The sequence below is a fragment of the Mobula birostris genome, chromosome 12 (assembly GCF_030028105.1).
Source record: "Mobula birostris isolate sMobBir1 chromosome 12, sMobBir1.hap1, whole genome shotgun sequence".
NCBI classification, from domain to species: Eukaryota; Metazoa; Chordata; class Chondrichthyes; order Myliobatiformes; family Myliobatidae; genus Mobula; species Mobula birostris.
The window spans coordinates 54,147,267-54,367,916 of record NC_092381.1 but is presented as its reverse complement, the minus strand read 5'-3'; the positions used below and the strand labels follow the sequence as shown (position 1 = coordinate 54,367,916).

General features: G+C 40.4%; 4 protein-coding genes and 1 long non-coding RNA gene across 7 annotated transcripts; 1 reads left to right on the top strand and 4 right to left on the bottom strand.

Moving 5' to 3' along the window:
• Positions 1-7,869: 7,869 nt before the first annotated feature.
• mysm1 (Myb-like, SWIRM and MPN domains 1) lies at positions 7,870-110,635 on the bottom strand. Its single transcript, XM_072273811.1, has 20 exons — positions 110,530-110,635; positions 103,720-103,798; positions 102,429-102,499; positions 100,469-100,546; positions 95,395-95,424; positions 83,235-83,310; positions 74,949-75,047; positions 63,837-64,672; positions 62,769-62,899; positions 53,569-53,675; positions 51,119-51,196; positions 48,949-49,037; positions 47,914-47,968; positions 47,768-47,818; positions 45,341-45,415; positions 42,830-43,018; positions 41,000-41,132; positions 38,927-39,032; positions 14,583-14,640; positions 7,870-12,712 (listed from the first exon to the last, which is right to left on the bottom strand). Exons 1-20 carry the CDS (start codon positions 110,604-110,606, stop codon positions 12,548-12,550), a joined length of 2,583 nt encoding a protein of 860 aa, XP_072129912.1. The 5' UTR covers positions 110,607-110,635; the 3' UTR covers positions 7,870-12,547.
• A 214-nt stretch (positions 110,636-110,849) lies between these two features.
• On the bottom strand, positions 110,850-122,559 carry LOC140205924 (uncharacterized). Of its 3 annotated transcripts, none has more exons than XM_072273812.1 (5): positions 122,326-122,540; positions 119,216-119,256; positions 118,166-118,240; positions 112,498-112,681; positions 110,850-111,728 (listed from the first exon to the last, which is right to left on the bottom strand). In XM_072273812.1, the coding sequence occupies exons 1-5, from the start codon at positions 122,390-122,392 to the stop codon at positions 111,268-111,270; spliced, it is 828 nt and encodes a 275-aa protein (XP_072129913.1). In that variant the 5' UTR covers positions 122,393-122,540; the 3' UTR covers positions 110,850-111,267. The 3 variants fall into 3 exon arrangements, 2 of the variants coding, with proteins under 2 accessions (XP_072129913.1, XP_072129914.1); XR_011888011.1 differs by lacking the exon at positions 110,850-111,728 and adding an exon at positions 114,458-114,638 and having other exon boundaries at positions 112,597-112,681; positions 119,216-120,441; positions 122,326-122,559; XM_072273813.1 differs by lacking the exon at positions 118,166-118,240.
• A 516-nt stretch (positions 122,560-123,075) lies between these two features.
• On the top strand, positions 123,076-152,156 carry LOC140206334 (uncharacterized). Its single transcript, XR_011888118.1, has 3 exons — positions 123,076-123,112; positions 123,632-123,720; positions 152,093-152,156. It is a non-coding gene; the product is annotated as an uncharacterized lncRNA (long non-coding RNA).
• Positions 126,990-129,239, bottom strand: caiap (CARD- and ANK-containing Inflammasome Adaptor Protein). The gene has a single exon (XM_072274679.1). The coding sequence runs from the start codon at positions 129,237-129,239 to the stop codon at positions 126,990-126,992; it is 2,250 nt and encodes a 749-aa protein (XP_072130780.1).
• Positions 152,157-161,391: 9,235 nt separating the features above from the next.
• jun (Jun proto-oncogene, AP-1 transcription factor subunit) lies at positions 161,392-163,239 on the bottom strand. The gene has a single exon (XM_072273810.1). The coding sequence runs from the start codon at positions 162,975-162,977 to the stop codon at positions 162,021-162,023; it is 957 nt and encodes a 318-aa protein (XP_072129911.1). The 5' UTR covers positions 162,978-163,239; the 3' UTR covers positions 161,392-162,020.
• Positions 163,240-220,650: the final 57,411 nt, after the last annotated feature.

Below are 220,650 nucleotides of genomic sequence, written 5' to 3'. Positions count from 1 at the left end.
GAGAGAGAGAGAGAGAGAACTTTATTGTCGTCGCTGACAAATTACTCCATTCAGTACAAAGCGTCATAGTTGCAATTCAATGACTAAAAACAAAATAACTACATTTAAAATAATGTTTTGGATTATTTAGAATGACAACTAAGTTACAAATGAATTAAAAACTATTAAAATTAAAAGAAACAGTGGCTGTCCCTTCAAGTATTGCATTTGCCTGTTATAAAATACAATGATTAAATATAAAATAGCATTGAGAATTAAAGCTGAGGTTTAAAAAAAAAAGCTCTGAAATCAAAGGAAGGCAGCTGCCTCATTTAAACCCAAATATTGCACATACCATGTATTGCACGTAGATTGCCCATAGTGCCTATGGACTATGGGTGGGCGTGGTGACATCACTCACAATACGCTGGAGGAACTCAGCAGGTTGAGCAGCATCTGTGGAAATGATCAGTCAACATTTTGGGCCAGAACCCTTCGTCAGGACTGTAGAGGGAAGGGGCAGGGGCCCTATAAAGAAGGTGGGGGGAGGGTGGGAAGGAGAAGGCTGGTAGGTTCCAGGTGAAAAACCAGTAAGGGAAAAGACAAAGGGGGGGGAGGGGAAGTAGGGAGGGGATAGGTAGGAAAGGTGAAGAAGGAATAGTGTAGTAGAAGGAGGCGGAACCATGAGGGAGGTAGTAGGCAGCTGGGGGAGGGGGCAGAGTGAAATAGGGATAGGGGAAGGGAGGGGGAGGTAATTACTGGAAGTTGGAGAAATCAATGTTCATACAAGGGGCGTGGTGACATTGTTCAGTTGCACAACAGCCCTCAGGGAAGAAGGCTGTTTTTCACTCTGGATGTCTGCACAGAGACGTTTGTGTAGATTGAACAGTTGATTACTGGACTGGGGTGAATCCATCACGATGTTGTGAGCCTGCCATAAATAGCGTGAGTTGTAGATGGTTTCCGTACCTGGTAGTTGTGTCTCAATGGTGTTCTGTGCAGTCCTGATCACTTGTTGACTACACAGAACATCACTGGGACACAACTACTAAATATGGAAAGCACCTACAAATCATGCTGTCTATGGTAGGGTTGTAACATTGTGATGGACTCATCCCACCCCAGCAAGCAGCTGTTCAATCTCCTACTACCCAGCAGGAGATACAGAAACATCTCTGTACAGACATCCAGACTGAAAAAAAAGAATTGAAGGCAAGCTGGTAGGTACGATATATATGGACTTTAGCAAAGCTTTTGACAAGGTACTGCATGATAGGCTGGTCCAGAGAGTTCAAGCATATGGAATCCAAAGTGTTTTGGCAAACTGGATCCAAACTTGGCTTGTTGATAGAAGAAAGAGAGTAGTGGTGGAGGAATTTTTTTTGACTACAGAGATCAGTCTTGGGACCTTTGCTGTTTCTCATTTGTTTTAATGATTCGAATAAGAATGTGATATGAAATGGAGTTGTAGATTGCAAGGGTGGTTGCTAAATGATGGGGGAGGGGGAGGAAATCATAGATCATCTGGAAAATTGAGCCAAACACAGTGGACAGAATTTAATCAACAGAAGAGTAATGCATTGAGTCATCTAATAATGGTTGGATGTACACAATAACTGTCAGGCCTCCATACGTGCTGCCTGGCCTGCTGAGTTCCTCCAGCATTTTGTGGGGGTTACAGTGAAGCAGGAGTTAAGTTTGCTTGCCTTTGTAGGTAGGGATTTTGAGAATAAAAGTTGACACAAATTGCACCTGCATAAGACAGTTTAGGCAACAACACACATAAAAGTTGCTGGTGAACACAGCAGGCCAGGCAGCATCTGTAGGAAGAGGTGCAGTCGACATTTCAGGCCGAGACCCTTCGTCAGGACTAACTGAAGGAAGAGTGAGTAAGGGATTTGAAAGTTGGAGGGGGAGGGGGAGATCCAAAATGATAGGAGAAGACAGGAGGGGGAGGGATGGAGCCAAGAGCTGGACAGGTGATAGGCAAAAGGGATACGAGAGGATCATGGGACAGGAGGTCCGGGAAGAAGGACAAGGGGCGGGGGACCCAGAGGATGGGCAAGGGGTATATTAGAGGGACAGAGGGAGAAAAAGGAGAGTGAGAGAAAGAATGTGTGTATAAAAATAAGTAACAGATGGGGTACGAGGGGGAGGTGGGGCACCAGCGGAAGTTAGAGAACTCCAGTTTTGGCAACACTTGGATTATAGTGTGCAGTTCTGATCACCACACTAAAGGTAGGATGAGGTGGTGCTAGAGAGAGTGCAGAGGAGATTCATTGGGATGTTGCTGGGAATGGAGGGTGTTAGTTATAATAAATATTTGGACAGGTAGCAATTGTTCTCGCTATAACTTGGGAGGCTGAGGGGTTATAAAGTTCTGAGGGACATGATGGAAGGTATGACTGAATCTGGGGTACAGGTCAGACAGAATGTTGTCTGTTCCCAGACATTTTGCTGAATCCAGTTCTGCCAGTGTTATCATATGGAGTGAATTGTTTCAGATAGTCATTCCTGGTAGTTTATGCCTAAATGATACTCACTTGTACAAGCTGAAGCCTGAATATTGCAGTTGTTTTGCTGTGTGCAGGCTTGCACTGTTACATTTGCTGAGGCTCGAAAGGCCCTGAATATAATGCAGTCATCAGTGAGCATCTCCCATCTTCACTTTGGGCATTGCCTTCAGGAACGCCTGCAGTAACATCCTGGGTCTGGGACGACTGACTTCCAACAACTAAATTCACTAATATGAGAAATTCCGCAGATGCTGGAAATCCAGAGCAACAAACACAAAATGCCGGAGGAATGCAGCAGGTCAGGCAGCATCCATGGAAATGAAATTGACATTTCAGGCCAAGATCCTTATTCAAAACTGGAAAGGAAGGCGAAAATACCAGAATAAGAAGGTGGGGAGGGGAAGGAGGATTAGCTAGAAGGTGACAGATGAAACCAGGTGGGTAAGAAAGGTAAAAAGCTGGGGAGGAAGAAATCCAATAGGAGATGAGAGTGGACCAGAGGAGAAAGGGAAGGAGGGGAGAAGAAGTAAGGGGCCAGAGTGTCGAACAGAAAAGAGGGGAGAGAAAATTTGTTTGCTAGGAGAAATAATAGTTATGCCAACAGGTTGGAGGCTACCCAGATGGAATATACTGTGTTGCTCCTCCACCCTGAGGGTTGCCTCTTCATGGCTCAAGAGGCGGCCATGGACCGATATGTAGGAATAGGAATGAGAAACAGAATTAACATGTTTGTCACCAGGAAGTTTTGCATTTGTCGGATGGAGCAGAGGTGCTCGATGAAACAATCCCCTAGTTTACCATAGATCTCACCCATGTAGAGGCTATATCAGGAGCACCAGACACAATAGATGACCCCAGCAGATTTGCTGGTGAAGTGCTGCCTCAACTGGAAGGAATGTTCAGGGCCCTGAATGGAGGTACCTGAGGAGGTGAATGGGCTGGGCTAATACTTTGGTCACTTGCAGGGATATGCCAGGAGGGAGATTAGTGGGGCGGGATGAATAGGCAAGGGAATCAGGGAGGGAGCGATCCCTGCGTAAAGTGGAGAGAGGGGGATGTAACAATATGTTTGGTGGTAGGATTCCTTTGAAGTTGGCATTTTATGGAGAATGATGTGTTGGTTGTGGCTGCAGGGATAAGTGCTGGGAGAGAGAATAGCAGAGATGGACAAATGGGCAAGGGAATCACTTGCAGGGTTAAGTACTGGGAGAGATTAGTAGGAACCCAATTCACTTAACTTTAGATGAGCTAATGATGCCAATGATTGGAGCATTTTCCCTTCATGCTAGTTGTCTTCAGTTGAACATGGACTTTTTGAAATAACAACTTCATACCACTTCTGGAATTCAGCTCTTTGGTCCACGTTTGCAATGCTTCACAATGGTTGAGCAGTCCAGCTTCCAAGAAGAGGGCACTGCCTTGAGGGACTGGGAATAGCTCCACAGATGTCTCAGGGTGACAGCATTTCTGTTGATGGAAAGGCACTCTGCCAGCCTGTCAGTCATTCTCAGGATCCTGTCCCAGGCCCTACATCTGACTGTAGCCCACACTGCCAGCAGGGATTGCTGCTCCTCAGAATAAAATGTCTCTAATAGAGCCTTCTTGAACAACCTATCGTCATCTCCAACACAACCTGCAGTCTCCTATACTGAAAGTCCATCGTGTTCCACCAGCCATGTTGCAGCTGCTGTGTAGCAAGGCATACTGTAGTCATCCTAAACCCCTGGATGCACACCCCCTTCTGGCCAGAAACGGAGGCAGAAAACATACAATACTGACAATGACCTATTTGCATACCCAGGTAAGTCTAATATCTGTTTAAGGTTGCCAGTGCAATATTGGCACAAGATATTCTGCAGACGCTCGAAGTTTGAGCAACATATACAAAATGCTGGAGGAATTCAGTGAGTCAGGCAACATCTATGGAGGAAAACAGTCCGGACTAGAAAGGAAGGGGGCAGAAGATAGAATAAGAAGGTGAGGGGAGGTGGAGGAGCACAAGCTGGTTGATGACAGGTGATATCAGGGATCAGGAAAATGGGTGGCTGGGAGAAAGGGGATGATGTAAGAAGCTGGGAAGTGATAGGTAGAGAGATACATAAACAGCTGAAGAAGGAGGCATCTAATAGGAGAGGACAGTGGAATAAAGGGGAGGTGAGGCACTGGAGGGAAATGGTAGCCCCCCCCACCTTTCAAATGGTATTCTTCCCCTCCCCAAACTTATTCTGCCTTCTGCCACTTCCTTTCTAGTCCAGATGAAGATTCTCATCCCAAAATGTCCACTGTTCATTTCCTTCTATTGATACTGAGCTTCTGATTACCTCCAGCATTTTGTGTACATTGTCCAATGCAAGATTGTTTGACCATAATGCAGTGAAATTGGACTACTGCACCAAATGATACCAAAAATATACCTTTTGAATTTAGTTAGCAAGTAGGCCTAAAAGAAGAGGAAAAGGCAAAATGTACTTCTATACAGTATACAGAATCAGTTTTCTGTCTAAGTGTAAAGCTGCAAAGGCAATTATACACAATTTTATAAAAGCAAGAGTGCCTCGCTCCAGAGGCATTCTGTAAAAAATACAAATCCTCTCTTCTACTAAATGCCAAGTTCAGGCTCATGACTTTTCAGGTGCTGTTTATTCCTCTTTCATTCCTCCAGTCTTTCTTTAGCTTTGATACTGTACAACATGTTTTCTTATTTAATTACAAGAAAGCAAAGGGATTGATTACAAAGAATACGAGAATACAAAGAATCCTTCGGCAATTTGTGATAAAGACGCTTCATGGTGTGCAAAGTTGCTGCATAACTTCCACTGGTCCGCCACTGGTTACTGAAAACATCATCTTGCACCAACTTAACTACTGGGTTTCATCTGATTTGGTACTTACATATTAACTGGTTATTAAGTTCACTATAGGAGGATGTTAGGCAATTAATAAACAAGTACTGTACACTTTCAATGTAGTGATATTTGTTAGTAATTACCAATTAACTTCTTCTAACTCAGAAATAAATAATTCAAATATGGAGTCTTGCTTTCCTTTACTGAAAAAAGTCAGCTTTTGCTCTCAAACAAGAATTCTGCAGATGCTGGAAATTCAAGCAACACACATCACAGTTGCTGGTGAACGCAGCAGGCCAAGCAGCATCTGTAGGAAGAGGTGCTGTCGACGTTTCAGGTCCTGACGAAGGGTCTCGGCCTGAAACGTCGACTGCACCTCTTCCTACAGATGCTGCTTGGCCTGCTGCATTCACCAGCAACTTTTATGTGTGTAGCTTTTGCTCTACCTGATTTAACATGGAGCTCATCCGTTGCCTTTCTCTTCCCATGTTTATTTTTCAATTCTTATCTTTAACGAGTTAAGAAATCTTCCATTATTCACGAAGGTCCCAGTTGTCATTGTGAGTTCATAATTCCACTATCTCAAAACATTTTTTTAGATAAAATTTCAACAACAATTCAAGATTTTGTGAAGTCCTGGTGCAGCAAATTTTCAGCACAGCATGTTTCACTAAAGATTAATTATATTAAGAAAACTTAATTTAAACAGTTTAACAATTATCAAACATTTTAAAAAATCCCACATTTTGTTTTTATTGATACAAATATTCATATCAGGGATAATACTGTATATACAGACAACAAACTTTGCTTATTGAACACTCACAATGCACTGGAGGAACTCAGCAGGTCAGTCAGCATCAGTTGAAAAGATTAGTCGACGTTTCGGGCCGAAACCCTTCGTCAGGACTGAAGGAGGAACTTTGGAGAGGGTTTGAAGAATGCTGGTAGTTGAAAAAAACAGTAATTTTAAAGACAAAGGGGTGGGGGAGGGGAAGCAGGGAGGTGATTGGCAGGAGAACAATGCGAAGCAGTTGAAGGAGGTGGAACTATGAGGGAGGTGATGTGAAAAAGGGATAGAGGAAGGGGGGGGAGGGAATTACTGGAAGTTGGAGAATTCTACGTTCATACCAAGGGGCTGAAGACTACCTAGACAGTATATCAGCTGTTGCTCCTCCAACCTGAGTTGAGCCTCATCATGGCAGTAGAGGAGGCCATGTATGGACATATCTGAATGGGAATGGGAAGCAGAGTTGAAGTGGGTGGCTACCGGGAGATCCTGTCTGTTTTGGCAGACGGAGCAGAAGTGCTCGACTAGGCGGTTCCCCAATCTGTGTCGGGTTTCACTGATGTAGACGAGGCCACACCGGGAGCACCGGATGCGATAGATGACCCCAACAGATTCGCAAGTGAATTGTTGCCTCACCTGGAAGGACTGTTTGGCGCCCTGAATGGTGACAAGAGAGGAGGTGTAGGGACAGGTGTAGCACTTACGCTTACAGGGATAAGTGCCGGCTGGGAGATCTGTGGGGATGGACATGTGGATAAGTGAGTCGCGGAGGGATCGATCCCTGCGGAAAGCGGAGAGGGGTGGAGAGGGAAAGATGTGCTTAGTGGTGGGGCCCTGTTGAAGGTGGTGAAAGTTGCGGAGGATAATGTGCTGGATGTGGAGGCTGGTGGGGTGGTAGGGGAACTCTGTCCCTGTTGTGGTGGCGGCAAGATGGGGTGAGGGCCGAAGTGCGGGAAATGGAGGAGATGCGGGTGAGGGCATCATTGATCACCGTAGAAGGGAAACCACAATCCTTAAAGAAAGAGGACACTTGAGATGTCCTGGAACGGAAAGCCTCATCCTGGGAGCAGATGCAGTGGAGATGGAGGAACTGGGAACAGGGAATGGCATTTTTGCATGTGGTGGGGTGGGAAGAGGTACAGTCGAGGTAGTTATGAGAGTCAGTGGGCTTGTAGAAGATGTCAGTCGACAGTCTGTCTCCAGAGATGGAGACTGAGACATCGAGAAAGGGGAGAGAAGTGTCAGAGATAGACCAATTGAATTTGAGGGCTGGGTGGAAGTTTGAAGTAAAGTCGATGAAATTGATGAGCTCAGCATGGGTGCAGGAAGCAGCACCAATGTATCGAAGGAAAGTTGGGGAGCAGTACCAGAATAGGTTTGGAGCACAGACTGTTCCACATAACCAACAAAGAGGCAGGCGTAGCTGGGTCCCATGTGAGTTCCCATAGCTACACCCTTAGTCTGAAGAAAGTGGGAAGAGCCACCCTGCTTCCCCTCCCCCACCCCTTTGTCTTTAAAATTACTGTTTTTTTCAACTACCAGCATTCTTCAAACCCTCCCCAAAGTTCTTCCTTCAGTCCTGACGAAGGGTTTCGGCCCGAAACGTCGACTAATCTTTTCAATTGATGCTGACTGACCTGCTGAGTTCCTCTAGCGCATTGTGAGTGTTCCTTTGACAACAGCATCTGCAGATTATTTTGTGTTAAACTTTGCTTATTGGCAGTAAGTGTAGCTTGATACAATACATAAACCAAACAGGTAGAAAACAGCATTCCTGTACAAAATTGATTTATTAATACTGTAGTTTAAACATTTTAACTCTTCAATTCTTTAATTACAACATGAAACTGCAACAAGCAAGATTACACAACCTTTCCTAAGTCAAAGAGCAGTGCACAAATATGATCACATATGCTGTATATACTTTTGATTTCAACCTCACAAATGGTCAAATATTTTAACTATGAAAAATACAGACATTGTTCTAGAAAAATATGTACAGTATGCTACCATGCAGTAATATTGTCAATACATTTATTGTACTTTGATTTTAACTAAATCTATACATTGCAACTTATGAGAAACTGAAAGGTAAGAGACATAGACGAATGCAGAGTATCCATGAACCATGTATCATATAATTTGAAGCACGGGAATAAACAATAAGTTGTAGCTGATGGTCCAACTTGATTTACCATCACCTATTTTCAGAGCAACTCTCTGAAATTATTGCCTTGAGTTACAAGAAAGTCAGTTCAAGATGTCTCAAAACTTTGGGATCTTTCAACCTGCATTGGCTCAAGCTATGACCAAATACCTTCCAAGTAGCTCACTTAATGTCATCTGCAAAGGTACTGAAATACTAATTTCTTGTTTTATTAATTGTTATATCTTTATACATCCCATTTCTTAGTTTACTCTTGGAGAATAAGAGTACATAATTCTCATGAAGGCACCAAGAACCTGGGACTGTGCCAGAGTGATTTGAGCATTGTTAAACATCAGTAAGCTATTTAAAATTGTTGAATTATCCTATAGTAGTATTTTGGGTTATCTCAGGTTTATAATTTAAATATGCCTCAATTTAAATATGCAGCATATACAAAACGGTTCAAAGAGATCAGAAGAACTGGGAATTTTAAGAATTTAACATAAGTTTCTGAAGTTAAACGACAAGAGCAAATCTTGCATTGCTCATGTGGTTTTTGATCTGTGAGATCATGCTGCATTGTGCAAAACAATCACAAAAATATTAAGGTATTTTTATTGTTTATTCAAAAGATGTAAAGATGTAAATAAGGTTGAAAGAGTACAGAGAAAATTTACAAGGATGTTGCTCGGACTGGAAGACACAAGTTACAAGGAAAGATTAAATAGGTTAGGGCTATATTCCTTGAAATGTAGAAGACTTGTTGGGGGGGGGGAAGATTTGTTAAAGGCATAAACAATTATGAAGGGTTAATATAGCATAAATGCAAGCAGGCTTTTTCACTGAGGTTGGGTGGGACTACAATCAGAAAACGGGTTAAGAATGAAAGATGAGAAATTTAAGAGGAACATGAGGGGAGACTTCTTCATTCAAAGGATTGTGAGAGTGTGGAACGTACTGCCAGTGCAAGGGGTGCATGCAAGCTTAATTTCAACGTTGAAGAGAAGTTGGAATAGGCACATGGATGGTAGGGGTATGGAAGGCTATGGTCCCAGTGCAGGTCTATAGGAAGAGGCAGTGCAGGTCTAGAGGAAGATGGGCTGAAGGGCCAGTTTCTGTGTTGCACCTTTCAATGACTCTAAATAGAATAAACAGAACCTGTTTTACTTCAATTCCTTGTGAATCAAATGGAAACAAAGCTGCTTCTTTCAACATCTGTGGAAGTTAATCTGAATTTTTTAATGTTGCAAAATGCACCTGTCACAAAATAATTCACTTTTATATTTCCCGTGCAGTTTTGATTTGAATTGTTTACATTACATAAGGAATATGACTATAAATCCTTCATTTTTAAATTGGCAACATTTATACATTTACACATCATGAAAATGTTTGATAAAGTACATTATCACTAACATAAAAAGACAATCTTTTATTTCTTTGAACAGTCCAAGTCCATCAAAGACAGATACAATGAACTTCCTTTCAGTTTCCAACACAAATACACTGCAAACCTGGGAAAAGAGCTGGATTTTTTTTAAAAAGCACCAAAAATGTTGGTTCCTGTATGTTACTGGGAGGAAAATGTGGACTCTTACAAAAACTACGACTTCCACGCTGTCTTAATGTAGCTACTGATATACAAATAGAACTGAAGACTTTTACTGTTGTAAATTTCTGTGTTCTTGGTTCCTCAGATTAGCATATTTTTGAAGGTCAGTAAACTCATTGTCAAGATAAAATAAAATATTTGGAGCAATGGATGACAGAATCATTTGTTGATTAGGATGACCTTTTATAAAGTTTTATTTTGAAAAATTATATTATTTTGATTATTAGCACTACATGTTGCTGGATGTTCCAATCAAAACACTGAAGACGTTCCATGCTCACCAATAAACTGCACCAAAAATAAAACAAAATGCAGTTTTCTTGTTGTCACTCTCATGCTTTCTTTAGATTTTAGAAGAAGCCCGGAGAAGATCTAATCTTTACATACATGAGATTTTGTTATGGAGAAACAATGGACTGCAGGTGTTGGAATCAGAAGCAACAACTAACTGCTGCAGGAACTCAGTAGCTCAAACAACATTAGAGGGGGTAGGAGGTGGGGAAGGAATTGCTGACGTTACAGGTATCACGACTGTACACAAATTGTTATAACTGCAACAAAGGGCATTTGCTCACTCCAGTCATCTTTGTTATATAAAATGTCATGATTTCTTAATTTAGAAGAATAGTCCAAGTTACATAGAAACATAGAAAACCTACAGCACAATACAGGCCTTTCGGCCCACAAAGTTATGCCAAACATGTACTTAGAAATTACATAGGGTTCCACATAGCTGTCTATTTTTCTAAGCTCCATGTACCTATCCAGGAGTCTCTTAAAAGAGCCTGGATAGTTTTCTGTACAAGATGACCAAATGAAGACCTATCACCATGGTTCTCACACCAAAAATATAATTAAACAGATAACGAATGTGAAGAATTTTCTCTCACAAGACCTAAATAAACATAGAATTTTCAACTTCCTGATTCTAAAACTTGCTTCCAAGTTATAATAATTCATGTAGATTCCAGTAATCTAAGGAATTTCCTAATGAGCAGTAATAAAATCACAGGATCCTAAAATGCAATCTCTAAGCCAATTGCTTAGAAGTTATATTATCTTTAATTTGCATTGTGGTTGTTTCTTTGAAGGCAGCAAATGTCTGTGTTAACAACTGTGACAGAATTGCTACAGCTATACCAAGAAAATACACTACTAGTTTATGTGATTTCCATTGATGATTAATTTATCTGCCTCATAAAGCAGTTACCTCCACCAGGATTATTAAAGATGCATCCAACACCATGGGACACCTAAAATATTCTTAAATTTCCAGGGAACGCTCTCTCAGCCATTGCAAACACTAATACAATGTTATATACAATATTTAATACTTTACATGGTGCAAGGGGTTTCGACTATTTTGCAATAAATGGTTTCAACTGAGTTTATCAATAAATTGTTAATCCAACCATAGATTCAACACCTGACTTTGGTATCAAACACTTTCTATGCAGTCTGCCATATTTATTATTTCAACTGTTACTTCCATCTTAACCCTGAAACTATGAATATCCTTTGACATTATTGCAAATAGTATTCTCCATTCTTCTTAAAACACAGAAGTAGGAGGAAAACTAAGTAGCATCATGACTATTTATGGTTTTAGGGAAACAGATAGGAAAGATGATCAGTTCTGAATAAGCACTTAACTGCCACTTCAGATCAGTATCTAAATAATGAAATAAAACATGCACTTCTGCTCACAGTCCAGATTTCAGGAACAGGAGTCCACATGTCACTGTATTAGCTAAAACCTGAGGCTTATAAGCCAGATGTCACATATTATATTTCAAAACAATACCTTTGGTCTGGCATTGCAAGAGAAAATGATGCTGTTTAGAGCATAGCAGAAAAACTGGATTGCTGCACAGAACCTTTCTGGAAATGCTCCTTAAACTCTTTATCAACACAAGTGAATCTGTAGATGCTGGACGTCCAGGGTGACACATACAGAAGGGCAGCATCTATGGAAAGAATAAACAGTCGATGTTTCAAGTCCTGATGAAGGGTCTAGGCCGGAAATGTTGAATATTTATTGTTTTCCATAGATTCTGCCTGGCCTGCTGTTCCTCCAGCATTTTGTTTGTGTTACTGTTAAACTCTTTGTTCCTTTTAAAATAAACGCAGCCTTACTTGTGCCACCAAGATCATTGTTGAAATCTCAGGTACAGTAACTGTGAAGTTCTACTTAACAAAAATGGAAACATCACGGAAGGCCACATTCAACTGCAAAATATGGAAGTTGGTGAAATCTGAGAAGACAAAAGACACCTTGGATGCAGATTTTCTTGCTTAGATCCCAGGCTCCAGTAACTATCCAGAAGCAGTCAAAATAGTTTTAAACTATAGCACCTGCTGTTTCTGTTTGAATTTCTTTTCAACGGCCCCATAAACAACTTAATTTTTGTAATAATACTCCAGAACAGCAGGAAAAACTGTTAAAGAAATTCTGAGTAGTTAATGTTTAAAAAAAATTGTTGTATCTCATGGACTTTCTTTGTTATTTATTTTCCTTTACAAACAAGCCAAATTGTACTAAAAATTCCACTGGCTCTTTCGCTACAACATTGGGCCATCTTTCTAAAAATGCCATTAGATTTTTGAAAGTGAAATATCAGACACTAATATCAGTACAAATACATGCAGTAGGAATTAATTACTGGATTCTACTGGAAGCTCAGCAATAGCTTCAAATTTATTGTTCCTGTCTTCAACAGTATAACCTGAAAGGAACAAATCTTCAATCTGGGCCAGAAACTCTTCAGTGACAGCAGTATTCCACTGATTTTCCAATGTTTTCCGCATGGATTCAAGCAGCTGTAGTACAAGAGAAGTTAAAAATATATTTATACATTTTGAGTTCTTTAGCTAATACAGTGATAACTACATTCTAAGTATTAAATTATTCCAATACATAAGAGCGTGTTTACTATTACAAGAAAAACTTTTAGCTTTATATTTTCTTTAAGAATTATGATCATCTCAAGACATCACCAAATAAAATTTGATATCTGGACTGAGAAGCAGACTTTATGGAGCATCTTAGATGAAAGAAGACAGGTAAAGAATCCAAGGGACTGAATTCTAAAGTTTAAGGCCAAAGCAATTGAAAGCATTACCATCACTACTGGAGTGACTGAATTCAAGAGGGAAATAGGTGAGCAGATATCTTACAGTCTTAGGGTTAGAGGAAATTATAGTCACAGAAGAATGATACCATGGAGGAATTTGAAAGTAATTTTAAAAGTTGATACATTGCTTAACTGTTGGTCAGTCTAAATTGACACATGAATAGCTGAATTTTGCTTGGCCTCGTCTTTTAAGAAGGAGGAATGAGAGAGAGTTTCAGAGAAACAGGAGCGTATTAAGGATCAGTCCTTGGAGAACACCAAGGCAAAATATAAGAATAGGAAGAGTAGACATTGGAAGTTATTCCTTGCTATGATTAAATTACTACGAAAGGAATAAAGTGACAGTGATCCTCTTCAACTGAATGATAGTCAAGCAGACTAACATTAGAAAAGGATGATTTGGTCAGCCCTCTGAAAAGATGCAGATAGGCAAAGAAGGACTAATCACATATCCAAAGTGAGACAAAATTTCATTACTGATTTCAATGCTATGGCATGACTGAAATATGATGGAAGGGTCTAAACATGTAGAGTCGAGGCAGGTGGATAGGTGTTTGAAGGGAAAAAGATAGTGAAGAAAGGGCACTTGTTTAAGAATGGAAGGGTCAATGAAGAGAGATAAAGCAATGTTAGAACCATGGGAAAAGTCAATGAAGAAAGTAACCATTGATATCAGCTAACATGGGGCTAGAAAGCAAACTGAGTGCTTAGCAGTTCTGCTAAATTGGTTTAAAGGAGAAGGAAGTGGGTTTCATTAATAAACTCAGCCAGGATACAACAGGAGAGAAAGATACAAATCTGGGAAAAGGACTTGGGTGAAGGGAACAACATAAGAATAAACCTCTTTGGTTCTGGAAGTTGCACAGGCACCATGATAGACAAGGCAGGAAAAGTGGTGGGAGGTGGAGCCAAATGGGTAGGTAATATTTAGGGGTGAGCTTATCAAGATTTGCATTTAAAAGTTGATGTAATTATCTACAATAAATATTGGACGGCAAAGTAACAAATGATGCATATGGATGGGAGGGTTGTAGGGATTTAAAGGATGTGAAGAGTTAGTCATAATTGATAGGCTAGTAAAAATTATAGTCTCTAGGGAGACCCATTTAACCAGATTTCCAACTTAATAAGTGATGAATGTCTTCAGATTTCCACAGCCACATACAATTGATGCTAATCCAAGGGCTCATAGGCATGAAATCAAGAGGCATAGAAGTTTAATGCCTCTATGTATCATGGGGGACACCACTGGCCTTCAGGGGGTTGTTAACACCACTTTTTTCATTCTGTCAGCAAATCTTTGGCAGATTTAAAAAGCAGTCTCTTTGGCCCTTATCATAAAAAAATTGTGTAAATGTTTCTGACTGTAACAATGGTTAGTAAAGTGCAAAACGGAAACATTAAAATATAATAGAATAAATAGGCGCTGTTCCCATTAAATACATATTTTCCAAGTATAAGATGTTATACTTTTAAATTTCAGTCACAGTTTTACCCCCATCTATTCAACAATATTATAGATAAAACAGCTTTAACACTCTTTTTTCTAAACATACCTTCTGCAGACATGTTAAGTTGGAGTGTCTATGAAACATTCGAAGCATTGGCACACTACTGTAAAAGGGATAAAAGTAAACCCTTCAGTAATTGTTTGTTCTTAAACATATCTAAAATGTTTTATTGCTTACATTAACAAGCTGGTGACTATCAAAAACTCATTGAAATCAGTAGCTAAACAGATGTTTATAAAATAGTAGCCAGAATATTATTGATACTTTCATTTTTCACCTGTATTTCTAACATTGGTACATTTCCACAACCACCCCGCCTCCCCATCCACCAAAGTAAAATTTCATTTGGAGGATCATCATGTTGTACACTCACAGGTTCTTCAGCCCTTCAAGTCTGACCACTTTTGTATCTCTCTATACTATTCCTATTTACCCACTTTAGGCCCATAACCTTCTATATCTTGATGAATTTAGTAATGTCCAGATACTTCTTAAATGTTTCAAGATCATCTGCTTCTACAACCTCCTCAGACAGCATGTTCCAGATTCCAGTCATGCTCTGTATGAAAAAATCTCCCTCAGATTCCCTGTAAACTTCCTATCTTTCACTTGAAGCCTATGCTCTCGTCTTAGATATCCCCAATATGGGAAAATATTATTATTGCCCTTATCCATCTGCCTCAATTATATAGACCTCTATTAGGTCATTACTCCAGAGAAATAAAAATCTAGCCTATCCTGACTCTCCAAATAATTGAAATGCTTGATGCCGAGTAACATTCTTGTGATTCTCCTTTGCACCTTCGCCATTGTAGCTAGGACTTCAACAATTTAGCTTTACAATGACTTCTACTTCATTGGTCTGCATCCATCTCCCTACTAGTATCATCACCGAGCCAGTACAGATCCATGATTACCCACATACAAAATTCTACTAGTCAAGAGTGACTATTGACCAAGAATGTTAGTGTCTCACTAGATACCAATCAGGAGAGGAACCCTGAATGATATGCCTTCTGTGAGTGAGGAGCATGAAGTCTAATTGTGCTGATTCTATTTTTAACTTGGTTGCGATCTATCAAGCATTTTTATTTCTATTTTAATTTATCCATCTTCTTGTCCGCCCATTTATTTATGGGTGTGACCATTGCTGGTAAACATTAACTCACTGGAGCACAAACATGAGGAAATCTGCAGATGCTGGAAATTCAAGCCACACACACAAAAAATGCTGGTGAACGCAGCAGACCAGGCAGCATCTATAGGAAGAGGTACAGACGACGTTTCGGGTCCTGATGAAGGGTCTCGGCCCGAAACGTTGACTGTACCTCTTCCTATAAATGCTGCCTGGTCTGCTGTGTTCACCAGCATTTTCTGTGTGATTAACTCTCTGGATATACTTATTCAGACAACAACCACATTATACATATATATTCACAAGAAAAAGTTTATGAACCTTTTGCAGTTAACTGGTTTACTGCATTAACGTGGTCTGATCTTTATTTAAGTCAGAATTATATACAAACATAATCTGCCTAAATTAATAACACACACACACACACACACACACACACACACACACACAATTGCATTTCTTCTCATCAATACTAAGTGCACCATTTAAATAATCACAATCTAGGTTCAAAAAAGGACGTGAATCTCTGGGGCAATGCCTTCTACAAAAGCTATTTGGAGTTAGATGTTTCAATCAATGAGATGAGATTGGAGGTGTGGATTGTAGAGGTGCCCCCGCCCTATAAAAAATACACAATGCCAAGTTACTGACAGAGCCTGCTCTTCTCAAGAAAGATCCATTTATGTACACCATGCCTCAATCAAAACAACTTTCAGAGGACCTTAGAAGGAGAATTACAGAGATGCATGAAACTGGAAAAGGCTGCAAAAGCATTTTTAAAGACTTGAGCAACACACACAAAATGCTGGAGGAAGTCAGCAAGCCAGGCAGCATCTATGGAAAAAAGTAGTTAATGTTTCCGCCTGAAACCCTTTGGCACTGTAAGAGAAATTGTCTACAAATGGAGGAAATTCAGTACTGTTGCTACTTTCCCTAGGAGTGGGTGTCCTGCAAAGATCACATCAAGAGCACACCATACAATGGTGAAGGAGGAGAAAAAGGACACAAGGGTGACAGTAAAAGACCAGCAGAAATCTCTAGAACTTGCTAAAGTCTCTGTTCATGTGTCCACTACCAAAAAAACACTGAACAAGAATGGTGTTCATGGAAGGGCAGCACGGAGGAAACCACTGCTCTCCAAAAAAAAAAATATTGTTCCATATCTCAAGTTTGCAAAAGACTGCAGTATTTGGGTGTTCCACAATGCTTCTGGGACAGTGTTTTGTGAACAGATGAGACAAAAGTTGAACTTTTTGGCAGAACTGCACACCACAATGCTTGAAAGAAAATGGGCACTGCACACCAACACTAAAATCTCATCCTTACTGTAAAGTACGTTGGAAGGAGAATCATCAGGTTGGGGCTGCTTTGTTGCCTCAGAGGCTGAACAGTTTGCAATCGTTGAGGGAACACAGAATTCCAAATTGAATCAAGACATTTTACAGGAGAAAATCAGGATAGCAGTCCGTCACCTGAAGCTTAATAGAAATTGCATAATGTAGCAAGACAATAATCCGAAAGACAAGAATAAACCAACAACAGAATGGTTTAAAAAGAAGAAAATTTGTATATTGGAATGGCCGAGTCAGAGTCCAGACCTTAATGCAATTGAGATGCTATGGCATGAACTGAAGATGGTTGTTCAAGCAAGATGTCCCAGAAATACAGATGAACTGAAACTTTTGTATGAAGGAATAGTCTAAAATTCTTCTTCTCCGTTGTGCAGGTCTGATCAGCAACTACAGGAAAGGTTTGGTGGAGGTTATTGCTGCTAAAGGAGGCTCTACCAATTATTAAATACAAGGGTTCACATACTTTTTCCAGCCTGGACTGTGAATGACTAAACAATATGTTCAATAAAGACATGAAAAGTACAATTGTTTGTGTCTTAGTAGTTTAGGCAGATTGTGTTTGTCTAGTATTGTGACTTCGATGAAAATCAGACCACATTTTATGAGTAATTAATGCAGAAAACCAGGTAATTGCAAAGGTTCACAAACTTGTTCTTGCAACTGGATATAAAGATGTATTTTCACATGTATAGTGGATTCCAGTTAATTGTGACACAGGGCAAGAATATTTTGGTCAATTATGTGGCTGCCCCAATTATCTAAAATTTCATGGAAATAGTTAAGAAGATATAAAAAAGAGAGACTACCATTTAACTGAGTAACAAATTGTACATTTAAATGAAATACCCAACAAATTAGAAGCCCACCAATACTACTACAGTACTATAAAACTGTCTATTAGCTCGTAATAGTTATCAATAGAGGAATTCATACAGAGTACACTGCCATGCTCTTTTGATTGACTGTAAATTGACAAAATCAGCAAATACTCTTAGGGTAATTTTTTTGGCTAGTGTCAAATCATTTGGTGGCATCGTGCCAAGGATAGGAAATTTTTTTAAGTCAAAATAAAAAACAAAGTTATCAAAAATCACTGCTTTCTGATTCGGCATCCGTTGGCCCAAATGGATAACATAATACAAGCACACACAACTGATGGTACTTAAAAAACTTTGCTTTAAGCATGGGGTAGTGTTTAACAGCCACACAACTGTTCGGCAACAGTCTCCTGTCCCAATTAAGCAGAACAGTGTCCCAATTAAGCAGAACAGTGTCCCAATTAATCAAAGGGAAACTCGGCTAATTTCTCAATTAGTTTTTGTCCTTTAAGGTTCACCCCAAATATGCAGCTATCCTGATTAATCAATGGTCCAATTAACAGGAATTCATTGTATATAGAGAGAGATCTCCATCAAAGTACCAAATTGAACATAGGATGTTCCAGTTCTATAAAGTCACAGTTCAGTGAAAACAGTATTACATATAAAAAAAGACAAATGACTGGAAGAACCTACTGGACCAATCAGCATTTGTGGAGGCAAGAAGATGGTCATAGTTTCAGGTTGAGACCCTGCACCAGTCCTGAGAAAAGGTTTTATCCCAAAGTGTTCATCATTGCTACCTCTACAGTTGCTGCTTGATCAGCTGAATTTTTCCAACCGTTTGTTTTTCATACGCAATACTTTTACTGCAATAGAAGGTTAATAAATCAGCAACAATGGAATGGCAGAGCTGACTCAATGGGCCAAGTGGCCTAACTTTCTTCGAAGTTTTATGGTCTTATAGTTTATTTTTTGCTTCAGATTTGACAATTCGCAGTCTCTTGCAATACACAAAGAGATGGAGGAACTCAGCAGGTCAGGCAGCATCTATGGACGAAACTGGAGTTGACATTTTGGGCTGAGACTCCTCATCCACACATCTGCAGTCTCTTGTCCCACATACAGCATATACGTATAGTTAAGACATTTTCAGTTCTATTACCATAATATCATATACTTTCTCATTTATTATTTACTGCACATATCAAGCAACATAAAAGCACTGTCAGAGAAGTAAACAGTGCTCTTTTTCTGATGGTGTAATATACTGTATGTAGAAATAATTCATATTCTGCTACATCACAGCTAGAAATTGAAAGGCTGCAGTTGCTTCAAATCTAGAATAATAAGAATATGGGGGGAAAATATCCTTAAGTAACACTAATAAAATGCTGGAGGAACCTCAGCAGGTCAGGCAGCATCTATGGAACTGAAAAAAACAGGTCAGAAAGGAAGAGGGAAAATGCCAGAATAATAAGGTGGGGGGAGGGGAAAGGGGTGATAGATGAAGACAGGTGGGCGGGGAGGGGGAACGAAGTAAGAAGCTGGGAGGTGATGGGGGAAAAGGGCAAAGGAAAGGAGGAGGTGCACTGGGGGAGATGTGAGGAGAAGAGATAAGAGACCACATTGGGGAAATGAGAAAGCGGGAAGGAGGAGGAGAAAAAAAAATAGCAGAAGTTGGAGAAATCGATGCTCATGTCATCAGGTTGGAGGCTACCTAGACGGAATATAAGGCCAACCCGAGAGTGGCCTCAGCATGGCAGAACAGGAGGCCATGGACCGACATGTCAGAATGGGAATAGGAATAGAAAGTGAAATGGTTGGCCACCAGGAAATTCCTCTTTTTGTGGATGGAGCTGAAGTGCTTGACAAAGCAGTCCCCCAATCTATGTCGTATCTCACCAAGTAGAGGAGGCTGCATCGGGAGCACCAGACGTAGTAAATGACCCCAACAGATTCGCAGGTGAATTGTTGCCTCACCAGAAGGATCGCTTGGAGCCCTGAACAGAGGTGAGGGAGGAGGTGAATGGACAGATGTAGCACTTCTGCTGCTTGCAGGGATCAGTGCCAGGAGAGAGATTGGTGGGGAGGGATGGATGGACAAGGGAATCATAGAAGGAGTAATCCCTGCAGAAAGCAGAAAGTTGGGGTATGGAAAGATGTGTTTGGTATTCAGGTCCCGTTAAAGATGGCGGAAGATGCAGAAGCTCATGGGGTAGTAGATGAGGACAAGAGGAACTGTTAAGGCAGTGGGAATGAGGTGAATGTGAATGAGGGCAGCATTGATAGTGGAGGAAGAGAAACCTTGTTCTTTGAAGGAGGAGGATATCTCTGATGCCCTGAAAAGGAAGCCTTCATCCTGGGAACAAATGTGGCAGAGACAAAGGAACTGATAAGAGGGATCAGCATTTTTACAGGAGACAAGGCGGGAAGAGGTATAGTCAATATACAGTAGCCGTAAGAATCAGTGGGTTTATAACAGATATCAGTAGACAGCTTGTCTCCAGTGATGGAAATGGAAAGTAAAATCCCGAAGTTACAAGTTTATTCACTATTTTTTCTGGAAATCCTAAAATTGTTATTAGCTTGTGAGAAAAATTGCTCTTTGGATCAAGTCAGATATGATAACAAACTCAAATGCCTCAGGAAGATTGCAAACAAAGATGATATTCAGTTGTTACTTTCTCTGATATTCATGCCATATTCATCTCCTGTCAGAATCACCTTATGTAGAGATATTCCTGTGCCTAATGTCTATTAATGGATATACAAGCAATTTACGTATATAAGCTATCTTACATATTTATATTTAATGTGTTGTTAATTATTATTGTGTCTTAATCTTATTGTGTTATTTTGAACTGCATTGGATCCAGAGTAACAATTATTTTGTTCTCTTTTACACTTGTGTACTGGAAATGATAATGAATAATCTTGAATCTTGAATGATACTGCCTTTGTCATTATTTACCAAATGTAGATCAATAAAGCTAAACCTACTGCAATTAATGTAGCCGGCTGCATTACAAGCAGTCTGTAGCTAGGCAAGCCTAATTAATAAATTTGGAAAAGACCTGTTATTTGCAAATTTTGCAATATCCACATCCCAATGATGTATATATTTAAATAAATAACTGCTTTCAAACAACATCAATAAAATACATCATAAGATTGTTTATCATCCATTTGTCAATCAACTATCATGTCTGCAAAGCAAACATGCATTTTTTTTCTACAACAGATAACATGTTAAGAATATTTAATTTGCTGTAAATCATCATGGACCATTTTATAACAGAAAGGTAAACTTTTTCTGTTTGGTTCAGAATCAACTTATTATACTTTACAGCTGTCTTCAATGTTGCTGAAAACATGCTGGACAGCTTGTAATATTTTAGTCACTTAGATTTTTAAAATAACCAATTTCAACGCTGTGTCTCAGCGTTTCCCAACTATTACTTACATCATGTCGTTATGTGAGGTGTATGGTATATAATCATGACTTATGAACATGACCACCACCCCATCAACAGACTGCAAATGACAAGGGGGTCAAATCTATCCGTGCAACAATTTTACTTTGCCAGATCTAGCTCAATTAGGTCGAATGTATGCATTGAAATTGAAGGAGGCCTTTGCCTCTTAAATTCTTGAGAAGATATGTCACTGTTAGAAATGGTACTAAATCTCCAAATAGCATTTATAGTTTGCAAATTAGCCCACATAATGATACAAATCACCAATTCAGAGAATTGTTATGATAGAAAGTGCTATGAAACTACTGTACCTACAGTACTGTGCTGGGACCTTAGTGCGGTGGTTCATGAAATTCAGAAGGTAAAGGTAGAATTATAGTAAGTACTTAAGAAAGTAATTAGTGGATTACTCTTACTTTCAAACATGTTGTTCAAAGTTCATTGCTGAAAATGTACAAGGTTATGGTGTGATCTTACCATTGAGTAGAGTCACTGGACTGATTTCTGGGATGTGGAGATCACACTGTGAGAAGAAATTGGCTGTGATATGCACACTAGAACTTAGAAGAGTAAGAGATGACACAAACAAGATTCTGAGAGTGTGTGACAGAGCTGCATGCTACTTCCTCAAGACCAAAAACGGGAACATTAAAGGTCAGTTATTGAGGATTGGAATAAAGAAAAAAAATATTTAAGCAGAGAATTGTAAATCTTTCAAATTCTATACCTCAAAGGCCAGAGGGTGTTTATCACTTTGGGAATGAAAGGCTGGGATTAATAAATTTTCAAACACTAAGAGGATCACAAAAAAGGGGAATCGACCAAAATGGCTTGAGGCATTGAGTTAGTCAAGGTCTAAATGACTAGAAAAGCAAGTTCAAAGAGGTGCATGGCTTACTCCTGCTTCTAATTATTATGCTCTTAGCATTTCATCAAAAGTCAAAGTGAAATTTATTATCAAAGAATGTATATGTTAACATATACCACAATGAGATTCATTTTCTTGCAGGCATTGACAGAAAAATAAAAAATACAATAGAATTTACAAAAAAATATACATAATCAAAGACTAACAAACAATTGATGTGCAAAAGAAGACAAGTTGTACAAACAAAAAATAATAGTAAGAACATGGATTGTAAAGAGTCCTTGGAAGTAAGTCTGTAGGTTGTAGTATCAGTTCAGAGATGTGCTAAGTGAAGTTATCCATGCAGAACCTACGTGAACCTATAAGAAAGTAGAGGTACTGTCGTGCCTTCTTTATGATGGCACTTACATACTGGTCCTAGGACAGATCCTATGATATGATATGATAATGCAAAGAATTTAAAGCTACTGACCCTCTCCATCATATTTACCATAAATATTGTCCAAGCTACAGTGTACTAGCATTGTGACCCAAAACAGATCCTACATCCATTCAATGGAATTGGTTCAGTAATGTAAAAACTCTCTCCAGAGAAATTTAATCAACTCTGATTGATGACAAGCTTTATGTTAAGGAAAGGTACTGTTTCATGTCATTGCTTGATTTGCAAACGAGCAAGCTGCAATCAACATTTAGTTTTAAAAGCAGATTTGAAGAACATAAGATATGGTTATCTTTTGATATGTACAGTATGACCACAATTAAATTTGAAAAATGAAATGACAATTAAATGCTTATGATTTTGCTGAAAATAAATTAATTATGATTAACTGAGAAATGTCTTCTGTCAAACTTGTGAAATACTTAAGTGACAATTTTTATAAATTGTTTTTTTTTTGCAAATGTATTTGAATTTAATTTACATATCCTACCTTTTGATATATGACACAATTTGACTATAAGAATATAAGACCATAAGATATAAGGAGCAGAATTACACCATTCAGAGCATCAGGTCTGCTTCAACATTCAAGCATGGCTGATTTCTTTTTCTTAACCCCATACTTCCGCCTTCTCCCCGTAATTCTTATCCCCCTTACCAAATGAGAACCTATCAACCTCTGTTTTAAATATACCCCAATTACTTGGCCTCATTCCATTGATTCACCATGCTTCGGCTGAAGAAATTTCTCCTCATCTCAGATCTAAAGGGTGAAGCTGTGAAACTTTATTTTGAAGCTGTGCCCTTGGATCCGAGACTCCTAACAATGAAAATACCTTCTCCACATCCACTCTATACAGGTCTTTCAATATTCAGCAGGTTTCAATAGGATCCCCCTCATCCTTCTGACTCATATGAATGCTAATGATGCTTAATACTCAGCCCAGCAGCATCCACAGAAGAGAAATGTAAGTTCAGTCTTTACTTCCATAATGTTTCAGAGTTTCATATGTATGTCAATATATCTGCCATTGACAAGCTACTGATAAAAGTCAGATTCTCATATCATGTGGAAAAACAAACTAAATATCCTAGGAATGTAATCTCTCAATTTCTGTACAATGAATAGACTTCATACCTACAGCTTTTATAACCTTGAAGGTGGCTATATTTCTGTGGCAGGCAGCATTATGCCAAAGACCAAGATTCTGACCATCTCATTAAAATGAGAGATGCATTCCAAAATTTTTCTTGAAATTGCTTTTATCTGAGAAGTTTACTGTTGTAAGAGAACAAAGAAAATGTCATGTGCTATGAGTTATTAAGTGTCTAGGAACAATGCTAAGACACGATTTTGTTTTATGTTTTGGAATCTCTTAATTCACGCCTAAATTCAAGATGTAATTAAAAAATCAAACACTTTCATTTGAACAAACTTTACTGTTGTGTTCCACCAGATGTCAATATGAAAAGCACTGTGCAGCCTTCAGCTTGGACCATTAAATGGCATACATAAAAATTAAGAAAAATGAAGCAGAGACTTCTTTGGGGAAATCAGAAATACAAGCTAAATATACTGTTAAAAAGGCATTACAAGTCAAAATAGCAATTAGAATCTAAAACGAATAAGAGAATTCAGTGGCACCTTAAATGTATATATGACACTGGTGAGTCTGCACTTATAGCACTTTGCAAAGTTCGTTCTCCACACTTCCAAAAGAACATTGAAGCAATTAAAAAGCTGCAAAAAAACCACTATGGAAATGAAAGATCATAGTTTTCAGGAAAGATTGAACAGGATGAAGTTATAAGATGGATATGAGAATTTGTGGTCTGTATATATTAAACTTTAAATAACTGTATGGGTTGATTGATCAATTTCTTCAATTGATTGTTGAGGAGCAAAATTAGGGCATTTGGCCCATCGAGTCTGCTCCACCATTCTATCATGGCTGATCCTTTTTCCCCCTCCTCAGCCCCACTCCCTGGCTTTCTCCCCATAACCTTTGATGCCATGGCCAATCAAAAACTATCAAGCTCTGCCTTAAATACACCCAACGACCTGGCCTCCACAGCTGCCGTGGTAAAAAATTCCAAAAATTCACTACCCTCTGGTGAAAGAAATTTCTTTGCAACTCTGTTTTAAATGGACGCCCCTCTATCCTAAGGCTATGCCCTCTTGTCCTAGACCGTCCACCATGAGAAATATCCTTTCCACATCTATTCTGTCTAGGCCTTTCAACATTCGAAAGGTTTCAATGAGATCCCCACTCATCCTTCTAAATCCAAAGAGTACAGACCCAGAGCTATCAAACGTTCCTCGTATGATAGCACTTTCATTCCTGGAATCATCCTTGTGAACCTCCTCTGAACCCCCTCCAATGCTGGAATATCTTTTCTTGGGTGAGGAGTCCAAAACTGTTGATAATACTCAAGGTGAGGCTTCACCAGTGCCTTATAAAGTTTCAGCATCACATCCCTACCCTTGTATTCTAGACCTCTTGAAATGAATGCTAACATTGCATTTACCTGTCTCACCACTGACTCTCCCTGTAAGTTAACCTTCAGGGTGTTCTGCACAAGGACTCTCAAGTCCCTTTGCATCTCCGACCTTTGGATTTTCTCCCTATTTAGAAAATAGTCTGCACATTTATTTCTCTACCAAAGTGTATGACCATGCATTTTCCAACATTGTATTTCATTTGCCTCTCTCTTGCCCATTCTCCTAATTTAGTCTTTCTGTAGCCTTCCTGTTTTCTCAATGCTACCTGACCCTCCACCAATCCTTGTATCATTTACAAACTTGGCAACAGAGCCATCTATTCCATCATCTAAATCACTGATATACAGCATAAAGAGAAGTGGGCCCAACACTGACCCCTGAAGAACACCAATAGTCACTGGCAGCCAACCGGAAAAGGACCCTTTTATTCCCACTCACTGCCTCCTATCTATTGGCCAATGCTCAAGCCATGCCAGTAACATTCCTGTAATACCATGGGCTCTTAACTTGGTAAGCAACCTCATGTGTAGCACTTGTCAAAGGCCTTCTGAAAGTCCAAGTATACAAAATCCACTGCATCCCCTTTATCTAATCTACATGTAATTTCATCAAAGAATTCCAGAAGGATTATCAGGCAAAATTTTCCCTTAAGGAAACCATGCTGACTTTGGCCTATCTTGTCCTGTGTCACCAAATACTCCGTAACCTCATCCTTACCAAATGACTCCAACATCTTCCCAACCAATGAGGTCAGGCTAACTGGTCTATAATTTACTTTTTGCTGCCTTCCTCCTTTCTTAAAGAGTGGAGTGACATTTGCAACTTTCCAGTCCTCTGGTACCATGCCAGAGTCCAACGATATATGAAAAATCATTACCAATGCCTCCACAATCTCTTTCATATTCCTAGGGTGCAGTTCATCTGGTCCGGGTGTCTTATGTACCTTTAGATCTTTCAACTTTTTGAGCACCTTATCCCTTGTAATAGTAACTGCACTCACTTCTCTTCCCTTGTACCCTTCATCATCTGGCACACTGCAAGTGTCTTCCACAGTGAAGGCTGATGCAAAATACACATTTAGTTCATCTGCCATTTTCTTGCCCCTCATTATTATTTCTCTGGCCTCATTTTCTAGCAGTCCTATATCTATTCTCATCTGTTTTGTTTTTACGTACTTGAAAAAAGCTTTTACTATCCACTTTGATGTTACTTGCTAGCTTGCTTTCTTTCATATTTCATCTTTTCCCTCCTAATGATTCTTTTAGTTGCTCTCGGTAGGGTTTTAAAAGCTTCCCAATCCTCTGTCTTCCCACTAATTTTTGCTTTGTTGTATGCCCTCTCTTTTGCTTTTACATTAGCTTTGACTTCCCTTGTCAGCCACAGTTGCACTATTTTGCTATTTGAGTACTTCTTCATTTGTGGAATACATCAATCCTGCATCTTCCGCCGTTTTCACAGAAACTCACACCATTGCTGCTCTGCTGTCATCCCTGCCAGCATCTCCTTCCAATTTTCTTTGGCCAACTCCTCTCTCATAACACTGAAATGCTGCTATGTCAAATTTTACTTTCTCCCTATCAAATTTCAAGTTGAACTCAATCATACTGTGATCACTGTCTTCTAAGGGTTCCTTTACCTTAAGTTCCCTAATCACCTCTGGTTCATTACGTAACACCCAATCCAGTATAGCTGATCCCCTAGTAGGCTCAACGACAAACTGCTCAAAAAAGCCACCTCATAGGTATTCAACAAACTCACTCTCTTGAGATCCATTTCCAACCTGATTTTCCCAATCAACCTGCATGTTGAAATCTCCCATGAGTATCATAACATTGCCCTTTTGACACGCCTTTCCTATTTCCCGTTGTAAACTGTGGTCCACATCCCAGCTACTGTTGGGAGGTTTGTATATAACTGCCATCAGGGTCTTTTACACTCACATTTCCTTAATTCAACCCACAAGGATTCAACATCTTCCAATCCTATGTCACATCTTTCTACTGATTTGATGCCATTCTTTACCAGCAGAGCCATGCCACCCCCTCTACCTACCTTCCTATCCCTCTGATACAAAGTGTAACATTGGACATTTAGCTTCCAACTACAACCATCATTCAGCTACGATTCAGTGATGACCACAACATCATACATGACAATCTATAATAGTGCAACAATATCATCCATCTTACTTCTTATACTCTGTGCATTGAGATATAATACATTGAGTACTGTATTTGCTACCTTTTTTGATTCTGCGTCCCTAATGCACTGATACTCACCCTGCTGGCTGCAATTATGTCCTTTCATCTGCTTGCCCTTCCTGACAGTGTGACTGCATGCTTTCTTTGCTTTTTTACCATCCATCCTATCCTGAGTCCCTCCACTCTGGTACCCATTCCCCTACCAAATTAGTTTAAACCCTCCCCAACAGCTCAAACAAACCTTCCCACAAGAATATTGGTCCCCCTCGGGTTCAGGTGCAACCCATCACTTTTGAACAGATCATATCTCCCCCGAAGACATCCCAATTATCCAAGAACCTGAAGCCTTGGACCCTGCAACAGCTTCTCAGCCATGTATTGATCTGCCAGATCACTCTGTTTCTACTCTCACTGGCGCATGGCACAGGCAGCAATCCAGAAATTACTACCCAAGAAGCCCTGCTTTTTTGGTGAAGAGTGAACTAACAATTCATGACTGGCGGAAGCTATAAATGAGTTACTGAGATTTTCTTCCCAAATCTAAGTGATATAATTCCCCACTGCACAACTTTTTTCAATCCTTGTTACAAGGGAGAGATCCTTGCTGCTGCAATAGAGCACTTATCTCTATATCTGAGTTTCATCACTAAGAATTTTAAAAACATATTCATTCATAGATTCCACAACTTCCTCGCGAACTGTGATTTACTACAGACTTGCATCTTAAGGAGATGATGGTAAACTACTCTTACGACAAGCTGTGCTTTGCCAGTTATTTCCAAGGACAGTTACTATTAATTGCAATTTGACAGAGCACTGAAGTGGCGGAGGATTTTAGTACATGGGAGATTTATGTACACTGAGGGAAAGAGGTGCTGTACTACTCAGTGAACTAATCTAATAAATGGTGACAAGGCAAGGTGCCTCAACCTAGTGAATGCATATCTTGTGCTTTGTGAAACACCAGACATTTCCTGTGTCCTGGATAATCACAGATGCAGGAAGTGCCATCAACCACAGCGGAATTTAGAGTTTGAGCAAGAGCTGACAGCACTGAGGTCCCTTTGTGAGGCTGAATTTTGATGATTAGCATTTTCCAGGTGATTGTCATCCTGTAGATCAACAGAGTGCAGGCAAAGAAGAAAGGTCCACCGCCATGCAGACAAAAAGGAGCAGGCAGGTTGATTAGTGTGACCTTGAGACCATCCAGGTCTCTAATCACCGCATTTTCTGGGGAGTGATGGCAAAGGAAAAGTTGTAGTACCTGCCCAGGGAAGGAGGAAAAAAGATCAAGAAGAAAAAAAAATCAGGGAATTTTATTATTAGAGGAGTAGAAGATGTATTGATTGCAGAAGGCATTCCAGGAAGGTGTGTTGCCTCCTTGGTTACAGAATCAAGGACATCACTGAGCAGCTACAAGAGAAAAATGAAGCGATCACGGCACAGATTAGTACCAAATATCCTAGACAAATAAAACAATGAAGAAGATTTTAAAGAGTTACAAAAGAGACTAAGAAGTGGGTCTTCAAAAGTAGAAATCTCCAGATTACTCTCCAAGGTAGATCACTGGCTAGAAGGAAAGGAGAATGGTCAATAGAAGGTTTGGTTATCAATGTTGTTTCAGATGACTCAGTAACTAGCCTGTTGCTTTTTGCAATTTATATTTATGATATAAGACTAAACGTAGGAGAAATGAGACAGAACTGTGCAATAGTACAAAACTTGGCTATGTGGTTGACTGAGGAGAAAAGCTCTAGACTGCAGGAAACTAGGCCTGTTGAAAAGGGTAGAATAAATGGCAAATGGAATTTAATGCAGAAAAGTTTGAAGTAATGCATTTACAGAAGTGCAGCTGTTAAGGGAATGGGCAAGAATCGGTAGAAAATAAATAAGTGATGCTACAGAGGGAACTTTTTATATGCTCAGTAGGACAAGTCAATAATGTGGTTAGAAACCATTCAAGAGGCCTCCTTTAAGAGCCAAGATAGATTATATCACAACTGAAAATAACCCTAGTTAGATCACAGTTTGTATTATCATGTACAGTTACAGTCACTGCATTCCATGAAAGATGTCATTGTTCTGGAGCTGATATAGAGGACATTATTAGGACTGGAAAATTAAAGCTAAGAAAAAATTGGATAAATTAGTGTTGATTTCTTTGCGAGGTACAAGAGGCACAGAGTTTAATGTGTAGAAAATTATGAGAGGTCCAGATAGAGTAAAATGAAAAAAATCTATTTCTCTTCAGAGAACTGCAAAAGCTGGGGACATAGATTTAAAATGAAGAGATGAAGAAAACATTTCTCAGCTAGAGATTTCTATGGTCCGAACACACTGTATGAAAAGATGCGGTAGCAAAATTCCACATCAGGTTTAAAAAGTGTTCCCCTTGTCTCATCACCTTCTCTGCAACTTCAAGGAATTGCTATTTTACTCTCATTTGCTATTCTGATGTTGGGCCTTTGACCTGAAACATTAACTCTGTTTTTATCTCCGTGGATGTTGCCTAACCTGCTAAGCATTTCTTCTATTTTCTAGCAGATTTCCACCATATGGCTGCTTTATCTTAACTGAAGAAACATTTAGATGTGTACCTGAAGAACCGTGATTTGCAGCATTCTGTGCCTACTTTTGGAAGACGGGATTAGGTTGTACAACTCAGTACAGACATAATGGGCTAAATGTCTCCTTCAGTGGTGCATTAGGACATAGAACACCATGGCAATGGAACAGACACTTTGGCCTATGTTGCCTGTGTCAGTAATGATGCCAATCCAAACTAATCCCATCTGCCTGCACATCGTCTATATCACTTCATTCCCCACCTATTCCCTAAATGTAACTATCATATTTACTTCCACTGCTTTTCCTGGGAGTGCATTCTAGGCATCTGCCACACTTGGTGTAAAAAAACAATTGTCACATAAATCTCCTTCATAAAATTTAAGTGGCAGGCGGTATTTAATTTTAGAAAAGTGTGAAGTGATACACTTTGGAAGGTCAGACTCGATGGCAGAACACCAAGTGATGGCATGATTCTTAGTAGTGTGGAATAGAGGGATCTTGGAGTCCGAGTCAATAGATCCCTTAAAATTGCTCAGAACATTTTTAGGGTGATTAAGAAAGCATATGCTGTGTTAGCCTTCGTTAGTCTGGGGACTGAGTTCAAGAGCCATGGGTAATGCTGCAGTTCAATAAAATTCTGGTTAGACCACACTTGGAATATTGTGTTAAGTTCTAGTCACCTCATTATAGGAAGGATGTGGACGCTTTAGAAAGAGACAAAGGAAATTTGCCAGGATGCTGCCTGGATTAGAAAACACCTTAGGCGGAAATGTTGAGCGAGCTAGTGTTTTTCTCTTTGGAGCAAACAGGATGAGAGAAGACTTGATAGAGATATATAAGATGGTAAGAGGCATAGAGAGAGTGAACAGCCAGTGCCTTCTTCCATAGTCATAGTCATTCTTTATTGATCCCGGGGGAAATTGGTTTTCGTTACAGTTGCACCATAAATAATTAAATAGTAATAAAACCATAAGTAGTTAAATAGTAATATGTAAATTATGCCAGGAAATAAGTCCAGGACCAGCCTATTGGCTCAGTGTATCTGACCCTCCAAGGGAGGAGTTGTAAAGTTTGATGGCCACAGGCAGGAATGACTTCCTATGATGCTCTGTGTTGCATCTCAGTGGAATGAGTCTCTGGCTGAATGTACTCCTGTGCCCAGCCAGTACATTATGTAATAGTTAATGTGAGAAAACATTTAATTTTACAATAATTGGAGGGGGGGGGGGTGTCAGAGTTAGGTGTTTTTTTACCCAGAGAGTGCCTGAAGTGTATTGCCAGGGCTGATGTTAGAGGCAGGTACAATGGGGAGATTTATGAGACTCTTAGATAGACACATGGATAAAAGAAAATGGAAGCCTACGTGGGAGGGAAGGGTTCGACTGATTTCAGCGCAGATTAAGAGGTTAGCACAACATCATAGGCTAAAGAGTCTGTTCCGTGATGCACTGTTGTATGTTCAAAATCTCCTTTAAACTTTGCCTATCTCAACAGGCACCTCTTCTGCTACCCTATCTACTTACATTGCCACTTTGAGGGAGATATGGACTTTCACTACAAGATCTCACTCTATTTCAATGTTCCTAAGAGTCCTGTCATTTACCCCTTACATTTGACCTCCCAAAGCGCAACACTTTATGCTTTTCCAAATTAAACTCCATTTTCCATTTTCCTGACCATATTTTCAACTGGTGTATCTCCTGCTGTATTTTTTGATAACCTTCCTCACTATCCACCACTTAGCCTGTTTTTGTGTTGTCAGTGAACTTATTGATCTGCTCACATACGTTTTTGTATAAATCATATATACAAAGTACAAACATCAGGGGTCCCAGCACTGATCCTTTTGGAACACACTGTGTCAGAGGAGTACCCTTCCACTACTACTCCATCTTCCACGGCTAAGCCAATTTTGAATCCTGTCTACCCAAGTCTCCTTGGATCCCATATACTTCAATCTTCTGGATCAGCCCACCATGACATATCTTGTTGAAAGCTTTACTAAAGTCCAGGTATAAAATATTTGCTATGCTACCCTCATCAATCACCTTTGTTACCTCCACTAAAAACGTAGTCAAGTTTGGAAGATGCAATCCACATAAAGCCGTGCTGTAACTACTCCTAATAAATCTATACTTTTCCAGATGACAGTAACTCCCATCTCTAAGAATCTTCTCCAGTAAGTTTCCTACCACTGATGTAAGGCATACCAGCCTTTAACTTCCTAGAATGTTTTTGTAAATGCAAGCAGACCTTTTCCACTGAGGTTGGGTGAGACTACAACTAGAGGTCATGGGTTAAATATGAAATGTAAAACATTTAAGGAGAACATGAGAGGGAACGTTTTTATTCAGAGGGTGGTAAGACTGTGGAATGAGCTGCCAGCACAAGTGGTGGATGCGGGTTCAATTTCAATATTTAAGAGAAACTTGGATAGGTACATGGATGGGAGGGGTATGGAGAGCTATGGTCTGAGTGCGGGTTGATGGGACTAGGCAGATTAATGGTCTGGCAGGGGCTAGATGGGCCTAATGGCCTGTTTCTGACGCTGTATTTCTATTGCTCTCCTACCGTGGGTTTGAATTCATGGTTCTGTACAGAGTAGTTATTTCCCCACACCCTCCCCAAAAAAATGGACTAAATGAGTATTTACAATATCCTGTTAGTTAACATTAACTATACCAAATCTGTAATTCAAATGTATTCAATCTGGGAACTAAAATTTATATTTCTCAAGTGGCATATGAATTCATGAATCTGAACCATTAGCCTAGGCCTCTGGATTGGTAGGCCAATAACATAACCAGCATGCGACTGTACTTCACATTAAGAGAAGGCAAAATACAACCAAAAGTACCAAGGAATTAGTTTTAAATGGTATAAATACAAATAAATAATAGTTTGAACAGGTTAATCATAAGACACTAGCACTAACAGAGAATACTTCTAAATAATGCTGTACAATCAAGTTAAATACAATGCTCAAACTATTGCTTCAGATTAAGTGCATTATCAAATTAAAAATTAAATGAAAATGCTCCACAGGTAATGGGGCACTGCAATGATTAAAAGAAAATATTGAAACTTATTAAAAGTCGAAGCAAGCAGCTGAGAAGGAGTGAAGAAATCAGGTAGAAAAAGTCGTTTTTTTTTCTCTAAACACTGCTCGGGGAGAAGGGTCTGCACTGCGCAGGCGCGTGACGTAGCACGCCAAGGTTTAAAAAAAGAGAAATTTTCAACGGTTCTTGTTTCAGTCAAAGCAAGCAGCTGAGAAGGAGTGAAGAAATCGGGTAGAAAAAGTCATTTTTTTTTCTAAACACTGCTCGGGGAGAAGGGTCTGCACTGCGCAGGCACGTGACGTAGTGCGCTAAGGTTTAAAAAGCAGACCACCATATACAGCAGCCATCGTTGTAGCGGCGATCGTCGGAGTGGACTGAGTCAGAGTGGGACAGCTTTGGCTCAAACAGGCTTCGGCGAGAACAGGCAAAGGCCAGGGTAGGTTCCGGTAAGTTTTTTTTGTTCAGATTGTTTAGTGCAGTGAGAATGCCAGGCAGGATGTTGGAATGCTCGTCTTGCAGGATGTGGGAAGTCAGGGAGCCCTCTGGTGTCCCTGACAATGACACCTGCAGGAGGTGCATCCAGCTGCAGCTTCTGACAAACCGCGTTAGGGAACTGGAGCAGGAGCTGGATGACCTGCGGATCATTCGGGAGAATGAGGAGATTATAGATCGTAGCTACAGGGAGGTAGTTACGCCAAAGGAGCAGAGGACAGGAAATTGGGTCACTGTCAGGCGAGGGAAGAGGAAAGGGCAGGCAGAGCAGGGTTCCCCTGTGGCCATTCCCCTCAACAACAAGTATACCGCATTGGATACTGTTGGGGGGGATGACTTACCTGGGACTAGCTGCAGTAGCCAGATCTCTGGCACTGAGTCTGGCTCTGCAGTGCAGAATGGAGGGGGGGAGAAAGAGGAGAGTGGTAGTGATAGGGGACTCGATAGTTAGAGGTGCAGATAGGAGGTTCTGTGATCGTGACAGAGAATCCAGGATGGTTTGTTGCCTCCCAGGTGCCAGGGTCAAGGATGTCTCTGATCGATTGCATGACATTCTGAAGTGGGAGGGTGACCAGCCAGATGTCGTGGTGCACATCGGTACCAATGACATAGCAAGGAACAGTGAAGAGGTCCTGGACAGTGAGTATAGAGAGCTTGGTAGGAGGTTGAAAAGCAGGTCCTCAAGGGTGTTAATCTCAGGATTGCTACCTGTGCTAGGTGCCAGTGAGGGTAGGAATAGGATGCTCTGGAGGAGGAACAAGTGGCTGAGGAACTGGTGTAGGGGGCAGGGTTTCAGATTTCAGGATCATTGGGACCTCTTCTGGGGCAGGTGGGACCTGTACAAGAGAGACGGGTTACACTTGAACCACAGGGGGGGCAATATCCTTTCAGGGAGGTTTGTTAGTGCTATTGGGGAGGCTTTAAACTAGATTTGCAGGGGGATGGGAACCAGAGTGCCAGAGCTGACAGTGTGGCTGGGGTGAAAATAAATGATGTTGAAAGTTTAAGCAAATCCGCTGATAGAAAGGTTGTGAGTGGTGGTAAAAATCTTCTGAGGTGTATATATTTCAATGCTAGGAGTATTGCGGGGAAGGCGGATGAGTTGAGGGCGTGGATTGACACGTGGAATTATGATGTTGTAGCAATTAGTGAAACTTGGCTACAGGAGGGGCAGGACTGGCAGCTTAATATTCCAGGGTTCCGATGTTTCAGATGTGATCGAGGCAGAGGAATGAAAGGTGGGGGAGTAGCATTGCTTGTTAGGGAAAATATTACAGCAGTGCTCAGGCAGGACAGATTAGAGGGCTTGTCTACTGAGTCCTTATGGGTAGAGCTGAGAAACAGGAAAGGTATGGCCACATTAGTGAGATTGTATTACAGACCACCCAATAGTCAACGAGACTTGGAAGAGCAAATCTGCAGAGAGATAGCAGGCAACTGCAGGAAACATAAAGTTGTGGTGGTAGGGGATTTTAATTTTCCATACATTGATTGGGACTCCCATACTGTTAGGGGTCTAGATGGTTTAGAGTTTGTAAAATGTGTTCAGGAAAGTTTTCTAAATCAATATATAGAGGGACCAACTAGAGGGGATGCAATATTGGATCTCCTGTTAGGAAACGAATTAGGGCAAGTGACAGAAGTCTGTGTAGGGGAGCACTTTGGTTCCAGTGATCATAACACCATTAGTTTCAATTTGATCATGGACAAGGATAGATCTGGTCCTAGGGAAGAAGGCCAAATTTGAAGAAATGAGAAAGGATCTAAAAAGCGTGGATTGGGACAGGTTGTTCTCTGGCAAAGATGTGATTGGTAGGTGGGAAGCCTTCAAAGGGGAAATTTTGAGAGTGCAGAGTATGTATGTTCCTGTCAGGATTAAAGACAAATTGAATAGGAATAAGGAACCTTGGTTCTCAAGGGATATTGCAACTCTGATAAAGAAGAAGAGGGAGTTGTATGAAATGTATAGGAAACAGGGGGTAAATCAGGTGCTTGAGGAGTATAAGAAGTGCAAGAAAATACTTAAGAAAGAAATCAGGAGGGCTAAAAGAAGACGTGAGGTTGCCTTGGCAGTCAAAGTGAAGGATAATCCAAAGAGCTTTTACAAGTATATTAAGAGCAAAAGGATTGTAAGGGATAAAATTGGTCCTCCTGAAGATCAGAGTGGTCGGCTTTGTGCGGAACCAAAGGAAATGGGGGAGATCTTAAATAGGTTTTTTGCGTCTGTATTTAATAAGGAAGCTGGCATGAAATCTATGGAATTGAGGGAATCAAGTAGTGAGACCATGGAAACTGTACAGATTGAAAAGGAGGAGGTGCTTGCTGTCTTGAGGAAAATTAAAGTGGATAAATCCCTGGGACCTGACAGAGTGTTCCCTCGGACCTTGAAGGAGACTAGTGTTGAAATTGCGGGGGTCCTGGCAGAAATATTTAAAATGTCACTGTCTACGGGTGAAGTGCCGGAGGATTGGAGAGTGGCTCACGTTGTTCCATTGTTTAAAAAAGGATCGAAAAGTAATCCGGGAAATTATAGGCCAGTGAGTTTAACGTCAGTAGTAGGTAAGTTATTGGAGGGAGTACTAAGAGACAGAATCTACAAGCATTTGGATAGACAGGGGCTTATTAGGGAGAGTCAACATGGCTTTGTGTGTGGTAGGTCATGTTCGACCAATCTGTTGGAGTCTTTCGAGGAGGTTACCAGGAAAGTGGATGAAGGGAAGGCAGTGGATATTGTCTACATGGACTTCAGTAAGGCCTTTGACAAGGTCCCGCATGGGAGGTTAGTTAGGAAAATTCAGTCGCTAGGTATACATGGAGAGGTGGTAAATTGGATTAGACATTGGCTCGATGGAAGGAGCCAGAGAGTGATGGTAGAGAATTGCTTCTCTGAGTGGAGGCCTGTGACTAGTGGTGTGCCACAGGGATCAGTGCTGGGTCCATTGTTATTTGTCATCTATATCAATGATCTGGATGATAATGTGGTAAATTGGATCAGCAAGTTTGTTGATGATACAAAGATTGGAGGTGTAGTAGACAGTGAGGAAGGTTTTCAGAGCCTGCAGAGGGACTTGGACCAGCTGGAAAAATGGGCTGAAAAATGGCAGACGGAGTTTAATACTGACAAGTGTGAGGTATTGCACATTGGAAGGACAAACCAACGTAGAACATACAGGGTTAATGGTAAGGCACTGAGGAGTGCAGTGGAACAGAGGGATCTGGGAATACAGATACAAAATTCCCTAAAAGTGTCGTCACAGGTAGATAGGGTCGTAAAGAGAGCTTTTGGTACATTGGCCTTTATTAATTAAAGTATTGAGTATAAGAGCTGGAATGTTATGATGAGGTTGTATAAGGCATTGGTGAGGCCGAATCTGGAGTATTGTGTTCAGTTTTGGTCACCAAATTACAGGAAGGATATAAATAAGGTTGAAAGAGTGCAGAGAAGGTTTACAAGGATGTTGCCGGGACTTGAGAAACTCAGTTACAGAGAAAGGTTGAATAGGTTAGGACTTTATTCCCTGGAGCGTAGAAGAATGAGGGGAGATTTGATAGAGGTATATAAAATTATGATGGGTATAGATAGAGTGAATGCAAGCAGGCTTTTTCCACTGAGGCAAGGGGAGAAAAAAACCAGAGGACATGGGCTAAGGGTGAGGGGGGAAAAGTTTAAAGGGAACATTAGGGGGGGCTTCTTCACACAGAGAGTGGTGGGAGTATGGAATGAGCTGCCAGATGAGGTGGTAAATGCAGGTTCTTTTTTAACATTTAAGAATAAATTGGACAGATACATGGATGGGAGGTGTATGGAGGGATATGGTCCGTGTGCAGGTCAGTGGGACTAGGCAGAAAATGGTTCAGCACAGCCAATAAGGGCCAAAGGGCCTGTTTCTGTGCTGTAGTTTCTATGGTTCTAATGGAAATGAGATGAATAAGGAGAAACTGAGGAACAAAATAAAGAAATGGAGGTTAATTATAATTATACAAAATTATTATAGTGCAGGAAGAGGGCAGTCAAAGACAACCTTAAAAAATGTAATTGTGATTTAAACCAAGGACAATTTCAAAATAGCATATGTTCTGAATAGGCATTAGTAACATCCTCACAACAATGAAGTTAACCCAAATAAAACGACAGACTTCAATACAGACAGGACCTGGAATAGTGTATTCACTTCTGGTCACCATACTACAAGTTGGAAGGCTTGAGTTATGAGGAGAGACTGGATTGGCTGCGGCTGTTTTTGCAGGAGTGAAGGAGGCTGAGGTTTATAAAATCATGAGGTAGGTGGTCACAATCTTTTTGCCAGGGTAGTAGGATCTAAAACTACAGATAACTGCTTTCGAAAGAGGAACGATTTACAACTGGCAAGTTTTTCCCTCACAGAGGGAGGTGGTATATGGAATGAGCTGCCAGTGTTATAGGCAGGTACAGTTAGAGCACTTAAAAGATATTTGGACAGGCTCATGGATAGAAAAGGTTTGGAGAGATATTAGCCAAACGTGGGCAAATAATGGTAGTGGAAGAAGGCTTCTTGGTTGAAATGGACAAAAATGGCTGTTAACTACTGAATTTCTTATAAATATAAATGAGATCTGAGGGGTCAGTTTTTCACATAAAGGATGCTGGTTATATCTAACAAAATGCCTGAGGAGATAGTGAAGGTAGAAACAATTACAATGTTTAAAAGGCAACTTATCAGGGACTTGGATAGGAAAGGCACAGAGGGACATGGTCCTAGTACAGGCAAGCAGGATTAGCACAGGTAGTATCTCAGCTAGCACAGTTGAAATGGGCTGAAATAGTCTGTTTTGGTGCTGTGTGATTCTATGATTCAACGATCACCAATGCTAGTAAAAGGAAATTCACGGGAATAAAAGGCTGAGCAATGAAAACTGTTAGGAGGATCTTACATTTTATAACTTAGAAAGGATTGGCCCAGCAGAAGATCCCTCAGAATTACATTACATAGGACGAAAAATTACATCTGATATGTTGCTATAAATTAAAATGCAACATGTTCGTCAGAGTCAATTACATTTATAAGCAATGACTTACACAAGTGACAGGAAATAGATTTAAATTTAAAAAAAATGTTTATCAACTTCAATATTGAAGAACTGAGCAAGTCAAGGATGAATGACACACAATACAATTACTAGCATGTGGATAGCTGTAAATGAATGAGCATGAACTGACAAGTTTAGAGTTAAAGAGATAACTTACATTAGGCAAAATGCTGTATTTGGGGGAGACACACAAAATGTTATGTGACTTTAGATGCAAAATCCCAGTATAATTCTGATGAACAATGTAAGTATGTTTAAGTGTGTATTTGTGTGCATGTTTGTTAATTAGAATATCAGCAATGAACACCCAATCTAGAAGTAAGACCAAAAGGAAAAAGTGCACAGCACTATAGGCAGGAGATTAGATTAATTCCTTAAATCAACAATCTGTATCATATTACTTGCCTAAGGGATAGCTTGTACTTCTCCATTATCCAGCGTGCTTTATCTATCAACCGTACCCACAGAGGTTCTTCATTTAACTGCTTCAACTCACATTTGTATGGAAGGCCTACATGAAAAGAAAACAGAGGTTCAAAAGCTCCTCTACATTTTGACACACATGCAAATTTTATTGGATATTTAGTAAAGAATTTTGCTTAAGTGAGCCATGTGAGATTGCACGCTTTGATAGTCACAGTGTATCACAATCTGAAATAATATATATAACAAGCATATATTATTTACTTGCTAAATGTCAGCTTAAGTAATTCAAAATGGACACTCATGAGAATATTTCAATTCCCATCTACACGCATGAAGATTGAATGTGAAATATTCCAATGTAATAGATGAGGAGGAAGAGGTAGACAAGTATGAGAAGTAAGTCATAAACACAAGAGGTTCTGCAGATGTTGGAAATCCAGAGCAACACGCACAGAATACTGGGAAAACTCAGCAGGCCAGCTAGTGTCTATGGAAATGAATAAATAGTCAACTTACAACAGATTGGAAAGAAAGGGGGGAAGAAGCCAGAATCAGAAGGGGTCCAGACTAGAATGTGATGTTTGGGGGGGTGGGGGAAGGGAAGGGAGGAGTACAGGCTAGAGGTGAAGCCACGTGGGTGAAAGTGGAAGAAAGAAGCAGGGAGGTGATAGGTGACGACGGACTGGAATCTGAAAGGAGAGGAGAATGGACCATGGGTGAAAGAGAAGGAAGAGGGGTGATAATCAGGCAAGGAAAAGGGGAAAGGTGAGAGGGGAGCCAGAGTGGGGGATGAAAGAAGAGGGAAGGGGGAAGGGGGAAAGGGGAACAATTACCTGTTGGAGAAATTTATGTTTATCACATCAAGTTGAAGGCTACCCAGACAGAACTTGAGGGGTTGCTCCTCTAACCTGAGATTGACCTCATTGTGGCAGCAGGCGAGGCCATGGTCTGACAAATTGGAATGTGAATGGGGTTTGGAATTAAAATTGCTGGCCAACGGAATATCCTGCTTTTTGCAGATGGAATGAAGATACTCAACAAAGAGTCCTCCAATCCCTGTCGGGTCTCACAAAAGTGGCAGAGACCAACCTGGGAACATCAGATACAATACGCAACTCCAAAAGATTCACGTGAAGTATTGATTCACCTGGAAGGACTATTTGGGGCCTGAATGGCAGTGAGGGAGGAGGAGGATAGGCAGGTGTAGCAGCAATAAGTTTGAGGAGGGAGATTAGTCAGGATGCACCAATGGAAAAGGGAATCATGGAGGGAGAGATCCCTGCAGAAAGCAGAAAGTGTGGGCTGTAAAGATATGTTTGGTGGTAGGATCCTGTTGAAAGTGGTGGAAGTTATGGAGAATAAAAGCTGTATGCAAAGGCTCATGGAGTGGTTGGTGAGAACAAAAGGAACTCTATCTCTGTTAAGACTGTGGGAAGATGGGGTGAGGGCAGAGGTCCAAAAATGAAGGAGATGCAGGTGAAGGTGGAAGAAAGGAAACCCTGTTCCTTGAAGAAGGAAGACATCTCGTATGTTCTGCAAAGGAAAGTCCCATCCTGGAAACAGATGCAGTAGAGATGAAGGGACTGAGAAAAAGAAACTGCATCTTTACAGGAGACAAGGTGGGAAGAGATATATTTAGGACAGCCGTGGGAGTTGGTACCTTTATAGAAAATATCAGTAGACAGTTCGTTGCCAGAATGGAGAGATGGAGATAGAGAGATCAAGAGAGGGGAGAGAGGTGTCAGAAATGGACCAAGTGAATTTAAAGACAGAGTGGAATTTGGAGGCAAAGTTGATGAAACTGATGAGCTCAATCAACATGGGTGCGTGCAGCAGCACTAATAAGGCTGTCAATGTAGCACAAAAGGAATTGGGAAGCATTATCAGGGAAGGCTTGGAACATGGGCTGTTCCATATAGTCAATGAAAAGCAGGCACAGCTGGGGCCCACGTGGGTGCCCAAGGCCACACCTTGAGTCTGGAGAAAGAATGACAAGTATTGTCTTGCCTGCCTGAAGAACGTTGTGAAATGTTCTCAACTGCCCGTACTTACGGAAACTGCCATCTGCACTGAGTTCTTCACTAACTATAAGACATGTGACCTGGGAGTAAGGCAAGGAGTTGCAAATATTGTACGGACTGATGATCATTCCAACAAATTGTGTTCCTCCACGTGAAAAGTAATTCTGAAATACATAGGAACCAGGAACCAGTAATTAGACTCTACACACAAAGGGATCAAGAAAAAGCAGTTTGCAGAACAATTTTTTTAATGAAACCTTTACAATAAAGTGTTTTTATATAGTGCAACCTTTGGTATTACAAAGCACAATCTGTGATGAAGCAGTCCCATAAGTTTGACTCTTAGCCTTGCTGTGTATTTATATCACAATCCATCTTAAGAATGCAACTAATATAGCACAGACAGAACAGGAACACCATGAGGAATTAGACACTTTGCTAAACTATTAGTTATGTTGACAGGGTGCAATTTGGACATGTTGTCTGAACCACCAGGATTCTCCCCTGATTATGTCAAGTTTCTGGAGCCAGAATTATTTTTGGCAGCCATTATGTCCTGTGCCAGGCAGAGGATGTGCTTGAAGAAAGTGCAGAAAATAGCCATGATGATTTTCAGGGAGATGCTGCCTCATTAAGAATTAAAACATTAAAAAAAGGTGACAATTCTTTTGACAGTACTATTTATCAGCCAATGACCATTACATACTTACAAAATTTAAATGGGCCCTTGGTGCCCAAAGCGGTACTGGACACCAAGGATGAATTGGCCTGTATAACTAGCAATGAAGTGCTATAATTGTAAAGACTGATGATCATCTCAACAACTGAGCTCTTTCAAGTGAAAAATAAATTGATGAGCTTTTTGTCTCCATTAACTGGAGCACAGTTCCTAAGCTATCCAAGTACATATTTAATGCTTCAGTTGTTGTCCTTAGCTGATAGTGCATATTCAAAATATTTATGCATTTCAGCTGAAAACCTATCTTAATTTGTCTACATGGTGAAACAGGAAAAGGAAAAGACAGCAATATTTTCAACTTCGGTCATATTGTAAAATATACTATTAGTTAATTGCTTTGTCGTCCAAGAGGACCACAACCTTGTTGTAGTTTGGATGCTCAAGTGTTTCAGTGATCCGAAGAGCTATGTTGGCTGGAGTTGGAGCTTTATGCTTTGGCTCTTGGTCGGGTCACCCAGGCCAAACAGGTCAAAGCGTAGAGGCCAGACTAAGAGAGGTCCACCAGTTCTCCAGGTTTGGAGTTCAGCTCAGGGCTAACAACCCTGACTGATAAAACAAAACTGTTACAGAAACAGCAATGAAGAATTCTTCTACATCCGATTGCAACAGCATTCCTGGGACTTGCATGACTGACAATAGTGAAAACCAAGAGGAAGCTACTGACACGATGAAGGAAGCTCTAAACACCACCAGAGATGGAGAGCCTTCATTACAGCCCTAAATGCCTGCGACATAACAGGCACTAAATAAGTAATTGTTTTGTAATGTTGTTAGATGCCCATTTTTTCTTGCAATAAATATAATCCCAAGAAAATTTAACTCTTAAAAATAGTTTCATTAGATGATGAAATGGAGAATATGTGCTCAGTGTTTTCTAAAAAATTATAAACATTAAAATAAATCCTAATTATGGCTTCTTTTAGTTTTGGTATGGATCAGTTAATGAATTGCTAAATGCAAGAAATATATAAGTTTCTATTTCTATGATGACATTAAAAAACATGTGAAAACTCAATTTATATTTTCAAAGCTATTAACTGGAAAATATAGTAATCTCTATTTCTTTAAATCCTGAGCAATGGGAAATGTGTTTTTAATTCTGAACCTTGATTGAATTTGTACCTGATACTTTGCTTGGGTATCGATGTCCCTTAAAGATGGATTAGGATCAAAAGCAGGGTGTGAATGGTACCATCCAACAATGCTGTATCCTCGTCCAGCTAGAGCCTCTGATGCTTGGGTTTGTGACACGGGATCCATTTCGCACTGAAGTCCTGTGCTTAGGCTGTTGCATGGCTCTGCAACAAAGATCTATAAACAAGAAAAAATCTGTCACTTTACATAGATCTTTGTCACAAAATGGTGAAAATAATTTTCCTTCTATCAAAATTATGTGTTTATCACTGCTTTAACAATTTTATTTCAATTAACAGTGTAATATTTAGTACCCCTATCCTTATGCCAATTATTAAAACTGAACTGCTGTTATAAAATACTCAGTCTTTCAGCATGTAAATAGGTCTTGCGGTTCATCTGCTCCATGCTGACCAAGACGCTCATTTACCTAGATTTAAATGTCTTTATTGTACCTGCCTCAACCACTTCCTTTGGTAGCTCATTCTGTATTATTTGACCAGCCTCTAGCTGAAAAAGTTGCCCCTCAGGTTCCTATTAAATTTCACTCCTCTCACCATAAACCTACGGCCTCTAGTTCTCAATTCCACAACTCTGGGAAAATGTCCGTGCACATTCACCCTATCTATGCCATTCATGATCTTGTACACTTCTATGAGAATACCCCTCATTATTGTTTGCTCCAATGAAAGAACTCCAAATCTGGCCAATCTGTCTCTGCAAGTCAATCACTCGAGTACCAGCAACATCTTTGTAAATCTTATCTGCACTTTTTCCAGCTTAATGGCATCTCGCCTATAGGAGAGTGACCAAAACTGAACACAATATTTGACCTCATTAACATCTTGTAAAATTGCCACATATTCCATCTTCTATATTCAGTGCCCTTACTGATGAAGGCCAATGTGCCCTATTGAGAGACACTTTCACAGAACTAACTTCTTGTACCTCTAGGTCCCCTGTTCTACAACACTCCCCAGGGTCCGACCATTCACTATGAAGATCCGACCCCAATTTGTCTTCCCATTATGCAACAGCTCACATTTACACAAATTAAACTCCATTTGCTATTCCTTGGCCCATTTACCAAGCTGATCAAGATCCCTCTGTAAGTCTTGATAGCCATCTTTACTGCCCACAATATCATCTATTTTAGTGTCATCTGCAAACTTACTAATCGTACCTAATACATTCTGAGAAAAGTCATTTATACAGATGAGAAATAGCAATGGGTTTAGAACTGACCCATGGGGAACACCCTTACTTATGGGCCTCCAGTCCATGAAACAACCTTCCACCATCACCCTCTGCTTCCTGAGAACACATTAAATTTATGCATGGAACTTTGCAACCACAAAATGTGAGAGAAAGCACATCTGAATCTATTTGATCTGAAGGTTGAGAGCATTTAGATGCTTATAGCAACAGAGAAGCAATACTTTGAGAACAGTGAACAAAAGACTGCAAACAAATAGACTTTTAGAAGATGCAGAGAAATGAATTTAGTGATATAAGGATTTGAAGTTGTGATCAGTTTTATCTAATGGAAGTTAAACCTTTTTCTATAAAATTACAAAAGGTTATCAATATAAATGCAATTTTTGCAGAACAGCACAACAAAAATCTGGGTTCTCAAGGTAGATCTAAACTGGTTCATGCATAAGTCCTTCAACCACAGACTAGAGAGCAATCAATACTCACTGAGCCTGAATTCTCCCCTTCTGACTTCATGGGCCAGAATGGAGTAATGCTCAGAATCCATCAGAATACATTTCCAGAATTACTCCAAATAGACACTGCTTCCATGCTCATGTTTTACCCAACAGTTAACCTAAATTACACTCAGTGGCCACTTTATTAAGTTCAGGAGTGGAACACATTGTGGCCTTCTGCTGCTGTAGCCAATCTCTTCTGACCTCTCTCATTAACAAGACATTTTTGCCCACAGAACAGCTGTTCACTGGATTTTTTTTTGCACCGTTCTCTATAAACTGTTGTGCGTGAAAATCACAGAAAATCAGCAGTTTCTGAGATACTCAAACCACCCCATCTGGCACTAACAATCATCCATGGTCAAGGTCACTTAGTTCTCATTTCTTGCCCGTTCTGATGTTTGGTCTAAACAACAACTGAACTTATTGAGCATGCCTGTATCTTTTTATGAGTTGACTTGCTGCCACATGATTGGCTGATTAGACATGGCATTAATGAACAGGTGTACAGGTGTACCTAATAGGGTGACCGCTGAGTGGATAGTATAATAATTGTTCAGAGATGTAAGCCACTGCTTTAATGCAAGTGTGTATTAACTTTATATAAGTTAATAAAACTTTCATCAATAAAGTACCTAGACCTATCACTGACAGTCCCATACACTTTCATGGAATATTTGATCCTGATATCACGCCTTGGCAATGGGTGGGCTGTGCAGTGGTGTTGGGAGGGGGGGAGGTAGAAGAAAAGCAGAAACAAATATAACTTAATGATGATCTCACTTACCTCTAATATTTTCTTTCCTGAAGAATACCTCCCGCCTAATAGGCCAATCACTTCTGCCATGGACACATGGGCATGCTAAATCAAGGTAAGTAACACTATTACTAACAGACAATAGCAGTCAAGCATTTCAAAATGCACAGAGACTATCTGCATTGTGGAACATTGCAGAAGTATTGTGCTATCAACTGAAACACTTACATACCACTGCAAGAGGATTTTAAAAATTATTATTTACTGTACAATCTCACTTTCAGAACATTAAAGGTAAAGTTTCTGGAGCATTAATGGTCTAATGTCAAATTAAAATTCAAGTTTAAATTTAATTATCATTGAACCATACATGAATACAGCCAAACAAAACAGTGTTACTCTAGGGCCAAGGTATAAAACACAATACCAACAATCATACACAGCACAAGGCACACATACTATATATAAGACAGCAGTAAAATATAGTCACATATAAAAATCCAAGTCCCTAAGTCCAAGAATGTTGTAGCAGTCTGTAGTCGAACACAATACATCTTGTCATCTGCCGAGCAAACACCAGAAGGCAGCACCAACTCCAAAATGTACACCGCGCCACACCACCTCCAGCACTCTGGTGGAGCTCACCGACTCCAAAGCCTCTCTTCTGGGTGAATGCAAACAGGTCACACTGCAGCTTGAAGTACAGTCCTCACTATGACCGAGGCCATGCAGCTTCCTTGCCGTCCGCCAATAAAACAATGAATCGAACTTGTGGCATTCAATATTAACAATGTCCAATAGGGTCTTGTGACACAAGAAAAGTAACTTAGACTGCACACCCCCTTTGCACACACACCCTATGCCTCTCTGACGCAAACAGCAGCACAACCTGCACCAAGTCTCTCAGTTTTTGCACCAATGAAAAATTTGCTGATGGAGTAGACCTGCAGTACTTAATGTCCAGCAGGAACTTATGATCGTAAAAAATAGGTCTAAAAAAGACAATAACGTCTATGGTTGGCCCTGTAGAAGCCGCTGCATCCAAGTGCACCACTATCTTACCGAAAGTCACTCATATGCCACTACATAATGAAAACACTATAAACTGCATTACAAATCTGTGCATAAACCACTGACCAGATTGCTACAGAAAAATTATGGAGACAAAAAGGAAAATAAATTACTTTTTATTAACCAAAGGAGTATCTTAAGTTCAATGTTTCTTTAAATGTGAAAAGCCAACCACAAGAGAAGAAAAAACATCTGACATTGCTACAAGGTTGAAACCAAATTATTTCTAAAAGACTGACAGAAGATTCAATACAAAAGACCAATGCACAACGTATATTTGAAGGCTGGCATAATACATTGCGCATAGACTAGTTAACCTGGATTTGATTTTGACTTATGCTTTCAGGGAGGCTCTGTCTGTTTGTATCATTATCTGCATGACTTTCTTAGTGCACACCTTGTGTCCTTTATCCAAGGCATCAACCTAAAAGAGACACTGACACAGTAAAAGGTGTGTCAGCCATTTCAACAAGAACAGCCTGGTATTCATATAGTAAGATAAATTTTCCCAAAATAGGTTACAGGAACGTTGTTAAATTATACCACACAGAATATAAGGACAGATTAACGACAATGTAATATAGCGTTGACAGGCAGAGAATCTTAGGGAAGGATTTTGTTATCATGGCACTGAAGGAGACAATTAGACCTAGAGCAATCCAGTAAGCTCCAGGTTTTTTGTGGATTTTAGTTTGCTTTGAACACACTGTTTCAATATATACATTTGAAGTGTGATTACACTAAGTCTTGCTGCTAGAATTAATGCAATATAAAATTTCTGTAAGGTCTTCTGGAATAAAGTCATACTACCAGGAAGGGAGCCTAGAAATAACCAGATTGAATAACTCAATCTACCCACAGCTGGATATTTCTTGAAGCCAGCTTCTCATTCTACAATGTACAAAGGATAATCTGTGTTTTTCATTCATGGACTTTATATATAAGATTTTTTTTAAAGAAGTACTTTGCGAAGTCAATCACAAAATGAGTTTTCCAGATGGAGCACTGCTCTTTGTATATTTACATGAAACATAATCTTCAATTATTACGACATTAGCTCAAGGCATTTCTTTTTCCATTGCTACACAATATAATCACATATTTTAATAATTACAATAGATAAGCTCAAATTCAGAGCATTCATTTCTTTTGAATAATGTCAGCTTAAAACATTTCAATGTTCCATCATATATAATTTCAGGATGTTGACATTGTATTATTTCTTTTTTATGGAGACCTGTTACATGTATTAGGCACAGATCATGTTATGAGTGTTGTTAATCTGTACAGTACAATTATACTATGTTGCTTAATTCATAAATTGACAATATAAACTTGTACATAAAGGATACAAAGGTTTAAAGTGTTTAAAATAGTTGTCCTTACCATATCCATCACGAGCAATGCCTCTGCAGATACCTTCACCTCAAATGGCTCCTGCAATGAAAAAAAAGATAATGACAAATACACCAGAATTTTACACAAAGAAATTATTGTCATCTTTAGCTGAAGAAAACAGTTCAAATTCATACCAGTTTGTCTTCATTGAAGCAGAGACATGGGATCAGCTGGAAAGGATCTAAAGTGCTAAGGAGAAAATTAGACATGTGTAACAGCAAAGGGGAAAATCATATTTAAATAAAACAGGATTTGACTAGTACTTTGCATCAGCAAATTTTTAAAGAATTTTGGCTCTCTGTAGATAATTCAATGAGAAAACTTATCGGATGATAGTGATTTTACTGAGTGAGAAATGAAATTGTGGAGTATTCATTAAGCTGCACTCAACTCAATGTGAAATCCAATTAAAATGTGGACAACAGTTCACACAACTGTTAATCCAATGTGGTAACTTTAGGCTGCAAATTAGAGTTGGGTTATCATCATGGTAAGAAGGGAAGCCCACACCATTTTCCTGAATTTAGAGAAGCAGTTCTACTTCTCTAGCACCACTAATAAAGTAATTCAAGTTTGGGAAAATTTTCCATGCACTACAGAGGTTAAGTGGGCTTTGTGGATGCTCTGTCCTTTATGTGAAATGACTTTTTTAAATAAGTCTTTTATATACCGTACTTCACTTTGTCCTGATTTGTTTGAATTTTTGAATCCTCTATTTTATCAGGCATTCTTTGAATCTCCCATGGAAACATCAGAGAAAGAGGTCATTCAAATCAGTGCTGTTTCATCCATCAGGCAGAGGAATTAAAAAAAATCAATTATTTGATGAATTGTACAAGAATTCTGATGGCAACAGAATTTGCTGATAGCAAATCTTCATGCACTTAAGGCAACTGTGTGAAAATATATTTTGATTTCAGTAAAATTGATTATACAGTGCAACTAGAAATAAAATGTTTCTAAATAGCCCCTGCTATATCAATGAGATGTTCCTAATGTTTCTGAAATATCTGAATTAAAACCTGGATGTACCCTAATCCTATGTATCTAAATAAGGAAAAAAGGCTGGGTTATTTCAAATATTACAATACGGCTGTCTTGTCAATTTTGTAGTAAAGCAATTTAAAAGAACAAAGTTTTGGATTGTGTAGCTCTTGAAGCTTCCATACCTCTTTGAATGACGCAATGCTCTTGCTGGTTTTGGAGGCCTGTTCAATACTTCCTTGTGCCTTTTGGCCAGTTCTTCTGCTGTGAGATGCTAAAAATTCATAACAGATCCACTTATTCAAAATATCTATTTATTTCTGCTGATATTCTAGATTAATAGTGAGAACTGCAAGTACTAATGGCTAACACAAGGGATGTTGGGTGGTAACCCTGGTTATGCTACCAATAAAAATTTCAAATGGTCTACTGGGCCTTTTTCTATGAGAAAGAAAATCAAAATGCTAGGGACATTCAGGCCCATGGTTATAACACACCAGCACAGATCAGCATGGCAACATCGAGGAGATCATGCTTTCTTGGCTGGAAGGACCAAGAGAAAGGCCAGAAGACAACCCAGAGGATCTCATACATGGAGACTGTGAAACTAGAATATGGACAGGTAATCCATTTCCAATAAACTCATGAAAATTTTTTTTTAAACTACAGATGATGGAAGCACTAAATGCTGGAAACCCTTAGCAGGCAGCTTTGGAACTGAACTGAACGAGTCTTCAGTCTGTAAGATCAGCTCCTGCCTTGTTGAGTGTTTTCAGCATTTTCTGTTTTAACTCACAACATTGTCAGGAACTCATCAGGAACTCATCACTTTTGTGCAAGTCCAACAAAGCTCCAGCAGCTCAGCATCATCCAGAACAAAACAATCTGCTTGATCAGAACCTCAATGAATACCTAAGAAGTTCACTCCCCGCTCCACAACATACCATTTCCCTATCACCTCAAGCTTGACCCCCTTCTCCTTCCCCACCTTTTTATTTGATATCTTCCATCTTCCTTTCCAGTCCTGATGAAAGGGCTCAGGCAGTAACATTGACTATTTATTCATTTCCATAGATGGTGCCTGACCTGCTGAGTTCCCCCAACATTTTGTGCGAGTTGCTCTGGATTTTCAGCATCTGCAAAACCTTTTGTGTGTACTAGTTACAAGACGCTTTATAAACCACCTCGCAGGCATTCTTTGACACACACCGCAATCTGTAATTTTCCCTTCAAGTGACAACAGAATACTTTTATACTGTATACTTTATTGTTGCCAAACAATTGGTACTAGAACGTACAATCATCACAGCGATATTCGATTCTGCGCTTCACACTCCCTGGATTATAAATATTAAAAATACAAACGGTTTGTAGTTAAAATTAGTAAATATTAAAAAATTAAATTATAAATCATAAATAGAAAATAGAAAAATGGGAAGTAAGGTAGTGCGAAAAAACTGAGAGGCAGGTCAGAATCAGAATCAAAAACAGGTTTACTATTACCACTTATGTTATGAAATTTGCTGTTTTGTGGCAACAGTACATTACTATACATTATACAAACGTTTGTAATGAAAATATATAAATTACAACAAGAAATATATATTAAAAATAAATTAAGTAAGTAATGCAAAAAAAGTGAAAAAAATAGTGAGGTGGTGTTCAAAGGATCATTGTCCATTCAGAAATCTGATCGTGGGTGAGGGGGGAGGGGAAGGGGAAGAAGCTGTTCCTGAAACATTGTATGTGTCTTCAAGCTCTTGTTCCTCCTCCCTGATGGCAGCAATGACAACAGGGCATGTGATAGGGGTCCTTAATGATGGATATTGCCCTTTAGAGACATTGTCTTTTGAAGGTGTCCCTGATGCTGGGGAGGCTAGGGCTCATGAAGGAGCTGGCTGAGCTTACAGCTTTCTGTAGCTTTTTCTGATCAGATGGTGATGCAACCAATTAGGATGAACACCCACAGAAATTTGCAAGCGTCTTTGGTGGCATACCAAATCCCCTCAAGCTCCCGTTGCACCTTCTTTGTAGTTGCATTAATATGTTAGAGACAGGATAAATCTTTGGAGATGATGACCCCCAGGAACTAGAAACTGCTCACTCTTTCCACTATTGATTCCTTGGTGAGCAGTGGTGTGTGTTCCCTTGACCTCCCCTTCCTGAAGTCCTGAAGTTCAACATTGTGGGCCGAAGGGCCTGTACTGTGCTGTACTGTTCTATGTTCTATGTATTTTGTAAGGTTAATGTAGTAGTCTGTAAATAGCAGGTGAATACAAAAATGTACAACTCCAGTTGCAAAATATATTAATAGTATAAGAGTATTAATCATTTAATGCAAGCCCTTCTAAATACCTCAAACGTTTGCCCCTCCAGATCCTTAGCATCACACCAGTTGCCCCAAGAATCACGCACACGTCGCTTTCTGGTACGCTGCCAAAAAAAAACAAGAAATGGCAACAGGTAAAATGATCTCCAATGCTTTTAATAGTAATTAGTAAAAATCTCTGAAATACTTGGCAATAGTCTCAGGTCGAAAGGCTTTTGACAAGGTCCCACACAGGAGATTAGTGTGCAAACTTAAAGCACACGGTATTGGGGGTATGGTATTGATGTGGGTAGAGAATTGGTTGGCAGACAGGAAGCAAAGAGTGGGAATAAGCGGGACCTTTTCAGAATGGCAGGCAGTGACTAGTGGGATACCGCAAGGCTCAGTGCTGGGACCCCAGTTGTTTACAATATATATTGATGACTTAGACGAGGAAATTAAATGCAGCATCTCCAAGTTTGCGGATGACACGAAACTGGGCGGCAGTGTTAGCTGTGAAGAGGATGCTAAAAGGATGCAGGGTGACTTGGATAGGTTAGGTGAGTGGGCAAATTCATGGCAGATGCAATTTAATATGGATAAATGTGAGGTTATCCACTTTGGTGGCAAGAACAGGAAAACAGATTATTATCTGAATTGTGGCCGATTAGGAAAAGGGGAGGTGCAACGAGACCTGGGTGTCATTGTACACCAGTTATTGAAAATGGGCATGCAGGTAAAGCAGGCGGTGAAAAAGGCGAATGGTATGCTGGCATTCATAGCAAGAAGATTCGAGTACAGGAGCAGGGAGGTACTACTGCAGTTGTACAAGGCCTTGGTGAGACCACACCTGGAGTATTGTGTGCAGTTTTGGTCCCCTAATCTGAGGAAAGACATTCTTGCCATAGAGGGAGTACAAAGAAGGTTCACCAGGTTGATTCCTGGGATGGCAGGACTTTCATATGATGAAAGACTGGATTGACTAGGCTTATACTCTCTGGAATTTAGAAGATTGAGGGGGGATCTTATTGAAACGTATAAAATTCTAAAGGGATTGGACAGGCTAGATGCAGGAAGACTGTTCCCGATGTTGGGGAAGTCCAGAACGAGGGGTCACAGTTTGAGGATAAAGGGGAAGCCTTTCAGGACCAAGATGAGGAAAAACTTCTTCACACAGAGAGTGGTGAATCTGTGGAATTCTCTGCCGCAGGAAACAGTTGAGGCCAGTTCATTGGCTACATTTAAGAGGGAGCTAGATATGGCCCTTGTGGCTAAAGGGATCAGGGGGTATGGAGAGAAGGCAGGTACAGGGTTTTGAGTTGGATGATCAGCCATGATCATACTGAATGGCGGTGCAGGCTCAAAGGGCCGAATGGCCTATTCCTGCACCAATTTTCTATGTTTCTATGCCAAGTGCATATTTTCCCAGAATCAATATTTTAATCTCCATAGAAGATTGTCCTTTTTAACAAAAATAATAGATCTGTCTGAAGGACAAACCCTCATAAATGTTACCAAAAATACAGCATATACAGCCACTCAGGTAGTTTTGCACAAGGTGGAATTTGAAAAAAAAACATAATCAGGCAGAAAAAGTATACACTAAAGGAGCTGGGCTAACTAACACTAAGTAAACAGATCATTACCTGTTAAAAAGTACCCTAAAACATGGGGGTTAGGTCTTTTTATCATTGTGACACTAGTTAAGAAACAACAGTTTCTTAAATCTAAAACAGTGTCTAATCTAAAACAGATATTTCTTTGATATCTGTTGGTTAACTGATGACAGTTTGGGGCTGCAATAGTAAAGACGAAAAAAACAGGTTGTGGTTATTTATAATGGATTTAATAGGTAACTTTTTATTGAAATGAAAGTTATGACTTCTCAAAATTATGAAAAGTTTTGCAACAGTAAATAATGAACCTTTTCTCCCCACCAATTGGAAAATCAGTTTCGCATGGAAAAATATAAAATGGAGTAATTTTCGAGGAGAAACACAAGATTTAGAGCTTAAATATATCAGATTTCTGAACTGAATACTTAAAAATATTTTGAAACAGAAGAATGTAAATGAGGTAGAAAGAATATAAATATAACTGGAAACAGGGAGAGTATTGGGTTCAGAGTAGAGAACTTGAATGGTATTTAGCATTCTTCTACATCAAATTTAAGATTAAATACAGGCTTGGTCAAAATAATTACAGATCGGTTGGAACGCAACTCAAGTTGAAACTTTTAAAGCACCAGTGCAGCAAGGACCCTACTTATACATGACAAATCTAACTAGCCGTGAATTATATTTAATAGTCCGTACTTTTCCTAGGTTACTAGATGATTCTAGTTTAACGCTGAATTAGGAAGTATTATGAGAGATGGCTTGTACAGCGCATAATTCTGTGATCTATAAAGATATGATAAGCTAATTTTACTTCATCAATATTGGTGTAAAAGGCTGCAATAATGTGGTAGTTCAATTGCTATCTATATCCTACTCACCATTGATTGTAATCTCTGAGCAAGCACATATGTCTGTACACTGTCCTTCCCCTCTTCTCTATTGCGGGTTCGATCTGCAGGTCGTGGTCGATTATACACTGCTTGTTCTATTAAAAGAAAAAGGACTAAGTAATTTTACTAAAACCTATCAACCATATATTGTAGTATTAAAATGCTTAGTTCAGATTTTGATTTATGTGGAATTTCAATGCCAATGTCATTGGAATGATTAAATAGCAGATCACCAGAGTTTTATTTAATGTAGGTGGAGCATTAGTCAGCTATGAAAAGTCCTATTTCTGGTGATACTTCTGTCACTGTTATTGTAATGACCATTTAAAAGTCAACATATGCTGATAATACGGTTCATCAACATGCTTCAGTATCAAAAAGCAGCTGTTAAAATGTCAAGATACCAGATGCAACTTTCAAACTTGACACTTTGATGTGGGATAAAACAAAGAATAAATAATAATATTTAACTGGCAGAATTAGAATGTAAAATTACCAAACCTCTAGTTTAAGATATATTTCCTATCCTATAGAATAACAGATATGTTAAAATAACATTCTACAAAACCTGTTAATGGCAATTATTATGTTTAGTCAGTTTAACTGATAGTAAAATAGTTACAGGATTGAGGATTAAGAGGACCATGGTGTTCAAACTGCATGTAGAACAGGGTAATTCCTGAGCTGCTGGAATAAGAAAGGAGACAGACAGATGGTAATAGCTGATAATACAGAAGGAAAAAGTGAAAGCCTGTCACAAAACTAGTTTAAATTATACTGAAGAGAAGTGTCTGATTTACACAACAAACAAAATTACATGGGCACTTTATTTTGTGCATGAATTAAGTGTTGAAAGAAACTCTGAAAGCATGAACCAGACTTGTTAGAAAGCAGGGCTTTGTAATCCTATTAACGAACAGTAACCATCGTTGGTGCTGCCAAACTTTGGGTTTGTATTTCCCAATTTGAGTAAAGTACACTGGGTTTACTGAGGGCATCAAAGACAAAGAGCTGACAAGCAAGCCTACTCATTATTTGATTGTGCAAAAACTGAGTAACCATTTTTGCATTGACAGTTAATATGTGTGAAAAAGCATCATTGTTCCTGGTATGGAGGTAGCATCTTGACAGATGCTCCTCAAATCTAATTCCAGTATTTTCTATTTTCTTCTGCTGTTTCTTATTTTTAATCAGCCTTTTGTTTTATCTCCAACGTAGCCCAACTCTTGGCATTTTATGTGCTGTGCACAACTACAGCACACCATTCCTGAACAGTTCAGCCCTTTGCAGGAATATGTCAAAAATGGAGTTATAGCACCACCCAAAGGAAAGTTTAGACGCAGTTGCAATAAAACCCAGACAAAAGAATTATCTTGGATGAATTTAACTTGCCAGTGTGGAGTGAGAGACTCCAGAGTTAAGGAAATCCACAAGTTAGTGTGAGGCTCAGTTAATGGCTTTGTAATAGTGTTATTTCTCTGTTTCCGGGCAACCTGCTTGACTGGGTGCAATAATAACTTGCACGCATCAATTTAACTCTAGCATTTAAATTGACAGCAGAACACAGCAGAGAGATTACAAAGGGCTGGTGAACAAACAATCCTACTCTATTTAATGATATGCTTTGTGGGATGCCATAACTGGGAAGCCTGAGGTTGCAAAGAGACAGTTTTATCTGCTGACTGGAAGGAGAGGGTCCAAGGTGGCGTGATACCTGAGTGAATGGCAAGGGTATAATCCCATTTGCCTGGATTCTAGACTGAACATAATCTCACTACCGCTTCTGTTTAAGAAAGGTAATCACATTAGAATATTCATCCCACATTCCATTTGTACATGCAGTAGCAATATGTGACCACAGGAGATCAAACCTAATAGCCATTCAATAAAAGAAATGAATGCCACCAATCCATACTGTATATAACACTGTCTTGAAGTCAGCACTGTGTAAAAATAATCATGCAAATAATAACCCAAAACATTCTTATCTTGAAAACTCTAATGTACCAGACATGCACATGATGACAAGAAATGAACCTCAGGGGAGATCATTTGTGCCAAGGATGTATCCCCAGACGACTCATACAGACAATCTACCATTTCAGAAAACCTTTCTTCACTGGGGCTGTTTACAAAGATTTTCACCTGATAACTTGCACATTGTAAGTGTAGGTAGGGCAATCTATCACAAGGCTCACTTGATTCTGGCATGGTCCCGGAGGACTGGAAGATTGCAAATGTCACTCCACTCTTTAAAAAGGGAGGAAGGCAAAAGGAAATCATAAGCCAGTTAGCTTAACCTCAGTGGCTGGGAAAGTGTTAGAGTCTATTATCAAGGATGAGGTTTTGGGTACTTGGAGACTAATGACAAAGTAAGTCAAAGTCAGCATGGTTTCTGTAAAGGGAAATATTGCCTGATAAATATGTAAGCAGTGGATGTCATTTACCTGGATTTTCAGAAGGCGCTTGATAAGGTGCCACACATGAGGCTGCTTAACAAGATAAAATCCTACGGTCTTACTGGAAAGATACTGGAATGGATAGCGGAATGGCTGACAGGCAGGAGGAAGTGAGTGGGAATAAAAGGGGCCTTTCTGGTTGGCTGCCGGTGACTAGTGGTGATCCTCAGGGGTCAGTATTGGGACCGCTGCTTTTCATATTGTTTGTCCATGATTTAGGAAATGGAATTGATGGCTTTGTGGCAAAGTTTGCGGATGATATGAAGATAGGTGGAGGAGTGGGTAGTGCTAAGGAAGCAGTGTGATTGCAGTAGGACTTAGAAAAATTAGAAGAATGGGCAAAAAAGTGGCAGATGGAATACAGTACTGGGAAATTTATGATAATACATTTTGGTAAAAGGAACAATAGTGTAGACTATTATCTAAATAGAGAGAATTTCAAACATCAGAAGTGCAGAGGGACTTAGGAGTCTTCATGCAAGATCCCCACAAGGTTAATTTACAGGTTGAATCTGTGGTAAGGAAGGCAAATGCAATGTTGGCATTTATTTCAAGGGAAATAGAATAAAAAAAGCAAGGAGATAACGCTGAGCCTTTATAAGACACTAAGTCAGGCCACACTTAAGAGTGTTGTCAACAGTCATGGGCCCCATATCTCAGAAAGTATGTGTTGTCATTGGAGAGTCCAGAAGAGGTTCACGAGGATGATTCCGGGAATGAAGGAGTTAACAGCATTTAGTAGCTTTGGGCCTGTACTCACCAGAATTTAGAAAAATGTGGGGGGGGGGGGTCTCATTGAAAACTACCAACTGTTGAAAGGACCAGATAGAGTGGATGTGGAAAGGATGTTTCCTATGGTGGGGCTATCCAGAACTAGAGGGCACAGCCTCAAAATTGAGGGGCAACCCTTTAGAACAGAGGTAAGGAGGAATTTTTTTAGCCAGAGAGCAGTAAGTCTATGGAATGCACTGCCACAGACTGTGGTGGAGGTCAAGTCCGTGGGTATACTTAAGGGGGAACTTGATCGTTTCCTGATCAATCAGGGCATATGGAAAGCAGGCAGGTGTATGGTGTTGTGGGATCCGGGATTAACCACAATGGAATGGCTGAGCAAAGTTGATGGGATAAATGGCCTAACTCTGCTCCTAAGTTTTATGGTCTTATGGCTCTAAATGGCTTTAGAACTAAATGGCATCTGGCCAAAAGTAGGCTCGCAGTCAGAGAAAAAACCGGAGTAGTCTACCATTACCTCTGCTGAAGCCAAGATGCTGCATCATGAAGCAGTAATCAGAAAAGTAAGAATATGCAGTTGTTCATATGGATATAAACCTACATGCTTTGCATGGTGGATTTGGTTTCCATTGTTTTGACTCATTTGAATATTATTTGTTCCCATTACTTTCTTCTTGCTGGGTTTTGGTTAGTCCACAGTAATTTGCTTCTCGCATGTGCTGAAAGTCAAGGCATGAATTGGCACCTAACATTAAGGAGCTGTGAAAGCAATGTTGCTTACTTGACTGGTTTGTATTGGGGAGCTAACTGGGGACAGTGAGGCTGTCAGGTAAAATGATGGATGGAGCCCAAAGAAACTCTGCAATAATTAGCACATCATACGCAGGAATGAGCATTATTCATGCTGCACCAGTCACATCACATTCCTCCTTGGAACCACAAGTGCCCTTTATCTTTTGCAACACTCACAACACGCTGGAGGAACTCTGCAGGTCAGGCAGCATCCGTGGAAACGATCGGTCGACATTTCGGGCCGGAACGCTTTGTCAGGACTGTAGGGGGAAGGGGCAGAGGCCCTATAAAGAAGGTGGGGGGAGGGTGGGAAGGAGAAGGCTCGTAGGTTCCAAGTGAAAAACCAGTAAGGGGAAAGATAAAGGGGTGGGGGAGGGGAGGCAGGGAGGTGATAGGCAGGAAAGGTGAAGACAGAATAGGGGAAAACACAATGGGTAGTAGAAGGAGGCGGAACCATGAGGGAGGTGATAGGCAGCTGGGGGAGGGGACAGAGTGACATAGGGATAGGGGAAGGGAGGGGGAGGGAATTACCGGAAGTTGGAGAATTCTATGTTCATACCAAGGGGCTGGAGACTACCTAGACAGTATATGAGGTGTTGCTCCTCCAACCTGAGTTTAGCCTCATCATGGCAGTAGAGGAGGCCATGTATGGACATATCTGAATGGGAGTGGGAAGCAGAGTTGAAGTGGGTGGCTACTGGGAGATCCTGTCTGTTTTGGCAGACGGAGCAGAGGTGCTCGACGAAGCGGTCCCCCAATCTGCGTTGGGTTTCACCGATGTAGAGGAGGCCACACCGGGAACACTGGATGCAATAGATGACCCCAACAGACTCACAAATGAAGTGTTGCCTCACTTGGAAGGACTGTTTGGGGCCCTGAATGGTGGCAAGAGAGGAGGTGTAGGGACAGGAGAAGCACTTGTGCTTACAGGGATAAGTACTCTTTATCTTTTTCTATGTAGAATGCACTGCCTAAGGTGGTAATGAAGGGCAGTACTCTTTCAACATTTAAAAAGCATCTGGACAAACACTTGAAGCACAAAGTCATTGTGGACTATTAAACAAGAGTTTGTAAATGGGATTAGTCTCGTCAACGTGGATATGCTGGGTCTGTTGCTACATTGTATGACATTTTAATGCAACAAGATCACTTCAGCTCTGAGCCCACTCATTTAGGCATCTCAATGTCAAAGGGTATTTGCTTATTTGTCCAAACCATTGGATCTCTTATGGATACAACAGCAATGTTTACAACGTGTTTTCTTGTTTCTGCATAGACAGTTTTGAGGTACAAAAAGATCTGCGAAGACAGACTGTTACAAGATAAAACATCTTGTTAGCTGCCTTAGAATCTTTCGCACACAACATGAATCTCTTTGTGTGGTTATACCTCAGCTGCATGTTGATGAAATGCAAACAATGCCATTTGAAGAATATTCCAGGCGATTTATGCCTCAACTGTCATTGGCATAAGACCTTAAGACCATAAGATATAGGAGCAGAATCAGGGCATTTGACCCATCGAGCCTGCTCTGCCACTTCATCATTTTTCCTCTCAGCCCCAATCTCCTGCCTCCTGCCCATATCCCTTCATGCCCTGACCAATAAAGAATCTATCAACCTCTGCCTTAAATATATATAAAGACTTGCCCTCCAAAGCTGCCCGTGGCAATGAATGCCACAGATTCACCACTCTCTGGCCAAAGAAATTCCTCCTCAACTCTGTTCTAAAAGAATGACCCTCTATTCTGAGGCTATGTCTTCTGGTCTTAGACACTCCCACCATCTGAAACAGCCTCCCCACATCCACCCTATCAAGGCCTTTCACCATTTGATAGGTTTCAATTAGGTCACAACTCATTCTTCTGAATTCCAGTGAATAGAGACCCAGAGCCATCAAATGCTCTTCTATGACAAGCCGTTTAATCCTGGAATTGTTTTTGTGAACCTCCTTTGAGCCCTCTCCAGTTTCGGCACATCCTTTTTAAGATAAGGAGCACAAAACTGCTCACAGTACTCCATGTGAGGCCTCACCAGTGCTTTATAAAGTCTCAACATTACATCTTTGTTTTTTATTCCAGTCCTCATGATATGAGTGTTTACATCACATTTGCCTTCCTCACCACAGACTCAACCTGCAAATTAACCCTTCAGGGTCAAGGACTTCCAAATCCTTTTGCGCCTCAGATTTTTGTATTTTCTCTCCACTTAGAAAACAGTCAGCCCTTTCACTTTTTCTAACAAAGTGCATGACCATACACTCCCTGACACTGTGTTCCATCTGCCATTTCTTTGCCCATTCTCCTAATCTGCTAAGTCCTTCTGTAGCCTCTCTATTTTCTAAAAACTACCGGCCCCTCCATCTAACCGCATCATCTGCAAAATTTACAATAAAGCCGTCAATTCCATTATCCAAATCATTGACATAAAACGTAAGAAGAATCGGTCCAGACACAGACCCCGTGGAGCGCCACTAGTCACCGGCAGCCAACCAGAAGAGGCTCGCTTTATTCCCACACTTTGCCTTCTGCCAATCAGCTACTGCTTTATCCATGCTAGAATCTTTCCGGTAACACCATGGGGTCTTAACTTGTTAAGCAGCCTCATGTGTGGCACATTGTCAAAGGCTTTCTGAAAATCCAAACACATAGCATCAACTGATTCTCCTTTGTCTATCCAGCTTGTTATTTCTTCAAAGAACTCCAAAAGATTTTTCAGACAAGATTTTCACTTGAGGAAGCCATGCTGACTACGGCCTATTTTATCATGTGCCTCCAAGTACTCTGAAACCACATACTTAACAATCGACTCCAACACCTTCACAGCAACCGAGATCAGACAAACTGGCTATAATTTCCTTTTTTCTGCCTCACTCACTTCTTGATGAGTGGAGTGACATTTGCAATTTTCCAGTTCTCTGGAACCATTCCAGAATCTAGTGATTCTTCGAAGATCAGTGCTAATGCCTCCATTATATCTTCAGCCACCTCTTTCAGAACCCTGAAGTATACACTATCTGGTCCAGGTAACTTATCAACCTTTAGACCTTCCAGTTTCCCAAGAACCTTCTCTCTAGTAATGGTAATTTCATGACCCATGACACCTGGAACTTCCACCATACTGCTATTGTCTTCCACAGTGAAGACTAATACAAAATACTTATTCAGTTTATCAGGCATTTCTTTGTCCCCCATTACTACCTCCCCAACATAGTTTTCCAGCAGTCTAATATCCACTCTTACCTCTCCTTTACACTTTATGTATCTGAAAAATTTCTGGTATCCTCTTTGATATTATTGCCCAGCTTACTTTCATATTCCATCTTTACCTTCTTAATGACTTTTAGTTGCCTTCTGTTGGTATTTAAAAGCTTCCCAATCTTCTAACTTCCCACTAATATTTGCTCTATTATATGCCCTCTCTTTGGCTTTGACGTCCCTTGGTAACCACAGTTATGTCATCTTTCCTTTAGAATACTTCTTCCTCTTTGGGATTTCTATATCACGTGTCTTCTGAATTGCTTCTAGAAATTCCAGTCATTGCTGCTCTACCGTCATCCCTGCCAGCATTCTTTTCCAATCAATTCTGGCCAACTCCCTTCTCATGCCTTCATAATTTCCTTTACTCCACTGTAATACAACATGATCAATTGCCCCAAGGGTTCTTTTACTTTAAGCTCGTTAATCAATTCCAGTCCATTGCACAACACCCAATCCAGAATAGTTGAACCCATAGTAGGCTCAACCACAAGCTGCTGTAAAAAGTCATCTCGTAGGCATTCCAGAAAATCCCCCTCTTGGAATCCAGCACCAACCTGATTTTCCCAATCTATCTGCGTATTGAAATCCCCCATGACTATTGTAACATTACCCAATTGGCATGCATTTTCTTTCTCCCACTGTAACTTGTAGACTACATGCTTACTACTGTTTAGCATTCTGTACATAACTCCCTTCAGAGTTTTTTTTACCCTTGCAGTTCCTTAGCTCTATTCACAATGATTCAACAGCTTCTGACCCTATGTCACCTCTTTTTAATGACTTAATTTCATTTTTACCAACAGAGCCACGCCACACTATCAGCCTTTCTGCCTATCTTTTTGATACAATGTGTATCCTTGGACATTAAGCTCCCATCTAGAATCTTCTTTCAGCCATGGTTCAGTGATGCCTACAACATCATACATGCCAGTCTGTAGCTAGTTATATCCTCATATCCTTACTTGGAAAGATCCTGAAGGATGCTAAAGCCAGTGGTAACTTTGACAGTAATGGTACAGAATGGCCTTAAAATCTAATTGGGAACAAGTCCTATTCCAATGGCTGGAAATTTTACCATGATCTTGAGAATCCTGAGACTATGAGTTGGGAAACATCAAGGACACCTCTTTGATGATTCCTTCCTCTTGTGGCATCAGAGGTCTGTAATTTCTGCTCCTGCTGCTGTTCACCATGATTCTCAACCAAAATATGCCAGTAAGACTCCAATTAAAGCTCCTAAGTACAAGACGTGTGGTAATTTCAAATTCCTGAACTCCAAAGGTGAACCAAAAGTTAGTCCTCCCTCCTGTTCTGAAATGATTTCTCACAGGGTTTTTTACCTCCTCAAATTAATGCCCACTGCATTAGGAAAATAGATCATTAATTCTTTATGTGAAACATAGGACAAACTCACCTCATTCACTTTTGAGTTGCATAAGGTCCAAAAAACTCTCAGACATATTAACTTAGATAAATACTGCTGAGTGATTAACCTATGGAAATTTCCAGAGGGAGGGATGATGTATTTGCTTGTACATTATCTGATACACTTGCGATTGGAGGAAGTTGGCAGGTTGGAGATGTTTCCCAGCATGCTGTCAATTTCAATACACATAATCCTCACTTGTTTCCAAGCACACTTATTCACATACATTTAAAAAAAATACTACATTTATGAAAGTAAACTGTGAATGGCTTAAAATCCAATAGAATTAAGAAAACAATACAAATTCATAAAAGGAATGGAGAACCAAGACAACTGGGAAAAATAACACTTCTGAAATTGTCTCAAATGTTGATATCATAAAAAAGAATAAGGGAACTATTTTTCTGAGGAAATTCTCTGCTCGTTAATTCCCCTTGAACAAGTAAAATATATCACTTATATCAAAATTAAGCATTTTCAAAAATCTTTATCTCTTATATTAAACAAAGGACAAGCTTACCACAGCCAAAATTTATCGCTCCAATGAGTTCCAAATATGTATGTATCCGTCCAATGCAATTGACATCTCCACAATTTTTCAGACCTGGACGCACTGATGTTTTATTCAAATATTTAGGTTTACATTTGTCCCTGAAAGAAGAAAACACATTATCCATCTAAACATTCTGACTGTAGCACAGTACTCCAAATTGCACTTGTCTCCTGCCAAGCTATTTCAATGTAGCTATAGCATGACCAAAGTACTTTTCAAAATGCTTCAGAAATACAGTATACGAGTAAATGTTTGCACCAGATTATCTGCAGGTGCATGACTCAAGAAATCCCAACTGAGACAAAAATAAGAGATGGTTTAAATGAAAATTCTCCCAAGTGCTTACCGCTTGACAGAGTAAAATTCACTAATCAATATTTCACTGGTATACTTATGAAATCTCAAGAAATACTGTTCTTTGTATTTTCTTACTTTCAGACTTCAAATTGATAGATGCATAAAAGTATTTTAACCAAAAATGTTCACTTTTCAATTCAAACAGTCAATTTATGCATACTTGTTTCAAATAAATTTTAAAAGTACTTCTGATCAAGCTACGAGGAGGCATAATTTTAAAGTTTTAAGAGGAAAGTATAGGGGGGACGTCAGAGATAGATTTTTGTTTATACACGGGAAGTGATAGGTGCATTCATTGGGCACACTGCCAGAGGCGGTGGTAGAGGCAGATACATTAGGGACATTTAAGAGATTCTTAGATAGGCACATGGATGAAAGAAAAATGGAGGGCTACGTGGGAGGGAAGGGTTAGACTGACCTTGGTTTAAACGCCAGCACAATATTATTAGCCAAAGGGCCTTTATTCTGCTGTACTCTTCTACAGTATGTTCTATGTTCCATAAAGTTATATTAAACCAAATTCAGAACGTTACAGCTTATTCAGAGTGAAATAGAAAACAGCTATATTTTTGTCTGTGCAGCCTTCAAATAAGTAACAAAGTAATAATCTTAAAATAGTACTACTCTACATATTATCAACATCTTTAAAAATAGGTTTAAAACACAATTTTCTCTTACCACTGATCCAAGATGTAGTTGCGTATTTTTAGAAAACGTTCTGGTGTTTTCGATGATCGTCCTTCAAAAAACTCAGGAATAGCTTGTTTCTCATCTTCTGTGATCATACTTCTGTCTAGTACAACTTCTTGTACAGGGAGCTTTAATATCTCTCCTTCACTATCACAATTCTCTTCATCTACTTCCATTTCACAAACTGAATCTACCACACTATATGCAGAGTTATCATTTTGAGATTCCTCCTTTTCTTCTAAATGATTAAATTCTAGACATTCTGGTACTTGCTTTGTTAATTTTTCACTCATTGTATCAGGAGCAGGTTCACAATTTGCGTAGCCCACAGAGTCTTCCTTTGCTCCTCTTAATGGTGTTTCATTTTCTTTACTCTCATCAATCATGGACTTTATGCTGTCAGTATTGCTACCATTTGTCTTACTATTGTTGGATATTTCCTGTGTGTCTGATATCTGATAACATTTTTGCAAGGTCATAGCAGGAGTGGAAGAAATAAGCAGGGATTCATCTAGTTCAAAAACACTGTCACCATGGCTATTCGCCTTGGGTTCATCTGTCTTTGAATCAAATTGAGCTTTTACTTCTTTCTGCTCATGAAGTCCATCACAGTCACTATCTGTTTCATCCAAGACATCCACATCTTCATCATCAGACAAATGCTCAATCTTAACAGTGTTGACAGTGAGAAAAGCTTGACCTTGTGATGCTGTACTGCTGTAAGGCTCTAGTCCTATCTTCAAATGCCCAGCTCCATTTTCAGAAGTAACTGTTGCTTTAGGAGTCCAGATACTTGGCTCTGTCACAGGGCTTTCATTTTTTGCCTACAAAATTTAAAACAAATTTCACATGAAAGATCAAGTTCCAATCATTTTTCCAGTGCTCCTCACTAACGTCTATCCTCAACAATTTGCACATAATGAAATTCAAGTGCAAATTCAAATTAACAATGTTTTGTAAAGTCAGTTAAAATTGATATAATGATTAGTTTATTTAGAATTAAATCAATTCTAATTTTGTACTGAATAGTTACATCACACCTTTTTGAAAATATATACGGAATTTTTCTAAGAACTATTGTAAGTTAAAGAATTTTGATCACCAGTGCTTCATCTGTAAAAATATTTAGAAAAATTCAGAGAAGCAAGTTTGAACACTGAGAATAAGAAAAAGTCTTGAAGCATATTGCCCATTGCTTACACCATGACAGCACTATCCTGAAAATACAGGTCCCAAAAATGCATTTGTTCTTTGTATGCTCAATGATATTCTTGAAATCTGGTGACTGCTTCCTTGTACATCTTTGGGTCACCTCTATTGTTGGCATATTATTTCATTTCAATATAGTAGCCTCCCACTATGACACATTTGCAATCAAGAGATCAAAATATTGTGGATTATAGCAATAATCAATGTCTCACAGAGCAATTACCAACAATTCTGGAAAGGAGATTGGCAGATCCCTAATTTAAGGGGTTGCACTGAATTGATGGGGATGACAGGCTATGAATGGGGCTGGTAGAAGGTGATATCCAATGGTAGGAAGCAGATAGTTTGTTGGGCTAGTAGGAAATGTTCTTATTACTTTGGGCACTGCTTTGAAGAGACATCCTTTTTCACTCAAACTTAAGTGATGTTGAGTTTAATGCATAAGTATTGCGAGGTACAGGTACAATCAAATACTTGCTTCCAACAGCATCACAATCATATAGTTCAGACAGCACAGAACTTAAATTGTACGTATATTCTGCTTTTCTGTTTCTTGAAAAGGAAACCCAGCTGACTAGGCTTAAACCTGAACAACACATGGCAGATTAGACATCCAGCCTGATAATAATATTTAAAAGTCACCAGCTAGGGCAGCTTGGTTGCCTTGCCTCTATTACACTTAAGGGTGCACTTCAACAATTAAGGTGGTCAAAGAGCTGCTCTGTGAATCACAGGTTGGATCCCAATGACATAGCAGCACAATTGATGCTATCCTGAATGTGCAACAACTTTTAAGGATATCTAGGAAGCTGTGCCAGCCACGATAAAAGGCCTTTTCTGATCTCTATCAATTGTGGAGGCTCCTTTGTAAACCTGGCTATTCTCATATATTTGCCTCCATTTTATATGTGTTACTAAGTATGCAGATCCATATCTGATCCAGAACCGGTGCAGACTCATCAATGCCCCAACACAGCTTCTCAACCCTTCTCACCATGATACTGCACCTCACCCTGAAAAAGCTTCCAGTGGCATTGCCCTCATCTTAAAGACCCATGGAAAACTGTCAGCGTGCCAAATGCCTTATTCACCACCTTGTCTATCTGAGATGCTACTTTATGGAATTAGACACTTACACTTCTGGGACTCTCTGTTGTATAACATGCCCCAGGGCACCATCATTCACTGTATATGCCCTACCCTGGTTTGATCTCCCAAAATGCAATACCTCACATTGATCTGTATGGAAATCCCTGGTAATTTTTCATTACCTTCTACCCTGTCTACAAAACTATTATCACCAACAAATGTACTAACTATATCTTGTACATTTACATTGAAATTGTTTATATAAATCAGTGGTCCCCAACCACCGGGCCGTGGACCAGTACCGGGCTGAAAGCATGTGCTACCGGGCCGCGAGGAAATGATTTGGTGACCCACCACGTTCAAGTGTAACTCATTGTTTTTGTACAGGGTATATCTTCCCCAGAAGAGATCCAAATGATCCAGAAATTTTAAACCTTGCCCCCTGCATTAATTCTTCAGCCATGCCTTCAAGTGTCAAATCATCCTATTCTTATCCTTTCTGTCACATGGCACAGGGGGCAATCCAGAGATTACTACCCTGGAGGTACTGCTTCTCAGATTTCTGATTAACTCCCTATATTCTTCTTCAGGGCCTCCTCCTTCTTTCTTCCTATGTCATTGATACCAATATATACTGCAACTTCTGGTTGTTTATCCTCCCCCTTTAGAATGCAGTGGACCTGATCCAAGACATCCCCTACCCGGGCACCTGGAAGACAACATACCATGCAGGAGTCTCTTTCATGTCCTCAGAATCTTCATTCTGCTCCTCTCCAATTATCCAAACCCCTATCACTACTGAACTCTTCTTCCCCCTTCCTTTTTGAGCCACAGAGCCACACTCAGTGCCAGACATGCTGTAGCTTTCCCCTGGTAGATCACCCTCCCCGAAAGTATCCAAAGTGGTATACTTATTATTGAGGAGTACTCTGCACTGGCAGTCTATTCACTTTCCCTCTCCTGACAGTCCCCCAGGTACCTGCCTAGTCATTTAGGGATGACTACCTCCCTGTATCTGTTATCTATCACCTCATCGTTTTCCCATATGAGCTGAAGGTCATCCAGCTGCAGCTTCTGTTTCTTAAGGAGCTGCAGCTCAGTGCACTTCATGCAGATGTAGTTAACAGAGAGACTGGAGATCTCCCAGAGTTCCCATATCTCACACAAAGAACATACCACTACCTTTGAACCCATTCTGAGTGTACTAGCTATGTACTAACAGAAATAAAAGACTTACTTAGAACCACCATCTGTGCTTCTCCAAGCCTGTTGAGCCAAAGCCTGACCACTCTAACACAGCACCACTCAGAGAATGGCCCCTCCGCATAGACCTCCCTTCCTTTTATTGGCCCATGCTGATTTCAGCCCGCCAAAAGCAGACAAAAGCACGCGAGCTCTTTTTAAACCTCATGTTGCGTCTCCAACAGTTGTGATCTCACACTGATTTCAGCCCACTGAAAGACAATCAACTGGGATGATTTATTTCCATGATCAACCCAGTTTTACCCTCTCAAAGGCAGCACCGCACCTTCACCTCGGCACCACCCCATGAGCCCCCCAGACCCTGAATCTTTCTTTTGAATCCTTGTTAGAACATCTGGACAGTACAGACACAAAGTTAGACTATTGTTTATTGATATCAGCTCTGCCCTCAATGCTATAATTCCAAGTAAACTCATTACCAAACTCTGGACCCTAGGAATCAACACGTTCTTCTGCAAATGAATCTTCGACTTCCTTACCAACAGACCACAATCTGTAAAGATAGGCTGTGCACACGTCACAATTATTCTCAACATTAGTGACCCACAAAATTCCATCCTTAGCTCCCTATTCTACTCCCTGTACCCACTCGATTGTGTTGTCAGATTCTGCTTTAACTCCATCTACAAATTTGCTGATGATACCACCGTAGTGGGCCATATCTCCTCAATGAGTCAGAGTACAGAAAGGAGAGGGAGTGCCTAGCACCATGACAAAACCTTTCTTTCAATGTTAGCAAAACAAAAGAGCTCGCCATTGGCTTCAGGAAGCGAGATGGTGCACACATTCCCAAATGCATCAATGCTGTTGAGGTTGAGAGCTTCGAGGTCTGAGGAGAGAACATTACCATTAGCTTGTTGTGGTCCAACCGCGTAGACACCACGGCCAAGAAAACTCACCACTGCCTGCCCCTACTTCCTCAGGCGGCTAAAGAAATGTGGCATGTCCACATCAACCCAAACCAATTTTTATCGATACACGTGGATGCATATCACTTGGTATGGCAATTGCTTATCACATGACCACAAGGAACTGCAAAGAGCTGTGAACACAGCTCAGCACCTCTCAGAAACCAGCCTCCCCTTGTCTATACCTCTCGGTGCCATAGTACAGCAACCAATATCGTCAAAGACCACACCTACCCCAGACATTCTCTCTTCCCTCCTCTTCCGTTGAGCAGCAGTTACAAAAGCCAGAAAGCATGTACCACCAGGCTCAAGGACAGCTTCTATCCTGCTGTGATAAGACTACTGAAAAGATCTCATTCACGTACAATAAGATGGAATTTCGACCTCACCTGCTTATCTCATTATGACCTTGTGGCTAATTGTTCACATACACTGCACTTTTTCTATAGCTGTTACACTTTATTCTGCATTATTTTATTGTTTTACCCTGTTCTGCCACAATGCCCTATGTAATAATTTGATCTTCAGGAACAGCATGCAAGAACAAGCTTTTAACTTACTTAGGATGATGTTGATAAGTGGCGATGCTTTGTGTTCAGCACCAATAGGAATCATCAAATATAACCATTTTGTACTACAGGAGCTGAAATCTACAGTCACAGCCATGGGTCCTTCAGTAAGCAACATCATTTAAGATGTTTAAAAAAATCTATCGATACCCAACATTGACGGACCGTAGATGGCACACTTGTCTCATGAGTGCAATTCCCCTTTAAGAAAATGGAAGTGGGGAAGGCACACAGGTGTAAGATATGATTGATATATAGTACCTGTATGTCAAATGACTTAAATGCAGAGGCTTTGGACCACTACTCCTGAATATCCTGCTGGTGAGTGTACAGTCTCTGGAAAATAAAACTGAAGACCTCAGAGCAAGATTGCAATACCACAGGGACATTAGGGACTGCTGTGTACTTTACTTCACAGAAACATAGCTAATCTCTGCCATTTCAGACGCAGAGTAGCTTCACCATTCTCCTCAAAGACAGGACAGCTCAGTCTTTTAAAGACAGAGGAGGTGGTGTATGCACTAGGATTAACTCATCAGAGTGCACAGACGTGGCGGTTCAGTCTCCATGCTGCTCACCTGACCTGAAATATTGAGTAGTCAAATGTCATCCATCTCGTCTGTCAAGAGAGATTTCCAACATCACCCTGGGTAGCATATACATTCCATCCAAGGCCAACGCGAGGCAGGCACTGGAAAAGCTGAGCTCTATTATAAGCAGTCACGGAACAGTGCTCCTGATGCCTCCCCTATCTTTATGGGAATTTCAATCAGGCCAACTTGAAGAAGTCTCTAAACAATTACCACCAACATATCATCTGTGGAACCAGAAGAACCAACATATTTGACCACTGTTACACCCGCCATTAAAAACGTTTACTGTGCCATCCCACACCCACACTTTGGAAAGTCTGATCACCTGACTGTACTTGTACTCCCGGCATATAGGAAGAGGCTAAAGACCACAGCACCAGTGGCAAGGACTAAGAAGGTATAGTTAAAGAAGGCAGAGGAGTGCTTACGGGACTGCTTTGAGTCAGTGGACTGGACAATGTTCAGGAATTCATCTTTGAATATGAAGGAATACATCACAGTTGTCACCAACTTCATCAAAATCTACGTGGATGAGTGTCTGCCTTTGAAAACATACTGGTCATACTCATAGTTTGCTGATGGCTTGATCTGTGGTATTCAAGACCAGTGATCCAGAACTATACCATAACTGCAGGTATGACCTACAGAAGGCTATTTTAAGAATGAGAAAACAATTCCTATTGAAGTTAGAGACGGAATTGGATGCACATCAGCTCTGGCAGGATGTGCAGGTCAGCACTTCCTACAAAACAAAACCTCACATCACAAATGGCTGTGATACTTCATTCCAAGATGAACTCAAGGCCTTTCAAGCACATTTTGAAAGGGAGAATAAAACTACAACTGTGCATATCCCTGCAGCATCTGATAACCCAGTGATCTCTATCTCGGAAGCTGACTTCAGAACATATTTCAACAATGAGAACCTGCACAAGGTTTCAGGCTCTGATGGTGTACCTGGTAGAACACTGAAAACCTGTGCCACCCAACCACTGGGAGTGTTCAAAGATATCTTCAAATTCTCACTGCTGCAGTCAGAGCTTCCCACCTGCCTAAAAAGGATGACAATCATACCAGCGTTAAGAAGAGCAGGGTGAGCTGCCTCAAAGACTACCATCCAGTTACACTCACATCTAATGTGACAATTGTGCTTAGAGAGATTGGTCATGGCCGGAATCAACATCCAAACCAGAATCATGGCTTAAACAAGGATCTGGACCCTCGGCAATTTCACTAAAAGTCTACAGTGGATGCAACCTCACTGGCTCTCCACTACAGCTCAGCATTCAACACAATCATACCCTCAGTTCTAAACAACAAGCTCCAAAACCTGGGCCTCTGCACCCCCCTCTGCAAATGGATCCTTGTCTTCCTTTCCGGGAGAATAAAATGATATCTCCTCCTTGCTTACAATCAACACTGGCACACCTCAAGGATGAATGCTTAGCCTAAGCTCTACTCTCTCTACGCCCATGACTAGGCACAACTCAAACACCATCTATAAATTTGCCAATGACACAGCTATTGTTGGCAGAATTTCAGATGGTGACAGGGAGGCAGACAGGAGCGAGAGAGATCAGTTGTTTGAGTGGTGTTGCAACAACAACCTTGCAATCAACAGAGGTAAGACCAAGGAACTGATTGTGAGCTTCAGGAAGGGGAAGTTGAAAGAATCTACAGCAGCGAAAAGGGTGAGCAGTTTCAAGTTTCTGGGTGTCAACATCTCTGAGGATCTATCCTGGGCCCAACATATTGATGCTATTACAAAAGAAAGCACAACAGTGACTATATTTCATTAGGAGGTTGAGGACACTGGGTATGTCATCAAAGACACTCGCAAATTTCTATAGGTGTACTGTGGAGAGCATTCTAATCAGTTGCATTACTGTCTGGTATAGAGGGCCACTGCACAGTACCCAGGACATCTTTAGGGAGCGGTGTCTCAGAAAGGCAGCGTCCATTATTAAGGACCTCCCGCACCCAGGGCATGCCTTTTTCTCACTATTACCATCAGGTAGGAGGTACAGAAGCCTGAAGGCACACACTCAGCATTTCAGGAACAGCTTCTTCCCCTCTGCCATCCGATTCCTAAATGGACATTGAAGCTTTGGACACTACCTCACTTTTTTAAAAAATATACAGTACTTCTGTTTTTGCACATTTTTAAAAAATCGATTCAATATCCATAATTGATTTACTTGTTTATTTATTGTTTTATTTTATTTATTATTATTATTTTCACTCTCTGCTAGATTATGTATTGCATTGAACTGCTGCTGCTATGTTAACAAATTTCACATCACATGCCAGTGATAATAAACCTGATTCTGATTGGAAAAAGCTGACGGAAGTTGTAAGCTCAATCAGCTTCATCAGGGGCTGTAGACTCTTCAGCATACAGTGCACCTTCAAAAGGAAATGCCTCAAAAAGGCAGCATCCATCATTAAGGACCTCCATCATCCAGGACATGCCCTATTCTCATTACTACCTTCACAGAGGAGCCTGAAGACACACACTCAACATTTCAGTAACAACTTCTTCCCTTCCACCATCAGATTTCTGAATGCACAATGAACCCATGAACACCACCTCAATATTTCTTTTGCTCTTTTTGCATTACTTATTTTATATATATTTATTGTCATTTATAGTTTTTTATTATGTATTGCAATATACTGCTACCACAAGACAACAAATTTCATAAGATATGCCAATGGTATTAGATTCAGATTCTTTTCCCTGTATCTCAATAACCAATTTCACTTCCAGTTCTGACAAAGGATCTTCATTCTGAAACGCAAGCTGTTTCTCTTTGCACTGATGCAGGTTGACTGCTAAGTATTTCTAGCGTTTTCTGATCTTATTTTTTTCCTTTATAAGTGCCTTGATACCACCTGCCTTATTATAGATTCCAGAGTTTCCGTACTCCCATTGTAAAGCTGACGAGTTGATGGTTTTGTTTTCTTACTCTGTTGTTTCTTAAACAGTGAGGTCACATTTGCTACTTCCTATCTGCATGTATTATTTTAGAATCTACAATTGTAAAAAGATGAAACCAGAACACTCAATGTCTTTATAGCTTCTCCTTCATAACTCTGCAATGCAGATCATCAGGTCTGTGGAACATATCAGTTTTCAATCTCGTTAACGTAATAATTTTATAATTATTAATAATGATGTCTTTTATTTCCTCATCTGCACTGAATCTTTAGTTCTCCAGTAGTTCTGGGACGTTTTCTATAGATTCTTCCATGAACAATAAACAGAACATTCGTTTAACTCTTCTTTTCTTTATTCTTTCTTCTGTAAGAGACTCAGGTTTGCCCCTAAATGATCTTTTTCATTTTAGTCAAGTCAAGTCACTTTTTATTGTCATTTCGATCATAACTGCTGGTACAGTACACAGTAAAAACAAGACAACGTTTTTTAGGACCACGCTACATGAGACAATACAAAAACTACACTGAACTGTGTAAAAACAACACAAAAACTACACTAGACTACAGACCTACCCAGGACTGCATAAAATGCACAAAACAGTGCAGGCGTTACAATAAATAATAAACAATAGGCACAGTAGAGAGCATTAGGTTGGTGTCAGTCCAGGCTCTGGGTATTGAGGAGTCTGATGGCTTGGGGGAAGAAATTGTTACATAGTCTGGTCGTGAGAGCCCGAATGCTTCGGTGCCTTTTGCCAGATGGCCGGAGGGAGAAGAGTTTGTATGAGGGGTGCGTGGGGTCCTTCATAATACTATTTGCTTTGCGGATGCAGCGTGTGCTGTAAATGTCTGTAATGGCGGGAAGAGAGACCCTGATGATCTTCTCAGCTGACCTCACTATCCGCTGCAGGGTCTTGAGATCTGAGATGGTGCAATTTCTGAAACAGGCAGTGATGCAGCTGCTCAGGATGCTCTCAGTACAATCTCTGTAGAATGTGGTGAGGATGGGGGGTGGGAGATGGACTTTTCTCAGCCTTCGCAGAAAGTAGAGACACTGCTGGGCTTTCTTTGCTATGGAGCTGGTGTTGAGGGACCAGGTGAGATTCTCCGCCAGGTGATCACCAAGAAATTTTAGATTATGAGAACACTCAGTCCTGTTTCATTGTCATTTAGAAATGCATACATGCATTAAGAAATGATACAATGTTTCTCCAGAGTGATATCACAGAAAACAGGACAAACCAAAGACTAACACTGACAGAACGACATAATTATAACATATAGTTACAGCAGTGCAAAGCAATACCATAATTTGATGAAGAACAAACCATGGGCACGGTAAAAAAAAGTCTCAAACTCCCGAGTCGATCGACTCATGAGTCCCTGATAGCAGGCGGCAAAAGGGAGAAACTCCCTGCCATAAACCTCCAGGCACCGTCAACTTGCTGATGCCTTGGAAGCAGCCGACCACAGCCGACACCAAGTCCTCTGGTGCTCTTAACGATCTCTATGGAGGAGCCGTCGATGTTCAGCGGAGAGTGGTCACTCCGTGCTCTCCTGAAGTCAACAACCATTCTTTTGTTTTGTTCACATTCAGAGACAGGTTGTTCGCTCTGCACCAGTCCGTTAGCCGCTGCAGCTCCTCGCTGTATGCTGACTCATCGTTCTTGCTGATGAGACCCACCACGGTAGTGTCATCAACAAACTTGATGATGTGGTTCGAGCTGTGTGTTGCAGCACAGTCATGGGTCAGCAGAGTGGACAGCAGTGGACTGAGCACACAGCCCTGGGGGGCCTCCATGATCAGCGTGATGGTGTTGGAGATACTGCTTCCGATCCGGACTTACTGAGGTCTCCCAGAGATTCTGAGTAACACGCAACACACACAAAATACTGGAGGAACTCAACAAGTCAGACAATATCTATGGAAACAGTCAACATTTCAGGCCTCCATCAAGACTGGAAAAAAAGGTGGTAGAAGCCAAAAGAAGAAGGTGAAGAGAGAGGGAGGAGTACAAACTAGCAGTTGATAGCTGGAAAAGGTAAAGTACTAAAGAAAGAATTTGATTGGAGAGAATAGTGAACCACGGAAGAAAGGAATGGAGAGGCACCAGAGGGAGGTGATGGTCAGGTGAGGAGAAGAAAAGGGGCGAGAGGGGAACCAGAATGGGAAATGGACAAAAAGAGAGAAAGGGAGGTATAGAAATTACTAGTTCCCAGTAGTTAGAGAAATTGGTGTTCATGCCATCAGGTTGGAGGCAACCCAGACAGAATATGGGGTTGCTCCTCCAACCTGAATACAACCTCCGTGGCAGTACCAGAGGCCATGCCAGAATGGGAATGGGAAGTCCTCATACTGTCAACTCTTCTGTAATTCTCTCCATCAGCAATGCCTCCTCTTATAAATGAACAATAGCCTTGTGGATAAAGTAACTGAAGGCTATTGCTCCACTAGGATAATATCCCAACACATTCTCTTCCTTTACAGAGAACTGTCAAAAATTAATTTTAATCTTTGTCCAAACTCACCTTGCTCTTAAAATACTGTCTGGCATAACTTTTCACCTGCAGAACTGTCCGCGATTCGATCAGCTTTGCAATTTTTGTCCATCGTCGACCAAATTGGGCCTGAAATTAAAACAAATTAAATCTATAGCTCAAACTTCATTTACCAGTAAAAACACATCCATTAAAGTAATGCAAGGCAAAGGTTAGGTGCTACAACATCATTTTCAATGAAAAATTGGAAGATATAACAGGAAAGCACATTATCCTTTTATTCTGCACTACCACCATATGTATGCAGAACTAATAGACAAAGCTTTTATACTATGTCATCTGAAAATTAATATGACAGTATACTGGCTGTGCTGAATGGAGAACCCATTGGAAGTCAATCCTCCTGTACAAAGATGCTGCTGATTTGACATGACTAGTGCAACTTGACAACCTAATTTAGTGCCAGTCATGTCAAATTATATGAAAGGCAGCCTCTTGGGAAATGGAGGAAAAAAATACACAAAACACAGCTGTCAAAGGACTTGAGTGATATGTCTTTACAATATTGTTCTAATAGGTTAGACCATGCTCTTGATGATGGATCTGTTCTGGACAGTCTTAAAAATTTCTGACTGCTGAAAGTCCATGCCCTGCCTGAACAGGTTGGGCCCCATTTAATGTGGGGTGATCTTCACCTTCAGCTTTAGCAAGCCACCAGTATGCAATGCATAGCTTTCCTGAAGCTTGTAATCCAGCTGGATAATGGCAGATGAAAACACTTCAAATTACATTAAGGAAGTCTGCTCTCATTGAGCAAAACATATGTCAATTAACAAAGTGGGTAATGTAGGAACAACAGTAGAGGTCTAGTGTAAATAGATTTTTGATGAGGAATTTGCTTTTTTCTTTCTTGAGTTATTAAAGAAGTTAATTGCCACTGTTACAATGCCACATTGCTAACTAGATATGGTTATTTTAAATATGAAATGGAGTCATCAAATAGAGAAAGACCAAAATTACACTCTACCTTTAATTCATTAATAATAAGACTCTTTTAATATTCTCATGCAAACACTATTAAGCAAGCACTTCAAATTATGTCAAACTAAACATCCTAACAACCAAAAGACTTACTCAAATTATTAATACAATATTCATTATCAACAAGATGATAGCTTCCTTTGCAGATTCCAAAATAACATCAGGAGATAACCTTTCCCAGAATTATCATTGCTTCTTGAGATTATTTCCATTAACTATGTTTTAGATTAATATTTTGGGCATAATCCCTTTGCTTTATTATTTGTATGATAAAAGCCACAATCAATCACAAATTTCATTAAAAGTTACTTGTTAATAGAATAATAAAATACAGATTGGAATCTCCAGTTGATTTAGGAACTTTAAATGAAAGTGACAAAGTGAACATCACAGTAATATAGAGTATGCTGGTGATCCAGTATAATGTGCAGTCATGCCATTATATTTATGAAATTATAATAGAGGACATTAGCTTGATATGTTGGATGGAAACACACAAGCTGACAATTAAAATGTGTTCTGACAGTTTTGAAATGGATGCGGTTGTGCCGAAATAGACTGAGGCAACAGTGTGAATGCCTCAGGCAGTTATGACGATATGCCCATAAGATTTATATCAAAATATCTATCTAGTCTAAATTACAAAATTGAAAAAATAATTAAAATTATATGCAAACTTATATGTCGCTGCTATGAGGTTATAAAGCAAGAAGCGATGCAAGAACAGAACACGAAAAGTAATAACTTGCCCTATTATAATGTCACTAAGAGATAAGTGAAAGAGGTAATAAAGGTATCTTTAATTTAAGAAATTAATATTCACCTTGCTCTTAATTAACCCTGCAGTATCCAGCCAAGGTCATGGCAGAGCAGGATAGAAATCCAAAGACGTTGTGGAGAACTGCAAATAGGGGCTTAGATCAATTAAAATATAGGGTTCAAAAGCTACGTGAGCAACAAAGCAACAGTGGTCGCTGCTGACTTCATTCATCTCTGCATAGATCTAGCAGATCTAATGGTGAAAATAATTTCCCCTTTTTCAATACATGAAGCTGTCAGCAATTGTTATTTTCAAAGCATTATGGGCATCCAACAGCTGTGATATCATCAAGCTAGCTGAGCAGCCAATTGTAATAACTTACTGGGGATGTCAGAGGTAGATTTATTGACACAGAGGGTGGTGGGTGTGTGGAACACTCTGTCAGGGATGGTGATAGAGGCAGGTGCATTAGGCACATTTAAGAAACTTTTAGTTAGGCACATAGATGATAGAAAATTGGAGGTTATGTAGTGAAAAAGGTCAAGTTTGATCTTAGAGTTGGTTAACAGCACAATATTGTGGGCCAAAGCACCTGTACTGTGCTGTAATGTTCCATTAACTTCTCATAACAGAGAGCAATTTCCAATTAATTTTAAGCATCAAAGTTCCCAATTAAATAACTTATTTAAAGCATCAATTTTAACAAATTTTACAATACTTTAAAATACTGTATTTTGAATTTTTCAAGATGTAGAAAACTTTCTAAGCAACAATTCAACTTGGAATACCATAATAAAATTACAAAACTTTCATATAACTCAGTTTAATATATTTAGGGATTTTGATTGCAGGGCCAGCTCTAAATACATGAAATTTGCTTGTTTAAACAATTGCCCTGAATTGGGCTGCAGAAAATTCCACGACGACATGTGAATTTCCAGGCAGGAAATTTAGGATCCACAGAAGTCCTGAAGTTACCATCAGTTTCACCAAGTAATAATGACGAAATTGAAACTTCTATGCCCTTCTAACTGGATTAAAATGTAAGTAGTGACACAAGAATAAACTATTAAAAGGCATAATTCATACTACTGCAAATTCATGTCTTGACACAGCAAGTGACCATTCAGCCCACTTAGTGCCTGCCTGCCACCATGGAAATCATCCCAATCCCCCTCTCCTTATTTTACTGTGCTCCTGCAAATTACTTGCTCTTACGTAAATCCAACAACTCCACTTTAATTTGTTATGCCATTAATCTATTCAAGAAGTGAATTACAGCAGCAAACTAATTTAGTGCATGTATTCTGGTTTCAAGAATCAAGATTGTTTAATGTCATTTCCAGTACACAAGTGTAAAGGAGAACAAAGTAATTGTTACTCTGGATCCAGTGAGCACTTTAAAACATCAGTAAGGTAAAGAACATAATAAGCACAAATACATAAGACATTTTATATATATAAAATGATTGTGTGTCCATAAAGTAACGTTAGGCACAGGAGTGTCTGTACATAAGGTGATTCAGAAAGGAAATGGCAAAGTAGTGACAACGGGGGTGTGGAGGGGTGGGTTAATGGGTGCTGCTTGGGGAAAGTAACTGCTTTTGAGTCTGGTGGTCCTGTTGTGGATGCTGCATAACCTCCTCCTTGATGGGAGCGAAACAAAAAAGTCCATGAGTAGGGTGTGTGGGATCCTTTATGATGTTACAAGCCCTTTTCTGGCACCTTTCTGTACGTATATCCCTGATGAGACCGTAAGATATAGGAGCAGAAATAGGCCAATCAGCCCATTGAGTCTGCTCCATTATGGCTGATCCCAGATCCCACTCAACCCCATACACCTGCCTTCTCGCCATATCCTTTGATGTCCTGACCGATCAGGAAACAATCAACTTCTGCCTTAAATACATGCACAGACTTGGACTCTACCACAGTCTGTAGCAGAGCATTCTACAGATTCACCACTCTCTGGCTAAAAAAATTCCTCCTTACCTCTGTTCTACAGGGTTGTCCCTCAATTTTGAGGCTGTGCCCTCTAGTTCTGGATACCCCCACCAACATCCTCTCCACATTCGCTCTATCTAGTCCTTTCAACATTCGATAGGTTTCAGTGAGAACCCTGCGCCCCCCCCACCACCGCATTCTTCTAAATTCCAGTGAGCACAGGCCCAAAGCTGCCAAATGCTCCTCATATGTTAACCCCTTCATCCCTGGAATCATCCCCATGAACTTCCTATGGTCTCTCTCCAATGCCAACACATTCTTTCTGCGATATGGTGCCTAAAACTGTTGACAATGCTCTAAGTGCAGCCTGACTAGTGTCTTATAAAATGTCTGAATAGTGTCTGATGGTAGGTAAGCTAGTGTCAATGATGCACTAGGCAGTTTTGTCTACTTCCTGTCCGAAGCAGTGCAGTTTCCACACCAAGCAGTGATGCAGCATGTTAGGGTGTGCTCTACTGCACATCTGTAGAAAGATGTGAGTATTGATGTGCATAATACAGCTACCTTCAGACTCTTCAGAAAGTAGAGGTGTTAGTGAGCTTTCCTAATTATGTAGGATGTGTTTTGGGACTATGAATGGTTGTGCGAGATGTGTACTCCCAGGAGTTTGAAGCCTGCTTTCAGTGTCCACTGCTGAGCCACAGATGTAAAGAGGGGTGTGAGTGGTGCAAATTCCCCTTAAGTTGATAACCATCACCAATGTTTTGTTTACATTGAGTAAGAGGTTACTTGCCTAACTCCAGGTCTTGAGCTCTTCCACCTCCTCACTGTAGGCCACCTCATCATTGGTGATGAGCCCCACCACTGTCATGCCATTGGCGAACTTGACAATGTGATTACTGAAGTGTATGGCATGTAGCCACGTATGAGCAGAGTGTACAGCAATGGGCTGAGCATATAGCCCTGGAGGGAACCCATGCGGATGGGCTCAGTGTGAGCAGAGTGTACAGCAATGGGCTCAGCACACAGCCCTGAGGGAGGGAAGACCAGCTGTGCATCTTGACTATCTGAAGGCCGTTGGTTAGGATGTCCAGTTGCACAATAGTGTGTTTAGACCGAGGGGGTCTATGGAACGATAGTGGTGAATATCAAACTGAAATCCAGGAACAGCATTCTGTCATTAGTGGCCTCGATTTCTAGGTGTGTCAGGGTTAGATGCATGACAGATGCTATGGCATCAGTGCCACCGGGCAGTAGTTATATAGTACTAAAGGTGTAGAGCTCTTTGGTACAGGGATGATGGTGAGGACAGAAGCCTGGATGAGTGGTGTTGAAGATGTTTGTGAAGATCTCAGTGAGCTGATGTGCACACTCCGAGTACTCAGCCTGGGATGATGTCTAGCCTAGCCACCTTACAATGGCTAAGTCTCTCCAGAGTCCTTTTTAAGTCTGCCGCTGTTACAGACAATGACTACTTACTTAGGAGAGGGATAACTTTCGTGGCTTGCGTTGTGCTGCATGCCTTGAAGCATGCATGACAGTTGTTTGGAGTGTCAGGGGAGGAGGCATCACTGCAACAGTCAAAGATGTTTCTCCTTGCATAGTCAGTAATGCCCTTGATACCCGGCCATATACACCAGGTTTTGTATCAGACAGGTGTTCCTGAATTTCTTGTGCATAAACGTTCTTTGCCCTCTTGATGCCGAAGAGGAAGTTTCTCCTGGCTGCTTTGAGAGCTGTTCTGTCTCCAGACTTGAAGGCAGAGGCTTTTAACAGAGAGTGCAGCTCTGCATTCAGCCAGGGCTTCTGGCTGGGCTGTGAGATGACCGTACTTGAGGTACCAACATCATCTACACACTTACAGATGTAGCCAGTGACGAATGAGGCATATTCCTTGATGTCTGTGTCTTCTCCTTTTGCGGCAGCCTCCTTGATCATTTGCCAATTAGTCTGTGCAAAACAGTTCTGAAGCACAGAGACTGCCTCATAAGGTCATTCTATAATGAATAATGAATAATCCATTTTGGATTGTGGGAAAAACCAGAGCACCTGATGCAAATCCAGTCACAAAGACAACTAGGAATGCACAGACTGCACAGAGGTTTAGAATAGAACCCAAGTCCCTGGAGCTGTGAGGCAGCATCATTATTTGCTGGAATACTACGTTGCCCTGCTATGTCACCATGTCCTCAAGCTCAGTGGCAGCAGCAATCAAAGCTACTTTTAATTCAGGTAAATAGCATTTGCCATTGCTTTCAATTAACCTTCTACACCTTTCAGCCAATGTGGTAGTCATAATTATTACCACAAAAAACAAGGCGAAATTAACATACTTTTGGGTAATGATAAACAAGATGTTGCTTAAGAATTACATTAATATTGCTCTCCAGAAAATTCCAGACTATATATACACACACAAATTACTACTTTAAACTCCTTCCACATCAGTACACTGATCTAAACTAACACAATATCTGATAATACAATTTTGAGAAGCATTGAAAATACTCAGTGCTTTCACTTTTGATTTATTTTAAATTTTCAAAGAAAGTTTCTCCTTCATCAAAAATGGTTAACTGGAAAATTTACTTACAGCTTCAAGAAAAGGTTTGTGAGCCCTTTGCAATCACCTGTTTTTCTGCAGTAATTATTCATAAAATGTAGTATGATCTTCATATAAGTCATAATAATATACAAATGCAATCTGCCTAAACGAACAACACACATGCCATTATACTTTTTATGTCTTTGTTGAACACGTTATTTAATCATTCACAGTCCAAGCTGGAAAAAATGTGAACCTTGTATTTTATAACTGGTAGAAACTCCTTTAGCAACAATAACTTCCACCAAATGTTTCCTGTAGCTGTTGATCAGACTTGCACAAAGGTGAGGAAGAATTTTAGACCATTCCTCCATACAAAACTGTTTCAGTTTATCAATATTTCTGGGATACCTTGCATGAACAGGCCACTTCAGGTCATGCCACAGCATCTCAATTGGGTTAAGGTCTGGATTCTGACTTAGCCATTCCAAAATACAAATTGTCTTCTTTTTAAAACATTCTGTTGTTGATTTATTCTTATGTTTCGAATCACCGTCTTGTTGCATCACCCAACTTCTATTAAGCTTCAGGTGATTGTCGGCTACCCTGACATTCTCTGATACAATTTTGAATTCATTTTTCCCTCAACCACTGCAAGCTGTCCAGGCCCTGAGGCAGCAAAGCAACCTTAAAGCACGATGCTCCTTCCACCATGTTTCACAGTTGGGATGAGGTTTTAGTGTATGTGTGCAGTGCCCTTTTTCCTCCATACATAGCGGTGTGTATTTTTGCCAATAAGTTCAACTTCTGTCTCATCTGTCCACAGAACACTGTGGACATCCAGATAGTCTTTCGCAAACTTGAGATTTTTTTTTTGGAGAGCAGCGGTTTCCCCCGTGGTGTCCTTCCATGAACACCATTCTTGTTCGGTGTTTTCCTTATAGTGGACACATGAACAGAGACTTTAGCAAGTTCTAGAGATTCCTGCAGGTCTTCTGCTGTTACCTTTGGGTTCTTTTTCACCTCCTTCATCATTGCACATTGTGCTCCTGATGTGATCTTTTCAGGATGCCCACTCCTAGAGAGAGTAGCAACAGTACTGAATTTCCTCCATTTGTTGACAATTTCTCTTACTGTGGACTGATGAACACTCAGCTCTTTAGAAATGCTTCTGTAACCTTTTCCAGCTTCATGTATCTCTACAATTCTTCTTCTAAGGTCCGCTGAAAGTTGTTTTGATTGAGGCATGGTGTACATAAACAGATCTTTCTTGAGAAGAGCAGGCTCTGTCTGTAACCCGACTTTGTGTGTCTTTTTTCTAGACTATGGTTGTTTAAATGGTGTATTCAGTATTGATGAGAGGAAATACAATTGTTTGTGTGTTATTGTTTGTCTATTATTATGACATAAGTGAAGATCAGACCACATTTTATGAGCAATTAATGCAGAAAACCAGGTAATTGCAAAGGGTTCACAAACTTTTTCTTACAACTGTATGACTGAACAAATATTGAAGAAAAACTTGAATCTATAATCTATTTTCCTTGCCTACTTCCTATTCTCATTAATTCCTCTATTTCTGCCTTTGACATAAAGATGCACTATTTTCCTCTTACCCATTCAGAAATTATGGAATCCAATGTTCTTACTTTGTTTCAAAGTTCAAGATCACTGTGTGATTAGATGAAAACCTCTCTGATCCTATCACTAAAAAAAATCATTCTTGTCTGCATCTCTTCACCTACAAACTATAAGTCTGATTCTGCTGTAGAAAACTGCAATTTGAGAACCATTTTGGGTAGTGGACTATGAACCTGTCAGAGTTAGACATCCACAGAACAACTTAGCATTTCATGAAGATAGAAGCTTTTATTCCATTAGCCTTGGTGGATTTAACTCTCGGGACACAATGCTTTTAATAGGAGGGTCTGTCTGCCGTCCTGCATGCTAACTAACCAAACACAGACCAGAGGCAAACCCGAATAAGAGTGACCAATCTTGGAATGGATCATTCAATGAGTCTTACCAGCCCTTGTTCAAAAAGGTCTTTTTCCCTTGGTGTCCATCGGGCTGGCCAAGAAGTGCTTGCTGTTGCAAGACTCCTAAGGCAGAAACAGAAATAAAGTATGGACCAAATTCACATTATGTATTCTTAAGAAATTTTTAAGACTTATATTAAGTATCATACATAGAAAAAAATGTTGTCTTTTTTAAAAATCTCAATCACATTTTTACAGCATTCTAAAACACATAAAAACTCTAAACAGCTCATTTCCTAAGAATCTTTCAAACAATACAGAAACAACTTGAGCTTTGCTTCATACATAAAATGGAGGAAATATATTTGAAACAACTTATTTCACAGATTCGAATTTTTCCTCAATTCTAATCAGTATTACGTTGGGAAATGTAAATTAGTGTGTGCAAGTTGCATCTGATGAACTAGATCAAGTACCTGTACAGCCAAGACTATAGCCTGTTATTGTTGAACGATTCCACCCATATCCACCTGAACACGACCTCTGTATCATTCAGATCTTCCTGTCCCTTCAACACCAACTTTGAAGTCTTCCAAGGAACTATCCTTGGTTAGCTCCTTCTTCTAATCGAAAATCTGGCTCTTAGAAGCAAATCTACAACATGCATGCTAATTATACTTTCTCCAACTATTGTGAACTTGTGACTCCTCCATCCTGCCTGTCTGTCCAAAGCCTAGCTTTGAAAGAGTTGCAAATATCTCATTCTCCATCTGATCATTTACTTACAAATTCCACTCCTTTGCAGTGATTTTAACTCCCATCCTACTTCCTGACACTTCAGAATTGTTCCACCATCTTCCAGATGCAGGCAAAAAGTACAGTGAAATGTTCACCACTCGCTGGGATAAGGGTAGTTCCAATAATACTCAAGTATCTCAGCACCATCCAGGACAAAGCAGCTAGCTTTTAGTACTCCATCCACCAACTTAAGTTTTCACTCCTATCATCACCAGTGCATTTTTGGTACCTTAAGTACTGTTTGTAAAATGTACTGCAGTTACTGACCTCTGACAGCACTCTTAAACACAACCCTAAAACCACAAAGATGGACAAGCTTGCGAGGACATTCTCATGTGAAAACTTCCTCAAAATCATGCATCCTCTGACCTGGAAATGTATCCTTATTCCTTCACTGGGCCAAACCCCCTGTAAATTCTCACCCAACAGCACACTGAAGGATGATATATTTCTAAATCAGATGGTGTATGATTTGGAGGTACCTTCACCTGAAGGATGGGAACAAGTGTTAGCCTTATCAAACTCACCTTTGAACATTGCACACGATCATCATTTCAGTTGGCTTCATTTGCAACTCTATTTCAATTGTTGCTATTGAAGACTTTGACTACTCCTTTATTATTTTCACATATTACACTTTCAGTGCTCTTGGTCTTCTTTCTGTATTACCTCCAATTTCTTCAAATCCTTTTTATGGGAACTGGTCACCCAAATCTCCATTTGTACATACCTCTACAGTTCCCCTTTGTTATAGCTTTAAATTTGCTCCAAATTCTTAGTTTTCACAGGACTAAATTCCTTCCTAAATACCATGTCCTCTGATTTTTACATCTTTATCTCTTTCCTAGTGGCACAGCATTTAATCATCCAAATTTCTTCTCAATGGAATGCTTTTTCAAAAAATACCTTTCTTTCTCTCTAACTTTGAAGGTGACCAAACGTTTGTTTTTAGACAGATTTCTCTTCCTTTCTTTTCTCAGCATCCATTGCATATTAAGAGGACCTAGGACAGTATTGTAAAGCACTTTGAAAATGAAGAGGCTATTATATACCAATATTGCCACTGAGAGGTCTTACTTATTAACTTTTCATACTTGAATAATGGTTAAACAATTAGCATGCAACTGACCTTGAAGCTATTTTCAGGACACAAATTCAGTACTACCTCATACAATTTTACTTCACCAGTAATTTTACATCATTACAATACGACAGGAAACAAAATGAGAACATGCTGTAAATCCTCAGCAAGTCAAGCATCATTTGTGAAGATCACTGTCAAGTAACAAAGTGATAAGTTGCTGGGTCCCCTGTTATTTGACATTTATATTAACAATTTGGATGAGGATGTAAGTGTCATGTTTGCAGAGGACACCAAAATCTGTGATGATGCATATGGGAAAGAAGGTATTCTAAAACTACAAATGTATCTAGATCAGTTGGGAAAGTGCACAAACGAACAGCAGAAAGAATAACGATCAAGAGAGTAGTATTGCTTTTGGGAAGCTGAACCGGGCAGAAGATGTACAATAGGACTCTGAACAGTGTCAGAGGGGCCACTGAATTCTGCAGCTTATTGAGTCATAGTACTCCCTCTTGCAAGGCCTAGTCTCCTCCGGTGACTAAGTTTAGAGGGGCAGTCTGGCTGTGGTTTCATATTTTTTCACTGCACTGAGCTCCGAGATTTATTCAGTGCCTTTGAGATGGTCTTGCACTCTTCCCCAGACTTGTGCTTCTCTATTATCATTTCTCTGACTTGTCTTAAATGCTTTTTTGTCTTCATTTTGGTTTGGTCTGTTGAAAGTCTACTTACTGTTGGACCTTACAAAGAGAGGGGGTATTTATTCTTAAGAATTCATTGAAAACAGGTGATCCTCCAGTATCCTACATCAACAAATTGGGTGAGTTGGTAAGGTAATATTGTACCCGAGGAAAGTTAGTGGCATAATTACAAAGGGGATTAATATTTTTTCAGCTCATAATTTTGTTTTTTAATTTTTAGTAAATTTTGGAAGGGTCTGGAATTTTTTTTTGATTTGGTATGATACAAAATGTTTTGTAGATAAACTCAAAAAACTCTAATATATTTTAAGTTTAGAAAATGAGACAGGAAAAAGTGAAAATAGTTGTAGGGGCTGAGTACTTTTCAAGGTACCGTAACAGCTGGGATGTTATGACTAGAGAGTTAAGGAAGAGACTAAAGAGTAGTCTCTGAATCACACGCAGTACCATATGCTAGTCAGCGCAGGACTAGGATGATAGTACAGATGAATGAATGGCTGAGGAAATGGTGCAGGGGGTGGGATTTCACATTTCTGAATTATTGGTATCACTTCTGGGGATGTTATGACTTGTATAAACAGAATGAGTTACACTTGAACGCAAGCAGGACCAATATCCTTGTAGGCAGGTTTGCAAGGGCTGTTACGGAGGTTTAAACTAAGTTGGCAGGGAAATGGGAACCAGTGATAGGGCTGAGATGAGGCAGTGGTTTACAAGTCGATGCAGTGAGTAATAAGACTCTGAGGAAGGACAGGCAGATGAAAGGGCAAAATTGCAGTAGGGTGAATTGGAGTATAACATAGAAGCAAAATTGAAAAGGGTGATTAACACAGAACTGACAAGTGTTATATTTGAATGCATACAGTATGCAGAATAAGGTAGATGATCTTGTAGTGCAGTTAGAGATTGGCAGGTATGACATTGTAGGCATCACAGAGTCGTAGCTGAAAGAAGATCATAGTTGGGAGCTTAACATCCAAGGATACACCTTGTATTGAAGGCAGAGGGGGGTGGGGTGCCTCTGTTGGTATAAAAAGAAATGTTTTTTTACAGAGCAGCTTGTTGTTGAGCCCACTGGGGAAAGGCAATTCTGGACTAAATGTTGTCTAATGAACCAGATTTGTTTATGGAGCTTAAGGTAAATGAATCCTTAGTATTCATAATATAACAGAATTCACCCTGCAGTTTGGAGAGGCAGAAGATTAGACGGATGTATCTGCATTGCAATGGAGTAAAGGAAATTACAGGGACGTGACAGAACAGCTGGCCAAAGAGGATTGAAAGGGGCCACCAGCAGAGATGATGGTAGAATAGCAATGGCTGGAATTTCTGGGGGCTATTTGGAAGGCACAGGATAGATACAAGTTCAAAGTTCAGAGTAAAATTTATTATCAGAGTACATACACGTCACCACATATAACCCTGAGATTCTTCTTCTGCGGGCATACTTAGCAAATTGATAGAACAGTAACCGTAAACAGGATCAATGGACAAGCTGTGCAAATGCAGACCTAAATAAATAGCAATAAATAACAAGATAAAAGACTACTTAAGGTGAGACTATCGGTTGTGGGAACACCAGAAGAATGAGTGTAGTTATCCCCTTTTATACAAGAACCTGATGGTTGAGGAGTAGTAACTATTCTTGAACCTAGTGGTGAAAGTCCTGAGGCACTTGTACCTTCTTTCTGATGGCAGCAGGAAGAAAAGAGCATGTCCTGGGTGGTAAAGATCTTTGATGATGAATGCTGCTTTTCTACAGCAATGTTGCATGTAGATGTGCTCAATGGTTAGATACATCCCAAAGATCAAATATTCTTCTAAAGGGAGGATGAGACAACCATGGCAGACAAGAGAGGTAAAAGACAGCATAAAAGCAAAAGAGAGGACATATAATATAGCAAATATTAGTGGGAGGTTAGAATATAGGGACTCTTTTAAAAACCAACAGAAGGAAACGAATAAAATCCATGAGAGAAAAGATGAAATATGAAGGTAAGCTAGCCAATTAATATCAAAGAGGATACCAAAAGTTTTCTTTCAGATATATAAGGAATAAAAGAGAGTCGAGCGTGTATAGTAGACTACTGGAAAATGAAGCTGGAGGGGTAGTAATGGGGGACAAAGAAATAGCGGATGAACGGAGTAAGAATTTTGCATGTCTTCACTGTGGAAGACACTAGCAATATGCAAGAAATTCAAGTGTCAGAAGGCAAAAGTGAAAGCAGTTGCTTTTATTAGGAAGAAGGTGCATAGGAAGCTGAGATATCTGAAGGTAGACAGGTAACCTGAACCAGAAGGACTACACGCCAGGGTTATGAAAGAGGAAGATGAAGAGATTGTGGAGACTTAAGTAATGATCTTTCAAGAATCACTAGATTCTAGAATGATTCCAGAGGGTTAAAAAACTACAAATATCACTCTACTCTTCAAGCAGGGAGGGAGGCAGAAGAAGGTAAATGATAGACCATTCGCTTGACTTCAGTAATTGGGAAGATGTTAGGAGTCCATTATTAAGGATGAGATTTCGGGGTTCTTGGACGCCCATGATAATGTAGGCCAGTCAGCATGGTTTCCTTTAAGGGGAATTCTCGCTTGACAAATCTGTTGGAATTCTTTGAGGAAATAACAGGCAGGGTAGACAAAGGAGAGTCAGTAGATGTTGTTTCCTTGGATTTCCTGAAAGCCTGTGACAAAGTGTCGTACATGAGGCCACTTAACAACAGCCCATGCTATTACAGGAAATATACTAGCATGGATAGAAAATTGGCTGACTGGCAGGTGGCAAAGGGTTGGAATAAAAGGATGGTTGGTTGCCGGTCACTGGTAGTGTTCCACAGGGGTCCATATTGGGACCGCTTCTTTTCACGTTATAAGCCTTGGTTTGAATGATGGAATTGATGGCTTTGTGGCCACGTTTGCAGACAATACAAAGATAGGTAGAGGGGTATGTAGTGTCAACTAAGTAAGGTGTCTGCAGAAGGACTTGGACAGATTGGGAGAATGGATAAAGAAGTGGCAGACTATTTTCTAAGGAAGCTGAGATCCTTCAATGTGTGCAGCAGGATGCTGGCGATCTTTTACCAGTCTGTTGTAGTGACTGCAGTCTTATTTGCAGCTTTATGTTGCGGGAGCAACATCGGTGCTCGTAGTGCAAAAAGAGTAAATAAACTTATCAAAAAGGCAGGGTCCGTCCTTGGCTACAACCTGGACTCGTTTGAGTTAGAGGTGGAGAGAAGATCACTTAATAAACTGTTATCTGTTTTGGACAATCTGTCACATCCTCTCCATGGCCTATAGCAGATTTTTGAGCAGACTCATCCAGCTCTGCTGTCATAAGGATCATTAAAGAAAATCTTTCCTATCAAATGCAATAAGCATATACAACAGTTCATCTCTCTGCGACAGGAGAACACATCATAGTACAATAATCTGTTTTATTATTTTGTACATTATTATTGAACATTATTGCAAATTATTGTGCATTGGTAAATAATTATTGTGTATATTATTATTCTGTACTTATTTATTTGTTAAGTCTGTACATTGCTGAGTGTGTTTTTAAATGCTGCTGCTGGAATGAAAGTATTTCCCACTCGGCATCAGTAGAGTATTTTATTATTATTATTATAAAATATAGTGTAGGGAAGTGCATGGTTATGCGCTTTAGTAGTTGGAATAAAGGTGTAGACTATTTTCTAAACAGGGAGAAATTTCAAAAATCAGAGTCCTTGTGCAGGATTTCCCTAAATGCTAATTTGCAGATTGAATCTGTGGTAAGGAAGACAAATGCCATGTTTGCATTCATTTCAAGAGGACTAGAATATAAAAGCAAGGATGTGATGTTGAGGCTTTATAAAGCATTGGTCAGACCATACTTGGAGTTGTTGTCAATGATTTCCTGCTACACCACAACACTTCCATCATCTCTCTTTGGGCCAATTTATTTAATATATGTGGATTCAAAATTCTTTAGTTCAGTATTGCAAAATTCCATAGTTTAGAATAATTGAAAATAAAACTTACGATGTTTCATTTTCTGTTTGAATTCTGTGACTGCATTTGTTTCTTAATTGAGCACATTATAAGTGTTTTAGTTTCCTTCATGGTTTGTATTCCATGAGAAAAGTACACATGACCTCAGGACATTGAAAAATGCTGTATAGCCAATGAAATAGATCTGAAAGGTTATCACTAATCAAAGGGGGAAAAATCAGGCTCCAATCTGAACATAGCAAGCTCCACAACCAGCACATAATACTGAACAGATGATCACACCTAGTGATGTTAATTGGATGTTTAACGTTGACAGGATATTGGATTTTTAAAATCTGCTGTTCTTTGAAATTATACCACAGGATCCTTTACATTCACTTGGTTTATTAGCACATCCAAATGATTTTTTCAATGATTATTTTGATAACATTTGAGGATGCCAAAGATCCCCTCAGCTGATGCCTGATAGCAACCGATGCTGAGGAAGGTAATCCTCATGCCATTGCATACTCTATAGTTGTGGTCAGCTTCCCTCCATATGTCATTTTTTTGAGGTCTATCGCTCAGTTTGCAGCACATTCACTTCATGAATAGCAGGTCTTTAGCAAAAAATTTTTCTCTGATATGCAATTACAGTAAGGAAGAAACACATTCTCAACTATCAGAGGACACTGAGTGTACTCCTGTACTATTACAAAGAGGCCCAAGGCAAGCTTAAAGAAAAGCAACCTCTCTTCCATCTGGGCACATTCAAACCTGCAGAACTAAATACTGAATTTTTAACTTTCTATAATTCATTTTTTCTTCCTGTTTGTACAGGTTGAGTACCCATTATCTGAAATGCTTGGGGGTGGAAGTGTTTCGGATTGCAGATCTTTTCATATTTTGGAATCACTATTATTTCGGACTCTGAATTTATGTACAACTGGTAACCAGTCTTAGTTTTATTCTTGTTCATCACACATATGTACTCAGCAGTAAAAATCATTACATACTGTTAATAAAATGAAAACATAATGTGTGCCGGGTAACAGCACAGCAGCATCAGAAGAGAAGCTGAATCAGCTGGTGAACGACAAACAACGGCAGGATTGTTTCCACCTACGATGCCGTATTTTGATTAAAAGGAAACGGTACACTGTATTTGTATTTTACTATTTTTTAGGTCTTATATGAGAACAATCAGCATTGTTGTGATGTTAGATTCTCATCAGTGAGGATCTTGGTGAACTCATCAATTTATTTTTCTGCTGATTCATGATCAGCAGATGCTTTAAAAATGTAATGCGTGCCTTTTCTAAAATTTCTGCAACCAACCCACTGAATATTCACATTACTTTCAATTTTCAGTTTGTCATGATAGATCTTTGCTTGTTTCATGGTCAGTATACTGTTAAGTGGCATATGTTCACTCTGACACTGACAAATCCACTCTTTCAACACACAATCGAGATCTTCATTTTTTGATTTATGCGTTTTTTCTATTTTCCTTAACTTCTCTTCATTACAGATGTGAAGTCATTTCTCAGAACTGTCTGTGGTGCACAGAGACCTGCGTATTGCCTGGGAACTTTCCCAGCGCCTTGCGGGATTTTCCATTTGTGACGATTTGTCAATGCTCAAAAAAATTTTGAATTTCAAAGGTTTTGGATTTTGGATTTTTGGATAAGGGATACTCAACCTGTGTAAGAACTGGGCACTTTTAAGTTTCATCTCTTTGACTCAGATTTTCCCTTTTTGTATGTGCTGCCCTGCTCCACATGGCCATATCCTTGTCATTAACATTAAACAAAGAAGCTTAACTTGATTGACTGCTTCATTAGGAAATCCTGTCACAACCTATCAAAGAAATTCCCTTTATTCCACCTATTCCCTTCTCCCCACTTCCTCTGCTTTGTCAAATTGTTTCTCTTTCTCAGTTCTGATGAAAGATTCTGAGCCTAAAGCTCCAGCTGTTCACCTTTCCATAGATGCTGCCTGGCCTGATATTTCCAGCAATTTCTGTTTTTCTCAATATCAGATTTCCAGCATCTACAGGTTTTTGATAGTTATTTTATTTGTTATGAAGAGCAATCCAATTACTCACACTACCCCTATGCATTCTCCATATCCATTCAAAGATTTTATCCTCTTTACATCAGTATTGAATCTGTGCCCAGCAACCCCAGTGCATACTTTCACTGCTGTGCACCTAGCAGTTTCCACTGTAGGCATGTCATACACATGGAAAAGCACAAATATATTTCTCAACATGCACACAATGTGCATGAAAGTGTCATTTGCAAACTATAAAAAATTTTATGCTATTAATTAATCATGTAATGCATAACAAAGTTCCATTATGCAACTGAATTTCTCATGCAGTTTTTCCATATTCTCTCAATATTCATGGCTTCATGCACACCTAATCTCTTTTGGCCTAACAAAAATAATCTTCTCCAGTCCACCTGCATAAATATAACCCTCAGTCTCAATTTTGCACTTCAAAGTTTCAAAAACTTTCTTGAATTTTCAAAGGGCAGCCAAGTAAGATACAGCATAAAAGGTTACCATATAACTTAAATATATATACAGTGTATTAGAAAGAGAAGTAGCTGCCTAACAAAAAAACAAGACATCAGGATAAATACAACATTTTCAGCATAGCAATCCATCAGATACAAATTATTTACAATCTACATTAATGACTTAGATAAAAGGATCAAATCTAGTGTTGGCAAATTTGTTGACAATAAAATGATAGGTGGGAAAACAAATGAGATAGCAGCTAATTAGGATGGGAAATAGAGACTGTTGTAAAAGAGTAGTGTATTTCAGTAGGTGATTGTTGCTATGACTCTGTAGCACAATATTGATACTACACCTGAAATGCTGCATACAGCTTTGGCCCAGTGAAGGTCTTATAAAAGTTCATCAACACAAAATAACGATGTTTCTCTTGTTACACATGCTGTCAAACCTGTTGAGTACAGCCAGCATTCCCTATTTTTAAACCATAAGACCATAAGATACAGGAGCAGAATTAGCCATTTGGCCCATGGAGTCTGCTCCGCCATTTCATCATGGCTGATCGATTTTTCCTCTCAGCCCCAATCTCCTGCCTTCTCCCAGTATCCCCTTGTGCCCTGACCAGTCAAGAATCTATTAACCTCTGCCTTAAATATATACAAAGACTTGGCCTCCACAGTTGTCTGTGTCAAAGAATTCCGGTTTCACCACTCTCTGGCTAAAGAAATTCCTCATCTCCATTCTAAGATGACAATTCTCTATTCTAAGGCTGTTTCCTCTGGTCTTAAGCTCTCCCACCATAGGAAACGTCCTCTCCACATCCAATCTATCAAGGCATTTCACCATTTTATAGGTTTCAATGAGGACATCCCTCATTCTTCTGAATTCGAATGAATACAGACCAAGAGCCATCAAACACTCTTCACATGAGAATCTGTTTAATCCTGGAATCATTTTGGTGAACCTCCTTTGAACCCTTTCCAGTTTCCGCACATCCTTTCTAAAATATGGGGCCCAAAACTGCTGACAATACTCCGAGTGATGCCTCCCCAGTGCTTTATAAAGTCTCAACATTACACCCTCACTTTTATATTCGGGTCCACTTGAAATGAATACTAACATTGCATTTGTCTTTCTCACCACAGACTCAACCTGCAAATTAACCTTTAGGGAATCCCACACAATGTATTTTCTCTCCATTTAAAGAATAGTCAACACTTTCATTTCTTCGACCAAAGTGCATGACCATACACTTCCCAACACTGTATTCCATCTGCCATTTCTTTGCCCATTCTCCTAATCTAAGTCCTTCTGTAGCCTCTCTACTTCCTCAAAACTATCTGCCCCTCCATCTATCTTTATATCGTCTGCAACCTTTGCAATAAAACCATCAATTCCATCATCCAAATCATTGAAATTTACCGTAAAAATTATCAGTTCCAACACAGACTTCTGCGGAGCACCACTAGTCACCAGCAGCCAACCAGAAAAGATTCTCTTTATTCCCACTCTTTGCCTCCTGTCAATCATCCACTGTTTTAACCATGCTAGAATATTTCCCACAATACCATGGGCTTGTAGCTTGTGAAGCAGCCTCATGTGTGGCACCTTGTCATAGACCTTCTAAAAATCCAAGTACACAATATCAACCAGTTCTCCTTTGTCTATCCCGTTTGTTATTTTGACAAAGAATTCCAACAGATTAGTCAGGCAATCATGCTGACTACGGCCTATTTTATCATAGGCCTCCAAGTACCCTGAGACGACATGCTTAGTAATTGACTCCAAGATCTTCCCAACCACTGAAGTCAAACTAACTGGTCTATAGTTTCCTCTCTTCTGCCTCTCTCCCTTCTTGAAGAGTGGAGTGGCATTTGCAATTTTCCAGTCTTCCACAACCATTCCAGAATCTAGTGATTCTTGAAAGAGCATTACTGCCGCTTCCACAATGTCTTCAGCCAGCTCTTTCAGAACCCTGGGATGTACACTATCTGGTCCAGGTGACTTATCTACTTTCAGTTTCTGAAGAACCATCTCTCTAGTTATGGTAACATCACACACTTCATGATCCCTGACACCTGGAACTTCCACCACACAGCTATGTCTTCCACAGTGAAGACTGATGCAAAATATTTATTCAGTTCATCTGCCATTTTGTTGTCCCCCATTACTACCTCTCCAACATATTTTCCAGTGGTCTGATATCCACTCTCACCTCTCTTTTACACTTTATGTATCTTAAAAAACTTCTGGTATTCCCCTTTATTATTATTGGCTAGCTTACTTTCATATTCCATCTTTACCTTCTTAATGACCTTCTTAAAACCATTGGTTTTTAAAAGCTTCCCAATCCTCTAACTTTGTATTAATTTTTGCTCTATTATACGCCATCTCTTTGGCTTTTATGTTGGCTTTGACTTTTTGTTAGCTATGGTTGTGTATTCTTCCTCTTTGGGATGTATATATCCTGTGCCTTCCAAATTGCTTACAGAAATTCAGCCATTGCTGCTTTGTCGTCATCCTTGCCAGTGTTCTTTTCCAATCAATTCTGGCCAACTCCTCTCTCATGCCTCTGTAATTCTCTTTACTCCACTGTAATACTGATACATCTGACTTTAGCTTCTCCAATATTTTATAAAACTTCAGCTTCTCCAATACTTTATTAAAGCTATGATTTCTTCTTTAAGGAGGGATATATGTTCTTTGTGTTTTCATATGTTTTTATATATATATTCTTCGAAGAAAATTCAGCAAAAAGCTCACCAGGTTGATTCCTAGTAAGAAGGCTATTTCTCTGAAGAATATTTGAATAAGCTGGGGCTAATACTCAGTGGACATCTGAAAAATGGCAGGTGATCATATTGAATCACATCTGAGGGGCTTTGACAGGTAACTGCAGAGAGGGAGGTGGAACCACGGCCTCTGTTGTATGATTGTAAGGTTGTATGATTGGCAGAGGGAGCTTGAGGAACTGATGTTGAACTCAGAATTAGACATCGTAAAAGAACATATCCAATAAAAAAAAATAACTAACTTACTTGATAGGAAGCAGAAGCATATAAAAAAATTGTTAATACATTGCTACTAACTAAACAAAATACTTAATAGATAAGCCGTACATACCGACTTTTCACAGTTTTCTTTTGACGAATACTATGGTAAAAACAAGAATAAAGGTTAAGTGTGCAGCAAGAAAACAATAAGCTTCATAATCAATGACTACTAACATATTAACTCCATTTAGTTTTATTTTCACAATTAAAAAGTAAATGTTAAAAATCAAAAGTTCATAATTTAACTGCTTATAATTTAACAGGTCTTTTCCCCTTTCCTGTAAACCCAGCTATCATCAGCTTGGGAAAATTTGCTTTAAATGTCTTACTCCTGCTCGATAGAATTGTTTGACCTCCATTCAGCAACTTTAATACATTGCATAACTAAGAACAGGAACACAGTATATCAATATCAGATCTTCTCAAACTAAAATGCTGATTGATGATCTGCCTTAGTACCGCATAGCTAAATGCTTCTCTTGATCTGCAACGTCACCCAACAAAAATAACTAGTAAAATGTCAATAGATTCTTTTCTTTATGAGAGTTTAGCTCTTCCAGAAGTTTATCGATACAGTAATAATCTCCATCAAATAAAATCTAGTTTCCAGTAAAGCAATGGTGTATCTTTCGAGTCTATTAAACGTGGTTTAAATTAGCAAACTATTTTTGCATGAATAAATGAATACTTCCATTTAAAGTTGGAGGAGGTGAAAGAGAAATATTTATCTTTTGTAATGAATTATTCATCTTCCTTCTCCTGGCACCCCCTATGCAGGTTCAAATCAAAGTCAAAAAGAGGGCTTTCAGCATGAATGCAAAAAAGCTACTTCAGTTGTGGAGACATGCCATCCACTGCTGAACTTTCAAACCAGTAACAAGAATGAAACTTGCCAGAAAGTACTCAGTTTTAGCCAGTCGGGGATACACACATGAAAAGCCTTATGGTAATTTCTCCCTTCAATTAAATGCTACACTTTGTAAAGCATGCTGTACACTTAGAAGGTTGCTATGTTTGTCACAAGACTGATTTATTATTAAATATTCAGATGCAGGATGAACTTCATATTCACATACGTAACAGTTCTAACTTGAAAATATGTAATTACAGTTCAACGGCCAGTACAAATGAAATGATTTATCATCACAGAAGTAAACATAATCTTTCCTATGTCTGTACTAGAGATGTATTCTTCCTAACAATTAATTGCAAATTAGGAATTCTGTTTCTTCTCCTCAACAAAAACATTTCAGCGAATGAAATTAGTTCAATCAAATACTTAAAACAATAAATTACCAGCCATGTAATAAAGAGTGAAAACAACATATGAGCAACAAAATGCAAGAGGAACTCAGCAGGTCAAGCAGTACCTGGGGAAATAAACAGTCAACCTTTCAGGCAAAGACCCTTCAACTCTTGTGTTTACAGTACATAGTCACAACCATCGAGGAAAGCAAACTCAGCAAATGCGGAAAATGACTGGACAAATAACAAATTCATCCTACAAAATACTAAATACATTGCTCCAGGCTTAATGATGGACAGATTTTTTCTATCCATGTACTCACATTAAGTTGTGCAAGCAATAGTCAAATTTGGGGGGGGGGGGGGCTAAGGGTTGTAATAGGGAGCTCTACAAAGCTAAAGCCAACTGATTCAAAGAATCCGAACAATAAAAATAACCAGTCTACCTTGGAATGGAGATATTCATAAATACTATATGCAAATTTCTTTTCAATGTGTGTTGTCATGATGTCAGAGAGAATAAATGCACAGAGCAAGATTCTGTGTGCTCACAGTCATAACTTCTGTCCAAGTAAGTTTCTAATCATTGTTATTTCTCTATAGAAAAATATTGATGTGGCCAATTGAAGCCAGGTTTGTTTGCTCTAGGACAGCTAACTGTAGACATAATACAGCAATAAAGTAAAGATTATTTTTAAATGATATTCATGGTCATATAATGTTAGGGTGGCACAATGATGTGGCTACTAGAGTCGCTGACCCAGAGCTTCAATAACACAGGTTCAAAACCGACCTCTGGTATTGATTGTGGAGGTCCACGTGTTCTCCCTGTGACGGTGCGGGTTTCCCAGTTTCCTCCCAAGAAAGAGAACCTTAGAAAGTTAACTGATGAATGGTAGAATCTAAGGGGAAGCTGATGGGAATGTGGGGAGAAAATGGGTTACGGTAGGATTATCTTAAAAATGGATATGTAATGGTTGGTGTGGAGGATGAAGGACTTGCTACTTTACTGTTTCCCTCTCTCTATGACATGGTGACTTAGTGAATTGCCCTAAAGCATGGATTCCCAACCTTTTTTATGCCGTGGTCCAATATCACTGAGCAAGGGGTCTATGGACCCCAGGTTGGCAACCCCTGCCCGAAAGTTACTTTGACGTTGCTTGCAACTCGCCTCCAATGGTACTTACTGCGGCCAAGAAATAATACGTGCAGAAACAGCAAAACAGGAGAGTCAAATACAAAACATATCTTGTACAAATATCGGCAGCCAGATGCAAAATGACATTGGTGAAAGCCCAGTGTTACAAGAGGAAACATGAACACAAGATAGGTTTTTTAATGCACAATGCATGCAAACAAATGAGCCTCATAGCTGCTACCATGTGAGCTTGTACAAACTGTTCCCTGTATAGCATAAATTGTTTGAGAAATTATGCAATAAACTTTGTAGTTCTTTTTTTCCAAATTCCAATTAATTTTCCTCCCTTCCAATATTACAGGCAGGTATAGACTGGTGCTGGAAATCCTGAATATCTCACAACAAATATAATCACTTTCAATTGAGAAGAATATTAATATTTGACTGTAAAAGGTTTCATAAGCAATCTCTACCCAGGTCCTATTCAATGCCACCATGTACTCATGCCTATCTAGGATGGTTATCATATACTAAATTATTTTAAATTGTCCCTGTCCGTTACATGGAGCACTCTGCAAATATTACTGCAGTCTTCTGAGAACAGGTTATTAGAAAGAAAAACTGGCACTTCAATCTGTCTCACAATTTTCATTTACTAAAAGCACTAATTTCACAAAGGTTCTTTAAGCCAACTGGTCTTAAGCACAGATATTATCATTTCTTTCATGTTGTTAACTCAAATATTGCTTTTTTGTCATTGTTAAATTTTATCAGGCAACTTTAAAAACTCAGATTTCATTAACCCTCAAGTATTCATTTTTGAGCAACACTAGCAAGGCCTGCATTTACTAACCATCTGTAACTCCCCTTGAGAAGACAGTTGCAATCTACCTTCTTGAAGCACTGCATTCATATTGATGAAGGTATTCTATACCGCTGTTGGGAAGGAAGTTTCAGGATTGATAAAGGAGCAGTGGTATATTTCAAAGTCAGGAGGATAGGCAAGTTGAAGGGAAAGCTGCAGGTTATTTTCTCTTGCTCTTGAAGCCCTTGTCTTGGTGATTGAGTTTGCACACTTGGAAAGCCCCATCAGATTAGCACAACTGCAGCCTATTTACTACATGGCATATACTATAACTACTGTATGCAGATAATGGAGGAAGTGAATATTTAAAGTGGTGGATGAAATACAAATCAAATGAGCTGCTTTGATTTGCATGGTATTGAGTTTCTTGAGTATTTTTGGCGCTACATTCATCCAGACAAGTGAAGAGTACTCCATCATGAAGGTGGTGGAACAAAACTTTACACAACCTCTGACAACACACATAAAAATTGCTGGTGAACGCAGCAGGCCAGGCAGCATCTCTAGGAAGAGGTACAGTCGACGTTTCAGGCCGAAACCCTTCATCATAGTTAACTGAAAGAAGACATAGTAAGAGATTTGAAAGTGGGAGGGGGAGGGGGAGATCCAAAATGATAGGAGAAGACAGGAGAGGAAGGGATGGAGTCAAGAGCTGGACAGTTGATTGGCAAAAGGGATATGAGAGGATCATGGGACAGGAGGTCCGAGGGAGAAAGAAAGGGGGAGGGGGAAGCCAGAGAATGGGCAAGGGGTATAGTCAGAGGGAGAAAAAGGAGGGAGAAAAAGGAGAGGGAGAAAAAAAAAATATTAATATTAAATAAATAAATAACAGATGGGGTACGAAGGGGAGGTGGGGTATTAGCGGAAGTTAGAGAAGTCAATTGTTCATGCCATCAGGTTGGAGGCTACCCAGACGGAATATAAGGTGTTGTTCCTCCAGCCTGAGTGTGGCTTCATCTTGACAGTAGAGGAGGCCATGGATAGACATATCAGAATGGGAATGGGACGTGGAATTAAAATGTGTGGCCACTGGGAGATCCTGCTTTCTCTGGCGGACAGAGCGTAGGTGTTCAGCGAAACGGTCTCCCAGCCTGCGTCGGGTCTCGCCAATATATAGAAGGCCGCACTGGGAGCACCGGACGCAGTATATCACCCCAGCCGACTCACAGGTGAAGTGTTGCCTCACCTGGAAGGACTGTCTGGGGCTTTGAATGGTGGTGAGGGAGGAAGTGTAAGGGCACAACCTGTGATCTATTTTTGTATCCACAGTATTTACTTGGATGGTCCAAATTAGTTTCAAATCAACAGTAATACTAGGATGATGGTATTGGACTGAGTAACAGCAATGCCACTGCACGGCAAATAGAATAGGTTAGAGCCTCTCTTGATGGAAATGGTCACTGTCTATCACTTCCCTGCATTTATAAGCCCATGTATGAACATTCCCCAGGTCTTGCTAAATGCCTTTTACTGAGGAGTTGGAAATGGAATTCAACATCATGCAATTATCAGCAAACATTCGTACTTCTGGGCTTGATGATGGAAACATGGTCACTGTTGAAGCAGTATCCTGAGGAACTCCTGTAATGATGATCAGGGGGTAGGACAATCAACCTACTTTCATCTTCATTTGTATGAAGTATGACTCCAACCATCCGAGTATTTTACCAGGGCTTCTTATTGCTGCACTCAATCAAATGCTGCCTTACTGTCAAGAATAAGCGCTCGTTCCTCATTTCTGGGATTCAGCTCTTTGGAGCGACCGTAGAAAGGTTTGGATATTAATGGTCCTCACAAAACCCAAAAAGGGCATCAACATGCAGGGTATTGGTAAAATGTTAACTTCCAACACATCGGTCTGCCTTAAATATTTAAAAAAAAAATTAGACAACTCACCTTTTCACAGATACTTTTCCTTTTTCTGGATGATCAGACCAGCTGCTTTGTGGGTATTTTTTCCCAGTTAGGTAGTATCTATCCATTAGTTAAGGAATAAACATAGGCAAAAAGTAACAATTTACATAATGAAGAATTCTAGCTTTGTGATTTTATTTTATGATATGAACTGTAATGGAAAGGAAGTAATATATTCAGATACTCTCGTTTCATTATGAGGCAAGAAGTTTTAAGACTTAAGTCTGAGAAGAGTTGAAAGCCCAACAATATATCTTCTAATCAGGGTGATGTACAGCTTGGAGGGAAACCTTTCAGTGGTGGTGTTTCCATGTTCTTGCTGCATTTGTGGTAGAGGGTATGCAGAAATATGGAATAAGCATAGATAGCATCTTGGTGGCATAGATGTAGTGGGTCAAAAGGGCCCATTTCTTTGCAGTACTATCTCAGTGTTAACAATCAGTTATTACATTATTAGCCTGCATCTGTACATGGTCTTTTTTTCTTATTCACCAGTGCATCAAAGGCCAATGTTAATGCTGGCTCACCAGAAATACACTGTGGCAATGCAGACCAGGAACACCACAGATTTATTTTCTAATGTGTTGAGATAAATGATTCTAGCTAGAACTGATATATTAGTTGCGGATAGTCAGAATAACATAGCATAGAAGGTGGTCATGCTGTCAATCCAAGTCTACAACAACTTTGAAACAATCTAGCCAGTTTCTTACCCTGCAACGAAATTCCTTCTTTTCAGCTCTTTAAGGAACAGTGTAATTTAACCTACTTCCACTGCTATTCCAGTCAGTAGAATTGAAATCCTAACCACACACAGCAAAAGTAAGTGTTTTCACACATCACTTTTGGTTCTCTTGCTAATCACTTTTATTCGTTGTTGCCTGTTTCTCCACCATTCTGTCAATAGGCCTATTTCCCTGTGCCTACATCCTTCATTATTCTAAATGACTTGGTCAGAGTTCCTCACAAATTACACCATTTCAAGAATAACCCAGTTTCTCTGGCCTTTAAATATTTTGGGAATCCCAGTGCCTCATCCTGGGAATTGATTTCATAAATCTCTTTCGCACAAAGCCCGTCGGTGGTGTACTGGCATCCGCACTGGACACTGAGGTGAGTGGTCCCGGGTTTGAATCTGGCCGGCTCCTTGCACGCATTCCATCCGTGCTGGGTTGAGCGCTGAGCTAGCAACTCGGCCTCATAAAACAAAACAGACAAATGCTAAACAGGCAGCAAGGTTGCCGCCTGATGTACCACAAGGTGTGGAGAAGAACAACCTCAACTACTTTTGCACAGTCACCAGTCTTCATATTGTTATTACTAAGCGCCACCTAAAGCTGAGCACAGTACTCCAACATCCTTATTTCTGTATTTCATACTCATGAATCTGGAAGAATCACAAGGATGATTTACCTTGACTGCTATCAAGCTATTCCTATTGTAAATTAGGAAACAGATTGGTATTTTAAATAGAGTTTGAGTACACTCTCCTTATCTGTATTTTTCTTCTTTCAAGTTACAACAAAGAGTTCTGGACCTGAAATGTTGATCATTTCACCCGCCGCAGATGTTCTCTGACCTATTTTATTTTTCCAGCATTTTCTGTTTTCTGATTGATACCTACAGCAAATTCCAGTCATAGCGTTGAAAAATAGTACAGGAAACTCCTGCATTATGGCCATTCAGGTAACAGAAATTCACCCTTACAGAATTCACAAATCACTACCCAAAAACTTAAAAAATAGAATAAAATTCATTCTCAAGGAATTTGTGTTAGAAAGGTAAATAAATGAACCCAAATCTTATTTCATTTGAACATTTTTTTTTATATACATGCACAGCTTTGGATAATGGAAATTTTCAATACAGTCCATTTTCTAGGAGGTCAAACACCTCCCCAAGGTAATGCAGGGATTGCCTGTATCATCAATAACAAGGATACTCTTCCTCTTGTAACATCTTCTCAATAACTGCTCTATTCTCCTCACTGAGAGAACTATCCAAAGTCCAGGACTGTAAGTAGAAAATAAAAGGATCAAAGTCACAATAAAATCAAAGTTTTTAATCTTCTACCAATGCCAAGAGACTTAGTCACTTTCTTTTATTACTATATGTCAAAGTTTGGTGTGCACATATACAATAATATCAACTATACTTTGAAACCTCCTAATTAAGTATAAATTTTTTAGATATTGTGATGTACTAATATAAACGTGTTATTTTTTATTATTCTAATTTTCCACTTTCTCAGGTTCAAAAGGGTAAACCACAAGATGCATTGCATAAACTTGGTTAAAATTAACTGACATATTAGGTTAAAAGATAACTCAGTTGAAGTATTTAAAACTGAGTGGATACAAAGAAGTATTAAAGGAATATGGAACAAGGTGGAAGAGTATCTAAATTAGTCTGCCTTCGGGAAACACGATTTTCCACAAAGGAATCAATAATTCCTTTACCCAAAAGATGGATAACATAAGGTTCAATGAAAATTTCAGACAAGGATTGAAGGATTTTTACAAAATAGGACTATCAGAAATTATGGATCAAAATACAGATAAATGGATTTAGGGCGCAGATAAATTTTACTTAATTAGAGCAAGCTAAGGCAGATGAAGTTCTTGGTTTCATCGTATATTCCTCAGAAGGAAAATTTAAAGAGCTTCCTTTAAAGGATATTTTCCACGAAATATGTCGGGTGTTTTAGGCAGTTAAAATAAGCATCTGAAAGTTAATTATCAAGAATTGAGCTTATATAATTTGTTCTTAATCAGCAAGTAATAAGCAATCTTAAATTTCACGACATATGTCAGTGATATTGTACCTGAATTTGATATAGGCTGTTTCAATGTGAGCGAACATATCATGTCCACTGTGGAAACTATGTGATGTACAAGAGGTTTTTAAAACGGTAGAGCCTTTTAAAACTGAAAATAAATCTGAAAAAAAGATATACAAATACTTGCAGTTTCGAGGAGTTTACAAGTCAAATGGTGCTGAAGAGAAAGGTTTAAATCTCTGGCCAAATTAAGAATGACAAAATTGCCATATTAAATTAAATGAATCCAATAATAAAAGCTGTCATTTCCTCACTAAACATTTATTTGTCTATTTTTCATGTGATAATCATAGCATGTGAGCTTGGCTGGTAATGATCGGTTCATTGAACAGTTAACCAATTAAAACGGTAAAAATAAACTGATGCTTCTCAGGAATTTGTATTTTAGTCTTACCAAAATGCCACTGTTACTTCTCCAGGAAGAATCCAAATAATGGTCCTGCAGGAATCCGGGAACTGTACCACCATCCTCACTTAAAACACAAATAATATTTTTAATGCAAACACAAGGAAATCTGCAGATGCTGGAAATTCAAGCAACACACATCAAAGTTGCTGGTGAATGCATGCTCCTCTCATATCCCTTTTGCCAATCACCTGTCCAGCTCTTGGCTCCATCCCTCCCCCTCCTGTCTTCTCCTATCATTTTGGATCTCCCCCTCCCCCTTTCAAATCTCTTACCAGCTCTTCTTTCAGTTAGTCCTGACGAAGGGTCTCGGCCCAAAATGTCGACTGTACCTCTTCCTAGAGATGCTGCCTGGCCTGCTGCGTTCACCAGCAACTTTGATGTGTGTTGCAATAATTTTTTTAAGATTTATTTCACTGCCACTACATGAAAATTTATCCTGAAATATACATATGATTTGATGAATTTTCCAACAGAATTTAGCCTGGAAGTCAGTCTGATTCGAATTCTGTTGCAATAGATGAGGAGGAAGTGTTTTCTTCTTAAAGTTAAATTACACAGAATTCAAGTGATGACTGCAAATCTGTGACTGTGGCAACATTTTTGGTGATCATGGGGGACAACAAAATTAGGAAGATTTCTTTGAACATTTGGGGCCAACATCTTGTGGACAGCAATCAAGAGGAACGGATTTCCATTATCACAGGTGAGCGGTAATTTCTTGTGAATGCTGCTTATCGATGCTATATGCCTGTGATGCTGCTGCAAGTAGGTTTTACATTGCACCTCAGCATACATGTACATAGAATATATAACAGCATAGCACAGAAAAGTGCATGCCCTTTGGCCCACGATGTTGTACCAACTTTTTAAGGTACTCCAAGATCAATCTAACCCTTTCCACCCCAAAACCCTCCATTTTTCTTTCATTCATGTGCCTAAGAATCTCTTAAATGTCCCTATTATATTTGCCTCTACCACTATTCCTGGCATGTATTTGTGCATAAGACAGTAAGCTAGACTTTGACTTTGGTCAGTAATTACAGCATTGATCAGCCAACAGGGGTCATAGTCACTGACTGCATCCTGGAGTCACTCACCACTGAAAAAAAACGGGCATACAGCCCACCATGTCCAAGCCAACTCTCAAATATCTGTACAAATCTATTTACCAGAACTTGGTCCACAGCCTCCTGTGCAGTCAGGATTTAAGTGCTAATTTACATATTTCTCACTCATCAGTATCAGCTTGTTGTCTACAACTATCAATTCTGCAACATTCAAGATCCAATCACTCTCTTCTTCCTCTGATCACCTCTAAGTCTCTCAGTCTAAACCCATGACATCTAATTTTAGATACTTGTTCAAATGGGGGATAGTGTCCTACTATCTATCCTATTAATGCCTCTAATTTTGTGTACCACCCGCAGATTTCCCTTCCCGTCCACACCAAGGACAAGCCCAGTCTTTCTAATGCCTCCTCAAAATGAATTGCTCAATCCAGGCAATTGCATCCTTCCCAAAGTGTGTTGATCTAGTAGGACTTCCTCAAAGCCAATGCTTAACAACTTCCATAACCTCAAGCAGTCAATGTATGCCTCAGTAAACGAAGGCAAGTATATCAGACATGGTCACCATGTATCTGTGCTGCCATCTTCAGGGGTCCAAATAATCAACATCCTCTGTTCTTCAATATTACCCCCACTATCCTGCCCCCCCCCAATCCTTACTATCCAATGTATATGGCCTACTATTATTAGTCTTCCCAAAGCAGATACCTCACACTGAGGATTAAATTCAATCTGCCATTCGTCCATCAACCCATCAGTATCAATTTGTTGTCTACAACTATCAATTTTGCATGCCAAAGTCTCAAACACCAAAATGAATGACTATTAAGTGTTGAATGAGGGATTCAGTCACTGCAGGGTACTATCAAAGACCAAGGTGGGATTAGACTCAGTCACTGCAGCGTTTCTGATCATAGGAGAAACTCGGTAATCAGAGATTAGGTCACCAATTGAAGGAAGAGGTATGTTGATCACAAAAAAAGTAGTTATTAATAATCAGAAGGGAACAGAGATTCACCTCAAATTGGGAGCTACATTGAGGGAGATGAGAAAGTGCTCTTGCTCTGCCTAGATCAGCAGACTACTAGAAAAGCATTATTTTTTTCTGCATAGCTCCATTTGGGATTTCTTGGTATCTGGAGATCCCAACCAGTTAATACTACAGCTGGAAAATGGACAAAACCTGAAAAAACCCCAGTTTTAATTGCAAGTACCCTCCATTACAATCTAATGACGCAAGTACCAGATCCATTGGGTTTCAGGGTTTTATTTCTAAAGTACTCTAACTTCATACTTCCAAGGTTGAATTTGTTTTTACTGCCATTGTAGTGACAACAGCCACAGCTGGTGGATGCTATGATACACAACTTCCAAATTTTTCAATTTATATTTGAAGTACAATTCACAGATAGTACAGCACAGTGCAGACCCTTTGGCTCACAATGTTGCGCCGAACTTTTAACCTATTCTAAGATCAATCTAAGCATTCCATCCCCTATAGCTCTCCATTTTTTCATCCTTATGCCAATCTCAAAAATGTCCCTAATATATCAGCCTGTACCACTCTGTGTAAAAAAAACCTACCTCTGACATTCCAGCTATACTTTCCTCCAATCGATTTCAAATTATGCCCCCTTGTTTCAGCCATTTCCATTGTCCACTCGATCTACGCCACTTATCAACTTATACTCCTTTATCGAGTCAATTTTCATCCTCCTTCACTCCAAAGCAAAAAGCCCTAGCTCGCTCAACCTATCCTCATAACACTGCTTTCTTATCCAGGCAGCTTTCTGGTAGATCTCCTCTACATCCTCTCTAAGGCTACCACATTTTTCCTATAATATGGCAACCAGAACAGCAAACAATCCGCTAAGTGTGTCCAACCAGTTTTATAGAGTTGCAACATTACCTCGCGGCTCTTGAACTCAGTCCTCTGACTAATGAAGACCAACACACCACACACCTTCTAAACAACCCTATCAACCTGTGCAGAATCTCTGACGGACCTTTGGATGTGGACCCCAAGATCCCTCAGTTCCTCCACACTGCTAAGAATCCTGCCCTTTATCCTGTTCTCTGCCCTCAGGTTCGAACTTCCAAAGTGTATCACTTCCCACTTAACTGGATTGAACTCCATCTGCCACTTCTCAGTCCAGCTCTGCATCCTTCACAAGTCCTGGTATAACCTATGACACATTCTACACAATCCACACCACCAACAACCTTCTTGACATCTGACTACCCACCCTTTCACCTCCTCATCCAAGTCATTTATGAAAATCACAAAGAGCAGGGGTCCCAGAACAGATCCCAACAGAATATCACTCACCATCAACGTCCAAGCAGAATACATTCCATCTACTACCACCCTGTTTTCTGTTGACAAGCAAATTCTAAATCCATGCAGCCAAATTCCCCTAGATCCCATGCCTTTTAGCTTTCTGAACTAGCCTACCGTGAGAAACCTTGTCAAACACCTTACTAAAATCTATATACACCACACCCACTGCTCTACCTTCAAAAATTTGGTTTATCACTTGGTGAATTCTCTCAGGCTCACGACACATGACCTGCCCTAACAAAACCATGCAGCCTATCCCTAGTTAGATTATGCTTCTCCAAATGCTCGCAAATCTGGTTTCTGAGAATCCGCTACAATATGTTGCACACTACTGACAAGGCTCACTGGTCTATTATTCCCAAGATCATCCTTATTACCTTTCTTGAATAAAGGAATAACATTTGCCACCCTCCAGCAATCTGGTACTACTACTGTGGTCAGTGAGGCCGCACAGATCATTGCCAAAGGTGCAGCATCTTTTCCCTGCCTCCCGTAATAACCTGGGATTTAACTTATCTGGCCCAGGGCACCTGTCCTGATACTTATCACAAGCTACAGCAAATCTTCTTTCTTAACATCAATATATTTCAGCACATCAGTTTGTTTTCCGCTTGATGTTTTGTTTTTTTTTGTGATGTTTTCACAAACATCAAGGTCTCTCTCACTAGTGAAGACCGAAGCAAAGTGGTCATTAAGGACCTGAGTTATAGGGAAAGGTTGAGTTGATTAGGACTTTATCCCCTGGAGCATAGGAAAATGAGAGGAGATTTGACTGAGGTGTTCAAAATTATGAAGGGTTTAGATAGGGTAAATGTTGGCAGCCTTTTTAACCACTGGGGTTGAGTGCCACTAGAACTAGTGGCCATATGTTAAGTGTGAAAGCTGAAATATTTAAGAAGAACCTCAGGGGGAACTTCTTCATGTTGAGGCTGGTGCGAGTGTGGAATGAGCTGCCAGTGGATGTGGTTCATTTGCAACATTTAACAGAAGAATGGATAAAGAGCATGGATTGGAGGGTTATGGAGAGCTATGGTCCAGGTGCAGGTCAGTAGGCAAAGCAGAATAACATATGCCCCAGGTGCAGGTCAACAGGCAAAGCAGAATAACAATACTGCATGTACTAGATGGGCTAAAGGGCCTGTTTCTGCACTGCAGCACTGTATGACTCAAATCCCATTCAAGTGCTCCCCAAACAACCTCCACACTTTTTGTAACACATATCCTGTTCCCAATTTACACTCCCAAGTTCCTAATTTGCCCAAAATTTGAGGGCAAAATTTGCCCTCCCCAAATTAAACTTCCCCATACTGTTTTCTATCCCTGTCCAAGGCTATGGTGAAGGTTAGGGACATGATCATGGTTTCAGAAATGCTGACCCGCCAAGAAATCAATCCTTTGGCCAGGTTCATTGCCTAGTGTCTGACTCAGTATGGCTTCTCTTCTAGTCAACTCATCTACATAAAAGTAGCAGGCACCCACCCTGGACACCCTTAACAAATCCTGCCCCATCTACACCTTTTGCAGTAAGGTGGTGTCAATCAATATTAGGGAAATTAAAGTCACCACTGACAACAACCCTATTATTTTTGCAGCTTTCCAAAATCTGCCCCCTGATCTGTTCCTCAGTGTGTCTGTTGCCACTGAGGGAATCACTCCCAATACACTGATTGCTCCCTTCCTCTTTGACTTCCATCCACACTGACTCAGTTTCAATCCCTCCATGATGTTCTCCTTTGCTGCAAAAGTGACATTGTCCCTAATTAGGAATGGGCTCCCCCACTTCTTAATCCTGATAACCATTTTCATGCCACCAATTTTAGTGTGATCTGCAAAATTTACAACCAGTCCTTGTCTATTTGCGTTGGGCATGTGGCCAACTGGTTAAGGCGTTCGTCTAGTGAACTGAAGGTCACTAGTTCGAGCCTCAGCTATGGCAACATGTTTGTGTCCTTGAGCAAGGCACTTAACCACACACTGCTCTAGTGTCTCTGCGAGGAGTGGCGCCCCACACAGACTTCCAATCTGTGCCTTGTAAGGCATGAAAATGCCCGACGCAGGCCTCTCATGGTCTGAGTCAACGTTCCCTCCCCCTCCCTTGTCACTTCTCATCTAAATTGTTGCTATAGATGATAAATAACAATAACCTTAGCACTGACCTGGGCAAACCCCAATCCAAGAACAACCTTCCACCATCACCTTCTGCTTCCAACCATTAAGCCATTTGTGTATCCAATTATCTCACTCTCTCTGGATTCCATATGATTTAACTGTCCATAGCAGACTACTGTGGTAAACCATGTATATATGTTGTAACTCGGTTACCTGTCTGGACACACCCCTCTGCTGACTGCCCCTGTGGCTCCTCCCACAAAGTCCTGTATAAAGGTGTTCATCTTGCCCCTCCCCCTCAGTCCGGGGGCAGACACTCACTGTGGAGGTCGTATTGTACAGTGAATAAAAGCCTTTCAGTATTTTTAACAAACCTCAGTCTTTTGGAGTAATTGAAGGTGCTTCAACTACAATGCTTGATCTTATCAAAAGCCTTACTGTCCATACAGACTACATCTACTGCCCTGCCTCAATGACCTTCAGTTAGTTCTTCAAATTAACTCAAAGTCGGGCAAGATAATCTCCCACAAACAAAACCACATGACTATCCCTAAACAACTCAGCTTTCCAAATGCATGTGAATTTTATTACTCAGAATCCTCTTTGGTACCTAACCTACCACAGATGTTATGTCATCTGACGCACAGCTTCGCAGGGTTTTTTTTTTTGCAGCCCTTCTTAAATAAAGGGAAATTCCAACCCCTTTATTTTCTTTTTCTGACTTTTATCCATAGCTCAGCAATTGCAAGAGTTCAACCCAAAACCAGGAATTTAATAAACATAAGCTATTACATCAGACTCCGTGCAGCGCATTATCCTTCTCGGGTACCCACAGGTTAAATAACGCATAATGTTTGAAGAAAAGCGGGACAATTCAAGTATGTAGTGTACCTATCGCCCATCAACCACCAGAAACAGACAATCCCGCTATTTAAATCAATTCTGCATAAACTCAGTCTGCGTAGAACCGACCTCCGCCTTTCCGCTAAATTAAATAATCCTAGAAATAAGGCAATTTGGAAAAATCCAGATCTTTGCCTCTAGGCTAGACCGCTGAATTAAGTCCACATTAATGCACCGTCATTTCGCATGTGAGGACAGCAGATTCCCTGCTCTCTGAATTAGGTAGCAGCCGCAGTGACAGCAAAACAAGGAGCGGACGGCACCGCTGCTCAATTCTGCACCGCTTCCAGTAACCACCAGCAGCCGCTACGCCTCACTCCTCCCCTACCTCGCACTATCAGACCTGGCAGAACCACCTAACCCTTTTCCTCTTACCTCAGGTTAGGCTCAGCTTCATCTCCTTCAATATCTACATCCACCTCCTCCGCCATGTCACCCAGCGGAATCGTCATTTCCGGCAATATTCGTCACTTCCACGAAATTACCCGGATACCATTTGCAGGGTTCTGCAGTCGGCGGAAGTTCGTGCTCGCTGATGGCATTCAGTGTTGTTTCACATCAATTGTAAGGTTTTACTTTAAAATCCGCCCAAACAGTCCTCAAAGCTACACCCTTGAACTGCTTAATTGATACTAGACAGGAATGCCTTTTGCGAGTAAATTACAAAAACCAGCAGATTTAGACACTCAGCAGTGTCAGGGGGTAGCGACATTTCTTTAATTCTCAGTTGTGTAAACAACAAATCTTCACTTCAAACACGATCCAAATATAACGGTGTCAATTTTATAGGCTAAATGATGAAATTTCAACATTACTTGCCACCAGTTCAGTTGATGAGAAACCGAAAATATATCCAGAACTACTTTTGCCTAACATTAACTACCAATGTCTTTAAATTAATACATCATTTAGAAATAATTATTTGTTACAAAGTCAATATATACTGATGGAATCAATATTAACTTCCAGAATGAAAGTAATTCAGTTATTTACAAGGGCTCTGTATTCACAAAGCAGACATTACAAATAAACTATTTAATACATTTAGCAACAAAAGTACTTATTATAAAATACTAACATTTAAAGCTACCAACATCAATTAGCATTTTTCACTTATAAATCTTCATCTGAAGAATAGCAAGATAATCCCAGAATCCTAGAGGTTTTTGTCTGTGAGATAGACACCAAGGAATTATCCCTGATCTCTATAGTTTGTATTTGTTCTTCCTCTTTGTCCAACTCTTTTATGGTACCATGGGAAGAGGAGGCTTGTAAATTTGGTAGCTGAGACAAAAGAATTTCAGTCAAATGGTGTGATGGCTCTCCCAATGAGTTTTTGGAAGTTAAGTGCATAGAAAATCTTGGTGGAAGCCGATCAGAGTTAAAAGTTAGAGGTTGGTCCTGAAAATCAGGGTTAACTACAGAACAGTCATAGATAATGCCATCTGAAATATGTGGGCTGAGGTGGCTCCTTTTACTGCCTTCATCAGAATCTTCAATGTCATATTTGTGAGACGCATCTTCTGCTTCAATTAATTGAGGCATGCATGGTCGTTTCAAACTGTGCAAAGAAGCTGCATATGAAAAAAAAACAATTTAGAAATGAGAACACTGGTGCTAATAATCAGAAATACCAGAAACAGTAAACACCACCTTAAAGCTTAAAATTTTCAGAGCATGATAAAAAAAATTGCGTGTTAAAATAAGCCATCTAGATTTTCCGCCGAAGTAAATATTAATTTAATTCAATCATTCCAAATAACATTATGTAATGTGGAATTTTCTGATCAAGTTGCTAGAAAAATATACAATATGAAATTTTTGAATAAATCTAAGTGAAAGGCTAAAGCTTAATGAAGGATACCATTATTTGTCAGATGAAGAATTGTATAAATAAATATTTACAAAATGAAGTTTTTAAAGGTTCGGCATGAAAATGCGTTTGTCAGAGACTATGCACAGAAAAGTGCTTTGAAGACAAAGTAACATGGCACAGATGAAATTAGCCAGGTCCATCCTGCACAAAATGATCATTAGCAATTAGAGGCTGCCAGTTAATTATGTGAAAGGCAGGAAATAGATTTCCAAAAATTAAATGGCACTTTCATAGTAGGATTCAGTGATTTATTAAGCTTAGTCAAGGAAAGATAATTTATCCTTTGCTGAATGTAGTTCCTGTTTTGCTTCTTTTGTTAACATTATCTCTCACAAATACCTCATGACATTTAACATATTAAAATGCTCCTCCTGTATTATACAGAGGACACGGAAGTTAAACAATGAATGTAGTAAAATTCTGATAACCCATTATCTAACTTTTTCTCAAGTATTTAGTTTTGATACCTTGTTGGTTGATATCGGGTACTCTTTTGCGTGTGTAAGCACGGGGTTTCCAAGGATGCTCTTTGTGGGAAGGATCTAAGCTACGGAGTTTCCACAAGAAACACCGATACTCTTTCTGAAGCTCTTCAATGTGATCCTGGAATTCCTTGATTTTCCGTTCTGAGTAATGGGATAGCTGTGATTGCTGAAAAGGAGTGAGAGCATGTCTTCTTATCGCAAATTTTGTTGACACTTCAGTTTCTGATCAAAAACAAGCTTAGACATGAAGAATGTGGGTAAATGGAATAATTATATAAAAACAAAAACACTACAGATGCTGTAAATCTAAACCAATAAAGGAAAATGCTGAAAATAGATCAGACATTCTCTAGACAGATGTGTGATTAAAACATAACATTAAAAAACCTTTACAAAAGAAACTCTTTATATACTTCAAATTGCTTTCACACATTTTCTTTCTCTCTTTAAATTTTATTAACTTGGACTAATAAATGTTGTGCTTCACCATAAGAAATAGGAGCAGAATGAGGCCATTTGGCCCATCAAGTCTGCTCCACCGTTTCATCATGGCTGATCCATTTTTCCTCCCAGCTAATCTTCTGCCTTCTCCCCATATCCCTTCATGCCCTGAACAGTCAAGAATCTATCAGCCACCGCCTTAAATATACTCAATGACTTGACCTCCACAGCCGCCTTCTGGCAAAGAATTTCCACAGATTTATGAATCTCTGGCTAAAGATATGCATTCTGATCTCCGTTATAAAAGGATGCTCCACTATTTTAAGCTTGTGTCCTCTGGTCTTTGACTCTCCCACAATAGGAAACATCCTTTCCATATCCACTTTATCAAGGCCTTTCAACATACGATGGGTTCCAATTAGGTCACCCCTCATTCTTCTAAATTCTAGTGAATACAGGCCCAGAGCAATCAAGCACTCTTCATATAGCAAGCCATTCAATCCTGTAATCATTTTCACGAACAGGAATCCTTTCCAGTGCCTGCAAATCCATTATAAGATAAAGGCAGAAATCTGCTGACAATACTCCAAGTGAGGCATCACCAGTGCTTTATAAAGTCTCAAAATTACATCCTTGCTTTGATATTCTAGTCCTCTTCAAATGAATGCTAACATCGTATTTGCCTTCCTTATCACAGATCCAAGCTGCAAATTAACCTTTAGGGAATCCTGCTCAAGGGCTCCCAAGTCCCTTTGCACCTCAGTTTTTTGTATTTTCTCTCTCCATTTAGAAAATAGTCAACCCTCTCATTTCTTCCACCAAAGTGCATTACCATACACCTCCCAACACTACATTCCATCTGCCATTTCTTTACCCATTCCCCTAATCTGTCTTTCTGCAGGCTCTACCTCCTCAAAACTACCTGCCCCTCCACCTATCTTCATATCATCTGCAAACTTTGCAACAAAGCCATCAATTCCATGTTCCAAATCATTGACATATAACATAAATAGAAACGGTCCCAACACTGACCCCTGTGGAACACCACTAGTCACCAGCAATCAATCAGAAAAGGCTCCCTTTATTCCCACTCTTTGCCTCCTGCCAATCAGCCACTGCCTTATCCATGCTGGAATCTTTTCTGTAATTCCATGGGCTCACAGCTTATTAAAGCAGCCTCACATGTGGCATCTGGTCAAAAGCCTTCTGAAAATCCAAGTACACAACACCAACCAATTCTCCTTTGTCTATCCCACTTGTCATTTCTTCAAAGAATTCCAACAGATTTGTCAGGTAAAATTTTCCCTTGAGGAATTAATGATCTAAATTAATTACAAATATAATTTTTTGAAATAATTGATTGCATAAGTAATCACCCCTTCAAGTCAGTATTTAGTAGATGCACCTTTGGCAGCAATTACAGCCTTGAGTCTGTGTGGAAAGGTTTCTATCAGTTTTGCACATCTGGACACTGCAATTTTTCACATTCTTCTTTACAAACCTGCTCAAACTCTGTCAGATTGCGTGGGAATCATGAGTGAACAGCATTTTTCAAGTCCAGCCACGAACTCTCATTTGGATTGAGGTCTGGACTCTGACTTGGCCATTCCAAGACATCAATGTTGCTGTTTTTAAAGCCATTCCTGTGTAGCTTTGGCTTTATGCTTGTGGTCATTGTCTTGCTGGAAAACAAAACAAACTCCCAAGTTGCAGTTCACTTGCAGAATACATCAGGTTTTTCAAGGATTTCCCTGAATTTTCCTGCATTCATTTTACCCACTACCTTCACAAGCCTTCGAGGGCCTGCTACAGTGAAGCATCCCCACAGCATGATGCCGCCACCACCACGATTCAAGGTAGAGATGGTGTATTTTTGATGACGTGCAGTGTTTGGCTTTCACCAAACACAGTGTTTAGTCAGATGGCCAAAAAGCTCAATTTTGGTTTCATCAGACCATAGAACCTACTTCTAGCTGACTTCAGAGTCTCCCACATGCCTTCTAGCAAACTCTACCCAAGATTTCATGGGAGTGTTTATTCAACAATGGCTTTCTCTTTGCCACTCTCCTATAAAGCTGTGACTGGCGAAGCATCCAAGCAACAGTTGTTCTATGTGCAGTCTCTGTATCTCAGCATCTCAGCGACTGAAGCTTGTAACTCCTCCATAGGTCTCTTGGTGGCCTCCCTCACTCGTCCCTTTCTTGCATGGTCACTCAGTTTGAGATCAGCCCGCTCTAGGCTTATTTACAGCTTTCCATTTCCTGATGATTGACTTAACTAGACTGCAAGAGAAATTCAGTGACTTGGAAATTTTCTTGTATCTAGCTCCTGACTTGTGCTTTTAGTTTTTGCTAGGATACAGACTCACCAGCAGTTAGACTTTCTACCTACAGGTATATTTTTATGACTATCAATTGAAACACGTTGACTGCACACAGGTCTCCAAAAACTGATCTCCATTTAACTAATTGTGTGACTTCTAAAATCAATTGGCTGCACCAGTGAAGATTTGATGTGTCATATTAAAGGGGGCAAATACTTAAGTAATCAATTATTTTGTGTTTTATATTTGTAATTAATTCACATCACCGTGTAGAGATTTGTTTTAATTTTGTCATGGAAGAGTCTTTTTCTGTTGATCAGCATCAAAAAAAAAGCCAAATTAAATCTACTGTGATTCAATTTTGTAAAACAGTAAGACATGAAAACTTCCAAGGGGGTCTGGTGAATACTTTTTACAGGCACTGTATAAATACTTGTATGACAGGGACTGATTAGGGATAGTCAGCATGGATTTGTGCGTGGTAGGTCGTGTCTAAACAATTTTACAGAGTTTTTTTAAGGAAGTTTATGAAGTCAAGGCAGTGGATGTTGTTTACAAGGGCTTTGACAAGGCTTATTTTTAAATCTGGCAGGAGCAAAGGAATTTGGGAATGGTGAGGGTGGTGCACCTCAAGAAGGGTGTGGGACAGGTGGCTGAGTGTCAACGGTAGGAGGAGGTGTGGGTGCAGACACACCCAGCACTCAGCCACCAGGCAAGGTCACTTGATCCCAATCAATAGGCTTACTGATAAGTAGAGAATGTCTCTGTGGTGCTTCCCACTTTCTCCCCTCACGAGTAGGATTATACATGGGTCTTTTCACAACCATTGATTCCCCTCTCCCTGCCCCATTCCCCTTTTCCCATGATTTCCCTCTTCCTGCCCCCTTCCACTGTGCTCAATTATGATTTCATTCTCTTCGTCCCCTTCGCATGTTGCCCACAAGAGACAGATATCAGAATCAGGTTTATCATCACTCACACGTCATGAAATTTGTTTTTTTTGTGACAGCAGTACAGTGCAATACAAAACTACAGTACCAAGCTAAAGCCTTAGGCACCCTATCTGTATGTACCCAAGACTTTTGCAAAGTACTGTAGGTCTTACATGATGAGCAGTAGGGCATTGAGGAGTGCAGTCGAACAGAGGGATCTGGGGATACAGTCATGATTCCTTGAAAGTGGCACAGGGTCATGATGAAAGCTTTTGAAATGAATCAGTGTATGGAGTTCAGGAGTTGGGATGTTATGTTGAAATTGTATAAGATGCTGGTGAGGCCTAAAATGGAGTACTGTGTCCAGTTTTGTTCACCTACCTACAGAAAAGATAAATAACATTGAAAGAGTGAAGAGAAAATTTGTGCTGGGACTTGAAGACCAGAGTTATAGGGAAAGATTGAATAAGTTAGGTCTTTATTCCTTAAAATGTAAAAGAATGAGGGGAGATTTGAAAGAGGTATACAAAATTATAAGATGTATAAATAAGGTTTTTCCACTTAGGATGGGTGAGACAAACTAAGGTTGAAAGGTGAAATATTTAAGTGGAACATGAGAGGGAATTTCTCTACTCAGAGGGTGGTGGGAACGTGGAATGAGTTGCCAGCACAAGTGGTGCATGCGGGGTCAATTTCAACATTTAAGAGAAATTTGAATAGATCCATGGATGGTAGGGATAAGGAAGGCTGGTCCAGGTACAGATCCTGCTGTTTCTGGAGGACAGAGTGTAGATGCTCAGAGAAGCGATCTCCCAATCTACATTGGGTCTCACTGTCATACAGGAGGCTACACCGAAAGCACCAGATACAGGAGATGGCCCCACAGGTCAAGTGTCACCTCACCTGGAAGGACTGGTGGGGCCCTGAATGGTGAGGGAGGAGGTGTAGGAGCATGTGTGGCACTTGTTTCTGTTTGCAAGGATAAGTACCAGGAGGGAGATCAGTGGGGAGAATGAGAGGACAGGGGATGAACATCACATGAACATCAATTTTCCTGAAAAACCTGATCGCATGAACATCGATTTCTCGAAAACCTGATGGCACAAACATCAATTTCTCAAAGTTCTGGTAATTAACACCCCCCCCTCACCATTTCCCATTCCCTCTCTCACCTTATCTCCTCACCTGTCCATCATCTCATTCTGGTGCTCCTCCTGCTTCCCTTTCTTCTGTGGTCTTTTACCCTCTCCCCCTCCTCCAGCCCTGTACCTCTTTCACCAATCAACTTCCCAGCTCTTTACTTCACCCATCCCCCTCCTGGTTTCACCCATCACCTACCACCTTGTATTTCTTTCTCCCCTCCCCCCAACTTAACTTCTTACTCTGACCTCTCCCCTTCCTTTCCAGTCCTGAAGGGGAGAATACTGAATACTGAAACGTCGACTGTTTGCTTATTTCCATAGATGCTGCCTGGCCCGCTGAGTTCCTCCAGCATTTTTGTGTGTTGCTTTGGATTTTTAGCATCTGCAGATTTTGTTGTGAGCTTACCCTCCACTTCTTACTGCCTTAGGTTGCACATCAACTAATCGTACACAGCCGGGATACAACATCCATGGTCGATCCTGAGCAATGGAGACCCCAGGAAGATCTGCCTACTAACTTTGTAAATTTTCAATTCATTCTTATCCAGAACTCTACAACACGAGTAAATATACATGGGTAAATAGGTTCAACAAAGTATGACCCACTTCCTCGGCAAGTAAATGCAATGGCATCTTTAATTTAATTACTCCATAGCAAGACAGAGATATTCAAGAATTGTGCAAATACAACTTTATATACTTCACACTGAAAAAATGAAAGGTGATTTTGCTCAGACTGTTTTTTTTTCCGCCTGTAGTGAAATATATTAACTTGTCTGTGCAGCTTTTATTTTGGAAACTGAATTATTTACCTGCAGGTAATACTCAATTTCAGACTTGATACTTGGAATCCATTTTTTCACATCAATGGCCGAATTCAATGAAGACTACAAATAAAAACAAAAATAATTCAAATTATAAAACATAAATACTTGAATTGAAGCTGCCATGTAATAATCATTTCAAGGTGTATGAAGGTACTTGGTTTTAGGGTAAAGATAAAATCATCGATTAGATTGCATTGACAATGTTTTTCTCAGTGAAATGAAAATTACAAAGTCAAAACAGTCAATTCAGACTAGATCAACAACACATCATGCCATTAGGATGGAGTCTACCCAGACAAAATACAAGGTATTGCTCCTCCAACCCGAGTGTGGCTTCATCATAACAGTAGAGGAGGCCATGGACTGGCATGTCGGAATTTGAAGAAGGATTAAAATGGGTGGCCACCAGGAAATCCCGCTTTTCTGGCAGACTCTAGGTGCTCAGCGAAGCGGTCTCTCCATTTACTTTGTGTCTTAGCAATATACAGGAGACTATAATGGGAGGACCAGATACAGTAGATGACCCCAACAGACTCGCAGGCGAGGTCTCGCATCACCTGGAAGGAATGTCTGGGGCCCTGAAAAGTAGTGAGGGAGGAGGCTACTGTAGTAATTTTGTACTGCACTGTACTGTTGTCACAAAAAAAAAACAAATTTCATGACATCTATCACCTACCACCTTGTAAATCTTCCTTCCCTCCCTCCTTCTTGCTCAAACTTCCCATCTTTTTTCCAGTCCTGATGAAGGGTCTCAACCTAAAATGTTGACTGTTTACTCTTTTCTCACAGATGCTGTTTGGCCCGCTGACTTCCTCCAGCATTGTGCATGTTGGTTAGATCTCCAGCATCTGCAGACTTTCTCGTTAATGTAAAATGCCATTTGGATGTAAGCTATACTCAAATGTAACACGTTCTTCCAGTTTGTATTTGGCCTCTTCATAGCAATGGAGAAGGCAGACACACAAATTGATGTAGGAGGGGGTAGGAGAGTTAAAATGACATGCTGCAGACTGAAAAATAGCTGTGCATACCCACCAGTTTGGGTCGATTTTGATGGATCTCTCTTAGACGGCCCTCTATTGAACAAAAAAAAAATACAGAGATGAAGGATGGTCAGATATGAATAAATTTTGGATGACAACATTTTGTAGTTAGAGAGTTAGGAAATGTAAAATTTTCAAAGTTTCTTCACAGAGCAATAGCAACAAAATATGACAAGGGGTCAAACTATGATACTAGGAATGACTAAAAGGTTATTCAAAGTGTTACATTTTAGAGGGGGATGAAGCAGAGGTTTGGGAATGGAATTCCAGACACTGGACCTCAAACAGCTAAAAGCACTGTTGCCGATAGTAAAAGTTATGGTTTCAGAATGCTAGAACCCAAAATAGAAAGACCAGATATCTCAAACAATTTTAAGGCCTGTGGCAGTTGAAAGGTTAAAAATAACGACCCCAGAACAGATAACTGTGTGCTAGACTGTTCAAAAACACCGGAGGAACTGAGGTCAGGCAGCATTTGTGAAAATGAATAAACGGTTGACATCTTAGACTGAGACCCTTCATCAGGAAGGATGAAGAGGCCAGAGTAAGAAGGGGTAGGGAGAAGAGGAAAGAGAACAAGTTAGGCGATAGGTGTACAAAAGATATTCTGTAGATGTTGGAAATCCAAAGCAACACACACGAAACACTGGAGAAACTCAGCATGTCAGGCAGCTTCTCTGGAAATGAACCAATGCTTCAGGCTGAGACCCTTCTTCAGAACTGAGAAGGAAGAGGAAAACACCAGAATAAAATGAGAGGAAGAAGGGCTAGTTAGAAATTGATAGGTGGGTGAGAAAGGTAAAGGGCTGGGGAAAGATGAAAGAGGAGAGTGGACCATGAGAGAAAAGGAAAGAGGAGGGGCACCAGCAGGAGGCGATAGGCAGGGGAGGAGAAAAGATAAGAGGCCAGAGTAGGGAGTAGAAGGTTGTGTATGTGGGGAGGTGGGGGCGGGAGAATGACCAGAAATTGACATTCATTCCATCAGGTTGGACACTACTTATACGGAATATGAGGTGTTACTCCTACACCCTGAAAGCAGCCTCATTGTGACAAAAGAGGAGGCAACAGACTGACATGACAAAATGGGAATAGATTTAAAATGGCTGGCCACCGGGAAATTCCACTTCTGGTTGATGCAGCGGAGGTCCTCCACCTTTTGATTTTGAGAAACATTTGGAGGTTCCATATGCAAGGTTGGTCAACTGTTTAAGTAGGTCCCTAGGAATGCAACAAAAAGGAGCATTTTTGAGAAGCTGTCAGCCACAATTATACTGTGAAGTAAGCATAACTAGAAGTTAGACCATCATGAAATAAATGGAACAATGCTTCAAAATAACATTCTCTCATTCTCATTGAGGAGCTTCCTAGATTTACTGGGTTTCAGGGTTAGAGAGATGAAAAAAAATGAACGTAACAACAGTGTCATCTGATTGTGATAGGAAAAGAACCAATGAACACTAGAAACCTCAAGCAGACAGAGGAGTAAGTTGCTACTATAGTAACAGAAGATAACTAGAGGCCCATGTTAAGTCAGTGTGGAGAGATATGGTCATAAGACTCACTTGGGGCAGCTTTTCAGCAGTCTCTTCCTGACTGGCCTAATATCAATAACTAGAATGCAACGGAACTGGTGAATTGGAAAATGAATGTTGTTGTGGAACACCTATAACCTGGATACAACAGGCCAAATGCGTTGGCCCTGATCTGGATTATAAATGTTGTATTATTTAAGTGGAGGAGAGAATAAGGCACAGGAAGAAATTGGTTCTAAGAAAACAGGATTTATCTTCTCATCAAATTTGGAACAACACTGAAACTGTAGCAAAAATCCAGAACCCGTTGGGCTCAATTTTGACAGTTCGCTTACTTGACTTTCTATTCTCTGAATTGCAGACTCAGTGTGGGTCTGAAATTTACAGAATAATTGGAAGCCGAAAGCCTGACTGAGAATGGTCTCATTGTGACCTGATGGCCAGCATTAACTTGAAATCAAAGACAGAACTCTTCATCCATTTGTTGTGCAGTGTATGTAAGACAGCATCATGTGACGATGAAGAAATGTTATAGAAAAACCATGGCATAGTCCCTATCATGAAAAAGTTGTGGAAAGATTTTTTATACAAATACTCCCTGAGACTGATCTGCACTCAACAGGACCATTCCTGATCTTCTCACTCAACACCTTTTCATGCTATACCATCAAAGGGTGTTTGATATTTCCAATGCACTTAGCACAGAAGAACGTGTGAAATTAGCTGCAAAAGCTGGTCATTATGGCATTTTATATAGTGAGCTGTGATTGTGACAGCAATGCAGTGTGGATAACATATCACAAAACCCTGCCTTTCCCAGTTTTGTGCTGTCATGCCTGGAACCCAGTTGAGGGAACTCCCAGATCAATGAAATGAATGGTTTGGTGGACAGCGAGCAACAAAGGCAATGTACAGCTGTTGCCCATGAGAACTGGTGTTGGGTGGCAGGAGCAGGCACTCAATGCTGAGACACAGGGCTGCATCCTAGCCAATGTGGACCCCATTACTGGGAACCAGCAAAGGTGTTCTCACTGTTGACAGATCACCTACCCATTCTTCCCCCACCCCAGTCAAATCCCTTAGTCTCTCTCCTTACAACACGTTGGACATACACCATCCTGAGATTTCTGCAGCTAGACCTTTAAGAACTTGCTCCTTGTTCCAGTCCTAAATAGTAAACACCTATTTCTGAGATGAACGACTACTTAAATTCATCAGCTAGGGAAAACCCTGCATCTATCTTGCCAATATTTAAGAATCACTACTACTAAATATATATACACATACACACACGTCTTTATTATGTTTTGCATTGCTGCCGCAAAGACAACAAATTTCACGACATATACCGATGATATTAACCAGATTTTGATTGCATAAGCAGAACCATTTAAAATGAGTCCTGCAGTTATCCTACTGGGGAAATAAGCCACACTGCATTCAATTCATTCCGGGCGGCGGAGCACTGACGGTGGCTACAATCCGGGGGTTCTCCTCACACAGACAAACTCACTGGTGTTTCCAAGCACGCTTATAGACAATGAAACGTGTATTCACGTAGGTTTCCTACCCTCCTTCTCTCTCTGCAGCCACAGTCGATTCAGTTTCCCCAGCTGTTTCTCTTCATTGCGAGCCATCGTCGCGTTTACAAAGGCGTTCCTCCCCCACCAGGTCTTCCAGTTTCCCGAAAGCCTCTTGGGCAGAACGGAGAGGGGTAAAAACCACAACGGTAATATGACGCGCGATCAAAAATTTGGCTGTGACGTTGGGCCGAGTCTGCGGAGAAGGGGAGGGGGCGGGATCTGTGTTGGGCGGACAATGACGCACATCATGTCACGTGGGAGGAGGAGCGGTTACTGGGCGGACTATGACGCACGTCGTGTCACGTGGGAGGAGGCGCGGGCGCTGGGCGGACTGTGACGTGCGGTCATGTCTCGTAGGAGGGAGCTGGGGTGTTTGTTGGGTGGACGGTGGATTAAGATTGACGCAGGCTCGGTTGTTCCACAGGCTGCTGAAGAGCATCAAATCACAAAGTTGACTTCAATCCAGAAAAGGTTCTCATCCCAAAACGGTGACTGTCCCACTGAGTTCCTGTAGCAGTCCGTGTGCTGCTCTGGATTCCAGCATCTGTAGTCTCTTGTCTTAATTTTGACACTCTTGAAGCAGACTGATAATTGATGCATGGTGCTGTATATGGTGCAGCTGTAGAACTCAGTCCACTTGGACTGAAGCCATGAATTTCCCAGAATGTGCAAAGGATCTTGGCACTGGGTGAGGACTCCCAGAATGAGGCTGCATCTCCCAGAATAGTACATGGTTCTCCAAGAATGAAGCCAGGGATCGAAAATGAGAAACAGGTGCTTAAAATATCTGTAATGGCAGAACATTTATGACAAATGGACCATCCAGCGCCAGATCTGTAGACCTGCAGGTCATACATATGAAGTATACATCCAAGTAGAATTTTGGCCTTTGCCACCTTTAAATCTTTGTTCCTGCCTATTCACATAACCAATCTCTATCCCTCCCTGCCAAGCCTCTCAGCATTCTCCTCACAACCTATGCTGTTAACTTACTTTGTATTGCCAGCAAATTTGGATCTTTTACACTTGGCCCCATCTTCTAAATCACTGATATAGATTGTGAAAAGCAGGAGCCTCAGTAAATTTCCCTGCACTAGAGTTGCCCTTCAACCTGAAAATAACACATTTATCCTTACTCTCTGCTTTCTATCTGTCAATCAGCCATCAATCTACCAGTTCATTATCCCCAATCCCCAATCCCTACTACTTCTATCAAAATATCAAACTTCCTTTGACATTTGATATTTCAGTCTACATCTATTTGCACTGCCACGTTTGCTTTCATTTCTCTAGGTCTTCCACTCAGTCAAGACTAGGAGAAAAGCCACAGAAATTCATACACTACTGCCATGAACAAATACAAATACAAAGCATTGTATCAGGTAAAGAATAATGAATTTTTAATAGTTAAATTTGCCTTTTATGAATATTTCCACAGTTTTCTTGCATTGTTTCAAGTAATACATTATATTGAGTTTGCAGACTTTCATTATGATGTATGTAAACAACAGTAAAACCAACAGATTTGCAACATGCCCATTCTATCTGGGATTAGTGGACACAAGTTGTTTAATAATACTTTATTAACTATAATAACCAGTTTTTCTGACATGATTTCAATCAGATTGTCTGGTCACATTTGTAAAAGAAAGTCTGTACAGTTGCATCATAATTTATGTTGGAAGATCATTCAGACCCTCAATAAATGGCATTTTATGGTTTCACACTGCAAACTGCACATACTTAATTGTGATGTACCTGGAGTGGGCTATGTTAGGTGACCACCAGAAGATTAACCTGAGCAATCCTTACCATGAAGCATAGAGGCCTGACATCCATTAACCTGATTACATTTAATTTTAGTGACAGGTTCTATGCACTCCTGTGTATGTCTCTGTAAAACCTGCATTCTTAGTTAGCATTAATTTAACTCATTCACATATCTTATGTCCATTTTCCCTAAGACAATATATTTCTGTACAAGTCTCCTTAAACATTGCACTTAGTAGGGAATGGTATGATTACTTGTCAACTAAAACATGATATCCACCATCCATACCACACCAGTATATGCATTTACTAATGAAGTTTCCAATAGAAAGCAAAGAAAATACTCAAACTGAACTATTTGAAGTATAGCCTTGTAGCAAGATCAATCTATCTTCTCCCAAGCAATATATTATCGTTTATAACTTGGGGGTAATGGTGCAAGTTATAAACAGGGAACAAGAACTCAATTGAAACCATGAGAAAGGTATACGTTTTGCATGTATACATCAGTATCTGAAACATAAGCACCTTGTCATGAGAAAGAAAGGATCGGGATTATGGAAACCACTAATCTGTTCAAACCCTGCAAATATAATCTGATGAATAGAACTTCAGTCTTTACTGTAGTATCACAAGAAGACAAGAAAGTAACGGCGTGAGTAGGGCCACCAAGCCCCTTGGACCTGTCTTCCTTTCAATATATTTAACCATGGCTGTTTTATGCCGACCTCAGCTCTTCTACTTTGCTGTTTCCCAATATCACTCCATCTTTCAAATGTTTATCAACTTCTACGGTAAGTATGATCTGGCTTCACCAATCTGGAGCAGAGAATTCCAGAGACTTTCTATCCTCTGAGAAAAGAAATTTATAAGCACCTTGGTTTTAAATGATGCCTCTTATTTTCACAAACAAGAGAAAATCTGCAGATGCTGAAGATCCAACCAACACACACAAAATTCTGGAGGAACTCAGCAGGCCAGCCGGCATCTATGGAAAAAAGTACAGTCGATGTTTCGGGCCGAGACCCTTTGGAAGGACTGGAGAAAAAAAGCTGAGTAGATTTAAAAGGTGGTGGGGTGGAGAGAGAAACACAAGGTGAAAAATTAGGACAGAAAGGCATAGAAGAAAGAAAAGGGGGGAGGAGCACCAGAGGAAGGCAATGGGCGGAAAAGGAGATAAGGTGAGAGAGGGAAAAGGGAATGGGGAATGGTGAAGGAGAGGTGGGGTGGGGGGAGGGATGAACTACCAGAAATATGAGAAATTGATATTCATGCCATCAGGTTGGAGGCTACCCAGATTGAATATAAGTGTTGTTCCTCCAATCTGAGTATGGCCTCATCAAGGTAGTGGAAGGCATATTGAAATGGGAATGAGAAGTGGAATTAAATGGGAGATCTCACTTTTTCTGGCGGACAGAGCGTCGGTTCTTGGCAAAGCGGTCTCCCAATCTACATCGGGTCTCACTGATATACAGGAGGCCACATCGGGAGCACTGGACACAGCATATGACCCCAATAACTCACAGGTGAGGGTTCACCTCACTTGGAAGGACCATTTGCAGTTATCAATACTCAAAATTTCATTTGATATTCTTTAGGAGCTAGGAAATATTTGACAATGTTCTTAGAATTTAGACTTCATTTTCAGACTTAAATGTATTGTCTTCAGTGTATTGTGAGAAACAGATAGATTTGCTAGACAGATTTTCCTCATTCCATGTTTTATCCTTGCCAATGCTTCAAAAGATGTTTACTTGTTTCTGTAGCTCAAACCTGCTCTAAGCATGTTAAATATGAAGATTCTGGGGAGCGGGGGTTAGTGGATGAGATAGAATAAACTCAAACACTATTTGTCATCCTAGCAGTGTTGAACTGATTACTTTGATGACTTTTTGGTAAACCTGAAGTGAAATTGCTACATTTTATATGCTTTAGAACTACAGCATAAAATTAAAGTTTACTAAAGAAGTTGCAACATATATCTCCAGTCAGAAACACTATACAATAGTGTTCTAAACCTTACTATTATCTGTATACATTTAAACATTTGTAGAAGTTATTTGATTGATGTCATTTTCTTAAAAAGACAGAAAAGAACTATTACTGTTGCATAGACAGGAACCAGATTTATGTAAAACTCAAAAAGTAACAGGATGGTAATAATCTTCATAACAGAGTAAAAAATAAAAGCCTTGATACACAATTAATCCAACAGTAAGTGCAACCATCACAAAGGAAGTTATTTCTGAACAAAAATTATAGTTAGTTTGTAAGTAGCAGAATTAGTCAAGAGGTCTTCACAGTATAATAATATTAACCACATGTGCCACATTTTTTATGTATCAACCAGATCAGTGTAATTGTAGACAATTGTTCAAATGGAAGATATTTACTTAAAGAGATTAGTATGGAACATGTGTAATAACCTGCTGAGCCACAATGAATAGTAGAGCATAAGGACAAACTGTTTTTACCCATTTGCTCCTCTCTTCCTCTGAAAATGCTATTGCAATCAATGCAAAATAAGTTTGTAAATTGTGAATTTTGATGTTAAATGGTGGACAGCTGTTCAATCTTGTGTTGGAAAGGCAGAATATACCTAAATCTAATGTAGTCCTCATCAAATGCTGATAACATTTGAACAAGAGTCGCCAGATAACAATCAGAAAGAGAAACAATAGATAAATTCCTCTTTTGTATTCTTTCCCCCTTCCCCCATTAGCCTCAGAATACTAAAACTTTTCAAATAAATCTAGCTGAGGCTTGTTACTCAGCATAAAATGGAATGGAAAATAAAACCGTACTGGTCTACTAGATATGTTATAGGCCACACCAATCACTGCCTTAGCCAATTAAGCCATCAGTAAAATTGAATTTGTTCTTATCTAGTTAACATCATTTTTTTCCTCAGCAGTATTGCTATCTGTTGGTGGTTATCTGTGTCTCTGCTCTCTGCAACTTGAAGAGGGGTCTTCTTTAAGCTATTTGTAGAGTGAAACTTGGGTTTTTCACCATCAGACCAGTGGATTAATTTTCGGGCAGTACCAATGTTGCCTGATTTGCAAGCACAATGCAGTGGTGTGTCTTTGGCATTGTCTAAGGCATTAATAGAAGCTCCACTGACCAACAATAATTCTACCAATCCCTCGTGGCTATGTTCTGCTGCAAGATGTAATGGTGTTTTGCGCCAAATATTCTTAGCATCAATGTTTTTATTTTTCCCAGCCAATAAAAGTGCTTTGACAACAACGCTATGACTTTTGCTGGCTGCATAATGCATTGGCGTATTCCCGTCCATATCCTTTGCAGCAAATCTGGCCCTTCTGCTTAACATCATTGATACAAAGTCCAAATGACCTTCGTTAGCAGCCAGATGGAGTGGGGTTTTCTTCTCCTTATTTACTGTATTAGGATCAGCGTGGCTTGACAGAAGCAGCTCTGCGATGGAGGCATCTCCAACTATAGCTGCCATGTGCAAGGGTGTTCTCATCGAACTGTCTTTAGCATTCACATCAGCCTTGTTCTGAAGAAGACACTCCACTGTTTCTCGGTTACCTCTTTGCGAAGCAATGTGCAAGGGTGTAATTGCTTCTTTAGCAATGGCATTGACCTTTGAACCTGCTCTTATTAAAGCTTCTATCATCGGTGGCTGATTATGAAAAGATGCAAAGTGCAGAGGTGTTTGATCACTGCAGCCGATAATATTTACATCCATCCCCTCATCAATCAGCAGCTTTGCAACTGAAAGGGACCCAGTCTCAGCAGCAAGGTGCAGTGCACTGTTCATATTTGGGGTCCTTTCATTTAAATGAGCTCCTTTAGTTATCAGGACCTTGACAGATTCTGTATGCCCAAGCTCTGCTGCCAACAGCAAAGGCGTATATTGCAGTTCATTTTTGGTGTTGATATCGATGCCCCTTTCAATCAGAACACCCATAGTTCTGTGTTGATTTTTCTGAACAGCTTTAAAGAGTGCATTGACTAGAACATTAGGGCTAATCCCAGTGGCATACTCCAAGATCAGTCTAATCAGGGATTGGTTATTACTATTTAATGCTCCATCAATCATATCAACATCAACTTTGGCTCCTCCCTCGAGCAGTACCTTCACAGTACTGAGATGTCCCAGGGAGACAGCGTGAATTAGTGGGGTCCTGTTGTTTTCATCCTTAATGTCTGCAGCAGCTCCACACTTGAGAAGAATTTCTGCAATTTTACTTTCATCTCTGAGAGCAGCCATGTGTAAAAAAGATTTCTTTCTTTTATAATTTTTAGCTTCTTCTTTCAACATCAGTTTCACAACAGAGAAAAAATTGTTCTGGGAAGCTAAGTGTAGAGGAGTTTTAGATTCTATATCCAAAGCATAGCTGTGTGCTGCAGCTTGAAGAAGGACTTTGGCTGCTGCTGTGTGCCCTTTCTCTGCAGCCCGGTGAAGAGGTGATTGCCCCTTGTTATCCTTTACCTCTAGCTTTGCTCCTTTATTCAATAAATATTCAATGATCTTAACATGTCCATGGGCAGCTGCAATGTGCAACAGCGTTTCATGACAAGCATTTATATCATTAATGTCACTGTGTCCAATAGCTTTATCAAGACTGTATAGATCTCCTGATGCTACAATCTGAAAGAGCTGAGCTAGCTCAATGTGTACTGGTCGAGTTTGAACAGCCGTCTGTAATTTCTGCTGTGGCTCCTTATTAGATGCCACATTTTGCACTGGCTTACCTACATTTTTTGAAGTATTCTTAGGGATTTCATCCTTATCTCTCTCCAAAAGATAACCCACAAGCTGTCTCTTGGCGTCCCCAAAACTGCTTGACACATTACTGACATAGCTTCTGATGTAATTGTAGAGAGCTGGTTCAACATGCTTGAGGCAAGGATAGAAGAACAGTCTGCAGGCTCTCTCACCACAAGAAACCAACATGTCTAGGACTCTGGCGTTCATTTCCTCACGTGTCCTGTAATTCAACACTGCAATTCTTTTACCTGGTGAAATGACACGATTCTCAATCAACCAGTCTAGAAGATCATCAGTGTGGATAATCCCTGCTACTAGTTCTTTTTTCTTGCTCTGTAGAACTTCAATAGCATATGGATTTGTAAAAATACCTGTGCCATGTAGGGGCATTGTTGCAGATTGACATGAATCCAAATTAATCAATGAATTGAACAGGATCAGAAGAGTTTGTCTTTCTAGCAATTGCCAAATCTTGAAGCAATGAAGCTCAACACATTTTGTAAACAGTGTAGTCCATGGCTAAATGCCTGGGTTATCAAGCAGTTAAAATAGTGTCCTCAGAGCCTCATGCGCACAGTAAGTCCACTAATTGCATAAGATGAGTTCTTGAATGAGTCCTTAGTTGTTCCATAGTGCCATGGCAACCAGGTTAATAACTTTGTCCCAAAACAACAATAATATTTAAAATGTTGGAAAACAGGTTATTTGATCTTCAGAAGAAATTCTTGAGGAAGTCCTTGATATCTTGAGGATAAAACTGTCAAAGAAAGTCAGTTTGCTCTTCTGTAACCCAAGCAGTTGTGTTTGCCATCCAGTAATTGTTCTGTTAGTGGGCTGTTAGAAGTGACGTGAAAATCTGCAACCTAGCTACTGTTGCCTGGAGTCCATTAGTTCTTTGTGTTGAGAACCTAATGCGAAACAACAACATACAACCAATGATAAGAGGGAAATCCTTCAAACTGCTTGCAGAGAATTCACCCAAAACATTTTGAGTTAAATCCACAGTTGTACAGTTGGCTTGCTTTGGGATCAACTGTTGGTTCATTTTATTTACTGATAAAAATGGTCTACAATGGTATATCCTTTCTGCAAGCTCTCCAAATTTGTTTGTACTGAGTATGTAAGTTAACTGCCTATTTAAGCAACCTACACATTAGCAACTTTGAATTGTATAATTTCGAACAATATAATACAATGTTTCTAAAGTAAGAAGTTATATATTGAACCAATAGCTGAAGATCTTCTTTTGTGTGGAGCTTGAGGTCATTAATTATAACATTGAGAAAACTGACCATGGATGAAAGCTGATTGAAAACTCAAAATCTGGGTAAGTTAGCAGGCCAGGTTACAAATGTGACGTTTACAGGAGCATTGTATACAAAAAAACCTGAAGCAATGTTGAGGATCCCTACGACCTATCTCACAATCTCTTTGACCCACGGCCATCAGGAAGAAGGTACATGAGCATCAGGACTAGGACTGCCAGACACTGGGTAACAGCTTCTTCCCTCGGGCTGCGAGACTAATGAAATTCTTGCCACCACTATCTTTTCATCACTGGGATAGAGAGCTGTTTACTGTTTAATGTATTGTTTACTGTTTACCATGCTATGCACTACATGCACTTTGAATTATATATTATTAACTTATTTGTGGTAATATTTTGTTTAATGTGCTGTGTGATTTTTTTTTTGTGAGTGCACTGTGGTCCGTAGGAACATTGTACAGTACATAGTACATACAACCAAACAAAACAATCAGATGACAATAAACTCGAACTTGAACTTGCAAAGATCAGCTGGAAGGTTCAACATGCAGTCATGTCACACAGCGTGGGGAACTTCCAAGATTACGTCTCCTGAGTCATGAAAAGTGGTGGTTGGGAAGGAGCATTTGAACCTAATCAATGGTCTAGAAAACCTATGGGATTGTGTTGAATATTGTTCAGAAAAAACAAATAGGAAGTAGAGATGTAACCACTGTTTTGAAATCAGCATCCTGATTAGGTTGAAATTGGTTCTGTGAAATATCAACTGGTTCAGCATTAAGATTGTCGTAACTGGACTGTGTAGTTTTGGAAGGTGAGGGTAATGGAAAGCCCGCTAGCTTGCTGGTTATACAGTGATATGCAATGCTAAGGCTGAAGTACACACATGTAGATGTCATGTGATTCAGGCTTGGTTCCTTGCTCGCTCTCATCACCTATGAGTGATGACCCAGTGAACGCTGGCGATCTAGTATTTTAAGTGCACAGTCGTCAGGAGGCAGATCTATCGGAAACATGACAAGGAAGTTTAGTTAGGTTTGGGTCAGGGAGTGGGTGTTTTGGATATCGTTGAGACAGGAAATATAAAAGATATGATTAAAGATTTAGTATAAATATGAATAATGTTTCTTTTGAAAATCTGGGCAGAAGTAACTCCTGCAAAATTTCAAATGTTCTTTCCACTACTACCAGAGTGATCCTTATTCTGGTACCATAGAAAGCAAATAACGTACATGTCCCAAAACAACTCACATGAAAGAGGCATTTTTCATTGAGTAGATGGATTTCACTCTATGCACGCATGGTGCAGATCAGGCTTGGGGTGGGTGGGTGTTTGGTGGGAGTGAAGGAAGGAACACCAGCTGCAAGGATGAAATTGTCAATTAAAGATGCGAACAGTCTACGATTTCTTTAAAAATATATTTAGCAAAGATTAGATGAAACTTTTGCAGAATGGGCAAAGGCTTTAAACTAAAAACACAACTTCCATAAAACAGACAATTGCATTTGTACATTGTAGTCGGAAACAAGTTATTTTAATCTTGAGAAATTCTACAAATGGTGGAAATCCAGAGCAACATACACAAAATGTTGAGGATTTCAGCAGGTCAGGCAGCATCTATGGAAATGAATATACAGTTGATATTCTGATCCAAGACCCTTCTTCAGGACTGTTATTTTAATATTTGTTAAAAGTTATTTTAATATTTGGGAACTGCAGTGGGATGCCACACTGCCATTATATCTTTTGCAGGCATAAGATCTTTTCATTTCTTTTAGAGTATGGGGGGCAAAGAGGCAAAGAAATAAGGTCAATGGTATAGTTCATGACGGTGCAAAGCAGATTTCTTTTCAGAATGATGATAGCATGAGTTTGGATTTGGCCAAGATGAATTAAATGATAGCACTTTCAATTCTCCAGTCAAAATCTTTGATCAATGGCAAATCCACATATTGGTGAATACACTCACATTTCCATTGTGTGAACCTAATCAGGTCAGGCCTGCACAGGCAGGCACCTCCCAGACCCCACCCAGCTAACAGGGGTCACTGGCAGTCATTTCCAAATTATTACCTGCGGCCTATTTAAATCCAGCTCTCATCCACAATCCTTGTTCACTCATCGAACCAGCCGGCCTCTACCTGTTGCTCCTAGCCTTCAGTTAACTTGTTGCCTTGTCGAGTTAGGTTTCTGTTGTATCTTGTTTTGTGGCCCCTCATGGCTTGTTATTTTGCAGTTTATTATCAACGTTATCGCTCATCACTAAATCGTCTCCGCTGCTGTACACTTTGTGTCAAGATGAGTGAACCAGCGATTGACCCAGCAGAGTTTGCTTGCCCAAAGGAAGTCAATTATTGACACGAGTACACGATCCAGATGCAGCAGGAAACCACTGACCATCTACTCGTCACTCTCAACCAAATCTCCATCTCGATACAGCAACCCTGCACCAGTCAACCTCCTCCCTCTGAGCTCCGGATTCCATTGCCTAAACGCTTCAATAGATCCCTAACCGGATGCCACAACTTCCTGCCCCAGTGTGTCTTACGCTTTGACCTCCAGCTGTCTCTGTATATTATGGACTGAGCCATGCTGTCTTCGTCATTTCTCTTTGGACTGGGAAAGCTCTGACCTGGGCCACTGCTGCTGGGACAATAAAACCTCTATTTGCAACCACTATGAAGATTTTACCACTGAAATGCACCTTGTTTTCAACCATCTGGGAAGAGGAAGGACGGCAGTGTAGTTCAGATACTTCACCTGTGTCAAGGCTCTGACTCAGTTCATGGAATTGAAGACCCTTGAAGCAAAATGCAGTGGGAATGCAGAAGCGCTGCTGGCCCATAATTGTCTGGGACCTTAAGAACCAGATCTGCCAGGCCTTACATAATGAGCTGGCTGACATACCTGACAATTGCCAGCAACGGAGTGCTCTGAGGCACTCCAGTGGGCCCACTGTTCACCACTGTCATGCCTTCCAGGTGCATGATGGATTCTGGACTTTCTGCAACAGCAGCTCTGGTGACCCACCATGACTATAGATGTACATCACTTCATCAATGCCTACCCTCAACATGCACAGACTAATAAAAACAAACAGCAGCCTTCTCAGCTCCTGTGGTCCCTAGATGCGCGTGGTCCCACATTGCCATGGATTTCGTCAGGTGTTTGCCACCTTCCAATGGGGCCATGCTGACCATGCCAGTAGTGGACCAGTTCTCCAAGGTAGCTCACTTCATTTCCCTCCCCATACTTCCATCAGCCACTGAGACAGCAGAGCTGTTTCTCCAACATGGAGTTCACCTCCGCGGCTTGTCTCCCAGGACATTGTGTTGGATAGTAGCCCACAATTCATCTCCTGCTTCTGGTGTGCCTGCTGTCCCTACTCAGTGAGTTTGTCCTCTGGCTATCATCCACAGGTCAGTCAGAAACAGCCAATCAGAAGTTTCTGTGATGCTTCACTGTCTTTATCACGTTAATATGGAAGAGGTATCTGCTCTGGGCTGAGCTGTCCCACAATCTACACACTACTTCTGCCATGGGTATGTCACCCTTTGAAGTGCTTCATGGCTACCAAACCCCTTTTCTCCCCATGGAGGAGCCAATGGTGGTGATCCTGTCTACCAGGGCCCTGATCGCTACTGCCTGAATGCTTGGAAGAGGGCAAGGAAGGTCATCCTAGCTGCCAACCAGGCTAACTATCAACAGTGCCTAGCCAAACTACTCAGCTTGGGGACCATGTCTGGCTCTCCACTCGAGATCTGCCCCTATGCATCAACTCTCACAAGCTCTCACCCTAGTTCATTGTCCACCATCCTCAGAATCACACCTATCTTCCATGGGTCCTGCCTCAAACCTGTTGTCCATGGACCACTCAACTCACCTGAGTCTGCACCTCCAGAACCTAGGATTGCGTACACGGTTCAGCGGTTGATGGAATCATGGTTGATTGGAAAGGGTACGGCCCAGAGGATAGGTGTTGGGTGTCACCCAGTTTCATCTTGGATCCATCGCTCATTGAGGATTTCCACTGGATCCATCCAGATCATCTTGAGCTATCGGGTGCTGGATGTGGGGTTGCATGGGGGCTCCTATCAGGCCTGCACAGACAGGCACCTCCCAGATCCACCCAGCTAACAGGAGTCATTTGCCACTCATTTCCAACCCATCACCTGCAACCTATTTAAACCCAACTTTCATCCTCAATCTTTGTTCACTCATATGAACTAGTCATCCTCAACTAGTTGCTCCTAGTCTATAGTAACCTTGTTGTCTTGTCATATTAAGTGCTGGTTTTCTCTTATTTTGTGACTCCTCATGGCTTGTCATTTTGTAGTTTATTATTAAAGTTACACTCACCACTAAATGGTCTTTGCTGCTCTGTGTCAGAGAGTGTAAAACTTGGAAATATTATAGAGGGTAAATTCAGGACGAGGGAGATTAAATTTCTTGATAGAGACAGGTATTGTAACTGGAAGAGAAAAGGTCAAGAGAAAGATTAAAAGCACATATACAAACCACCCTAATCCAATAATAGAAAGATGTTAGACTAGTACATCTGTTGACTGATTGGTCCTGTTCTATCCAAGTTAACTAAGGTTGATATTCTGATATGAGGATAAATTATCTCAGGCTAACATTGCCTGACATTTAACCGGACTGAATACTGGACAAAGTTGATTTGGTGTCTTTCAGAGTAATTGTAATGATAGTTTATAAAATTAAACATTGAGTGAAAAAAAACATGGTTACTCATCTAATTTTTGTTTTAGTTCTCTAACGATCTCTATCAGAATAATTGTGAAAACTATGAAAGGACTTGGCTTTAAAAGGGCAAATCTCTCCCATAATGTTAGTAATGAGTTTGGCTAACCACTAGAGGTCAGTAGTGTTTCAAGGATAGACCGTGAAGCCTGACCAATTATAATTGATGATGGGTTGAGATATAATTAGACATTGACAGATGGCATAGTTATAATACAACACAAAGTGACCCTATAAATGTCTACAACTTCAACTCCCAAGCAATTACCTTCTTTCTGTCAAAATGTAATTTCTAATTCAGACCATGTGATGAGAAAGAAACCAAATCATGGATACCAAATTTAATATAAATATTTTGAAAAGCAATGATTGTATATATAAGAATTTAAAGAATGAAATATAATTTAGTAAATGCACCATATTGGAAAGAATTATTTTTAACTCCTTGAGAGGACAATGCAAGGGGCAACATCTGTTCAGATTCTGATCGATTCTCCATCAGAATAACTTGATTAAAGGTGACGTTCAATTGTTTGAGTAAAATATGCTGTTGCAAGAAAGGTTCACGAGTCTTATACCATGGTGTCACAGAATAGCACTGAAGGAAGTGGAAACCTAAAAACTCAGATCATCGAAAGACTGAAAATGCAGCACAAAAATAAAGATTTATTTTTCTGCTTGGATGAAGATGGAGGCATAGAACATAAAAACACTATCTCCAGAAGTACTCCCCTCAAACTTTCTTCCTTAATCATTTAAACGCTTTACTGAGGTTACTTATCTTATTTCCTTTTCGTGAGTGCTGAATTATTCACACCTTGATCTAGCAGCATGTTTTGCCAGCAAGTTGTTTTCTTCAGGAGTACCAGTTGCTAAAATGGGGAACATACTGTAAATGAAACTCTTTGGTTTAGCACAGTTTATTGGATTATAACATGGTATTAAAGGGGTCATCAACCCTCCATTATGCTGGCCAGTGGTGTAGTGGCATCCACACCGTACTTCAAGGCGAGAGGTCTCAGGTTCGAATCCAGCTCCTTGTATGCTTATCATCCATGCAAGGTTGAGTGTCAAGCTGGTAACTTGGCCTCATAAAAAAGAATTAGACAAATGCTAAAGAAGTGGCAAGGTTGCTGTCCATTGCACCACAAGGTGTGGAGAGGAACAACAAAACAACAGCCCCCTGTTACCACAGCCTACAGACTGGGAATGTGCCTTCCCTATGGCGGGTCCAGAAGGTTAAGGCACAAGAGATGTTGACAAACTGGATCCAAAGCTGGCTAGTAATAAGAGGCAGAGTGTTGTGGTGGATAAGTGCTTTTACTGACTGGAAATCTGTAACAAGTGGCAAACTGTAGGGACTAGTTTGTAGTAAATGCAGTTGGTATATTTAGTAAGTTTGTAGATGACACTAAAAATTGATGGAGTCATAGATAGTGATTAAAGTATCTATAGATTCATAGAACAGTAGTAATAGCAGTGTAGTCACTCAAATTGAGTATGATGTTCTCCCATGGGGTTATTCACTTCATGGAGAATGCCTGTGCATGACTTTGTTTAACATGGGGATTTTGATGCACGAGCAGCTACCACATAGTCCTTGACAGATCAGGGTCCGGGTCCAGTGGCAGGGCATGCAAGACATCTGGGGAGCCTTCACTGCTGCAGCCTTCTTCCACCTTCGTCTACATTGTGATGTGTCATCATCTTCCACCAGCTCCACTACTGAGGTCTTGATTGTATCGCTCATTGTCAGGAGCCTTCCCCTTGACTTTACCACCATGGGTGACCCTGCCAGGAGCTAGGCTCCAGAGGGCATCAATTTCAGGACCTCAGGACTCACAAGCCTCTCCTCAACCACAAGATGACAATCTTTAGAGAAGATACAGCAGATACAAAAGATAGAACAGCACGATAGGATAGATCAGGTGGAAAGTTGGGCAGAGCAGTGGCAGATGGAATTTAATCAGGTAATGCTCCTTGGGAAGTCAAATTCTGGTAAGATATTTAAAGTTAATGGCCTTGACATAGAGCAGGAACCTGAGGAGCAATGATATGCAGAGTCCTGAGGAGCAAGTCTGAAGCTCATTAAACGTGGCAACATAAGTGGATAGGGTAATAAAGGTAATATTTTGTATGCTTGGCTTAGAGGCTGAGCCATTGAATATAAGAGTTGAGATATCACATTGCAGCTGTATAAAACACTGGTTTGACCACATTTGGAGTGTTGTGTATAATTCTAATCACCATACTACAGGAAGGATGTGGTTGCAATAGAGAAATTAAAGAAGGGACTCACTAGGACGTTGCCTGAAACGAATACAGAGCATGATGGGTATCAGGAATAAGCTGTCAGGGCAGGCGAGAGCAGCAGATACAATTACAGTGTTTAAAAGGAAAGGCATAGAAGGATATATGCCTATTAGAGACAAATAGGATTCATGTTGAGAGACATTAATGGTTGGCAAAGGTAACGTGCCCAAAAGTACACATTCTGTACTGCATGATTCTGTGATCAAGGGAGAAAACAGGCAGTGTATGACTTTGTTATCATTGGTTACACAAATTATCAAGTCAAGTCAAGTCAAGTCGCCTTTTCTTGTCATTTCGACCATAAACTGCTGGTACAGTACACAGTAAAAATGAAATAATGTTCCTCCAGGACCATGGTGCTACATGAAACAACACAAAACTACACTAGACTAAGTGAGACAACACAAGGCTACACTAGACTACGTAAGACAACCCAAAAACTACACTAGACTACAGACCTACACAGGACTACATAAAGCACACAAAACAGTGCAGGACAGTACAATAAATAATAAACAAGACAATAGGCACAGTAGAGGACAAATTACAATATAATAATAAATGATGTAGATGTCAGTCTAGACTCTGGGTATTAAGGATTCTGATGGCTTGGGGGAAGAAACTGTTGCACAGTCTGGTCGTGAGAGTCTGAATGCTTCGGTGCCTTTTTCCAGATGGCAGGAGGGAGAAGAGTTTGTATGAGGGGTGCGTGGGGTCCTTCACAATGCTGTTGGCTTTATGGGTGCAGCATGTAGTGTAAATGTATGTATTGGCGGGAAGAGAGACCCGGATGATCTTCTCAGCTGACTTCACTATCCGCTGCAGGGTCTTGTGATCCGAGATCCCAAACAAGGCAGTGATGCAGCTGCTCAGGATACTCTCGATACATCCTCTGTAGAATGTGGTGAGGTTGGGGGGCGGGAGATGGACTTTTCTCAGCCTTCGCAGAAAGTAGAGACGCTGCTGTGTTTTCTTGGCTATGGAGCTGGAGTTGAGGGACCAGGTGAGATTCTCCACTAGGTGAACACCAAGAAATCTGGTGCTCTTAACGATCTCTATGGAGGAGCCGTCGATGTTCAGCAGAGAGCAGTTGCTCCGTGCTGTCCTGAAGTCAATAACCATCTCTTTTGTTCACATTCAGAGACAGGTTGTTGGCTCTGCACCATTCCAAGTTAGCCACTACACTTCCTCTCTATGTGCTGACTCGTCGTTCTTGCTGATGAGTCCCACCACGGTCGTATCATCGGCGAACTTGATGATGTGATTTGAGCTGTGTATTGCTGCACAGTCGTGGGTCAGCAGAGTGAACAGCAGTGGACTGAGCAGACAGCCCTGGGGGGCCCCCATGCTCAGTGTGACAGTGCCAGGACAATTGCAAAATTTCAGACAGAGTTTCTTAAGCCGATTTCCCAAAGGGTTCAATTTCATCGAGAGCAGCGTGCCACTCAATCTAATCTGGTTATATTGCCGTTGTGCAAAATCTGCACATGAAAAACTGGTGCTAATGCATTCAATTTGTAGACAGTAATGCTTCTCCTGGCTTAGCAGCTCCCTTTCTGGCAGGGATGTACTCTGGATGTAGCCAAATCTTAAAGTGTAAAAGACCTCTCACTTTTTCAGCAAAAAATTGGTGGTGGAAGTCTTTGCAACCTAGGAAAATTTATCTTTGCCATCCTCCGCACCACTAAACTCCAGACTTAAAGAACTCTTCTTCTTTTTACAGCTATCCACTACTGTGTCATTAAATATTTAAAGAAAAGGTTAAAGAGCTCTAAATAAATAGAATTAAATAGTAATTGTCAATACTTTAATGACAGCATAAACTGTATTTTTTAATACTTCTACACTAGATTTTCCGGTATTATTTTGCAATATCTTTTTGTTTCAATGCCACAAAAATTAAAGCTGTGTAAGGTAAAAAAAAATAAGCTTAAACACCACAGCTGACCAAACATTTTTCTCCTTGTCTTGCTTTAATTTAAATCATAATTGGTTATTTTGAATGATGTCAATCCTATCATTAATTGAATGAGGACTCTTGATATAGCGATATGAAAATATTGTTCACCATTATTACCAATAGGAAATTCAGCCTGTTTTTATTTTTAAGAAATCTCAGTTTTTAAGGTATTTTGTTTACATTTTATACTTTCAGAAGGTTTTTGAATATTCCAGAATTATCAAAAATATTTAGGGCTTAGACATCTCTGACAGTCGGCTAAAACAAAAAAGTGATTGAGCTGTTAAGGTCTTATACATAATTTTGTGGCCCAGATTGTTTGAGTACACTATCACACAACCCAGAGGTGTAAAGAAAGTCCTACCACAGCTACTAAACGTGGAATCATGATATCCACAAGTTGCCCTTGGAAGATTTATAAATAATCCCTTGAACTTCACTGGGAAATACGCAAATTTTCTGGAATAATACTTAGCTCACGCTCTGACCATGTGGCAATGCACAGCACCAATGCCATCTTCAAACTCACTGTTGACACTACTGCGGTTGAACAAATTGCAGGTGGCAAATAATCAGCTACTGGAGCAAGATAGGTTGAATGGTGCCACAGCAACAACCTCTTGCTCAACATCAGCAAAACTAAAGAGCTGATTGTTGTCTGTGACGCTGCTGCAAATAGGTTTTCTATTGCACCTCTGCATACATGTACTTGTGCCTATGACAATAAACTCAACTTCGACTTATTTAAAAGTACTGTTCCTAAGCACTGGAGTGACTAACATTTATACACTTGTAGTGCACACAATTATTAACATACTTACTGTATTAAGTCTTGTATTTAGGAGTTGATCTGTAAGAAAAAAACAAATTGTTGTGGACTTACTGAATTTATGGTGGCAGATAGTTTACTTTTTGTTTCTGAAATGCTTTCTAAGCACCTGTTTCTTTAGAAATCAGATGTTATTCACCTAAACTACACAAGTTAACAATATAATGTAGGTTATGTTGATTTTCGTAGTGTACAGAAAAGAAGGTTCAGTTTCTTCATGAGTTAATGTCTGTTTTGTTTAGCCAACAAACAGTAATAGCAGGTGGGCAAGGCTGAATTCGCAGACGCTAAATGATACTAATTCCCAGACCAATTACTCAGTCTTCAATGGTTTGGCCTTTTATGACCTTGCTGTAATAAAGTCAGCTATTAGACTCAATTGACAGCAGTTTGAAACTTTTATGTTCTCAGAATCCTGCCTTGTCGTCTCAAGAGTTTCTGTGCAAACAAACCATTCATATCAAACACATGACAGGTTTTAGAAATTCTGTAGTAATGTTTTTGACACCTTTGTGTGAAATTAACTATGTTGAAGTGACTAATATTATTTCTAAACAATAATTGACCAAAAATGCTCTCTTTAAAGGTTTCACTTAACTTTAATCACTCACTCTGAAAATCAAATATAAGGGAAGATGTTTTCTAATTTAATCAGTGGGTAAATCTAACTAAGTCTTGTATTGGTGAAGCATACCAGCTTGAAAATATATGGGCAGAATTTGCTGCCTCCGATCCCAATGGTAAGTACATCTTTATCTTTTGTGAATACCTATTGATTACTCCCCAAGGCCAGCCTGATCTGTAATGCTAAGATTCTGTGTGGTAGTTTGCATCAGTTCGAGACAGCGTTCACACTTTGGCACTGGACTCCAGGACCAGCCCATTGGTTAGAATAGCAAAATTAAAATTCCAGTAAGTTTGGCTTTACTAATCCTTTCCATCATGGTACCGCAGCTACAGAATGTACCTATCACTGAGTCCACTGTTTGGTTCTTTCAGTGGCCTCTGTCATTGAGAAGAATGTAGTGGTTATGGTAAGAAGGTATTTCCATTTTTCACCAGAACAGATACCAGATGCGTATCCATCTGATAGATCGAGCCCATTGAAATATTTTAGACCAGAATACATGGGAGCAGAATTAGGCCACTTAGCCCATTGAGTCTGCTCTGCTATTTGATCATTGCTGATTTATTATATCCTCTCAAACCCGTTCTCCTGACTTCTTCCTGTATTCTTTGATAGCCTTACTAATTAAAAACCTATCCAACCTCCTCTTTAAATGTACCCAATGACTTGATCTCCACAGCTGTATGTGGTGGTGAATTCTACAGATTCCTTACCTTCTGGCTAAAGAATTTCCTCCTGCTCATCTCTTTTCTACATCTTGCCTGAATTGGAAGCAAATTGTGAGTTTCCCAGTGTACCCATTTGTCCAGCCTGTGCTAATGATAGTAAACCAACTTAGATAAAAGCCACACACGATTTAATCCTGGCTGGTGTTGTTCAACTTTTCTTGTTGTGTGGTGGGCACATGCATCCCCGCTCCATGCACACCTGGTTAGAAAGCCACTTTTACTGCTACCTACAACTTGCTTATATGAAGATAGAACACCACATCAATGCATTTATAAAATATAAGACAAGAAACTTTATAACAGAATGTTTGGCCAATCTTTCCATTAATTTTCAAAAAGCAAGTGCCATAGTCACACAGAGCTGATTACAGCAATCACCTGCCATCTTGTTCTAAGGACAGAGCAAGGCTCTTCTCCCTTTGTAGGGCTTAGGATCATTCACATTGCAATTTCAGTGCTGCTCTGAGTACTACACGCAGCTGAAGTTGACAGTAATTTGGGTTGGAACCAGGTTCTGTCTGAAAACCCTGAACGCTACTAATTCTGTCTCTCAATCTGAATTTGATGGTAATTGGAGTTTTACACCAATGACTTGTGTGGCTGAGCACAGCTCCAATGACATATTTAAGTTTGCTGATGATACATATCATTGTTGTGAGCCAAATCAAAGGTGGTGATGAATCAGCATATGCGGGAGAGATTGAAATTCTGGCTGAATGGTGCCACAACAGCAACCTCCTACTCAACGTCAGCAAGAGCAACGAGCTGATTATTGACTTCAGGCAAAGGAAACCCGAGGTCCAGGAACCAGTCCTCATCAGAGGATCAGAGCTGGAGAGGGTTAGCAACTTTAAATTCCTTGGTGTTATCATTTCAGAGAACCTGTTCTAGGCCCTGCATGTAAGTGCAATTACAAAGAAAGCACGGCAGTGCCTCTACTTCCTTAGAAGTTTGCGAAGATTCAGCATGACATCTAAAACTTTGACAAACTTCTGTAGATGTGTGGTGGAGAGTATATTGACTGGCTGCATCACAGCCTGGTTATGGAAACACCAATGCCTTTGAATGGAAAATTCTACAAAAAGTAGTGAATATGGCCTAGTCCTTCACAGTTAAAGCCCTCCTGACCATTGAACATACCTACACAGAGCATTGTTATAGGAAAGCAGCATCCATCATCACGGGACCCCAACACTCAGATCATGCTCTCTTCTCACTGTTGCCATCAGGAAGAAGGTGCAGGAGCCTCAGGACTCACATCACTAGGTTTGAGGAACAGTAATTACTCTTCAACCACCAGGCTCCTGAACCAGAAGGGAAACTTCATCTGCCCCAACACTGAACTGTTCCTACAACCTAAGGACTCACTTTCAAGGATTCTTCATCTCATGTTCTCATAATTTATTGCTTATTATTATTATTGATATTGCTTCTTTTTTATCTTTTCGTATTTGCACAGTTTGTTGTCTTTTGCACACTGGTTGACCATCCTGTTGGTGTGGTTTTTCATTGATTCTATTATGGGTTACTGGAGTTATTGAATATAAAGGAAAGGAAAGGTACGTCGCATCCGGAGTTTCCCTGGTTAGCGGACGATTTCCCTCCGCGCCTCTCTGACGTAGTGGGGAACCACGCACAAGGCAAGTTACAGCAGTGGTTTGCCATTGCCTTCTTCCAAAGAGATCACCCAGCACAGATGGAAAGCGTGCAGGGGAGCCGGCTGGATTCGAACTCGAGACCTTTCATCCCGAAGACCGACTCTGATGCCACTACGCCACCAGCCGAATATGCCCACAAGAAAATGAATCTCAGGGTTGTACAGTATATGGTGACATATATGTACTTCGATAATAAATTTACTTCGAACTTTAGTTCTATTGTGGAGTAAAACCCAGTCCATATGCTGCAAGAGAACTGAGTGTAAGGGGCTGGTGAACCCTCAATTTCACATTAAACTCATTGATGGTGCAGGAAGAAATATTATAACATACAGTAATGTCAACTTGCCAATGAAAAGCTGGTCAAGGGAAATCAAAGCATTCATATCTGTTAAATGTTGTTCATTAGATGTGAATGGAGGCATTTTATCTGTGATGTCACAGAAGAAGTGGTCACACGTGTGGGACTTACAGAATTTGGCATGGTTCACAGAACACTTTCATTCTCAAACTCCCCCGCCTGTTTGACACCCTGATCCAGCTCATGTCAGTTAAATGTCAGCTACAGATTCAGCTAAAGGAAAACCCCAGTTTACGACAACCACAGCCTAGGCTAAAGGTCGGTTTAGACCTCTGTCTAGCACCAACTAAATCTCGGTTAGATATAGTCCGGACTATATTTCAGCTTTGTTTCATGTTTTATGTCCCTGACTAAACCTGGTTTCAGGATCAGCTAGAGCCAAATTCCATCCAAGCTCTGGCTAAATCCCAGATTAAATCTGGACTTCTAGTTCGGGCTGGGGATTGGTTAAACCTGAGCTCAGATCCAGCCCTTGACTGAGCTCAGACACTACCCTGGTTCAATGCCAGCTTCAACTGCAGCTAATGCTCAACCCCATTCCCAGTCCAGTCCTAGAGCTGTGCCCCAAGCTACATCTCAAACTTTATCCCAGCCCAGACCGACTTCAGCTAATTCAGATCTTTTCGCAGCTACCTCAGTCTCAGTGTCATTCTTCCATGTGCTACTAGACCCAGTCCAGGCCTTGCAATTTCTATAGTTCTTCCACAAACTGGGCATAAATGTCAATGAACTCATACTGCAGTGCTGTCTATCACTGTTGCAACACAGGAAGGAAATGAAACAAGAGGGGTGTGGTACATGGAACCCATTACTGTCACAGTCTTCAGTTAACACATTCACAGACTGCAGTCTTTCACTACCACTGTAATTTTCTTTCCTTCTCAAGGCTAAATTACATAAAATCAAAAGCTGAACTTCCAGTGGATTTCTGTAAAGCTTACAATGTTGGAGTAGGTAAATGAAATTTACCACCTTTTTTCCACCTTAACAGTCTTGTGTCAGGTGCTAAAGGGCTGACAGATATGAAGTTCAAGTACAAATGTCCTGAGTAGTGGGCGCTCACATCAATGATTGTTCAAGAAATTTCTGGAAATGATTTAAGAAAAAGTGAAATTTTGGATTTTTAATATTTATGCAGTGTTGTCAGCACAGGTTGTGCTGGCGGTTTGCTCTCATAATGTCAGCACTATTGATTTGAAAATGGTGGCATTGTTTCAAAATATTGAGGGACCTTGAAAAACCAAAACTTTCACCCAACAAGACAGATATTTGGGAGCTGCTGTAGATATCTCTTCAGGGAAGGAAAGATGTTCCTGGATTTTGTAACTAGTTCAATACTAAACCCTTCTATTGATCAGAATCCTTCCCCGCTGTGTTTATGGAGTCAAATCTGGCATCCCTGAGTTACTGATTGAGGTTTTGCAAAATTCTAGCAAAGTCAGTTCTACAATTGGAATGCACCTATTCATTGTTTGATAATTATCAAAATATTGCAAAAAATAAACAGAGTTTTATTTACACAGTGCAAGATCATTGAAAAAAAAGTTAGAATAACATACCATTAGAGTTAACGAATTGGACCTACAATCTCCAGTCACAGACCCATTATCAGAATATTTGTCAGCATCAGTCTGTGGGGTCCTGGTATGACCTAACTGAGGTTGTATCTTTTTTGCAATGTTATGGCTTTATCAGAACAACAATTTGCAGTTGTGTTGAATTTATAAAGCTTCATATACTATAGAGTAGTTCAATACACATTTAACATGCTTGGAAAGAAATCACATAACTTGCACTAAGCTAATGGTCTTTCATCTGTTTGTTTATCTTGTAATGAAGTGACTTTCAGAGACGGTTATATTAAATGGAGTGAATTAATCAGGAGTTTATTTGTCAGAAATCATTTGGATATTTGCTAGAGATTAATTTTTTAGAGTCATAGAGTCATACACTACAGCACAGAAAAAGGCCTTTTGGTCCATCTAGTCTGTGCCAAACTATTAATCTGTCTTTTTGGTCTCATTGTGCTTTGCATATGGAGGAGAGGATATTGTGATCAGTAAAGTTAAATGAATTTGGTTTTCCCAGCTCACCAAGTAATGCCTAACCTTTTATCACTGAATAATTACCTCACAGGAGAACAGTGAATGATTGTCATTACTCTCCTCTTCATTTGCAAATGAAGTACCTCATAAAATGCTGCCTTGTACATGTAGAATTAAATGAGTGTAATTTATGAGAGAGACATGGTTTGTCTAGGAAACATTTCCAGAACTTCATTTGTGCTTGTTTGGCCTGTATATTTTACAGTAGCCCAGGCTTATTCAGTATCCTTGAGGCCTCCGTCTTCAGATTTCTTCGAACGGGTTTCCTCCAGCCTGTTACTAAGAATCTGACTCAACAGGACTGTCTTTAACCTTTACCTACTGGCTCGCCGTCAAAACACCCATAGTCCTGACACCTACTCTGACTCAAACTTGCACGACCTGGTTTGATCACCAGACCTCACCCTGCCCAAAATCACAACCTTCCCCCATCCCAACAGCACCACCAGTGACTGACATCCAACCACCCTAAAGAACCTCCCTTCTGATCCGTGACTCTCCCTAGAATTTGTGGGACTCTCCATTTGTGGGCGCTCCTTATTTCCTTTGTACACACTGCATTGCTGCAGCACAAAAAGTACTTGAATGGAACATTGACCAAAGCTTGACCCACCATGCAGTGACTCTAAAACATCACAGCAGGCCTTGAAGAAATTCTTGGCCATCATATTCTGATCTAAAATCAACTTTCCCTTGCATTAATAATCAGTATTCTCCTATTCCTAATACTTCAGACCTTTTAGATAAGCACTTATATGAAATCAAAATTGTGTTTAAATCACTGGTTTCTTCAGTCACACACTTTCCTTAAAGCACTTCAAACCAGGTCCTGGAGCTGAAACCAGTTGACACCTTTAATATCCCAAAGTCCTTCACACCCAATCAATTACCTTTGAAATGTGGCCAATGTTACAAAGAAGGGAAAAGTTGCAGCCAATTTGTAATCAACAAAGTGTGAAAATCAGCAAAGTGTAATTGCCTGGATTATTTGAGGTGATGAATTTAAAACTAGGGCTACGTCTACACTATGCCGGTTAATTTTGAAAACGCCGGTTTCGAGTAAAAACGACAGGCGTCCACACTAAGCGTTTTTCAAAATATCTCCGTCCACATTAGGCGAATATTTGGGCGAATCTCCTCCTATTGTGCATGCGCAGGACACACAGAAAACAAGCGAAGAGGAAACGATATACTTAGTGCGCGTTTGTCCAGTTACAGAGTAGAAAAACTTTAAAGGAATTGCTCTTGGCTGTCGCGCAGGAGGACTTAAACTTAAAAAAAAAACAAATACTGGAGCGTATGGAGGCAACCGACAGGGAGTTCACGGACAGTATGACCCGGCTGACGACGAACATTGAAAAACTAACTCTGTTGCATTAATAAAGCACCTTGTTAAATGTATAAAACGTCTGCATCAGCGTTATCTTGTATTTCCATACAATGTTACATTAGGCTGTTACACATCTATTATCAGAGAAGTACTTGCATAAATAGGTAAACCACCTTCATACAAGCAAGGACAGAAAACAGGGCGAAGTGAGTATACTTATTCACTTACAACAGGAATTCTGCAGATGCTGGAAATTCAAGCAACGCACAATAAAGTTGCTGGTGAGCGCAGCAGGCCAGGCAGCATCTCTAGGAAGAGGTGCAGTCGACGTTTCAGGCCGAGACCCTTTGTCAGGACTAACTGAAGGAAGAGTGAGTAAGAGATTTGAAAGTTGGAGGGGGAGGGGGAGATCCAAAATGATAGGAGAAGACAGGAGGGGGAGGGATGGAGCCAAGAGCTGGACAGGTGATTGGCAAAAGGGATAGGAGAGGATCATGGGACAGGAGGCCCGGGAAGAAAGACAAGGAGGCGGGGAGGGAGGACCCAGAGGATGGGCAAGGGGTATATTCAGAGGGACAGAGGGAGAAAAAGGAGAGTGAGAGAAAGAATGTGTGTATAAAAATAAGTAACAGATGGGGTACGAGGGGGAGGTGGGGCATTAGCGGAAGTTAGAGAAGTCGATGTTCATGCCATCAGGTTGGAGGCTACCCAGACGGAATATAAGGTGTTGTTCCTCCAACCTGAGTGTGGCTTCATCTTTACAGTAGAGGAGGCCGTGGATAGACATGTCAGAATGGGAATGGGATGTGGAATTAAAATGTGTGGGCACTGGGAGATCCTCTGGACAGAGCATAGGTGTTCAGCAAAGCGGTCTCCCAGTCTGCGCCGGGTCTCGCCTCGTACCCCATCTGTTACTTATTTTTATACACACATTCTTTCTCTCACTCTCCTTTTTCTCCCTCTGTCCCTCTGAATATACCCCTTGCCCATCCTCTGGGTCCCCCCCCCCCCGCCTCCTTGTCTTTCTTCCCGGGCCTCCTGTCCCATGATCCTCTCCTATCCCTTTTGCCAATCACCTGTCCAGCTCTTGGCTCCATCCCTCCCCCTCCTGTCTTCTCCTATCATTTTGTATCTCCCCCTCCCCCTCCAACTTTCAAATCTCTTACTCACTCTTCCTTCAGTTAGTCCTGACGAAGGGTCTCGGCCTGAAACGTCGACTGCACCTCTTCCTAGAGATGCTGCCTGGCCTGCTGCGTTCACCAGCAACTTTGATGTGTGATACTTATTCATTTCTTCACTTCGTTGTTAAAACAACGAATGTCTGTTCCGGCACGTCATGACAGCGTTTTTAAATAGTCAAAAAAGCTCCTTTACAATTTAACTCTCACGCCGTTCACACCGACTGCGCGTTATAACAGCAGTACGGCAGTGCTTGCGCAGTACCAAGCAGAAGCAGAAAAAAGCATTGTTGTTGTCTTGTCATGACAACGTTTTTAAATCTCTCTAGTTATCCCGTACACACTACGCCGGATATTAAGCGTTTTCAGATTTATTCACTCTGGAGAGTGTTTTCGAAAATCTCCGTTTTCGGGGGCTGAAAACGCCGGGTCAGTGTGGACGGAAGGGCAAAACGAAGAGAAAAAGCTTCGTTTTCAAAATTATCCGGCGTAGTGTGGACGTACCCTAAGTGTTGACTAAAATAGTCATTGTATGAACAATGCTATTGAACCTTTTATAATCTATTTAAAACCTAGAAGGGTCCTTTGTTTAAATTTTCATTCAAGAAATTGTGCATCTGGCAGAATTCTTACTGTGGCAATGGATTGTCAATTTAGAATAATGCATACAGTATTGATTATTATCCCATATATTATGCTAATTTCTTGCAGTTCCAGTTTTCTATTACTATCTCTATTCTATTTCTGTAAGATCCTTCCTTTACATTAACTCTACAAGAACTGAAGCACATTTTTACCCTGCCCTTTCTCCCCCTTGCTCAATGCTTTTATGAAATATTCCAAAGACCCTTTCCCCCACCCACCACTCTATCACCATCCAACTGAAAAGCATACTGCTGACCACTGAGTAAAACAGAAAATGCTGAAAATACTCAGTGGTTCAGGCAAAATCTTGGAAAGGCGAAGGGGCTTAGACCTGAAACATTTCCCAATGTTGCCTGACCTGCTGATGATTTATGGGACACTTTCTGTTTTTGTTTCAGATTTCCCAAATCTGTAGGTGTTTTAAAATTGTCATTTGACTTCCAGTCAGGGAAGCTGTCAGGATAAAGGGCTCACAGCATGTGGGTTTTCCACTCTAAATCTCCCTCCCCCCGCCCCCCCCCACCCATTTCTTGTAACCTGACCATGTTAATACTCAGGCTAACATCTCCATTACAGCTTTGAATGCTTGTGGACAACTGAAACCAAAATAACAAACATTCTTTGACCTCTGTGTGAAAATCCCCCAAATTATTTCTTGTTAATTGATATCACAGTAATTGTCACTGACAGTCAATTTAAACCTGGAATATCCCACAGTAGGTGGATCTTTCTATTACTATTACAGAATGTAAACTAAGGACTTTGAGTTTCATTGTTATTCATTGTTATTCATCCCTAGAATATGGGATTGAATCTTATTCCAGTTGCTGGAATGATAACTGTGAGGATTCTTTTCGAAACAAATTTGGACTCTCCATAAGAAGGACCTAATACATGCAGCATAACCAGTATCCACAAAAATAGGCAGTCTCGCCTAGAAAGGCCTTAGGGTGATAAGTTAGAAAATGATAATTCATATTGGAAAGGTATATTGAAAGCAATGTTTACATGTGTATAGGTGTTTACTTAAGGGAAATTTGCCAGTACAGTACCCGACAACATTGTGCTTGATGTTGATAAAGAATTTCAAAACCTGTGTAGATTGTATAGAAATCTCCCACTTTACATACAAAGTTCAACCATAATCACAATTTTATTTGGTAGATCCTACTGAACCCAAAACAAATCCGACTGAACCCAAAACAAATATTCATAAATCACTTTTAGATACAGATGTTACAGTGTAAAATTGAATTAAATTTAGACATAAGTATCTTTAATACTGACATGTTTTTAAAAGGACATTCTAAGTATGAGTAACAATAGTCAAAAGAAATTTATCCTTTTCTTGATTTCTTTCTGACATACATAAATCTATCTCATTAATTGAAATATTCTATTCAGTTATAAGATTAAAGCTGTTGAACATAAATCTATTAGTAGGGGCTAGTTTTGCTATGTTCTTCTTGGAAGTTTTGCTTGATTTTTAAGTCATAACTGTGCAATCATCAAATTATTTTGGAAAGAGGATCATGCAATGCTTCAGATGTGTTACAGAGTTATCAAAATGTACAATAGACAATGTTCCTGGGTTAAGTGAATAAAACAATACATCTTTCAAGGACTTATTCACCAATAGACATCTGCCAATTTTCAGAAGTAGTCAATGCTGATCAGTTGCAGCAACATAATTCAAGATATTTCACAGAAATTGTCCTAAAGAAGGGAAGTGAGGTGAGGAGATTTAGGAAACAAATTTCACAGTATAAGCCTGGCTGAAATCTCGCATCTCAACAACAGGTGACTCAATTACATATCAGGAATATAGACTTCTGACATGTAGGTGCTATGAAACTACGGTTATTATAGCACAGATATGTCCAATGTTCTACCATTTCGGTACAAAACTACACTCAGTGGCCACTTTATTAGGTCAACCTAGACACCTGCTGGTTAATTCAAATATCTAATCAGTCAAATGCACGGCAGCAACTCAGTGCATAAAAACATGCAGACATGGTCAAGAGATTCAGTTGTTGATCAGAACAAACATCAGAATGGGGAAGAAATGTGATCTAAGTGACTTTGACCATGGAATGATTGTTGGTGCTAGATGAGGTGGTTTGGGTATCTCAGAAACTGCTGATCCCCTGGGATTTTCACACAGCAATCTCTAGAGTTTACAGAAAATGGATCCAGTGAATGGCAGTTCTGTGGACAAAAATATCTTGTTAATAAAGGAGATCAGATGAGAATGGTCAGACTGGTTTAAGCTGACAGAAAGGTGACAGTAACTCAAAAAAAAAATGCATTAGAACAGTTAGTGTGCAGAAGGACATTACTGAATGCACAACACATTGAACCTTGAAGGTTGATGGGCTACAACAGCAGAAGACCATGAACATACCTCCTGTAGAGTGACCACTGAGTGTATATACCAAAATTTGTGGTGATTTCTTCAACTTAATTACAGAGAAACTACTTTATATTATATAGTATATTGAATTAGAAGTAGTGCAGGGGTGAGTCTAATTTTAGAAATTCAGACCAAGTTTTAGACTTACTATCATTGAAATATGTCTGAGAGACAGCTTTGCAGAATTATGTGGGAAATTAAACAGAACTGAAAAATAACATTAAAGCTATTTTAACTGTGTGAGTAGGGCAAAGGGCAATATTTTCAATGTACCAAAGAAAATTTGGGAACATTTCTTCCGAAAAAGAAATGATCAGTATATAGAAAAAAATCCTTCAGCATTGCAGGTTAGTGTTAGACCTAATAATTGACCTGTAAGAAGAGCCTTTGAATAAGTGTCACAAAAAATATTTATTCAAAAATAAATTGGTGTATTGATGGTAAGCATTTTTAAGCTTTTGCATCTTCTGCCCATTGGGAGAAGCGAAAAGAGAGAATATCTGGGAGGGGTCTGATCTTTGATAATGCTGGCTGTTTTACCGAGGAAGCAAGAAGTAGAGACAAATGGTACATAGAATTAAGTAAAATTTTTTAACAAGTCTAGATCATTGATAAGGGATAGGAATCAGAAAGTAGTCGTGGGTAAAGGATTGCATGCAGCGGGGTCCCTAAAGATTAGGGCTATAGACAACTATTCTTGTCTATAAGGGTCCTGAGCTTGAGTGGAGAGAGTCCAATTTTTAAGTTTGTGGATTAAGGAAACTTGCCAATGTTATAAAAGTGGACAATGTAGTAAGGGCTTTTAGAAGGAACTAAACAGTTTGGTGAAATGAACTGAGGAACTGTAATATTTTGAGGAACTGGGACATGGTAGGGAGAGGGGGGAGCCAGGTTTAAAAGAATAAATAACTGGTGTTGTACTGTATATGAATAAGTTTCTGAAGGGGTTCATGAGGCTGTTGAGAAAGCATGTGAGATGCATTACTCAGTAAATAGGAATGTTGATGATAAAGAAAGAGAGAAAGCCTAAATCTTTAAAAATCAATGATTTGGTTTTCAGCCGGAGTATTGCTTACAAGGGGCATCACAAATCTTTATGGCTTAGCGAAGATATAGATGAGGCTGTCATTTCAAAGATGATAGACTTCAATAATTTGGAGACATTGGAGAAGCTGGTATTGCTTTTCATTGAAGATACAAGGTAAGGTCTTCTCTGAAGAAAAAGCATGAAATGTGAATTTCTTTCGCCTTACAAGAAAGTCAAAAGCCAAGTATTATGGATGTACAGTAATTGAAAAGAGCAAGTTTGAAGAGGTTGTTAAAATCAGGGATGAAAGAATTTTCACAGAAATATTCAAAAGACATTTAGAAATGGTCATTACGGTCTAATTTATGGAGAGAAAAAATGGGATTAGAATTATACTGGACAGGTCTTTTAAGGAGCTTTTATAAGAACAGCTTTCTTTCTGTAGTGGAAGAGTCTCTCTGGCTGTTAGCATTGAAAAATACATGGGAAAGCATCAGCCAAGCAAAGTGAATGTGTGGAAATGAGTACAAGTGAATGCCAAAGCTCTTGTACAATCTTGGCCCTAGTGATCAAAGTCAATCTTTACCCCATATGATTCTATTGCTCATAAAACGGGATGAATTTATGACACAAACATTGCTTCATTGTAAGGTCTTCTTAATAAAGTGATACAGAGTGAATGTATTTCTTTATCCATTACCAGAGGAAGTGATCTTTGTGAGACTTTTTGTTAAATTCGATACAAAAGTAATTTTTTGAGCAATTTTCAAAATGACATGACATTCCACCTCTTCCCTGTGTCTATAGTGGATTGGCTTTGACCATAAGACATAGGAAAAGAATTAGGCCATTCAGCCCATTACATCTGCTCCACCATTCTATCTTGACTGATTTATTATCCCTCTCAAACCCATTCTCCTGCCTTCACTCCATAACCTTCAACGCCCCGACTAATCAAGAACCTATCAACCTTCACTTTAAATATGCCCAATGGCTTGGCCTCCACACCTGTCTGGTGAAAAAATTCCTCCTCATCTCTGTTCTAAAGGGACATCCTTCAATTCTGAGGCTGTGCCTACACATTTTTTTTTGCCTACATATCTTTGCGTACACATCTTTGGTTTCTTGTTGATACTCTCCTTTCCCTTCCCTTCCCATTTTCCACAGGGATGGAATACTCTTTGTGTTTTGGACTTGAATTTCCGATCTAGTGAAAAAAAATCCTGAATGTTAAACCTAACCTAGAGAAGAATTGCTCATATGTTGCTCTTAGAAAGAGGCTGTTTGGCATACTGAGTCTACATTGGCCCTCAGGCCAATACTATTTCCCAGTCCCCTCCCCCTCAGAAACAGATAGAGCACTAAAGAGCAGCTGTGAATGGCATCAGAGGATAGAATGGGAAATTGTTAGGCAGGCAGTGAGATATGGAGATTGAATGTAAATATTGCTCAAAAATGCTGATGGCAGTATGAAGCCTAGACAGCCTGTGTGCATTAATCTATTTTTGGAGCTAATCCATACAGAATGGCGTTGTTGATGTGCAGTTAAACTGTCACTTGGCATCCTTCCAAACAATTCTGAGTTTGTGTTGACACTAATGTGCCAGTATGGATCTGGAGACTAAGCCCATAGGTGTGGAACTTCCCCTCCCTTCCCATATTGTTTTGAATACACAGCTTGTGTAGGTAGACTCCAGACTATAAAACAAGAGTGATTCCAGCCAACTTTAGAGCAACAGAATATGTAATAAATGTCTGCTTCATGAAATAAACATGCAAACAAGCACAGGAGCCTGATGACACACACTCAGTGTTTTAACATGAAAGAGGGACAAGGGGATGGGAAATGGTGAAATGGGGTGGGGTGGAGGTAATACTGGAAGTTTGTGGAATTGCCAAGCATCTATGCTCCATCTGCCAGAACAAGCAGGATCTCCCAGTGAACCACCCATTTTAATTCCACTTCCCATTCCCATTCCGATATGTCCATCCATGGCCTTCTCCACTGACAGGATAAGATCACACTTAAATTGGAGGAACAACACTTTATATTTCGTTTGGGTAGCCTCCAACCTGATGGCATAAACATGGATTTCTCAGACTTCCAGTAATGCCTCCCTACTCCTTCACCATTTCCTATCCTCCTGTCCCTCTCTCATGTTATCTCCTTGCCTGCCCATTGCCTCCCTCTGGTGCTTCTCCCTCCCCCTGCTTCCCTTTCTTCTTTCTTCCATGTCCTTCTGTCTCTTTCATCAATCAAATTCCTAGCTCTTTGCTTCACCCCTCCCCCTCCCAGTTTCAGGTATCGCCTGGTGTTTCTCTCTCCCCTCGCCCCACCTTTCTAATCTACTCCTCAGCTTTCTTTCTCCAATCCTGTTAAAAGGTTTCGGCCTGAAATGTCGACTGTACTTTTTTCCATAGATGCTGCCTGGTCTGCTGGGTTTCTCCAGCATTTTATATGTGTTGCTCAGATTTCCAGCATCTGCAGATTTTCTCTTGTTTGTAATAATAGAACCAAATTCTGATTCTGATTCACTTCTGGCAGGATTTCCTAAAACATAGGATAGGTTCACAAAGCATATTCATAGCTAAACGTCCTAGATGTTTTTGAAAAACCCTGTGTAGCCAATTTGAGATGAAATATCACAATGGGACTACTTGACAATTTATTATCAGAGTACAGTTATATCAACCCTGAGATTCATTTTCCTGAGGACATACACAGCAAATCTATAGAATAGTAACTGTAATTGGATCAATGAAAGATCAAGTAGCATGCAGAAGACAACAAACTGTGCAAATGCTAGTATAAAGAGCGAGAACATGAAATAACAAGGTAGAGTCCTTAAGGTGTATTTACAAGTAGCAACCAAATCCCTAAAAGAATACAAAAGCAACAGGGATCAATGTAGATATGTTTACTACCTGAGAACAGTGAGTAAATTTCAAAAATACGTAATTAACTGTAGAACCGTTCGGATGTCCTGAGAGAGAAGTTCAGAATCAGAATCAGATTTAGTATCACTGGCATATGTCGTGAAATGTGCTAACTTTATGGCAGCAGTACAATGAAATACATGAGAAATAAATATTGAGAAAAAACTGAATTACATTAAGTATATGTATTAAAATAAGTAGTGCAAAAGAAAAGCAGAAATAAAGATGTAGAGTGGTGTTCATGGGTTCAATGTCTATTTAGAAATCAGATGCCTGAGGGAGGGAAGCTGTTCCTGAAGCACTGAGTGGGTGCCTTCAGGTTTCTGTACCTCCTTTCTGATGGTAACAGTGTGAAGAGGGCATGTTCTGGGTGGTGGGCATCCTTAATTCCTTTATGATGGACGCCGCCTTCCTAAGGCACCGCTCCTTCAAGATGTTTTGGATACTATGGAGTCTAGTAGCCATGATGGAGTGGACTAATTTTACAAGTTTCTGCAACTTACTTTGGTCTTGTACAGTAGCCCCCCCCCACCCCCCCACCATAACAAACACTGTTGCAGCCTGACAGAATGCTTTCCACGGTACATTTGTCAAAGTTTTTGAATGTTTCGGTTGACAAACCAAATCTGCTCAGACTCCTAATTAAGTATAGCTGCTGTCTTGCCTTCTTTATAGTTGCATTGATATATTGCATCCAGATTATGTTCTCAGAGATATTGACACCCAGGAACTTGAAATTGCTCTCTCTCCACTTCTGATCCCTCTATGAGAATTGGTTTGTGTTCCCTTGTCTTACCCTTCCTGAAGTCCACAATCAGCTCTTTGGTCCTGCTGACATTGAGTGCAAGGTTGTTTCTGCGACATCACTCCACTCACTGGTATAGCTCACTTCTGTACGTCCTCTCGTCACCACCCTAAATTCTGCCAGCAATGGTTGTATCATCAGCAAATTTACAGGTGGAATTTGAGCTATGCTTAGCCACACAGTCGTGGTGTAAAGAGAGCAGAGCAGTGGGCTAACCACACATCTCTGCGGTGTGCCAGTGTTGATTGTCAGCGAGGTGGAGATGTTACTTCCAATCAGCACAGATTTTGGTCTTCCGGTTAGGAAGTCGAGGATCCAATTGCAGAGGGAGGTACAAAGGTTCTGTAGCTTTTTGGTCAGGACTATAGTGATAAACACTGAGCTATAGTCAATAAACAGCATCCTGACATAGATATTTGCATTGCCCAGGTGACCCAAGGCTGCATGGAGAGCCAATGGGATCGCATCTGCTGTAGACCTATTGTGGCAATATGCAAATTCCAGTGGGTTCAGGTCCCTCCAGAGACAGATGTTGATTCTAGTCATGACCAGCCTCTCAAAGTATTTCATCACTGTAGGTGTGAGTGCTACTGGATGATAGTTGTTGAGGCAGCTCATGCTGCTCTTCTTGGGAACTTGGATAATTGTTGCCCTTTAAAAGTTAATCCAAGGCCTTTGCTTCTATAAAGACAATGTAACATCTAGATACATGTCACACAATTTAGAAATGAAATACATCTTCCATAAAGGCTTACTTACTTATTTTTGTGGTTCCAAAAAAGAAACAGCTGCTGAATAGAATTCTAAAGTAGCTTATATCTCCTATTCAGATGCAACCTTGTTTAACAATTCCATGCTAACTGTTTAAATTAATTTGTGCCTTTACCTCAACTGAACTATATTGTTAAATACGCAAACATGAGGAAATCTGCAGGTGATGGAAATTCAAGCAACACTCACAAAAAATGCTGGTGAACGCAGCAGGCCAGGCAGCATCTATCGGAAGAGGTACAGTCGACGTTTCAGGCCGAGACCTTTCGTCAGGACGAACTGAAAGAAGAACTAGTAAGAGATTTGAAAGTGGGAGGGAGAAGTGGAGATCCGAAATGATAGGAGAAAACAGGGCGGGGAGGGATGGAGCTAAGAGCTTGAAAGTTGATTGGCAAAAGGGATACAAAGCTGGAGAAGGGAGAGGATCATGGGATGGGAAGCCTAGGGAGAAAGAAAGGGAGAGGGGAGCCCAGAGGATGGAGAGCAGGCAAGGAGTTATAGTGAGAGGGACAGAGGGAGAAAAAAGAGAGAGAGAGAAAGAAAGGGGAAAAAATAATAATAAATAAATAAATAAGGGATGGGGTATGAAGGGGAGGAGGGGCATTAACGGAAGTTAGAGAAGTCAATGTTCACGCCAATGGAAGTTAGAAAAGTCAATGATCCTCTCTTCTCCAGCCTTGTATCCCTTTTGCCAATCAACTTCCCAGCTCTTAGCTCCATCCCTCCCCCTCCTATCATTTCGGATCTCCCCCTCCCTCCCACTTTCAAATCTCTTACTATCTCTTCTTTCAGTTAGTCCTGACGAAGGGTCTCGGCCTGAAATGTCAACTGTATCTCTTCCTATAGATGCAGCCTGGCCTGCTGTGTTCACCAGTATTTTTTGTGTGTATATTGTTAAATACTCTGACTGAAATATTTTCTTAAATATCTCTATTTTTTTCAGCAGAGCTTTCGGGTGCATACATCCTAACAAGGAATGGATTGTTCCTTTATTGAAGCTTCCAATGAAGATTGCATTTTGTGCCTTTGAAGTGTATCCTGAAACTTCCTGGGAGACTTACTTTATGCATTATCTATTTTATATACAGTACTGTGCAAAAAACTTAGGCAACCTAACTATATATATATGTAACTAAGACTTTTGCACAGTACTGTATGTGTGACATGTTTTACATCCTATACTGTGAGAATATGTCTGGTATGAGAATATGTAAAAATGGTGTACAAATATTTTGGCGGTGGCATGGGGAATAGAACAGGGATGGGTGTCCATTTTGCATGGATATAAACAAAACCATTTTCACTAGATACCATTTACCATCGCTCTAGTTCTTATCAAACCTTACAGGCTCACCATCTTTATTTACAAAATCTTTATTCCATTAACCCATTTGGTCTCAGCCTGTCCATGATGTACCCTTTGTCCTTTCTGTTACTCCCACTTCCACCCTGTTCCTTCTCCCTTTCCCCATTTCAATAAGGTTTCTCAGGAAACATTACCTCTTTCTCTTTCTAGAGATAGTTGATGACCGGTGTCTTCTACTGGAAGATGCTAAATGGTGTGATTTCACAGGGCTCATTACCTTTCCCTTATGTTGTACATAATATTGACTGTTCTAAGATTATGGGGTATAATAAAGAGGATTACAAGTGATACAAGAATTGGCCATGTGGACAAAAGCTTTAGACTGCTAAAGTATGTAGGTGATCTGCCCTGTCAGCTGGAAAAAAATGGTAAATCCAATTCAGTGTGGATAAGTGTGAGGTAATGCATTTTCCAGGTCAACAATGCAAAGGAATATGTGTAAAATGGTAGGACAGAAAGTAGTGTGGAGAAATCAAAGGAGCGTGGAGTGTATGTTCACAGGTCCCTAATGTTTACATGATCGTGTGGTTGAAAGTGCACAAGATACCTTTCTTTATGAACCAAGGGCAGAATATGAGAACAGACAGATTACACCAGATCTGTATGATACTTTGAACGCCACAACCTGAGTACAGTTTTGGATCATGGCATCGCAGGACAGGTTATTGGATTGGAAGTGATACAAAGGATGTTTTTTCAGGATTGTTTGGTAGTAGGAATGAGGGAAGAGTGGATAAATTGAGGTGTTTTGTTTTCTAAAGGTGAAATGTAATTAACTATATAAAATTAGGACAAGTTGCTAAGGGAAGGTGTTAATGATAAGGCAAATAGGAATGACCTATTTCATTTTGTAATGAATTTAAACATCAGGATTAAAGATTTAAAGTGAAGACATAGAATGGTCAAAAGAGACTCAAGGAGAAAGAAATCACCCCAAGTGTAATAGGGGCCTGGACCTCATTTCCTTGAAGCAGAAACCCACATTGTATTGACATAAAAGTATTCAAGTGTGTTTTGAGAAGCTAATGGCTGGGTTTGGCTGAACCCTGGAAGGCACAAAAGCTGAGTAGATAGTTCAAATGGGTCTCGTCTGTTTTCTAAATGTTCAACGATTTACTTGTATTTAAACTTAGCTTAGGTTACTGCACAACTTGTTGCAGTATAATCACAACGTTCATTTTTCATATGGAATACTGTAACTTGAATTGATTTATTAATTTCACGCATAGTTTTATCCTCTATACATCTCGGATGAAACGTATTTGTTTCAACACTATTATCGGGATGTTTTTAGTGTGCACTTAATGCTGAAAACTAGATAACAATAGAAGGGCGTTTCCAATGACACCGAGCAGAACAACACTGTTTAGGATTTGTTTCTGGTAACGTTTCAATGCTTGTTGGAATGCTAAAGTAGTCGAACAGACGAGGGGAAAAATAGGAAAATTAGTTTACTGGTACAATAATTTGTGGGCATTAAAATGACAAAAGCGTCACTTTGGCTGTGTTACGAGAGTTCAAATGAAAAGTCGGGCTCTGATATGCCGCTTGCTTTAACTGAAGCTTCTTGCCGACTCCTTGAGGTGCTAGGCAGGTGTGTTATTTTTAAGTTGTCTTTCGCAGCCGGGTTACTTCGAGCTGTCAGTCACACACTGCGCGGGACTTTTGATCGTCCCATAAAACCCCACCCACCTGGCGACCCCGAATGTGACATCACTCTTCCGCAAGTTCAGACGCTGAGATCACCACGTTTTCCATATTTGGAAACAAACTTCCCACGTTCCTGACCGGGTGGTCTGGCACCGACTTTACGTCAGCACGTCTTCAGCACGCAAAGCCTTCCAGTGGCTTGGAGAAAGCGAATTAAAAACGCGCAAATTCCTTACATGGGAGTAACTCCCAGCCTAAACTAACGTGCTTCCCGGGCCTTTTATATTTACATTGCACTTAACAGAAACCTGAATGTATTGTAGATCAATATTTCCGGCATTATCACTGTTTGTACTTCAGTTTAAAGTAATCAATATTGGATGGTGTAACTTTCGGAGCGAAAATCTCACGATTGAGAGGACTCAAACTGCAACAAGTTTCAGTGCGCACCTCAGATCTGGTACGGATTAGCTCATTTTAAATTACAGAGGTAACCTGAAATTTACAGGTTGGATATGTTTTGTTTCTTTGTAGAGCCTCTGTGATTAATTGAGGCTAGCAACCGAATTTAATAGCTGATTTATGTTAAAAATCTTAGCTTCAAAGAACATTAGACTCCAATGGACGTGGCCTTGGAAATAAACACTTTCACTTTTTTATGTAGTTATTGAAAGTTTAAAAAATAGAATATGAGCAAACCAGACACTAACTAGCTAAACTATTTAAATATTTTTTGGTGAGAAACGCGAAGTAATTACTGCTCCAACCACAAATTAGCATGGAGTTGAAATAATTAATATGTCTAAATAATATTGTGTCGTTTGATCCTTTGAAGACATTATTTTATCTTGGTTCCGGTACGTTGAGGATTTCAAGTAATTATAATACTATTTGAATAAAACAGGTACTCTCAATCCATAATGGGGGTACAGAATAGACCATAAAGAGGCACCTGTCAGATGTAGTAAATCTTACTTGAAGCTGTTTTGAAATGAAACCTAGCCTTTTAAATTGCTCATTTTTCCTATTTGTTTATATAGGGTAAATAATCCCAATCAACTGAAATTTAATTCACAAATAGAATATTTAAATTTCCCAAATGGTTGCGATTGATGATATTCTCAACATTTTTTTCAGACCCTTTAGGTACCAAAAGTTTATTTGATATTACTTCAATGAAAATCTGTTACAGCCCTTTATAGTTTCCAGTGCCCCAGCGTGGTTGTTACCGCAGACGTTCAGCCTTCACAGAGTTATCACTGCAGAGTTTAGTGTAACTATTCCGAGTTATAAGATTATAACTTTATTCATACTTTGTAACGACACCTTCCTCTCTGAATTGCAACTTTAAATACCGAAATTAATTTGACCCATTTCAGCTATTGTTAAAAACGGCAACAAATAGCATCCTGCTTATTTTGCTAATAAGCTCCAACATCTTTAACTATCAACATTATTTAATTTGTATCAAACTTATAGCTTTTCCACCCCAAATACCATTTGAAATTAAAATGCGACCGTGTTATGAAGAACTTATGCAGATTGCGGTGCCTTACTGATCCGACCTGTGAATACCACAGAAGTTTATAGGTCGTAAGTTGATTAGTTACAACAATAGGAAATAAATTTATTTTGAGTCAATGAGCGAGCATTGACTTTAGCACAAAAATAACGCGTGCCCTTTTTTTTTGCCACATCCAATTCTTTTCCCCTCCAATATTAAGTAATTTCAATATTCAGATTGTGGTCATTGCAGTACAACCGCAAACACGAAATACAAAGAAGTTTAGAGCACAAAATGAATGTCTTTTCAAATACTTTATTCATACGTTTTAAATATAATTGAACTTTTTCCAGAAGTTCTCAGAAACGAACATAAAAAATTATATACTTTATTACAAATGGTAAACTTACAGTCCTCCAAATCTCTTATTTACACGAATATATTGGGGGTCTATCCCAATAAGCAACATAAAAAATAACTTACAAAGGCTATCGCTTGAAGCGGTTATGTTCTGTTGACAGAAAATGATTTTTTTTCATAAAACAAAACATAGTCTATACATTTTTCAAGGCATGACGGCCTCAAAGCTTATAACCTCCCTTAACTCCCTCCCACGCCCTTCCCCACTTTATACTACATCAGAAGCGACCTATGCTATCGCACTTTTAAATTCGGTAATACTGGATGATCTGAACTGCTTCGGTCCATGCAAGACTTGGTCAAAGTAAATCAATGACTCGATATTTATGTTTTTCTTCTGCAAACGGCTTTTCAGTCATTCTGGGTTCTTTTTTTACATCAAGCAGAGTCCTCCACGTTTTCCTCCGTGCATGTGCGCTCGGGCGCAATCAGGACTACTTCTGGCTTGATTTACTTAATGCAGTCCTCGCATTTATTCACCAACTGTTTCTCCCTTTGCGCTCTTGAATCAAAACGTCTGCAGCTGCTGCGTTAGCATGAGTTGGCAGCCGCTGTTTACGTGATTCATGACTTTCTGTTTCAGCTGGGCAACCTGTTCCCGTAGCAGGTTTGCCGTGGATGCCAGCTCAGAGTTCTGTGCCTTTAAGGTTTTAACTTTATCTTCCAGTCTGGCGATTCTCTCAAGTTTCCTCTTCCGGCACTTTGAGGCGGCAATGCGGTTTCTCATTCGCTTCCTCTCCGCCTTGATTCGCTCCTGAGACTCCATGTCAATAGGAGACAACGGAGGGGTCTCCCCGGGCATCTCGGGCACCGTCTGAGGTTCCTCCTTCAGGGCCTGGAGTCTGGGATGCTGAACAGGCATTTGAGGATTCATAGCATGATGCTGTGGCGTTGCATAGTTCATATTATTAGTATTGTAGTTAGGTTGAGTGGTGATGGTATTAGGATTAAAGTTATTGAGATTCGCGTACACGGGAGGCTCCTGGTGTAAATTTGAATTGTAAACAGTGCTTGCACTGGCCAGAGAGGCAGAGACTGCAATCGGCGTGTTCACAGACTGAGTTGAACATGTCACGCTAGGCAGAATATTCTGTTTATGAAGTTCTTCTAGAGCTTTGACAAAACCTTCAGCGAAACCCTCCTGTTCGTCCGTAACATTCCTGGGGCACAGGAACTGGGTCGGCGTTGGGGTGGTTGTGATCAACCCGTTGCTAGACTGAATTATAAGACGTTCAAGTTCAGGTGATGCGAGTTTGAGAAGTCCCACGTCCGGAGACGTTAAGATACCTTCACTATTCTTGTTCCTCAGATGCGGTTTCAAGTTGCTGGCTGGATCTGACAAGTTTAAAGTCATATTTTGTTTCAGCATTTTCGGACTATATCCATAACCAGAATTTTCAGGCTGTGCAAAAGCTGCGTTGAGTGCATCGTCGTGGTAGAATGGTTGTTCCATCTTCGTAGACATAGAATACCGATGGAAAAAAACTCTGGATGCGAAGTATTACAAAATAGAAATGTAGCAGAGTTTTTAAAGAGTTCAGATCTGCTTCCACGCAATCTTTTTTCCAACTCGCAAGTTCAGTAATGTACTTTTAAAAGTCAGTTGATCTTCTCTTCAAAATCTGGAATTATAACTGTTTTCAGTAAGAAAGCTCCCAGATCAAAAAGTGTGCAAACTACCAAGTTCCTTCTGCTTGTTTCACACTCGACTCTGAGCACTTGCAGCGTGGGTCCCAGGCTTATCTGCAACTGGTAATACACCCGAAATAGCAATGATGTCATTTCGGCGGTTTCCAATTGGCTGGATATTACATATGGGCGTTTGAAAATTTGCATGTCGGGTTCGGTTTCTATAACAACACCCCAGAAGATTCTAACTTAACGCGGTGCACGACGGGCTGAGGTAATGCGAAAGCAGAGAGGATCATGGGATGACGTCTTTATTTTGAAGCTCTAGTTACCCGCTTTAAGGTGGATGTCAGCGGAATGGCGGGAAGTGTTGTGAATATATTTATCGGCTTTTCCGAGAATTATTAGCATAACCCTCCTCCGCAGGGTCTGAAAGAACGAAAGATTTCACCCCAGCTGTTATTAAAATGATAATGATAATATTAGCCGGAAGGCCGGACTGAAGAGTTAAAATAGCGTTTAAGGCGATTATAGACTGGCATAGTTTTGGCCAATAGAAGTATGGCTAGGGATGACGGTCCACCAATCGGAAGTGCCAGGAGGCGGGAGGCGCTTGCTTGGCAGGTCTGTTCGCAGCGCGCTCTGCCACTTGTTGTGGACTTTTCGGAGCGTTAGTGACCAAACCTTGCGCACCGATTGTCAGCCGGCGGGCTCGAGGGGCAACGGTAAATCTTGGTGGCCTCGACAGGCGGCTGGAGGAACGAATAGGAGCACGCCGGTGGTGGGAATCCACCAATGGCTGCGACGCGGAGGCGGGTCTCCCGGGAAGGCGTGGGGGTGGTGGAGGAAGCGGCTGTGTTGACCTAAAGTTGACCGTCTGAGCTTGTGAAATGGATCTGAGTTCGTGTTATCTGGGTCCGAGCCTCTGGTCACAGTTGGTGTTTGCTTGGTCACTTTCAGTAGCGGGGCATTGATTTACCTCCATGACTGTTATAGGAGTTTAGATCTGGACTTGGTATAAATTGTAAACGCCCCTGACCCTCCCCGCCTTTAGATAGTGAAGAAAGAGGGATCTCAAGTTTAAAAACATATGCCGAAGCGCATTGAGTTCCGCTCGAGAATGGGTTGCACTTTCAGTTTGTGCGAACATTGATTTTTCTTTTGGAAAGTGCATGTGGCTGTCGATAAGTGATGTCCCGGGAGATTTCTTCCCTTGTGTTCATGTTTATGTGGCAAGCTCGTTGGTGCATTAACCCATCATATTCAGCTGCCTTGTTTAACGCGGTCTTTGAGGACTTTTTGAAGGGAGGGAGAGACTGGGAGCACTGATTCTGGTAATTTCGTGCACCCGTTGTTTCTTTTTCTTGTTGCTGGAACTGAGCACCGATTTTTCGCTTGCAGCCACACTGCCAAAAAAACCATCCCATCCAGTGAAACTTGAGCCACCGGACCCACACTGAATGCGAATACAGGCTGTGCTCTGTGATCGCAGTAAAAATCCAATGGATAAAGGTGCCTTTACTCGAGTCCGTGCAAGTTCACAAATTCATATGCGGTGTCCGTATAGGTTTGTGGATTAATGAGCTTAGAAATAGTACGTTTGTTTTATGGTGGTGTGCGAGAATAAGGGTGAGCAAACAGCCAATATATCTTTATTTATACTGATAAACTCATGACGATTCTGTATTTAACCATTTGTAAATAATATCTGAGCTTCAACCTTAAATCAAGAGTATGGTTCTCGTAAACATTAACATGCAATTCTGCTGTGGAGCGTTGCATGCAAGTCTCGACCTATCTTGTCTGGTGCTTGTACTCATGAACATGTTAATAACCAAGGAGAAGAGCTTTGATTTTGATTTTGGTTTTGAGTTCCAGACATTTGTAGTTTCATTGCTTTACCGATAGAAGTTAAGTGGGTTAATGGATAACATGAATCAGACGCAGGACCTTAGTGTTTGTTACGATGTGGCACTGAAAATGTAGAATTGTAGCTCGCATTTTTAATTGGGGGGAAATTTACTTTTCAAACATTAGGATACTTTGTGCATAGAAACCATGTAGCACGTAATGTTTTAATTCAATAAATGGAGTTATCTTAAGCACAGTCTTTTTCATGAGTGTGAATTCAGCAATTGTTAAACGTTTTGATATGTTGCTTTTGACCAGTTTTGATAGCTGACCTTCGCAAGAGAAAAGCACCTTGTGGTGTTATTTGCAGATGTACAAACATGAAACATTAGATATTTGCATGAAGGATTAAAAAAACCTTGCCATTGAACTATACTGTAAATGTAGAGATTGGACTTCAATGAGGTGAGTTGTAATTTATCTTGGTCTCTCACACATCCTCTACAAGGGGAGTTTTCACTATACTTACAGTATATCAAATCAATAAAATGCAGATGCTGGAAATTTGAAATAAAACAGAAAATATTGGAACTGCACAATAGGTCAGTTGGTACTCGTAGAAAGAGTTGTATGTGTATGTTTATATATGCAAACACTCTGACTACTTTATTGGGTACATTCAAGTTTAGTTTATTGTCATTCAGCTGTACACGTGTATACCACCAAACGAAACACGATTCTTCTGGACCAAGGTGCACAACACAGTACATATAACTCACACGCATAACACAAAGTAATATTACAACAAGTAAATTAATAATAAAATGCATTTCTGACACAAGTTAAAAAGTAAACAGTATGATACTACTAGCTCTTCGTATGTAATGAGACCTGGGTGGTGGCAGGGAGTTCAGTAGTCTCTTGGCCTGGGGGTGTGCGAGAGAAGCTATTTCCCATCCTTGTGCAATTACCTGATGGTAGGGGGTCAAAGAGATTATTGGACAGATGGGAGTGATCACTAACAATGCTAAGGACCCTGCTTACACACCATTCCTGATAAATATCTGATGGGTGGAAGAAAGGTCTCTTTGCAGTCCTCACAATCCTTTGTAGTGACTTGTGGTCAGATGCCTTGCAATTGCTGTACCAAATGGTGATGCAGCTGGTCAGGAGACTCAATGTTGCTCCTATAAAAGTTGGTTAGAATGGATGGGGGGGTGGGGGGGTGAGAGGGAGTCTGACTTGCCTCAGTCTCCTCAGGAAGTGGAGGTACTGCTGTGTTGAGGGACCAGGTGAGATTGTCCATTATGTGCACTCCCAGAAACTTAGTGCTCCTCTCCACTGAGGAGTTTTGGATGTGTAGTGAGAAATGTTCAACCTGCAATTTTCTAAAGTCCATATTCCCTCTTTAGTCTTGTCCATGTTGAGACTCAGCTTGTGCTTGCACCATTCTACCAGCTGCTCTACCACCTCAATGTATGCCGTCTTTTCATTGTAAATGAGGACAACCACTGTTGTGTCATCAGCAAACTTAATTACAGTATTCAGTTTGAACAGGACCTACAATGCAGCAATGTGTTAGCCGTGGGCTGAGCACACAGCCGTAGGGAGTGCCGGTGCTCAGTGTGATGGAGCTAGAGATGCTGCCAACACAGACTGGCTGGGTTGTTAATGCAAATATCGAATCAGCCAATCATGTAGCAGCAACTCAATGCGTAAAAACATGCATACATGGCCAAGTGATTCAGTTATTCAGACCAAGCATCAGAATGGGGAAGAAATGACTGGCCATGGAATGATTGTTGGTGCCATCATGGGATGACTTGAGTGTATTAGAAACTGCTGATCTCTTGGGGATTTTGTGCATGACAGTCTCTAAAGTTTGCAGAGAATGGTGTGAGAAACAATCAAATATCCAGTGAGCGGCCGTTCTGTGGGTGAAAATATCTTGTTAATGACAGATCAGAGGAACATGGCCAGACTGGTTCAAGCTGACAGGAAGGAACTCAAATAACCATGCGTTACTACAGCACTATGCAGAAGAGCATCCCTGAACACAGTCAGGTTGAACCTTGAAGGGGATGAGCTACAACAGCTGAAGTCTACGGACATTTACTCAGTACCTAATAATGTTGCCAGTGAGTGTATGTTTGTGGTCTTCTACTGCTGTAGCTCATCCACTTCAAGTTTTGATGTGTTGTGTGTTCGGAGATGCTCCTTAGCACACCATGTTGTAACTCATGGTCTTTTGAGTTACTGTCGCCTTCCTGTCAGCTTGAACCAGTCTGGTCATTCTCCCTTAACCTCTCTTGCCCACAGAACTGTTGTTTACTGGATCTTTTTTGTTCGTCGCATCATTCTCCATATACTCTAGAGACTGTTGTGTGTGAAAACCCCAGATCAATAGTTTCTGAAAACCATTCCACTTGACACCAACAATGAAGCCATCTAGTTGCTGTTTAAGTGAGAAGTAGGGTGGGTGGGGAAGAGAGAACAAAGTATGCAAGAGCTGTGAGATGTAAATCAACTGTCAAAAATGCCCAGCAATTCAAGCATCCCTAGTGGAGAGCGGAAAATTGTATAAATAATACAAATGGAAAACTTCCACCAGAACTGGCTAGTTCTGTTGCAAAGAAAGGAAGTTACCTGAAATGGTTGAATTTGATAATGTGTCATACAAGCTGTCCCTTGTCCAGATGGAAGGTGACAGGTTTGCCTCGAATCTCTTTGGAACAGTGCAGGAAACAACAGACTAGTCAAAGTAGGAATAGGATTGAGAATTAAAGTGACCAACAACTTGAAGCTCAAGATTGCTCCTGCTGTTGGAATGAAGTCATACTGCAAAGTGATTATCCAATCTGTTTGATTACTTTGGTATGGTGGAGATCATATTGTGAGCACTAAATACAATGCACTTGATATAAATGTTCAGAAGGTCAAGTAGCATGTTCAAAGGAAAACAACTTTTAGAAATGACTTCTGATCAGTTCTAGGAAAAAATATATGCTTTTCTAATTTGTAGAGAAAGGAGGAGAGCCAAGGAGAACAAATCAGATGTTTGAGTGGAGACCAAGAGAAATTCCTTGACACCACTGACAGACAGTGGTGGAAGCTTGTTAATAGGAGAAAGTTATGTGAATAAAGGAGAGAAGCTGTTAGATAAGAACACAGCATTTTCTGGAAAAGTGAAGCACAATAAGTGTGGAATGTATAACAAGTCAGGTATGATGTGTGGAAAGAGGAGAATTGAGTGAACTTTTTAGGTTAATGAATTGCATCAAAACTGGTCAGTTGAATGCAAATTGGAAAGGCTAGTTAACTCAAATTCATTAAATTCACTGAATCCTGGGGGATGGAGCCTGGCCAGATGGAAGATGGTGTGTCATTCCTGGAACTTGTTGGTCTTTGTTGGAATAGTGCAAGAGGCCAAACAAAAGTTAGATTGGGTTGGAGGTTTAAGTGACAAATAATTGACGTAATTCCTAGTTTCTTGACATTCCATTGCAGTTCAGAGGCGTTGCCTTTTGGATGAGCTTAAATTGTGTAACTTTCTGCTTTGGATGGATGTAAAAGATGACATGACTGTATTTTAATGAGCAAATTATTAGTCTCTGCTGTTCAATATTTATCAGTTGATCAACATATTGTGTACAGTTATGATTGCCACACTGCAAGAAGAATGTGGAGGGTGCAGGAGAGGTTCAGCAGCTGTTGCATGGTTTGGAAAGTATTAGCTATAAGGAGAGACTCGCCATACTTGGATTGTTTCTGGACCATCAGAGGTCAACTTGATAGAAATACATTCTTTAAAAAAAACTATGAGAGCAGATGTTTTGAGTCTTTATCTCAGAGTGGAAATGTCAAATGCTAGAGAGCATAGGTTGAAGAGGTGGAAAGTTTAATGGAGATTTGCAAAGCAAGTATGTTTGTTTTGCACACAGTTGTAGGTGCCTTGAGTACCATGGAGAGTGGTGGCAGAAGATAAGAAAGTAACCTTCTAAGAGGCATTTAGCAGTCATGAACAAGCAGACAATGGAGAGATATAGACCATTGTCAGTCAGGCAGGATTAGTTATATTGGCATGATGCTAACTGAAGACAAGGTATACCTAGTGACCTAATCCTGTACTGTACTTTTCTATGGTTTATCATTAAAATTGATTATCCAAATGGTATCAAACTGCCTAAGACATTTTTAATGCCAATTTGTTGCTATGTTTCTTACAGTACAACAACAAACACTTTTGAAAAATGCTTCTGTAAGGTGTTGGGGATCTAAGATTGAAGAAACTGCTTTATAAATGCAGGTCTTTCTTTTCAGCAAGTGTGTACCAGTTTTACAATGATCTAGGTAAGACAGTACTACCTGGGGCAAAAATATGCAGATGAGAATTCAAAACAACTTTCTGGAAGCATTGAACACCTTTGAGAATAGTCAACACATTGCATCGAGGCTCTTCCTCTGAAGGGTTGATTATTTCTCCCTTTGGGATTTGTTAGCACAGATAAAATTTTTGAAAGTACTTGTGTTCCTTTCTAAATTTTTAGTAAAAGATTTTTATTGTTAGGTTGCCAGGTACTGCTATTAGTGTTTATATTACATACAGTATTTTTCATGTTTCTAATGGATTCAATCTCCCAGTTTATAATGATTAATATATCCCATATAGACTCATCAAAGTGTGGTATACTGGGTATTATAGTTATTTGCATGTCATCGTGAGTTCTCTTCTCCAATAATCTGAAAGTGATTTATTCTTCCCAAACAGAGGTAACGGCCATTTTAAGCTGCTTTATTTTATTTACTTAACACTATATGAATGCATAGAGCAATGTTTTGTACTTTGTGCTAACTTATTAAAAGTGGAAATTTAAGTTGAATAAGAACACGGGTGTTGATCTAGTGTAGGATAAATCAGTTGTCATTGATTACTCCTAAAACTAAATAAACCAAGATGTAATGTGAGTGGTTGCCCTAGGATTTACTTGATGCTCTCATCTACGACTTACATTCATGTAACACTCTTTAGTATAAGAATAGAAACAATCTATTTTGTCAGTGCCAGAAAAAAATGATTTTTATTAGATTAGATGCATTACAGCTTCTTAGAGGTAGGATATACAGTTTTTATGGTTGGAATTTTAGAGCTTTGCACCTGGGTAATTGAAAATGCAGCTGCTAATGATGGAACAAAGGAAATCTACTACATGCAGTGCATCAGAAATAAAGGAGTGCAGATATTGTAGAGGTTCTTAGGCAGAAAGTGTTGGAGGTAAGGAAGCAGGTGGAAAATTAAACAAAGATAAGTATTTTGAAGTTTGTTTGCCATTGTTTTGGGAACCACCGTGGTGGGTGGGGGTAAACAAACATCATTTGCAGTCAGAATAAGACATTAGGAGCTGAATTAGGCCATTCAACCCATCGAGTCTGCTCCGCCATTCCATCATGGCTGATTCATTTCCCTCTCAACCCCATTCTCCTGCCTTCTCACCTTCACTTTGACACCCTTACTAATCAAGAACCTATCAACCTCTGTTTTAAATATACTTAATGTCTTAGCCTCCACAACTGTCTGTGGCAATCAATTCCTCAGATTCACAATTACATGGCTAACGAAATTCTCTAACTCTCTTCTAATAGGTGTGCTTGTAGTCTGAGGCTGGACCCTCTGGGCCTGGACTCTCCCACTATTGGAAGCATCCTTTAACGTCCACTCTCTCTGGATGTTTCAGTATTCAGCAGGTTTCAATGAGATCATCTAATTCTATAGGTGTGATTATTTTTTTGTTGGCCTTGTTTAATTTGATTAACTAAATTTAACTTCCCTGTCCAAGGGTTGACAAGCAGTACTGATATTAGTTGGCTACCACCAGTGCTTGGTGGGTGTTGGCTTCTTGGAAAGAGCTATCACAGAGCTCAAAAGATTAAGATATTGTAACTCTTGTGTAAATGTTTACTGGACAAGTTAGTTCTGTCAGTGTCTTTTTCTCAATGCTTACACTTATCTTGGTTAATAGATGTCTCACTAATAACAAATACAATAAAATTACAAGAGGCTCTAATTCAATGAAACCAATCTGCTTTTCTCAGTGAGGTAGCAAAGTGGATGATAAACTGGTGAATTAACCCTTGCAATCCCAAACAAAAAATTATTGCACACTTTTCTTGAATCATGAATAACAATTAAAATTCTTAATGTTTTGGTTTAATTTTTTTTCCTTCATTTACTCCAATTACAAGAGGTTTAGATTGGATAAATGCAAACTTTATCCACTGGGTTTGGGTGGAACTGAAACTAGAGGTCATTGGTTAAGTGTGAAAGGTGATTTCGTTAAGAGGAACCTGAGGGGAAAAGTCACTTGGAGGGTGTTGTGAATGTGGAACGAGCTGCCAGCAGAACTGGTAGATGCAAGTTCAATTGTAACGTTGAAGGGGTACGTGAGTGGGAGGGATATCATCCGGGTGCAGACAGATGGGACTAGGTGGAATAACGAGCATGGACTAGGTGGCCAAAGAGCCGGTTTCTGTTGCTCTATGGCTCTGTAGTTAATGACCACCTTTGGGATCCAAACTATGCCGTGGCCAAGGCTTCCTTACCAGATTCAAAACCTCAGTGCCCTCTTGAAGAAACAGGCTTTTCTAGTCTCTTCATGTTTAAGCCGAGGGGAACAAAATGTGCAGGATTAGAGGCAACTTTCACATTGTATATAGTAACCACATTAAATTTACAACTTGTATGACAACAGTTATAGACTATTGCAATGAACAGTCCCTCAGTTATTGAATAGGTCACAGATTCACATAAACTGCAGAACTAATCTAAGAATGAAAGATCTGCACAAATTTAACTTATTCCAATGTCTTCACACAGTTTTTTGGGTGGTAAGGTATTGCATAGCAGTTATCACAGTGCCAGCAACCCAGGTTCATTTTTGGAGATTTTGTCTGTTCTCCACATGACCATGTCGGTTTCCTCTGGGTGCTCTGATTTACTCCCACATTCCAAAGGCAGACATGTCAGTAGGGTAACAGGTGGTGCGAGTTCATTGCGGAAGGGCCTGTTACCATCCTCTATCTCTGAGTAAGAATAAATGACATTATATGATGAAAACTAATTTTGCTGGTGTAAATTAAGTAAATAATTTTCAACAGTGCAATGGCTATTGTGTCTAATTTGATATTTTACTGTGTTATTGAGATTTGTTCCCTGGAATTACCCTTAAGCTGAAATTCCAGTCATTTGTTTGTAACAAAGTCCTCTCTGCTTCTACCTTCTAATCATAAATTCATCCCTTTCCGCTTACCCGTTCAAGTCTGCCTCCGATTATCTGCCACTGAACACTTTAGCTATGCCTGTTGTCACTCCTGGGCTAATTGTTTCCGATACTTTCTTTGCCGACTGCCTATCTTCACTAAATTTCAGTTCCTCTATTCAAAAGTCTGTCCCAAGTGTGGTTTTTAAGACCATAAGATATAGGAGCAGAATTAGGCCATTTGGCCCACCTAGTCAGCTCTGCTATTTTATCATGGCCGACCCACTTCCCCTCTCAGCTCCAGTCCCCTGCCTCCCCCCAGCCCCCCCATCCCCCCCATCCCCTCCTCTGCCTTAAATATATGTAAGACTTGGCCTCCACAGCTGCCTGTGGAAATGAATTCCACAGATTCACCAGTCTCTGGTTAATGAAAGTGGTGTTTTTTGCAACAAAACATTCCAAAGCACATCACAGGAACAAGCAAAAGCTGGTACAGCACCATAAGCGGATATTGGGGTAGATGATGAACTGTTTGTTTCAAATTGAATGAAGGGAAGCAATTAGCTTAATGTCTTAACAGCTTATGCCTTAAGTTCAGGAACAATCAACAAGTTAAGATTTAGAGGAACATAGTTATCAAGAGGTTATAGGGTCTGAGAAAGATTATTGAGATTAAGAAAGGATTTCAAGACAATTATAAAAACAAATAGATTCGTGAGGGATATCATCATAGGCATGGATAATTTGTACTTTATAGCAGCAAATGCAGGTATGCCATGTATGCAGAAAATAATTATACAAAGAAACAGGCAACACACATCAAAGTTGCTGGTGAACTCAGCAGGCCAGGCAGCATCTCTAGGAAGAGGTACAGTCGACGTTTCAGGCCGAGACCTGAAGGCCTGAAATGTCGACTGTACCTCTTCCTAGAGATGCTGCCTGGCTTGCTGCATTCACCAGCAACTTTGTGTGTGGCTTGAATTTCCAGCATCTGCAGTATTCCTGTTGTTTGCGTTTTTTTAAAAATACATAGAAACAGCTTCATTCTCTTTTAAAAGAACATTTTCCCATGACACTATCTGATACACACTTGAAATAAACACTGAAGTTCTTTTTTGACTTGCAGCTTTCCATGCATTCAAGTAAAGTTGCATCATAAAGTATTCTCTTTCCTAATATCTAATTTGGTGTCTAGTTAAATGCAAGTTTTCTGCCATTAAAATTTAATAATTAGTTTCTTGAGAGGGTTTCAAAATTCTTTCTCCATTAGTGAAATTATCCAACATGTTTTTGAAAATGAAAATATTTTCCCATTTTCGGTATCCAGTACAAGCGTCTTTTTAAATGAGATCATACTTCTATTTTAAATGTTTTAACACCTCCACAGAAATAGCAAGTTCATATAAATGTATTAATTTCAAAGCCAATGTGCTTTAACACATTGCTAGGAAAAACACGCTCTACAGGATCAATGCGATATTTCCACTTTCCACAAATTTGTATGTTAATAAGTGCATTTAACATACAAAAAAGTCTGCAAAATCATTAAAGCCATCAAATAATAGAGATTGATTTTTTAATTGGGTTGACCAATTACCTGACAGGATGATGTTTAAAAAAGAACATGGGGTGGGGGTCAGTAGCTCAAGAATTAACTGCAGAAATGGCACCTAGGTATCTTAGAAGGCAAGTGAGAGAAGGAAATTCACAAGCAACACCAGGCAGAAAAATGCAAATTTTGTGATGAAGGGGTTTAAATATCAGAATTAAAACGTAAAGCCAATGAGAAGTTAAATGTTTGCAGGGGAACAGAAAATGGGTTTGCATTATCGCCCACAGCATTTCAGCTGGGGCCTAACAAATGCTTTGTATATCTTCAGAAATTTAAGGCTTGTGCAGTTAAACAATCAGGTTTTCTGTCTCTGTATCCAAAGTAACCTTACAGTGCCTCTTCTCATTCTTTCTACTATTATGTAGGACTTGTCTGATGAACATTTAATACAAACATGGTCATATAACACCATTTGGATTGCTTTAGAGTCTGTCCATTCCTCCCTGAAATCTGTTACTACTCCTCTTTCCAACTTTGAGTTCAAACTTAAACTTTGCAGACGACACTATCCTTAGTATACCAAGCGTAAATCATGAGTATGTATTAAAGTTTAGGTGACCCCAGTGCTGATACCCCATGGGATACAAATGCACACACTTGCCTCAGATTTGAAAACAGCCATTCCTGCCCATTCAGTAACTCACTCGATGTTCTACATCAGGGTTAGTTGGCATATTCCGCACCAACATGAGCAGAAGGAGAAAGCAAAATCCAGATTCCTTATTGTAGACTGTGATGTAGCAGCCTCTTCTGGAAGCTCGTTTCTCTGTTCTTCACCCAGTTTCTTATTCATGCAGCCACATCTATTTTGTTTACAATTATTATGAAAATGAAGCATTAGCAAATGCTCTGTAAAAAGTCTGTATAACAATTACTCAGCCTTGATCTAGAGATCATGTCAGCTGCTGGGCAGTCAAAACCATGCTGATTCTGTGAAATTCTAAAACAATAATTTTTAGGTAAATTAGCATGTGGAAACATATGTTTTACATAATTATATATGTAATTAAACTGTATTTGTTTTTAATCTCTGGCTATCATTAATCTATAAGTCTCTAAATGATAGTTTCTTTTTCTTAGTGTTAGTGGTGGTAAAATTTGAATTGATTTGCCAACAGTTGACAAATTGAGTTTTGTCACCTTTTTTAAATAGTGATGTCATATTTATGCCACTCCATGTTGAAGGTGGATAGGAAGGTTGAGAGTTGGGCTTTCATTGACTCCACCTTCCCTCAACAAATTGGGATGTATATCAAGCAGACTGGATGACTTCTGTACTCTGAGCACTGCCAAACTCCTAAGCACCTTTATCCAATTTCCCTGCTGCCTCCTCCACTGTGACACTGCCAGCATCCTCTTACTCATTGAAGAAGGATGCTAATTATTCATATAGTTGCTTTGCCATGTCGTGTGCCTCCGCAATAAGATATTTTTACTCACATATCAAAATACCACTCCTTTTAGTATATAAATAGTAAAGGTGTTTCAGGTTCTTTGCTTTCCATCTTCTTCACTATTACCCTCTTTGTTTCATTTTTGTTCCTGTTTCTATTCTCTTCTGAATTTAATGTACTTAATTAGATACTCAGAATTATGGACCTGATATTGTAAGGTTTCTCTTGTTTCATCTTGTCTCTTTAAACTTCCCCTTTCTCCCCTTGGGATTGTTTGTCTATGTCTGATTTTATCCTTTAGAAGGCCTCCTTTTCCTTACTGACAAATTTAATTTGATTATATTTATTTTTAGCATTTAAACTATCACTCCTAACAGAGTATTTCAACATTTGATTTTCATTTACCCTCATTTATCATTGCTCTGAACCTAACAGTTGTGATAATTGTTTCCCCAAATATTCTCACACTAAAGAATTCCCCCTTGCCTTATTTTATCCCTGAGAACCAGTTACAGCAACGTTTTCTATTTGATTCAGTTGGAAAGATCCTCAAAGAGGAATTCTCTTCCACATATTGCAGGATTTTTTCCACTTTCCCTGTTTAAGATAATTGTAGTACTCCATTATTACTGTGAAGTATTGTACATCATCCTGTAATTTCTGCTAATTTGCTCCAGTGTTCACTTTTTGATGTACACATAATGGTTACTTTATTGGTTCATACTTATTCCAACAGATGGAGGGTATAAATGTGGTTGCTGATGCTGAGTAGGTCCTTGAATACTGAACCTCTGTTTTCTTTCAATACACAATCTCTTAATATGCAGTCCCCTCCTGGTATTCAAATCCAACAAGTGGTTGATACTCAATGTACACTGTGTGTGGACTAAAAACTCTCTTATCAGTCTATTTTTATTGGGGGGAGGGGACATAGTGGGAGAAAAGTTGTCTTGATGTTTAAAAATCTTTTTAAAAACGAAGTAAGTCCATATAATAAGCCAATATTTTGTGTTTTCTATTACCTTTGAATACCAAGAGCCATGCATCATGGAAATGGGCATTATGTCAGCATGGACCATTCAGCATCCACCTACGCTAAATCCATTGTCATTCCCTCCAAATTTTCTGCTGCTCATTTACACTAGGGGCAATCAGTGATACCAATTAACCAGCCAACCAAAATATATTTATTTTTTGTTATTTGCAAGTAAGCTGCAGCAACTGCAAAATTCCACAGAATCCTCTCGAAAATGTACGTTCTTCACCCAGATAGTGCTCAAGGCCAGGATAGATCTGGGGTCAATGTAATTGTGAAGCAACTTGCTATGTAGCGTGCCTTTTACTTGGGTGTTTTAAAACAAGAGAGTGCATGATATTTTTAATTTTCTAATTTCTTTCTGTGCAGAAGTAGTCACAATTCTTCCCACCCTACCAAAAAATCTTATATTGATGCCCCCTAGCTTCTTGCCAGATCTTGATTATTATTTTCTGCAAAACATGTTTATATTTACCACTTGCTATTTACTTCAATATCCTTTCAGAGTAATATAAATTTATTCCAAATCGATGAGTTTCATGAAATTACATAAGTGGTTGCTGTTGCATTTTAAAAATAGGTTTTACAAGGAAGTAAAAGACATCTTAGTGACCGTTAGAATTTTTTGACATTCTGCATGGTATCTATAAAGTGTAAGCTTTCTTTAATTGTAGGGGAAGGAGTGCATCTGGAGTCGAGAAGAAGGAAGACCACAATCTGTGCAGATTATTGATAACATCTCCTCCTCGCTGACAGTCAACACTGGTGCACTTCAGGGGTGTATGCTTAGCCCACAGCTCTACTCCCTCTATACACATGACTGAGTGGCTAGGTATAGAACAAATACCACCTATAAAATTGCTGATGATACAACCATTGTTGGTGGAATCTCAGATGGTGACGAGAGGGCATACAGGAGCGAGATATGCCAACCAGTGGAGTGATGTCACATCAAAAACATGGCACTCAACGGAGCTGATTGTGGACTTTAGGAAGGGTAAGACAAAGGAACATATACCGATCCTAATAGAGGGATCAGAAGTGGAGAGAGTGAGTAGTTTCAAGTTCCTGGGTGTCAGTATCTCTGAGGAACTAACCTTGTCCCAACATATTGATGTGGTTATAAAGAAGGCAAGACAGTGACTATACTTCATTACAAGTTTGAAGAGATTTGGTATGTCAACAAATACACTCAAAAACTTCTATAGATGTACCATGGTGAGCATTCTGCAAGGCAGCATCACTGTATGGTATGGGGGGGAGGGGGTGGGTTACTGCACATGACCAAAAGAAGCTGCAGACGGTTGTAAATTTAGTCGGCTTCTTCTTGGGTACTAGCCTACAAAGTACCCAGTATAACTTCAAGGAGCAGTGTTTGGAAAGGCAGTGTCCACGATTAAGGACCTCCAGCACCCTGGGGTTGCCCTTTTCTCACTGTTACTATCAGGTAGGAGGTACAGAAGCCTGAAGGCCCACACTCAGCGATTCAGGAATAGCTTCTTCCCCTCTACCATCCGATTCTTAAATGGACATTGAGCCCGTGAACACTACCTCACTTTTTAAATATATGTTATTTCTGTTTTTGCACGATTTTAGATCTATTCAATATACATGTACTGTAATATATTTAGTTATTATTATTATTTTCTTCTATATTATGTATTGCGTTGAACTGCTACTGCTAAGTTAACAAATTTCACAATACATGCCGGTGATAATAAACCTGATTCTGAAAGAACCTGACTTTATAAACACACTTTTGAACGTTGCATATTCCAAATTGTCCTGTACACACTTTAGCTTTTGAATTTTGCCTTGGCACTTATGTTTTGTGGAAAAGTTTGTGAAGAAGTATACCTTTTAACCATAAGTTGATCAGGAAGTGGTCTGCACAGAACATTTCTGACAAAGGCCTTTCATACCTTTAGCCAAACTTTGCTTTTGTCAGATCCTTTACTATATGTTAAGATCCTTTACTTTTACCTTTTTTGAAGGAAATGCAGTAGACTGAGACCATCATCTATGTTTTGGAATGTGCTTTTGCTGAAAAGAAATGTAATGGCTTTTGTCAAGTTTGTCTTGTATAACTCTATAATACATGGTTGAGCTCCATGAGTTGTTCCTTGCAAAGCACATAGATAGACATTCTCTGCTGTAAGGTGATTAACCTGGTCATAGAGTCATAAAAACATGAAAGCAGGCCCCTTGGCCCAAATATTCCATACTAACCAAAATGTCTGAATGAACTAGTCCCACTTACCTTTGTTTGGCAGATATGCCTCTAAAACTTTTCCATCTATGTACCTGTCCAAATGTCTTTTAAGGCCTTGAAAGAGTAGATGTGGAGAGGCTGTTTTCCAGTGGGGAAGTCTAGGAGCAGAGGATACAGCCTCAGAATAGAGGGTCTTGTGGTCTCAAATATTACAATTGTACCCGCCTTGTCAGAGGAAGCAGTAAGCTTCTTCCCACCATCTACAGTGCGGGGGGGGGGGGGTGGATGATTCCTCTTGGGTCTCTTAAATCTTTCCTCTTGTCTTAAATCTATTTCCTCTGATGTTAGATTCTACTTCCTTGGCGAAAAGACCATCCATCCACCTTATCTAAACCCCATGATTTTGTAAATCCCTAAAAGGTCACCCCTTTATCTCAGGGAGATAAAGGCTCCAGTCTCTCCACATAACTGAAGTCCTCTAGTCCCACTAACATCCACATAAAACATGCACTTTGATCTGTCTGAAACTTGCTCCTCTACCAGTCCATTTTGCTGTCCATGACCAAGAGATCTGGAAATATTTGCTGTGCAATGCACAAAAGGTGGTATGTTCAAAGTGGAAGCTTAATGGGGAAGGGCCATGGCTTAAAGTCTTCCTGCTATTACATGGTGAAGGAATGAATGTTGTGTGAACCTTGGATTTTCTGTTCATGAAATGTTATGTGAGAGAAACGTTTGATGTCATGCTGATAGCGTTGCACTTCCTTACAGCATTTGCATTTGTCCTGAAGGAGGGTTTGTGACACTTGGTGTTTTTTTTGCATATTTTATGAAGTGTACATTTGAAAATGCATTTTCAGCAAGTTATTAAACTTGCTGTTGAGGAAAATATAAAAGATGTTATGATTTCTTTTTGGAATAGTTTGGTATATCCAAATGATAAATTAGACCATTGCAGTGGGCCATTAAGAGTCAACTGTGCATCATATTGCTGTGAATCTAAATATAACATATGCCAGACTTGGTAAGAATAGCAGGTTTCTTTCCCTGAAGAACAATAGTAAAGCAAATGGGTTTCAGTGGATTCAGACACCATTACTAATGCTAGATTTTTAATTCTAGATTTATTTAATTAACAATTTAAATTCCCAGCTGCATGGTAGGATTTGAAGTAAATCTCTAACAAATTAATCCATAATTATTCCACTATCAGAGTTATCAAGTGCTCTTTATTTCCCTCCTTCAGCCAAGTTCCTTAAATTTGGAAGTTGTGAGATGATGCCTAAATATGCTCAGTTTTTTCTAAAAAAAATAGGATTGTCATTTGGGAAAATAAAATCCCTTGGCACTAGCATTCCTTGTTGAGTAGGGATACCAGATCAAAGTACTCCACTGGATAATTGCCAATTTGAGTATGATTTACCACCAAACGGTCTGCTGTCCAAAACAGTGACAGGTACAGCTGTCCCTGCATAGACTATATGAATAGTTTGACAGCTGAGATCAGTTTGTTTGCATGTGGGAAAACAAATACTTTACGTTGTGTTGAATAATTATTTTTCAATACATGAACATCATGACTAACAAATCCATTGCTCAAAAGAGATTTGATTCCAAATCTTTACACCCCTTTAAAAAACAAAACAGAATATTGGCTAGTATCTCTTTCTAAACTGTTTCAATTACACTGCCTTAGTCGAGTTATTTTTTTCATGATTTTTGAGCAATCTGCTCAGTTGGACATGGGAGAAAAGTTCAGTGACAAAGTAATAGCTTAGTTGTGAGTTTAATTTCTCTCCCCACTAATGGACCCATTCTCATTTCAGATAATAACATGATAATTATATACCAAAATTTCCATGATATCCATTGCCAAGTGCCTACGAGCTTGGCATATTTTCTACATGCCTGCATGTGTGCAATTGCAACAAAACAAAAATCAATGCAGTCTACTTACCTGGCACTCTTTGCTATTAGTTCTGCTGGTATACTGTGCGAGCATTATATTTCCAAGTCCCTTTGACAGAACCTCCAACCACTTAATAGATCAAAGTCCAAATCTGCAGATGACCAATAAACACCCAAATGTTGCACTCCATTTTAACGTGTATTTATGTTCTTTTAATTTGTGTCTATGCTTTTTTGTTTAGCTGCTCACTTGCATTGCTTTCAGGCCAGCCAGGAATGGCATTAAATCTTGCAACCGATACTTGTTTTGATTGAAGTTGGGCTGTGAGTGAAAAAGATAAGGTGCATAAAGAATTAATCATTCTTACCTGGAAGAATATGATGCTTGGTGCCTTCACTTCACCCCATGAGGTCTCTTGCAGGAAGACTATGGTGAGAACTCAAAATAGAGTGCTGATTTTATAACTTCAGTAGACCAGCACAGGTCCACATTATTAAGTGGTTGGCTTTTCACATAGTCTCTCACAGTGAAATGATAACAAGTCGATGACAGGAGATGATGACACCATTGGTGAACTCATATTAGAAGGCAGAAGAATCTCTATTTGTTGTTTATGCTGTACCTTAATGTTTTTGAACAACGCAATAGAGTTGTAGAGAAGTACAGCACAGAAACGGGCCCTTTGGGCCATCTAGTCCATGCCAAAAGCATTTAAACTGCCTGCTACCATCGACCTGCACTGCGACCATAGCCTTCCATACCCCTTCCATCCCCCTTCCATCCATGTACCTATCGGAATTTCTCTTAAATGTTGAAATTGAGCTCGCATGCACTACTTCTGTTCGCAGCTCATTCCACACTCTCATGACCCTCTGAGTGAAGAGGTTTCCCCTCATGTTCCCCTTAAACTTTTCACCTATCGCCCTTAACCCATGACCTCTGTCGTCCCACCCAGCCTCTGTGGAAAAAGCCTGCTTGCATTAACCCTATCTACACTCTCATAATTTTGTACATAGATCAAATGTTACCAAGACACTTAAGATTTCAGCTGTTATCATTTTGATAAATTAAAATTTTAAAACTTTTGGAAAAAATAATCAGGTGATGTACATATATCATACACACTCCTTATATTGTGCTGATTTGCAGTCTGTGCAGTTGTGAAATTGGTTATTTACTATTTGGTTGATTATTGGTATTGTCCCTCAGTGCAATTTGCCACAACGTCAGTTGTAATTTCAATGATGTCTGGGGTGAAAATTAGGGAGTATCTCAGAAAAATATGTTTAAAGCTTCCAGAGCTGTGACTTGGAACAGGAAGAAGCCACTCGTGCTAATGACTACCTTTATACAGGAGAAGGCCTTGGTGGTATTCTTGTGTTTTTATTATCCAGAGAAATTCCAGTCCCTGTCCTTTGTGGATAATGAAGGCTCAATGTATTTTCCACAATATTTATATGCACATAATGCTGTTTAGTTAAATAATGTTGGACATTGCATATATGCTTTGTATATAGGATACAAGCTTTTATTAATCACAAAATCAGTTCATCTTTTACAAAGAACAATTTGCACCTCTGATCCACAAATGGTGTATCAGAGTATTAAATAACATGTTGGTACAATGTTGATGAATTTGCAAATTGATTGTCTTGTGTTAGAAATTGAGAACCATCCAAAATGGAAGGATGATGACATTAGATAGAGACTGCTGGGAGTAAGTCTGTAAGTCGTAGGGGAATACAGGGGTGCAGTATGGGAGTTACAGAGGGGTTAAGAGTTTAACTACAGTATGCTGAATGGTCTGCATCCGCAACTAATGCCCACCTAGATAGGGACCGCCATCTAAATGCAGAAGTTCCAAACTTGCTGTCCACTCTTCAACACTGGATTCCTTATGGAGTTCGATACCAGAGCATGAGCCTGTTGCATTTCTGCATTTATAATACCATGTCCCTGCTGGTCATCAGGAGTCCATTGACATAATCCCATTTACCAGCATTTGGTCCACAGTGGTTCTCTGGATACTTCTTAAATGTTGTCAGAGTAACTGCTAATGTCAGTGCCTTAGGCAGTGTGTAAGATTCCACCTCATCTACATATGTTGTTCATAATTTTCTAAAAGGCAGCCTTTCCCTGCCTCTCACTGCCAACACCCCTACCCTTCCACCCAAAGATAAGCATATTCATCCTATCCATTCTCTCCTCCTAACTGAAAAGTTAGTCTCAGCCAACATAAAGATGAATAACCTCCACATCATCTCCAGTGAAATCATGTCCATCCATAGTGTAGTGGCTACTAAGCTACGAAACTACTCAGTTTGTTGGAGACTGAAGAATTATAGTGTTAACTGACTTTTTAGAATATATTCAGTTTACTTAAATGCATTTCATTCAGTTTACCTAAATACTTTTAATTATTTTTTGTGTTTTTGTATTGCACTGGTTATTTCAAATTTCCAGTAATCTCATTTTAAAATAGTTTCGTTGTTTTTTAATTTGTCATTATACTATCAATTTTTCTTCACCTTTTTTGTAAGCCTTTCTTGTTCTTACCCCACCTTTATTGAAATATTTGTGACCCAAATCTGAATAAAATGGCACAACAAAAGCATCCTACACTTTGCATTGTCCATTAATGTGAAGCTATGTTACACATTGAACATATTTTAAATTATCCTTGAGAATCTTTTGATTTTATTGGTTTACTGCTTGTTGGATCAGATTAGATAATGAGAAAGAACCTCTCATTTGGGGCAAGCTTCCAGAAGCAGCTGGGGATATCTGAGGTGTAGTCAATGAGAGGGCAAGATCTCTATAGTGGCAGGATTGTCAGGTCTGGCTGCAGGTAGTTAACTGATTACAGCTGCTATGAAGAAATGGGTGTTTCTTTCAGTAAGACTGCAGTCATTGTTATTTCCAATTACTTAAGTAACATATTGACATAATAACAAAGAAGGAATCACAGTAGCTCTATTTCATTGGGAGTTAGTGGAGACTTGGTATGTCACCAAAGGATCTTGAAAATTTCTGTGATGTACTGTGGAGAACATCTTACCTGGTTACATCACCATCTAGCATGGAGGGGCCTCAGCCATCTCCGTCATGAGCACTAGCCCTCCCAGCATCAAGGAAATCTTCAATAGGCGATGCTCATCACCCAGGACATGTCCTCTTCTCATTGCTACCATTAAGGAGGAGTGATAGGAGCCTGAAGACACACATTTAACACTTCAGTAGCATCATCTTCTCTACTGCCGTCTAAATGAACAATGAACCCATGTACACTACCTCCCTATTGTCTTTTTGCACAATTTAATTAAATTTGTATATATTTATTGTAATTTAGTTTATTATGTATTGCAATGTACTACTACCTCAGATCAACATTTTTCATGACATATACCAATGATATTAAACTTGATTCTGACTTAACCATTAGCTCTTGTAACTTATTTGTAAAATTGAGCTTAGTTTGTGCAAATATTACAATATCTCTTAATTTTAATGTTCCTACTTGGACATTATATCTCAATAGGAAAAGAAAATATCCATTTTCATACCCACTGCCTCATTATCTGAGGTCTGACAGGGTGACAACAGTGCAAATAATTAGTTTTAGAACTATTTTATTTCTGAGCCTCTCATAGCTGGCTAATAACTGAAAAGGACAGACTAAGCAATATTGGTCAGAATTATGCTTCAACTGAGATAATACTTTCAGTATACTCAAAGTTGTACATGAAGAATTATCATCTGGTTTAGGTACTATAAAATAATTGGCAGAAAGACTGTACCACTATACTAACTACCCACCTATCAGGCACCTCCTGTCCCTTTTGTGCAAGAGTCTGTGGTTCCCACATTGGCCTCCTCAGTCACTTCATAACCCACAAAACCCAAGGGAAGCAAGTCAACCACAGTCCTGAGGTACTGCCGAAGAAGTATAGAGCAATGACTGTCTATCTGTTAAGTCTCACTACAACATTGCATTCAGGAACAAAGCCAGGAATATAAGTATCGTTCTAAAGATTGAAACATATTCACCTGAGGTTGGCTATTCAATGAGGTCCAATCAACTTTGCAAACTTCTCACAAATATCTGGGTATAGGTGTCTAATTTGAAGACCCATCCCATGGGCTATTGAAGCAGTTGCTGCTCATTCTTGTCATCACAGAATCACCTTGCAGACAACATATTACATGCTTCATTGCAGTCTCTGGGGATATTCTATCTTGTTAGTGGGACAGATCCACAAGAGAACTAACACAGTTGTATATCTGCAGGAGGAAGTTGCTCTGGGTCTTTAACAAGATTGGATCAAACACAAAGAAGGGATCACTTGATTACCAACTGCTATTGTCTGTCAGCTGCTGTTACAACGACCGTCCATGTTGAATAACAATTGGAAGAAATGCAAATCAGCAAGGGCATAGAGTGTATGTGGGGTGAGGGATTTCACTGTCTATCACGAAAGTTGCTTGGTAGCAGTGGTATAAGTTGAGTTTGTTTGAGTTTCGAAGAGCAGATTGTTTCCTTTACTGCCGAATCTGAGGAATAAATCTTATAGACTGCTACCTATGGAAGGTGTATCTGCCCACAATAGGATTAATAAAAGTAACTGTAGCACAGTCTTTATAGAGATCAAAATCCTGTCTTCATAGTAAGAGCATTCAAGTGAATTTTGTGGCATCACAATTGTATTGAAAGGAATAGAGTAAGAACAGATCTGAAAAAATTGGACATCCATGAGTGACTTTAAACCACCAGTAGAAACACATACCATGACCATAACCCTCAGTCTATCACTATCAAGCTAGGGGATTGGCAGATTCAGTGAGTGCCGAGGGTATGCTTGGAGCTTACCTACCCAAAGAAATAGGAGCTATCCTGATGAAGGTGCTACAAATGGATCAGATCGAAGCTCTGCATCATCGAGACATAAATGTTGCTGAGTAATTAAACAACAAACAGGAGGAAATTGCCCCAAGAACAAACAAATAAATAAATTATATACATACATACACAGCATGCAATTGGTATATAATATTTGTAATCTTAATATTTTGTCTGAGTCTTTATACCTCCATGGAAGACCAAAATATTTAACTTTAAGTCATTTACTGATCTCAAGCAGTGGCAGAGAAGCTAGCGATGGACCTTCATTTTCCCTTCAGACCATCAGCTAGCCTTTGATGGCTTGCCAGTGGCACCAGAAAGCAAAAGTGCATAAATATTGATTAAAGCAGAATTGGATTCAACTGACTGTAGTTGAACTTTAGAACAGCACTTTGTTTACTAAAATCTCAGTAGTTACAAAATAAATGACTGATGCAAACCAGCTTGAAATTTTGCACAAGTCACTGATCAAAAGATCTGTTCCTAAAACAAAGCAGAGCTTTATTGAATGAAATCCCACAAAATATCATTTTTGGGTCATAGCTTTAATCCTTGGAGAGTGTATTCATAGAATCATGTAAAGTCATGGCATAGATAGAGGTTAATTCTGCCCATCCTGGAGAAAAGTGAAGTTATTAAGATAATTTACATTTCCCAGCTCTCAGTTCATTGCCTGATAGCTTATAGTTCTTTTGCTTCTCATTTAGCTATATTTTAAATGCAATTAAGGATTCTGATTTCACTACCTTATCAGGCAGCGAATTCTAGTTCTCTTTACTCTTTGGCTGGTAAAAAGGAACATTCTCATCTCTTCACAATTCTTGTATAAGAGTAAGATTGCACATGTCTGCAGTGATTTATGATTAAGCAGCCAAGTAGAATCATGAGAACAACAAGGTTTGGACTTGCATTTGCTTTGGCTTTTAAAGAAAAAATATTCTCCAAGAATCAAAATAATTTGAATGCAGATCAGTTTTACTTAGGGATATTCTGCTTGAAACTGCAGCTTAACATTCTGATTCTTTGTAAATAAAAGACGAGATATAAGTAGACATATAAAATCAGGTAAAGGACAGAATTCAGAGATAAATAGTGAATATATGTTTTTCAAACTGATGAACAATAGACCCTGTTTTATTTTCTCCTGGGGTCATTTCTAAATCAAGGGAATTTTAGTGTCTATAGTGTTAAAATCTAGATATGCTGGTTATTTGAACCTTGGATAATATACTGTGAAGAGAATAATAACAGGCTTCAGATGGACGCAAAAAAATTGCTGAAATGAGCAAGCACGAGAGAAAATATATTGAAGGGAACTATGAGGTAACTTGTTGGGAGGAAAATTAGGTTGAAAAATGTCTAAATAGTACAATTTTCAGAGATGATCATATGCGAATCTATGAAAATCACAAGCTTAGTTAAAAAGGCTGTTGAAATTCATATTGGATCTTTTGCTTTATAAGTAGAGGCACAGAATGTAAAAGGAAGGAATACATACCAAATATTTATGAAAAGTAAACTGGTTGTAACTTTCTGAGAGAAGTGTGCTCAATTCTGAGTCACAACATTTAGTGTGTGAAAAGGAGCCTTGAACTAGGGCCCTCGACTATGGAAGGGATACTGGGACTGGGGTCATGGTGCTGGTGTGTAAAAGAGAACTATGGCCCTAGTGTGTGGAAGAGAAACACAAAAATCAGTAACCAGCGAGAAGATGCTAAACCATAGATAGGTTTTAAATAGGCTAAATAATTGAAAGATGAATTTTCTGTATTTTGCTGTATAATTTGTCTTGGAATTCACCAATGACAAGTACATACATGATGTTCTCAGGCTTTTTAGATGCAAGAATACATTTGGATAATAATTTCTCTGACAACACCTGAGAATAATTGAAATGCATCCAAAAAAAGTACATTTTTCAGAATTACCTAATATTTACACAATTCTCCGGGTTATACAAGAAGATCTGATTCAGAATGAGAATCAGGTTTAATATCACTGGCATATGTTATGATATTTGTTAATGTTATGGCAGTAGTACATTGAAATACATGATAAGTATATATTTAGAGGAAGAAAAAAACTGAATTACAGTAAATGTATGTATATGCAAAGTTAGCGTTGATCTCCTCCTTGCTGCATTGAATTCAGGCCTGCTGGTTGACTTCAAAGTGTACCAAATTTCCTACTGACTGTCCCATTGAAATCTTCCTCTGGGTCTTCAGTAGATGAATTAATTTACTGTGCTGCTACACTGGCACCTGTGTTATTGTTGCCCTGTCCAGCATCTCAGCACCATTGAGCACATCCATGAGGAGCATTTCCACAAGAAAGCAGCATCCATCATCAAGGACCCCCACCATCTAGGCCATACTCTCTTCTCGCTGCTGCCATCAGGGAGGAGGACTGGAAGCCTTAGCTCCCACACCACCAGATTCGGAAAGTTTTATTACCATTCAACCATCAGGCTCCTCAACCAGCATAGATAAATTTATTCAGTTCAATACTGAACTAATTCCACAATTTATGGATTCACTTTCAAGGACCCTACAAGCCATGTTCTCAGCATTATCTATCTATCTATTGTATTTGCAGTTTGTTTTCTTTTGTTCAGTCGTTTGTCAATCTTTGTGTGTGGATTTTCATTGATTCTATTGTATTATTTGTTCTACAGTGAATGGCTTCAAGAAAAAGAATCTCAGGTGAGATTCTAATCAATTTACACTGAACTTTGAAATCCCACTGATCCACTTTCCTATTAGCTACGTGCAGGACCAATTATCTGAGCTGGTGGCAGTGAGTATAATACTGAGTCATGTTGCATCACTATTTTCTTTCAGTTCCACCTCTTCAGGTTGCAGTTCTTGGGAAACAGAAATGAAAAAGAGATGAGAGTAAAGATCTGACAAGCAAGGAGCAAATCTGCAATATATGTAAGCACATGGAAAATGGAGTTAGAGAAGGGGAAATAGATACAAGGCTACCAATATCTTTGATAGATTCGGCCTACTCAATAGTTCAATAGGTAAGATTCTAGCACGGATAAAGCAGTGGCTGACTGGCAGGAGAATTCAGAGTGGGAATAAAGGCACCCTTTTCTGGTTGGCTGCCGATGACTAGTGGTGTTCCACATGGGTCTGTGTTGGAACTGATTCTTCTTACGTTATGTTTTAATGATTTGGAATTGATGACTTCGTTGCGAAGTTTGCAGACGATACAAAGATAGGTGGAGGGGCAGGAAGGAAGTAGAGAGGCTACAGAAGGACTTAGACAGATTAGGAGAATGGGAAAAGAAGTGGCAGATGGAATACAGTGTCGGAAGTGTATGGCCTGCACTTAAGAACTGAAAGTCTTGATTATTTTCTAAGTGGAGAGAAAATACAAAAACTAAGACACAAGGAGATTTGGGAGTGCTTGTGCAGGATTCCCCAAAGGTTAATTTGCAGGTTGAGTCTGTGGTGAGGTAGGAAAACGCAATGTTAGCATTTTTTTCGAGAGAACTAGAATATAAAAGTAATGACGTATTGTTGAGACTTTATAAAGTACTAGTAAAGTGTCACTTGGAGTATTGTGAGAAGTTTAGGGCCCCTTCAAAAGGATGTACTGAAACTGGAGAGGATTCAAAGGAGGTTTACGAAAATGATTCCAGGTTTGAATGGCTTGTCATATGAAGAGCGTTTGATGACTCTGGGTCTGTATTCATTAGAATTCAGAAGAATGGTGGGTGACCTCATTGAAACCTATCAAATGGTGAAAGGCCTTGACAGAGTTAATGTGGACAAGATGTTTCCGATGATGGGGGAGTCTAAGACCAGAAGACACAACCTTGGAATAGAGGGGTGTCCTTTTAGAATGGAGATGATGAGGAATTTATTTAGCTAGAGAGTAGTGAATCTGTGGAATTCTTTGCCACAGACCAAGTCTGCATGAATATTTAAGGCAAAGGCTGATAGATTCTTGATTGGTCTGGGCATGAAGGGATACAGGGAGGGCAGGAGATTGGGGCTGACAGGAAAAATGGATCAGCCAGATGAAATGGTGGAGCAGACTCAATGGGCCAAATAGCTTAATTCTGTTCCTGTCTTATGGTCTTAGTATCAGAGAATGTAAACAATACATAACCTGAAATTCTTGTTTTCACAGATATCCCCAAAAACAGAAGTTCCCCAAAGAATGGGTGACAGAAAAAAATGTTAGGACCCCAAAGCTTCCCCACTTCAGCAAAAATCATCAGCACTCTCCACCCACCAAGCAAACAATAGCAAAGTCCCTGAGAAAGACCATGATCTGCAGTACAACAAAAACTAGTTGTTCACCCAACAATTTGACATACCGCAGGCCCTAATAAAGGGGCAGAGAGGTGTCACACAGTGAGAGGAGAGACATAAACAAAATAACTCGCTGATTTACAGTGTTAAGGTCTGTTGTGCCGCTTTTTCCAAGTTCTCTGACTGCAGAGCAAACTCTCCCCAACAATGAAAGAAAGGGAGAGAAAGAGTACAAACTCTCTCCACCAATGAAAGAAAGGGAGAGAGAGAGAGAGAGAAAGAGTACAAACTCTCCTCACCAATGAGGGAAAGAGAGAGAGAGAGAACAAACCCTCTCCACCAATGAAAGAAAGAGAGAGAGAGAGAGAGAGATGGATGATCTGAGTACAAAGCCCCTGACAGATGATTCACTGTTCCCGATGTTCCGTCTTCTCTTGTGAAGTTTCAGTCAGCAGCATTGGTACAGAGTCAGCTCATCCCCAGGATCACGAGGCCTCAGAACCCCAAAGGCGAGCTCGTCTTCTAGGCTGCGCCCTTGGGATATCAAAAAACAGACTGCCAGTGAGCCCCTGGGAGTGGGAACTATTGTCATAAAGAATGAAAGTTTGAGAGCAGCTGTAGGTCAGGGTCTTTGCCAGAACCCTATCCACCTTAAAAAGAAAAAAGAGTGACATTAAAGGTAGAAATAAGCTGTTTCTGCAGATGAGCTCGAAGAAGTCACTGTCTAGTGCCATCTTAGCTCCTGGCCACAACCTCAGCCAATTCCAATATAAGAATAATCACACTGTCTCTCACATCGGGGTTAGGACATGAAGGATCACAGATTCCAGTATCTACCGAATTCCTGGTGTTCCCCTTTGTTTTGGATTGTGTATCTATTGTCAAACTAGTGAGAGTGAATGTTTTATTAAGTGTTATGCAGTCTTTCTTGGTGTAGTGGTTATCATGGTTGAGTAGTCAGTCATATGTGTAAGTTGCGAGAAGTGAGTTAGAGACTTGCAACAGTGTGAATATTTGGCATAGGATATAGACTTTAGGTACAAGTCTTGATTGACAGAGCCTAATAGTTGATGAAAAATGGAGATTTTGGGAAGTTTGCAAAGTTTTGAGACTAGGTATATTTGTCAAAATGTGAGGTCTGAAAATGCAGTAATTGTTTTTGGCCATTGAAGTGTGTAAAAGTGTTTGAGGCCTGATTTCTGGCATTGACCTCCTTTATTATCTGTATCCACTGCTTGCTGAGTGTGTCTAGAGTGGCTCCTGGCCTCCTGCAAATCCTGATCATTGACTTTCTACCTTCTTCACTTTGTCACATGTAACGTACATCAAAACATGCAATGAAATGTATTGTCTTGCATCAAATCAAAATTATTTAAACAACCAAGCAGTTTGTTCCGTTTAACCTCTTTAAGGCTTTAAGAAAGCTGCTAGACAGTATGACTTTTGATTTGAGGTTTATTTGTTTCGATGGTAATAACAAATGGTGGTTTGATATCATTTAGATTGAACGATAATGGTTTCTACATTATTAGAAACATACGAGGTAGGTGTTGTGCAGAGGCAGTATTGATCAGAAATAATAATGAACTGATTTCAGGCTAAAGCTGTTCAAAGGTGTATCATGTCATCAACTACTCTCATCAATATTTAGTTTGAACAGTTTCAGAGTATGTATGGCTCTGAAGAAAGCTCCAGTAATACAGTACATAATTTTCCTTTTATTAAACTTAGTATCATTGTTATTTGAATTTACTTACATTTTTACACCATTCATTCAATGGCCATTCAGCTCATTGAGTCCCTGCTGCTTCTCAACAGAAAGGTCTGATCAGTTTTATTCCACTTTTATCGTCCTCCCTGTGAGCCTGCAGTTTATTCTCTCTCACATACTGATCAACTCCCCTTTGATTCATTTGCTACTTATTTACAACATGATTATTTACACTAGACATTTAGCAATTTGCTTTTGGATCTGGGAGGAAACCAAAACAGCTCAATTCCTTAGATCATTCTTTTCTGAGAATTCATTTTACATTTTAGCTGTCGGAAAGATCTGCGCTGCTCTGTGCGTGTGTTTGTGTGCGTGTGTGTGTTCAGTTGTGGCTTTCGTGGTTTTGTGTTAATTATCATTAGCTCTTTTAGTTCAATTATTCAGCGCTAGGCATTGTGCAGAATCTAGAAGTGAAGATTTTGGTTTCAATTTGTAATCAGGGCAGGGCTAAAAAGTTTCAGTCAGAATGCTTGCAAGTTTGCTGCAAAGGAGACATGATAGGAATAGATCATTTAGCTGTCTGAGCTTGTAGATTTTGATTACGTGATACCAGCTTGTTACCCATTACTTCCAGTACCATTGTTTGTCAAAATTGTATGTCTTAAATTTGAAATGAATGTCTACTATTAGATACTACTCAAAGAGATCTCTAAACTGTAAACATCTCCAGTAAATAGTTTCTCATTTTCACTCCTAAAAAATTTCAGTCAATTGTTTTGTTTATATCCTCTGGCTCACAACTCCCTAGCCAGTGAAAATCTTGCTTATCAGTTCCCCTTATGACACTGAAAACTGGCTAATTGTGTGTATAGGTTGGTACAGATTCACACATACACTGATTCACTTCAATGTGGAATAATTTCCCTTCATATCCAAGGAGCATTGAACAAAATATGGATCCAGTAAAGAACTCAGTGTGAATGTGAAATAAAAGGCCTCAAATATTGAAGTAATTCACTGATGCAAGGCAAAGATTTGAAGGCTCATAAGATGCCAGTCATTGCCTGAGAAAAGCTGCATGCCCAAGCATCTTAGTTATCTCATCAAATAACCTATGCTTCATTGTAAAGTAAGGAGAGTGTTAATTTGTTGACAATTATCTATGGTCTTCATCTGCATTCACATCCTTATTGATATGAAGCAGCCCATGCTGGTTTTAAGCAAAACCAGAACAGCTTCCTGCTTATACTGAAATAGCAGATAATATTTATGCTACCTAAATACCAGGTCCAAACGGATTCATTTCTCAATGTTTCAAATTCTTTGTACGAACTACCACAGTCAAGTTAAACATTCCTTGCTTGGATGAGTGCAATTACAACAATACTTAGGAAACTCAGCATAATTAAGGCAACATAATTAAAGGTAATTGCATTATTTTTAATCTACAGGATGCATTGTAGCAATCAAGTAGCATAACTGTACAACATCCCAGCTCCACTCCAATATCCTCTAATCCAGCAGCATCCTGGTAAACTTCCTTGCTCCCGCCACTGCCTCTCCCATGGAGAACGATGAGAGGAGTAAGCTGATAGGGAAAGCATACTGATCTGTTTCTGTGTTTGAACACCTTCACCATCCCTGGGTCAGACTTTGTAATTTCCCTACCTTCCATCAATGTGAGAGTGTTACTTGCCACAGGTCAGAGAGAAAGTCCAATGACATCTTCAGTCGGTAGGGAATGGTCACTCAGTGTGATGTCTTCATTAGCTGAATCATAATTAAAGAGGTATTCAAACTTTATTATCAACTTGATTTTTATTTCCTTTAAAAAAAAGACTCAGTTTACTGAATTCAGCTCTTGTTTTTATTCTATGTTGCTAGGCTTACATTATCCCCCATGATAAAGGGTTGGGGCAGCAGCAATAGCAGATTTTTCTTATTATAATTTAGACTGGATGCCAAGGTCAAATACAGCGATTGTGACCTCACTGTAAATTGAATGGGCATCTTCTTTTTTTTTATATGCTGTACCACAGAAAGAAATATGATTGATCATGAAACCCTGAACATTTATTCATTAATTACATTTTTGTTATAACTATTTTAGAGATGTGAGAGAAAGATTGTCTCTCTTAAAGCTTTGAATCTATGATTTCTTGATTACTAATTTTCACACTATTGCAAGAATAGATCAATCACATCCTGGCTCCTTCCCCATGAGAGCCTGCTGAAGCAGGCAAGGGTTGCTGGTTCACTATCACAATTTCAGAGAGGAAATCCGTTTGTTGCAAAGTGGCACTTTGCTTTCTTCTCTTATGATGTTCGCCAGCATTTTCCAGAAGCAGCTTGGAGCAGATTCAAACCCACTTCCTTTTTAAGAAAAAGTAGCTCCAGATTAAAGATCATGCTTGTTAACAGCGTGTGCTCTTCATGCACTGTATATATATTCACTATTCGGTTCATGCATTTGTTTATTCCGTTTTTGTTCTTGTAACCACTGGAGCGCTATTTAATCATAGCAAGCTATTGCTACAACACCAAGGTGCTCTTTGTGAGCTTATTGTTTAATGGTGCTTGGAATCAGATACAGCATTTGTATCATTGAGGACTACAGTGGGTTTACAGCCTAAAATATTGCAAGTATACTGACACTTCACTACAAGTCTAGCTTTATTGAGCAAGTAACAATTTTTTTTTAAAATATCGGTCTTGTTTGCTGCTCCTTGATTTCATTAGAGTACTAGTTTTATTCTATCTGGACTAATAATTGTTTTTATGTTCTCAGCTTGCTGTTTTCCTGTTTCATCAGATTCAAATGATATGGTGGTTCTACTCAGATTCACAGAATGCTCGCAGTTCTGAGATATTTCTGACTTGACCTTACTATGCTCAGTTTAGGTTTGAAGCCTGGCCTGAAATTGAGTACAATTTTCACAACCGAAAAAATATAATCCTGATTTCAGGTTCCAATAGTTGAGTGGGCATAACCAATTTCCAGCTGTAATTTCCGAGAAATTAGCAGATATATCAGATTAATTACTGCAATGTCTCTCAATGCATTGCTGCTAGCCTATTGTAGAGTGATAGAGAAGTCTGAGTTCTCCTCACACTAGTTCTTCATTAATAAAGATTTTTTACAGCCCGCTGTGCCACTGGCATTTAGAGCAGCAGTGAAGGTCCTCCATCTCTGGTGGTGCTCACAGCTTCCTTCCTCATGTCAGTAGCTTCCTCTCAGATTTCACTACTGTCTGTCATGAATCTCCTGGGAGGGAACTTGGGAATCCCATCGCACTCAGATGTAGAGGGATTCTTCATTGCTGTTTCCTTGATAATTTATCTTTTCCCCGGTCATGGTTGTTAGCCCTGAGCTGAACCTACGAACCTGGAGGAACGGTGGACCACTCTTAGTCTGGCCTCTACCCTTTGACCTGTTTGGCATGGGTGACCCGACCAAAAGCCTAAGCATAAAGCCCCAACTCCAGCCAACGTAGATCTCCAGGTCATTGAGGCACGCAAACCTCCAAACCACAATAAGTTTGTGGTCCTCTTGGAGAAATAAAGATATAAAGGATTAAATAAAGGTGGAAATTTTTACTATGGTTACTGAAAATTCTGAAGAATGCCTGAAAACAAAATGGGGAAAGAAATGATAAGTATTCATCAGTGTTTTAAAAGGATCATTCTCACAAATCTAACCAATATTAATTGATTTGCTATGCAAACTTCTTGTTCTAGAATAATAGTAGTTGAACATTTTCTTGGTATCTATGAAAACTTCAAAATTTTAAATCTAAAGGTATGCTTTTCAGGCAAGATGCTGTGCAATACTCTGTATTTTTAGAACATAATATACACAGTTAATATTTTGTATATTAAGTAAATTTATAAAGCAGGCTGGTCTTTATCTCCAGGTATATCAATAGCATGTAAACTGTTTCTTAAGATTACACTCTTGGTTAAAGAGGAAGCTGTTTCAAATTTAGAAATCGAGGTGTAAAACTCAGTCTGCATTTTCTGTTTGGTCATTTCAAGAAACATTATACCTTGCAAGCCCTGCTTCATTTAGAAGTAAGTCTTGCAATAACTTACAGTAAGTCTAATTCCTTCTCTGAAGAAAGTTGTTTTATGTTACATTTTACCCCTTCACTCAGCCTCATCAGCACTTTCAGTAAGTACAATGTTCAATCCAAGGTAAAATGAAAGTCACAGGCTCATTCCCTTATTCCCTTGTTTTCATTGGATTAGCTGATATCTCCCAAAAAATGTCCCTATAGGCCTCAATTTGCAAGCACACACACAAAAATGGAAGTTAGTCTGTTTTTGACTCCTGATTATAATTCATTGAGTTTTGTGGGAACGTGCATTAAGTGTGCATAGTTGACTCCAATTGGTACTTCCTGTGTCCTGGGCTATAATATACTAAACTAACTAAAACAGTTCCCTTATTTTGTTACTCTTTGAATTCACTACTTTGTTTCCATACACAACAACACTGAAAAATTTTAAATTATTCGGGTGCAAACTAATTTTGAAATAGGAAAGTGCTGAATAAACATAAATTCTGAATTGTTTTTTCACTGTTGTCATAGCAGTAAAACATAGAAAATAGGACCAGTATGAGTCCATTTGGCATCTTGAGGCCTCTCCAGTGTTTAATCTGATTATGGTTGCAAATCCCTCTCAGTACCAAAATTTCCTGCTCTGACCCTATACCCCTTAACCTCTTTTGCAACTAGAAATTTATCTTCCTTCTTCGTAAGTGCTTCAGTGACAGCTTCTAAAGCCCTTTTTGGTAGTGAATTCAAAAGGTTTATTACCCTCCGAGTAAATAAATTTCTCCTTAACTCAGTCCTAAATCTTTTGCCATATAAAAGGAGGGATTGGATCAATTAGGTTTGTATTCACTATAGTTTAGCAGAATTGATGGATATCTAATTGAAATATTGACAGGCTAGGCAAAGCTGTGGCCCCTCATTCTGGATGCCCCATCCAGAGAAAGCACAGAGCCCACATCTAGTATGTCTAGTACCATCAGAATTTTGGAAATTTGAATTAGATCTCAATTCGATCATCTAAATCCTTTTGAATTCAAACCTTGTTGATCAAATCTCTCCTTCAGCAGCAGTTCTGCCATTTGTAAATCAGCTTGATCTAATTTTTTTGTCTACCCTAGAAATGTAGTCAGAAAGCTAAAAAACATAGTAGTTGCCAAATTCCGAAGTAAAGATTTTAAAAAAAGTACTGGATATCCTGACTGGGTCAGGGAGCATCTATAGAGAGAAAAATATAGTAGTTGTTTCAGGTAGGTGTCATTTCATTGGAACTGTTCAATAGTTCTGATGAACAAGTACCTAGCTGAAATCTTGACTCTGTTTCTTTAGAGATACCGCCTGACTTGCTCAGTATCATTAGAATTTTCTAATTTTAATCCAGAAATGTTTTTCTCTCTTGTAAATGTTTGTCTTGACTAATTCATTTCTAATTAATTTAAACAATTTGTCAGTGTAAAATGGAGCCTTGTGTCTTAAACTTAAAGGGACGAGCCATCTGGTCTCAGAAATGCCAAAATTGCAATGTTTCAAATTTTGAAAGGTATTGAAACATCAGCAGGTTTAAAAAAATCTTTTGTGAATTGTGTTACATGCTTATCACCACTAATAATTATTCATGGCCATGAAATACTAATTAATGATTTTCAATAGAATTTCAAATTTGGCTTTCTGATTATTGAAAGAAAACTATGTTACTTAACCATAAATGAGATAACCTCTCAGTAAATGTGTGCTTACACGAGTCCTTCATTTGTTCAATGGAGTCTTGCTCGAAGTTGAAATATACACTGAGTGGCCACTTTATTAGGTGCACCTGTATGTCTGTACATTAATGCAAATATCTAATCAGTCAATCATGTGGCAGCAACTCAATACATAAAAGCGTGCAGACATGATCAAGGAGTTCAGTTGTTGTTCAGACCAAACATCAGAATGGGGAAGAAATGTGATCTAAGTGGGTTTGATGATGAAATGATTGTTGGTGCCAGACTGGGTGGTTTGAGTACCTCAGAACTGCTGGTCTCTTGGGATTTTCATGCACAACAGTCTCAAGAGTTTACAGAGGATGTTGCAATATACAAAAAACAACATCCAGTGAGCAACGTTCAATCTGTGGGCAAAAATTAATGAAAAGGAGTCAGAGGAGAATGGCCGGACTGGTTCAAGCTGACAAGAAGGTGACGAAGTCAAATAACCATATGTTACAACAGTGGTAAGCAGAAGAGCATTGTTGAATGCACAACATGTCAAACCTTGAAGTGGATGGGCTACAGCAATGGAGAACCATGAACATACACCCAGTGGCTGCTTTATTAGTACATAACAAAGTTGCCACTGAAACTACAAGATCTTAATTTGAATTACTTATCAATATAAGAATTATATATTATCAATATAAATTCCTGTAAATTATATCAATTATCTTTTAGAGGCATAAAACTGTTCTTACTACTTTACAGTTTATTAATATTTCTTTGCTGACACTTCACTGATAATTTTATCTGTATTGCAGTAAATGAGATTCTAAATATAACACTATTATATCAGATTTGTAAATTTACAGTATGAGGGAGATATCTATTTTCCAAAACAGATATTTGTATTATTTTATTTCTAAATCCAAACTATTTTGCTAGACTTGGAAAATGTGGGACAGAGAGAAAACACGTCAGAAAATAATTTGGTTATTTGAAAAGAAATAAATTTAATAGTGACAAATGAGAGGACAAAAAATGATTCTCCATGGTTTTACACCTAAATGTATGCTTCTGTATCACATGATGATTTACAACAAAATCATCAATCTCATTTGAGATAGCAACCAGGGTGCTACATTTCTGCTTGCAAAGTTATATCTCTGCTTCTGTTTAATCAGGAATAACGTATTTAACTTACCTTGGGTTTACATGTTTCTTTTATACCATTTTTAGATTTTTCTAGACTTTTCAGACAGGATAACTTTACACAGCATATTTGTGCAACTTCACCTCTGCCACTCTTGACCTCATAGACAGGGCTGATTGGAATCGCTTGTTCCTGATTTCTCCCTGGAAAGAACCACAAGGTTCTCTCTACTTGGCTCCTTTCCTACAAATTGTACCAGCAACTCAGAGGCTGTTACGTCTTGGCGCCCAAACGGCAGTTAGTTGCATTCTTGTGGTTATTTGGCAACTGTAGGTCAGTTCGACCTGTTCACATAAGCTGAAACAACTATTTATAGCTAGGGGTAGAACGGGGCATGATCAGATAATATTTTGTTTTGTTTCTCTACCATTTGATACATATATATTGAGAAAATGATCTGAGAATTTGCAGTGTAACTGTTATAAAAGATTTGGTTACGTAAATTTAAAGTTTCAAATGGAGTATTATTTCTAGAGAAATATCAATAAACACAGGGTGATTTTGGTTGCTTGAGTTTTAATAACATAATATATGAGCTAAGATTACAGCCAAGATGTGGTCACTGATATTTATGAAAAGGTATTTATAAAAATGAGATGGATGGAATCCTCTCTGAGGCTATATGATCTCCATTTTCTCAATTAAGGCACCTATATGGCAAGACACGGTCTAATCCCCATTCTGGGCTCCTTGTTTTCTCTTTCTGATATATTAAGTAGATGACAATATCAGAACTATCAAAAGGGTACAAGCTGAGATGTGTTTTGTAATCACAATCTGTATTCAATTCAATTCAACTCTGTGACTTAATTATCTCAATTTCTTCTGCAGTTGCCTAGTTCTGACTTCACTTTAAATGGCTCTGATGCTTGTCTTTCTCTCTCTCTCTCTCTCTTCCCATATCTTTGCTTTGGATTGATCATCCATAGATCATCTCTTGACAGCTACAACAGGCATGTTGGGTCATTGTCCATATGTATGGTGACAACTAACTCAACAATTTTTCACATTCCTCAACTCTATGCTTCTCAACTGACATCAACATTTCTTCCAAGTGTCTTTAAACTCTAAGTTTTAGTCATTGTCATCAATGGAAATGAAATTAGGGTGATTATAAAACTCTCAATCTGATACTGCCAGTTGTTAGGGGTTAAAATTGCTCTTTGAGAGGATAAAGTTCAAAGTAAATATATTAATACATTTATCACCATATACAACCCTGAGATTCATTCTCTTGTGGGCATACTCAGTAAATCCAAGAAACAGAACAGAATCAATGAAGGACCGCACGCAACAAGATGGGCAAACAACTAACGTGCAAAAGACAACAAACTGCAAATACAAAAGAACATGAGAGGAAGAGCCCTTGAAAGTGAGTTCATAGGTTGTGGCAACAGTTCAGCAATTGTACATGTAAAGTTGAGTGAAGTTATCACCTCTGGTTCAAGAGCCTAATGGTTAGGGGTTAACAACTTTTCCTGAATCTGGTGGTGTGGGTCCTGAGGGTCCTGTACCTTCTTCCTCATGGTAGCAGTGACGGTCCTTGATGATGGATGCTGCTTTCCTGTGACAGCGCTCCCTGTAGATGTGCTCAATGATGGGGAGGGCTTTACCTGTGGTAAATTGGCCCATATCTACTGCTTATTATAGGAATTTCTGTTCAAGGGAACTGATGTTTCCTTACCAGGCTATGATACAACCCGTCAATATAATCTCTACTACACATCTATAGAAGTTTGCAAACAACAGGAATTCTGCAGATGCTGGAAATTCAAGCAACACACATCAAAGTTGCTGGTGAACGCAGCAGGCCAGGCAGCATCTCTAGGAAGAGGTACAGTCGACGTTTCAGGCCGAGACCTGAAGGCCTGAAACGTCGACTGTACCTCTTCCTAGAGATGCTGCCTGGCCTGCTGCGTTCACCAGCAACTTTGTTGTGTGTTGCTCTATAGAAGTTTGACAAGGTTTTAGATTTTGCAGTTAGTGATGTTTGAGATGCTTCACAAAGGAAGAAGATTCCTTTTTGATTTCATCATATCTGAAACTGCGATAGATGCTATAGTCATTTCTGCACTAAATTTCCTACATAGCTACTAAGTGTGTATTCAAATTTATTATCTCCAGATATTCTTATCAATAAACTTTGCATATCACATGATCCACCTTTATGCCCAGTAGGTTATGCAAGACCGGGGATTGCATGCTCCATGTGTTTGCCACGAGACCATATTACGCATGTCCACACACATTTCCCTACCTCTTTCTCAGCACAACGGATTAGATAAGTACTTTTACTTATGCTAATTCAAGATAGATATTGTATGAATAAATATTTTTATTTAAATCTGGTCAACTACTGAATGAACAATATGCAGTTTAACAGACAGAGGCACTTATTCCATCGTGATACAACACTTGGTGGCATGGGAGGTCGTTCCTGCCTGTGGCCATCGAACGTGCAGCTCCTCCTGTGGAGGGTCAGACACCCTGAGCCAATAGACTGGTCCTGGACTTATTTTCCATCTGGCATAGTTTGCATTTTGCTGTTTGATTGTTGGTGGTTTTTGTATTGCTACATTTATGCTCTATTCTTGGTTGGTGCGGCCGGAACGAAACCAAATTTCCCTCGGGATTAATAAAGTATATCTATCTATCTATCTATCTGTTTCTGTACAACATAGAGACGGATCATTTAGTCTACTGACTCTATGCCAGCTCTTTGAGCTATCCCATCAAACATCACTTGTTTCGCTTTAAGATATTTGCACAGTTCCCACTAACTGCCCCACCCACTGAAATCTCAAATCTCCACTGAGGGGAAATTACAGTATCCAATTTTCATATTCTGAATATGGTCTTACAGCTGTTATAGATTCAATGTCGTCCTACATCCTGTCCCATTCCCCCACATTTCTCTGTAACCTAATATTGTCATGGTCCGGTCCATGAAGTCCGTATTCCGGTTCACGGTCCGGTCCATCGACCCTTGCACCAGGTTTTCCTGTCTACCCTGTTTCTGTTCTTGTTGAGCTCTAATTGAGTCAGTTGATGCTCGTTGGGGGCTGGCTGCATAAATACCTTCAGAGACCAGGGCTTGGCTGCTGGATTGTTCTTGTCCTTACTCCTTGTATCCCTTCCTCTGCCTTCTGTTTCCTCGCCTGAAGCCCTGCCTTGTCTTGCCGGTAAATCTCGCCTCACCTGAAGTTCTCATCTCGCCTTGCATTGCCTGAAGCCTTGCCTGGTCTTGCTGGTAACTCTCACCTCGTCTCGCCTGCAGTCTTATCCTGGAGCCACCCCGTACCTAGCTCCCTTCCTGTCCCTTGCCTCCGCCAGGTAAGTCTGGCCGTCTTGCCATTACCCTGCGGTTAATTCTGTCCCTTCCTGTCCCTAGCCTCCGTTGGGTAAGCTAGGCTATATTGCCGTTACCTACGGTTGGTTCTGTCCCTCCCCATCCCTTGCCTCCATCGGGTAAGCCAGGCCATCTTGCCGTTACCTGCGGTTGGTTTTGTCCCTTGCCTCCGTCGGGTGGAGAACCGCATCCTACCCAGGGGAACCGCGTCCTGCCCAGGAGGAGCCTCCAGCCTCCTGCCTAGCCTCAGGCCTGAAGACTCCAGCCTCCTGCCTCCTACCAAGCCTTGCCTCAAGTCTTTAGCCTCTAGCCTCAAGCCTGAAGACTCCAGCCTCCTGCCTCCTGCCAAGCCTCGCCTCAAGTCTCTGGCCTCTAGCCTCTAGCCTCAAGCCTGAAGACTCCAGCCTCCTGCCAAGCTTCGCCTCTAGCCTCAAGCCCGAAGACTCCAGCCTTGTCCTGCCTGCCTGCCAAGCCTCGTCCTTGCCTAGTTCTGGGGTCTGAGCCAGAGGCAAGATCCAGGTACTGGGTTCTTGTCCAGTCTCTGGCTCGGAGTCCAAGCCCGGGCTCCTAGCTCTCTTGTCCAGTCCTGTTCCAGATTCCCGGTTTTTGTGTCCATGTCCTTGCCCGCAGCCTGTATCCTAGTCCTGTCCCTAGTCCTTCAGTGTCTGTGTCTTGCACTTGGGTCAGTTCCCAGCCACCACCTTATGACAAATATCTCCAATTCACTTGACCTTTAATCCATCTGAGCCCCATCCTGTCTTCATCCTGTCCCGTAATTCTCCCATCCTGTCCTCTACCCCTATCACCTTCTCCTTTAACCCCTCCTCTAACCCATCTGAACTTTCGATTCTCACTGCCCAAACCCATGGCTTCTTATTCTTTGATCCCTTTACTCTGAATCTTCTGATTGCCTGGATGGGTGCCCATCCATTCCTTAGGCTCTCCCCTTCTGGTTCCCTGTTCTCCATTCTTCTGCCCTTATGATCCCCTGTCTCTACTCCCCCATCATTTTGATTGCCTGTTCCCACCCCGCCATACCCCATCCTCTATCTCCTCTCTAATTTTCCAATTCCTTGCTCTTTAACTCTTCCAAGACCATGTCTTTTATTCAAATACCTTCTATTCTACTGATCTCATGTCCTCTATTCATCTGACACCCCTATCTGCTAGTCCTTCCAAATCCTCCTCTCAGCCCTCTGATCTCTTGACCTTCCATTCATCAATGCCTGGTACTCTGACCCCTCCGATCCCCTGCACTCTATTCTTCTGATTCTCTGTAGATACCTTTCTGATTCTACCTCTTCATCTTCCAAATTCCTCCCCTCCAACCTTGATCCCCTGTAATCTATCCCTTTGATCCCTGTCCTTAACTCCTACAGTTTACACTTCAATCCATCTGATCCTTGCCTTTGAACCAATTCAATCCACTGATCTCTCCCATCCCCTGTACCACCACCACTCCGGCCCACTCCAACTACCCCTGATACTTCCCAATCCTCTGTCATCTAACCCTTCTCATCAGCTGCTCCTTAACTCCTGGAATCTCTTCTCTTCTGAACCCCCGATCCTGTGTCTTCTAATACCTCCGATTCTCTGTCCTCTGCTAGTCCCTTGCTCTCTGTCCCCTTAGGCCTCCTCTTCTGGTTCCACTGATCCTCTGTGTTCTTAGCCCCTGTTCCACAAACAAGCCAAAAGCTGCTGGAAACAGCTGGCAACAGTTGCCGTTGAAGACCCAGAAGCAAGTTTGTGGCTTCCAGCTGGATCTGGCCAAAGCTGAGGTTGGGGGGGCATGGGGGAGAGAGGTGGGGCTGAGAGCTGGAGATCTTTATGCTATCTAGGCATGTGAGCACTCACAGTGTACAGTTAGTGGCTGACTCCGAATTTAGGATGTCAGCTGACTTGTTTTTTTATGGACAGAGTCTCTCTCATGAACTGGAAACTCTTATGGGGGCATTTCCTACTTGAAGGCCTGGAAAGCGTGGCTGTATCACTGTGGCTGAGGCTTGTGCAAGCCCGCTGTTTTCTGACCAAGTCTGTCTCCAGGCTGCCTATATAATTAGATAAGATTTTCTGGTGAACTGTTACTCACAGAGGCATCGAGCTAATCAGAATCCTGTGCATTTCTCAAGGGCTGCGAAACAGCTGTCATTAAAAGTCATCGCCCCAGGCTGTGGCCTGCGCTTTGAAATGTGACCAGGTGGCTTCTCGTAATCTGGCTGGCGGTATGCCACGGCGGGTGAATCAGATAAAATGATACCTTAAGCAGCAAGATGTCCGAAAATAGTTCTGAGGATAAAATGTGGACACAAGTATTTGGCAATGCCAATAATGGCCCCCGGATTGATTCAGCAGTTACTATTTCATGTCATCAACATATACAGCCCTGAGATTCACTTTATTGTGGGCATATACAGTAAATCCAAGAATCACAATAGAATCAATGAAAGACTACCCCCAACAGAACAGACAAACAACCAATTTGGAAAATACAAAAGAAAAAAAATGTTGGCAATAAGTATTGAGTACATGAGTTGAAGAGTCTTTGAAAGTGGATCTGTAGGTTGTGGGAACAGTTCAGTGATGGGGTGAGTAATGCTGAGTAAAGTTATCCCCTCTGTTTCAAGAGGCTGATAGTTGAGGGATAATAACTGTTCCTGAATCTGGTGGTATGGGTCCTGAGGCTCCTGTACCTTCCTGATGGCAGCAGCGAGAAGAGAGTATGGTCTAGGTAGGTAGATAGATAGACAGACAGACAGACATACTTCATTGATGCTGAGGGAAATTGGGTTTCGTTACAGTTGCACCAACCAAAAATAGAGTATAAATATAGCAATATAAACCATAAATAATTAGATAACAATATGTAAATTATGCTAGATGGAAATAAGTCCAGGACCAGCCTAATGGCTCAGGGTGTCTGACCCACAAAGGGAGGAGTTGTAAAGTTTGATGGCCACAGGCAAGAATGACTTTCTATGACGCTCAGTGTTGCATCTCAGTGAAATGAGTCTCTGGCTGAATGTATTCCTGTGCCCAACCAGTACATTATGTAGCGGATGGGAGACATTGTCCAAGGTGGCATGCAACTTGGACAGCATCCTCTTTTCAAAGAGTCAGAGAGTCCAGTTCCATCCCCACAACATCACTGGCCTTATGAATGAGTTTGTTGATTCTGTTGGTGTCTGCTACCCTCAGCCTGCTGCCCCAGCACACAACAGCAAACATGATAGCATTGGCCACCACCGACTCGTAGAACATTGTCTGATGTTAAAGGACCTCAGTCTCCTCAGGAAATAGAGATGCTCTGACCCTTCTTGTAGACAGCCTCAGTGTTGTTTGACCAGTCCAGTTTATTGTCAATTTGTATCCCCAGGTATTTGTAATTCTCCACCATGTCCACACTGACCCCCTGGATGGAAACAGGAGTCACCGGTGCCTTAGCCCTCCTCAGGTCCACCACCAGCTCTTTAGTCTTTTTCACATTAAGCTGCAGATAATTCTGCTCACACCATGTGACAAAGTTTCCTACCATAGCCCTGTACTCAGCCTCATCTCCCTTGCTGATGCATCCAACTATGGCAGAGTCATCAGAAAACTTCAGAAGATGGCAAGACTCCGTGCAGTAGTTGAAGTCTGAGGTGTAAATGATGAAGAGAAAGGGAGACAAGACAGTCCCCTGTGGAGCCCCAGTGCTGCTGATCACTCTGTCGGACACACAGTGTTGCAAGCACAGGTACTGTGGTCTGCCAGTCAGGTAGTCAATAATCCATGACACCAGGAGAGCATCCACCTGCATCGCTGTCAGTTTCTCCCCCAGCAGAGCAGGGCAGATGGTGTTGAACGCACTGGTGAAGTCAAAAAACATGACCCTCACAGTGCTCGCTGGCTTGTCCAGGTGGGCGTAGACATGGTTCGGCAGGTAGACAATGGCATCCTCAACTCCTAGTCGGGGCTGGTAGGTAGTGGGAGTCTCTGATGACGGATGCTGCTTTGCTGCAACAGTGCTCCATGTAGATGAGCTCAGTGGTGGGGAGGGCTTTCCCTGTGCTGGATTGGGCTGCTTTTGTAGGATTTTCCATTCAAGGCATTGGTGTTTCCAAACTAGGCTGGGATGCAGCCAGTCAGTACACTCTCCACCACACAGGCGTAGAAGATTGTCAAAGTTTTAGATGACATGCTGAAACTTAACAAACTTCTAAGAAATTAGAGATGCTGCTGTATTTTCTTCATAATGGCACTTACATGCTGATCCTAGGACAGATCCTCGAGATGATAACACAGGAATTTAAAGTTGCTGACCCTCTCCATTTCTGATTCCCCAATGAGGACTGGCTCATGGACTTACGATTTCCTCCTCCTGAAGTCAATAATCTGCTCCTTGGTCTTGATGACATTGAATGAGAGGTTTTAGTCGTGGGACCACTCAGCCAGATTTTCAATCTCCCTCCTAAATGCTGATCCATCACCACCTTTGATTCGGCCAATGACAGTGGAGACATCAACAAACTTAAATATGACACTAGAGCTGTGCTTAGCCTCACAGTTGTAAGTATAAAGTGAGTAGAGCAGGGGGCTAAAGACACAGCCTTGTGGTGCACCTGTGCTAAGGAGGTTGTGGATGAGACTTTGCCTATCTGAACAGGCTGGGTTCTGCAAGTGAAGAGATTGAGTATCCATTTGCACAAGGAGCTATTGAGGCCCAGGCCTTGAAGCTTATTGACTAGTTTTGAGGGGATGATAATATTGAATGCTGTAGTCAATAACGAGCATCCTGATGTATGCACCTTTGCTGTCCAGATCTTCCAAGGTTGACTGAAGAGCCAATGGAATGGCACCGGTTGTTAACCTGTTAGGCAAATTGATGTAGATCCAAGTCGCTTCTCAGGCAGGAGTTGATGTTTCATCACCAACCTCGCAAAGCACTGCATCACAGTGGGTGCAAATGCCGCTGGACGGTAATTATTGAGGCAGGCTGTGGTTTGCTGTTTCAATCAGAACTACTACCATTCAGCCAAATCTTAGGAAGCCTGAGTTCCGCATGTGTGCAGAGGTCTGAGACCTACTGTAGCTAGTTCTGAGTTCAGCTTGGACCTGTAGGAGTGGGGCAAATCTACGAAAGGCAAAAAAGGGCAGCGTGATCCAGAATTCTTTTAATAGTTTAAGACTAAACAAACAGCATAATTAAACTAGATAGAGGAGTTACATAATATGGCATATTATAGGAAACTACTAACATTTATATGATATAAAATATTACAAACTTTTATGTACAAATATTACTTTCATTCTCTATGCCCTACATATCTTTAACTCTTTATGTAGTTTTTCATTTTGCATGTTTAATGCTGAACGCAACTCAATCTAGTGATCACTTAAAGGAACTCATCCCCATCTGTTCAGGTGATTAGCTTTGTATTCATTTCCATTACAAGTTGCCCTTTACTCAAAACAACCCTGTCTGTTTACCGTTAGATCATTTTGATCATGGTTCTTCCCAGAAATCATTTGAACGAGCATACCCCCACGGGCAGGGTGATCACCTCAGTTGCAGTTCCCTTGCTAAAGTTTGTTCTGAATTGTGCTCATCTTGTAATACAAATATCATGCTTGTGATAATTTGATTGATGCTCCCTCTCCTTTGACTGTACTATTTCCACCCTGTTTGCTTGTCATATGTCCGTGAACTGTTCAATGTAGAAATGTTTGACCTTAAGTCTTTAGCACAACCAAATACTTTGGAAAAGTCTGATTATTGTCCCACTGAGATTTTGCCTCCTGATTCCGAGGCACAGAGACCAGTGTGATTGACCGTCTCAACTTAGTCTAGGTTAGTCCGTTGCCTAATCTTGGAAATAGGACTTGGTCCTTTTTAAAAAGCAAAATATGATCTTTTGCCTTTGAGAGAGAATACGTGGCTTTAGTTTAACATATATAAAAGTCAGCACCTCTGAGTGTGATGCATTGGAATATCAGTCTAGATTTCTGTACTTAGTTTTTTTTTAAAAGAGTGTGATATAAATTTGCATCCTTCTGATTCAGAATGAAAAGTGCTACCAACCAACCAACCAACAGTTAACAAACAGTTAAGTCCTTCCTCGTCATGTTTCAGTTATCCATCAACTGCAAAGCCATCCAAGAGCACATTGGAATGGATGGGTTCAGAGATTAAAAATGTCACAAATATGTCCGGACGCTGAAGCAAGGACCCAATCGCAGCTCAAGTACTATGCGCACTGTGATATTTACTGAGTAACAAATCCAGAAGGGCAACAAAGTCAGCATCAAAGATCAGGCGGAGATCAAAAATTCCAGAGAAATCCTAAAACCAGAATCAGGAAATGGGCAGTCGATAATTGGACGGACAGAGTTCAGATACAAATGCTGGAAAGGCTCAGGAAAACTCACTGGCACAGTCTGGCAACAAACAGGTGAAAACACAGGCCTGAAATACACTGAGCAACAAACAGAGAGGCAGATGATGGGTGGAGCACAATGAGACACAGGTAGTAGCAATACAGGTAATAATGAGAAACAGATGAGCGACGGACTACGCAGTAATACAGGGGCCAGAGTAGAGCAGGAGTTGGGACAGGAGCACATGGGGCATGAAAACAAACAAGAGCACATGGCAATACAAAACCACAGACTGACAGCTAGGGGTAAGACACACAAAAAGACAGAGTTCAACTGGAGGTACTGACAATACCCCCCTTCCCCACCTACGGACACCTCCTGGTGAAGCTGGATGCTGGAGATGATGAAAGTCCCTGATGAGAGAGGGGTCCAGGATGTTATGAGAAGGGACCCAGCACCTCTCCTCAGGACTGTAGCCCTCCCAGTCCACAAGGTAACGGAGGCCATGTCGACGAATATCCAACAGTCGATGCACTCTGAAGGCCTCCGACCCATCGATGAGCCACGGTGCGGGGGGTGGGGTGTGGAACAGGACATAGGGAATGGCTCATGAAAGGTTTGATGCGGGACACATGGAAGGTGGGATGAATGCGACGGAGAGCGGAGGGGAGCTTGAGACAGACGGCAGCAGGGCTGATGACTTTAGCAATGGGAAAGGGGCCGATGAAGTGGGGGGGGGGCAAGCTTGTGGGAATCCACCTTGAGGGGCAGGTCTCAGGTTGAAAGCCACACACGCTGTTCCTGGCGGTAACATGGGATCTTGGAGTGATGGCAGTCAGTTTGACGCCATTGATCCTAGCAGAAGCACAGAGAAGGGCAGAGCGAGTGCGCCTGCACATCCGCTGACAATGGTGGATGAATGGCTTGGCAGACGGAACGCCAACCTCCTCCTCCTGGGCAGGAAACAGTGGAGGCTGGTAGCCAAGGCAGCACTCAAAGGTGGACTGAGCAGTGGATGAGGACTGATGAGATTTTAATGGCGTACTTGACCCAGGGTAGCTGCTGGCTCCACACGGAGGGGTTCTGGGAGACCAGACACCGCAGTACAGTCTCCAGCTGTTGGGTGGCCCACTTGGTCTGGCCATTGGTCTGTGGGTGGAATTCTGAAGACGGACGCAGAGGCACCCAGAAGATTACAGAACGCCCTCCAGAAGTTGGATGTGAATTGAGAGCCCCTATCTCACACATCTACAGGTAAACCATGCAATTTAAAAACATGCAGTACTAGTAATTTGGCTGTTTCTTTGGCAGAGGGGAGTTTAGGTAAAGGAATGAAGTGTACAGACGTGGAGAAATGATCAACTACTGTGAGAATGGTGGTGTTACCATCTGATGGGGGAAGACCGGTGACAAAACCCAGGGCAATGTGGGACCAGGGTCTCTCGGGGATAGACAGGGGTTGTAACAGATCAGTGGGTGACCTGTTAGAGTTCTTGCCTTGAGCACAGACAGAGTAAGCAGAGACAAAGTTGGATGCCATCTCTCATAGAGGGCCACCAGAACCACCGACTGATGAAGGCCTGAGTACGCTTGGTTCCAGGATGACAGGATAACCAGGAAGAATGACTCCACTGCAATGCCTATGAGCAGACAGAGCTGGGAACATAAACACGGTTAGTGGGGCATTGACTAGGAGCTGCCTCGCTCTGTTGAGCAGCTTGCACAATGGACTCAATGTCTCATTGCGCTGCACCCACGAGACAGTGAGCAGGGAGGATGACGTCGGGTACCTCAGGGGTCTCAGAGAAGGGAAATCTTCTGGAAAGGGCATCAGCTTTTCCATTCTTGGAAATGGGGCGGAAGGACAGAGTACAGGGACCAAGGATCTTGATGGGAGTTGAGACGCTGTGGCAGTACGGATATATTCCAGATTCTTGTGATCAGTGCAGACCAAGAATGGCACCTTGGCTCCCTCCAGCCAATGCCTCCACTCCTCCAGAGCTAGCTTCACAGCCAGCAGCTGCTGGTTTCCGATATTGTAATTCTACTCCATGGGAGTGAGGCAGTGAGAGAAGGCAGCGCAGGGGTGTACCTTCTCAACCTTGGCCCAGCGCTGAGAGAGAACAGCTAATGTTAGACGCATCCACCTCCACAATGAACTGCCGGTCGGTGTCGGGTTGAATCAGGATGGGGACAGAGGTGAAATGTTCCTTCAGGTCAGAGAATTCCTTTTCAGCAGCAGGAGACCAGGAGAATCTGACAGCTGATGAGGTAAGAGCAGTGAATGGTGCAGCCAGCGTGCTGTAATTTCTGATGAAGCGGCAATAGAAGTTAGCAAAGCCCAAGAAGCATTGCAACTCCCAATGAGTTAAAGGTTGAGGCTTTTCAACTACCACCTTGACCTTCTGTTGGTCCATCTGAATGGAACCCCTTGAAACTACATACCCCAGGAAGGAGACGGTATTGCGATGAAACTCACAATTCTCAGCCTTCACAAAGAGCTGGTTCTCCAGAAAGCACTGGAGAACTCTGCAAATGTGACCTGTGTATTCAACAAAGGACTTAGAAAAAAATCTAAATGTTGTCAAGATACACAAAAACAAATTGGTTCGGCATGTCCCTGAGAATGTCATTTACCAGGGCTTGGAAGATGGTGGGGGCATTGGTGAGACGGAATGGTATGACCAGATACTCGTAATGGCCTGAAGTGGTGTTGAACGCTGTCTTCCACTTGTCCTCTTCGCGGTGGCAGACAAGATGGTAGGTGTTATGGAGATCAAGCTTGGTGAAAACTGAGGCTCCTTGTAGTAGTTCAAATGCCGAGGTCATGAACAGAAGTGGGTAACAGTTCTTAAGTGACTTCATTCAGGCCTCAGAAATCAATACAAGGACGCAAGGAGCTGTCCTTCTTTCCAGCAAAGTAAAAAACGGCACCAGCAAGGGAGGAAGACTGCTGGATGATGCCTGCAGCCAGAGACTCTTGAATGTACTTACTCATGGCCTCTGTTTCAGGTACGGACAGGGAATACAGGCGGCCCCTTGGGAGAGACGTGCCAGACAAGAGGTCAATGGCGCAATCATATGGCCGATGAGGCAGTAGGGAAGTAGCCTGCGACTTGCTGAACACAGCCTTGAGGTCCATGTATTCAGCAGGGATGGCACCAAGGTCCGGAAATTCCTCGGGAGGATCTGGGCGTGGAGACAAGGGGATCTGAGCGTGGCGGAGGCAGTGGGAGTGACAAAATGGGCTCCAGTCCACAATCTTGCAACTGAGCCAGCCAATGTGGGGGTTGTGTATAGCTAACCAGGGATGGCCCAGGGCAATGGAACTTTGAGGAGAGTCAATAACATAAAGGGTTAATTGTTCATGATGGTTGCCGGATAAACTGAGACTCACTGGGGGCCGTGACATGGATGATGTTAGCCAGTCTCTGACCGTTCAAGGCATTGGCCATCAATGGTGACTGGAGAGCAGACACAGGTAACCCCCATTGGGCAGCCAAGCTGGAATCGATAAAACACCCCTCCTCACCAGAATCGACCAAGATGGAGACTGCTCGCCGTTGGATGCCCCACTCCAGAGAAGCAGGTATGAAATTGAGTGATGTCGAGGAGGACAGGACAGGGATCATGCTCACCAGTACTCCTCGTCCTACTGGTGAGCACTTGGCTTTTACTGGGTAGGTGGAGATGAAGTGACCTGGTTGACCATAGTATAGACAGGAGCGGGTGCCAATTCTCCTTTATCTTTCAGTTGACATCAGGTGGGTACGGTCAACATACATAGCCTCAGGCTCTGGAATGGGAATTGTAGATGGGGGCAAATGGCAGGGCAATGTAGACTGAGGAGGAGTTTGGAACTCATCCAGTGCCCCTGGGGACCCTCTGGAACCCCTCCCTCTGCGGCACAGCTGAAGGCAAACATCAATACAGATGGCCAAATCCACCAGGGCTTCAAAGGTGGCAGGAAGGTCCTGAGTGACCAGCTGATCTTTGATGTCTTCAGAGAAAAATGTATTGTACTGTGCCTCCAAGTTCCAGCCACTGGAGGTGGCTAGGGTCCAGAACTCTATGGCGTAATCTGACACAGATCTGCGCCCCTGGTGCCTGTGCAGCATTTCACGGGCAGCCTCTCTCCCATGTTTGGAGTGATCAAACACATTTCTCATCTCCTCAGAAAATAACAGAGACAGACAAGGCTCTTGGAAGGGAGGAGTAAGCAAGAACACAGAGGGCAGGGCGAAAGATGCAGTTGCAAAATGTTAATGGGCGCTTTGGGACAGCTGGAGTGACTGAGTCTGGGCCTCAAGCAACTACACTACCCTGAACACAGACTTCAGTTGGTTCTGGTGTCTCCCTAGCATCACTCTGTGTTGTTCCAGGGCAGCTCTCAGATGACCGGGGTCTGCCAGATCCATTCTGGGCAGATTGTACTGTCAGGGTGCTGAAGCAGGGACCCAATCACAGACTAAGTACTGTGCATACTGTGATACTTACTGAGTAACAAATCTAGAAGGGCAACAAAGTTAGCGTCAAAGTTCAGGCAGAGAACAGAAATTCCAGACGAATCCAAAAACAAAATTGGGAAACAGGCAGAGTCAATATTGAGAGGGATAGAGTTCAGATACAAGTGCTGGACAGGCTCAGGAAAACTCACTGGTACAATCTGGCAACAAAGAGGTGAAAACACAGGACTGAAATACACTGAGCAATAAACAGAGAGGCAGATGATAGGTGGAGCACAATGAGACACAGGTGGCAGCAAAACAGGTAATAATGAGAAGCAGGTGAGAGGCAGAGTACTCAGTAGCAGACGGAGCCGGAGTAGAGCAGGAGTGGGGACAGGAGCACATGGGACATGAAAACAAACGAGCACATGATAATACAAAACCACAGATTGACGGCTAGGGGGAAAACACACAAAAAGACAGAGTTCAATTGGAGGTACTGACAGAATGAGTGTTTCACTAAGCAATAAACTGAAGTGGAATAGAGTTGGGTAATGTTACCAATGTGAAATAGATGGTCTTATTGCTGATTCATGATCTAAGGATCATCTTAAGGTCAAATTTTGCACCAAAGCTGAGAATGATCTGACAGATGGTGTGGGTGTTGAAGCCAGCAGTTATGGTCTTCCCAACAAGAGAATATCTCTATTCATCCAGTAATGAATGTCGAACAAACAGAGGCTGTCATGGTCCGGTCCACGAAGTCCGCACTCCGGTTCACAGTCTGGTCTGTCGATTCCTTATTCTGGGTTTTCCTGTTTTCCCTTGTCCCTTGTCCCATTGGGTGCCTTAATCGAGGCACCTGATTCTCGTTTTGGGCTGGCACATAAATACCTCTCAAACCAATGATTCCCTGCTGGACTTTTCCCTTCCCCTTCCTTCTGAAGCTTTGCGTACACCCCTGACAAATTCAACCATTGGAGTGAGACTGAAGCCTTGCCATGCCAAGATAAGGAGCTATCTATTGTTGAGTTTGGAAATATCTCTTTGTGCGTCCGTGTCAAGGAAGAGTCCTGGCCCTAGGTCCTGTTCCCAAGGAGGGGTCCTGGCTCTGGGTTCCTCTGTTCCAAGTTCCCAGCCCTGCGACCAGGAAAGGGTCCCGGCCCTGCGTCCAGGACAGGGTCCCTGCTCCGTACCCAAGAGCCTAATCAAGCCAAGTTCAACAGCTGAGCCAAACCTAGTCCAAGAGCCTCGTCCTGCCCTGGAGTACCTCATCCAGTCCATGTCCAAGGCTCTGAGCGTCCAGTCCACGTCCAAAGCTCTGAACGTCCAGTCCACATCCAAGGCTCTGAGCATCCAGTCCACGTCCAAGGCTCTGAGCGTCCAGTCCACGTCCAAGGCTCTGAGCGACCAGTTCATGTCCAAGGCTCTGTGTTCCTGTGTTCCAAGACCAAGTCCAGCCCTGTCCAAATCTGAGCCATGTCCTCATCTAGTTCTGGTTCCTCGTCCACCCCAAGCCACGTCCTGTCCAAGTCAAGGCTTTGTGTTCTTATCCTGTCCATGTGACTCATCCTGTACAGGAGTTCCATGTCCAGTCCTGTAGCCACGTCTTGTCCTTGCCAAGATCCTAGTCCCAAGTCCTAGCCTAGACTTGGGTTCTGGTTCCGAGTCAAGACCCAGGTTCTGGGTCCTTGTCCAGACTCTGGTTCTGGAGATCCCTGTTCCTAGTCCAGGCTCCTTGTTCCTAGTTCCCTGTCCAGGTTCAGTGTTTCTAGTTCAAGTCCTAGCCCAGGCCCTGAATCCTAGTCTTGTCTAGGGCCTGCGTCCCTGTCCAGCGTCATTTCTTCCTTGCCCACCTTGCTATCTCGATAACCCTAGTCCTGTTCCTGGTACTTCAGTGTCTGTGTCTTGCATTTGGGTCCGCCTCTAACATGCCCCCTTGTAACAGACACGGCTGTAAGGTCGGAAATAGGGATGTTCGCCTCTGCTTGCACTATGTTCAGCACCATTTGTGACTCCTCAAAAATATGAAGCAGACTACATCTGGATGCAGCAAGACCTGGACAATATTTGCGTCTGGACTAACGCGTTGCAAGTAACAATCCCACCACACGAGTGCCAGGCAATGGTGAAATCCATCAAGGGAAAGTCCTGCTGTCATCCCCTAACATTCAATGGTGTTAACAACACTGAATCCACACTATCAGTATCCTGGGAGCTGCCACTGACCTTCCAAATGGAGTAGCCTTATACAGAATGTGCGTAAAAGAACAGGGATTTTGATCAAAGCCTCGGGATTTTGTGGTGATCAACTCACCTCCTAACTCCCCAAAACCTGTCCACCATCTACAAGGCTCAAGTTAGGAGTGTAATGGAATACTCTTTACTTGTATAGATGGGTGTAGCTCCAAAAACTCTCAAGAAGCTCAACATACAGTACATGCATAACAACTCCAACTATTCACTCACTCTCCCTCCAGCACACACAGTAGAATTCGTCAGTAACACCTACAGGATCCACTGCAGCAACTCCAAACCCACAACCTCTACCAGCTGAAATGCCAAAAGCAGCAAAAGCATGGGAATATTACCACGTGGAACTTGTCTTCCAATTTGGAAGTATATTACCATTTCTTAATCATCGTTGGGTCAAAGTCCCTGGCACATTTCGTGTATACTAACACCACAAAGACTGAGATGATTCAAGAAGACATCTTACTGCTTCCTTCTGAAGGACAATTAACTGCAGGCTTAGCCTGCAAAGCCACATGAATAAATGTGCAAATTGACGCTCTGATTTTGGATGGTGTAGAGGGACTGCATTTAGGTAAGATGAAAATTAAGGATGGATTCTTAGGTTTGGTGGAAGTACTTTGGATTTAGAATTGGAATTGCAATTGGTTTATTGTTGTCACATGTTCTGATATACTCTTCATTCAGCTCAAATCATTACACAGTGCTTTGAGGTAGTACAAGGTAAAAAAAATAACAAGATGCAGAGTAAAGCGTAACAGCTACATAGAAAGTGCAGTGTTGGTAATTAAAAGGTGCAAACATAGAAACATAGAAAATAGGTGCAGGAGTAGGCCGTTCGGCCCTTTGAGCCTGCACCGCCATTCAGTATGATCACGGCTGATCATCCAACTCAGAACCCTGTACCAGCCTTCCCCCCATACCCCCGATCCCTTTATCCACAAGGGCCATATCTAACTCCTTCTTAAATATCGCCAATGAACTGGCCTCAACTGTTTGCTGTGGCAGAGAATTTCACAGATTCACCACTCTCTGTGTGAAGAAGTTTTTCCTAATCTCGGTCCTAAAAGGCTTCCCCTTTATCCTCAAACTGTGACCCCTCGTTCTGGACTTCTCCAACATTGGGAACAATCTTCCTGCATCTAGCCTGTCCAATCCCTTTAGGATTTTATATGTTTCAATAAGATCCCCCCTCAATCTTCTAAATTCCAACGAGTATAAGCCAAGTCGATCCAGTCTTTCCTCATATGAAAGTCCTGCCATCCGAGGAATCAATCTGGTAAACCTTCTTTGTACTCCCTCTATGGCAAGGATGTCTTTCCTCAGATTAGGGGACCAAAACTGCACACAATACTCCAGGTGTAAGGCCCTGTACAACTGCAGTAGTACCTCCCTGCTCCTGTATTCAAATCCTCTTGCTATGAATGCCAGCATACCATTCGCCTTTTTCACCGCCTGCTGTACCTGCATGCCCACTTTCAATGACTGGTGTATAATGACACCCAGGTCTCGTTGCACCTCCCCTTTTCCTAATCGGCCACCATTCAGATAATAAACTGTTTTCCTGTTTTTGCTACCAAAGTGGATAACCTCACATTTATCCACATTAAATTGCATCTGCCATGAATTTGCCCACTCACCTAACCTATCCAAGTCACCCTGCATCCTCTTAGCATCCCCCTCACAGCTAACACTGCCGCCCAGCTTCGTGTCATCCGCAAACTTGGAGATGCTGCATTTAATTCCTTCATCCAAGTCATTAATATATATTGTAAACAACTGGCGTCCCAGCACTGAGCCTTGCGGTACCCCACTAGTCACCGCCTGCCATTCTGAAAAGGTCCCGTTTATTCCCACTCTTTGCTTCCTGTCTGCCAACCAATTCTCTATCCACATCAATACCATACCCCCAATACCATGTGCTTTAAGTTTGCACACTAATCTCCTGTGTGGGACCTTGTCAAAAGCCTTTTGAAAATCCAAATATACCACATCCACTGGTTCTCCCCTATCCACTCTACTAGTTACATCCTCAAAAGATTCTATGAGATTCATCAGACATGATTTTCCTTTCACAAATCCATGCTGACTTTGTCCGATGATTTCACCGCTTTCCAAATGTGCTGTTATCACATCTTTGATAACTGACTCTAGCATTTTCCCCACCACCGATGTTAGGCTAACCGGTCTATAATTCCCCGGTTTCTCTTACCCTTCTCTTTTAAAAAGTGGGGTTACGTTAGCCACCCTCCAATCCTCAGGAACTTGTCCAGAATCTAAAGAGTTTTGAAAAATTATCACGAATGCATCCACTATTTCTTGGGCTAGTTCCTTAAGCACTTTGGGATGCAGACCATCTGGCCCTGGGGATTTATCTGCCTTTAATCCCTTCAATTTACCTACCACCACTTCCCTACTAACATGTATTTCCCTCAGTTCCTCCATCTCACTGGACCCTCTGTCCCCTACTATTTCCGGAAGATTATTTATGTCCTCCTTAGTGAAGACAGAACCAAAGTAGTTATTCAATTAGTCTGCCATGTCCTTGCTCCCCATAATCAATTCACCTGTTTCTGTCTGTAGGGGACCTACATTTGTCTTAACCAATCTTTTTCTTTTCCTATATTTATAAAAGCTTTTACAGTCAGTTTTTATGTTCCCTGCCAGTTTTCTTTCATAATCTTTTTTCCCCTTCCTAATTAAGCCCTTTGTCCTCCTTTGCTGGACTCTGAATTTCTCCCAGTCCTCAGGTGAGCCACTTTTTCTGGCTAATTTATATGCTTCTTCTTTGGAATTGATACTATCCCTAATTTCCCTCGTCAGCCATGGGTGCACTACCTTCCTTGGTTTATTCTTTTGCCAAACTGGGATGAACAATTGTTGTAGTTCATCCATGCGATATTTAAATGCTTGCCATTGCATATCCACCGTCAACCCTTTAAGTGTCATTTGCCAGTCTATCTTAGCTAATTCATGTCTCATACCTTCAAAGTTACCCTTCTTTAAGTTCAGAACCTTTGTTTCTGAATTAACTATGTCACTCTCCATCTTAATAAAGAATTCCACCATATTAAGGTCACTCTTACCCAAGGGGCCTCTCACGACAAGATTGCTAATTAACCCTTCCTCATTGCTCAATACCCAGTCTAGAATAGCCTGCTCTCTAGTTGGTTCCTCGACATGTTGGTTCAAAAAACCATCCCGCATACATTCCAAGAAATCCTCTTCCTCAGCACCTTTACCAATTTGATTCACCCAATCTATATGTAGATTGAAGTCACCCATTATAACGGCTGTTCCTTTATTGCACACTTTTCTAATTTCCTGTTTAATACCATCCCCAACCTCACTACTACTGTTAGGAGGCCTGTACACAACTCCCACCAGCGTCTTCTTCCCCTTAGTGTTATGCAGCTCTACCCATATCGATTCCACATCCTCCCGGCTAATGTCCTTCCTTTCTATTGCGTTAATCTCCTCCCTAACCAGCAATGCTACCCCACCACCTTTTCTTTCATGTCTATCCCTCCTGAATATTGAATATCCCTGAATGTTGAGCTCCCATCCTTGGTCACCCTGGAGCCATGTCTCTGTGATCCCAACTATATCATATTCATTAATAACAATCTGCACTTTTAATTCATCCACCTTGTTACGAATGCTCCTTGCATTGACACACAAAGCGTTCAGGCTCACTTTTACAACACTCTTAGCCCTTATACAATTATGTTGAAAAGTGGCCCTTTTTGATTTTTGCCCTGGATTTGCCAGCCTGCCACTTTTACTTTTCACCTTACTACTTTTTGCTTCTACCCTCATTTTACACCCCTCTGTCTCTCTGCACTTGTTCCCAACCTCCTCTCTCCTAATCTCTTTAATTTGATTCCCACCCCTCAACAATTCTAGTTTAAAGTCACCTCAGCAGCCTCATAATAAATTATTATGAGGTAGATTGTGAGGTCAAGAGTTCATTTTGCCATATGGGGAACGATTCAATAGTCTTATTAACAGTCAGGAAGGAACTATCCTTGAGCTATGCCATCCATGCTTTCAGGCTTTTGTATCTCCTGTCTGACAGAAGAGGGAAGAAGAGAGAATGTCCAGGTTACGTGGGGTCTTTGATTTTGCTGGCTGCTTTACTGATGCTGCGAGAAGTATAGGCAGAATCAGGGGAGGCTGGATTCCATGATGTGCTGAGTTGTGCCTACCACTCTCTCACATGGAGCAGCTGCCACACCACGCTGTAATGAATCAAGGTGGTTATGCATCCTCCTAAATGTAATGTTTCTGGTGGTTTTCTGGCTGCTGCTGGATAGGAGTTAAATGTCTGCAAACCCACCTGAGTGAATGATGCTGGAGAAAGATGGTATGGTCAATTAAATTAAAGCACAAATACAAGGATAAGCAAGCCAACCTGAGTGCCCTCTCCTAGTCCAAAATCTCCAGCGCTGAAGACTGAGGTATACCAAGTCACTTATGTTCAGCACACTGCCAAGTTCGCTATCACTGTGGTGTGTTTCAGAGTTGAGTTTTAGACATCAGTGTTTAATACATCTCAGAGATGAAAACAATGACCATATTTGATTAGAATATATTCTGTGCAACAATTGAAGAACCTAAAAGAAAACCTGTATTGCTGATTGAGTCACAAAAGAAGTTGAAGTAAATACTTTCTGGAGATTTAAGAGTCGGTTATTACTCATACAATTGTTTTGTCAGTCTGAGATCAGATTTATAATATTACATTAACCCAAGGTTGTTTGTTATGTTGAGTTGTTCAAAGAAAGGAGAAACTAGATAGCAAATTTGCAATTCTATAACCTTGAACAAATATTTATTCTTTTAAAGTAGAATTCACTTTTATACTTAACAAATCACTGCATTTTCTACTTACTGATTTGCAGTGTTTATTAGAGCAATATCCTTCCTGGCAATAGTTTAAAACCCATCAATAAGTAAATTTACTCTGAACAATTGCCTGCCTTTTCTGAAAATTTAACCAATGAATAGTCCATTATTTGTTGTTGAAGTGCAGTTATTGTTATGTAGAGAAGCACATAAATTAATTTGCATACAGCAAAATCCCAAAAACAGTAATGAGTGTTATGACCGAGAATATGTTTGCTGAATTTTGTTAAAAGGATTCAAAACTAACTTTACATTATGAGAATTGAACTGATTGGATTAATCTATAAGGAGCTAGCAGTGACGATGAATTGAGTGGTCTCTTTCTGTATTTAGAAATTCTGTGATTCTGCTTGTAAAGTATTAAATAGCATGGTAAGAAAGGGGCAAATAACAATTTGAATAGGTCTACCAAAAGGTTGGTGTATATGTATCTGACCAAATGATGCTGTATCATATCCTGATGCTGCAGGCAACTTGTTATTTTGCAATTTTTCCATGTTAAATTAGGACATTAATAATAACTTTGAGGGCACCTTATTTTTCTACAAATAGTACCACAGGATCTTTCATTGCCACTGTAAACTGAGCCTTAGACCAAAGATAAAATATTTGAAAAGAACTGTTATTTAATCAATAAAGCTAAATGAGCACTATGGCCTGGTATGTGCTGTGAATTATTAAACCATTCCTGAAAGATTAGTGAACTAAGTGGTCTGAAGATCTTCAGTATGAAGATAACTTATCTCTCAGTTATCTTGCTTATTGTGTGACACCAGCACACATTTCAGTTTTAAACTGCCATTTAACCTAATGTGCTACTCATATGATACAAATCAACTAGGCCAATATCAACACAAAAGCAAATTCACGAATGGTTCAAGGCAAATTTCAATTCTGTTTGCTTTCAGTACAAAACTAACAAGGCTGTTGATTGCTCAATTTGTTATTCAGAAAAGTGGGAGAAAAAGAGACAATCTAACATTTTATTGATTAATTCTGAAAGCTAGAATGAAACTATCAATAGAAAAACAATTCTGAATACATGAAAGAAGATGAAAGTTCAAGGTACTGAACTAACTGCTACCAATTGAT

What these genes read in the sequence shown, in the direction of transcription:
- mysm1 (XM_072273811.1), bottom strand. Translation starts at nt 110,606, where the DNA reads ATGACGATTCCGCTGGGTGACATGGCGGAGGAGGTGGATGTAGATATT. An exon ending in AAGAAAACTGTGAAAAGTCG is followed by an intron (nt 83,311 to 95,394) that starts GTATGTACGGCT and finishes TTTCTGCCTTAG; the next exon opens with GAGTCTTGCAACAGCAAGCA. An exon ending in GCTTCAATGAAGACAAACTG is followed by an intron (nt 47,819 to 47,913) that starts GTATGAATTTGA and finishes TTTTCATTGCAG; the next exon opens with GAGCCATTTGAGGTGAAGGT.
- LOC140205924 (XM_072273812.1), bottom strand. Translation starts at nt 122,392, where the DNA reads ATGGCTCGCAATGAAGAGAAACAGCTGGGGAAACTGAATCGACTGTGG. An exon ending in GCTGCAGAGAGAGAAGGAGG is followed by an intron (nt 119,257 to 122,325) that starts GTAGGAAACCTA and finishes TTTGTTCAATAG; the next exon opens with AGGGCCGTCTAAGAGAGATC. An exon ending in AAATTGAGTATTACCTGCAG is followed by an intron (nt 112,682 to 118,165) that starts GTAAATAATTCA and finishes ACTCCTTTTCAG; the next exon opens with CAATCACAGCTATCCCATTA.
- caiap (XM_072274679.1), bottom strand. Translation starts at nt 129,239, where the DNA reads ATGCCCCTACATGGCACAGGTATTTTTACAAATCCATATGCTATTGAA.
- jun (XM_072273810.1), bottom strand. Translation starts at nt 162,977, where the DNA reads ATGTCTACGAAGATGGAACAACCATTCTACCACGACGATGCACTCAAC.